General features: G+C 37.9%; 3 protein-coding genes, 3 long non-coding RNA genes and 1 pseudogene across 22 annotated transcripts, besides 5 other annotated features; 5 read left to right on the forward strand and 2 right to left on the reverse strand.

Moving 5' to 3' along the window:
• NR1H5P (nuclear receptor subfamily 1 group H member 5, pseudogene) lies at nt 1,572-18,660 on the forward strand (annotated as a pseudogene).
• Nucleotides 16,255-16,455: a silencer, noted in NCBI's record as "peak384 fragment used in MPRA reporter construct". NCBI's record gives its function as "represses an SCP1 promoter by STARR-seq MPRAs in K562 erythroleukemia cells {active_cell/tissue: K562}" and the evidence as "EXISTENCE:reporter gene assay evidence [ECO:0000049][PMID:32103011]".
• On the forward strand, nt 21,204-162,486 carry SYCP1 (synaptonemal complex protein 1). Of its 12 annotated transcripts, NR_104211.2 has the most exons (33): nt 21,979-22,134; nt 22,557-22,688; nt 23,689-23,773; nt 24,348-24,391; nt 24,560-24,613; nt 25,663-25,827; nt 26,859-26,926; nt 27,852-27,925; nt 41,622-41,680; nt 43,185-43,254; nt 43,853-43,926; nt 45,210-45,318; nt 52,651-52,745; nt 53,241-53,425; nt 54,742-54,809; nt 62,564-62,625; nt 77,513-77,617; nt 78,595-78,698; nt 80,149-80,266; nt 81,091-81,161; nt 90,565-90,646; nt 93,394-93,456; nt 93,617-93,679; nt 111,455-111,571; nt 111,988-112,098; nt 113,405-113,497; nt 114,362-114,436; nt 144,673-144,732; nt 148,452-148,628; nt 151,841-151,984; nt 153,295-153,397; nt 161,814-161,903; nt 161,998-162,486. NR_104211.2 is itself a non-coding variant. In XM_017002184.2 (32 exons), the coding sequence occupies exons 2-32, from the start codon at nt 22,581-22,583 to the stop codon at nt 162,133-162,135; spliced, it is 2,931 nt and encodes a 976-aa protein (XP_016857673.1). In that variant the 5' UTR covers nt 21,204-21,402; nt 22,557-22,580; the 3' UTR covers nt 162,136-162,486. The 12 variants fall into 12 exon arrangements, 11 of the variants coding, with proteins under 11 accessions (XP_016857673.1, NP_001269470.1, NP_003167.2 ...); XM_017002184.2 differs by lacking the exons at nt 21,979-22,134; nt 153,295-153,397 and adding an exon at nt 21,204-21,402; NM_001282541.2 differs by lacking the exon at nt 153,295-153,397 and having other exon boundaries at nt 22,554-22,688.
• On the reverse strand, nt 63,975-69,650 carry LOC105378915 (uncharacterized). Of its 2 annotated transcripts, none has more exons than XR_947720.3 (3): nt 69,435-69,650; nt 66,946-67,040; nt 63,975-66,614 (listed from the first exon to the last, which is right to left on the reverse strand). It is a non-coding gene; the product is annotated as an uncharacterized LOC105378915 (long non-coding RNA). The 2 variants fall into 2 exon arrangements; XR_947721.3 differs by lacking the exon at nt 69,435-69,650 and adding an exon at nt 68,959-69,039.
• TSHB (thyroid stimulating hormone subunit beta) lies at nt 196,942-201,425 on the forward strand. Of its 2 annotated transcripts, NM_000549.5 has the most exons (3): nt 196,942-196,976; nt 200,478-200,640; nt 201,089-201,418. In NM_000549.5, exons 2-3 carry the CDS (start codon nt 200,479-200,481, stop codon nt 201,341-201,343), a joined length of 417 nt encoding a protein of 138 aa, NP_000540.2. In that variant the 5' UTR covers nt 196,942-196,976; nt 200,478; the 3' UTR covers nt 201,344-201,418. The 2 variants fall into 2 exon arrangements, with proteins under 2 accessions (NP_000540.2, NP_001264920.1); NM_001277991.1 differs by lacking the exons at nt 196,942-196,976; nt 200,478-200,640 and having other exon boundaries at nt 201,062-201,425.
• Nucleotides 204,344-204,638: an enhancer, noted in NCBI's record as "tiled region #5363; HepG2 Activating DNase unmatched - State 5:Enh". NCBI's record gives its function as "activates a minimal TATA promoter and a strong SV40 promoter by Sharpr-MPRA in HepG2 cells {active_cell/tissue: HepG2}" and the evidence as "EXISTENCE:reporter gene assay evidence [ECO:0000049][PMID:27701403]".
• Nucleotides 213,787-214,323: an enhancer, noted in NCBI's record as "NANOG hESC enhancer chr1:115589292-115589828 (GRCh37/hg19 assembly coordinates)". NCBI's record gives its function as "activates a minimal SCP1, AML or CMV promoter by ChIP-STARR-seq in naive H9 embryonic stem cells {active_cell/tissue: H9 hESC(naive)}" and the evidence as "EXISTENCE:reporter gene assay evidence [ECO:0000049][PMID:30033119]".
• On the reverse strand, nt 215,127-256,619 carry TSPAN2 (tetraspanin 2). 4 transcript variants are annotated; one of them, NM_005725.6, is made up of 8 exons: nt 256,480-256,619; nt 240,021-240,123; nt 229,251-229,348; nt 227,580-227,654; nt 225,999-226,097; nt 224,653-224,724; nt 220,495-220,578; nt 215,127-217,671 (listed from the first exon to the last, which is right to left on the reverse strand). In NM_005725.6, exons 1-8 carry the CDS (start codon nt 256,546-256,548, stop codon nt 217,606-217,608), a joined length of 666 nt encoding a protein of 221 aa, NP_005716.2. In that variant the 5' UTR covers nt 256,549-256,619; the 3' UTR covers nt 215,127-217,605. The 4 variants fall into 4 exon arrangements, with proteins under 4 accessions (NP_005716.2, NP_001295244.1, NP_001295245.1 ...); NM_001308315.2 differs by lacking the exon at nt 227,580-227,654; NM_001308316.2 differs by lacking the exon at nt 220,495-220,578.
• Nucleotides 229,448-229,971: an enhancer, noted in NCBI's record as "H3K4me1 hESC enhancer chr1:115604953-115605476 (GRCh37/hg19 assembly coordinates)". NCBI's record gives its function as "activates a minimal SCP1, AML or CMV promoter by ChIP-STARR-seq in primed H9 embryonic stem cells {active_cell/tissue: H9 hESC(primed)}" and the evidence as "EXISTENCE:reporter gene assay evidence [ECO:0000049][PMID:30033119]".
• On the forward strand, nt 236,012-236,805 carry LOC124904359 (uncharacterized). Its single transcript, XR_007066474.1, has 2 exons — nt 236,012-236,113; nt 236,383-236,805. It is a non-coding gene; the product is annotated as an uncharacterized LOC124904359 (long non-coding RNA).
• On the forward strand, nt 266,763-269,797 carry LINC01765 (long intergenic non-protein coding RNA 1765). The gene is made up of 2 exons (XR_947722.3): nt 266,763-266,867; nt 269,364-269,797. It is a non-coding gene; the product is annotated as a long intergenic non-protein coding RNA 1765 (long non-coding RNA).
• Nucleotides 266,814-266,873: an enhancer, noted in NCBI's record as "active region_1554". NCBI's record gives its function as "activates an Ori minimal core promoter by ATAC-STARR-seq in GM12878 lymphoblastoid cells {active_cell/tissue: GM12878}" and the evidence as "EXISTENCE:reporter gene assay evidence [ECO:0000049][PMID:35858748]".
• Nucleotides 269,798-288,358: the final 18,561 nt, after the last annotated feature.

Consider the following 288,358-nt stretch of genomic DNA (forward strand, 5'->3'; position numbering starts at 1 on the left):
CCGGAGACCCCCTTACACTTGGCTGTTTCAGTAAGTCATAAGGAGCTGTCAGAGCAGGGGTTCCAATTACTGTATGTCCCAGCAATGTTGCTAGCAGACAGGGGAAGGTTTGGAGGTCATGCAAGCTAGTAGTGTAAAAACAAGTATAAATCTCAGGGGATATCTGTAAGGGAGCCTGTGTCTTTGCTGCCACATAAACACAGTAAGAGCTGCGGAACACAAATAACAGGGAGTGTGTGTTTAAGAAGCCATGTGGCATGCAAAGTGAAAGCAAAAGAGGCAAACTTGCCCCTGTGGTGGATGGTCTGGTGGGTGTGTAAGGTCATTTCTGAAAACACACAGAGAAAATAGGAGAATAGGCAGTATGGGTTCTTGGAAAGAGCTGATTTTAGTTGAAAAGGCAGAAGAAACCCCAGACATTGCCCGGTTTTAGGCTTTAGCCCTCTCACTCTTGAGAGTTTCCTGTCCAGAAGGGCCATTAGTGCCTCAGTTCTACTCGGTGTGGACCCCAAGTTCCTTCCCACCCCTATGAGCCAGGGTGAACTGAGAGATCAGCACGGGGAGCAGACCACTGTGGCTGAGAGGTACAATTCTGGGTGTTAATTTGTAAGCAGGAGAGGGAAAGGGGAGAAGAAAACAGTGTATGGGGGTTAAATGTCTCCAGATGAAGAAGGCAAGGCATAGAGGTGTCTTACCACTGGGGAATGTATCCAAGTCACGTGGCACCAAATGTGTCAGCAACAGATCATATCCGAGTCACACAGCACCAAAGTATACCAGTGGCGGTGAATTTGCATGGGTCTGCAGCAACCTCAGTTCTTGCCTCCTCAGAAGAAGGAATTCAGCTGAAGGGCATAGGGTGGAGGAGAGTCTGAGGCAAGTTTTAGAGCAGGAGTGAAAGTTCATTAAAAATCTTTAGAGCAGGAATGAAAAGAAGTAAAGTACACTTAGAAGAGGGCCAAGCAGGCAACTTGAGAGATGCTGTTTGACCTTTGACATGGGGTCTTATACATTGGCATCCTTCTGGGTTCTTGTATCCCTTCTCCCCTGATTCATCCCTTGGGGTGGGCTGTTTGCATGTGTAGTGGCCTGCTAGCAGTTGGGAGGGGAGCACATGCAGTGTGTTTACTACAGTTGTATGAATGCTCACTTGAGGTGTTCTTTCCTTACCAGTTGAATGTCCCTAGAAGGTCATATACCAGTTAAACTCTGCCATTTTGCCTCTTAATTGCGCATGCTTGAGCCCACTCACCTTACTCCTGAGATCTTATTGGAAAGCTGCTGATCAATAGCTTCTCCTGCCCTGCTCATACCGCCTGACTATCTACTGTAACTGAATTAAATAAATTGGTGTTTAGAGATGAAAAAATCAACATTTTCCCAATTAAAGTGTAAATATGAATGTCTTGTATAAATTCTGCTAAATCCTTAGTTTAAAAAATAGCATTGTACTTTCATCAAACCATACTGATCTGATAACCACACTTTCGAATAGTCTCCAAAAATTTTGTTTCCTTCATGTTTTACTCTGAAAAGCCCAGCATTGACTGAAAGGAATGAAGCAGTGAGAACTGGACCAGAGAATGGCAAATACTTATGTCACTGCATGTGATAGGTATTGTCTTGCTGAACCAGTCAGTGCATTGCTATGATATGTGACAAAAAACTACAGTAAAAAATTGTTAATAAGACTTTTTTGTGAGAATTATGGTTAATTACAGAGATTTAAAAAATAAATTAACAAATGAACAAAAGACTGTAAATTATTCTCTATGAAAGAAAATAATTAGCTTCAAAAATCAATAATACTAAAATATTGTAAGCCAGAATGAAAGGTAAGGAAGGAAAAGCACAATAGTCTAAAACTGTGTTCAGTTTTAAAAAAGAGAATTAACATGCAAATTTGAAGTTATTTTTATGGGTTGGCTCAAACTGGTTTTCATGCAATTTAGTAAATGCAGTTCGCAATAGATTTTCACATGCTTGACATTTTAATCTTAACATAAGATTCTTATAAAAGGTAAAGAGAAAGAAAACAGAATGCAATAGAAACAGGAATTTTTTTGCAAAAAGACTAAGATTATAATATAAATTTAATCTTAAATGCAGCTTTCTTTTATAGTTTGAACTCTGATTTCCATGCCAACAGAACATCAGCCAGTTTTCTACTGTAGTGAAAAAAAGACGGTCTTATTTGACAGTCATCCAAGAAAGGTCCTCTTCTTCTTTTTTTTTTTTTAAAGAAAGCTACGTTGTTTTACTGTTAACCTTCTTTCTTATATAAGGCTGTCATTTGGTATTCATTCAACATTTAGCATTGCTTTGGATACTGTAAGATTGTAAATGATTTATGTAAATTAATTAAAATTATGATGTTTACCAATCTTGGTGGCAGAATTTTGAGGATAAGAATAAGTCTAATCATCTAATGATTCAGCACCAGGGGAAGCACACATATTAAAGACATTGAACAATTAAGTATTCCTGGATCCTTCTATAGCCAATTTTGAAATTTTAAATTTAGTAGTTCTCCTGAAAGCAGGAAGTAAGTTGGTGTTTGGGAGCTTCTGATAATAATGATATACATTATGTATCATTTTATAATATATACATGCTTTTAATTACGTATAGTCATGTGTCACTTAATAACAGGTGCTGCTTACATACGTTCTGAGAAATGCATTGTTAGGCAATTTCATCATTGTGTGAATATCATGGAATGTACTTACACAAACTAGAGAGTATAGCTTACTACATACCTGGGCTCTATGGCCTAACCTATTGCTCCTAGGCTAAAACCTGTATAGCATATTACTGTACTTAATACTGTAGGCAATTGTAACACAATGGTAAGTATTTGGTAGATTATTCTAAACATAGAAAAGGTTCAGTAAAAATAAGGTACAAAGGATAACAAATGATACACTTGTATAGGGTACTTATGAATAGAGCTTGCAGGACTGGAAGTTGTTCTGAGTGAATCAGTGAATGAATGGTGAGTGAATGTGAAGGCCTAGGACATCACTGTACATTACTGTAGAACTTATAAATACTGTATACTTAGGCTACCCTAAAGTTATAAAAAATTATTTTCCTTCTTCAATAATAAACTAATTCTAGCTTACTGTAACTTTTTTACTTTATTAACTTAATTTTTTTAGCTTTTTGACTCTTTGGCAATAATACTTTTCTTAAAACACCAACACATTGTACAGCTGTATGAAAATATTTTCCTTATATCCTTTTCCTATTCTTAACTTTTTTCTATTAAAATTTTTTAAAACCTTTAAAACTTTTTTATTAAGGACAAGACACGAACACATGCATTAACCTAGATTTACACTGGGTCAGAATCATCAGTCATCTTCCATCTCCATATCGTTGTCCCTCTGGCAGGTCTTCAAGGGCAGTAATACACGTGGAGCTCTCATCTCCTATGACAACAATGCCTTCCCTGGAATACCTCTTGAAGGATCTGCCTGAGGTTGTTTTACAGTTAACCTTTTTTTTTTTTTTTTTAATAAATAGGAGCACACACTAAAATAATGATAAAAACTATAGGATAGTAAATACATAAACCAGTAACATGGTTGTTTATTATCATTATCAGGTATTATGTACTGTACATAATCGTATCTGCTATACTTTTACATGACTGGCAGCACAGTAGGTTTGTTTACACCAGCAGCACCACAAACATGTGAGGATGGTTATGACATCACTAGGTGACAGGAATTTTTCAGCCCCTTTATAATGTTATTGGACCACTGTTGTATGTGTGGTCCATTATTTACCCAAATGTCTTTATGCAGTGCATGACTATATTTCATTTCATTCTTACAGTGACCCTGTGAATTAGGTAAATTTACTCAGATAAACAACAAAATTAAAAAGAAACTAGTAATTTAAATCTGGCTACAAATGGCAATGAAGGGCATTGAGATATAGCAAATGAAGAGTTCAGACAAAATTTTTCTTTTGTTTGAAATAAGCAGATAACTGGTAAAAGTGTATTTTAGTTTGATTTTTTTTGCGAGGTAGTGAAATAATTTATTAATTCATATTGTTCTTGACCGGAATACACTGAAACTAATTGTATCCACAAGGGAAATGCAGAAGGTGGGGAAAACCTTCTTCTGTTCCAAACTCTAGAACATATTATTTTTCACTTGAGGGAGAATGGATTGCTATGTAAGCTATGAGCAATGATTACCCTTTCTTATAGCTCCTGAGCAACCTCTGCATACCTCTGGGATTGTAGCATTTATCATGTATCAGTTGTTTACTGTCTGTCCATCATGCTGGACAGAAAGCTTCTGGGATGTAGTGGATATGTTGAACTAACTTTGCTTGTTGAGATTAAACACTTTGAAATTTGAAAACTATTAGGAAATTTTGACTTTTTACCATTTGTTCTTTTTCATGTTTTAAAAACTAGATATTTTACCAGAACAAATTAGTTATCAGCTGCATGACACTCATTTTAAAAAATCACCTTATTGCCAGTATTCTATTGCTCAGTTTCCTCCAGCTTTACAGTCTGAATCTTTATAAAATCATTTCAACACTTATAGATTGGATCCACAGGACAGTGATGGTGGACAGTGTGGATTTAGTTCTCGTGAATTAAATAAACCCACTTATGTGGTTGCTCATGATGCTGAAGATGGATACCCTGGAATAAAAAGGTCCAGACCAACCTATTCTTCCTCGAGAAATAAGGGACAGGAAGAATTCTGTGTAGTTTGTGGTGATAAAGCATCACCATCACCATATCATTATAATGCACTTACCTGTGAAGGTTGCAAAGGTAAGGATAAGATTAAAATAAAATTGAAATCTTAGTACAAAATTTTAGGCATGTGAGAATACTCTTACTTTTTAAAGTATGAGAGTTAAAACCAGGGAAAGCCATGCTGTGATTAAATGGATCAGTCTGTGGGATCAAAGACATGAAAATGGAATGAATGTAAAGTTTATATGTAGTGTTTTTTTCATTTTTCATGAGGACTCTTACATTTAATTGTATAATTTGATATTTATAGAGTAGAAGGTTTCCATATTCCTAGATCAGTCTCCTGTTGGAAGAGAAAATGATGTTTTAAAAGATCTGAATGTTTACTATCACATCCTTTTATGTGGTTGCTATAATTCATGCATTTGGAGGAAATTTGAATTGAATGACTTATAAGATTCTATATTTTTTAACGCTTTGCAAAAACAAATTAAAGGTCCGAAAGTGAAGACCATTGCATTTTCCAAGAGTGAAACAGTCCTTGATAAAATTTGAGGTTTTGAAATACTCCTGCATGGCTTTTATTAAAAAATGCAGTTTGGGGACAGAACTTGTGAATGATTAGGTCAATATAGTGGGAAAACATGTCTTGTAGAGGTTCAGAGTGAAGTTTCACTGTTAGAATCTTACAATTCACCCCTTACAAAGAATAGCTAAATGAAGACTATGGGAAATGAAGTAACAGCTTTGTGAATAGAATAGCTGGGCACATGTTTACTTACTCTTGAAATGCAGGGCCTTGCTATTAAAACTAGATTGACAAATGAGACATAGTTCTGGAAACCAAAGCTGAACTTTTTACTCTTTTTGTTGAATCTAAATCATGAAACTCCCACTCTCAAGTGTCTATGGAAAAAGACGATATGGCTGGACTTTAAGAGGGATATTGACTAAGTTTATTGACTTCACTGCTTGGAATGGAAGAAAAAGATAGCAGGGATTATTGCATAAGAACAGGAATTGAAGGAGGAAATATGAAGAGGAACTACTATGCATGGATTTAGAAAGTGAAAGAGAGAATGTAGACCTCCCCCTCCCCCTGCCAAACATGGCCCCCTCAATATCTCAGTCCAAATAAACTAGCAACACTTTCTCATCTGGGAAAGTGCTAAAAAAGAGACATACGTAGGGAAGTAAGTTTGGAAGAATACTTCTTCCTTTGTGGGTTGAGTGGAAATGTGAGAGAAGAAAAAAGATTTTCTTTATAGTTTTATTTTACATGACCACCTATTCTTTAAAGGAAGTCTTGAGAGATGCTTCTTTAAATCTTGATATTCTGTAAAACATAGTTTTAAAAATGCTTTTAGCTGATATAACCACAGTAACATAGAGAGTTGACTTAATGTAATAGAGCTATTGAGTTTAATTTCCAGATGTGATTACTGAAAGGAATAACCTTGGAATAGAAAACATGAATCAGGAGAGGGTTAAGACAACTATCCAGATAAATGTATATCAAACGATCTTATTGAGAGAAAAAACATTTTATTGAAATAATTTAGTTAACGTGATTAATATGAAGGCATATATTAATAAAAATAATTAACTAGAAATACCTATGGTAAAAAATTTTAAAACTTTTTTATTGGGTTTTTTTCAATGTAGCATCAACAAAATGCAGTATATAGTTGCAGGAATGGTAGTCACTGTGAAATGGACATGTACATGCGTAGAAAATGTCAAGAGTGCAGACTGAAAAAGTATAAGGCAGTAGGAATGTTGGCAGAATGTAAGTGCCATGTGTTTTGCTTTTTTCTGAGGCGGATTTTGATTTTTTTTACCTTACTGAGAACTTAATTTTGAATGTCTACTTATTTGTTTGGATTTAAGCTATTTCTCTAGCAAACTACTCAATTTGGATGGCCAGTTACGAATGTAAGTAATTATTTCCATAGACCCTGCTCCATATTATCTTGCTCTAATTTTGGAAATAATCACATTTTCTTCTTAATTGAAAATCCTTGTATTTTCATGTTACTTAACCTAAAGTCATGTATTGCATCTAGAAAGAGGACAATTTTAAGTCAGTAGTTTCCAAAAGCTTACAAGATACCTAGTTATGTAGCATCTGCTGGTAATTAACACACAAGTGTTAAAACTCAACTCTATAGGCAGAAGAGTATGTAATCTTTTTGAATCCCTTCTATGTTCACTGTGTTTTTTGCTTAGATTATATGATGTTATTTAATCCTTACAGTAGTACTACAATTTTGACATAATTTCCTCAATTTCTCCTATTCCTTGTGGCTTACTTTTTTAATTAATTTTTTTCTTCTTTCCCTCCCTCCCTCTTTTTTTTTTTTTTTAGACAAGGCTTGCTCTGTTACCCAGGCTGTGAGTGCAATGGTGCAATCACAGCTCACTGCAGCTTCCACCTCCGGCCTTAGCTTCTCGAGTAGCTGGGACCACAGGCACATGCCACCATATCTGGCTAATTAAAATAAAATTCTTGTGTAGAGATGAGATCTTGCTTTATTGCCCAAACTGGTTTCAAACTCCTGGGCTCAGTGATCTTCCCACCTCAGCCTTCCAAAGTGCTGGGATTACAGGCATCCCATCATGCCCAGCTAATTTTTCTTTAAAGAGTACTATTAATGTTTTCTTTTCATGTCTAATCTAGCCTTGTTCAAACTCTTATTATTTTGCATTTATGCTATAATATTAGTTTCCTGGCCATTTCTTCCTTCTCTCTTTTTGGTCAATCTATCTTTAGCTGTCATAATAATCTTCATTTTTTTATTAAGCTATACTCTTGTTCAATAAATGCCCATGCAATATTCCTTTTATTTCATACTGATTATTATAAAACCCAATCTCTCTTGTCAAAGTTCTTCATCAAAAGGATTCATATTACTTAAAATTTCAGATATGTTATAAATCTTAAGGTTATCCTGTCCAACTAGCCTGAATCCTTCACTTTAGCCCTGTTTTAGTTAGCTTGAGTTGCCATAAGAAATACCATAAACTGGGTGGTTTAAAAAGATATTTATTGTCTTACAATTCTGGAGGCAGAAGTCTGAGATCAGGGTGCCAGCACAGTTTGGTTCCGATGAGGGCTCCCTTCCTAGCTTGCCGATGTCTGCCTTCTCTGTGTGTCCTTACACAGTGGAGAGAAGAAAGAGCAAGCTCACCAGTGTCTTTTCTTAGAAGGGCACAAATCCCATCACCAGAGCTCCACCCCTCATGACCTTATCTAAACATAATTACTTCCCAAAGCCTCCATCTCCAAATTCCATCACATTGAGGGTTAGGGCTTCAATATATGAATTTTGAAGGATACAATTCAGTTCCTAGCGATCCCTGGTAAGTTGTCTTTTAACCTATACATGAAAACCTATGTGAAAGGGAACTCATTTTCTCCCAGGACAATCCATAAATGAAATCAGTCCTCCTTTCCTCTAAACTTGAAGGAATTATTCCAAAATTGAAAAAAGAGAACCTATATGAGTGTTGCTGTCATGGAATATGAATATAAACATTATTCAAATGTTATTTATATGCTTTCCAGTCTCCCACTGCATCTTTCTATGCCTCTCTCTCTCTCTCGTTTATCCTTCTACATTTGAATTCCTGGCTGTCCGACCCCATATTCTAGGTAAAAGGAGTTTTCATCAGGAAAGCCCTGGATTTTTATGTGGCTTGGTTTCATTCCATAAGCATACAACTGAAATGATGGAACTGGAAAAAGATGAACCAAAAGTATTAAATACACAGTACATTCCTATCTTCATAGAATACAGAAGTCCCAGTAAAGTAATCGGCATATCATTAAAACTTTGTGATTCCTATGGAGTACACCAAGCTAGTACACTTGCTTCTCAAGCATTTGGTGCCTATTTATCTGAGAGGTGTGTTCACAGAACAATGTGCATATCTCTCTAGACTTAGGTCTGCTTAAATCTATATGTGTCAAATAAAACACAGAACAATGGAGATATTTTATTTGAAAGGCGCACTGCAAGTGGGGAAGGGACTTTTGCAATAGGGCAAGGGGGACTACTGCAATAGGAAGAATGCTGTAGTTAAAAGATACACAAGCAATTCAAGAGTTAGGCAAAAAAGAGTTTTATAGAAAGGAATAAATAAAGCTAGAAAGAACTGATTACAGAGTAGGATAAAAAGGTGATACGATCAGATAATGTATCAGAGAATGTTTTACTCTGAGTCTAGCCTAGTCTCAGAAAGCTATGTTTGCTGGCTCAGGCTTAGGGTGGATCAAAGTTTCAGGGCCTGGAGCAAGAAATGAAGGTTAGCCGAAGTTTTATTGATACATATTTTGTTTTGATTGATCAGTGGGGATAAAACAGTTAAGATAATCATTCAGGAAGCAGAGAATGTGAATTTGCATGGTCTGTGTCTGCCTTTGTCATAGGTAAACAAAGGGGCATCCACGAGTCTTACCTAAGTCAGATTGGGAAAGGTAGTTCTTTGCAGGAAGCCATTTTCCAGAACATAGAAGGATGGGAAGCTTCCTTTAGCTTTCGCTATTTTATATGAGCATGGGACTCAGGTAAAATTTGAAATTGTCAAGACCTAGTGATTTGAGGGTTGCCCCACGTTTGCCCTAAAGTAATGCATGACTTTGTTTTTATGATCCTGCCACCATTACCATAGATATTCATACTACACTCACCATTAAATTGAACTAATATACTTTTTTTTTTCACTTTCGTAAGTAATTATAGAAGCCTGTGCAAACAGAGCTTGTACGACATTACTTTCTTTCCTTTGGAGTCCTAATTCCCTTGCCATATGATGATACTTTAAGTATCTGAATATAGCTATCTTGTTCCTCATGAATTCCTTTCTCTCATTTTAAAGTATCATGTCCATTACCAAACATGGTAATCAAACATGTGCAAAGCAGAGTGGAATTCAGTCTTTATAGGTACTATGGGTTAGGTATATTAATATAGTTTAAGAACACATTGGCTTTTAAAGGTGGCTGCTCTGTAGATCCCTTTTTCTCTGTTTTAATCTCAGCTCAATCTTATTGGCTGCTAGTAAGGCTGGACCCTGAAACTATTATCTCATATTGAGCTAAGTAAGAGTTGACAGACTACCTCCTTTTGCTTGTACATGTACTGCTATTAATTTACTGTTATTAACCAGTTCAGTCTACAAAGTTCAAAAGTTGTATGCCAAGGACAAATTTGATTTATTAGCAAGAGTGTGCCCTAACCACACTCTGAGGTATGATTACCGTAGGATATCCCAGGTAGTGGAAGTTATTTGAAGTCAGATGAGTTGTAATGTCATGGTTCCAGATTATTGGTGAATTAAAATCCTAGCCAAAGGTTGCAGACATAGGAGACCAAGTCCTCTACTTTCAGGGGAGCTGGTGAGATCTAAGAATGTTTATAGGCCACTAGAAAAATAGGTTAGGGCTCAAGAGAAGGTTTCACTCTCACTGGGGAGCTGAACAGAAAGCTAATAAAAATAAAAAATAGAACCGACCATTTTCCACATGTCTTACTTAATTCTCACTATAACCACAATGAAATACGCATTTTATCATTCCATTTTATGGATGAGGAAAGCAAGTCATAGAGTCACATAGCTAACTAGGTGGTAGAGCCAACATTCAAATCCAGGCATGCTGACCAACTCCAGTATTGGTTATGTTAAACATTATGTGGTGCTACAGTCAGAAATACAATGTGTGTGACTGTGTCCCCCTTCATGTTATTCAAGATTGGTTCAAAAACATTGCAAAGCCGACCCTGCAGGTTAAAGATACTAGCACTTCCTGCTAAAGAGCATTGGAAAAGTCAGGGACTGACATCATGTGCAGGTCTTAATATCTATCCTCAGTAAACTTTTCCTTTGTTACATTTCAGCATAATATTCAGTCTGAAGAGCTTTAAAAAATTTTTTTTTGTCATATGATGTTTGGGTTATTTAAGATAACATTGACAATTTGATCCATAATGTGGTTTAAAATATTGTCTAGAACTAGATGAAATATGAAACCTTATGACTTACCATTAAAGATATTCTTATAGACTGGCATTCATCTATTTATCAACTTTCTTTGAATATGGTTCCTCAAGTAGTTATTACTTTACACCAACAATCTTGAATCCAACCTACATCTCCATCCTGGCTCTAAGCATATATTAAGAGGACTTGTGAAATGACGTGTTAAATTCCATATATACTTTGTCTAAAGTATTTCCTTGATCTTCCATTCTAAGAATCCTGTCCAAGACAGAATTGAAATTAAGCTGACATGATTAGTTGTTCTGTTAATTTATACTGGGTTTCACTGATTATTGCTTTTCCTTTTGAGTTTCCATAAACAAATTGTTCAGATGTAGTTTGTATGAAATTTATCTTTCTGCCTCTTTTTGAAAATCATCATGAAGCCTTCTGACTTCTAATGACATTTCCCTTATTATCTGCTATTCCTTCAATATCAGACTATAGTTCAATTCTATAGAAACTAATGTTTTTCAGTTGAAGAGATATAAATGCATTAAGAACACTTGCCTTTAAAGAATTTTTTCACCCATTTAGATGACGATTTTATTTTGTGCTGTCCAAAAAGGTTGACTTGTTTCCTTTAAGTTGTCGTCAATGTTACATACAGGCACCAAGCTGTGAGTCTCATTTCTTGCTTTGGATGTAACTAAAAACATGCCCTTTTCCCATATATCATGGACTCCATTTTGACATGGCTCCTTATTTTTTTTCTTTTTCTTTTTCCTTTTTTTTGAAAGGACTCTTTTTCCTTTTTTTTTGAAACAGACTCTGTTGCTCAGTCTGTGGAGTGCAGTGGTGTGATTACAGCTCACTGAAGACCCGACCTCCTGGGTTCGGGTGATCCTCCCACCTCAGCCTCCCGAGTAGCTGGGACTACAGACACATACACCACGTCTGGCTAATTTTTATATTTTTTGCAGAGATGGGGTTTCACCATGTTGCCCCGGCTGTTCTCAAACTCCTGCATGGCTCCTTTCTTTAAAGGAGTCTATAATTTCTCTTTCCAAACAGTTAATTCTTGTTAATTTGAAATCTTTCCGGAGTTGAAATTCTTTACCACCATTTCCTCTTGTGCCTGTGTAAGACTTTATGAATTTATTTTTCACCCTTTCATGACTTATCTTCACTTCTCTGCCATTCCCTTTTCCTTTAGGGTACTCTTCTTTCTCATAACTAAAACCTCTTTCGAATATACCTCTTTAGTAAGCCTCCCCACAATTAATTCCCTCTGATTCTAATGACTCCTTTTCTTTATATAATTTTTGCATTTGTGTATTCAGTTCTAATTATTTTAATATTTGATATTCCTTAAATGGCTTCATATTTTGATATATTCTTGTTTCCCAACAAAATAATGAAATAATTTAGAAAAAGGCTAAGGCTTTTGTTTTTTTTCTACCTCAGCTCCTGATATACTTTTTATGTGATTGGTATGTTTTAAACACTTATGAAAAAATGACGAACATAATAAATGATAAAGATTAGTATTTGGTTAGTTTTAGTAGTTGTTTACAACAACTGTTGCTCTTCAGGTAGAAGTTCTAGTTGAAGATTCAAAGATGTGTAAAGGTGGCAAGTCAAAAATAAAAATTGTTCACTTTATAAAGAGTGTCCACTGCCTTGTCTTGATTATAAGAAAAAAATTGACTGAGCTGATTTTGAACACCACAAGATACTCTCTTGACCGTATGATGTAAAAATCAAAGATAAAAGCCTGTAGCTAAGGTAGTTCAACTGCTTTATGAGTTGATATTTTATGTTGTTTCCAAAATATAATTCATGTGAAAATTGTTCTAATATTAAACAGTCTAAATTTATAATTTGGAGATTTAAAATTAATGTATAATTTATGTCTAGGATCACTGTGTACTTTTAAGTAGGCAAGATAGTTGTGGAATGAAAAGGAGAAAGTAATGTAGTAAATGTAATTGCTATGTACATACTTGCCCAAAAGAAGGATTCTTTGTAAAAAGACAAGTCTATGATGATATATGTATATATACATGTACAATATAAGAGAATTTTAATCCTATCATGTTATCTGTCATACCAGAAACATTTTATATGAATTTTGTAATAACACAGGTTTGCTCACAGAAATCCAATGTAAATTAAAGAGACTTCAAAAGAACTTTAAGGAGAAGAATCATTTTTACTCTAACATCAAAGTGGAAGAGGAAGGAGTAGACCACAGTTTTCTATCATCCACCACTAGACCTGGAAAAGTGGCAAGGCTTTTCTTATAAAATTTGTTTCTTTAATTATGGTGTTTTGTTTAATAATTATGAATTCTATATTTATAATTTTCCTCCTATATTTTCTTATAGATTCAGGAAAGCATGGAACTAACTGAAGAGGAACATCAGCTCATTAATAACATTGTGGCTGCTCATCAAAAATATACCATTCCTTTAGAAGAAACAAATTTGTATGTGTTCATTACTGAAAGAAATAATGTATAATTATGTTAGGAAACAAAGGCATAAGCATAACAGTTTAAAATTTCAAAAGATACTTGAAAAAATAAAATTCATTAATCTTATTGCTTTTTTATGGGTTAGCTGCAGGAACATACAAATCCTGAACTGAGCTTTTTGCAACTCTCAGAGACAGCAGTCCTACACATACGTGGGCTAATGAATTTTACCAAGGGGCTCCCAGGTAATTACCTTTGGGAAAAATTAATTTAATACTTAAGTTAATTTTATAAAAAGTTCCCTGTTTTAAGGGAAGTGGATATTTTAGGAAAAGGAAAAAAACCCTCTATTTTTTCACCAATGTTTTGTTTCTTTTTTCTTTTTCTTTTTTTTTTTTTTGAGACGGGGTCTTACTCTGTTGCCCAGGCGGGAGTGCAGTGGCATGACCACGGCTCACTGCAGCCTTGACTTCTCGGGCTCACGTGATCCTCCCACCTCAGCCTGCTGAGTAGCTGGGACTATAGGCATGCACACCATGCTCGGCTAATTTTTGTATTTTTTGTAGACAGACGGTTTCACCATTTTGCCCAAGCTGATCTTAAACTCCTGGGCTCACAAAGCTGCCTCTCAATGCAAAAACGTGTTTATTTTGTCTGCTTTAATCAGATGGGTGAAAATCTAAATATTAAAAAATACTGCTCAGAGAGTAGAATTCAGATAAAAGAGGCTAGGAAGAGTAGTGTGGTGAGAGGAGTAAGGATGGTTAATGGGTACAAAAATATAGTTAGAATTAATAAGATCTAGTATTTGATATCACAACATGTTGATTACAGTCAACAATAATTTATTGTACATTTAAAAATAACTAAAAGAGGCTAGTGCAGTGGCTCACACCTGTAATTCCAGCATTTTGGGAGGGCCCAGGCAGGAGAATTACTTGAGCCCAGGAGTTTGAGACAAGTCTGGTCAACACAGCAAGACCCCATTTCATCAAAAAATTAAAAAAATCTCAGGCCTGGTGGTGTGTGCCTGTGGTCCCAGCTACTCAGAAGGCTGAGGCTAGAGGATTGCTTGAGCCCAGGAGTTCCAGGTTGCAGTGAGCTGTGATCACACCACTGCACTCTAGGGCGACAGAGTGAGAACTTTGTCTCTAAACAACAACAACAAAAACCCCCACAAAACTATAACTGGAATATTTGTAACACAAAGAAATGATAAATGCTTGAGGTGATGGATACCCATTTTCCCTGATGTGATTATTACACATTGTATACCTGTATTGAAATATCTTATGTACCCCATAAATATATATACCTGCAATATACCCATAAGAATTAAAAATAAAAAAGTGAAATTATTAAAATGACTTCAAAGACTTGAGAGTTAAGACAATCAAAAGGTTAATTGCTTATTTTTGGAAAATGACTTTTTTTTTTCTATAATGCATGTAACAAAGAAAATTCCCTGTACAATACTGAAAAATCAAACCGCTGTTGGCCAAAACTTAGCTATCTATTTACATGTACAGATATCTCATCGTAAACATAAATTCTTCAAGGCTAAATCAACTATGTTTAATTTGCTTTTGCCACAGGAAAAATATTATTCAGTTCTGATAAAAGTGCCCCAAAATATTACCATGTGGAATCAAGAATTTATTTCAAATTTGAAATAACATATTATGATTATTCTAAGGGAGCATTTAGGATTCATACTATTATATGAATAATTTAAAATGTTAAAATACTACATCTGAAAATTATCTTTTGATTATCGATTTCAAACAATTATGTGATCTTCTCTTTAAAGGATTTGAAAATTTGGCCAATGAGGATCAAACTGCACTACAGAAGGGATCAAAAACTGAAGTGATATTTCTCCATGGGGCCCAACTTTACAGTCAGAAACAATCAGCCTCTGAAAGTAAAAATGGATTTTTTTCTAACTTTAATGTTAATAGTTACTGTTAAATTTAGCAACAAATTGTATAACATTGAGCTATTTTTTATTTTAATTTTGCCAGTTACTATAGGCAAAATTACTTAATAATAGCTCTTCATAAAAAGCTATAGTTTTATAAAAAGCTATTTTTTATTATATAGCATCATGGAAAACACATTTTTGGAGGGTCTCCTATACAATCTTTCTATAAACTAAAAACTATTAATTTAACTTCTTGTTTCAGTAATAAAAATTATAAATCTATCATTTGCTGGGAGTATTTCTGATCTAACAACTATGCTGGATTCTGAAAGATTGAGTTTAAAGATTAGAAAAAAAATCAGGCTTTATATTTTTCCTTTTTACTAGGTTCTGTGAGAATATTAAATCATTCAGATTATACACCAAATTGTCACAATAGGAGTGGTGATAGAAGTCTTATTTGTTCTATGGAAAAATTTTACAATGAAGAATGTCCTTCTACTACTCTAATTGGTAATATGACTCAATATGAAATATTATATTGGATGCAAAAATTTGTATATAATGTTTAACTTTCTTATACTGCTTTGAGATACAATGATAATTTCCATATGTTTGATTCTACCCTATGTTTGGATGAAAATACATTTTCGTATCAGTTTTTTGGGTGTTACTGAAGAATTTATTACACACTGTTTTACTTCTACAAAAGAATGAGCAAACTTGATGTAACTAATACTGAATATGCTCTGCTTGCAGCAACAATTGTTTTTTCAGGTAAAAACTTTTTTTCAGGTAAAAACCATTCAGTGGTAAAAATCTGTATTACATTTGGCAATGAAATGATGAGGTTTGTGGTTACTAAATTATTAATTACAGCCAAATGTACCAATTTTGTTTTATCACAATTTCCTTCTCTACAGGAGCATTCCTTTAAGCTTATATACATGCTATAATTTTTTGCAACTTAAAAAAACGCTTTCTTGACCTCATATCCACTTTCACCTACTCTTATTTCTCTGTTCCACTTTACAGAAAAAAATTTCTTTAGAGGGTTGTGTATACTCCCTTCTCCATTCCTTTTGTTAACTCCTAAACCCTCTACAGTAAGATTATGTCCTCTCCTCTCCACATCACCATAACCAGTCAATATCTTTGGGATCTTGGCATTGCTGATTCCAGTGGTCAATTCCTAGTCTTCAGCTTACTTGACCCATGAGCTACATTTGACAGATCACGTCCCCTCTCTTAGAACACTTTCATCACTTGGCTTCAGTTGATCACTTCTTCCTTCTTGACATGCATGTTTTTTTCTTGATTTCCAAGACCCCACACACTCTTGATTTTTCTCCTTAGTGGTTGCACTTTCAGTTTATTTTGTTAATTCCTCTTCATCTCCCACAGAGACAAATGACAAGAATATTCCAGGGCTCAGTTCTCTTTTTTCTGTACTCACTTTCTTTGCAATTTCATCCTATCTCATGGCTTTAAAGGCCATGTATATGCTGACCACTCCTAAATTTATTATATATACCAACCTGGAGTGCTCTCCCAAACCCCATTAAATAGCCTATTCAAGATTTTAACTTGGATATCTAGTAGGCATATCAAATTTAACACGCTTGAAAGTGAATTCCTAGTTGCCTCCCCCTCCATCCTTCTATATTTGTTCTCCATCTCTGCTAAATGGTATTTTCCATCCTTGAAGTTGTATAAGCTAAAATTTTTTGTCATCCTTAACTTCTTTCTTTCTCTTATACCCATATCAAATATACCACAAATCCCACTGGCTCTGCTCTCAAAATATATCCAGAACTTAACCAGAACTTACTATTTCTATCTTTACCATCCTAATTTAAACTACTCTCCTAACTGGCTTTTTCTGTTTCTGCCCTTGCCTCTCTACAGTCTATTCTCTATACAGGAGCCAGAGTAATTCTTTGAAAATGTAAGTCAGATCATGTGATACCCCTCAGCTCATAACCCTTAAATGGCTTCCTATTTTACACAGATTAAAGCCAAAGTTCTTTTCATCATTGCCTATTACTATTCCTTTTGCTTATTCCATTCCAGCCATGCTGCTTTTGACGCAGATATTCCTAAAAAATTTCAAGCAGGCTCCTGGTACAGGTTCTAGTGTATTTGATAAGTCTTCTGCCTGGAAACCTCTTTCCCCAGATAGTCACATGACTCCCTTATTCACCATCTTAGATTTCCGCTAAATGCCATTTTATCTCTGATTCGCCTTTGAAAAATTAGTTACCACCCCTTACCCTAAATTCTTATCCTCCTCCCTGTTTTTTTTCCTCTATAACACACCACTCTGCTATATTACGTTATTACTTTAAAAAATGTGTATATGTCTCTTTCCTCCCCAACTGCTCTCAGACCCAGAATATAAACTCAGTGAGGGGAGAAAATTTTGTCTGTTATGTTCACCGCTGTATCGCTAGCACAGTGACTGGATGGATGAATGAATGCTGCCTAAACATTAATAAATTATTGATTGGCTCTTATATTTTACAGCTGGATACTTGAACAACTTTGCCTTTTATTTACTGTTGATCTTGGGAAAATTACTGAATTTTTTTAAGTTTCAAGTAAGCCCTTGGCTGCTTTTATATTCTTTTTTTTTTTTTTTTTTTTTTTGAGTTGGAGTTTCGATCTTGTTACCCAGGCTGGAGTGCAGTGGCGCAATCTTGGCTCACTGCAACCTCTGCCTCCTGTGTTCAAGTGATTCTCCTGCCTCAGGCTCCCGAGTAGCTGGGATTACAGGCGTCCACCACCACACATGGCTAATTTTTCATATTTTTAGTAGAGATGGGGTTTTACCATGTTGGGCAGGCTGGTCTCAAACTCCTGACCTCAGGTGATCCACCAGCCTCGGCCTCCCAAAGTGCTAGGATTACAGGTGTGAGCTACTGCTCCTGGCCCGGCTGCTTTTATATTCTTATAACTACTTACTGACCCTTCCTTCCTATGTAACTTAGTGGAAATTACTTAATTTTCTAGGTTTCAAGAAGCTCATCTGGAAAATGGTGATAATAATAGAACTTACCTCATACAGTATTGTGACTACTACATAAAATAATACATAGAGGCAAGTCACTTAGCATAATATTTAGCATATATTAAGGGCTCAGTAAATATTTGTTTTTTGTTATTTAAAAGCTGCATTGTTTTAAAAGATTATTTATCTTTTGCTACTTTCCAATATACATTAAGATAAATATGATGATATTTTTCAGATCGTCCATGCCTTAAAAATAAGCAATATATGGAAAATTTATAAGAACCAGTTTTACAAATATTGTATAAGTATTCAAAAATGTATCATCCAGAAGACCCATAGCATTTTGCCCATCTCATATGGAAGCATACTGAACTGAGAACTCTGAATTATAACCATTCAGAAATACTTAGCACTTGGAAAACAAAGGACCCCAAATTGGCTACTTTACTCTCTGAGAAGTGAAATTTGTATTCTTGCTGAAATTTTAGAATGTTGTAGTTTGTTTTAAACTTCCTAAATCTGAATTGTTTACCATATAGGATGACTTTATCATATAGGATGACTTTATCATATAGGATGACTGATTTGGACAACATGAACGGTATTGCTGTGTTACCAATATATGACCGTAAAATGGACATCATCAATGCTCATCAAAATTTTATGAAAATTTTGTGGAATATAGAACTATCACTGAGGGATATCTAGGATTCTTTTTATGATTGGACTCAAAAGAAGCAAAAGTTGTTTCCTCATGTTTCCTTCAAAAGGAGCCAGAGAGTTATTACCTGAAGAAGCTTCACTTTTTTCATTCAGTAAAACATTGAATGAAAATATATAAATTTATGGATATAAGAAAGGCTAGCTAGTGCAAACAGTTGTAATTGAAATAAAGAGAGTTTGGCCGGGCGTGGTGGCTCACACCTGTAATCCAAACACTTTGGGAGGCTGAGGCAAGTGGAGCACCTGAGGTCAGGAGTTCAAGACCAGCTTGACCAACATGGCGAAACCCCGTCGCTACTAAAAATACAAAACAAAATACAAAAATTAGCCAGGCATGGTGATGCGCGCCTGTAATCCCAGCTACTCCAGGGGCTGAGGCCAGAGAGTAGCTTGAATCCGGGAGGTGGAGATTGCAATGAGCCGAGATCACGCCATTGCTCTCCAGCCTGGGCGACAAGAGCAAAACTCCATCTCAACAACAACAGCGACAACAACAACAACACAATAAAGAGAGTTTGTGACCTTCATTAACTAAAGCCAGACTGATGGAATAAGGAGGTAACATTTTAAACCTATTCCTGTTACAGCATTTTGTGAATTATTAAAGACGAGCAAAACTGTTCAAATCTTATCATTTCTTAATGCCTTAAAAAAAGAGATGCTTTATAAAAACAAAGTAGGAATTTTGTGATGGCAAGAATAATGAAAAATTAAAATACAGATTATTAAAATATTTTAACATATATTAGGAAATTAAACATAATTTACTTCTCATTCTGGCACAGAATATTTTAACATTTTTGCCAACATCTTTTGTGGAAAAAAACGAAGTTCTTAAAACCAGAAATCTTTCTACAAATTTTTAAGTCCTTATATGGACAGGATGTTAATATGTTAAATTAAATTTCATGTGAAATACATGGAAGTGAGAAATTCTATGGTGGCACTATTGCTTTGGAAGACTGATTTTAAGTAAATAAAATATGGTAAATTTAATATAACACTAGGAGTAGCATTTTGGTTTTCAATAAAGAAAAAAGTGACCATAGTTGAAATTTTCACTGTTGTAAAACTTTTAAAAATATTGGGATATTAGATTTATAGCCTCAATTGAATAAAAATTTTTAATTAGATCAATTATTGCCTCTGGTGGTACTTTGTGTATATTCTTAGTATCATCTCTCTGAGGGAGTATCTTATCTTTTTCAGAGTATCTAGACTCAGTTTCCCTAAATAGTAAAATGAAGGAGTTAAACTGGATCATCCTTTACTGCTCAAAAATTTTATTTTATCGGGAATGATTGTTTCTGATTATACAAAATGAGCTATTAAAAATATTGCTAAAGTCCTTAGAAAAAGCATCAATTATATTATGATGCCCAGAGAAAGTTGGAAAACAAAGTCAATGGTATATTCAAAATGGAGCTCATTATTTTATTGCTCAAAATTAAGTAACTTAGCACTAGGATGATGATAATAGCTAGTTACTCAAGCCTGAAACCAGGTAGTCATCTTAGACTGCTCCCTTTCTTTCACTTCTTACTACTAAAAAGTTATAAAATTCTACTAATTTTACTTCTTAAATATCTTTTACATTTGACACCTCCTCTTCACTCCACTGTCCGTGTCATAGCTCAAGTCCTCATGTCTCACCCAGGCTATTAAAACTGTCTCGCTACTCTGGTCTCTTAAGCCTAAACCATTCTTCATACTACAAGTTTTCTTCTGAACTCGATCGTGTAATCCTTTCTGCTCAAAATTCTTCAAGATCTCCGTCCACAAAGTCAAAAATCCAGACACTTTTCCAAGGCCTTTCTATAATACTTGCTTTCTCTTTCTCTCTTTTTTTTTTTTTTTTTTTTTGTGAGACGGAGTCTCACTCTGTGGCCCAGGCTGGAATGCAATGGGGCAATCTCGGCTCACTGCGACGTCTGCCTCCCCGGGGGTTCAGGCGATTCTCCTGCCTCAGCCTCCCGAGTCACTGGGACTACAGGCGTGTGCCACGTGCCTGGCTAATTTTGGATGTTTACTGGAGACAGGGTTTCGTCATGTTGGTCAGGCTAGTCTCAAACTCTTGACCTCAAGTGATCCGCCCTTCTTGGCCTCCCAAAGTGCTGGGATTACAGAAGTGAGCCACCGCGCTCGGCTAATACTTGCTCTTGAAATCTCTAGTGTCATCTCTTGCCATTTTCCCCACTTAATCCTCACACAGAACGCTTCTTGGACTTAGTTGTAATAATCTCTCTCACAACTCCAATGCCTTTGCTCGCCTTGCGTCAGCCAGCAATACTCTTTCCCCATTCCCTCTCCCTCTCCCTCTCCCCCTTCCCCCGCTCTCCCCTCTCTCCCCTCTTTCCCTACTCTCCTCCGTTTCCTCCCTCTGCCTCCTTTCTCTCCTCTGTCTCCTCTCTCTCTCTCTTTGAGACAGAATCTGGCTCTGTTGCCCAGACTGGAGCCAGTGGCAGGATTATTAGCTCACTGCAGCCTCTGTCTCCAAGACTCAAGTGATCTTCCCGCCTCAGCCTTTTAAGTAGCTGAGGACACAGGTGCGCACCACCACACCCGGCTATTTTAGGAGAGGCAGGGTCTCACTACGTTGCCCAGACTGGTCTTGAACTCCTTCCTGGGCTCAAGCAGTCCTCCCGCCTTGGCCTCCCAAAGTGTTGGGATTACAGGCGTGAGCCACCGGCCCGCCTAGCCAACTCTCCATTCACTCATTCTTATGTGAAACAGTAACAGAACTATACCACATCTGTGGAGCTTCTCCTGACTCCCCAAGCCACCCTAAGAGCCACTTTGCCTACGTCCTTATCATAGGAATTACCCTAAATGATTATAGGACATTTTAATTGTTTGCCCATCTGTTTCCTTCCTAAGATTGTGACCTCTTGGAGGGCAGAAATGGATTTTTCACTCTCAGCTTCAGTCTGTCATAGAGCCTGACAGTTTCCCTAGCATTCTTTGACAATAGCAGAAGCCTAAAGAACTTCCACTCCAAGGAAATACAGAATCCGGGAAACAATTGTTCCTAGCGATTAGGGAAATCTCGCGAGATTCAGGTCCTGGGAGCCTGGCAAGCCCACACAGCGACGGTTATTTAGCCGTTGAACTGCCAGCCGCCCGGGGCCCACGCGCTCCGGGCCGCTCAGGCTGAGCGATTTCCCGCCTTTTCTGAGGTTCTGAGGCGGGAGCCATTGGTTCTTTCTGTTGCCCTCATAGACCGTATGTAGCAGTTCGCGTGGGCACAGAACCCACGGTTTCCCGCTAGTTCTTCAAAGGTGAGGGCAGGTGCCCCGAGTTATTTTCCTGGGGACTGAGCCCAGAGCGGGGCGATGTTGTGCTACTGCACCTCCCCGCCGCAGCCCTCCGCTGTTTTCTTTTGGGTAGTGGTCCAGGAACTTAAGACAGTTCCTCCTGGCGATGTGATGGAATTTAATGGGACAGGAGAAGGGAACGGGCTTTCTTTTCAGGCCAGCGTGGCAGCGGGCGGTAGGGCGAAAGGGAGAAGGAAACGAGGGTTTATTCCGTTGCCCACTCCGCGGTAAGCGACGTTGTAGGGCTCCACTGTAGCGAGAGCCCCGTGGATTCCTTTTTTTTTAGCCATTTAGTTTGTAAACATCACTTTAAAGAATACATAGTGTATTCATGACACTCGGTGAAAAAAAACTTTCCTTCCCCTCCCGCCCCCCCGGGGCAGTAGATATTTACAACCGTAACAGAGAAAATGGAAAAGCAAAAGCCCTTTGCATTGTTCGTACCACCGAGATCAAGCAGCAGTCAGGTGTCTGCGGTGAAACCTCAGACCCTGGGAGGCGATTCCACTTTCTTCAAGGTAAATTTCCATGTGACTCTTAATTGGACTCTTCTTAACTTTAGGGAAATGAAGAAAAGTGTACTTTCTTCCTGGTGGTGTTTTATAATTATTTCTTCTCAATAAATGGTCTCATTTACCCAAGAATTTTGAATCCCATTGCTTTAAATGAACAGTGAGCATTATTGTGTAGGCATCATTCATTTAAATAATGACTGCTGCCGTAGAACTCTGCATACATAGTGGAACGTGCTTATTTTAATTCTCCTTCTTTCCGTATTTGATTCGTGGCAACTTATAGGACAGATACTACGAGATAGTAGAATATGTTAGGATAAAATTAGGAAAATTATCAAGAAAAATGAGGACTATTTGGACAAATGCCTATATATGAATAATAATTCGTGTTGTGACTGAGCTTCAGATTTGGCTCTGAGCTTCCTAGTGGATAGGGCAAAGAGGGAAATTCATTTATGTAATGGTGTTATCATTGGATAGGAGGAATTATACCAAGTTTCTCAGGTGAAACAGAGCTTTAAAAATTAATTAAAAAAATTTATCATGTGGATCCTTATATTGGAGATGCAATGATGCAATGAATATTTTACTTGTATATGCTGTAAAACAATTCTTGTGGCTGCTATAGGCAATAATATATTATTAAATGCTATTCAATAAAGACAATCTTTAATTCTATCAAGGGAAATCATAAACTGAAGAAATCTACTAATATTGTTCTATACTACTAGTTAGATTTACTATTATTCTCGAATACCTACAAAGCCATATATTGAGTAATTTATAGTTTAGCTTCATCTTACAAGTGGAAATATCTAATTAGAATTTTTTCTTTGTTTATATAGAAAAGGCATTTGATATTTTAAACACTGTATGTACATTAAAGGATTTGCAATTATAGTAACCTTTTTAAGCAGATGTATATTACATATGTATATATTACACTATTAGTATATCAGAGTGGTATGAAACAGAATATTTAAGAACTTCTTTGTGTCTCTAGAGTTTCAACAAATGTACTGAAGATGATTTTGAGTTTCCATTTGCAAAGACTAATCTCTCCAAAAATGGGGAAAACATTGATTCAGGTAGGAGCATGGAAAAGCAGTGTATCAGCTTATATAGAAACATTGTGTTACATACATCGATAGTTATTGAAAATGTAACATAAGTATTATATAAGTATAATTGACACAAAAGCTAGATATAATACTTAATATAAAAAATAAGGCTGGACACGGTGGCTAACACCTGTAATTCCAGCACTGTGGGAGGGAGGCTGATGGAGGGGGATCACTTGAGGCCAGGTGTTTGAGACCAGCCTGGGCAACATAAGGAGACCCTGTCTGTACAAAAAAAAAAAAAAAAAAAAAAAACCAGCAAACAAACCCCACCACCCCCAAAACTAGCTGGACATGGTGGCATGCGCCTGCAGTCCCAGCTACTTGGGAGGCTAAGGTGGGAGGATCATTTGAGCCCTAGAGATGGAGGCTTTGAGGCTGCAGTGAGCCATGATGGGTCACTGCCCTCTAGTCTAGGCAATAGTGCCAGATGTCCTCTCTCTCTCAAAAAAAAAAAAAAAAAAAAAGAGAAAAAAGAAAAAAAAAAAGAAAGAGAAAAAGATGTTGGCGTATTTAATACCTGTTGTCTTTTATCTTGCAGATCCTGCTTTACAAAAAGTTAATTTCTTGCCCGTGCTTGAGCAGGTCAGTTAAGCATAGTACATGTAGATATAATCTGTTTAGGTAATGAACTGCTTATTTGAAGACGAAAAAAGTCTTTAGTTATTGCATTACTAGTCTTCTGTATTTAATTGTTATTATTTAGAAGCTCTTATCAGAAGTATTTTCTTATAGAAACATCTATCTTTTTAGGTTGGTAATTCTGACTGTCACTATCAGGAAGGACTAAAAGACTCTGATTTGGAGGTCAGAAGATTTCCCATTCATATTAAATTTCTTGTAATTGGAATATAACTTATTACCTATATGTATATTTCTTTTGAAGCTTCAAAAGGATTATTATTTGATTAACGTTTTAAGATATATCCTTTAAAACCTTTTTTTCTGCTTCTGTATTTTTTGGGTTATGAAAGTTCCATTTATGTAGAGGCAATTTAATTTTAAACCATGAAATCAAGAAGAGGGGAAACGAGTACTATACCTGAAAAGTATATTATCAAGAGAGTATTTTACAAAATCAGCCTTTAATTAATAGACGAAATTGACTGGTTGACTGGTTTATTGTATAAGGAATTTGTAGGACATGCTATATACTTTTGATTTTAGTTATAAAAATATTTCTTATTTATGGCATATAGTGTCTTTAAAATGAAGAGAAATTCCATAGCCTGGTAAGGTACTGTATGTTTGTTGCTGTGATTATGGTATCACAGAATTTAAAATATATAGAACTTATTTATATATTTTTATAAGAAAAAGTTGTCAACCAGCAAAAATTGATGTGACTAAAAATCTCTGATATTTACAATATAATGTGGATTTTAAAAAGGCAGGAAATCTATATAAAAATCAGACTTGATGAAAATTATATCTTGTCTTCACTTTTATTTTTCTTGTCATTATATTTTAAACTTCATGTCCTTTAGTGAATCTTCAAACTGTTTGTATAATCAAAGTGTTTCAAGACCATTGTTAAGATTTATAGATTTCTTATAGGATGATTTATTTTAGCTTTTAACCAGCCAGATTCTGTCACTAACTAAAATATTTTTATGGAGCCATTTCATTTTATTCAGCAAGGTATAATTTAGTCAAGTGACCAATAACTTTAATGAAGTAGTTAATATTGCCTTAGTAGTTTAAAAGAGTTAATGTGGCTTTCAGTATGCTATTAGTGCTTAAATTGAGGAGATATTTGGTCTCAACTATTAGTATATGGATATTTTCAGTAGGCAGCTGTAGTTTGGTTATATTAGAATTTTGGACAATTAATTTTTGAAAACATATTTTAATAGAATTCAGAGGGATTGAGCAGAGTGTATTCAAAACTGTATAAGGAGGCTGAAAAGATAAAAAAATGGAAAGTAAGTACAGAAGCTGAACTGAGACAGAAAGAAAGTAAGTTGCAAGAAAACAGAAAGATAATTGAAGCACAGCGAAAAGCCATTCAGGAACTGCAAGTATGACACAATTTTGCATTGTAAACATAGTATAGTAAATCTAATCATAATACTGTTGAAAGTAGAGTATTAGTTGGGATAAATTGGATTGATCTTGTTTTTGTGATGAATATTTTAAGGATAATGCTTTTTAAAAGTTACATCAATACTGGATACATTTTAACTTTAAGAATGAGCATAGAGGACAAGTTGTATAACGCTTAATGCAAATGATTAGGGAAATAATAAATCACTTTATATAAAAATTGATTTAATGATTCTAATTTATTATAAAGAGTTTCAATTTTTATTCCTATTGATGTTTTATGTAAATATATTCTCTTAGATTACAATAGTTGTAGGTAACACTTTAAATTTGAAACTGTGTAACTTTATTTTTTTTATTTATTTTTGTGAGACATAGTCTTGCTCTGTCACCCAGGCTGGAGTGCAGTGGCACCATCTCGGCTCACTGCAACCTTCGCCTCCCTGGTTCAAGCGATTCTTCTGCCTCAGCCTCCCAAGTAGCTGGGACTGCAGGCTTGAGCCACCACGCCCAGCTAATTTTTATATTTTTAGTAGAGATGGGATGCCACCATATTTACCAGGCTGGTCTTGAACTCCTAGACCTCGTGACCCACCTGCCTCGGCCTCCCAAAGTGCTGGGATTACAGGCGTGAGCCACTGCTCCCGGCCGAAACTGTGTAACTTTATCTGTAGCATAAAGTGAAAAAAATGTTGAGAAAATGTGACATTGTATTAGGACAAAGAAAAAAACATTACTTCAAAAATATTTAGAGAAGATAATATTGCATTAAAATATTGTTGAATGTTTCTTGGAGATGATTTAGCCTTCTTTATTTTAGATTGATGAAGGCCATATTCTTAAGGGAAATCATAAGCTATTACAAAAATGTTTCCTTTTTATGTGGAAAGAAAATAATTCTTTTAGACCATTGTGTATTAGTAAAGAAATACTGCTTAATGATTATATTCGTGTTTATTTTTGCTAATAAGCAAAATGGGATGAACTTTTCTGTTTTATAAATTAGTTTGGAAATGAAAAAGTAAGTTTGAAATTAGAAGAAGGAATACAAGAAAATAAAGATTTAATAAAAGAGTAAGTAGTAATTTAATGAATTTGTTCTTTTCACATTTTTTATTCCAAATTTACTACTAAAATAATTTTCAAAAACATATTGAGCACTTTCTATACGTTATATCATATGAATTTATAAGTAGAATTATATCTGAGTGCTATGGAAAAAGGAAGATGTACATTCTTGTGTTTGGCAAACTGTGGTCACTGACTAATAACTTCACTTTTTAAAATGTCAGGCATCAGGAATAAACATTCCTTGGTGTCAAAAAAGATGCCTGATAATTCTGTATCTACAACTACCTATGTATGTTGTCTGTTTCACTGCTGTCTTGAGTACAGTACTTATAAAACAGGACTTAACTTAGTTCCAAGTTAATTCTTACTCAAATTCCTGTTTTTGAAAATGTAACAGTTTATTTCTACAGAAAAATGGTAAGTTAGAAAATTAAGTCTAACTGCCATATGTGTTAGTAACTTCAAGATAGCCACAGGTCTCATCATTCACATAATGAATGCCTAATCAGAAAGTTACCTTATTTTGTGTTTTGAAGGTTAGACATATATTAATTTGTTAATGAATGGCCCAACCTATTCTCATTATTTTTCCTTAGGCAAATCTAGACCTGTTTACTGAAAGTTTATTGATAGCAACTTGGGTAGAAACTTGTTAAGGAGCTGTCACTTTTATTTGTTTATTTATTTTAGTGGCCAGTTACTAGAACTTTTACTTTTAAAGGGAGGCAATTACTAAATCATCTTTGCTAGTAGTACAGTCAACCCACTGTTTCTTCATATAGTCATTTATGAATAATGTGATGTATGCCAAAGATTATAATATTTTAAAAATTTCTTAAAAATTGTAACAATATATTTCATAACTTATATATTGTGATTTTGCTTTGAGATCAGATTACACACAGGCAAACTCTTTCCTTTGTTTCAGGAATAATGCCACAAGGCATTTATGTAATCTACTCAAAGAAACCTGTGCTAGATCTGCAGAAAAGACAAAGAAATGTAAATATCTTTCTTGTTTTATGTGATTTTATCAATTTATTTTACTGGTAGAGGTGGAGAGGGAAAGAAATTGTCCTTTTAATTTTTGGAACCAATTTGATTTGAACAAATTATATGTGCCTCAGACTATTTTTATATAAGTAATAAGGAGAATCACAGTTCTTTGACTTTTGAAAGCTCAAAATTTTTTGAAAGGTAATATATGTCAAAGGGTATATTCTTGATATTTATAGTTAATCCTGGTTTCAAGTAAGGTATGATTTTGAGACTAACCTCTGTCTGGAACAACTAGGAAATTCAATCGAGAATAAGATACATAGCCATGCTCGTAATAGAAAATACCAGTAGAGGCTTTGCTAAAGCCATTGTATTTATGAATAGTGGTGCAATGTTTATTTTCAATCTAAATAGAATTCTCAAATTTTTCCTAAAGAAAAATTCTTTTAAAATATTCTAATATGGTTGTGTTGTGTATGTGAAAGAACAGTTTAAAAATTTTAAAGCATGTTTTCATTTTTTTAAATTATAAAGTAGGATTTTTTCCCATTTTGATGAAAAATAAGTGTGTGATTATAAAATATAATTCTTTATTTTTGCCATAATTTGACCCTGGCTTTACTTTGTTTCTGCCAAGAATCCATTGGGAAATACTGTCTACCTGCTTTTTCGGGATATTCTCTATTTTTCTTAGCTAAAAATTTTAATTTGTATCATACAGCTTACTACTTAACAGCTTGGGCTTAAGGATTAGATAGCCGGTGCTCAAATTTAGACTTTCAGTTTCTGTCCACCTAGGGAGCTTGAATAATTTGAGTAAATTATGTAGTCTGTCTGTCACTCTGTTTATTAATTAAATGCCTCTTAGTATTGTCCTGAAAATTAAATGTTAATAAATATGCTTAGAACAATGCAAAGTGCTCAATAAATGTTGGGTATTTTATTATTATTATTGTCGTTATTTCTAACATTGACTGTTAGGTTTTTTTATTCTTTTTTTTTTTTTTTTTGAGATGTGGTTTCACTCTTGTTGCCCAACCTGGAGTGTAATGGTGTGATCTCGGCTCTCTGCAACCGCTGCCTCCTGGGTTCAGGCAATTCTCCTTCCTCAGCCTCGCGAGTAGCTGGGATTACAGGCATGTGCCACCACACCCAGCTAATTTTTTGTATTTTTAGTAGAAAGGGGGTTTCACCATGTTAGCCAGGCTGGTCTCGACCTCCTGACCTCAGGTGATCCTCCCACCTCAGCCTCTCAAAATGCTGGGATTACAGGCATGAGCCACTGCACCCGGCCAGGATTTTTATTCTTAGTCCCTGCCTGTATTACCTTGCTTTTCAAAACTCTATGTATCTTCCAGAATGTACCATACCACTACCAGCTCCTCTACTATATCCTATGTACTCAACATTCAAGATTAATTTTTCTGCCTAGATATAAAAAGTGGTGAAAAGTACAGTGATAGGGTAGAAGGATAGTACATTGGCTGTCTTGCAGAAAATAACTTGGGTTAGAGAGACAAGTCTGATAGTTCTTTTTTGTTCTTTGTTTTTTTTTTTTTTTTAGACGAAGTCTAACTCTGTGGCCAGGCTGGAGTGCAGTGGCACAATCTCGGCTCACTGCAACCTCCCACCCCTAGGGTTCAAGTGATTCTCCTGCCTCAGCCTCCTGAGTAGCTGTGACTACAGGTGCCCACCACCACGCTGGCTAATTTTTTGTATTTTTAGTAGAGATGGGATTTTACCATGTTGGCCAGGATGGTCTCGATCTCTTGACCACCTGCCTCGGCCTCCCAAAGTGCTGGGATTACAGGCGTGAGCCACTGCGCTGGGCGATAGTTCTTTCTTACATTTAGTTTTCAGCTAAGTTAGAAATCAGATGGTGAGGAAGGTTTAGAGAACCCAACATTTTTCAAGGTGGTCTCTTTAATAAACTAAAGTTGAGGTATGTCTTGATGTGACATGTAGAAAGTTTTTTTTTTAAAGTCTTGACACTTGCTTTATTGTTAGTGTAAACTCTATGCAGATTCTTGCCTTAAGTTGTTGACCAGTCTTTTTGTTATTGTGCTTTTTTCTTTCTTTTATTCATTCATTCAATATTTTTTTAGTGCCTGCTATGTCATGAAATCTTCTAGATGCTGATGAAAAACAGCAGTGAACAAAGTCTCTACTCTTACAAGAGTGTATATTCCATGGTGTATATGTGCCACATTTTCTTTATCCAGTCTGTCATTGATGGGCATTTGGGTTGGTTCCAAGTCTTTGCTGTTGTAAATAGTGCTGCAATAAACATACGTGTGCATGTGTCTTTATAGTAGAATGATTTATAATCCTTTGGGTATACACCTAGTAATGGGATTGCTGGGTCAAATGGTATTTCTGGTTCTATTTCCTTGAGGAATCACCACACTGTCTTCCACAATGGTTGAACTAATTTACACTCCCACCAATAGTGTAAAAGTGTTCCTAGGCCAGGCACAGGGCTCACGCCTGTAGTCCCAGCACTTTGGGAGGCCGAAGCAGGCAGATCACGAGGTCAAGAGATCAAGACCAGCCTGGCCAACATGGTGAAACCCCATCTCTACTAAAATACAAAAAAATTAGCTGGGCATGATGGCACGCGCCTGTAGTCCCAGCTACTCAGGAGGTTGAGGCAGGGGAATCGCTTGAACCCGGGAGGCGGAGGTTGCAGTGAGCTGAGATCATGCCACTGCACTCCAGCCTGGCAACAGAGCAAGAGCCCGTCTCAAAAAAAAAAAGTTCCTATTTCTCCACAGCCTCACCAGCATCTGTTGTTTCCTGGCATTTTAATAATTGCCATTCTAACTGGCGTGAGATGGTATCTCATTGTGGTCTGGATTTGCATTTCTCTAATGACCAGTGATGATGAGCTTTTTTTCACATGTTTGTTGGTGGCATAAATGTCTTCTTTTGAGAAGTGTCTGGTTATAGCCTTTGCCGACTTTTTGAATGGGTTTCTTTTTTTTTCTGTAAAAGAATGAGTTCATGTCCTTTGCAGGGACATGGATGAAGCTGGAAACCATCATTCTCAGCAAACTAATACAGGAACAGAAAACCAAACACCAAATGTTCTCACTCATAAGTGGGAGTTGAACAATGCGAACACATGGACACAGGGAGGGGAACATCACACACCCGGGCCTGTTGGGGGGTGGGGGGCAGGGGGAGGGAGAGCATTAGGACAAATACCTAATGCAGGTGGGGCTTAAAACCTAGATGATGGGTTGATAGGTGCAGCAAACCACCATGGCACATGTATAGCTATGTAACAAAGCTACACATTCTGCACATGTATCCCAGAACTTAAAAAAAAAAAAAGAGTATACAGTCTAGTGAGGGGAGAGGATACAGATCATTAATGAATAAATAAAATATATGTTAGGTGATAACTGCTTAAGGAGAGAATATTTTGGGACAGGGTGATTGGGAAGTTTTTTCTGGTTAAGTGACATTGGGTAGAGACCTGAATAAGGGAGTGGGCCATCTATTTTAGGAAAGAATATTTCAGGCAGAGGAAGCAGTTAAGTGCAAAGTCCCAGAGATGAGAGCCTGTTCAATCTTTTCAGGTCACAATAATGAGGCCACTGTTCTGTATTTCTGACTCTGTATTTTTCATCTTTTTTCTCACTGTACTCCACTCAGGATACTTTTTTCTTTCTTTCTTTTCTTTTTTTGATGGGGGGTGGGGTGGTCTCACACTGTTGCCCAGGCTGGAGTGCAGTGGTTCCATCTTGGCTCACCATAACCCCCGCATCCCAAGCTCAAGCAATCTTCCTACCTCAGTTTCCCAAGTAGCTGGGACTACAGCTGCACACCACCAGGGCTGTCTAATTTTTGTATTTTTTTAGAGACAGGGTTTCGCCATGTTGCCCAGGATAGTCTCAAACTCCTGGGCTCAAGTGATCTTCCCACCTTGGCCTCCCAAAATGTTGGGATTATAGGTGTCAGCCACTGCCCTGGCCCACATAATTTCTTCTAACCTCTCTTCCAGTTTACTGATTTTCTATTTAGTTAATTCTTGTCTGTTTTATTTTATTTTTATTTTATTATTATTATACTTTAAGTTTTAGGGTACATGTGCACAATGTGCAGGTTAGTTACATATGTATACATGTGCCATGCTGGTGTGCTGCACCCATTAACTCGTCATTTAGCATTAGGTATATCTCCTAATGCTATCTTGTCTGTTTTAAAATTTATCAGTTGGTGTCTTAATTTGTTATTGTATTTACTGGTTGAGTATTAGCTAGTTCTTTAAAAATTTGTAGTGTCACTTTCCAGAATTTTAAGTTCTTTGCTGACTTTTTAAAGCTCTACTTTTTATCTGTATGAACATAATAAACATAGTTGTATCCAATAATGCCAACGTCTGCAATACCCTGGGGTCCATTTCTGTGATTTTTTTTTTGCCATAGATCCTAGTTTTATTGGTTATCTCATCAGCTATCTTAGATAATAATTAATAATTTGAGACTTAGAATGGTTAAATTTTCCTAGTTCATTGAATGTTCAGCAATTCTGTATTATATCCTGGATTATGTTGTGAGAATCTGAGTCCTCTTCAGATTTCCTAGAGAATGTTTATTTGTTTATTTTCTAACAGGCAGTCAGCTCACTTAGGTTTAGAATAGGTTCTGTCTTGCCTTTTCATTGTGGGTGTTCCAATATCAGTTCAATTTTCAATGCCTTTGCTGTGCTGCCCTGGGTCTATTTCATGTATGCTGTACTCAAGGATAGTTCTGGGACTTGGGTAGTGTTTTATGCAGAGTCCAGTTTGCAAAGCTTTTGCCCCATGCATCTATAGCCTCTCCGATTATCAACATAACTCACCAGAGTGGCATGTTTGTTACAATTGATGAACCTACATAGGCACATCATAATTGTCCAAAGTTCATAGTTTACATTAGTGTTCACTCTTGGTGTTGTACACTCTATGGATTTGGACAAATATGTCCGCCATTATAGTATAATACAGAATAGTTTCATTGCCCTAAAATTCTGTGTTCTGCCTATTGATTCTCTACACCCTACTCTGGTAACCACTGATCTTTTAACTGTCTCCATAATTTTGCCTTTTCCAGAATGTTATGTAGTTCGAATCCTACAGTACGTAGGCTTTTCATATTGGCTTCTTTCACTTAGTAATATGCATTCAAGTTTCCTCCATGTCTTTTCATCACTTGATAGCTCATTTTTTAAGCACTGAATAATATTCCATTCATTGTTTGCACATACCACAGCTTATTTATCCATTCACTTACTAAAGGACATCTTGGTTGCTTCCAAGTTTTGGCAGTTATGAATAAAGCTGCTATAAATATCCATGTGCAGGCTTTTGTGTGGACATTTTAAACTCCTTTGAGTAAATACCAAGGAGCACAATTCCTGGATCACATGGTAAAAGTATGTTTAGTTTTGTAAGAAATTGCCAAACTGTCTTCCAAAGTGGGTGTACAATTTTTTATTTCCGCCAGCAGTGAATGAGAGTTTCTGTTGTTCTATACTCTCACCAGCATTTGGTGTTGTCAAAGTTCTGGATTTTGGCCATTCGAATAGGGGTATGTATTGATATCTCTTTGTTGTTCTAAATTGCATTTCTCTGATGACATATGATGGGAATCTTTTCATGTGATTATTTGCCATCTGTATGTCTCCTTTGGTAAGGTGTCTGTTAAGGTCTTTGTCCCATTTTTTAATCAGGTTGCATGTTTTCTTATTGTTGAGTTTTAATCAACAATAAGAAAAAAGACTTAACAATTTTGAGTCTTTGTATATTATAGAAAACAGTCCTTTATCAGATGTTTCTTTTGCAGACATTTTCTCCCAGTCTGCGGCTTGTATTCTCATTCTCTTGACATTATCTTTTGGAGAGCAGAAGTTTTTAATTTTAATGAAGTCCAGCTCATTATTTCTTTCTTTCATGGATTGTATCTAAAAAAAAAAAGTCATCGTGATACCCAAGATCATCCAGGTTTTCTCCTATTTATCTTGGAGTTTTATGGTTTGTATTTTACATTTAGGTCTATGATAAATTTTGAGTTAATTTTTGTTAAGGGTGTAAGATCTGTGTCCAGATTCTTTTTTTTTTTTTGCATGCAGATGTCCACTTGTTTCAGCATCATTTGTTGAAAAGACCATCTTTTCTCTATTTTATAGCTGTTACTCCTTTGTCAAATATCAGTTGACTATATTTGTTTGGGTCTATTTGTTACTCCTTTGTCAAAGATCAGTTGACTATATATATTGGGTCTGTTTCTGGACTCTCTATTTTGTTCCCTTGATTTCTTTGTCCTTTTCCCCCACAAATCCCTCACTATGTTGATTACTGTAGCTTTATAGTAAGTCTTGAATTTGAATAGTATCAGTTCTCCAACTTTGTTCTTCTCCTTTAATATCGTGTTCGCTCTTCTGAGTCTTTTGCCTCACCATATAAACTTTAGAATCAGTTTGTAGATATCCACAATATAACTTGCTGAGATTTTTATTGGGATTGCATTGAATCTGTAGATCAAGTTGGGAAGGATTGACATCTTGACAATATTGAATCTTCCTATCTATGATCATGGAATCTTTCTCTATTGATTTAATTATTATTTGATTGTTTTCATCAAAATTTTATAGTTTTCCTCATATAGATCTTGCATGTTTTGTTAGATTTGTACCTAAGTATTTCATTTTTTTTGTATACTAATGTAAATGGTATTGTGTTTTCAATTTCAAATTCCGCTTATTCATTGCTGGTGTATAGGAAAATGATTGACGTTTGTATAGTATATTAATCTTGTATCGTGTAACCTTGCTGTAATTGCTTATTAGTTCCAGGATTTTTTTTTGTTAATTCTTTCAAATTCTCTGTATAGACAGTTATGTTATCTGTGAATAAAGTAGTTTTTATTTCTTTTTTCTCAATCTGATTCCATTTGTTTCCTTTTTTTGTTTTATTGTATTAATTAAAACTTTAAGTACAATGTTGAAAAAGAATGGTGAGAGGGGACATCCTTGCCTTGTTCCTGATCTTAGTGGGAAAGCTTCTAGTTTCTCACCATTAAGTATGATATTAGCTATAGGTTTCTGTAGATATTCTTTACTAGATTGAGCAAGTTCCCTTCTATTCCTAGTTTACTAAAAGTTTTTATCATGAGTGGGTGTTGGATTTTGTCAAATAATTTTTCTATATCTATTGATATGATCTTGTAATTTTTTAGCCTGTTATGTGATGGATTACAATAATTGATTTAAAATGCTGAGCCAGCCTTGCATACCTTGACTGCATCCCATTTGGTTGTGTTGTATAATTTTTTTTATACTTTTTTTTTTTTTTGAGACAGGATCTTGCTCTGTCACCCAGGCTGGAGTGCAGTGGCTATTCACAGGCATGATCATAACTCACTATAGCCTTGAACTCCTGGGCTTAAGTGATCCTCCTGCCTCAGCCTCCTCAGTGGCTGAGACTATAGGTGTGTGCCACTGCACCCAGATAATTTTTAAAATTTCTTTTTAGAGATGGGATCTTGCTATGTTGCCCAGGCTAGTCTCAAACTTTTGGCCTCAAGCAATCCTTTCACTTCAGTCTCCTGAGTAGCTGGAATTGGGATTATAGGTGTGGGCCACTGTGTCAGGCTCCTTTTATATATTGTTGGATTTGATTTGCTAATGTTTTGTTGAGTATTTTTGCATCTATGTTCATGAGAGATATTTGTCTGTAATTTTCTTATAATGTCTTTGTCTGGTTTTGGTATTAGGGTACTGCTAGAAAATATTCCCTCTGCTTCTATCTTCTGAAAGAGATAGTAGAGAATTGGTATAGTTTCTTCCTTAAATGTTTGTAGAATTCACCAGTGAAGCTGGCAGGCCTGGTGCTTTCTGTTCTGGAGGGTTATTAATTATTGACTTAATTTCTTTAATAGATATAGGCTTATTCAGATTGCCTGCTTTTAATTCTGTGAGTTTTGGCAGTTGTGTCTTTTGACAGTTGGTCCATTCCATTTAGGTTAGCAAACCTGTGGGCATAGAATTGTTCATAATATTTCTTCATTTTAACATCCATGAGGTTTGTAGTGATGTCTCCTTTTTCATTTATGGATTAGTAATTTGAATCCTCTCTCTCTTTTTCTTAGCCTGGCTAGAATTTATTGATTTTATTGATCTTTTCAAATAACCAGCTTTTGGTTTCATTGATTTTTTAAAATATTGATTTTCTGTTTCCACTTTCATGGTTTTTACTCTAATTTTTATTACTTCTTTTCTCCTTCTTACTTTGGATTTAATTTGCTCTTCTCTTTCTAGTTGCCTACAGTGGAAACTTAGATGATTGATTTCAGATTGTCTTTTCCAATTTATGCATTCAATGCTATAAATTTCCCTCTCAGTTTTTCCTGTATCGCACAGATTTTGATAATATGTGTTTTAATTTTCATTTAGTTCAAAATGTTTTTGAATTTCTCTTGAGATTTCTTCTTTGACTCAGGTGGTATTTAGAAGTGTCTTGGTTATTCTCCAAGCATTTTGTGATTTTCCAGGTATCTTTCTATTATTTATTTCTGGTTTAATTCCATTGTGATCTGAGAGCAGATACTGTACAATTTATAATCTTTTAAATTTGTTAAGGTGTGTCTTATGGCCCAGAATATGGTCTATCTTGATGAATATTCCATGTGAGCTTCAGAAGACTATGCATTCTGTTATTGTTGGATTAAGCAGTCTGTAAATGTCAAGGTGATTGATGGTTTTATTGAATCCAACTACAGGTTAAGCAGCCCTAATCCAAAAATCCCAAATCTAAAATACTCCAAAATCCAATTGAGTGCCAAAATGATGCTCAAAGGAAATGCTCATTGGAGCATTTCAGATTTTGGATTTTCAGATTGGGGATGCTCAACTGGTAAACACAATGCAAATATTCCAAAATCTAAAAAGAAATCTGAAATCTGATATATTAATTGTCCTGGTCCCAAACATTTTGGATAAGGGACACTCAACATACATGTCTTACTGATTTTCTGCCTGCTGGGTCTGTCCATTTCTGATAGAGATGTTGAAATCTTCAACTATAATAGTGGATTAATTTATTTCTCTTTGCGGTTCTACCAGTTTTTGCTTCACGTATTTTGACACCATATTATTAGGCCTATACATGTTAAAAATTGTTATATCTCCTTGGAGAAATGACCCAAAAGCATTTTATTTTTATTTATTTATTTATTTTTTGAGACAGGGTCTTGGTCTGTTACCCAGACTGCAGTGCAATGATGTGATCATAGTTCACTGCAGCCTTGAAATCCTGGGCTCAAGCGATCTTCTTACCTCAGCCTCTTGAGTAGTGGGGACTATAGGTGTGTATCACCACTCCTGGCTAATTTTTCTATTTTTTGTAGAGAAGGGGTTTGCTACGTTGCCTAGGGTGGTCTCGAACTCTTGGGCTCAAGTGATCCTCCATCCTCATCCTCTCAAAGTACTGGGATTACGGGCATGAGCCACTGTGCCCAGCTCTAAAAGCATTTTGAAATGGCCCTCTTTATATCTGACAACTTTCCTTGCTTTGAAGTTGGCTGTGTCTGAAATTAATATAGCTACTCTTTTTATATGATTATTTGCCATCCATATGTCTCCTTTTGTAAGGTGTCTGTTAAGGTCTTTGGCCCATTTTTTAATCAAATTGCTTGTTTTCTTAATGTTGAATTTTAATCAACAATAAGAGAAAAGACTTAATAATATTTGAGTCTTTGTATATTATAGATAACAGTCCTTCATCAGATGTTTCTTTTGCAGACATTTTCTCCCAGTCTGTGGCTTGTATTCTCATTCTCTTGACATTCTCTTTTGTAGAGTAGAAGTTTTTAATTTTCTTTTGATTAGTGTTAACATGCTTTCTTGTGATTAGTGTTAATATGGTGTATCTTTATCCATTTACTTTTATTCTAGATGTGATTTTACATTTAAAGTGAGTTTCTTATAGACAGCATGTAGTTGGGTATTGTTTTTTGATCCACTCTGACAATCTCTTAGTTGGTCATTTAGACTATTGTCATTCAAAGTGATTATTGATATAGTTGGATTATTATCTACCACATTTATTACTGTTTTTCTATTTGTTGTCCTGTTCTTTGTTCCTATTTTTGTCTTTTACTCTTTTTATGCTATTTGTGGTTTTAATTGAGCATTTTATGTGATTCCAGTTTCTCTCCTTTCTTAGAATATTAGTTATACTTCTATTTTTACTTTTTAAAGTGATTTCACTAGAGTTTGCAATATATATTTACAGTAATCCAAGTCGACTTTCAAATAACCCTCTACTGCTTCAAGGTTACAGTGAGTACCTTATAATTCTTTCCTCCCATCTTTTTTTTTTCTTTTTTTTTTTGGATACAGAGTCTTGTTTTATTGCCCAGATTGGAGTGCAGTGGTGCCATCTCGGTTCACCACAACCTCCACCTTCCGGGATCAAGTGATTCTCGTGCTTCAGCCTCCTGAGTAGCTGAGATTACAGGTGCCCACCACCAAGCCCGGCTAATTTTTGTATTTTCAGTAGTGACGGGGTTTTGTCATGTTGGCCAGGCTGGTCTTGAACTCTTGACCTCAAGTGATTCACCCTCCTCCACCTCCCAAAGTGCTGAGATTATGGGCTTGAGCCACCAGGCCCGGCTGGCCTCCTCCCGTCTTTTGTATCATTGCTGTCATTAATTTCTTTTATATAAAGCATAAATAAGCATTTATAATCTAATACATTGTTGCTATTTTTTTGTTTGTTTGTCTGTTTTTTGTTTTTTGAGGCAGAGTCTCATTCTGTTGCCCAGGCTGGAGTGCAGTGGCATGATCCTGGCTCACTGCAACCTCCGCCTCCTGGGTTCAAGTGATTCTCCTGCCTCAGCCTCCCGAGTAGCTGGTATTACAGGCGTGTGCCAATTTTTTTATGTTTAGTAATATGCTAATTTTTGTATGTTTAGTAGAGATGGATTTTCGCCATGTTGGCCAGACTGGTCTTGAACTCCTGACCTCAAGTGATCCAACTGCCTTGGCCTCCCAAAGTGCTGGGATTACAGGTGTGAGCCACTGCGCCTGGCCCATTATTGGTATTACTATTTTTGACAAACTTATATGTTAGATCAATTAAGAATGAGAAAAATAAAAGTTATTTAGCCTTCACTTATTTCTGCGTTGATGCTCTTTTTTTTCTTTCTTTTTCTTTTTTTTTTTTTTTGGCAGAGATGGGGTCTTGCTATGTTATCCAGGCTGGTTTTGAACTTCTGGCCTCAAGTGATCCTCCCACTTTGGCCTCCCAAAGCACTGGAATTACAGGTGTGAGCCACTGAGACCAGCTGTTGCTCTTTTTTTTCTTTATAGAGATCTGAATTTCTTACATAAATCATTTTCTTTCTCTTTAAATAATTTCTTTTAACATTTCTTGGAAGGCAGGTCTGCTGGCAACACATTCTGTCAACTTTTGTCAAAGAAAGTATTTATTTCTTCACTTTTGAAGGATAGTTTCTCAAATTACAGAATTCTGTGTTGCTGGTTTTTTCTCTCAGCATTTTAAATATTTTACTCCATTCTATTCTTGCCTGCGTGGTTTCTGAGGAGGAGTCAGATAGAATCTTTCTTTTTGCTCCTCTGTAGGTAAAATGTTTTTTTCCTCTAGCTTTATCTTTGATTTTTTGTAGTTTGAATGTAATATGCATAGGTGTAGTGTCTTTGGCATTTATCCTGCTTTCTGTTCTCTGAGCTTTCTGGATCTGTGACTTGGTGTCTGAAATTAATTTAGGGAAAATTCTTAGTCATTATTGTTACAAATATTTTATGTTCCTTTTTCTCTTTCTTCTCCTTCTGGTATTCCCATTATACTTTTTGTAGTTGTCTCACAGTTCTTGGATATTCTGTTCTGTTCTTTCTAGTCTTTTTTCTCTTTGCCTTTCAGTTTTTGAGGTTTCTGTTGAAATATCTTCAACTTCAAAGATTACTTTCCTCAGCTGTGTCTAGTCTACTAATAAGCCCCTCATTTCTTCGTTTTATTTTTTTTAGAGACAGCGTCTTTCTATGTTGTCTAGGCTGGTCTCCAACTCCTGGCCTCAAGTAATCATCTTGCCTGAGCCTTCTGAGTGGCTGGGATTATGGGAATGAGCCCCCACACCCACAAGCCCTTCATTTCTGTTACAGTGGTTTTGATATGTAGCATTTTTGTTTTGAGTCATTCTTAGAATTTTCACCTATCTCTTTAAATTGCTTATCTATTCTTGCGTGATGTCTACTTTATGTACTAGAGCCCTTAGTATATCAATCATAGTTGTTCTAAATTACTGGTCTGGGATAATTCTGACATCCTTAACTGTATCAGAGTCTGGTTCTTATGCTTGTCTTGTCAAAGTGTATTTTTTGCTTTTAGTATGCTTGTATTTTTATTGTTTTGGATAGCTACACATGATGTACTGGGTAAAGGAATTGTTGTAATGTGCTGGTAAAGTATAGGGGGAGGAGTATTCTATAGACCTATGGTTAGGTCTCAGTTTTTTAGCAAATTTTTGCCTCCAGATAATGAACTTCATAAATACTCCTCAGCCCTTGCATCCCTCTCCTCCTTAGATGGGACAAGGTGGTAGAGTGGGCTGCAGTTGGGAATTTCCCATTTTCCATCTGGATGGCTAGAGGGGGATGGAGTTGGATATTTTCCTTACTTCACATGGAAGGCTAGAGCTGTCTGGAATTGGGTATTTCCCTTCCCCCAGGTTAGTTAGGCTCTGACAAATTCCCAGCAGATTTTGCTCTCCCAAAGGAGGCCTTGTTAAGAACGGGACATATTGGTATAGTTCAAAACGGCTTTTCCTGTTAGAAGCACAAGGGGATGTTTTTCCTATGTTCATTGTGAGAAACCTGGTAGAGCTCCAGAAGGTTAAACTCACAAGAATCTGGGGCCTCTCTGATGACTGGGTCTCCACAGAGGTTTTTTTATTTTTATTTTTTGAGATAGAGTCTCACTCTGTCGCCCAGCTCACTGCGACCTCTGCCTTCTGGGTTCAAGCGATTCTCATGTTTCAGCCTTCTGAGTAGCTGGGATTATAGGCATGTGGTACTATGCTTGGAGAATTTTTGTATTTTTAGTAGAGATGGGGTTTTACCACATTGGCCAGGGTGGTCTTGAACTCCTGGCATCAAGCAACCTGCCAACCTCTGCCTCCCAAAGTGCTAGGATTACAGGCGTGAGCCACCACACCCAGCCTCCACATAGTGTATCTCTCAGATTTGTTTACACTGAATTTCCAGCAATGTGTCAATTATAGTTCAGGTTTTCTTTCCCTGACTCTGGTTCCCACAGAGTTTTCTGCTTATGGGTTTCTGCCCTGGTAAGTTGTAATTCTCTCTGTGTTTGCCTGTCTCTCCAATTTTGGGGTAGTAGTTTGCCCTGCGACTTTACTTCTCTTAAGGATCTGAGAAGAGTTATTAATTTTTTAGTTTGTTCAGCTTTTTACCTGTCGTTAGGATGGAGCAGTGACTTCTAAGCTTCTTCACAACAGACTGAACCCAAACAGCTTTTGATGCAACTTAAAAAGACCCAGTAATGATTTAGATAACCCAATGTTCATCATTAACACAGAATTTTAAATATTTTAATGTTTTCTGGAGGCATTTTGAGTATTGTCTTGTTGACATCTTATTTTAAAATTTAATCTTGAAATTTTTATATTAACAATAGATGAATATGAACGGGAAGAAACCAGGCAAGTTTATATGGATCTAAATAATAACATTGAGGTGAGTGTTAATGAAATCTGAGTATTTTAAACATAGGAATTTCTGAGCAAATTAGAGCGATTGCTACAAAGATATGGACAACTATTCTTACTAAAAAGATTATTATTTATTTGTTGATATATTATTGTATCACTAATAAAATTCCTAAGGTTCTGTACTATGAGCATTAATGTTATGTAGGAGCTTTTTGATTTACATGTTAGTGACATCACTTAATTTATCAAATATTTACTGCCTTTTGTCAGAAATCAGCACATTGTGACACATAACCATTAATTTGAAAACATATAAAGTATTATTCATCTGTGTCTGGCTTCTGTTTACCTTTGTTTTCTCATCTCCTGTCATTGTCCACTTTGCTTTTCTGCTGTAGTCACTCTTTTATGTTTCTCAAATTTGCCAAGCTCTTTCTGATGGTGGTTCTTTGAATTTGTACCCTTTGCAGAACTTTTATGTCTAAGATCTTATGCACATTTCTAAACTTCATTCTGCTTTTTTGTTATTCTCCCCTTAATACTTTATCTAAAATTTCTATTTGATTATTCCATATATATCCATCTCATTTAACTTTTCTCAAGAGCACATAAAGCTGCATGGCATGTATTTGATATGTGTGTGTGTGTGTGTGTGTGTGTGTGTATTTGTATTCTTTTTTACACTTTATTGTAAGGTCCAGTAGGGTAGAGACTTTGTCTTCTTTTTTTTTTTTTTTTTTTGAGACAGTCTGGCTCTGTCGCCCAGGCTGGAGTGCAGTGGCGCAACCTCGGCTCACTGCAAGCTCCGCCTCTCGGGTTCAGCCATTCTCCTGCCTCAGCCTCCGGAGTAGCTGGGACTACAGGGGACAGCCACTACGCCCGGCTGATTTTTTGTATTTTTAGTGGAGACGGGGTTTCACCGTGTTAGCCAGGATGGTGTCCATCTCCTGATCTCGTGATCCGCCCGCCTCGGCCTCCCAAAGTTCTGGGATTAGAGGCGTGAGCCCCCGCGCCCGGCCGAGACTTTGTCTTCTATTCCTATTACCTAAAACAGTTCCTGGCACATAATAGGCACTCAGTAATTAATTAATTAATTAACCTGATTTTACAAAGCAAGATTTGTTGAATGCCGAATGAACACATGCTGCCAGCTGATGGAAGTGTAACTTTGGATTCATGGGGAGAGGCCTCACATTAGTGGAGAAGACGTAAATAAATAAGCACAAATAAATACAAAATTACAGATTTTGATACATGCTATTAAGTAAATGGCTGGTGTACCAACAATCCATTTGCTGCTATTTTGTATTGTATAACATGTTGCCAGTGCATTTAAGCATCTGGGAAACTAACATAAGGCCCTCTTAATACATTTTTAGTAAGTAATTCAAATTACAGTGTTTTAGTTATTCCAAATTGTGTGGTTTTAAATTTAATGATCACATGATACAAATTTGGTAATATTTTCATAGTTTGAAGAAAGCTATTTAAAAAAATTTAAGTATGATTCTTAAAACTTTATATTTCAGAAAATGATAACAGCTTTTGAGGAACTTCGTGTGCAAGCTGAGAATTCCAGACTGGAAATGCATTTTAAGTGTAGGTATAGGGATCTTACTTAATTTTTATATTACTGTTTTGCTATTTATATTTTTATCAGATTCCGTTAATGTCTTCATCTCTTTAGCCTGATGCTCTGAACTATTTTCTATTTTATTTATTTCTGTAAGCCCCTCTAAATCTTGTGGAATGTGGCAGGGAATTAATATTTGTTAAAAATAATTTTGGGTTTTAAAACTACATCTTTCATGAAATCAAACTAATTTTATTTTTTTTTTAGAAATGTGATTTGGTCTCTTTTTACATATCTTGGTATAGTATGCATGTTAAAATAATTGTATATGTATCATATTATACATATTTAAAACCTGTTGTTTCAGATTAGTGTGTTTTAGAGAATAAAGTTTTATATATAAGAATTATAGAATTTTAGGTTATTATAACTGATATTATTTATATTTACTATTTTACTAAACAGAAAGGAAGAAAACAGCAATATTAGCTCATTACAAACTTTTAGAGTTTAATATAATTTAGAGATAAATAAAGAGGTGAAATAAACTTTAAATTTTGTTTGTAATAGAAATGTTATAAAATTATGTTATGACATTACAGTATATTTGTTTTATTTTTAAAGTAAAGGAAGATTATGAAAAAATCCAACACCTTGAACAAGAATACAAGAAGGAAATAAATGACAAGGAAAAGCAGGTTTTTTAAAAAACCAACTCTTTGTATTCTTTATATTTGCTAATTCATTAAAAACTTAAAATTTCAAAAGAAGTTTATATTTACTGAAAGTATGATAAATTCCTATGAGAGAATTTTAATATTATACATATATTAATATTTAGCCTTTAGACTCACTTAATTTTCATTGACTCAAATATGTACTCACTCTAGCTTTTTTTGGGTTTTAATCAATTATTCTTCTATAATATTTATATCAGTGGGTAATAGGATATTGCCTCAAAATATATTATTTTGTGAGAACTTTTGTTCAGACAAAAACTTCATGAAATGTATAGATGATCATTGACTACTCAACTTACATTTTGCAGTTTGTTTTGAAATGTGCTATTCATAATATCAATGAAGAGGAACTAAAATATTCTGTTGCATCTTTCTTTTTTCTTTTTTAGCCTAAGAAAACAAGACACAGATGTTTTTTATATTCATGTCATATAGTGGAAGACTTGAAAATGTTAACTCTATATCCTTTGGCATTCACAAGAATGTTTCAGATTATTATTATGCCATCTCTATCAGTTTCAAGTCTTCTGCTTCCCAAATGGAAAGCAATATATATAATAGAATCCTCTTCTATTTCTCACTATATTTGCAGTTTTTCTTGTCTGATTTGCCACAAGATATCTTCTAATATGGTTAACAAGGATATCTACTTAATAATTTAAAAAATTAATTCACAGTACAGAGAGGATAATAAAAACCACAAAAATAGAGTGAAGTACTGAAACGCTTTTTGGAGTTCTAGGTGCATGGGCAGAGCTTACAGATTGTTGGGCTTCCTTGTAAAATGATGGCATGGCCAGCTAGTGTTTTTGCTGAGGACTCCTAAATGTCATTATTTGTAACACTTTTTTTGCTGGGGGTTTCTAAATTCTTGCTTGTGGATATAAACTTGGCTGATGGCATTCTGGAGCTGAATTGGGCAGGATAGCAAAGACAGACTGAATCTTACCATTATGTATGTTGACTTTTCCATTATATATACCCCCACCCATCCCTGTGCCTGGAATACCGATGTTTAGAGATTGCCTTTTTCAATTTGATATGACACTGTCTCTTACAAAGATAATAGGGCCAGTTCTCTGACTACATTGGCTGCCAGGGAGTAGAGACCAGGGTGGGAGGGTTAAGTGGACCAGCTGAAAAGCATGTAGACAAGTACATAAAATAATTGTAGGTATTATAAATGTTAAGGTGTCATATTTAAATTTTCATATTGATAATGTATTATTTAAATATTTTAGGTATCACTACTATTGATCCAAATCACTGAGAAAGAAAATAAAATGAAAGATTTAACATTTCTGCTAGAGGAATCCAGAGATAAAGTTAATCAATTAGAGGAAAAGACAAGTAAGAGTTTATATAAGATAATATAATGTGCCTTATGTATTCCTCTTGTTATGTTCTAAACATTGACTTTCATTACAAGTTTGTTGTAATGCTTTCTAGTACTGTACTTCTCAATCTGAGTTGGTTCGGTTGGAGGAGGGCATAATAGATTAACCTGGGGAGCTTTTGTAAAATACATGTACTCTTCTTTTCCTTTTTCCATGCTCTTACCTTTTTCAAATGTTTCAACTATATGCTCCACAGAGACAGAGACCTTGTCTTTTTTGTTCACTGACTTGGAACTGTTGCATTCCAAGTGCCGAGAACAATGCCTGGCACATATAAGGCACTCAAAATTAATAATATTATTTTTGTTTTTTGAGATGGAGTCTCACTGTATCACCCAGGCTGGAGTGCAGTGGCACAATCTTGGCTCACTGCAACCTCTGCCTCCCGAGTTCAAGCGATTCTCCTGCCTGAGCCTCCCTAGTAGCTGGGACTATAGGTGTGTACCACCACGCCTGGCTAATTTTTGTATTTTCCTAGAGACGGGTTTTCGCCTTGTTGGCCAGGCTGATTTCGAACTCCTGACCTCAGGTGGTCCACCCGCCTCAGCCTCCCAAAGTTCTGGGATTACGGGCGTGAGCCACTGCGCCTAGCAAAAATTATTTTTTGAATGAACAAATCATATGGGAGCATGATGGAGAGAGTTACTAATTTTTCCCAGAGAGAGACCTTTAGAAAGGCATTAGGGAAAAACTGTTGAACTGTTTAAAAGTTTACTAGACAGTGAACTGGAGTAGACAATACAGGTGGAATAAACGGCTTGTGCAAGTCATGGAAGTAGGAATGTTAGGGTATATTTTTAGTAAACTGACTGGTGTGGCAACATCTTATTGAACTCAGACAGATGAAATTGTAAAAGATTTGGATCCCTTTATGAAGGATCCTGAGTGTTATGTCATGTTTAGACTGTCTTATTAGGGAATATTTTTCAAACTTTTTTAAACGGCAGGACACTTAGAAGGCATAGTGTTTGTGAAACACCATGCACCTTCCAGAACATTATAGGGATATTATGGCATTTGTTGTTTTTCTATTCTTCAGAACATTCTCTTGTCTTCACATGGCAAATAATTATCTGGTTTCTGCCAATCTATACCTGCTAATTTCATCTTACTGTCATTACTATATGATATACTCCAGATATATTGAAATAATTTAACTTCATCTATATTTTGTGCTCTTTCAATCCCACCCCATGCTTTTGGCTACTTCCTGTACTCAAAATGAATCTCTTCTCTCCACCCCAAGTCTGTTGGCTAAATTCTTAGTAAGGGCATAAACATTACCTGTTTGTCCCCTGTGACTAGGAGTGTATTGAGGAGGGATTGGGTCTTAAATATCTTTGTAACTGTAGTGCCCAGTATATGGTTTTGCACATAATATGAGTTCAATAGTTGGATGAATGAAATAATATTTAATCTTATCATATAAACTGAAAAAATTAATAAATAACTGTAATTCTATATGATTCCTGTAGACTCATACCCACTGAAGTGTGTTCATTTAAGTGACTTTTCATTGTTTTCCATAAGTATGTATCTTCCACTTGTTTTTCTCTGTGTTCAGTGTGGATATTTTTTACTGATCTGTTATCTAATCCTGGCTGTGATGTGTCTAATTTGCTTTAAATCTATCTACTGAATTCTTAACTTTAAATGAATCATGTATTTTTCATTTTGAAGTTTCCATTTGATTACTTAAGAGTCCAATTCTGTGGTTAAGTTTTCTCCTCTTTTAAAAATCTCATTTTTCACCTCTTAAATATATATTCGTCATTGATATTTTATAGCTATTCTCTGTTTATTTCAATATATGTCTCATCTGTTGGTTTATTTCTATCGTTTCTTTTTTAAAACTATGGTAAAATACTTGTAACATAAAATTTACCACCTTAATCATATTTAAGTGTCCAGTTCTATAGCATTAAGTATGTTCACATTGTTATGCAACCATAACCACCATCTTTCTTCTCCAAGAACTCACCATCCAAGAACTCTTTTCATCTTGCAAAATGGAAACTCTGTACCCATTAAAAAATAACATCCCATTCCCTTCTTCCTGCAGCTTCTGGCAACCACTATTTGATTTTCTTTCTTTTTACTTTTTCTTTTTTATTTTGCTGTTTGGGCATTTGTTGTTATCCTTTGGTGTGCCCTGTAATTTTTAAAATTAAATCCTGTGCATTGTAATAAGAAAAATCTTGGAGCTTCCCGATGATGTTGTCTTTTCTCTGCTGGAGAGAAATTGGGGGTATGTTGGGCTGATTATCTGATTCCAGTTAGAGACTGAGCTAAATGAAAGGAAACTGGCCAAGTATATAAGGTTTTTCAGGTTTTCAATTTTGTTTCTTCAGCTCTTTGAGACCTCTCAAAAGTAAGCTGGCTTTTCTGTACCTTAGCAACAGGCCTCTGCCTGGGTTAAGACAGCATCTTAGTCTTTTGCTTATGCCCAGATCGGCAGATGTCAGTTGTACTTTATCAGTTCACTTTCAGCAGTTTTCTTTTAAGAATCTTAGCCCGTTTAGTCCTTTTATGTCATTTTGTCTTTTCTGGTTGTTTCCAGCGTGAGAGTTGGTATGCTACTAACTACTCCACCCTCCCTAGAAATATTCATTTAAATTAATTATGATCAACTAATTTTTGTTTTCCTTTTTAATGTTTGCTTGTTATTGCCTAATTTATTTTGTCACTTGCTAATAATAGTTGGTTCTTAAAGAGTATTAATTATCAAAAATTTAAGTAGATAACAATTAGATTTTACATGATTTCATTATTTCTTATGGCTGAACAGTATTCCAATTTGTGTATATACACACACACACACACACACACACACACACACACACACATTTCTTTATCCAGTCATCTGTTGATGAACACTGGTTGATTCCATATTGCTATTGTGAATAGTGCTACAATATGTGTATTTTAGTTCTATAGATGGAACATTATTATTACTGTTTTGTACAGACAATATTTATTTCGTTTTACCCATGTATTTTTTTCAATTTCTTTGCTCTTTTTTTTGGTATCTTAAACTTTTCATTCAGACCATTTTCTTTCTGTTTTGAAGAGGAATATTTAGAATCTCCTTTAGTGAGAATATGTTTGTGATTAGCTGTCATAGATTCCATTTGTCTGAAAATTTGTTTATTCATTCTCATCCATAAAGGATATGTTTGCATGATATGTCTTTCTAGGTTGGCACACTGTACATTATTTCTAGACATTTCTTTTAGCACATGGAAGGTATTATCCTTCCTTCCTTCCTTCCTTCCTTCCTTCCTTCCTTCCTTTCTTGATGGAGTCTCGCTCTGTTGCCCAGGCTGGAGTGCAGTGGCACAATCATGCCCTCAAGTGATCCTCCCAACCCAGCCTCCTGAGTAGCTGGGATACAGGCAGATGCCACCACACCTGGCTAATTTTAACATTTTTTGTAGAGACAGGGTTTCACTGTGTTGCTCAGGATGGTCTCAAACTCCTGGGCTCTAGCGATCCTCCTGCCTTGGCTTCCCAAAGTCCTGGGATTACAGATGTGAACCACCACGCCTGGCTTACTTTGTTGATTTTAAGAAGTCAGTAATATCTTTTCCCTCTCTTATGGGTTTTCAGATTTTCTTCATCTTCGATTTTTAGCATTTACAGTATAATATGTTAACTCATACGCTTAGTTTTGTTTAATAGCTTCTTCAATCTGTAAATTACTGTCTGTTACTATTGTTTCTTGGAAATTCTCAACAATAATCTCTTCAGATATTGTATTTGCTCTACTTTCTGTTTCCTCATTTTCTGAGTAAGAAAAAAACGTGGAAAAAACCCGTGTTGCATCTTGGGAGGCTGAGGTGGAAGGATCACTTGAGCCCAGGAGTTCGAGGTTACAGTGAGCTATGATTGCTCCATTGCACTCCAACCTGGGTGGCAGAGTGAGACCCTGTCTCAAAACAAACAAACAAACAAACAAACAAACAAACCAAACAAAACCAAACCCGAAACCAAAATAAAAACCTTCATTAATTTTCTAACTCTTCTTTGACTCTTAATCTCTTTTTTCTATTTCAACAGTTTTGCCTTTCTATACCTTATCCTAATTTCTTTTTACCTGTATTGTAATTCACTAATTTTCTTCTCTTTTATTTCTCACACATCATGAAATTCCTCCATTTTATTTTTAGTTACTAAGATGTTTATTTTAAGATGTTATTCTTCTTTTTCTAACCTGCCATTCTACTTTATCTAGTTTTCAGTTTCTTCTTATTTTCGAGGTTGTCTTTTCTTTAAATATACAAACCATAGCTGTTTTATAGTCCTTTTCTGATTTTTTTATTTTAAATGTTTGTGATTCTCTTTCTGTCTTGTTTATGATAGTTTTTAGTCAAAGTACCTTGTTTGCTTGTGTGCCTTATTGTTTTTGACTTTATGCTCATTTTTTTTACTTGAAAAAAAAGATTACTTGTAGGAATAAGTTAAGGCCTGCTTAACATCCACCTGGAAGGATTTGCTTTTTTTCCCCCCATGCACATGATATTTCTATCCATTTGGGACAACCTTAAGGCAGCTTGAACGCTTGGGGTGTCCTGAACTACGCAGGTGATTTGAACCTGGGCTGCAAATCTGCCTGTGAGTTGGTTTACTTTTGTTTGCTCCTTACATCAAAACTGTCCCGGCTTATTGTACAAAAGTTTACTTCTTAGACACCCTCTACCTTCTGTAATCTTTGGGTTTTCATATATCTTAAATTCTCTATCCCATCATATTTCAAACCAAAAGTCCAACTTTGCCAGGGTCTGCAAATGCCCTCTGGGCACAAGCAAGTTTTGTGGTTACCTTACTTCTATAGGTTTCTATTTTCTCTTCATTTTTGGCCTGGCAAATTCCTATTTTTGTCAGGAGCTTAATGCTTTAATATTCTTAATATTTGATCTTGAATTTTTATTCCCTTTTACAGAAGTGTTTAAATGACAAAGCTCATCATTATCGCTTTGGAGTTTTCAGTTTCAATTTTATGTATTACTTCTAGTAGTTTTATTGATTTACTGATATCTTCCTTTAGTTTACAAAGTATGTGATAATACTTATTTTTAAATTTCATAGCCAATAATTCTAAAATATGAAATCTTTGTAGATCTAAGTTGGCCTTTTGTTCATTTTGCTGACTCTGTTCATGGTGCTTTGTTTCCCATTGTGTTTGTTGATTGTGAGGTCATGTAACTTTATTTGTGGAAATTCTTTAAGGCCTGAATTAGCAGTATATTAGGCCTGAAGAAAATTTGCATATTCCATTTTCTAGGCTCCTGGGGAAACTTAGGAGCACTTCAAATTAAATTTTGGCTTGGAGCTCTTTGGAAAATTCTGGCAGTATACATTCCGTTCCGATACATGCCTAAGGGCTAGTTTGTGCTTATGATTTTTCAGAGGAGACATTTATCACCAGACCATAAGAAATAGTATCATAATGGACACCACAATCATTAGTCAACATTTCCCTCACCAGGCTGGAGTGCAGTGGTGCAATCTTGGCTCACTGCAACCTCCGCCTTCCTGGTTCAGGTGATTCTCCTGCCTCAGCCTCCCGAGTAGCTGGGACTACAGGCATGCACCACCATGCCCACCTAATTTTTGTATTTTTAGTAGAGACGGGGTTTCACCATGTTGGCCAGGATGGTCTCGAACTCCTGACCTCATGATCCACCCGCCTCGGCCTCCCAAAGTGCTGGGATTACAGGCATGAACCACCGGGCCTGGCCCAGATTTACTTTTTCTATTTTTTCCCCACAGTCGGACCAATGACCCTTTCATTCTATGTAGTTTTTTCAGAATGGAATTTTAAAAATATAAACTTGGCACGTACTTCTGTTGCTTAACATCCTTTATTGTTTTGCATGGTCTTCATGAATTATGAACCAGAAGACTCTGAGCAAGTTATATAAGTCCTGTTATGATCTTGTCCTTGTTACGTTTCCAATCATATCTCCTGTGACTTATTCGTTATACTTCAAGCCTTATGCTCCTAAAATACATTTTCTCTAGATGCCAGAACGTGTCATTCTATCTCTTCTGTGTTTTCCTTTGTATGTGCTCTTACACTTGCCCGTGACCTTTTCTCTCCTAACTTCCATTACCTTTGCTAATTTAATTCTTACTGTCTTTCAAATGTTTCAACTCAGCTGCTACTTTCTTGAAGTCTTTAAACTTTTTCTGTCTCCCTGTACCTCTAACCTTGACTGATCTTATTTGGCTTAGGTGTCCCCTCTAGGTAAACTCCCAGAACTTCCAGTGAGTACCCATCAGCACAATCATTGTTTATTTGCCTGCCTGACCAATATATTGTAAATTATCATGAATATTAGTGTTCAGTTTCTACCATATATCACCATTATCATCATCTTAATAGCAGTTATCATTTATTGATTATAGATTAGACACTGTGCTTAAGCATTTTAAGTTGCATTATCTTGTTTAATTCTAACAGCAGGTGACTCTTCATAATATGAATAATTATCATTATTCTAACATGCCAGGTGGGAAAAGTAGTCAGACTGGTTAAGTATCATGCCCGAGGCCAGGTAGCTTAGTAAAAGGAAATCGTATAATTTGAATTCAGAGAATATAATGAACTTCTTTTTTCTCCTATTGCTTTTATGATGTTTAAAAATGAGTGCACAAATATAAAACATATAGACTAGTACCTGAGACTTAGTATTTATTAAAAATGGGCTCTTAAGTGGAGTCAAAAGCTTTTATTTATCATTTAATAGAGTATTTTGAAAAATAAAAAAATCAAGATAATCAATAATGAAAATAAAATCGTGAATAATTTTACCATCGGGAGATAAATTACTTTTCATATTTTAGTGTGTATCTTTTCCTTTTGCATGCAGTGTTTAAATATTGTTTTAAACCCACTCTTTTTATTCTATGTTTTATGAATATCCAAATTAATAATCAATAAAATTTGTATTACATTTTCAGTGGCTACATGGTATACCATCCCATATATGTGCCTCCATAATTTGTCTACTTTTGGATATTTAGGTAGTTTCTAATGTTTTGCTATTATAAAAAATGTAAATCCTTAAATATTTATTTTTGAGTTCTTGGGAGATAACAATCTTGAAAAGTCAATAAAGCTTGATGGTGACCAATATTTGTGTGTCTATATTTGCATATTTTCTTCTCATTTTGGACTATTATCTAACGGAGGAAAAAGACTAATTGTCACAAATAATACTTAGTTTTCTTGGTATATATCTTCTGCTAAGTACTATCTATTTATAACTTTCTCTTTTAGAATTACAGAGTGAAAACTTAAAACAATCAATTGAGAAACAGCATCATTTGACTAAAGAACTAGAAGATATTAAAGTGTCATTACAAAGAAGTGTGGTATGATTTAAAAACTCATTAGTGTGTAATAAGTCTCACCCTATCAATCAGTCAACAAATATTTATTAAATACTAATACAATGTACAAGGACCTGGAGTTTCAAATAGTTAGAGAAGACACAATCCTAGTCTGCAAAATGCTATAGTTTAGAGACATTGCATAAAAACACATCAAAAGTATAATTAAAATACAAGACCCTGGACAGGTGACAACAGGGTGGTTTAGGTAATAAATTAATAGTTCTAAGAATTGAAAGAACAGTATGGCTGGTTTGGCTAGGAAGGCTCCATGGAGGAGCTGGAACTATAGGTGGGATTTGGAGAACAGTGAATTGAAATAAGAGTAGTGGGTGGGCATTCCAGGGTAGGAAGGAGGAATAATAGGAAAATATGAGGGTGGGAAAGGGGCAGTGAATGTATAGAAGCAGATAAGTTCAGCTTTTTTGGTTAAGGCCTTTGGATCATTGCTCTTGTTTTATACTTTATTTCATTTAGAGTACTCAAAAGGCTTTAGAGGAAGATTTACAGATAGCAACAAAAACAATTTGTCAGCTAACTGAAGAAAAAGAAACTCAAATGGAAGAATCTAATAAAGCTAGAGCTGCTCATTCGTTTGTGGTTACTGAATTTGAAACTACTGTCTGCAGCTTGGAAGAATTATTGAGAACAGAACAGCAAAGGTAAAATATTTATTATTTTTAATACACAAAATAAGTGAATAAAAACAATTTACTTTTAATATTCAATGCCATTTTCTTTGCATTGCCAACTGATGTGTGTAATTCATATAACAACTGTAGTCAGGTCTCATGTATAAAGTGGGAATACATTTTAAAAGTTTCTTTGGATAGACAGATATCTTAGGAAAAGATGTAAAAGAAGATGTTCTCTAGGATAGTTCTCATGTATGCTTTGCCATAGAATTTAGTTATATACATAAACTCATGAAAGGTTGATGCAGTGATATGATATATTTAATGACTCTGTAGATTATTATTAGCTTCCTAGAAGTAGCTTCCAGGCTGTCAGGTTTATCTTACTGAGGTCTGTAGACCTTTCTGATTTATAAATTTAGCAGCTAGCCTGGCATAGGTAAGTACTACTCTATGTTTATTAAATTAACCAATTAATCAGTATAAATTTAATTAATATAATTAATTATCATTAACTTATTAAATAAATGGTTTCACAAATGTGATTACATAAAAAATAAACTAGTATTTTCATTTCATCTAAATAGCAGTTTTTCTAATGCTTGAGTGTTAAAGACTCTATTTTTTACTACTCTATATTAAGGAAATATTTATATAAAGCTGTGTTAGGAGGCCTAGATAATTATTTTTTGTCTCATTAGCATTAGGGTTAATTAAGTTTGGTAGGATAAAGGAGAACAGGTTTCTCTCTGAAGCCATAGCCGGGGCCTAGCAATAGTTTTTCTCTGTTGCTTGTGCATGGTGAGGGAAAAGCTAGCCTTTCTAGCTCCCCTAATTTATATATTTTTGATTGACCTATCCAGTGATTTTTCATTTTTAAAAAGGTAGGTTACCTAAGATTCCTCTATCCCTATTACCTCAGTTTTATACTTTGAGGAAACAGAAAGCCAGAGAAGTTAACCAAATTATACATGTTCTCATAATTATATTGTTCCTAAGGCAGAATTCAGTATAATAGTAGTTACATACTCAATTTCTTTCAGAGTTCTAGGATGCGTTAATCTGATTATCATCAACAGCTAAGAGAAAACTTATACCATAAGCTTTAAGGTATATCTATGTATATTACATAAATGTAATATAGAATTATGTATTTATAATAGTAATATCTTATTTTAAAATGTTACACTATATGGTGCAGAGTAGGTACTTAATAAATGTTTAACAATCCAGTGGGTGAATCTATTCTAAGATATATCAGTTGCTAAATTGCACCAATTTTAGTTATGAGATGAATTCTGACTAAAATAATATTTTGTATTGAAAATGATATATTTTACAAGATTGGAAAAAAATGAAGATCAATTGAAAATACTTACCATGGAGCTTCAAAAGAAATCAAGTGAGCTGGGTAAGACTTAGAGAATAATGTGTGTACTTTAATAATATTAACTTATTATAGAATCATAAACACTGTTTTGAAATAAAATATAATTTCCCCTCTGTCATTTGCCAGTAGAGATTGCTTGATAATATTTTTATTTCAATATTTGAAGGTAGAAAATTTAAACCTTAAGAAAGAGTGTTTTATTCAGTTTTATTATGCAGTTAATAGATATTTAGAAGTGTGGGGAGCCTAAGAGAGGTCTGAGTCTCCTAACAGAATACAACTAAGAGAAGTTGATATTCTGTTTTCTTTATTTTAGGATTCAGAGACCTTAATAATTCTTCGTGAGAAATGTCTGTTATTGTTTAATTGAATTTTGAAATTTCATTGCTTTGTCATGTTACATTATGTACTATTCACAGGAAAATGTGATCCTATTTTATCATAAGGTGTTATTAAAATTCAACAACTTTCATGGCCACGAGAGAGACATTCTCTACAGTAGTTATTTTATAATTTATGGCCATGTAATTCGATAATTCTAATAACCTATGCTTCATATTCATAACTCTTCATATCTACAAATGTGGAAAATTGCAAAGAATAAAATAGTTTCCAATTTTAGTGAAAAAATATTTTTTATAAATTAAAAATATTCATGAATTGGCAAATATTTTATAAAATATTTTCATTACTTTATGTAAGCTTTATTATTAGATTTAAATAGTTGTATAATTAAAATAATTATCAACTAAAATATTATCTAGTATCGGAAATGTGTGCTTTACATTTCACAAGTAGTTAGGTTGTTTGGTTGAACTTTTGGACCATATTTATCCTTTTTTTCTGTGAGGCTTAATTTTCCACTATAGATTAACCCTTTATCATGTAAAATTGTACTATCAAATGCAAATAATTGTATCTTCTTAGGATAACTTTAAATTAGAATGGTTATAATATAAACCATTCCATTTTTTATTCTTCCTTCGAGCATAAAATAGTGTTTTAAATCATTATATATACCTATACTTACTTTTTAAAAATTATTATTATACTTTAAGTTCTAGGGTACATGTGCACAACGTGTAGGTTTGTTATATAGGTATACATGTGCCACATTGGTTTGCTGCACCCCTCAACTTGTCATTAACATTAGGTATTTTTCCTAATGCTATCCCTCCCCCAGCCCCCCACCCCGCAACAGGTCCTGGTGTGTGAGGTTCCCCTCCCTGTGTCCATGTGTTCTCATTGTTCAACTCCCACTTATGAGTGAGAACATATGGTGTTTGGTTTTCTGTCCTTTTGATATTTTTGCTGAGAATGATGGTTTCCAGCTTCATCCATGTCCTTGCAAAGGACATGAATTCATTCTTTTTTATGGCTGCGTAGTATTCCATGATGTATATGTGCTACATTTTCTTTATCCAGTCTATCATTGATGGACATTTGGGTTGGTTCCAAGTCTTTGCTATTGTGAATAGTGCTGCAGTAAACATATGTGTGCATGTGTCTTTATAGTAGCATGATTTATAATCCTTTGGGTATATACCCAGTAATGGGATTGCTGGGTCAAATGGTATTTCTAGTTCTAGATCCTTGAGGAATCGCCTCACTGTCTTCCACAATGGTTGAACTAATTTACACTCCCAACAGTGTAAAAGCATTCCTATTTCTCCACATCCTCTCCAGCATCTGTTGTTTCCTGACTTTTTAATGATCGCCATTCTAACTGCTGTGAGATGGTATCTCATTGTAGTTTTGATTTTCATTTCTCTGATGACCAGTGATGATGAGCATTTTTTCATATGTCTGTTGGCTGCATAAATGTCTTCTTTTAAGAAGTGTCTGTTCATATCCTCTGCCCACTTTTTGATGGGGTTTTTGTTTTTTTCTTGTAAACTTGTTTAAGCTCTTTGTAGATTCTGGATATTAGCCCTTTGTCAGATGAGTAGATTGCAAAAATTTTCTCCCATTCTGTAGGTTGCCTGTTCACTCTGATGGTAGTTTCTTTTGCTGTGCAGAAGCTCTTTCATTTAATTAGATCCCATTTATCAATTTTGGCTTCTGTTGCCGTTGCTTTTGGTGTTTTAGTTATGAAGTCTTTGCCCATGCCTATGTCCTGAATGGTATTACCTAGGTTTTCTTCCAGGGTTTTTATGGTTTTAGGTCTTACATTTAAGTCTTTAATCCATCTTGAGTTAATTTTTGTATACCTATACTTATTTTCTTTAGAATTGTTTAATTTAATGTCTTAGGCTAAGGAAGAATTTTGTTTCTTAAAATGTCTTTAATGGATATTTATTTGTAATAATTCAGTCTAATATTGAAATTAAGTGGCTATTTGTCATATTAAAAATGCAATTGTATTATATGATTTTCTCACAGTAGAGCAATATATTTTGACAAATTTGAAAAAAGTATTCTAGAATTGTGAAATAGAACCATGTGTGTTTTTTAGCATTGCCTTAGATGTTGTAGGAATGTATAGAAGTAACATACCATCCTTTTGAGAAATCTCTGATTATTGTTGGAGGAAGCTTAAATACATAAAACCCTTAGAGTAATGGTGTCCAAAATGAAGGGGTGAGCAAAATTTCCTTTAGGAAAAGGGAAGAAAATGTTAGAATTTCTATTTTTATTTATTTTTATGTTTTAAATATGTTTTATAATGAACACTGTAATACATATTTATATTTTATAAATTTATATTTATAAACATTAATTTATAACTGATTATACATTTATGTAAATATAAATATGCATTTGTATTTTATACATACTAATATATTTTGGGTGAATGCTCACAGATTTCTTATTGATGGAGGTATGTTAATACTGATACCAAGAGGAAGCCTAAGATAGCAATGTGTACTGCATAGTTGGAAAAGGCTTTATGGAAAAGGTAGATTTAAATTTAAAAGTAGACTTTAAGGCTTTGGATAGTTGTAGAGGATGAAGGAGTGTACAAAACATCATGTGTAGGAAGGTAGCATTAACAGTGACATAGGTACTCAACTTCTTTGGGTGACAATATGGTCTCAAAACCAGAAATCTTGAAGGATATTCTGTACTATTTATTCTCCTTCCCTTATGCTTTACTGCTAATTGGTTATCTGGTGCTCCTTAACACCTAACTCATAAAATATAACTAACTTAGAAGTTCCTCTTAACTATCATTTGAATCTTTTCCTTTTCTTGATTTCCACAGATCTAGAACAGTTCAATTCCTCATTTTCTCTTTCTTGGTTTTAGAGTTTCAGGATGCATGTAAAGAACATAATGGTACAAAAATTGTATTTGTAAGATTAATCATCAAACCGTGCTTCAGATTACCCCCATTTGTCCTAATCTTTATTCATCCCCCCTTGCTATATTTAACTAAGCTTCTGTTTGCTTTGCCTTTCTTTAATAATCTTTTTTCTTACCCCAACAACTCTCATTCTTCTTTGTTTCCTGGCTACACTTTACATTCTTCCTTGATGGTATTTTCTTAGACTTACATCTTGGTTAAAGTGGTCTTCCATCATTTCCTCAGCAGTCTCAATCCTCAAAACACTTTTAACCTATGTACTGCTCAGATATAGCCTGCTCTACTCCTTGTATCTTTTAGGTCAGACGTCTTTGACCAGTGCTATTATAGTTACAATAGCTTGAGAATCAGTCCTTTTCTTTCTAGGATAGCCACCTTTTGCTCATTTTCTACATTGCTGCTAGAGTGTTTCTTTAAAAATACAAATATGATTATTCTATGTGGCAAATTTAAGAGGCATCTCATTGCCTAAGTTCAAACTACTTAGATATCAGTTATCTTTTCATTGTTCATTTAAAGAGTGGGAGTACTGCATACCAAGTGAGTTGAAGTCAACTGCAATAGGAAATCTTTGGCAAGTAATTTTTTCTCAGTTTCTTAACTTGTTACAGTTTTCTTTGCTGCTTCATGCGTTGCCCATCTTCAATTCAGTCTAATATTGCTGTAAATGTGTCTTATTCTTGTACTCATTTTTCCATATCTGGATCTATCTTTGCTTTCAATTTGGTATGTAACAGATTCCCCTCCTAGTAGGTTCTATTGCTTCTGCTTTGATTATCAGATATATAATATAATAACTATTGAACTAAGGCTTAGATGTTTATTCCTTATTTAGCCTTGGATATGTAATGAGGAATGTAACAGACATGGTATTTGTTCTCATGAGGTTTGCACTCTTCTTGGAGAGACATACAAAACAAATAATCACAAATAAATATTTAATTATAAATTGGGATAAGTGCTATGAAGGAAATAAAAATGATGCAATGCGGTGGCTGCAATGGACTGTGTGGGCCAGTCCGCAGGCCTACAGGCAAGCGCATATGGGTGAGTGCCAGCTGTGGTGGTAGTGGCAGGCCTGGCTGACCCTTCATCAGGCACCCAGGAGGAGTGCTTAGGTGCTAATGGTGGTGGATGGGGCAGTGTGATCCCTAGGCTCTTGGACAGTGTACTCAGGCACTTGAGGGAGCAGAGATAGTCCTCGTGGGCCTATCTTCAGGCTTCCCAGTTGTGTTTATAGGTGCTGGCTCTGGTGGGCAGGGGTGGGGTGATTCCTATGCCCCTGATGGAGCACTCAGGTGAGTGCTGCAGCAGTTGTGGTGAGCTGGGAGAGCCTGCCCTTAGAGCATGTGCAAGTGTGCTGCGGCCCTGCTGCCAGGGAGTGTGCGATTGTTGTAGGTGGCAGCAGCTATAGGCAGGCCTCTGAGGAGTGTGCGCTTCAGCCCCAGGCATCAGCTGTCCGTGAGCCTGTACTCAGGGCATGTGACCCCGCTGCTGGGGGCAGTGAGGTTGCTGCTAGTGGTTCTGGCTTCACCTGGTAGCTGGCAGTGGCAGAGGTTGTGGCTGTGAGCAAGGTAGCTTGTCCTTGGGGTGTTTGCAAATGTGTGATGGCCCTTCTGCTGGGGTGACATGGGATTGATGCCATTGGCTTATGCTTTGGCTCCAGCAGCAGCAGCCAGTAGTAGCAGCTGCAGGAGCGGGAGCCTTTTCCTGGCGCACGCACGGGAAGATGTGCTGCAGTCCTGCTGTTGGTAGGGGGCAGGGTTGCTGCCAGTGGGGTGCACTTCAGTCTTGGTAGCAGTAGCCAGCAGTGAGTATTGGCAGGTGGGGGATGTCAGTGGGGCTCCAGGGATATGGAGATGCGGGGGTTTTTGGGCCCCAGAGCAGGATGTAGTCTCCTGGGGGCTGGGCTCTCAAAATGGTACGGGGCTATAGCTGCTTAGAACTCAGAGGGTGGGTGGGACCCAGCATAAATTCCCTCTATGGAGCAATGCCTTTGTGAGATCTCTAGGCAGCTACCTATGTTAATCTCAGGGTCCAAAGGACCCTTCCTTGCCTTAGGTGTTTCCTGACACATCTCTTTTGAATTCCAGTGTTCTTTCTTAGAGGATCTATTTGAAGTGTAATTTATCTACTCACTAATTTAGTTATTCTTTGTGGAGGAGGTGAGTGGGCAGATGCCTCTAGTCAGCCATCTTGAAGCCTTTCTTGTTTTTAAACTTTCGTCTTACATTTTCTACCTCTTTGTTCTTTTTCCTGAATTGGGAGGTATCTCTATCCTATCTCTGTCTGTATCTCTATCTTTATCTGTATCTCCATCTGTATCTGTATCTGTATCTCTATCTCATCTCTATCTTTATCTGTATCTCCATCTGTATCTGTATCTGTATCTCTATCTATCTCATCTCTATCTCTATCTCTCTATCTAAATTTGTTTCTCCCTTGCTAATTCAATCTTTAAATATGTCTGTTTTGCTATTTTCAAAATCTCAGTTGTCAAATTTTAAATTTCTAAGAGCTCTAGGTAATCTATTTCAGGGATCTGGTATCCTGTTGGAACACTATACTTAGTCAAATATCTGTTTCTGTTCACTCTATTAACTCTTTTTCTTTGGGTTTTAGTTTTTTTCACAGTTTAATTTGGAGCTTTCTTTTTCATTGTTTTGCTTTTCTTCACAAATTGTTGGTACCTGATTGTTGACTCTCTAAGTATAAGTATTCTTCTTTTCCCACTTGTGTATTACAATCTAATTCTTCTGATTATGGGAGTGAGTGGGAGTTGCTGTGGGGAAAGGTGGGCATAGCAGCTTGTCTTTTACTATAGGGGATGTTTATCTTGCTTAAGAATAATAAGCTATTTGTAACACTACCTCATCTGCCACCCAAATTCCTAGGATCCTTACTTTATCCTGAGGTGGGCTTTGTGGTGAGAGGTATGGTCACTTGGTCTTGTTCCACATAGCCTTCATTGAATTAGTGTGAGTTGTTTTTTTTTTTTCTCCAAGGATTCGTTAATTTTCTGGTTTGTTAATGATAGTCTCTTATTTTGTTAATGTTGTTCTTTTATATATATTTTTTCTCGTACTTTTTTTTCTAATTTTGTGGGATTGGGGTGAGAGAACATATAGAGACATGCTCAGTCCACTGTCTTTAATCAATTTTTGAGTTTTTAAAAATTAAGTATTTTTACCTGAAATAACACTTTCTAGTTAAATAAGCTATGTATACGCCAGGTTTTTCTTTTGGATTCTATATTGACATTTTATATTTTGTTAATTTTCTTTAAAGACTGTGGACAATTATTACAAGTGTTTTAAAAAATGTACAGAGTTTGAGAAATTTTCAGTAAGTCTATTACATTTCCATTAATCAATAAGGACCCTTAACAGTGAGGAAGGACAATATTTCAGACACAATAAATTTTTAGCTGACAGCTGGACATATTAGGGAACTCTGTAGGCAGTTTCTTTTTTGGTTTAATTTTTTGTGGGCAGGTTAAAAATATAAGAAAGTTGAAAAATGCGGGAGGCTTGGGCTGGAAAGATTTTTCAATTTATTAGCATAATGTTGAACTCATGGAACTGTAGAAAGAAAAACATTGGGCTTTATTTTTTAGGATGGCAAGAAAGAAGGCTGTCAGCAAAGAAAACAAGAACAGGAGGTAGAGAGGAAACAGGACATATGAATAGTGCAAAATCAAAGAGGAAAAAATGGGGAGAAGTTAATAGTATCAAATAGTACAAACCTCCACAATGATGAAGACTTAAGAATTGTATCACAAAATGGTTATTGGTGATCCTTAAGATGACAATTTTATTATTATGGTGATAAGCATTAGTTTTACTTGGAGTTCAAAATGAAATGTGTAGGTAACAAATAGGAATTTGTTGGAAAAACAAACTAAGAAATTTGATAGCTGCTTGAAAGAGCAGAAAGGTCAGATATTGTTTTATAATCAAATAGAATGTTTAGACGAGATAAGGGAAATTAAAGATTCCTCTACATAGAATCTGTGTATATTGGTAGCGTAAGGGCAGAGTCTCAGAGGAGGTGGGAATGTTGAATCCAAAGTACAATGCTCAGAGTTAGCTTGAGAAAAGAGAATCACTTCTTTTAAGTTTGGAGTGAAGATTAAAATGTCAGATGTTTAGACAGTGATGAGTTGAAGGTAAATGTACATTCTGACCTCATTTCAAATATATTTTATATAGATTTATTGCTTATTTTGCTTTATGAACTTTGGGTTATTTGGCAATGGCATTAACTTTAGAGAAACATTACTATTAATATTTATCTTTTATTAGCTTTTCATAGTTAGATTTGGACTCCCTCTATGCTTTACATTGCTCTAGTTGCATTTGTCTCTCCTGATTTTTCCCTTTTGCGTAGTATTATGCTTGTTCCTTCTGTCTCTTTTCCTATTCTTTTAATCCAGCTTTTTAACACATTTTTTTTTTGCTCATTTTAGAAGAGATGACTAAGCTTACAAATAACAAAGAAGTAGAACTTGAAGAATTGAAAAAAGTCTTGGTAAGTATAGTCTTTCCTATTAATATATAGCAATTACTTTTCAGAAGAATATTGAATCCCTTAACTTATAGACTCTCACACTATAGATGTTTTATACTAATTTTTTCAGCTAAAATGTAAAAATTATATTTGGTTTTAAGTAAAGATGCATTTTTTAGACCAATTTTTATATACCTTGTTAACTGTCTTCATCAAGCTGTTTATATCATTTGAATATGTGTTGATAGCACACTAAGATCAAATTTGCATGTTATGTAGCTGATTGTAAATTTGGTAATTTTGGATGTTGTACCCTTTGAACAATAAAGATGCAATTTTGAAAAAGGTGTATGATATATATTCAGTACCTATATTTAATGTTCAGGTAAAATCATGTTTAGTGAAGATGTAGGGTAAAATTTCATTGTATTTTAATTGATTACAGTATATAGAACATGGGTCAGCAAACTGTCTGTAGAGGACTAGATAGTAAATATTTTACAGTTTGTGGGCCATACATGGTCTCTCTTTTCTCCTTCTCTGCCTTTGCCTCCTCTGCCTTCTCTCTTTTATTTTTAAGAACCTTGTAAAAATATAAAAACCATTCCTAGCTTAAGGGTCTAGGAAAACAGACTGCAGGCTGAATTTGTCTTGCATACTGCAGTTTTCTGGCCCCTGATGTAGAATATAATATTGTTTATGATGACTGATAATTGATTTTGTGTTTACCTATCACATCTCTACCTGATTTTGCAGCTCCTAGTTCTTCTGTCCCTTGGGGAGCATTATTTTAAAATATTTTTCTTTTCTCCATTTAATTGCTCCGGGACAAACTCTTTGTAACTAATAATAATGTTTTCAGTGCTTTCAGATTTATTAATGCATACTTATACAAGTCTTAGCTTAAATGTCAGTGCTTTATGAAACCTCTCTTGATACTCTAGGCTAGGTTTAGGTCTTTGTATGGCTTATTTCCATAGCACCCTGAATTTTTCCTTTGTAACACTTATCACAAATGAAATTCATTTATTTTTGGTATTATTATTTAAGGCTTTATTCACCCTTTAGACTCCTTACCTAGCATAGTGGCTGGCACATAGTAGGTGCTCAATAAATAAATAGTGGAATGAATGTATGCTTCAATAAGGGTTAGGAGCCTTTGTGTTGTTTACCTTGTAACTCTAGTACTTAGCACAGAAAGTGACACTTTGTAACACTTTATAAATATTTGTTGAATGAATACTAAAGCATTGGCTTTTATATAACGATTCACTTCTGCATGGACAAGGACTGGTTTGGAGGTTTTGTTATTGTTGTAGGAAAAAACTAGGTTCTTGTCACATGACCAGGAAAGATTAGGCTCGCAGACATTTTGAAGGGTGTGTAAGGCAGGCTTTATTTGGTGAAAAGTGAAAAAAGGGAAACAGGGACTGTCAGCAAAGTGAGAGTGCTGCTAGCAAGCTTTCTGCCTCACAGATTGAATCCCCAGTTACCACACAGGAATAGGAGGGGTCAGGCTCCTCTTTCTTGCAAATGGCATGAACTTCCCAAGGCCCCAGCCTGTCCTCCCAGTGCACAGGCTGGTCGGAGGTTCTCCGGGGAGACCTTTTTACTTGGAGACCTTTTTACCTTCTCCATTCTAAAGAAGTACATCTAACTGCCATTAGAATAAGGATAAGGATAAGGACAAAGACCAATCTTAATTGCTTCCTGCTGACAGGAGGTGCTGTTTTGGGAAAACAGCAGTCAGATCTCCCTCAGAGACATATCTAAGGATTCCTGGCAAAAGGGGCCAATGTCTGAAGCTCTGGTTGCATGACCGTTTTGGAGTTTGTTTGATGGCCTGAAGGTGAGAAGACACAAACAGGGTTATTAGAAAATATGTATCAAAATAAAATGTGGGGTAGGTGGTAAGGACAGCTCAAAAATCCCAAGGCCTTTTACCAGTTTGCACAGGGAAGGGAGGGCCAAAAGCCTGACTGGTAAGAAAAACTTTTACCCTTTTGCTGGTATGTCAGGCTTCTAGGTTCCCTTCCCCTGAGCCCAATCCTAAGCTGACCAGTTTAAGGTTTGAGAAATTAACTCTTCCCAGTTTGGAGGATGCATCTGAGGGGAATCTCCCATAGTACAGAGACACAATTACCTATCAGCGAAGAGAGGAGATAGGAGGAAAAAGGAAAAAACAAGGTTTTTTTCCAAAGGAGTCCCAGGAGTTCAGGATGCATTTGAAAGGGGTACAGACTGAAGATGAATGGCTACTCATCTAGAAAAAGGAGAGCAGGCATCACTAGCAAATACCAGGGATATGTGAGGGAGGGAAAGTGAGGCATTCCTCTTTCTTTCCTCTGTTCTTGCATCCCTGAGTCCTGGCAACCATGACAGGTACCACCCATTGGTGTTTTAGTGGCTTTCACTCATGTTAACAGGGGAGCCTAGAGGGTGGAAGTATCTGCTCTTACCCACATATGCTATGTCTCCCCTGCTGTCAGTAGCCTTTGAATTCCCTAGACCTCATTTATGTCATGGATGTGAGCATAGACTTTATCCATGAAATGGGAAGCTTGGCTTAATTGGCAGGAATCAGCCACACTCACCTGCACTGTGCCTTTTAACTTCCCTTATTGTCAGCCTCTGGATCCAGTTTTCTTTCCTAGTGCTTTGACCCAAAGCTTGGAATTGAGTTTGGGACCAAAATGTGTCTCAGGGGTGTTGCATGGACTCCTTATCGTAAGCTGAATGCTAAGGTAACACTGTGGAACTGAGTTTTCCTCCAACAAGGGAGAGAAAAGGATGTCTTATGACATGCCCAGATAACTGGTGGCTATCATTATGCTTGCTAAGATTTGGGTGCATTGTGCTTGGCTTTGGCTAGCTCCCTTGGTCTTACTTTCCCAAAAAAGAAACCTCCAGGTGATGGGCACCTTATTTATTCCCATCATCTGTCCGGATTTGCAAGATAATTGCTCAGAACTAGAATATTGATCCAGATTTTTACATTACCCATCCCCTTTTCTTCCTTCTGAGCCACATCTGGAGAATGCTGCTTGGTTCATAGGAACAAGCAGGATTAGTCTAAAATGTAGGCAAAAACTTAAAAACAACTAATGAGTTTAGAAAGTAATGACAAATGTATGATAAATTTTGAAACATAATTTCTCTCTCTCCAGTCCTCATTTTTGCTAAAAAAACAAATCATGATAGGACTGAGTTGTTTGCAAAATAGACTTTAGTCTTATACTTGGCCTGATTTTTTGCATAAAGTACAGCAAGAATAACTATTTCTACATAGGACTTCTAGATTGGCTTTGATGGTACTCTGTTCCACAAGGAATCTCAGATAAGACCTTTTAAAGCTAGGCCCAGCCATGGATTTGTATCCTCAAATACCTCTGAGTTGGGTAATCCTCTCCTTCTAAGGTCCCAAGATATACTTGGAACTCCTGGCCTGTTAGAAAGTGACATTCTTTACTGACCACAGGTCAGGAACCCTGTATGGGGCTGTGCAGACAACGGTGTGAGGCCAGTTTTTTCCCAAGGGGCTTTTATTGGCTCTGCAAGTCAAGTTTGACTGCTTAAAGGGAAGCATACCCTTCCAGTCAAAGCCTTGGTAAAACAACCAGTTTCTTTAATTGCATCCTGTTGCAAAAGAAAATGAATTCTTATTGCACTGATGCAAACAACTATATTGCCGTAAGTTAAGAATACACACAGATAGTTTCCAAATTCTAGAGGAACCAGGCAGAGAGAAATAAACATGCTCTAAATTTTGTTCACAAGAGTATACCTTACTCAATTATTAAAGGCTGTAAATAGTCCAAAATGTTTCCTTTACTCTGAAAAACAAAACAAGGATCAGCAATATTCCAAGCAAAAGTCAAAAAGATTGCTTCAGTTTTCTGAATTCATTCAGTTAGCTCTTCTTTTCCTTGATATTCATGAACATTTTAGCTCTTCATGAATTCTGTACATTTCCCTTTATTCCAGTGTCATAATCTTCAAAGTTATCAGACCTGTATTTGAGAGCACCTGTCAAAGTTCTATAGCTTATTATAAACCATCTTTTGAAAAGAATTAAAACAAGACAACAATTGTCTGTGAATAACGAAATGTCCAGGGTAGTTACAATTAGAAACACAATTGACAAAGAAGTTTGGTACCTCCGTGGTTTACAATAACTTAACCTTAATTGTGATTGATAGTATACTCAGACATTAGAATTTTAGAAATCCCATACAATTTGGGAACATATATTAGTATTATTCACCAAAATATAACCTAAAGAATATTGAACACCATTTTGGCAATCCTATGTAAGTAAACATGTCACATAATCCTGTTTACCTCTTTTCTGGATACTCCAGAGGCCCTTCTGAAGCATCGGAAAAGCCTGGCGTCAGGAAAGGCAATTTTGAAACTGAAGTTTGATTTTGGGAAGCCTGTAAAATATGTTAGAGGTTGAAAACACTTAATGTTATGAAATAGAATTCCAGATGACATAAATCATTTATTTTGCCAAAGTCGTGATTCAGAAACTTTTATAACCTGTTACAAATTTTGCTTAAGAGCAGATTAGTGCCTTATGAATACTTCGTTGTGCTTTTATTTTAATGCTCAATTTACAGAAAAACCCTATAATGCCTTTTTGAATTTAGTCAATATATGCACACACAGAGTTTTTGCAAGATTAGTTTTTACAATCCTTCCACCACTTGTTTGAACTTTTAACTTTATTTTATCTAATTTGAAACAATTCTTTAACCTTAGGCAACAATTTACATTTTTAATGCCTTCTTATAACATTTTTTTTTTTGAGATGGAATTTCGCTCTGTCACCCAGGCTGGAGTGCGGTGGCGTGATCTCAGCTCACTGCAACCTCTGCCTCCCAGGTTCAAGTGATTTTCCTGCCTGAGCCTCCTGAGTAGCTGGGATTATAGGCGCCCACCACCATGCCTGGCTAATTTTTGTATTTTTTGTAGAGATGGGATTTTGCCATGTTGGCCAGGCTGGTCTCAAATTCCTGACCACAAGTGATCCACCTCCCTCGGCCTCCCGAAGTGCTGGGATTACAGGCATGAGCCACTGCGCCTAGCCTCTTATAACCTTTTATTAAAAACACATTTTACTGTTCTTACACACCTCACATGTAAATCTATTTCCAGTAGTCTCAATTACATGTCATAATAGTAACTTTTAGCAATTTTTAACTTCAATGTAAAATCTGGTAAGTTGTTTTGAGTATGTGCTAGGAGCAGCTAAGGTTTGACTTCTTCCTGCATAATTAAGGGTGTGGTTAGTTCCATATGTCCCCATGCCTTACCAAGTTGAACAGTTCTCAAAAACCAAAAAGCAGTTTATAACCTTAAAACACTTAACAAACCTTGCATCTGACCTGCATAATTTAGTCCACCTATTTATATTTTGATGATATCTGCTTTTTACCAATAATCTTTAAGTCAGTCTTTATTTTACAAAGATTAAAGTTATATGAACTGAAAGGTACCACAGCTTTTATCTTCCCTTTAAAAAATATTTGATCCAAGCACTTATCTTCCTTTAAGCCAATTAATTAGAGCTCTTTTTAGAGACATCACACATATGTAACTACATAGGCAGAAGAAACCCCAGTTGTCATAAGATCTTTTCAAATGGGGAGAGGAATCTATCTGCTTTTAATTCCTGGGGTTCCATGAGGATAGCAGAGGTCTCTCCCCACTCAGATGTGCATTAAAAGTGGCAAGGCAAAATCGAGAAAAATAATTTAGTCAACTGAAAAAAACCTTTTCCCAGAAAAACAAGGTCCAATAAAAGGAAAACATAAAGGCCTTATAAATAGAGCTATAACTTGGATATCCACTTTAATTAAGCTGAGTACTCCTTAAGAAAATCCTTTTAACTCCATTATTAGCCAACTTTAGTTGGGCCAAGCTACCAATACTTCTGGCTTTCAAACTTTACTAAAGGCTCAGAGAAAGGAAAATCCAAGGCAGTGCGTGGAGGGGAAGAGAGTCAATAAGCAGCAAAAGGTTATGCAGATATGAAACCATAAAGGACTCATTCGCTAAGCTAGGATTGAACCTGGGGCCACCATTGTAAAATGGCAAAGGCTAGAATAAAACATTGCTATGTGGTTACAGGTCTTGCTCCCAAGGACAGCAAGATGGAGGCCTGCAGCAAAATTTGCTGAGGACTATACAGAAAGTCATGCAAAGCACGCTAGATTGGTTGCAGCTTAAGACGAACCTCACAAATCCTTTCTCACAACTAAAACTACAGAAAATATAAATAGTGATCCCCATCATTCCTGGCCCAGCAAAATGTCTTCCAAAAAGAAAAAAACCTGGTTTAAAAGTTACCTGCTGACAAGGTAGAGAAAAGGATGAGACAGCTTAGATGCTGGGCTGTGTTAACTGCTGACAGGGTGAAGAGAAAAGGATGCCTGGGGGAAGAACTTATTATTCTTATGCAAGTTGTTCCTCCACTAGGGAGAGAAGCATAATTGCTGTGGGATGGAGCTGGACTCCTTGGCTGGGGGAGGGGGAGACTCCACGGGCGCTTGGCAGGGAGTGCCAGCCAGCCTCGTGGGGCCCTTGGGTCATGCTTCCCAACGGGGAGGGGAGGGCGGCGGGGAACTGCTGCTCGCCCATCTGTACCAAAAAAAGAAAGAAAAGGCCATGGAAAGGCTGGGTTGGACTGAGGCCGACATTCCAGATCTCCGGGAGCAATGGGAGTAGGGGTACAGTTTCCTCTATCCTCAGAAGAAATCCGAAGGAAAAAAGGCTTAGAAGCGAAAGAGAAAAAGATGTTTTTTTTTGGTTTGCATTTCACTCACCCTTTCTCAAGCCTTATGTTTCTCAAACAATATGTTGTAGGAAAAACCGGGTTCTTGTCGCAGGATCAGGAAAGATTAGGCTTGCAGACACTTTAAAGGGTGAGTAGGGCAGGGTTTATTGGGTGAAAAGGACAAAAAGGGCCACAGGGACTCTCAGCAAAGAGAGAGTCCTGCTAGCAGGCTTTCTGCATCACAGATTGAATCCCTGGTTACCACATAAGAGCAGGAGGGGTCAAGTTCATCCCCCACCCCGCAAACGGCAGGAGCTTCCTGAGGCCCCGCCCTGTCCTCCCAGTGGGCAGGCTTATCGGAGGTTCTCCAGGGTGCTCTTTTTACTTGGCCGTCTCATTATATATGAACAACATCAATATCTGGATTCTCAGGATCAGAATGTCTTGATTGGTGTGCAGCTCTTTACTTGTTAGCTATATGATCAAGAGCAGTTTACCTAAACTCTTGATGCCTCAGTTTTTCCATCTATGAAATGGAAAAAATAATTGTACATATTTCATAGGGTGATTGTGAGGAATAAATAAGACAATTCACTTACTCATTTAACAAACATTTGTTGAGTTTTTCAGCTGGGCATGCTGGCTCACACCTGTAATCTCAGCACTTTGGGAAGCTGAGGTGAGCGGATCACTTGAGGCCAGGAGTTCGAGATCGGCCTAGACAGTATGGCAAAACCCTGTCTCTACTAAAAATACAAAAATTAGCTGGGCGTGGTGGCAGTGTGACTATAATCCCAGCTACTTGGGAGGCTGAGACAGAGAATCGCTTGAGCCCGGGAGGCGGAGGTTGCAGTGAGCTGAGATTGAACCACTGCACTCCAGCCTGGGCAACAGAGTGGACCCTGTCTGAAGAACAAAAACAAACATTTGTTGAGTTTTAATTATGCTAAAACTCTGGGGATACAGTGGGGAGCAAATGGACCCATATACTGCCTTCATGGAACAACAGCCATCAAGTAGTCACACTTAAATTCAATCACTCATTGAAATGTAACATTACAATGGTGACAAGGGCATTAAAGGATTAGTTCATAGTATGATGAGGCCTATGATAAAAGGACTTGAACTAGTTAGGTTAGGATAGGCTTTTTTGAAGAAGTAAGGATTGAACTGAAATCTGGAGAAAAAATACAGCATATCAGATAGAGGAAACATGCTAAGATTCTTTTCATGGGAGGGAGTATGGTGAGTACATGATGAAGTGAAAGATGCTGCTGGAGAGTTAGATAGGAGCCTTACAATTCATGGCCTTGTAAATCATATCAAAGGAATTTTGTATTTATCCTAAGAGGGATGGGACACTCCAGATGATTTTAGCAGGGAGTGACTTGATCAGATTTGCATTTCAAAAAGCACATTTGGCCTGAAGGAGAATAGTGTATTAAGGCAGAACAGTTAAGAGTAGACAGACAATCACAGTAGCCAGAGGAGAGATGATGGTGGCTTAGTCTGGGAGGTCGTAGTAGTAGTGAGAAAAAGTGATGTAGGATGACATTACCATTTGTTTAAAATACTCTCCTTTCTCCATTGAATTGCTTTTGCACATTTATTATAAAAATCAATTGGCCATGTTTGTATGGGTCTATTTCTGGACTCTCTTACATTTTCTTGGTGTATTTGTCTATTCATTTGCCAATATTGCAGTGTCTTGATTACTGTAGATTTAATACTAAGTCTTAGAATTGAGTAATGTGATTCCTCCAACTTTATTATTCATTTTCAAAATTGTTGTAGCTATTCTAGTTCCTTTACATTTCCATATAAATTTTATAATTAGCTTTTCTTTCTTTCTTTTTTTTTTTTTTGAGACGGAGTCTTGCTCTGTTGCCCAGGCTGGAGTGCAGTGGTGCGATCTTGGCTCACTGCAAGCTCCACCTCCCAGATTCATGCCATTCTCCTGTCTCAGCCTCCCGAGTAGCTGGGACTACAGGTGCCCACCACCACGCCTGGCTACTTTTTTGTATTTTTAGTAGAGATGGGGTTTCACCGTGTTAGCCAGGATGGTCTCGATCTCCTGACCTTGTGATCTGCCCACCTCGGCCTCCCAAAGTGCTGGGATTACAGGTGTGAGCCACCTCGCCCCGCCTAGAATTAGCTTTTCTATACCTTAAAAAACTCTTGCTGAAATTTTTATTGGAATTGTGTGAAATATATAGATTAATTCAGGTTGAACTGACATCATTAGTACGTTGAATCTTCTAGTACATGAACGTAGTATCTGTTTCTATTTTTATAGATCTTCTTTATAATGATTTATTTCATTAGCATTTTGCAGTATTCAGCATACAGTACTGTAAATGTTATATTAGGTTTATACCTAAGTATTTCTCTTTTTGCAGGTATTTTAAATAACTACCAAATAGGCATTTGATTTCTTTTTCTTGCCTTATTGCATGGCCTCAGACTGCCAGTATGCTGAATAACAGTGGTGAGCTTGTAAATCTTTGATATCCTGATCTTAAGAGAAAAACATTCAGTGTTTTACCATTAAGTTATGATGTTACTTGCAGGTTTTTTGTAGAAAGTTCTCTTGTATTTCTAGTTCACTGAAAGTTTATATTATGAATTGAAGTTGAATTGTGTGAAACGCTTTTTCTGTGTCAATTTATATGATCATGTGGTTTTTCTTCTTTAGACCATTAATGTGGTGTATTCATTGATTTACAAATATTGAATGAACCTTGCATTTCCAGGATAAACCCCATTTGGTGTTGAGTATTGTACTTTTTTTCTATTTCACTGAATTTTATTTGTTAATATTTTGCTGAGGATTTTTATATTTGAGTTCATAAGAGATATTGGTCTGTAGATTTCTTTTCTTTTGCTATCTGTGTCTGGTTTTGGAGACAAAGTAATGCTGGCTTTGTAAAATGAACTGAGAAGCTGTTTCACAGAGGCAGGTCTTTGCAAACCTATTCCAAAGTTCAAAGAAGCTTAGAGGCTGAAGAAAGAGGCTTATAAATCCAGTTTCTTGGAAACATTTAATAGGGACTTACAAACAGAAGCCATGTGTGTCTCAAGTAGTGGTAAGACAAGATGATGAATCCCTGCATCGTTAACCCCCAGACCCAAGGATTATATACCTTAGAGGAGGGGTACATGTGCTTCAGAGGCAATACTAGAAATATGTCCTAAGGGCAGGATTTACGGGAAGTACCTTCTTGTACACAAGGAACAATAGATAAACTGGAAATCTTAGAGGACTTTCTGGAACAGGGGTTAAGCAGAAGCCAACATGGTAGATTAGCTTCCAAGATAGAGTTGTTTTATGCTCCATAGAAGCTTTTGTTTCTTTTCTGTTTTCTGGAAGAGATTGTGTAAAATTGGTATAATTTCTTCTTTAAGTGGTAGAATTCTCTAGTGAAACCACTTGGGTCTAGAGATTTCTTTTTGGCAAGGTCTTCACTATGGATTTAATTTTTTTTATTGTTATAGAACTATGCAGGTTACCTGTTTAATCTTGAATGATTTTGGTAGTTTTTGGTTTTAAAGAAATTAGTCCATTTCCCCCAAGTTGTCAAATTTCTGTGCATAGAATTTTTTGTAGCATTTCCTGTTATCCTTTTAAATATCTGTACAGTCTGTAGGATTACCTTCTTTTTGTTACTGATATTGGTTGTTGTGTCATTTCTCTTTTTTGTCTCTTTTTTTTTGGAGATGGAGTCTTGTTCTGTCACCCAGGCTGGAGTGCAATGGCATGATCTAGGCTCACTGCAACCTACACCTCCTGGGTTCAAGTCATTCTCCTGCTTCAGCCTCCTGAGTAGCTGGGATTATAGGCATGCACTACCACACCCTACTAATTTTTTGTATTTTTAGTAGAGATGGGGTTTCACCGTATTGGCCAGGCTGGTCTCGAACTCCTGACCTCAAGTGATGCACCCGCCTTGACCTCCCAAAGTGCTGGGATTACAAGTGTGAGCCACCGTGACCGGCCCCTTTTTTATTAGTCTGGTAGAGGTTTCTTAATTTCATAGATCTTTTCAAATAATTAGTTTATATTTCATTGATTCTTTCTATTGTTTTTCTGTTTTCAATCTCATTGTTTTCTGCTCATATCTTTATTATTTCCTTCCTTCTGCTACTTTGAGTTTATTTTGCTCTCTTTCTAGATTCCTAAGGTGGAAGTTTAGATTGTTTTGAGACCTTTCTTTTTTGTAAGCATTTGCATGCTATAAATTTCCTCTAGTCACCTTTTCAGCTGCATTTCACAAATTTTTATGTGTTGTATTCTCATTTAGTTTAAAATAGTTTTAAATTTCTCTTGAGGGTTTTCCTTTGATCCCATTTAGAAGTCTATTGTTCAATTTCCATGTATTTGGAGAATTTCCTGTTATTTTTTGTTATTCTTTCCTAGTTTAACTTTGTTATGGTCAGAGAATGTACTTTTGTAAAAAATTTCTTAAGGTTTGTTTTATGTATCAGATATGATATATCTTAGTGAATGTTCCATGTGCACTGAAAATAATATGTATTCTGCTATTGTTAGGTAGAGTGTTCTGTAATTGTCAATTAGGCTCAGTTGGCTGATGGTGTTGTACAAATATATGTTTTTAATTGAATTTTTGGGTCTAATTCTATTATTTACTGAGAGAAGAGTTAAAACTAGTAGGATTTTGGAATTGTTTATTTATCTATTTAATTCTATCAGTGATTGCTTCGTGTGTTTTGAACTTCTGCTATAAACTTCACATTTATATCTAACTACCATATCTTCTTGATGAATTGACCCTTTGATTATAATTAAATGCCCTCAATTTCTGATAATACTTTTTTGTTTTAAAGTCTATTTTAACATATTATTATAGCCACTCCATGTTTCTTATGCTTGTTGTTTGCATGATATATCTTACAACCTACATTTGACTTTATATTTGTACATATGTGCTTATATGTAGCCTGCATATAATTGGGTCTTCTTTCTTTATGCACTCCGACAATCACTGCTAATTGGAGAATTTAGACCATTGATATCTTTAAAAATTGTTGTTTAAGTGTTGATGTGGCTTAGATTAGATTCACCATTTAAAAGTTGTTTTCCGTTTGCTCCTTTGTTTTGTTCCTCTTTTAAACTCTCTGCCTTCTTTTGGGTTATTTGAATATTTTTTGGCATTCCGTTTTAATGTATCTACTGGTATTTTATCTATACTTCTCTGCATTTATTTTTGTGGCTGTTCTAAGGATTACAGCATGTATCCATTACCTTGTCTATATTGAGTTAATATTGTACCACTTCATGTTAAATGTTGAAACTTTTTTTTTTTTTTTTTTAGATGGAGTCTTGCTCTGTTGCCCAGGCTGGAGTGCAGTGGCATGATCTCCGCTCACTGCAAGCTCCGCCTCCTGGGTTCATGCCGTTCTCCTGCCTCAGCCTCCCGAGTAGCTGGGACTACAGGCGCCCGCCATGACGCCTGGCTAATTTTTTGTATTTTTAGTAGAGATGGGGTTTCACCGTGTTAGCCAGGATGGTCTCGATCTCCTGACCTCGTGATCCACCCGCCTCGGCCTCCCTATTTATGTCCTTTTCCCACTTTGTCCTTTATGCTAGAGTTGTCATATATATTACACCTACATGCATTTACATCTTCCAAGACAGTGCTATAATTTTTGCTTTAGTAGTCATATGTTTTTTAAATAACTTGAAGAAAAATGATCTTTTATATTTATTGCAATATTTACCAGTTGTGATATTCTTTATTTTTTCCTGAAGATCCACGTTTACCTCTAATATTGTTCTCCTTCAGCCTAAAGAACTTCCTTTAGTATTTCTTGTAGTGCAGTTTTGCTGCTGACAAATTTTCTTAGTTTTTCTTTTTGAATATATTATTTATTTACTCTTCATTCTGGAAGGATTTTTTTTTTTTTTTGTTATAGGATTGTGGGTTGACAGTTTTGTTTCTTTCAGCACCTTAAAGATGATGTCTTATTGTCTTTGATCCTCCATGTTTTCTAATGAGAGACTCACATGCTTTCAAGATTTTCTCCCTAACTTTGATTTTCAGCAGTATGTAAGTGAAGTTGAATTATTATATTTGAGATTCACTGCACTTCATAAATCTGTAAATTTTTAACTTTCTTCAAATATGGGAAGTTTTGGCCATTTAAATATTTTTCTGCCCTATTTTTGCTGTCTTCTCCTTCTAAGATTACAATTATACATTGATTTGATCTTTTTATATTGTTCCACGGGTTCCTGAGGTGCTATTCATTTTATTTCAATGTTTTTTCTCTGTATTCTTCAGACTATCGATTCTGTTGTTCTGATAGTCAGATTCACTGTCTCTTTCCTTGTAATCTCCATTGTGCTCCCATGAGCATTCAATGAATTTTTTTTTACCAGCTCTAAAATTTCCATTTGTTCTTATTTTCTATTTCTTTCCTTAGATTTTCTATCTTTTTATTCATTTTAAGAGTATTTCCTATACCTGATTGAGCAAAACTGAATTAGCTGCATTAAAGTTCTCATCTGATAAAGTTCTCACATCTTGGTTATACTGGGGTTAGCATATATCTGTTGCCTTTTCCCTTGAGAATGTTGACATTTTACCAGTTCTTTGTATGTTGAATAATTTTGGATTATATTCAGGACATTGTGAAGGTTATATTATGTAGATTCTGTTACATTCTTCTGAATAATGTAAATGTTTTTGTTTTATCTATCAGTTTGCTAGATTCAAAAATAAACTTTATCTCACCTTCTATAAATGGTGCTTCAAATCTTAGTTTAATTCTCTGAGCCTTTGGTGTACTACTTTTGACTCTGTATATGAATGTATGCTTCATGGGTTGTTTTTAAATTTGTGTAGTATTCATACATAGAATCAGGAGATTACTTTCAGTGGTTCTTTGTTCTGTATGATTTCTCCTTTATATTCTGGCAGCTGGTTGTGGGTCCCAGGGCTCCTTTCCCTGGTTCTACCAGGTTCCTCTAGCAAGAGAGATGGTGGGGTTTCTATTGTAGTTTTAGCTGCCTATACCACACTGCTTAGCAGTGACATTTCACCATTGGGACAAAGCTACCAAAACTGACAAACTCACTCCTCTTCCAGCCACTTGTGTTAATTTTTTTTTTACTTGTTAAAATCCTTAGGTTATATATTGTCTCTCTCTCTCTCTCCCCCGCCCTCCCTCCCTCCTTCCTTCTTTCCCTCTCTCTCCCTTGCTGTACACACACACACACACACACACACACACACACACACACACGTTTATATGTATTTATGTATTTTGTCCAGAGTTTATAGAAGTTTTCAGTGGGAGAGTTGGTCTCTGGGCATGAGATTATAGTGACATACTGAAAGCTAAAAGACTGCTTCTATTTTTTGATCCTTCAAATGGAGACATAAAAATCTGACTTCCATAGAGTAGTGTAAAGAATGAAAATATATTTTAAGCATCTAGTGAGGGCTGGTCATACAGAAGTCATCTGAAAGCATGAAACCATGGTTATTGTTATCAATCTGTCTCCACAGTCCTTGATATAATTTAAACACTTTTCATCTTGCATTTGTTTTGGCACAGTAGTCTCATTACTGGCTTTCTTGTTTTTAGGTTCGCCCTACTTAAGCTTTCTTCTGCACTATTGCTAGTGTTATCTTTTAAAATCGCAAATAGGATTATATATTGTTACAGTAACATTTATGATGATTCCACATTGTCTATAGATAAAATTCAAACTCCTTAACTACAATTAGTAGTTTTTATGGTTAATAATATAGGACCTTTTATTGTGAGGCCTTTTATAAAATCATTGTGATGTCATGCTTGGGAAGACAAAGTAAAAAGTGAGTTCATAAATATATGCTGTGTTGGATAGTAGAAGGAATGATGAGAAATTAATCATCTGTAACTAAACAATTAATTATTGTGTTCCAGGGCTGTGTCTACTGAATTGTCTGTCATCATGTTTAGTCTTTGAATTTACTTAATATTGACTAATTTTCTCTTTTTAAAGAATTTTAGCCAGGGGGAAGCTCATAGTTCTTTCCACAGCTCCATTTGGGCAGTTTGATTACTTTCACTATGTGTATGGTTTGGCATTCCTGATTTGTTAATGTTTATAAATAGGGAGAAAAGGAAACACTTTTATATGAAAATAAACAATTTGAGAAGATTGCTGAAGAATTAAAAGGAACAGAACAAGAACTAATTGGTCTTCTCCAAGCCAGAGAGGTTTGTTTAAGGAAACATTTTTATTTTAAATATTTTGTTAATAGAACATAGATTTATGGATTATGGTATAAGTATTTCTTTTGTTAAAGATTTCTTCACAAAATTCCTTTCCAAGCATTTATTATTACATTAATATATTTATGATTGATTTAAAACACATCTAGACAACCCCCATATTATAATGTGAGAAAGATCAGCATTTAAAAGATCAATATGATGCATTATGCTATGGTTTATAATAGTGATATTTCTTGATGTCTTGAGTATTTTTTCTTTTGAGACAGAGTCTTGCTATGTTGCCCAGGCTGGAGTGAAGTAGCTAATTCAAATGCACAATCATTGCACACTGCAGCTTTGAACTCCTGTGCTTCCTGGCTCATCCCCTCAAGTAGCTAGGATTATAGGGGCACACCATCATGCCTAGCCAAGTATTTCTTAATTGGTACATTTGAAATTTAGACTTCATTAAGTTAGGTTCTTAGTTTATAGTACTTTTTATAGTGCTCATGTTATAGTTTTAGAATTTGTATTTTAAAGTATGTTTCCAGTCCATGACAGTATTACATCTTGTCTTTTTACAATAATAAGAACATTATAGTTCTTATTATTTTATAATAATAAGAACATTTTAGTTTTTTAAGACACTACCTGATTTCATCAATTAATATATTTCTCCTTGATAATATAACATTTTAATAGAAATTAGTTACTTGGCAGAGTGAGAATATTTTATAGCATATAAATGTTTTTCTGGTTGAATTTTACAATATCGAGATAGAATTTACTTATACTGAATATGTCATTGTTCATTGTTTTAAAATTATAGTGATTATTCACTTTAAATTTACTCGTTTAAAATATTTGACATAACCTGCCAAATTTTTGCCAAATATATGACTTAATTACACAGTGACTATACCTTTTAAATGAGAAAATTCGAAAAACACTTGCCATAGTTATATATGTTTATTTTGCAGAAAGAAGTACATGATTTGGAAATACAGTTAACTGCCATTACCACAAGTGAACAGTATTATTCAAAAGAGGTTAAAGATCTAAAAACTGAGCTTGAAAACGAGAAGTATGTTTTCCATTTATCTAAAAATAGTTTATGTACTCAATTCCTAAGCTTTCTGATAATAAATAATAATTTAGTAAATTATATTTAATATTTATTTGAATGGATTTGAAATTGTATTTTACTCTTAAGGATCTAAATAATGTGCTAATTTCATTGCTAAAGAAAGTACATATCACTGACATAAAGAAAGAGTACATCCCAAATTTGAGAACCACTTTAGATCAATGTGTTACTTTTCTTAGAGGTATTTAGTTCCCCATAAAAATAATCATTTTCAGTTCTAACTGGTTGTTTTGGTTGTTTTGCTAAATTATTTTATAGGTTTTTGCTGATAAAGTGTCAAAATAAAAAATTATTTCTTACATTATCCAAATAAAATATTGAATTGGATGATTTTACCTACTCAGTAAGTTTAATTTGGAGAGAAAGCGGGGAAATTATTATTGTATTATTACTCAGAGAAAAGTAAATTCAAGTAGCCAGTATAGTGGTGGTGAGCATGATTTTCCCCTTTTGGTGGCTTCTCAGTGCTAGATTAAATATGAGAAGTAAACAGTTTATGCAGCATCCTCTCCCTTCCTTTTTATCTAATTCTCTATTTCTGGTACCTTTTCAATAGTACTTTTTTAAGGGCCCTAGGTTAAACTCATCTATTAACTAATGTCCCTTTTAATGAATGGACTGGTTAGTTATTTGTACTTTAATGTAAATTTGTTATCCTTAGTATATTTGCTTTTCAACTTTTCATTGGCTTAGTGAAACACTTTATCTCCTCTTTGATGAATTTCCAGTATCATTAAGTAGAAATAGATAATAGATGCTCCTAAAATCACTCTGTAGAGCCACATACTCCTCCGCCTTCATTTAAAATTGATATTGGATGTAAGCAATACAGCAATAATCTCTCTTCCAAAGTAGAACATTTGAGATCTTTTAAGAGCAAGTTAGGTGTTGTGCAAAAAAGTTAAATTCAGTTTTTTTTTTAAATACTTTAAGTTTTAGGGTACATGTGCACAACGTGCAGGTAAAAATATCTTAATTAAACACAGCTAATGCTTCGTGTACTACTTTAATCAGGTTATAGGAAGTTTGAAATAACTTCTAAGAGACAGTCTAATGGAGAGGAAAAAATTATTGAAGAAAATAATGTGCTCTTCAAAATTTGTGGAAAGTATGAAAGGATGAGCAAACAGGGAACATGCAAGGAAATATATTGTATGACATTTGAAAATTTAGTAAAGAAAAATTTCAAAAATATAAAAATTAGAAGGAATAATGTAATGATCAACCTATCACCCAGCTTCAGGAATTATAAACCAATAGTCAATTTTGTTTCATGTTTTTCCCCCAGCCCTTCATCCCTTTCCCCTATCATTATGTTGAATAAAATTCCATATTATGTCATTACATTTGTAAATATTTTGGTATGACTTTTTTTTTTAAAAAATAGGCTTAAGAATACTGAATTAACTTCACACTGCAACAAGCTTTCACTAGAAAACAAAGAGCTCACACAGGAAACAAGTGATATGACCCTAGAACTCAAGAATCAGCAAGAAGATATTAATGTGAGTTGAAAAAGAAAGTGCTGGTGACTTAGTTTTCTTCCAATTAGCAGGTTAGAATAGATGACCTCTAAAGACCCTTTGACCTTTAAAGTCTGATTGCTTTAGAGCTAAAACTTTGTTTTAGCAGAAAAATATGCATATTGGTCTTATAGGGTGGTAATAGGCAACAGAGGCTACCCTCTGATTAAAATTAAAATGGAAGCCATTACTAGAAAAAGTTAATTTAATTTTAGGCATCAAGATTTTTAAAAAGTATTTAGTCAATAGGTATTTATTAAGTCATACAAGATTGTGGAGGATACAATGATGAATAAAATGTCACCCTTTCTCTTTAAGAACTTATGACTTAATAAAAAATAGTAATTTCTCACATAACTTAAGCAAAATAGTATGTCATATATGTTGTTAGTGGGACAAGGTGCTATCAGAGTTTGCAGGATCACTTCTGCTTTGGATAAAGAGAAGGCTTCTGAGAGAATATAGCATTGATTTTGGTCTTAAAAGGTGAATTATGAGTTCAGTAGGTAACAATGAATGGAAAACATTACTTGAAGTGACAATATGAACAAAGGATACAGACTCAAAGTAACGCTGGAAAACCAAATGATACTTGTTTTGTTAACTGTTATATAGAGATTGTTGGGAGAATAATTAAAGTAAGGCTTAAAAAAGTAGTATGGAACTATACAAGTTGAAAAGCCCATTTTTTTGCTTTATATATAACTAAATAAATTTTATGCTGATAGATAAAGGTCTTAAATAGTAGTTTAAATTTTATTTTTGTTTAAACAAAATAATTGATATAAACAACATTATTTCTTTAGAATAACAAAAAGCAAGAAGAAAGGATGTTGAAACAAATAGAAAATCTTCAAGAAACAGAAACCCAATTAAGGCAAGACTAACAAATTGGCCTTTTTTTGTCTGGCAAAAGATTTTGATATTTCTTTTCTATTAACTTGTTATCATTAATTTAAATTGGACTGCTGTTGAATATTTTATAAAGTAAAAATTAGATATAAATCACTGTTGTGGAATCCTGCTTAAAAATAAAATTATAATAATGTCTACTTTATACTTAGTGTTAAAAGTTAGTGAGATTAGACAGAAATTTTAAAGCATCATAAACCTTCTAATTCTTTAATATTTAATTAAGAAAATATATTAATCACATTTAATAAAATATAGAAATCTTAAAAATTACTTCTAATCATATGAACTATTATAATACTAGAGTATTTATACCCACTCTATATTTTTTTTTTTACATTTTAAAAAATTATCTTTATTTAGGTTTCTGATTCAGCACATGTATCAAAGACTAATCAACATAAAGGAGTAAATAAGACATTAGTTGAAGGTCTTACATCTCTCTAAACTCTGACCAAGAATGTCAAGATTGCCACTATTACCAGAACTCCAACCTAGTCAAGTTGTAGACAAGCTATCATGAACAACATACAGTGTGCACAGATATGCAGAGGCAAAAGGCATGCTAGCGCTTGGCTCTCCTCTTTTCCTTGTTGACATCTTTCTGTTGGACAGTCCACTTTTGCTTTCTAGGCTAAGTTCCAAATTAAGTCCAAAGAAGGCTCAGGGTGAACCTGACCAGATACTTTTCTGGAGGAATGCATTCTTAAACTGTTGTGCCTGCAACTTTGTTTTTGCTAGGATGAAGTTCAGACCGAGATGTACAATACAATCTAGATGATGGTGCAGACTAAGTCAAGAACTAAAGTTGAGCAGTAACCCGAGTTAAGGCATGAATGCAGACACACACATGCACACACACAGCATCCATGCTATCAAGACACAGGATTTTTTCACGAGAGGCAACCTGGGCTTTGCAGTTAATCAGAAAATGCCCCCCACGACTTTATGCTAACAGCTGTGTGTATGTTTTAATCAAAAAATTAAAGAAAGAAGAAAAAAAACTAAAAAAAAAACAAACTAAAAAACAAAGAAAAAAACAAACAAAAAATCACCAAAAACCTAGAAACCCCTTAATCTCTTACAATGGCTCTTGAGCATGGAACTCAGGTAGCAGCATCAATGGCTGGCTCTTTAACAATTTGGAAATAAAAGGTTGTTTTTTTGTATTTCTTTGGTAGCCATCACTACAAAGTTTTCAGTGTTGGTTACCTATAAGACAAGTACTAGACAGAAGATCAAGTTACACAGAAATATTTCTTCTGTACTGATAAGATACAAATATTGAGCTCTCAAAGCACAAGTTACTATGCTTTTTCTTGCCTTATTGGGCATTCTCTAAAAGCAAGGCTTTGTGCAGGAAAAGTTCATGTCTACCTAACAAAGGGTGATACGTGTTCTATTTTCCTACAAGTGAACAATTAACACAAATTCACATTATCAGTTATTTCTGGTTGAATCCGTTAGAAGCCAATTACAAAGGGACAGCAGCACTTGGTGTCAAAGCCACTTTCTGGTCACACATTCATTCCATGGTTGCTAGTCAGTATCTCAGGAGCTCAGAATTTAAAACTCTTTTCAGTCAAATAAGGAGTAAGTTCAATTAAAGACTTCCACTATCTGCCAAATTTCTAGAATTCTGTCTAGAGGGCTAGCATGCTTGATGAGAGAAAGCAGTTCAGAGCCCAAAGAGGTGTCAGGTATTAGGTAAGTTAATTTGGTTTTGTATAAAAGGCATGGTAATCCGGCAACAGAGTACTTATCCTATTAGCAGCACAGTGGTAGCCAAGGGTCTCTGTCTGCAAGACAGGAAAATGAAGCTACTGAAGCCCCTGTTGTCCCGCCTGCCTGCAGGATGGCTACTGATTTTACAAAGGCGTTCTGGGAGCCAATCCAGGGCTCACCTGGGAGAGTGGGTAACAGAATGGCAGGAACCATGTTCAGCCCCCATGAGAAGTGCCCGACTGAGGGAAGTCAGCTTCCCATAGGTGTACCCACTCTATATTTTAAAGAATGTATTTGGTCATTGCTTATAATCATACATATATAATTTTGTATGTGGTTTTTCCATTTAATATTATTTTTAGCATTATTAATGTTTTTATGTGTTTTCACAGTCATCTATTTTAATGCCCATCTACCAGTCATTCAAGTGGATGTAATGACATTATTTTAGTCATTTTTACTTTTGGATATTTATGTTTTTTAGTTTTTCATTTTCATAGATAATACTAGTAAACATGTTGGCACATAAATACTTTTTCCTTATTTTGAATTGGATCATAGTAATAATGATTTCTATGGCTTGATGGTTAGTTTCCAATAGGTTGTATCATTGTAAACCATGCAATACAACAAATATTATATGAAAATGCTGGTCCTAAAATGTTTTAATTGATATTGGGTATTATTAATTTATTGATAATTTAAAAGATAAGGATAAGTCATTTTTGGTATGATTTGTGATTTTTAGTTTTTGGATAAGCTTTGGAAGCTTTCAAGTTTGATTTTAGAATTTCTTCTTTTTAAAATTGTCTGCTTATACCTGTTGCCCTCTAATCTTTTGAGGTTTTTTTTTTTTATTGATTTGCTTAAGCTTCTAAAAATATATTAATCTTTTACCTGGTTTATTTATAGCACATATTTTCCCTAACCTGTTGTTTTCCTTTAACTTCAGAGAACTTTTTATTATATGAAAGGTTTCAATTTTTTATTAAACTTGATTGTCTTTTGTGATTTTACCATTGCTTCTTTTAAGGTTTCTTTTTAATTTTCGATTTTTAATTTTTGTGGGTGCATAGTAGGTATATATAAGTATGGGGTATATAAGACATTTTGATACAGGCATACAATGTGTAATAATCATATCAGAGTAAATGGGGTATGCATCACTTTAAGCATTTATCCTTTGTGTTACAAATAGCCCAATTATACTTTTACTTTTAAAAAAAGTACATGTAAATTATTATTGATTATAATCACCTTGTTGTGCTATTAAATACTAGATGTGATTCACTTTCTATTTTTTGTACTCATTAACCATCTCCATTTCCTCCTATCACCACTACTCTTCCTAGCCCCTGGAAACCCTCTTTCTACTCTCTATCTTAATGAGTTCAATTGTTGTAACTTTAGCTCCTTCAAATAAGTGAACATGCAAAGTTTGTCTGTCTGTACCTGTCTTATTGCAGTTAACTTAATGACCTCCAGTTCCATCTATGCTGTTACAAATGACAAGATCTCATTCTTTATTATGGCTGAATAGTACTCCATGGTGTATATGCATCACATTTTTGTTATCCATTCACCTGTTGATGGACACTTACATAGCTTCCAAATATTGGCCATTGTGAACAGTGCTTCAATTAACAGAGTGCAAATGTCTCTTAGATATACTGATTTCCTTTCTTTTGGGTGTATACACAGGAGTGGGATTGCTGGGTGATACGGTAGCTCTATTTTTGAGGAACCTCCAAGCCATTCTCCATAGTGGTTGTACGAATTTACATTCCCACCAGCAGTGTATGAGGGTTTCCTTTTTCTCTGCATCCTCGCCAGTATTTTTTATTGCCTGACTTTTGGATAAAAGCCATTTTAACTGGGGTAAGATGATATCTCATTGTAGTTTTGATTTGCATTTCTCTGATGATCAATGATGTTGATCACCTTTTCATATACCTGTTTGCCATTGGTATGTCTTCTTTTGAAAAATGCCTATTTAGATCTTTCGCCCATTTTTTCCCATAGGATTATTAGACTTATTCCCATAGAGTTTTTTGAGCCCCTTATATATTGTGTGTATTAATCCCTTGTCAGATGGATAGTTTACAAATATTTTTTCCCATGCTGTGGGTTGTGTCCTCCCTTTGTTGATTTTTTTTTTTCTGTGCAGAAGCTTTTTAACTTGATGTGATCTGACTTATCTATTTTTGCTTTGGTTGTCTGTAATTGTGGGATATTACTCAAGAAATCTTTGCCCAGTCCAATGTCCTGGAGAGTTTCCTCGACGGTTTCTTTTAGTAATTTCATAGCTTGAGATCTTGGATTTAAGTCCTTGATCCATTTTGATTTGATTTTTATATATGGCAAGAGATAGGGGTCTAGTTTCATTCTTCTGCATATGGATATATGGATATCCAGTTTTCCCAGCACTGTGTATCGAGACTATCCTTTCCCCAATGTGTGATCTTGGCACCTTTGTCAAAAATGAGTTCACTGCAGATGAATGGATTTGTTTGTGAGTTCTCTGTTCTGTTTCATTGGTCTATATTTCTGTTTTTATGCTAATGCCATGCTGTTTTGGTTACTATAGCTAGGTAGTACATTTTGAAATCAGGTAATGTAATTCCTCTAGTTTTGTTCTTTTTGCCCAGAATATCTTGGGCTATTCTGGGTCTTTTGTGGTTCTATATAAATTTTAGGATTGATTCTTCTATTTCTGTGAATAATGTCATTGGTATTTTGATAGAGATTGCATTGAATCTGTAGACTGCTTTGGGTAGTACAGACATTTTAACAGTATTGATTGTTCCAGTCCGTGAACACGTAGTGTCTTTCCTTTTTTTGTGTGTCCTCTTAAATTTCATTAATCAGTGTTTTATAGTTTGCATTGTAAAGATTTTTCACTTTTTTGGTTGGGTTAATTTCTGGGTGTTTAATTTTATTTATAGCTATTGTAAATGGGAGTACTTTCTTGATTTATTTTTCAGATTGTTTGCTGTTGGCATATAGAAATGCTACTGATTCTTTTATCCTGAAACTTTCCTGAATTTGCTTATTAGTTCTAATAGTTTTTTGGTGAGATCATTAGGCTTTTCCAAGTATAAGATTATACTTGGAAATATACATGTTTCCAAGAAATATACATCTGCACGCAAGGATAATTTGACTTCTTTTCCAATTTGAATGCCCTTTATTTCTTCCTTTTGTCTAATTCCTGTAGCTAAGACCTCCAGTACTATGTTGAATAACAGTGGTGAAAGTGGGCATCCTTGCTGTGTTCCAGGTCTAAGAGGAAAGACCTTCAGTGTTTCCCCATTCAGTATGATACTAACTGTGGGTCAGTCATATATGCTTTTATTATGTTGAGCTATGTTCCTTCCGTACCCCGTTTTTTGAGGGTTTTTATCATGAACAGATGTTGAATTTTATCAAATGCTTTTCAGCATCAATTGAAATGATCATATGGTTTTTGTCCTATAGCATGTTGATATAATGTATCACATTGATTTATTTGTATATGTTGATTATCCTTACATTTGTGGGATAAATCTCACTTGGTTATGATTAATGATCTTTTTAATGTATTGTTGAATTTGGTTTGCTAGTATGTTGTTGAAGATTTTTGCATCAATGTTCATCAGGGATATTGGCCTTTAGTTTCCTTTTTTTATGTGTCTTTATTTGGCTTTGGTATCAGGGTAATACTTGCCTCACAGAATGAGTTTAGCTATATTCCCTCCTCCTTTATTTTTTGGAATAGTTTCTGTAGGATTGATATTAATTCTTTAAATGTTTTGAAAAATTCAGCAGTGAAGCCATCAGGTCCTGGGTTTTTCTTTGCTGGAAGACTTTTTATTATAGCTTTGATCTTATTACTTGTTTTTCGTCTGTTCAGGTTTTAGATTTCTTCATGGTTCAATTTTGGAGGGTTGTATGTGTCTAGGTATTTATCCATTTGTTCTAGGTTTTCCAATTTATTGATGTGTAGTTGCTTAGAGTAGCCTCTAATGATCCTTTGAATTTCTGTGATATTGGTTATAATGTCTCCCTTTTCATCTCCTTTTTAAAATTTATTTTGGTCTTCTCTCTTTTTTTCTTAGTTCGTCTTCCTAAAGTTTTGTCAATTTTATCTTTTCAAAAAACCAACTTTTTGTTTTGTTGATGTTTTGTATTGTTTTCTTTAATTTCATTTATTTCTGCTCTGATCTTTATTATTCTCTTCTACTAATTTGGGTTTGGTTTGCTCTTCTTTTTGTAGTTTTTTAAGATGCATCATTAGGTTATTTGACTTTTTAAAACTTTTTTGATGTAGGCACTTACAAACACACCTCTTAATACTCCTTTTGCTGTATCCCATAGGTTTTGGTATGTTATCTTTCTATTATCCTTTGTTTCAAGACATTTTTCAGTTTTCTTCTTAATCTCTTTATTGACCCACTAACCATTCAGGAGCATATTTTTAAATTTTCATGTGTTTTTACAGTTTTCAAAATTCTTCTTGTTATTAACTTTCAGTTCAATTTCATTGTAGTCAGAGTAGGTACTTGATCTGATTTCAATTTTTTAAATGTTTTAAGACTTGTTTTGTGGCTTAACGTATGGTCTGTCCTTGAGAATGTTCCATGTGCTTAGGAGAAGGATGTTTATTCTGCAATTGTTGGATGAAATGTTCTGTAAATATATATTAGGTTCATTTGGTCTAAAGTGCAGATTGATTGATGTTTCTTTGGATGCTCAAAGTCTGGGTGATTTGTCCAGTGCTGAAAGTGGGGTGTTTAAGTTACCAGCTATTATTTTACTGGAACCTATCTCTCTTTAGCTCTAATAATATTTGTTTTATATATCTGTGTGCTCCAGTGTTGGGTGCATATATCTTTGTAATTGTTATATTCTCTAGCTGAATTCATCCCTTTATCATTATATAATGACCTTCTTTGTCTCTTTTTATAGTTTTTGTATTGAAATCCATAATGTCTGGCATAAGTATAGCTATTTCTGCTCTTTTTTAGTTTCCATTTGCATGGAGTTTCTTTTACCGTTCCTATATTTTCAGTCTCTGTGTATCTTTACAGGTGAAGAGGTGTTTCTTGTTAGGCAACAGCCTGTTGGGTCTTGTTTTTCTATCCATTCAATTGCTCTATGTCTTTTGATTGAAGAGTTTAGTCCATTTACATTCAATGTTATTATTGATAAGTAAGGACTTACTCTAGCCATTTCGTTATTTGTTTTCTGGTTGTTTTGTGGTCTCTTCTTTCTTTCCTTCATGTTTTCCTTTTAGTGAAGGCAATTTTCTTTGGTGGTATATTTTAATTTCTTACTTTTTCATTTTTGTTTATTTGTTGTATTTTTTTTATTTGAAGTTACCATTAGGCTTGCAAATAATATCTTATAACCCATTATTTTAAACTGATGACAAGTTAACTGATTGCATAAGCAAATAAACAAAGAGAAAACTAATAAAAACTCTATACTTTGTTTCCCTGGTTTTAAACTTTTTGTTGTTTTTATTTATATTTTATTATTGTGTTTATGTCTGGAAAAATTGTTATTATTTTTCATCAGTTCATCTTTTTGTCTTCCTACTTAAGATACGAGGCCAGGTACGGTGGCTCACTCCTGTAATCCCAGCACTTTGGGAGGCTGAGGGGGGCAGATCACCTGAGGTCAGGAGTTTGAGACCAGCCAGGCCAACATGGTGAAACCCTGTCTCTACTAAAAATAGAAAAATTAGCCGGGTGTGGTGGCGGGTGCCTGTAATCCTAGCTACTGGGGAGGCTGAGGCAGGAGAATTGCTTGAATCTGGGAGGTGGAGGTTGCAGTGAGTGACAAGAGTGAGACTCTGTCTCAAAAAAAAAAAACAAAAACAGATATGAGTAGTTACATTCCACAATTACAGTGTTATAATGTTCTATGTATTTACTGTTACCAGTGAGTTGTGTATCTTCAGATGATTTCTTATTGCTCATTAACATTCTTTTCTTTCAGATGGAAGAACTCTCTTTACCATTTCTTGTAAGACAGGTCTGGTGTTAATGAAATTTCTTAGCTTATGTTTGTCTGAAAAAGTCTTTATTTCTCCTTCATGTTTGAAGGATATTTTCACTGGATATACTATTCTAGGGTAAAAGTTTTTTCCTTCAGCACTTTAAATATGTCATGACCCTCTCTGGGCCTGTAAGGTTTCCATTGAAAAGTCTGCTGCCAGACATACTATATGTTATTTATTTCTTTTCTCTTGCTGCTTTTGGGATTCTTTCTTTATCCTTGACCTTTGTGAGTTTGATTTTTAAGTGCCTTAAGGAAGCCTTCTTTGGTTTAAATATAGTTGGTATTCTAATAACCTTCTTGTCCTTGAATATTTAGATCTTTCTCTAGGTTGGGAAGTTCTCTGTTATTATCCCCTTGAATCAACTTTCTACCCTTATCTCTGTCTCTACCTCCTCTTTAAGGCCAATGACTCTTAGATTTGCCCTTTTGAGGCTGTTTTCTAGATCTTGTAGGCATGTCTACTAGGCATTCTTGTATTGCTATAAAGAAATACCTGAGACTGGGTAATTTCTAAAGAAAAGAGGTTAATTGGTTCATAGTTCCATAGGTCATACAGAAAGCATGGTGATGGCATCTGCTCAGCTTCTTGGAAGGCCTTAGGGAAATTTTACTCATGGTAGAAAGCAAAGGAGGCACTTCACATGGCAAAAGCAGGAGCAAGAGTGGTGGGGAGGACACACTTTTAAACATCCAAATGTTGCAAGAGTTCGCTATTGCAGGCATCACCAAGCCATGAGGGATCCTCCCCCACAACCCAAACCCCTCCCACCAGGCCCCACCTCCAATATTGGTGATTACATTTCAATATGAAATTTGGGTGAGAGCAAATATCCAAACTGTATCATTGCACTTCCCCGCACCCAAATCTCATGTACTTTTCACATTCCTAAATACAATCATGCCTTCCAAATAGTCCCCCAGAGTCTAACTCATTCCACCATTAACTCAAAAATCCAAAAGCCAAAATCTCATCTGAGACAAGGCAAATCCCCTCCACCTGTAAAATCAAAACAAGTTAATTACTTCCAAGATACAATTGATAAATACTCCCATTCCAAAATGGAGAAATCAGCCAGAAGAATTGAGTTCAGGTTCCATGCAAATCTAAAACCCAGCAGGGCAGTCATTAAATCTTAAAGCTCCAAAATAATCTCCTTTGACTCTATATACCACATTCAGGGAACACTGCTGCAAAGGGTGGACTCCTAAGGCCTTGGGCAGCTCTGCCCCTGTTGCTTTGTATTTTGATATTTAGTTTCTCTTTTTTAAAACTATAAAAACATTTTAAGCCATCAATTTACTTCTGAACACAATGATGAATTTATGATATAGTGTTTGATATGTAGTGTTTCCATGTTCATTATTTTCTAAACAACTTGTTTTTATATTTTAAGTTTCTGTTTAATCCATTAGTAGCCTAGATGAATTCCACATATTTGGGGGCTCTTGTTTGTACTTATATTATGAAGTATTCAGTTTTGGTTTTTTACATTTGGTTAAAGAATGTGGTCTTTAAGACTTCCTTATTTTGAGTTATTTGAGATCTTCTATAGGCCTAATAATTTTTAGTATAATGTCACTCTTCCATTTTCTTTTAGAAATGAACTAGAATATGTGAGAGAAGAGCTAAAACAGAAAAGAGATGAAGTTAAATGTAAATTGGACAAGAGTGAAGAAAATGTATGTTATATTTAATAATGGATCGTATCACAAAATTTCAAATTATAAAAGCAACACCATATGTCTAAACTAAAATAAAGGGAAGTATACTGTTGTATAAATAATAGTGATCTAGAGACTGTCATCAGCCATCAACCTTAAATATCTAGGAAAGGTTGGATTATTTTACTATTGATATCTATATCTAGAAGAAATAGTGGCATAATTCTGATTTTCTTTTAACGTGTTAAATATTTAATGTAGACTTAACATTTTTTAGGCAAAATAAAAGGCTCATACTTCAGTAATATAAAATATATGGATGACAAATTATTTAATAAGTTTGTGTCATGCTTTGGTGAATATGATATCAAATTAAGATAATAAGGTGTTTAGGGAAGAGTGTCATGAAAATGGAATAGTACAAGATATGTGACATGATTATAGTATATATTATACAGATTGGAAGAAAATTCTGCCAAAGTGGAAAATTGATCTAGATTTTGAGGTCTTTGATTGTGTTTTTTCATTCATTCAACAAATATTGACCACCTACTATGTGCCAGGCACTGTTCTGGGTGTTACGTTTGGATTTCATTTATTTGGTAGAGAGTAGTGATCTAATTAAAGTTTTTTATTGAGCAGGTGACACCTTTTAATATTTGAGAATGGAATGGGGAGAGATAAAAGGCATTGGAATCAGTTGGAAAGCTATTAAAAGTCATCTTGAAAGTTCTAAAAAAATCTTGGAGAGGACTCTGGCCTAGTTCAGTTCACACTTATTCCTGAGTCAATCACTGTGGCTAGGGGATAGAGTAACCTGGCTAAGCCTGAGCTGCATGTCGACTCATAGAGATAGAGTTAGCCAGCAGGACTACTGTGGATTTTATAGTAGAGGAATTCTTGCAAGAAAGGGTGCTGGCCAGACCAAACATAGGTTCTCTATCTGGATACTATTAGAGTCTATAGAAAGGACATCTAATCCAAACTTGAGCTAGGGCGTGCTTCCTGAAAGAAGTCACATTCAATGTGAAGCCTTAGATTAATAGGGATTAGTGGAGGACAGGTGGTGGATACAAGTATAGCAGGGAGGATAATATTCTAAGTTAAAAAAACATAAACATTATATGGGTAAGCCTGAAAGTATCAGAGCATGGCATATTTAAGTAACTACAAAAAATTCATTGTAACTAAAAGATGGAGTTTAAGGTAGTGGTGGTAGAGGGCAGAGTGAGGAAAGATGAGGGTAGGGAGAGGTAAGCATGGAGAGATGAAGGTGGGGAAAAATGAGGGTGGATCATTTAAGGCCACCTAAGCTACATTTAAGAGTTTGAGGTCATTGAAGAATTTTGACATGAAGATTGTTAAAATTATATTTACACTTTTGAGAGCTGTAAAACTATTGGAATAGTTCAAGGATGAAATAAGGTACCATTTTAAAGGGCTTACAATAGACCAGGTGCATTCTAGGTTCTTTCTATGTATTATCTTACTTAACTAGAAGTCATTATTGCTCTTATTTTATAAATTGGGAAATCAGACCTCCAAAGGATAAAAACCTTCAAAAGGTTACATGACTAAGAGGTAGTAGAGGTGGTCTTCTACATTCTTTAAATTATAACACATTTTCCTCCCTGAAAAGCTATTTTTCCTTTAGTTCATATTTATTAGTTAAATTCAACCTGAAAAAAATGAACTTAATGTGCTAAATACTTGGTATGTAATTCACTACTTTAAAATTTGTATCAGAGGCCACTGCAGATCATTAAGCCTGTTGTTTGTTAATGGAGAAAAACATGAATTTAATTTTTAATGTAAAATAAAATCCTCCATTAAGAATTTAAGACATACTTTATTTTGCCAATATAGAAAATATTAGTGACGATTTAAGGAAAAAAATTAAATGCATGACAAATTTTTAGCATATTTCAGTTTTCCATATTTGGATTTCAACTTACCTGTTAAAACAGTTTCCCAGAAAGAATCCAGGTTGTAAATATTTCCCAGATATTTTGTGTGACATTGAATTTCATTACACTTTTCTTCCCCCAATCTGCTACCTTAGTTCAGACATTTTTTATTTTATATATATTTTATCTATCTGAGCCTTAGTTTCCTCATCTCTCAAATGGAGATAATACCGATCCTTTCTATCTCATTGGATTGTTGCAAAGTTCAGAATTAATAAATGTTTGTGAAAGCTATATTTAGGGGATTATAAACATTTATGTACAAGACAATTTAAAAAATTCGAGATAAACTGGGAAAGCTGATAAAACATTGCAAAGATAAGAATGATGAATGTTGACATATAAGTAACATGAAAATGATTTTTTTAACTGAGAGAAATTATATATATTAATGGTATACAAAGTGATGTTTTGATATATGTATACATTGTGAAATGATTAAATCATGCTAGTTAACATATTCATCACTTCACATACAAAGATAATTTTTTTTTTAAAAAAAGAGATACTGAGGCTGAGTATAGTGGCTCACACCTGTAATCCCAGCACTTTGGGAGGCTGGGGTGAGAGGATCACTTGAACCCAGGAGTTGGAAGTTGCAGTGAGCTATGATTGCATTTGTATTTAGATGATCTTTATTGAAATTTGTGATTTTAGTATAATTTTTATATTAATGGAATTACCATGATTTTGAAGTGACCTTTATCAGTACTTTATGCAATATTTTTATTAGTCTGAAATTGCCTGTTTCAACTGGTATACTGAATAAAATAGCTATAATTTCTCACAATTTTTTAGTGTAACAATTTAAGGAAACAAGTTGAAAATAAAAACAAGTATATTGAAGAACTTCAGCAGGAGGTATGTATTTTTTATAAATATTCTCAAAATCAAACTGATATTTTCACCACAGTTTTAGAGAATAATGCTTTCCCTTCCTTTAGTAATTTAAGTCTAAGTCAGTAGCAAGGTAAGTTTGAATAACTTTAGTACTAAATATAATTATTTTTAATTTTAACAGAATAAGGCCTTGAAAAAAAAAGGTACAGCAGAAAGCAAGCAACTGAATGTTTATGAGATAAAGGTATTTGGCATCTTTATTTTTGTTTTTTAAATACTAATAGATAGATGAGAATTTAGACATTTTATTCCACTTGTTTATACAGTATAAATTCAATTTATACCATAACAGTATCAATTGAAAAGTTGAAAGGTTGTTATCTTTTTAAATAGAGGAGATCAACTCTTTTAGTTGTAATAGAGTACACATCTGTGATTTAGCATGCACATATATTCTTAAGCTTGGATTCAAGCAGCTTAAGAATATATGTGCATGCATGAGCTCTTTGTGTGTGGTCATATTCCCTACTTCCATATTAAAAAGTGAAATTGAGTAAGTGGAATGGATTCTTGGAATCTACATTTTAAAAAGCTCTATGTGTGATTATCCTGCTGCAGAAAGGGATTGAAAACCATTTACTTGTATAAAACAAATTAAAGCCTTACAGTGTAAGCTCCTGATATTAGAGCCATATTTTGTAATCTTATTCCTATGTCTTTGAACAATGACTGACAGTAAGTATTCAATAAATAGTTTTTGAATTATGAATGGAAAACAGCATTTCTCATTGTATTAATTATGTGCTTTTTGGAAGGAAACATAAAAATCTTATACCTTATTTTAATAATATTTGAAATTAAAAATATATAAATGTGATTAAAAATTAAGTAAGGATTTTCATAAATGGTTGATATTCTATATAAAAGTAGCAGATTCATATATCTTATAATTCAGCTCTTCTACTCCTAGGTAGAGTAAGGAGAAAGGTACAAAAATATTCACAGCAACATTCTTTGTATTATCCCCAAACAGAAGACAACAAAAATGTCAACCAATAGTATAAAAATCAGTCAATAAAAAATAACACTGAAATAACCCAGATGTTAGAATTAGCAGATAAAGTCTTTTATGCAGCTATTATAAACATCTTCAAAGACAGAAAGGAAAATATGGTCATAATGAAAGACTAGATGGGGAATGTCAGTGAAGAAATGGAAACTGAAAATAATCAAATGGAAGTTTTAGAACTGAAAAGTAAAATGTCTTTAAAAACCAAAACCAAAACAAAAACCAAATGGTCCTAATAGTAGATTGAATACAAATGAATCAAGTGTCAGTAAACTGGAAGTTGGGTAAGTAGAAATTACCCAGTCAGAAGTACACAGAAGAAGAGTTTTTAAAAGAAAGGAATAGTGCCTCGGTGGCCTGTAGAACAATAACAAGTATTTTTAAGTGTGTAATTGGAGTCCCCAAGTAAGAAGAGAGAGAGAATAGGGCAAATAAAATTTTCGTTTTTGAGACAGAGTCTCACTCTGGCACCAAGGCTGGAGTGTGCAGTGGAGTGATCACAGCTCACCGCAGCCTCGATCTCCTGGACTCAGGTGATCCTCCTACCTCAGCCTCCTGAGTAGCTGAGACTACAGGAGTATGCCATCACATCCAGCTAATTTTTGTATTTTTGGTAGAGATGGGGTTTTGCCATGTTTCCCAGGCTGATCTGGAACTCCTAGGCTCAAGTGATCCACCTGCCTCAGCCTCCCAAATTGCTAGGATTACAGGTGTGAGTGACTGTGCCTGACCTGGGCAGAAAAAATTAATTGAGAAATTTCTCAAAAATTTATCACACTTAAAACAAACTTGCAGATCCATGGCCCTCAGCAAATCCAAAGCAAGATAGGCACAAAACCATATGTAGGCAGTCATATCTTAGTCAAAGTGCTAAAACCAAAGATAAAAAGAAACTTTTAAAGGCAGACAGAAAAAAATGTCACATTGCACAACAGTGACACAGATGATGGCTGACCTTGTATCAGGACAGTGAAGGTCAGATGACAAAGGAATGACATTTATAAAATGCTAACAAAAATAAACCATCAACCCAGAATTCTGTATGCAGCAAAAAGCTTTATTAAATGAAGACAACATGACTTCAAAAGCTGTACCCTAAGCAATACTTAAGGAATTTCTTCAAGTTGAAGGAAAATGGCATTAGATGGAAACTGATCAATGAAAAGCACTGGAAATAGTAAATATTGAGATGAATTTAAAAGGCGATATATTTTTCTTTTAATTTTAAAACGGTATATATGGCTGCTTAAAGGAAAACAAATTGCTATTATAGAGTTTATAATCTGTGTGACTACCATAACACAAAGGACAGGGGAGTAAATATAACTATTTTGTTGTAGCATTTTTACATTACATGTGAAATAGTACAATATTAACACTTAAATAGAGTTTGGTAAGTTAGTGATACATACTATCCTCCTTAGAGCAACCCCTACAAAATAATGCAACTGAAGTATAGCTGTCTTAGTTTAGGTTTCTAAAACAAAATACCACAGACTGGGTGGCATATAAACAATGAACATTTATTTCTTACAGTACTGGAGACTGGGAATTAAAAAATCAAGTCACTGGCAGATTCAGTGTCTGGTGGGACCCTGATTCCTGGTTCATAAACAGCCAACTTTTCATTGTGTCTCAAATGGCAGAAGGGACAAGAGAGCTCTCTGGGATCCTTTTTACAACGTGACACTAATCCCATTAATGAAGGCTCCATCCTTATGACCTAATCACTTCCCACAGGCCCTACCTTCTAATACTATCACACTGGAGGTAGGATTTCAACATATGAATTTTAGGGGAATACAAATATCTAGTCCATAACAATAGCAAAAAAGTCAGTAGAGGAATTGAAATGAAGTGGAATATGAAAAAACTTTGATAAACTCCAAAGGGAGGGCAGAGAAACAAAAAAACAGATATGAATAGAAGACAAATAACATAATGATCTGAACTCAAGCATATCAATAATTATATTAAATGTGAATGGACAAATGTTTTAATAAAAAGGCAGAAATGGTCATGCTAGATTAAAAAAATCAAGGGCAAACCATATACTATTACAAGAGATACATTGTATTTAGTATAAAGACACAAAGAGGTTTAAAGGAAAAAGATGAAGGAAAGAAATACTATCATGCCAATAGTAAGCATAAGAAAGTGGAGTGACAATTTTAATAAGAAATGACAATTTTAATAACAAATATAAGACAAGTAGTATTATTAAAGATCAGTAGGGGCATTTTATAATGATAAAGTTGTCAATTCATTAAAAAGATATAACAATTAATTAGGTATATCTTTGCACCTAATAATAAAGCTTCAAAATAAATGAAGCAAAAACTTGATAAAATGAGCAATAGAAAATACTATACTCATAATATCCCCCTTTCAGCAACTGATAGAACAACTATTAAAACATCTATAAGGATGTAGAAAATCTGAACATCACTATTAACTACCTTGATTTAAATGATATTTATAGAACACTATATCTGCAACTATAAATTGTTGAAATTCACATAGAATGTTTACCAAAATAGACTACATGCTGAGCCATAAACAAGTCTCCATATATTTCAGAAGACTGAAGTCTTACAGAATATGTTCTCTCACTCCAGTAGAATTGAATCAGGAGTAGGTAAGTATAAGATATCTGGAAAAGCCCGGATATTTGAGAATTAAACATCAGACTAATAAATAATTCATGGGCCAAAGAAGAAATCACAAGGAAAATGATAAATTATTTTAAACGGAATGATGAGATAGACATAAAACATAAAAATTTGTAAGGTACAAATAAAGGAGCTCTTAGAGGGAAATTTAGAGTTTTAAATGTTTATTTTAGAAAAGAAGAAGTGATCTAGGTTTTTATCTAGAAACTAAAAAAGTGAGCAAATTAAATTCACAGAAAGTAGACAAAAGGAAATAATTAGAATAAGACATATCAAATAAATAGGAGAAACAATTAAATGAAGTCAAAAGTTGATTATTTGAAAATATCAATAAAGCTGATAAGCCCTAGCAGAACTGACCACAAAAAAAGGGAGAGAAAGTAAAATTCACTGCAGGCAAGAATGAAAGAGTACATAATTAGCATAGATAATACAAGCATTAAAAAGATAAGAAAGGGGGGACTGTGATGGATTACTTCATGCCAGTAAATTTGAAATGTAGATAAAATGGGCAAATTTCTTATGTATCTTTTAGGGAAGTTGAAATTGTCATTAAAATATCTCCTAGAGAAAAATCCAGATCTGGATGATTTCACTGGTAAATTCTGTCAAACACTTTAGGAAGAAATAATACCAGTCTTCCACAAAAAATAGAAGAGTGAAAACAATTCTCAAGTAGGTTTTTGATACCAAATCCTAACAAAGACATTATAATAAAAGAAAATTACAGACCAATATCCATCTGAATAAAAGAAAATTACAGGCCAATATCCCTATGAATATGAGTATAAATATAAAATTATTAATAAAGTATTAGTAAATCTAATCTAGATTTTAATACATGATAAAAACCATATTACATCAAACAATTTATCAGGAATGGGATTTATCAGAAATGTAAGGTTGGTTTAAAATTTGAAGCTATCAGTGTAATTTACTGTACCAAGTAATAAAGGAGAAAAATAATATAATTATCTCAATAGTTGCAGAAAGGCATTTGACAGAATTGAACACTTATTCATGATTAAAAAAAAAACTTCCAGCAAACTAGGAATAGATAAGGACTTCTCCAATCTGATAAAGAACATCTACAAAATACCTACAGTTAGCATCCTATTTACTGATGAAAGGCAGTGTCAAGAGCAATGTCTGCTCTTACCACACCTATTCAACATTGTACTGGAGGCTCTGGCAACAAAAATAAATATATACAAATGAGAAAGGAATACATAAAACTGTCTCTTCATAAATGACATGACTATCTACATGGAAATTTCCAAGGTTTCTACAAAGTCACTACAAGATTAGTAAATGAATTTGACAAAGTCACTGGATACAAGGTCAATGGCCAAAAATCAATTTTATTTCTATATGCTAACAGCTAGTAATTGAAAAATTAATTTTAAAACATGATACCATTTACAGTAGCATAAAAATCCATTAAATAGGGATAAATTTTACAAAATGTGTGCAAGACCCATACAGAGAACAGTACTGAACATTACTGAGACCAATGAAAGAAGACCTAAGTAAATACATATGTACCATATTCACTGATTGGATGTTTTAATGTTTTTAAAATGTCAGATTTCACTGAATTCATCTAGAGATTCAGTCACCATGATAATTCCAGCAGTATTTTTTAGTAGACTTTTACATACTGCTTGTAAAATGCATGTGAACATCAAAATACCCAACAATTTTGAGAAAGTAGAACAAAATTGGAAGATTTAGGTTGCCTGATTTCAAGATTTGCTGTAAAGCTATAATAATTAAGACAATGAGGTATTATTTTTAAGATAGACAAAGAGATCAGTGGAATCTAATAGAAAGTTTAGAAATAGACTAAATGTACAGACTGTTAATTTTCAACAAAGATGCAAAAAAATTCAATGGAGAGAAATGAAAGTCTTTCAACAAATGATTTGGAATAACCAGATATTCATATGGGAAAGAAAAAAAACAAACCTTGACCCTTACATCAGATCATATACAAACATTAATTTTAAATGGGTTATAGGCATACAATCTTGAACTCTGAAGTCTTCAGAAGAAAACGTAGGAGGGTACTTTCATGGCCAAGGTCAGCAAAGATTTCTTAGGGCAAAGAAAGCAATATTCTTAACATGTCAAATAAGTTAGACTACATCAAAACTTGAAAGATCTGTTTATCAAAAGGCATTATTAAGCAAATGAATAGACAAGGTACAAAGAAAAAGAAAACACTGACTAAACATTTATTTGACAGATGACATGTATCCAGAATATATAAATAACTCTTGAAACTCAATAATAAAAAAATAAATATCTCAACTCAAAATAGGCAAAAGACTGTAAAATAAACTGGTTAAAATATTGGCAAAGGGGGAAAACTGGGTTGCAAGATGGCTGAATAGGAACAGCTCCAGTCTACAGCTCCCAGCATGAGTGACGCAGAAGATGGGTGATTTCTGCATTTCCAACTGAGGTACTGGGTTCATCCCACTGGGGCTTGTCGGACAGTGGGTGCAGCCCACAGAGCGTGAGCTGAAGCAGGGTAGGGCATCGCCTCACCTGGGAAGCACAAGGGGTTGGGGAATTCCCTTTCCTAACCAAGAGAAGCCGTGACTGATGGTACCAGGAAAATTGGGACACTCCCACCCTAATACTGCACTTTTCCAATGGTCTTAGCAAACAACACACCAGGAGATTATATCCCTTGCCTGGCTGGGAGGGTCCCACGCCCAAGGAGCCTCGCTCACTGCTAGTGCAGCAGTCTGAGATCGAACTGCAAGGAGGCAGTGAGACTGGGGGAGGGGCATCTGCCATTGTTGAGGCTTGAGTGGGTAAACAAAGAAAAGCTCGAACTGGGTGGAACCCACTACAGCTCAAGGAGGCCTGCCTGCCTCTGTAGACTCCACCTCTGGGGGCAGGGCGTAGCTGAACACAAGGCAGCAGAAACTTCGGCAGACTTAATCCTCCCTGTCTGACAGCTTTGAAGAGAGTAGTGGTCCTCCCAGCATGGAGTTTGAGATCTGAGAACAGACAGACTGCCTCCTCAAGTGGGTCCCTGACCCCTGAGTAGCCTAACTGGGAGGCACCTCCCAGTAGGGGCAGACTGACACCTCACATGGCTGGGTACCCCTCTGAGATGAAGCTTCCAGAGGAACGATCAGGCAGCAACATTTGCTGTTCAGCAATATTCACTATTCTGCAGCCTCCGCTGGTGATACCCAGGCAAACAGGGTCTGAAATGGACCTCCAGCAAACTCCAACAGACCTGCAGCTGAGAGTCCTGACTGTTAGAAGAAAAGCTAACAAACAGAAACAACATCCACACCAAAACCCTATCTGTACGTCACCTTCCTCAAAGACCAAAGGTAGATAAAACCACAAAGATGGGGAGAAACCAGAGCAGAAAAGCTGAAAATTGTAAAAATCAGAGTGCCTCTTCTCCTCCAAAGGAATGCAGCTCCTCGCCAGCAATGGAACAAAGCTGGATGGAGAATGATTTTGATGAGTTGAGAGAAGAAGGCTTCAGATGATCAGTAATAACAAACTTCTCCGAGCTAAAGGAGGATGTTCGAACCCATTGCAAAGAAGCTAAAAACCTTGAGAAAAGATTAGACAGACGGCTAACTAGAATAAACAGCATAGAGAAGACCTTAAATGACCGGATGGAGCTGAAAACCATGGCATGAGAACTATGTGATGCATGCATGCACAAGCTTCAGTAGCTGATTCGATCAAGTGGAAGAAAGGGTATCAGTGATTGAAGATCAAATGAATGAAATGAAGCGAGAAGAGAAGTTTAGAGAAAAAAGAGTAAAAAGAAATGAATAAATCCTCCAAGAAATATGGGACTATGTGAAAAGAAGACCAAATCTACGTCTGATTGGTGTACCTGAAAGTGATGGGGAGAATGGAACAAAGTTGGAAAACACTCTGCAGGATATTATCCAGGAGAACTTCCCCAACCTAGCAAGGCAGGCCAACATTCAAATTCAGGAAATACAGAGAACACCACAAAGATACTCCTCGAGAAGAGCAACTCCAAGATACATAATTGTCAGATTCACCAAAGTTGAAATGAAGGAAAAAATGTTAAGGGCAGCCAGAGAGAAAGGTCAGGTTACCTACAAAGGGAAGGCCATCAGACTAACAGCGGATCTCTGGAGAAACTCTACAAGCCAGAAGAGAGTGGGGGCCAATATTCAACATTCTTAAAGAAAAGAATTTTCAACCCAGAATTTCATATCCAGCCAAACTAAACTTCATAAGTGAAGGAGAAATAAAATCCTTTACAGACAAGCAAATGCTGAGAGATTTTGTCACCACCAGGCCTGCCTTACAAGAGCTCATGAAGGAAGCACTAAACATGGAAAAGAACAACCGGTACCAGCCACTGCAAAAACATGCCAAATTATAAAGACCATCGATGCTAGGAAGAAACTGCATCAAATAACGAGCAAAATAACCAGCTAACATCATAATGACAGGATCAAATTCACACATAACAATATTAACCTTAAATGTAAATGGGCTAAATACTCCAATTAAAAGATACAGACTGGCAAATTGGATAAAGAGTCAAGACCCATCAGTGTGCTGTATTCAGGAGACCCATCTCATGTGCAGAGACACACAGGATCAGAATAAAGGGGTGGAGAAAGATCTACCAAGCAAATGGAAAACAAAAAAAAGCAGGGGTTGCCATCCCAGTCTCTGATAAAACAGACTTTAAACCAACAAAGATCAAAAGAGACAAAGAAGACCATAGCATAATGATAAAGGATCAATTCAACAAGAAGAGCTAACCATCCTAAATATATATGTACCCAATACAGGAGCACCCAGATTCATAAAGCAAGTCCTTAGAGACCTAGAAAGGTACTTAGACTCCCACACAATAATAATGGGAGACTTTAACACCCAACTGTCAACATTAGACAGATCAATGAGACAGAAAGTTAACAAGGATATCCAGGAATTGAACTCAGCTCTGCACCAAGCCGACCTAATAGACATCTACAGAACTCTCCACCCCAAATCAACAGAATGTACATTATTTTCAGCACCACACAACACCTATTCCAAAATTGACCACATAGTTGGAAGTAAAGCACTCCTCAGCAAATGTAAAAGAACAGAAATTGTAACAAATTGTCTCTCAGACCACAGTGCAATCAAACTAGAACTCAGGATTAAGAAACTCACTCAAAACCACTCAACTACATGGAAACTGAACAACCTGCTCCTGAATGACTACTGGTACATAACGAAATGAAGGCAGAAATAAATATGTTCTTTGAAACCAATGAGAAGAAAGACACAACATACCAGAATCTCTGGGACACATTTAAAGCAGTGTGTAGAGGGAAATTTGTATCACTAAATGCCCACAAAAGAAAGCAGGAAAGATCTAAAATTGACACCCTAACATCACAATTAAAAGAACTAGAGAAGCAAGAGCAAACACATTCAAAAGCTAGCAGAAGGCAAGAAATAACTAAGATCAGAGCAGAACTGAAGATGAGACACAAGAAACCCTTCCAAAAAATCAATGAATCCAGGAGCTGGTTTTTTGAAAAGATCAACAAAATTGACAGACTGCTAGCAAGACTAATACAGAAGAAAAGAGAAAAGAATCAAATAGATGCAATAAAAAATGATAAAGGGGATATCACCAGTGATCCCACAGAAATACAAACTACCATCAGAGAATACTATAAACACCTCTATGCAAATAAAGTAGAAAATCTAGAAGAAATGGACAAATTCCTGGATACATACACCCTCCTAAGACTAAACCAGGAAGAAGTTGAATCACTGAGTAGACCAAAAAGGTTCTGAAATTGAGGCAATAATTAGTAGCCTACCAACCAAAATAAGTCCAGGACCAGACGGAGTCACAGCCGAATTCTACCAGAGGTACAAACAGAAGCTGGTACCATTCCTTCTGAAACTATTCCAATCGATAGAAAAAGAGGGAATCCTCCCTAACTCATTTTATGAGGCCAGCATCATCCTGATACCAAAGGCTGGCCGAGACACAACAAAAAAAGAGAATTTTAGACCAATATCCCTGATGAACATTGACGCAAAAATCCTCAATAAAATACTGGCAAACCAAATCCAGCAGCACATCACAAAGCTTATCCACCACAATCAAGTTGGCTTCATCCCTGGGATGCAAGGCTGATTCAACATACGCAAATCAATAAACGTAATCCATCACATAAACAGAACCAAAGACAAAAATCGCATGATTATCTCAATAGATGCAGAAAAGGCCTTTGGCAAAATTCAACACCCCTTCATGCTAAAAACACTCAATAAACTAGGTATTGATGGAACATATCTCAAAATAATAAGAGCTATTTATGACAAACCCACAGCCAATACCATACTGAGTGGGCAAAAACTGGAAGCATTCCCTTTGAAAACAGGCACAAGACAGGGATGCCCTCTCTCACCACTCCCATTCAACATAGTGTTGGAAGTTCTGGCCAGGGCAATCAGGCAGGAGAAAGAAATAAAGGCTATTCAATTAGGAAAAGAGGAAGTCTAATTGTCCCTGTTTGCAGATGACATGATTGTATATTTAGAAAACCCCATTGTCTCAGCCCCAAATCTCCTTAAGCTGATAAGCAACTTCCCCAAAGTCTCAGAATACAAAATCAATGTGCAAAAATCACAAGCATTCCTATACACCAATAACGGAGAGCCAAATCATGAGTGAACTCCCATTCACAATTGCTTCAAAGAGAATAAAATACCTAGGAATCCAACTTACAAGGGATGCGAAGGACCTCTTCAAGGAGAACTACAAACCACTGCTCAACAAAATAAAAGAGGACACAGCAAATGGAAGAACATTCCATGCTCATGGATAGGAAGAATCAAGATCATGAAAATGGCCATACTGCCCAAGGTAATTTATAGGTTCAATGCCATCCCCATCAAGCTACCAATCACTTTCTTCACAGAATTGGAAAAAACTCCTTTAAAGTTCATATGGAACCAAAAAAGAGCCCGCATTGCCAAGACAATTCTAAGCGAAAAGAACAAAGCTGGAGGCATCATGCTACCTGACTTCAAACTATACTACAAGGCTACAGTAACCAAAACAGCATGGTACTTGTACCAAAACAGAGATATAGACCAATGGAACAGAACAGAGCCCTCAGAAATAATACCACACATCTACAACCATCTGATCTTTGACAAACCTGACAAAAACAAGAAATGGGGAAAGGATTCCCTATTTAATAAATGGTGCTTGGAAAACTGGCTAGCCATATGTAGAAAGCTGAAACTGGATCCCTTCCTTATACCTTATACAAAAATTAATTCAAGATGGATTAAAGACTTAAATGTTAGACCTAAAATCATAAAAACCCTAGAAGAAAACCTAGGCGATACCATTCAGGACATAGGCATGGGCAAGGACTTCATGACTAAAACACCAAAAGCAATGGCAACAAAAGCCAAAATTGACAAATGGGATCTAATTAAACTAAAGAGCTTCTGCACAGCAAAAGAAACTACCATCAGAGTGAACAGGCAACCTACAGAATGGGAGAAAATTTTTACAATCTACCCATCTGACAAATGGCTAATATCCAGAATCTACAAAGAACTTAAACAAATTTACAAGAAAAAAATCAAACCACCCCATCAAAAAGTGGGTGAAGGATATGAACAGACACTTCTCAAAAGAAGACATTTATGCAGCCAACAGACACATGAAAAGATGCTCATCATCACTGGCCATCAGAGAAATGCAAATCAAAACCACAATGAGATACCATCTCATGCCAGTTAGAGTGGCAGTCATTAAAAAGTCAGGAAACAACAGGTGCTGGAGAGGATGTGGAGAAATAGGAACACTTTTACACTGTTGGTGGGACTGTAAAGTAGTTCAACCATTGTGGAAGACAGTGTGGTGATTCCTCAGGGACCTAGAACTAGAAATACCATTTGACCCAGAGATCCCATTACTGGTTATATACCCAAAGGATTATAAATCATGCTGCTATAAAGGCACATGCACATGTATGTTTATTGCAGCACTATTCACAATAGCAAAGACTTGGAACCAACCCAAATGTCCATCAATGATAGACTGGATTAAGAAAATGTGGCACATATACACCATGGAATACTATGCAGCCATAAAAAAGGACGAGTTCATGTCCTTTGTAGGGACATGGATGAAGCTGGAAACCATCATTCTGAGCAAACTATTGCCAGGACAGAAAAACCAAACACCTCATGTTCTCACTCATAGGTGTGAATTGAACAATGAGAACACTTGGACACAGGGTGGGGAACATCACACACCAGGGCCTGTTGTGGGATGGGGGGAGGGGGGAGGGATAGCATTAGGAGATATACCTAATGTAAATGACGAGTTAACAGGTACAGCACACCAACATGGCACATGTATATGTATGTAACGAACCTGCACATTGTGCACATGTACCCTAGAACTTAAAGTATAATTAAAAAAATAAATAAATCAAAAATAAATAAGTAAATACATAAATAAATTTGATAAAGGAAAAAAAAGAATGAGTGGAAACTATACCCTCCTCTTCAATATTCTGGAACCATTTGTTTAGAACTGGTATTATTTTTTCCTCAATAGCTTTGTAGGATTCATCCATAAATTCATCTTGGCCTGGAAAAAAAAATAAAGTATGGGCAAAGGACTTGAATAGATATTTCTCCAAATATACACAAATGGCCAATAAGCACATAAAAATGAAAATATGCTTAATATCAGTAATCATTGCAAATCAAAATCTCATGAGATATTACCTCATACCCATTAGAATGGGTACTAATGAAAGAACAGAAAATAACATGTTAATGAGGTTGTGGAGAAATTGGAATTCTCGAGCACTGTTGATGGGAATGTCAGATGGTACAGTCACTGTGGAGAACAATTTTGTGGTTCCCCAAAAAAATAAAACTAAAATAACTATATGATCCACTAATTTCACTTCTAGATATATACCTAAAAGAATTGAAAGCATAGTCTCAAAGAGATATATGTTCACCTATGTTCATAGCAACATTATTCACAATAGCCAAAAGTTGGAAGCAACCCATGTGTCCATTGACAGATGAATGGGTAGACTAAATGTGGCCTCTACATACAGTATTCCATACAGTATGGAAAATGTTTTGGTGGTTTCTTCTAAAACTAAACATGCATCTACTGTGTGATCCAACAATTATTTTCCTAGATATTTACTTAAAATAAATGGAAACATGTCCACTAAAAATCTTGTACAAGAATATTCATGGTGGCTTTATCCACAATGATAAAAAATGGAAACACATAAAATGTTCATTAAGAAGAGACTGGATAAACAAATTTGGTATATTCATATAATGGAATACTACTCAGAAGTAAAAAAGACCTACTGATAGTCACAGGAACATGGATGAATCTTGTAATATGCTGAATGAATAACCTATATACAAGAGAGTATGTTTGTCATGATTTCATTTAAATGAAGTTTTTGAATCAACAAAACCAATTTATGGAGACAGAAAGAACAATGGTTGCCTCAGTGGGGTACTATTAGTTTGTTAAGGGATATGAGGGAACTTTCTGGGATTATGGAAATTATGTCTTGGTTGGTATTGCCATTACATGGTTTTAAAAACAATTTGTCAAAGCTTATTAAACTTTACACTTAAAACCATGCGTTTTATTATATGTAAATTATGTCTCATTGAAGTTGAACTCATCGACGAAAGCTACTGGGCCTAGAGTTCTGTTTATGCAAAGGCTTTTAATTTCTGAAGCAATTTAATCATAGTTACAGTATAACTTGGTTGTCCTATTTCTTCAAGTTTGATAAATAATATTTTTCTGGGTTTCATCCAGTTCATCTACATTTTCTACAGTTTCAGAATTGTCTGTAGCATTTACTGTTAAAAACAGTAATAGCCTGTTTTTAATCTGATGTTGGTTATTTGTTCCTTCTTTTGTTTTTTTCTTTATCAGTGTCACCAGGAGTTTGTCAATTTGGGAAGTCTTTTTCCTTTGTTTTTTGAGATGGAGTCTGCCTCTGTCACCCACGCTGGAGTGCAGTGGCTGTGATCTCGGCTCACTGCAACCTCTACCTCCTGGGTTCAAGCAACTCTCATGCCTCAGCTTCCTGAGTAGTTGGGATTACAGGCGTGTGCCTCCATGCCGGCTAATTTTTGTATTTTTAGTAGAGAAGGGGTTTCATTATGTTGGCCAGACTGGTCTCAAACTCTTGGCCTCAAGTGATCTGCCCACGTCAGTCTCCCAAAGTGCTGAGGTTACAGGTGTGAGCCACTGTGCCCAGACCTATCTTAAGATGAGTTCTTAGATCATTAATTTTCAGTCTTTCTAATGTACACATTTCAATGCTGTAAATTTCCCACTAAGTATTGCTGTATCTGTGTCCTATAGGTTTTGATATATAGTAAATTAGTATTGTTTAGCCCAATGCCCTCCTGTATCTCTTAATTTCTAAATTTAAGGGGACATGTTGTGTTTTTGTTACTGATTTCTAGCATAACTGAATTGTTACTAGAGAGCACACTCTGGTATGACTTTAGTACTTTGAAATTTATTGATATTTGCCTGATGGCCCAATATATGGGGTCACTTTTTGTAAACATCCCTTACATACATGAAAATAATGTATATTGTATAGTTGTTGGGTGTTTCCTTTATGTAAAGATTACCAGTTATATTCTTTATATTTGTGTATCTTTTTTTCATTCTGTACCTCTGCTTTTTTTTATTTGTGTTTTATTAAGTAGTTGACTGAGATAGATGTGTTTAAAAACTTTACACAATGATTGTGGATTTCTGTTTTCTAATTTCAGTTCTGTTAACTTGTCTTTATTTCAAGGCCATATTATTGGGTGTACATTATTTTGAATATGTGCAACTTTTTATTACATACGATAGAACTTTATGTGTATAGTTGTTCCCTTGGTTTATACATGGGGGATTGGTTCCAGAACCCCCCAGGAATACCAAAATCTGCGCATACTCATATCCCCTAGTCAGCCCTGTGGAACCCATGCAAACTAGAAGTTGGCCCTCCATATATGTGAGTTTCATATCCTGTGGATACTGTATTGTCCATTTAAATTTGGTTGAAAAAAAATCCACATATAAATGGATGCAGTTCAAACCCATGTTGTTCAAAGTTCAACTGTATACTTAATATGTATTTTACATGTTTATATATAATGGAAATTGTTGTTAAAACAAGATACCTCCTTTATCTCTAGTAGAGATAAACTTGCCTTAGAGCAAGTTTTTATGTTATTATTATAACTATACCATTTTTTATTCTGTTTCATGTTTGCTTGTTATATCTTTTAAATCTGTTTACTCTTATCCTCTATCTTTATGTTTTAAATGACTCTTATAAATAGCATGTAGCCAGAGTTTATAATTTTATGCACTCTGACAATCTTTGTCTCTTTTACTGGTATATTTGGCCTTAGACTACATTATCTCCTTTATCTCTTATGTCTTACTTATATGTTAGTATACTATTATTGTTGTCATGTACTTTGATGATTTTTTTTCCTAAGGGTTTTGTATTGTCCAAGAAGAAAGAAAAAATAGAGTGAACTGGGGGTAAGCAGTAATTACAGGGTATTTCTAATCTGAAAATCCAAAATCTAAAATGCTCCCAAGTCCAAAACTTTATAGCACAGACATAATGCCACAAGTGGAGAAGTCCATGCACAAGTACTTAACACATACTTTTTCATGAACAAAATTATTAAAATATTGTATTAAATTACCTTCAGGCTATGTGTAAGGTATATACAAAATATAAATGAGTTTTGTGTTTAGACATAGGTCCTATCCTTAGGATATCTCATTAGATAAATCTGAAATATTTTTGGTCCCAAGCATTTTGGAAAAGGAATACTCAACCTCTACTGAGAATATTTAGAATTGATGAAAGACCTGAATTCACAGATATAGAAAGAGAAATTTATACCAAGCAAGAAAAATTAAAAGAAATCCACATTTAGACTTGGTATAACTAAAGAATATTGGACACATAAAAGTATTAAAAGTATCTGGAGAGAAATGAAAGATGAAAGTGAAGAAATGACATATTGGCCATGAACATCTCAACAAACAACAATAGAAGTCAGAAAACAGTGAGAAAGTATTTTCATGGGCTAAGAAGATTACTGTCAACATTAAATTTTGTCCGCAACATACCTATCTTTTAAGAATGTTGGAGAAATAAGGATAATTTTATATTAAAAAGTGAGGAAAACATGCTTTTCAAGAACACTCGGACATTTAACAAAAATGATCATATAGGCCAAGAATAACTAAAGCAATCTTTAAGAACAAAGTAGGAAAATGTGCCCTACCAGATATAAAGATTAATTGTATAGCTAAGGTAATTAAGACAGTATGACACTGGCACAGAAGTTGTCAAGTCAATTGAATAAAAGAGAAGCCTAGAAAAAGATACAGGGGTACATGGTAACTAGACACAATACAGAAGTGATATTGCAGATATGTAGTGCTAGAACATTTGACTATCTATATGGAAAAATATGAAAGTCTACCTCTACACTACATACAAACACAAATTCCTTAAGGATATAAATAAATGTGAAGGGCAGGGCTTCAAAACATTTGAAGAAGATGTGGGACAATATCTTTGTGACCTGGTAGTAAAGAAAGATTTCCTAAATAAGATTAAAAAACACAACCATATTTGAAAATATTGATACATTCATATATACTAAAATAATTTCTGGTTACTTGGAAAGTAAAGTAACAAACCTCAAAATTGGAGAAATATCCCAACTTTACATATATAAAGAACAAAGGATTAGAACCCATTAAATGTAATTAAGAAGAAAATGAAGCACCAAGTACATAAATGAGTAAAATATATGAACAGAGATGGTCACAGAACAGAAAATATGAAGAGTTAAACATGTTACATAATTTTCTGGAAAGTGCAAATTATACAACAAAACTTCAGTCAAATACTTTTGTCTGACACTATCAACTCTTGGTGAAGTTGTGAAGCAGGAAAAGTCATAACCTTGTTGCTGAGAATTTAAATTGGTATAAATGCATATGGAAAATAATGTCATCTTTAAAGTTGAATATGTAACCTGCCCTATGACCCGGCAATTCCAATCCTAGGTATATACTATAGAGAAATTCTACATTTGCACCAGGAGGTGTTTACAAGAACATTCATAGCACTATTGTGTGTGTACCAGTCCCAAAATGGAGACAACTCAGTGCCCTGAACAATTGATTACATAAACAGTGTTATATTCATACAATAGAACACTACTCAGCAGTGAAAATGAAAGAACTGTATTTTTACACATAAATACCTCAAACATAACTGTTCAATGAGAAAAGCAAGCCAGAAAAATAATGTACTATGAAAACATTTATATGAAGTTCAAAAAAAATCTTGAAATATTGTTTAGGGACACATAATTATGCAATGAATCTATAAAGAAGAGTAAGGGAATATAAATTAAGAATGTTTTTTATGCTCGAAAGGGCAGTAGGGGAAAACTAATGAAGAGGGAGGGGCATTTAATAGCTTTTATCAATATTGGTAATGGTCTATATTTTAAAGTCGATGATTGACTCATGGATACAAAATACAGTCTGATTCATCATTATATTACCCATAACCCTCTTCCCAATTCCTGTCCCTGCCGTATAACACCTTGCCAGTATTAATTTAGCCCTAAGATAAAAGTGAATATGAAGGGTGCTAATTCAGGGCTTTCCTTCCCTCTTAATAATTTCTATATTTGAATTATATCTACACAACTCAGTAAATATTTATACAAAGTATGTGAAAATAATATAAATGGAAGTTGTTGCTTCTTTATAGAAAATTAATCTCATTAAGAATATGCCTTTGAATCACATGAGTTTTCTGTACAATGGAAATACTTATTCTAATAAAGCGTATTAAACTGAGTGAGAGTAACCAATGTAAATATTGTTGAGAAATTCATTAAAAATAAATGCATGGGTGTTTATTTTATATTACTTGTCAAGAAAAAATACATATTTTAGGGGAGAAGATAGATTTTTTGAAAACAAAACACTTCTCACCATATGAAAATGTAAGGAAAGTGATCCAACCTAATTTCCATGAATAAGTAATCTTCTAAGATTCACAAAACCACAAAATGAATATGGAATGTTTTCAAGTAATCCATAGCATTTACTAATATTCATGCTATTTTTCTTTACTTAAAGGTCAATAAATTAGAGTTAGAACTAGAAAGTGCCAAACAGAAATTTGGAGAAATCACAGACACCTATCAGAAAGAAATTGAGGACAAAAAGATATCAGAAGAAAATCTTTTGGAAGAGGTGGGAAAAACTTAATGTATTAAGAACTTATTATACTAAAAATCTATATTTTTATTAGGATTTTAAGAGGAAAGTAAAAAAATCTTAACTATTAAATTACAATTTTAGAAAAGGGTTAGTAAATTTATATAAGGGTCAGTTTATCAGTTTTTATAGAAACTAAAAGTATCCTTGCTATTCTAAGTATTTGAGTATATAATTATTTTGAAAGGATTAAATGATTGCCACAGTGGTATAGTGTCATCTTACTTCATAAAACACCCCGAAAAAACCCCAAACAGTGCATTTTCTACTTGTTTTTCCAGTTTCCTGGTGTTTGAGGTTTGCTTTTATTTAAGTAGAACATATACTTTTTACACTTGTTTGTTTTTTGTGCATTTATTTTAAGAAACTTTTTTTTTTTGCTTATTTGATAGGTTGAGAAAGCAAAAGTAATAGCTGATGAAGCAGTAAAATTACAGAAAGAAATTGATAAGCGATGTCAACATAAAATAGCTGAAATGGTAGCACTTATGGAAAAACATAAGGTAATTTTTTTCTTCTTATATAATGAAAATTATTAATTGGAGCCATATTTCTGTTAAATAATGGTGAAATCAAGATAGTATTCTTATTTGTCAGAGAAGATTATTGTCTATGCAACAGTGACTGTCTATAGCTAGAATACCCTTGATGCCCATTTCTTCAAGTTCAGATCTTAACCATACAAAGTTGAGCCTGTGTGTCACATCCTTGAGGAAATCTCTCTTTGTTATCTGTGATGAATGGAAGTAATCACTCTTTTTCTGGATTCTGCTAATAGTCTCTTATAGCACTTTCTACCTTATATATTTTTAAGTACATAACCAGGATAAGTATCTCATTGATATCTAACATATAATAGGCTAAATCAATTTTTATCAAAGGAATAAATAGATGAAATACTTAGTGTTTGATGTGTTTTTGTCTTATATTTTTAATTGTTGTTTTAGAGTATCCATTTGTTAAGGAATTAAGCCTCATTCCCCTTAAGATTTGGAGAAGAGGTAGGGTATACCTACCTATTCAATTAAAAAAAAAAGCTGCTGGAATACGAGATTATTATGAGGGAAGTGGTGAGGATTTAAAAAATAATTTAAATAACATTGTGAACTCATAGATTTGAACACATTTGGTATGTTTCAATCCAGTGCAGCATCTGTCCTTATTGATAACTCACATTTTCCCACCTTTGGCTAGCAGGAGCCTCTTTAAGCTGTGTGGCAAGTCCTTTTGACTTAACTGTAATTTTCTCTGATAACTTTCTTTGAGTTATGACAAAATGTTTAAGGCTTCTTTTTTTGATGTAATAATTTTTTTATTATACTTTAAGTTCTAGGGTACATGTGCACAACATGCAGGTTTGTCACATATGTATACATGTGCCATGTTGGTGTGCTGCACCCATTAACTCATCATTTACATTAGGTATATCTCCTAATGCTAGTTTAAGGCTTGTATTTCCTGTCCCAGATTTGAAATCAGTCAGTTTTGTAGAAGCCCTGGTGTTTCTGGCAAATTTTTAAATGTTAAAATTCAATGTTTCCAAAGATAAAAGAATTATCTTTTGCTCTTTGGTTATTTCCAAGACTGTTGTGTGTTTCACTATTGAGGTTGTTTGAATGAAAAAATATAATTGAAACATTAAAAATATATACCCATATATATTACTGAATTTATAAACATAAGTTTCTGCAAAATTAAATACTAAATAATTAATTAAATACTAAATTAAATATTAAAATATGTTAGGATACCAATCTTATAATCTATTCAGTTTTAATATATCTAAAATGTCTTCTTTGTTTAATATAGCACCAATATGATAAGATCATTGAAGAAAGAGACTCAGAATTAGGACTTTATAAGAGCAAAGAACAAGAACAGTCATCACTGAGAGCATCTTTGGTGAGATACAGAAAAAATTGCAGTAACGGCCAGTTTTCATAATGTCAGCAGTGACTGGTGGTAAAGAATAATATTAAGTAAAACTAATTTTTGAGCTATAGAATCAGAGTCTTAACTCTGAAAGGGATCTTATAGATCTTCTAGTTACATGTTTTTTTCTAATTTAGTTTTTGAAATAGTGGAACAAACTATTTTTTCAAGTGAAATTTTATAAACTCCAGTAAACAAATAAGTTTGGACCTCTGATTGAAATTGGGAGAGGAGGGTGGGATAAACTGGGAGAGAACGAGGAGAGATATACTTTGTGTTGAAGTTTTCTTTAAAGAAAACTACAAAAAACTTGATTTTGTTTTGTTTTGTTTTGTTTTTGTTTTTTGAGTTGGAGTCTTTCTGTGTCCCCCAGGCTGGAGTGCACTGGCATGATCTTGGCTCACTGCAACCTCCACCTCCCGGGTTCAAGCAGTTCTCTGGCCTCAGCCTCCTGAGTAGCTGGGACTACAGGTGTGCATCACCACACCCGGCTAATTTTTGTATTAATATTTTTAGTAGAGACGGGGTTTCACCATGTTGGCCAGGCTTTCCTCAAACTCCTGACCTCGAGTGATATGCCTGCCTCTGCCTCCCAGGGAAGTGCTGGGATTACAGGCATGAGCCACTGCACCCAGCCCAAAAACTTGTTTAAATGAGGTTTTTAGCTATGTTAAGCTAGCAGCCTTTATATCAGTTGACTTTAAAAGTATCTACATTTTATGAGTGAATTTATTTCTCTACAATATTAAATTTACTCAGAGCACTAGTTTATATTTTCATTGTCTTGAGAAATACATGGAAGCTCTTCTAAACTTCATGTTTCTTTTTCTTTAGGAGATTGAACTATCCAATCTCAAAGCTGAACTTTTGTCTGTTAAGAAGCAACTTGAAATAGAAAGAGAAGAGAAGGTAGGTTTTTTGGCATTATAGATAAAATGATTACAAGGTTTAGGGGCAACTTTGCATTTTTAGAATTATGTCATATTATAAAATAATTTGATAAATTTTAATAACGGGATGAGAAAATAATTTTCCCCCAGAAGCTTTTTTCTAGAAACATTTAGAATATTTCCTAATGTAAATGCAAAACACACGTAAATATAAGTGTACTTTTAAGAAAAGAACACTTTTGTGGCTCATGTCTGTAATCCCAGCACTTTGGGAGGCCGAGGCGGGCGGATCATGAGGTCAGGAGATCGAGACCATCCTGGCTAACACGGTGAAACCCTGTCTCTACTAAAAATACAAAAAATTAGCCGGGTGCGGTGGCGGGCGCCTGTAGTCCCAGCTACTCGGGAGGCTGAGGCAGGAGAATGGCGTGAACCCGGGAGGCGGAGCTTGCAGCAGCCGAGATCGCGCCACTGCACTCTAGCCTGGGAGACAGAGCGAGACTCCGTCTCAAAAAAAAAAAAAAAAAAAAAAAAAAAAAAAGAAAAGGAACCCTTTTTTTTCTGCAAATACTGTTAACATTTTTAATGTATATCCTTCTAGCATGTTTCCTTTTTTTTTATTATACTTTAAGTTTTAGGGTACATGTGCACAACGTGCAGGTTTGTTACATATGTATACATGTGACATGTTGGTGTGCTGCACCCATTAACTCGTCGTTTAACGTTAGGTATATCTCCTAATGCTATCCCTACCCCCTGGAACACTTTTAAATATACTGTATATGAGTAATATTATCTCGTATTAAAATGCTTATATATTTAGATATGCTTTTTTTGAAGCTATTCATCATGTTTCAGAAAAAAAGGCTATCTCTGTAGTGTTTTACAGTTTGCAAGGTGAATTGATTCACCCTATAAATGACAAATACTATTTTTTTTGGTTTCTATGAGATGGGAACTGTGTTTAGTACCCTACTTACATTTAATTTAATCTTTACAGCAATGTTATATCCCACAATTTATTATTATCTTTACTTTGACAGAGGTTACATTATTTATTCAGGATTACGTAGTAAGAGAGCAGAATGACTAGATTTCAAACCTAGGTCTATTTTTGCATGGCTTCAAACCTATTCTCTTAATCACTCTGCAACAGCTTAGGTAACATACACTTTCAATTTCAAGCCTCTGAGAATTTGTTTACTTTGTTTCCTGCATTTAATTCCTTTCATCCTTTTCTATCTTGGAAAATCTCACACATCTTTCATCTTATAGTTGTGAGCTTACTATATATGTGTGTATTCTCATAGCACTTTGTTTTTAATGTTAAAATGGTTATTTCACTCTGTGCCCCCTGTTATATTGCAAGCTCTGCAAGGTCTAATTATGCCTTATTTATCTTTGTTTTCCCTTTATCTGAGTACAGGGCTTTGAAATTTTTATATTTTCAATTAAAGGACTAACAAAATGGCTTTCCCTTCATCTGCAATAATAAGATTCATGCTTACCTTTATCCTACTGTTTCAGTAGAAGAGGAATTCTTCTGTGGCTTAACTCTTGATGCTATTAAACCCTCAGCAATCTTTACTTTTTACTCTAGTCAGTAAACATAAATAAGAATAAGAATTCTGTTACTGTAGCTTGTATCTCAAGTTCTTTGGCTCTCACATAAGTAGAAATTAACACCAGGCCAAAGAGACATTTTTCTCAGGGAAGGTTTAATAGGCTTGTGGCTCAATCAAAGCAAGGGAGCAGTTTACGGCAAAGGGATCTCCGTGCTAGCTCCCTGAGGCTCAGCTCCTGTCATTTTAGAAGCTGAGGCAGAAAATGAAATGATGTACAAGCATGTTTAGGCGAAATTTTCTTTGTGTTTGCGCAATGGGGCATCATGCTCTGACATACATTGCATGATCAGAAAATGGTGGATAAGCCCTGCCTTGGGTGGAGATTTTAGTATTAAAATGATACTATAATGAGGAAAAAATCAGTGAAAGGTCAGTGTTGGAGTCTGTCTTGTCTTCAGCAGACTGGATCTGGTCCAGTTCTTATCGGGAATGCCAGAGCCTCACTAACCTTGAAAGATGGTCAGGTTCTTATCAGGAATGCTAGAGTCCCACTTTTAGTAACCTTGGGAGACATTACTTCAAGGAGATAAACAATTAGTTTCTTCTTTTGATAGTTAAGAATTCAGCCTAGTCAGCTAAGTTAGGAGAGGCCCTCCTTCTGCTATGTGACTTGGGTCAGCTTATTAAGGGAGACAGGAAGGTAGGGGAGAGAATATGCCTTGATATGTGAGGCCCATGGGGTCTTGATTACTATGTCTGTGGTCTACCAGGGCTCAATCCCTTCCCTATACTGTCTCATTTCTATCATCTTATAAAAACTTAAACCATTAAACTGCTTAAGCTGCTATACTATTCTGTTCTTTTCTTAAGTATTAGTCTGTTTTTTCAGGTCTTATCTCCTCACCTATTACAATTTAGCTATTGGCCTAACTGCTTTCTTGTCTTGGGTCACACTGAACTCCTTATTAACAAATTTAAGGGCTTCTTTTTTATTTGCATATCAAAAATAATTTAGGACCTCCATTTACATCGTATTGTGTTTCTTTCTGATCATCTATGAAAAAATATATAAACACAAACATGTGCACACATGCACACACACAAATATGCCTGTACATAGATAGATATAAAAAATTTGGGCTTGTGATAGATTGTTTTATTCAAAATGTATGCTGCCCTTTTCTATTAGGGTCCCTCCCAAAGGAAGAATTATGTATTTCCACCTCGCTGACTTCAGATTTGGCCAAAGGTTTTGTTTTGCCCAATGGAATGTGAGCAAAAGTGGCTTTTCTGAGAGGATGCTTTAAGAGACACCACATCGTCTTCCCAGCCTCTCTTTTCTTTTGGCCTTGAGACTGACGTAGAAGTTGCTTCTTCAGCCTAGATTCCTGGAGATAACAAGGAGTAGGGTAGAAACCAGTCTATAATTGACATGTAATGTGGTTGAGAAATAAACTTCTCTTGTAATCCACTAAGATCTGGGGTTGTTACTACAGTGTAATTTAGTCTAAGCTCATTGATATAAGGATTTATTGTATACCTAAATTTATATTGTTTAATAAAAACACATTATGTTTATATTTTATAAAATATTAATACAGAAAAATACAAAAAGGGTAAAAATAGCCTACAAACCCATATCTCAGAGTTTACTGTTTTTCCATCTGCTTTCCAACTTTCTATATACTGAGATTGGACTAACAGTTATAGAGATAATACCTTTAGGTGTTCTTCTTCTATTTAAAAAATGTCCACTTTTATTGCATTGTCTATACTATTGTTACTTTTTTGAAATTTCTTTAGCATTTTCTTTATGCTGTAAAATATAGTCAGTATTTATGAATGTACATGAGGACATAAAATGAAGGTATAATTATAATCTATAGACTGATTATCTAGCTAATGATGAATGCTAATTATACATACATATATACATAATTATGTTAAATTACACTCTTTTTTTTTTTTTGAGACAGAGTCTCACGTCTCACTCTGTCTCCCAGGCTGGAGTGCAGTGGTGCAATCTCAGCTCACTGCAAGCTCCACCTCCCGGGTTCACGCCATTCTCCTGCCTCAGCCTCCCTAGTAGCTGGGACTACAGGTGTCTGCCACCACGCCTGGATAATTTTTTGTATTTTTAGTAGAGATGGGGTTTCACTGTGTTAGCCAGGATGGTCTCAATCTCCTGACCTTGTGATCCGCCCGCCTCAGCCCCCCAAAGTGCTGGGATTACAGGCGTGAGCCACCACGCCCGGCCTAAATTACACTTTTATACACATTTTAAGAATGTAAGTAATACATACAAATGTAAAGGAAAATGTTGATGGAATTCTAGAGCTTACATCCCAGAATAACTTTTATCTATTTTGGGCGTGTATCACTTCATATGGCTCCTTTATGAAAAAACAAAAACATAAACAAAAAGAACCATAGTCAGATACACTTACACATATCAAGAAAGATAAAGAAAGAATACCTTTGAAAAAAATGCCATATTAGCTACTTTAAACTAAAATATACATATTATATTTGAATTTATCGGAAAAAATAATTTGAAATTGGAATTGCAGAATTATTATTAAACTTAAGATAGATATTTCTTTACAAAATATTTAATAGTTCTTGAAAGGGCTGAGATTCTAGGGTGAAGAAAACAGACTGAAAAACATTTTGAAGAGGGAGGAAAGTTGTAGGTGCCAGTGTAGTTTCTTTTAATTAAGCTTTTTATTTTGAGATAATTGTAGATTCACATGCAGTTGTAAGAAATAATGTAGAGAGATCCCATGTATCCTTTATTAAGTTTCCCCCCATGGTCACATCTTACAAATTGTAGGACAATATCACAACCAGGATTTTGACATTGACACAATTAAGATACAGAACAGTTCCATCTCCATAAAGATTCCTCATATTGCCCTTTTATAGCCACATCCACCTCCCTCCCCCACCCCTGGCAATCACTAACATGTTCTCCATTTCTATAATTTTGCCATTTCGAGAATGTTATCTAGATGGATTCATACACTATGTAACCTTTGTTACAGCTTTGTTTCTTGGAGATTTATCCAAGTTGTTAGTCCAACCTGAGTATATAGAAAGTTGGAAAGCAGATAGAAAAATGTAAATACTTTTTTTTAGTTTTTATTGCCAAGTAGTATTCTGTGGTATGGAGGTACCACAGTTTAAGAGTTTGCCCAGTCAAGGGTACCTAGTTGTTTCTAGTTTTGAGCTATTATAAATAAAGCTGTTATGAACATCTGTGTACAGGTTTTGGTGTGAACCTGTTTTCATTTTTCTGAAACAACTACCTAAGAATACAATTGCTAAATTGTATGGCAGTTGCATATTAGTTTCATAAGCAACTGCCAAACTATTTTCCAAAGTGGTGGTACCATTTTACATTACCATAAGCACTGTATAAATGATCCAGTTTCTCTGCATCCTTACCAGCAGCAACTTGCTATTTTTTATTTTAGTTATTCCTGTAGGTTTGTAGTCATAATTCATTGTGGTTCTAATTTGCGTTTTTCTGCTGTTGAACAGTGTATTAGTCTATTCTCATGCTGCCAATAAAGACATACCTGAGACTGGGTAATTTATAAAGAAAAGAGGTTTAATTGACTCACAGTTCCACAGGGCTGGGGAGGCCTCAGGAAACTTACAATTATGGTGGAAGGGGAAGCAAACATGTCCTTCACATGGCAGCAGGAAGGATAATGAATGCCAAGCAAAGGGGGAAAAGCCCCTTATAAAACCATTAGATCTTGTGAGAACTCACTGTCACGAGAACAGCAGCATGGGGGTAACCAACCTCATGATTCAATTACTTCCCACTGGGTACTCTCCCACAACATGTGGGGATAATGGGAACTACAATTCAAGATGAGATTTGTATCTGTGTTTTTATTTTTAACTAATTTTCTAATTAGACTTGTTTTTACCTGTTGAATTTTAAGAATTCTTTATATAATGTAATTATTAGTCCTCTGTCAGAGGACTTATTCCATTTGTGTTGCTATAACAGAATACTTGAGACTGGGTAATTTATAAAGAACAGAAATGTATTTTTCTCACAGTTCTGGAAAATGGGAAGTTCAAGATCAAGGTGCCAGCATCTGGTGAGGGCCTTTTGTGGCATCCTCCAGAGAGAGAAATGACCTGTCTTCATATGGTGGAAGATAAAAAGGCAAAGAATAACAAGAGGGCCAAACATGTCTTTTTATGATGGGATTCCTGCCACCCATAAGGGCAGAGCCCTCATGGCCCTATCACCTTCCAAATGTCCTACTTCCTAACAATGCCACAATGACAACCAAATTTCAACATGAGTTTTGGAGGGTACAAACATTCAAACCATAGCATCAGATATGTGGTTTGCCAGTGTATGCTCCCAGTCTATAGCTTGTCTTTTTATTCTAACAGTTTTTTTGCAGAACAAGTTTTTAATCTTGATAAATTTTAATTTCTCAGTTTTTCCTTTTATGGATTGTGCTTTTGATCCCAAGTCTAAGAACTCTTTCCCTAGCCCTAGATCCCAAAGACTTTGGCCTGTGTCTTTTTGTAAAAGCTTTAGAATTTTATTTTTTATACTTACATCTGTGATCCATTTTGAGTTAATTGTTATATAAAGCGTGAAGTTCAGTTTTTTGCCTATGGATCTCAGATTGCTCTGTCACCAGCTGTTGAAAAGACTGCTTTATCTCCATTGAATTACTTTCAAACTTTTGTCAAAAACTAGTTAGGCATGTTCTTATGGATCTATTTCTATGGTCTTTATTCTGTTCCATTGATCTATGTGTCTCTTCACCAATATCACTGCCATGCTTACTTTATACTAAGCCTTAATATCAAGTAAAATGATTCTCCTACTTTATTTTTCTCTGTCAAGATTGTTTTAGATGTTTTAGTACCTGTTACTTTCCATATATTTTAGAATAAATTTATTTTTACAAAAACCTTGCTGGGATTTTGATAGAAAATTTATTAAACCTATAGATCACAGTTTGAGGAAAATTGACATCTTTACTTTGTTGAGTTTTCAAATCTATAGCATGGTATTTTTCTCCATTTATTAGATATTTGATTTCTTTCATAAGAATTTCATAATTTTCATTATATAGCCTCTAAACCTGTTTTGTTAAATGTATATCTATTTCATTTCCTTTCATGCAATTGAAAAAAATAGACATTTGTTCTTATTTTTATTAATTTTTAATTGACAAATAGTAATTGTGTACATTTATGAGGTGCAATCTGACATGTTGATATACGTACGTGTACGTTATAGAAGATTCAATCAAACTAATTAACATGTCTATGACCTTGCCAACTTATCATTTTTTTGACGTGAGAACATTAAAAATCTTTTAGCAATTTTAAAATATGCAATATCTTATTATTAGTGGTGGTCATCATGCAGTGCAATAGATTGTGTTTTTAATTTTGTTTCCTATATGCTTATCATTAGTGTACAGAAACATGATTGATTTTTGTGTTTATTTTGTATCCTGTGCCCATGCTAAACTTATTTATTAGCTCTACAATGCTTATTTTTATTCTTTGTGATTTTCTGTGCAGACATTTGTCATCTTCAGGATGATTGGAAAGGATGAAGCACTAATATTAATAAATACAATAATAATTAATTATATTTTATTTTATCCTTTCCAGTCAGTATGCTTTTTATTTATTTATTTATTTATTTATTTATTTATTTTTTATTTATTTATTTTTGAGACGGAGTCTTGCTCTGTCACCAGGCTGGAGTGCAGTGGCGTGATCTCGGCTCACTGCAACCTCCACCATCTGGGTTCAAGAGATTCTCCTGCCTCAGCTTCCCGAGCAGCTGGGACTACAGGCACACGCCGCCATGCCCAGCTAATTTTTGTCTTTGTACTAGAGACGGAGTTTCACCATGTTGTCCAGGATGGCCTCAATCTCTTGACCTCGCGATCCGCCTGCCTCGGCCTCCCAAAGTGCTGGCATTACAGGCATGAGCCACCGCGCCTGGCCTTTATTTCTTTTTCTTGACTTATTACAGTGAATGACTAGAACTTCCAGTACCATGTGGTAGACTGATAAGTGGCGAGAGCATACATGCTTGCAGTATTGATAAATGTAGGGAGAAAAGCATTCAATTTTTTAACCAATAAGTATGATGTTAGCTATAGATTTTTTCTAGATTTAAAAAATCAAGTTGATGTAATCTCCCTGTAGTAATTTAATTAGAGTTTTTAAAAATCGTGAATTGGTACTGGATTTTATCAGATGCTTTTTCTGCATTGATTGATATTATCATATTATTTTTCTTTTTATCTTGTTGATATGGTGGATTACCTTGGTTGATTTTTTGAATGCTATTCCCTAGAATAAATCCCATTTGGTGTATGACATATACATATGGAGAGTGAGAAACAGGGAGAGAGAGAGAGAGGGCACTTGCTAGATTTAATCTGCTAATTTTTTGTTGAGGATTTAAAATATAAGTTCATGAGAAATATTGGTCTGTAGTTTTCTTCTCTATACTATCTTGTCTGGTTATGATATCATGAGTCTGGAAGTGTTTTCCTTGCTTCTGTTTTCGGGAAGAGATTGTATAAAATTGGTGTTAATTTTTCTTTCTGTTTGGTAGACTGGTAGCCTTCTCCAGTGAAACTATCCAGGCTTGTAGATTTCTGAAAAGGACTTTTAAACAATAAATTCAATTTCTGTAATGGTTAATTAGGCTGTTTCAGGGTCACCATTAACCCACTCTTATCTCCTCAAAACAACAAGAATTCTGCACCTATCCAGTCAAAATCTCACTTTGGGAGCCTCAGGACTCAAGAGGGAGTCTCTGAAACCCTCATGGAACCAAAGACCTTGGAGGGTCATTTTGAGAGTGCAGACTGACAGCACTTGGAGGGTCATTTTGAGAGTGCAGACTGACAGTAGGTTACAGGTGGCTGACCTACTGAGTTTGCTCCCAGGTTCAAGCCCAGGAATGGCCCAGTCCTCTAAGTGGCTTGGCTATAGCCCTCTTTGTCCCTGAGCTTGCAATCAAAACCATCTGCCAAAGAGTCCGGGGGAATCACACTATTAGTGCCTTGATAGAAAGGCTTGTCTGCTTGCTGATATTGGTTTTGGCAGTGAACATAATAGTTGTTTTGTGGCACTTCCCTAGCCCACTTTATCTGAGGTCCCAGCTGAGAGCTGCTAACACAAGGACCCAGAGGGAGACTCACCCATACCTCGCAGCTGAGGAGTCTAAGCCATCCTGAATAGGATCACCAACCTCTTTCCTTGTGCTGTCTCTGAGATCTATCTTGTCTGGGAGATGTGTACCTGTTTGGGCTAACAAGATGGGCTCTCCAGCCTGTGTCCCCCAGCAGATCTTGGATGGGTGGTGGGGGGACAGTCACAGGTCTAGTCCTTCCTGCTGCAATCAGGGAACTATCCTGTCTGTGCAGGGCCCTGCTGAGAGATGTACACTCCTCTAATCCAATGGGATAGGCATTCCAACCTCTATCTCACAATAATCCTGAGGGAGCTAATTCTCAGCTCCAGTCCATCCTGCTACACTTAGGAAACTATTGTCTGTGCAGGGTTCTCCTAGGAGACATGTGTTCTCTCAGCCACCAAGATTAGGCTCTTCAGCCTCCAACCCACAGCAGATCCTGAGGGGAACTATGGTCAACTCCAGCCCCTCAAGCTGCACTTGACATCCTATCTTGCCCATGCAGAGACCTGCTGGGAGGCATGTCCATCTCAGCCACTCGGACAATCTTCTGAACTCAGGTCCCTGGTCAGCATTCCCATACAGCTCTAGTACCCTCCTTGGATCTTTCCCAGGCTTATCTGGGCTGGAATGGCATGTCAACCTTGGAGTCCTTGCAAGACTCATGGCAAGTGTGGACTTAGAGCATCCTCTAGTGCTGAGATGGCTGCAGTGGTCACAGGCTCAGGAAACACAACAACCAGACTTCTTAGAATCACTAGAATCACTGAGAACCACAAACAAAGGCAGACTGTGCCTACAATTAAATACTTAATCTCTCAGTGTGCAGACATTGTCACACATCCACAAGCATCAAGAACATTAAGGGAAATATAACCTCACCAAACAGACAAAATAAGGTGCCAGAGACTGACCCTAAATTGATGGAAATGTGTGATCTCTCAAAGAATTAGAAATGGCCAGGTTTTGTTGTTGTTGTTGTTGTTTGTTTGTTTTTGTAGAAACAGGGTTTCTCTCTCTTGCCCAGGATGAAGTGCAATGGTACAATCATAGCTCACTGGAATCTCCAACTCCTGGGTTCAAGAGATCCTGTGGTCTCAGCCTACTAAGTAGCTGGGACTACAAGTGACCACCACCCCACCCAGCTAATTTTTAAATTTTTTGCAGGGGTCTTGCTATGTTGCCTAAACTGGTCTTGAACTCCTTAAGTAAACATTAAGTTTACTTAGATGTAAGACCTGAAACTATGAAATTACTGAAAGAAAACACTGGGTAAATGCTACAGGGCATTGGTCCGGTCAAAGATTATTTGAGTGAGACCTCAAAAAGCATAGGCAATGAAAGCAAAAATGGATAAAACAGGATTATATCAAGCTACAAAGTCTCTGCACAGCAAAGGAAACAGCAAAGTGAGAAAAATCAACCCTTGGAATGGGAGAACATGTTTGGAAACTATCCATCCAACAAGAGATGAATAACCAGAATATATAAGAAACTCAAACAATTCAATAGCAAAAAACCCCAAATTATCTGATTAAAAATTGGACAAAACATTTCTCAAAAGAAGACATACAGATGGAAACAGGTATATGAAAACATGCTCAACATCACTAATCATCAGGGAAACACAAATCAACACCACCACAATGAGATATAACCTCACACCTATTAGGATGGCTGTTGCTAAAAGTCAAAAGATAGCAAGTGTTGATGAGGATGTGGAACAAAGGGAACCCTTGTTTACTGTTGCTGGGAGTGTAAATTGGTACAGCCATTATGGAAAACAGTCTAGAGGTTCCTCAAAAAACTAAAAATAGAGCTACCTTATGACCCAGCAATCCCATTACTGAGTATATATCCAAAAGAAAGGAAATCAGCATATTGAAGAGAGATCTAAATTCCCATGTTTACTGTAGCACTATTCACAATTGCCAAAATATGGAATCAACTAAGTGTTCATTAACAAGTGATTGGATAAAGAAAATGTGGTATACATTCCATATGCAATGGAATATTAATCAGCCATAAAAAAGAAGGAAACTTTGTCATTTGCAACTACATGGATGGAGCTGGAGGATATTGTGTTATGTGAAATAAGCTAGGCACAGAAAAACAGCTGTTAAATATTCTCACTCATATGTGGGAGCTTAAAAAATTATCTCATGGAGGTAGTAAATACAGCGGTGGTTACTGGAGGCTGGGAAGGGTAGTGGGGAGGGAGGGATGAAGAGGGATTGATTAATGGGTACAAATATACAATTAGATAAAAGATATAAGTTCCAGTGTTTGGTAGCACAATAGGGCTAGTGTAGGTTTCAAAATATTGAATACTTCAAAATAGCTATAGGAGAAGAATTGGAATATTCCCAACACAAAGAAATGATAAATGTTTGAGATGATAGATATCCTAATTACTCTGATTTTGATTATTATGTATCATATACAGATATCAAAATATCACATGTACTCCCAAAATATGTACAACTATTATATATCAATAAAAATTATTTAGTAATTTATCTTTTTATTATTCAGTTTTAAAAGTTCTTTATTTCAGGCCGGGTGCGGTGGCCCATGCCTGTAATCCCAGCACTTTGGGAGGCTGAGGCGGGCGGATCACAAGGTCAGGAGATTGAGTCCATCCTGGCTAACACGGTGAAACCCTGTCTCTACTAAAAAAAAAAAAAAAAAAAAAAAATTAGCCGGGCATGGTGGTGGGTGCCCGTAGTCCCAGCTACTCGGGAGGCTGAGGCAGGAGAATGGCATGAACCTGGGAGGTGGAGCTTGCAGTGAGCCGAGATTGTGCCACTGCACTCCAGCCTGGGCAACAGAGTGAGACTCCGTCTCAAAAAAAAAAAAAAAAGAGTTCTTTATTTCAGATACATGTTCTTTATATGATGTACTATTTGCAGATATTTTCTCTCATTCTGTGGGTTGTTTTTTCAGTTTCTTGTTGGTATCATTTGCAACACAAAAGTTTTCATTTTGATGAAATTCAGTGTATCTAGATGCCCTTTATCAAACTGAGAAAGTTCTCTTCTATTCCTAATTAGTTTAAAGGTTGTTTTGTTCTCTTTTGTTTTACCATAAAAGGGTGTTAGATTTGTGAAATGCTTTTTCCATGTCTGTTGAGGTGATCATGTGGGTTTCTCCGTTTATTCCATTAATATTATGTATTACAGTAATTGATTTTCAGATGTGAAACCAACTTTACATTCTTGGCAGAAATTCTACTTGGTCTTGGTATATAATCCCCATTTTATTTTGCTGGATTTGGTTTGCTAGCATTTTGAGTTGAGAATTTTTTGCATCTACATTTATGAGAGCTATTGAGCTATAGTTTTCTGTCTTTTAATTTTTAATTTTTGTGGGTACATTGTAGGTGTGTATATTTATGGGGTGTATGGGATATTTTGATAGAAGCATACATTGTGTAATAATTTTATCAGAGTGAATGAGGTATCCATCACCTCAAGCATTTATCCTTTGTATTACAAACAATCCAATTATACTTTTAGTTATTTTAAAATGTCCACTTAAATTATTGGCCATAATCACCCTATTGTGCTATCAAATGCTATATCTTATTCATTCTTTCTATTTTTTATATCCATTAACCATTCTCCTTTCCCCACACACCCCCTCCCCTCCTCCCTACTACCCTTCCCAGCCTCTGATAATCATCCTTCTATTCTCTATCTCCATGAGTTCAATGGCTATAATTTTTAGTACCCACAGACAAGTGAGAACATGGAAAGTTTGTCTTTCTGTGCCTGGCTTATTTCACTTAACATAATGACCTCCAGTTCCACCCATGCTGCTGCAAATCACAGGATCTTATTCTTTTTTATGGCTGAATAGTAGTTCAGGGTGTGTATGCACCACATTTTCTTTACCCAGTCATCAGGTGATGGACATTTGGGTTGCTTCCAAATCTTGGCTATTGTGAACAGTGTTACAGTAAACATGGGAGTGCAGATATTTCTTAGGTAAATGGATTTCTTTTCTTTTGGGTATATACCTAGCAGTGGGATGGCTGGATCATACAGTCTATAGCAGCTGATTATTTTTAGTTTGCTTGTTTTTTTTTTTTTTTTTTTTTTGAGATGGAGTCTTGCTCTGTTGCCCATGCTGGAGTGCAGTGGTGTGATCTCGGCTCACTGCAACCTCCACCTCCTGGGTTCAAGTGATTCTCCTGCCTCAGCCTCCCGAGTAGCTGGGATCACAGGCATGCACCATCACCCCTGGCTAATTTTTGTATTTTTAGTAGAGATGGGGTTTTGCCATGTTGGCCAGGCTTGTCTCGAACTCCTGACCTCAGGTGATCCACTCGCCTTGGCCTCCCTAAGTGCTGGGATTACGGGCGTGAGCCACCACGCCCAGCCTATTTTTAGTTTTTTGAGGAACCTCCACAGTGGTTGTACTAATTTACATTCCCACCAGCAGTGTATGAGGGTTCCCTTTTCTCCACGTCCTCGTCAGCATTTGTTATTGCCTGACTTTTGGATAAAAGCCATTTTAACTGGGGTAAGATGATATCTCATTGTAGTTTTGATTTGCATTTCTCTGATGATCAGTAATGTTGAGTACGTTTTCATATACCTGTTTGCCATTGGTATATCTTCTTTTGAGAAATGTATTATCTTTTTGATATGCTGTTAGACTCGGTTAGCTAGTATTTTGTTGAGGATTTGTGCATCTATGTTCATCAGGGATATTTGTCTGTAATTTTCTTTTTTCGTTTTGTCCTCTCCTGGTTTTGGTATTAGGGTGATACTGGCTTCATAGAATGATTTAGGGGGGATTTTCTCTTACTCTATCTTTTGGAATAGTTTCAGTAGGATTGGTGCCAATTCTTTGAATGTCTGACAGAATTCAACTGTGAATCCATCTGGTCCTGAACTTCTTTTATTGGCAGTTTTTAAAAATTACCATTTCAGTCTTGCTGCTTGTTATTGGTCTGTTCAGAGTTTCTCTTGCTTCCTGGTTTAATCTAGGAGGGTTGTATATTTCCAGGAATTTATCCATCTCTTCTAGGTTTTCTAGTTTGTGCATGTTAAGGTGTTCATAGTAGCCTTGATCTTTTTTATTTCTCTGGTATCAGTTGTAATATCTCCTGTTTCATTTCTGATTGAGCTTATTTGAATCTTCTCTTTTCTTGGTTAATCTCACAAATGGTCTATCAATTTTGTTTATGTTTTCAAAGAACTAGCTTTTTGTTTCATTTATCTTTTGTATTTTTTGTTTCAATTTCATTTAGTTATGCTCTGATCTTTGTAATTTCTTTTCTTCTGCTGAATTTGGGTTTGGTTTGTTCTTGTTCCTCTAGCTCCTTGAGATGTGACCTTAGATTGTCTATTTGTGCTCTTTCAGACTTTTTGATGTAGGCATTTAATGCTATGAACTTTCCTCTTAGCACTGCTTTTGCTGTATCTCAGAGGCATTGATAGGCTGTGTCACTATTATCGTTTAGTTGAAAGAATTTAAGAATTTCCATCTTGATTTCACTGTTGACCCAGAGACCATTCAGGAGAAGATTATTTAATTTTCACGTATTTGCCTGATTTTGAGAGTTCCTTTTGGAGTTGATTTCCAATTTTATTCCACTGTGGTCTGAGAGAGTACTTGATATAATTTCGATGTTCTTAATTCATTGAGACCTGTTTTGTGGCCTTTCATATGGTCTGTCTTGGAGAATGTTACATGTGGTGATGAATAGAATGTATATTCTGCAGTTGTTAGGTAGAATGTTCTGTAAATACCTGTTAAGTGCATCTGTTCCAGGGTATAGATTAAGTCCATTTTTTCTTTGTTGATTTTCTGTCTTGATGACCTGTCTAGTGCTGCCAGTGAAGTATTGAAGTCCCCCACTATTATTTGTGTTGCCATCTATCTTTTTTTTTTTTTTTTTTTGAGATGGAGTCTTACCTTTTTGCCCAGGCTGGAGTGCAGTGACACAATTTCGGCTCACTAAAACCTTCGCCTCCCAGGTTCAAGTGATTCTCCTGCATCAGCCGCCTGAGTAGAGTAGCTGAGATTACAGGCAGCCGGCACAACACCCAGCTAATTTTTGTATTTTTTTAGTAGAGACAGGGTTTCGCTGTGTTGGCCAGGCTGGTCTCGAACTCCTGACCTCAGGTGATCCAGCCCGCCTCAGCCTCCCAAAGTGCTGGGATTATAGGTGTGAGCCACTGCACCCAACATGTCTATCTCATTTTTAAGGTCTGGTAGTCATTGTTTTATACATTTGGGAGAACCAGTGTTAGGTGCATATATTTTTAGGTCTGTGATATTTTCCTGTTAAACAAGTCCTTTTATCATTATGTAATGTCTCTTTTTGTCTTTTTAAACTGTTGTTGCTTTAAAGTCTGTTTTGTCTGATGTAAGAATAACTATTCTTGCCTGCTTTTGGTGTCCATTTGCATGGAATATCTTTTTCCACCCCTTTACCTTAAGTTTATGTGAGTCTGTATGTGTTATGTTAGGTGAGTCCCTTAAAGACAGCACATACTTGGGTTGGTGAATTCTTATATATTCTGCCATTCTGTATCTTTTAAGTGGAGCATTTAGGCCATTTACATTCAACATTAGTATTGAGATGTGAGGTACTCTTCCATTCATTGTGCTATTTGTTGCCTGAATACCTTGATTTTTTTTCATTGTGTTATTGTTTTATAGGCTTTGTAAGATTTATGCTTTAAGGAAATTCTATTTTGGTGTATTTTTAGGTTTTGTTTCAAGATGTAGAGCTCCTTTTAGCAGTTATTGTAGTGCTAACTTGGTAGTGGCGAATTCTCTCAGCATTTGTTTGTCTGAAAAAGACTTTATCTTTTCTTCATTTTTGAAGCTTAGTTACACTGGATACAAAATTCTTGGCTGATAATTATTTTGTTTAAGGAGCCTAAAGATAAGACCCCAGTCCCTACTAGCTTGTAAGGTTTCTGCTGAGAAGTCTGCTGTTAATCCAATAGGTTTTCCTTTATAGGTTAGCTTGATGCTTTTGCCTCACAGCTCTTAAGATTCTTTCCTTCATCTTGACTTTAGACAATTTGATGACTATGTGCCTAGATTACGATCTTTTGCGATGAATTTCCTGGGTATTCTTTGAGCCTCTTGTATTTGGATGTCTAGATCTCTAGCAAGGTCAGGGAAGTTTTCCTTGATTACTCCCTCAAATAAATTTTCCAAAGTCTTAGATTTCTCTTCTTCCTGAGGAACACAAATTTTCTTAGGTTGGTTTGTTTAACATAATCCCAAGCTTCTTGGAGGCTTTGTTCATTTTTTTAAAAGTATTTTTTCTTTTTTATTATACTTTAAATTCTGGGATACGTGTGCAGAACATGCAAGTTTGTTACATAGGTATACATGTGCCATGGTGGTTTGCTGCACTCACCAATCTATCATCTACATTAGGTATTTCTTCTAATGCTGTCCCTCCCCTTGCCCCCAACCCCTGACAGACCCCAATGTGTGATGTTCCCATCCCTGTGCCTGTATGTTCTCATTGTCCAGCTTCCACTTACAAGTGAGAACATGTGGTGTTTGGTTTTCTGTTTCTGTGTTAGTTTGCTGAGAATGATGGTTTCCAGCTTCATCCATGTCCCTGTAAAGGACATGAACTAATTCTTTTTTATGGCTGCATAGTATTTCATGGTGTATATGTGCCACATTTTCTTTATCCAGTCTATCATTGATGGGCATTTGGGTTGGTTCCAAGTCTTTGCTATTGTGAATAATGCTGCAGCAAACATATGTGTGCATGTGTCTTTATAGTAGAATGATTTATAATCCTTTGGGTATATACCCAGTAATGGGATTGCTGGGTCAAATGGTATTTCTGGTTCTAGATCCTTGAGGAATCACCACACTGTCTTCCACAATGGTTGAACTAATTTACACTCCCACCAACTGTGTAAAAGCATTCCTATTTCTCCACATCCTCTCCAGCATCTGTTGTTTCCTGACTTTTTAATGATTGCCATTCTAACTCGTGTGAGATGATATCTTCTTGTGGTTTTGATTTGCATTTCTCTAATGATCAGTGATGATGAGCTTTTTTTTCATGTTTGTTGGCTGCAAAAATGTCTTCTTTTGAGAAGTGTCTCTTCATATCCTTTGCCCACTTTTTGATGGGGTTGTTTGTTATTTTCTTGTAAATTTGTTTAAGTTCCTTGTAGATTCTGGATACTAGTCTTTTGTCAGATGGATAGATTGCAAAAATTTTCTCCCATTCTGTAGGTTGCCTGTTCACTCTGATGATAGTTTCTTTGGCTGTGCAGAAGCTCTTTCATTTAATTAGATCCCATTTGTCTATTTTGGCTTTTGTTGCAATTGTTTTTGGTGTTTTAGTTATGAAGTCTTTGCCCATGCCTATGTCCTGAATGGTATTGCCTAGGTTTTTTTTCTAGGGTTTTTAATGGGTTTAGGTCTTAAGTTTAAGTCTTTAATCCATCTTGAGTTAATTTTTGTATAAGATGTAAGGAAGGGGTCCAGTTTCAGTTTTCTGCATATGGCTAGCCAGTTTTCCCAATACCATTTATTAAATAGGGAATCCTTTCCCCATTTCTTGTTTTTGTCATGTTTGTCAAAGATCAGATGGTTGTAGATGTGTGGTGTTATTTCTGAGGGCTCTGTTCTGTTCCATCCTGTTTTGGTACCAGTACCATGCTGTTTTGGTTACTGAGCCTTGTAGTATAGTTTGAAGTCACGTAGCATGATGCCTCCAGCTTTGTTCTTTTGGCTTAGGATTGTCTTGGATATATGGGCTCTTTTTTGTTCCATATGAAATTTAAAGTAGTTTTTTCTAATTCTATGAAGAAAGTCAATGGTAGCTTGATGGGGATAGCATTGAATCTGTAAATTACTTTGGGCAGCATGGCCATTTTCATGGTATTGATTCTTCCTATCCATGAGCATGGAATGTTTTTCCATTTGTTTGTGTCCTCTCTTATTTCCTTGAGCAGTGGTTTGTCGTTCTCCTTGAAGAGGTCCTTCACATCCCTTGTAAGTTGTATTCGTAGGTATTTTATTCTCTTTGTAGCAATTGTGAATGGGAGTTCACTCATGATTTGGCTGTTTGTCTGTTATTGGTGTATAAGAATGCTTGTGATTTTTGTACATTGATTTTGTATCCTGAGTTTGCTGAAGTTGCTTATCAGCTTAAGGAGTTTTTGGGCTGAGATGATAGGGTTTTCTAAATATACAATCATGTCTTCTGCAAACAGAGACAATTTGACTTGCTCTCTTCCTATTTGAATGCCCTTTATTTGTTTCTCTTACCTGATTTCCCTGGCCAGAACTTCCCATACTATGTTGAATAGGAGTGGTGAGAGAGGGCATCCTTGTCTTGTGCTGGTTTTCAAAGGGAATACTTCCAGGTTTGGCCTATTCAGTATGATATTGGCTATGAGTTTGTCATAATTAGCTCTTATTATTTTGAGATATGTTCCATCAATACCTAGTTTATTGAGTGTTTTTAGCATGAAGGGGTGTTGAATTTTATCGAAGGCCTTTTCTGCATCTATTGAGATAATCATGTGGCTTTTACATGGTTCTGTTTATGTGATGGATTATGTTTATTGATTTGCATATGTTGAACCAGCGTTGCATCCCAGGAATTGATCGCGGTGGATAAGCTTTTTGATGTGCTGCTGGATTAGGTTTGCCAGTATTTTATTGAGGATTATCACATCGATGTTCATCAGGGATATTGGCCTGAAATTTTCCTTTTTTGTTGTGTCTCTGCCAGGTTTTGGTATAAGGATGATGCTGGCCTCATAAACTGAGTTAGGCAGGAGTCCCTCTTTTTCTTTTTGGAATAGTTTCAGAAGGAATGGTACCGGCTCCTCTTTGTACCTCTGGTAGAATTTGGCTGTGAACCCATCTGGTCCTGGGCTTTTTTTGGTTGGTAGGCTATTAATTACTGCCTCAATTTCAGAGCTTGTTATTGGTCTATTCAGGGATTTGACTTCTCCCTGGTTTGGTCTTGGGAGGGTGTATGTGTCCAGGAATTTATTCATTTCTTCTAGATTTTCTAGTTTATTTGTGTAGAGGTGTTTATAGTATTCTCTGATGGTAGTTTCTGTTTCTGTGGGATCAGTGGTGATATCCCCTTTATCATTTTTTATTGTGTCTATTTGATTTTTCTCTCTTTTCCTCTTTATTAGTCTGGCTAGCAGTCTATCTATTTTGTTAATCTTTTCAAAAAACCAGCTCCTAGATTCGTTGATTTTTTTGAAGGGTTTTTCATGTCTCGATGTCCTTCAGTTCTGCTCTGATCTTAATTATTTCTTGTCTTCTGCCAGCTTTTGAATCTGTTTGTTTTTTCTTCTCTAGTTCTTTTAATTGTGATGTTAGGGTATTGGTTTTGGATCTTTCCCACTTTCTGATGTGGGCATTTAGTGCTACAAATTTCCCTATAAACACTGCTTTAGCTGTGTCCCAGAGATTCTGGTACGTTGTGTGTTTGTTCTCAATGGTTTTAAAGAACTTATTTAGTTCCACCTTAATTTTGTTACTTACCCAGTAGTCATTCAGGAGCAGGTTGTTTAGTTTTCATGTAGTTGTGTGGTTTTGAGTGAATTCCTGTTTTCTTTTTTCTTTCTTTCTTTTTTTTTTTTTTAGATGGAGTCTCGCTCTGCCACTGAGGCTGGAGTGCAGTGGCGCCATCTTGACTCACTGCAACCTCTGCCTCCTGGGTTCAAGCGATTCTCCTGTCTCAGCCTCCCAAGTAGCCGGGACTACAGGCATGTGCCAGCATACCTGGCTAATTTTTGTACTTTTTGTAGAGACAGGGTTTCACCATGTTGGCTAGGCTGTTGTTGAACTTCTGACCTCAGGTGATTGGCCTTCCTCGGCCTCCCAAAGTGCTGGGATTACAGGCGTGAGCCACTGCACTCGGCCTTGAGTGAGTTTCTTAATCCTGAGTTCTAATTTCCTTGCACTGTGGTCTGAGAGACTGTTTGTAATGATTTCCGTTCTTTTGCATTTGCTGAGGGTGTTTTATTTCCAATTATGTGTTCAATTTTAGAATAAGTGCTATGCGGTGCTGAGAAGAATGTATATTCTGTTGCTTTGGGGTGGAGAGTTCTGTAGATGTCTATTAGGTCTGTTTGGTCCGGAGCTGAGTTCAAGTCGTGAATATCCTTGTTAATTTTCTGTCTCATTCTTCTATCTAATATTGACAGTGGAGTGTTAAAGTTTCCTACTATTACTGTGTGGGAGTCTAAGTCTCTTTGTAGGTCTCTTAAAACTTGCTTTATGAATCTGGGTGCTCTTATATTGGGTGCATGTATTTAGGATAGTTAGCTCTTCTTGTTGCATTGATCCCTTTACCATTATGTAATGCCCTTCTTTGTCTTTTTTGATCTTTGTTGGTTTAAAGTCTGTTTTATCAGAGACTAGGATTGCAATCTCTGCTTTTTGTTTGTTTGTTTGCTTTCCATTTGCTTGGTAAATATTCCTCCATCCCTTTATTTTGAGTCTATGTGTGTCTTTGCACGTGAGATGGGTCTCCTGAATACAGCACACCGATGGGTCTTGACTCTTCATCCACTGTGCCAGTCTGTGTCTTTTAATTGGGGCATTTAGCTTGTTTACATTTAAGGTTAATATTGTTGTGTGTGAATTTGGTCCTGTCATTATGATGCTAGCTGGTTATTTTGCCCATTAGTTGATGCAGTTTCTTCATAGTGTTGATGGTCTTTACATTTTGGTATGTTTTTGCAGTGGCTGGTACCAGTTTTTCCTTTCCATATTTAGTGCTTCCTTCAGGAGCTCTTGTAAGGCAGGCCTGGTGGTGACAAAATCCCTTAGCATTGCTTGTCTGTAAAGGATTTTATTTTCCTTCACTTTAAGGTTAGTTTGGCTGGATATGAAATTCTGGGTTGAAAATTCTTTTCTTTAAGAATGTTGAATATTGGCCCCTACTCTCTTCTGGCTTGTAGGGTTTCTGCAGAGAGAGCCACTGTTAATCTGATGGGCTTCCCTTTGTGGGTAACCCGACCTTTCTCTCTGGCTGCCCTTAAGATTTTTTCCTTCATTTCAACCTTGGTGAATCTGACAATTATGTGTCTTGGGGTTGTTCTTCTCTAGGAGTATCTTTGTGGTGTTCTCTGTATTTCCTGAATTTGAATGTTGGCCTGTCTTGCTAGATTGGGGAATTTCTCCTGGATAATATCCTGAAGTGTGTTTTCCAACTTGGTTCCATTCTCCCTGTCACTTTCAGGTACACCAATCAAATGTTGGTTTGGTCTTTTCACATAGTCCCATATTTCTTGGAGGCTTTGTTCATTCCTTTCATTCTGTTTTCTCTAATCTTGTCTTCACACTTTATTTCATTAAGTTGATCTTCAGTCTCTGATATCGTTTCTTCCTCTTGGTTGATTCAGCTATTGATACTTGTGTATGTTTCACGAAGTTCTCATGCTGTGTTTTTCAGCTCCATCAGGTCTTTTCTGTTCTCTAAACTGGTTATTCTAGTTAGCACTTCCTGTAACCTTTTATCAAGGTTCTTAGCTTCTTTGCATTGGGTTAGAACATGCTTTTTTAGCTTGGAGGAGGTTGTTATTACCTACCTTCTGAAGCCTACTTCTGTCAATTCATCAAACTCAGTCTCCATCCAGTTTTGTTTCCTTGCTGGCAAGGAGTTGTGATCCTTTGGAGGAGAAGAGGCATTCTGGTTTTTGGAATTTTCAGCCTTTTTGCACTGGTTTTTCCTCATCTTCATGGATTTATCTACTTTTGGTCTTTGATGTTGGAGACCTTCAGTTGGGGTTTTTGCGTGGGCATCCTTTTAGTTGATGTTGATGATACTGCTTTCTGTTTGTTAGTTTTACTTCTAATAGTCAGGGTCCTCTTCTGTAGGTCTGCTGGAGTTTGCTGGGGGTGTACTCCAGACCCTGTTTTCCTGGGTATCACCAGCGGAGGCTGCAGAACAGCAAATATTGCTGCCTGCTCCTTCCTCTGGAAGCTTCATCCCAGAGGGGCACTCGCCAGATACCAGCTGGAGTCTTCCTATATGAGGTGTATGTTGGCCCCTGCTGGGAGGTGTCTCCCAAACAGGAGGCACGTGGGTCAGGGACCCACTTGAGGAGGCAGTCTGTCCCTTAGCAGAACTCGAGCACTGTGCTGGGAGATCCTCTGCTCTCTTCAGAGCTGGCAGGCAGGAACATTTAAGTCTGCTGAAGCTGCACCCACAGGTGCCCCTTCCCCCAGGTGCTTTGTTCCAGGGCATTTCTCTCAGAGATGCCCTGCCCAGAGAGGAGGAAACTAGAGAGGTGGTCTGGCTACAGTGGCTTTGCCATGCTGTGGTGGGCTCTGCTTAGTTCGAACTTCCCTGTGGCTTTGTTTACACTGTGAAGGGAAAACCGCCTACTGAAGCCTCAGTAATGGTGGACTCCCCTCCACCTCCCCCAACAAGCTCAAGCATCCCAGGTTGACTTTAGACTGCTGTTTTGGCAGTGAGAATTTGAAGCCAGTGGATCTTAGCTTGTTGGGCTCCATGGGGATGGGATCTACTGAGCAAGACTACTCGGCTCCCAGGCTTCAGCCCCTTTTCCAGGGGAGCGAACAGTTCTGTCTCATTGGAGTTTCATGTGCAACTGGGGTACAAAAACAAACACCTTCAGCTAGCTAGGTGTCTTCCCAAACACCCACCCAGTTTTGTGCTTGAAACCCAGGGCCCTGGTTGTGTAGGCACCCAATGGAATCTCCTGGTCTGTGGGTTGCAGAAACCATAAGAAAAACATAGTATCTGGGCCAGGTAGCACCATCCCTCATGGCACAGTTCCTCATGGCTTCCCTTGGCTAGTAGATGGAGTTCCCCGGTCCCTTGCACTTCCCAGGTGAGGCAACACCCACCCCTGCTTCTGCTCGCCCTCTGTGGGCTGCACCCACTGTCTAACCAGTCCCAATGAGATGAACTGGGTATCTCAGTTGGAAATGCAGAAATCACCCACCTTCTGCATTGGTCTCACTGGGAGCTGCAGACCAGATCTGTTCTATTTGACCATCTTGCCAGCCCCCTGTCCCCATATTTTCTTTGTCTTTGTTGGATTGGATTAATTTGAAAGCCTTGTCTTTGAGCTCTAAAGTCTTTTCCTTTACTTGTTCGGTTCTATTGTTGAAATTTTCCAGTGTATTTTGCATTTCTGTAAGCATGTCTTTCATTTCCAGAAGCTGTGATTTTTTTTTATGATATCTGTTTCTTCAGAGATTTTTTTTCAATCATATCCTGTATTATTTTTTAAGTTTCTTTAAGTTTGTTTTCACCTTTCTCTGGTGCCTCCTTGAGTAGCTTAATAATCGACCTTCTGAATTCTTTTTCTGGCAATTCAGAGATTTCTCCTTGGTTTTGATCCATTGCTGGTGAGCTAGTGTGATCTTTTGATGGTGTTATAGAACCTTGTTTTGTCATATTACCAGAATTGTTTTTTTTTTTTCTAGTTTGGATAGACTATGTCAGAGGAAAGATCTGGGACTCAAGGGCTGCTGTTCAGATTCTTTTGTCCCATGGGGTGATCCCTTGATGTGGTGCTCTCCCTCTTCCCCTAGGGATGGGGCTTCCTGAGAGCATGACTGCAGTGATTGTTATTGCTCTTCTGGGTCTAGCTACCCAGTGGAGCTATCAGGCTTTAGGCTGGTAGTGGGGAGTGTCTGTGAAGAGTACTATGATGTGATTCATCTTCAGGTCTCTCAGCCGTGGCTACCAGCACCTTCTCCAGTGGAGGTGGCAGGGCAGTGAAGCAGACTCTATGAGAGTCCTTGGTTGTAGTTTTGTTTAGTATGCTGGTTTTCTCAAATGCTGGTTATGCTGGCAGTGAAGTTGTGATGTGAACAAGTTCAGGACCTCTGGTTAGCCAGGGTGTTACAGCCGGTGGAATTAGATGTTGTTTTCCCCTTCCTTGGAGTAGGGTTGGTCTGTTATGAGTTGCTGTAATGCCTTGAGTTGGTTGGCTTCCAGCCACATGGTGTTGTCTTTAAGAGAGCAACATCGATGGTAGTGTGGAGGGATACAAACTTGGCCTAACATCACCTGGATAAGTATTCAGGTTTCTCAGGTAATGGGCAGAGCCATAGAGCTCCCATGAATTTATGTCTTTTGTCTTCAGTTACTACGTCAGGTAGAGAAAAACCATCAGGTGGGGGCAGGGTTAGGCGTTTCTGAGCTCAGACTTTCCTTGGGCAGGGCTTGCTGCTGCCACTGTGAGGGGTGGGGTAGTGGTTCTCAGGCCAATGGAGTTATGTTCCAAGGGGGATTATGGCTCCCTCTGATGCTTTGTACAGTTCGCCAGGGAAGTAGGGGGAAAGTTGGCATTGACAGGCCTCACCCAGCTCCCACACAGCCAGCAAGGCCAGTTTCACTCCCTCTGTACTCCCACAACAGCCAACAGAGCCAAATTTATATCCAGACCTCCAGTGTGTAGGGCTGAGATCTTGCTCCAGCAGCTTTCAGTACTTCGCCATTCAGTATGATACTAGCTGTGAGTCTGTCATATACGGCTTTTATTATGTTGAGATACATTCCTTCTATACCCAGTTTTATTGAGGGTTTTTATCATGAAGGGATGTTAAATTTTATCAAAAGCTTTTTCAGCATCAATTGAAATGATCATATGGTTTGATATGATATATCACACTGATTTATTTGTGTATGTTGAATCATTCTTGCATCCATGGGATAAATCACACAGCCATGATGAATGATGTTTCAATGTGTTGTTGAATTTGGTTTGCTCGTATTTTTTGAGGATTTTTGCATCAATGTTCATCCGGGATATGGGCCTTTAGTTTTCTTTTTTTGATGTGTCTTTGTGTCTGGTTTTGGTTTAAGGGTACTACTGGCCTCATAGAATGAGTTTGGAAGTAACCCCCTCTCCTCTATTTTTCAGAATAGTTTGAGCAGGGGTGGTATTAATTCTTCTTTAAATGTTTGGTAAAATTTTGCAGTAAAGCCATTGGGTCCTAGGTTTTTCTTTGCTGGGAGACTTTTTATTATAGCTTCAATCTTGCTAGATGTTATTGATTTATTCAAGTTTTGGATTTCTTCATGGTTCAATCTTTGTAGATTGTATGTGGCTAGGAATTTATTTATTTTTAGGTTTTAAAATTTATTGGCATATATTTACCTCATAGTAACCTCTAGCGATCCTTTGAATTTCTGTGGTATTGATTGTAATGTCTCCTTTTCCTTCTCTCATTTTATTTATTTGAGGCCTCTCTCTTTTTTTCCTTAGTCTGCCTGGCTAACGGTTTGTCATTCTGTTTATCTTTTCAAAAAAGTAAACTTTTTGTTTCGTTGATCTTTTGTATCATTTTCTTCAATTTCATTTATTTCTGCTCTGATCTTTATTGTTTCTTCTACTAACTTTGGGTTTGGTTTGCTCATGCTTTTCTAGTTCTTTAAGATGCATCATTAGGTTATTTGAAGTTTTTCTTCCTTTTTGATGTAGGTGTTTATAGCTATATACATCCCTCTTAGTACTGCATTTGCTGTATCCTTTAGATTTTGTTGTTGTATTCCAATTATTTGTTTCAATAAATTTTTTGATTGCCATTTTAATCTCCTCTTTGACCCACTGGTCATTCTGGAGCATATTGTTTAAATTCCATGTGATTTTATAGTTTCCAAAATTCCCTTTGTTATTGATTTCTGGTTTATTTCATTGTTGTCAGAGAAGATACTTGATGTGATTTCCATTTTTGAATGTTTAAGACTTGTTTTGTGGCTAGCATATGGTCTGTCCTTAAGACTGATTCATGTGCTTAGGAGAAGAATGTTTATTTTGCAACTGTTGGATGAAATATTTATAAATATCTATTAGATCCATTTGGTCTATAGTGCAGATTAAGTCCAGTGTTTCGTAGTTTTCTTGTTATGTATTTCCCTCAGGCTTCAGATCTTTTTACCAGCTCAGTGTAGAGCCCTGGGGCCTGTGTGTCTATCTGATAGGATAAGCCGTGGTTATTTATTTTTGCCATTTTACGTCTCTTCAAGCTCTTGTTATGTCACTTGCACAGCTTTGTGAGTGAAAAGATATAAATATGATTTGGGATATTCTGCTTACAGGGTGATGAAAGGAGCCCAGAGAAAAAGATAAAATTTACCTGGTGCTCTTAGTGAGTCTCTTTTTGTGCTTTGTATTCTTTTAGAGGAATCTTCTGTTTAAGAAGTTTATCTTTTGACTTTATGTCTAGTATGTTCTGTTTATTGGCAAGGATAACTAATTCTTTATGGTTGTGGTTGTGCTTCCTTTCTCCAATCGAGAGAGACCAAAATATAAACTTAAGTGGTTTTTTCCTGCTGATCACTCATTATGCATTTTCTAGGCATCTTTTTCCTGGATTGCCTATTTATGTCCTCAAATCTCTTCTTACAAAATTCAGGTATATTAGTGACCTTTACTTTCATTATTATATGTTTTCATTTTCTTTCACCAATACTATACAAGTAGTAATAGGGTGAGGAGCCACAGTGAGTAGGGTGAAATGAGCACATTTGTATATTGTGGCTCTCTTACTGAGCCTCACTAGTATTACCGATTATAGCATGAGATTGTATGTTTTTGTTGTTGAATGTATTTTTGCCAGTTTTTAACTACTTTTGTTTCTTTCCTCTCTTCCTGTCTTGCTTTTTTGTTGTTGTTGTTAGTTTAGGAGAAGGAAGATTTTGTAAGCTGGCTTTACCATCTTTACCAAGAAGTTTGATTTACTGTATTATTTCAATTATGTGTACTTCAAATTTCTTATATATTTTTTCTGTTTGATCAGTCATGAGCTAAAAGGAGTTAAGGGTTCTATTACTATTATCTTTCTCTTCCTTTTGAATTCTCTACTAATTTTGCATTGCATATTTTGATGAATACTATTTGTTGTATAAAAGTTTATACTAATTCATTGTTTTTTTTGGAAATAGTATACTTTATTTTTGTATTTTTGCCCCAAAGTCAGCTTTATCTGGTATTCATATTGTGACCCTCACTTTCTTCTTGTATTTGTCTCCTGTGTTTTTGTCTACTTTTTATTAACCTTGATTGAATCTGTAATCCAAGAGTCTTTTTTTGACTAATAGGCTAGTTTTCCTGATTGTATTTGTTGATATGATATGTATCAGTTTTGATTTATTCTTGTGTTTCTGTAATAAACTCTATTTGGTTATGATGTATTTTTAAAATGTGATGTTAGATAATGCTGGCCAATATTTTATTTAGCACTTTTATGTTGATATGCATAAGTTGAATGGTTTGTACTTTAACTTTGTTATTGTGATAAAAACATATAACATTAAGTGCACCATCTTAACACTTTTTAAATGTACAGTTCAGCAGTGTTAAGTATATTCATCCTGTTGTGCAACAGATCTCTAGTAGTTTTCCATCTTGTAAAACTAAAAGTCTATACCCATTCAACACGAATTCCCTTTTCCTCTTCCTCCCAGTCCTTGGCAACCACCTTTGCACATCCTGTTTCTGATTTTGAATACTTTATATGAGTGGAATCATACAGTATTTGTGCTTATGTGACTGGCTTATTTCACTTAGCATAATGTCCTCGAGGTTTATCTATGTTGTAGTATGTAACAGGATGCCCTTTTTAAAGGCTGCATAATATTCTATTATATGTGTATACCATCTTTTCCTTATTATTTTTCTTTTGATGGACATTTGAGTTGCTTCTACCTCTTGCTATTGTGAATAATGCTGTAATGAATGTGAGTGTGCAACTATCTCTTTAAAATCTTGCTTTGAATTCTTTTGGATATATTTCCAGAAGTGGGATTCTTAGATCATATGGCAACTGTATCATTAATTTTCTGAGAACCTCTATATTGGCTGTAGTGACTGTACCATTTGACATTCCCACACAGCAGTGCATAAGGATTCTAATTTCTCCACATCCACATCAGCATTTGTTATTTCCTATTCATTTGATAGTGGCCATCCTAATGTGTGTAGGCAATATCTCATGTGGCTGTGATTTGCATTTCTCATATGATTAGCAATGGTGACTATTTTTAATATGCCTGTTGGACATTGTATATCTTCTTTGGTGGTTTGATTATTCAAGTCTTTTGCCCATTTTTGAATTGGGTTAATAATAATTTTAATCCAATTTTTGTGTTGTTGAGTTGTAGGAGTTGTTTATGATTCTGGATATTAACTCTTCATTGATTATATATCTTAATAATGTTTTTGTCATCTTATTTTTCACTACATATTCACTACATATTTTCTTTCTTATTCTCTAAAGTAAGTGTGTGTGTGTGTGTGTGTGTGTGTCTTACTTTGGTTGATTTGGAAGGTATATGTAGTCTTTTAAATTAGTTTATTGATTACCTTTATATTTTAAAATAATGTATCTAATACTGTCTCCTGTTTCATATTGCCCTACATATACAATTTTAGTATTTATTATTTTACATTGTCAAGATTGATAAAAATGTATATTCTATTATTTCACTATGATTCCTGTATCTCTTTAACTTGAGCTTTATATTTACATAGATTCAGCTCATCTTTTATATGCAACTTTTTTCCAAGTTCTCAGTCAATATGACAATCCCCACTTTACCTATAAGCCCATTGGTATAGGAAACTGTTACTAGATGACTGTCTTAACTTCTAATTAAAATAGATTGGCTTTTTGGGATTATGATAAATCATTTTTCCTATATCTTTCATTAATTTGATGGGGCCTTAATCTCTGCCTAGCAATGTGAAATTTGTTTACTATCTTGATATGGAGAGAGAGATTCAAAGTTGGTCCTTTCAACTTTAAAATCTCTTACTCTGTGACTCTGTGGTCAGAACAAACATGGGGATTATTCCTTTTATTGAGTTTGTTCAAACTATATTCTTAGAATCTAAAAAAATGAGCACAAGATAGGTTTATGGTTCCATGGGCTCACCATGAAGTAGACTCTGATAAAATTCTAATTATTGCTTGATGCTGATATGCTTGCACTCTGACCAGTGAAAAAATAGTGGCATTATAGATTCCCAATAATTAATGTTAGTTGATGTGCAATTACCCATGTCTTAATATTTTAATCCTTGGTGCACAAGATAGTAGGAAGGATGCAGTATGTATTTGTGATATTATTTCAGAACTTTTCCACTAGAGTACCAGGCTTCCTTTTTATTCAAAAGGCTATAGGCTGATACGTTTATTTAGATCCAAAATTTGGTTACAAGGTTGTCATTCTCTACTCTGGTGATCAAGTCAACTCTCTGTTTGCCAGGCCGTATTATAGGAATATCTTACTTATTCAGATTAAATAGGAACCTTAGTGGTCTGGCCATCTCTTTGGTTTAAGGGAACTGATGATTATTTAGCTACCACTAAAGATACGCATTCTTGTATGAGCTGTTTCATACCTTGGAAACATATATTATATTAGAAGAGACTTTACCAAGATCTCCAGACGAGGAAAAGTCAGAATTGCAGAGACAGTGCAGTTGTAGGCGATGGTTTCTCCCGTCTGTCCTCTAGAAGCCAAGATACATATTCTGAGAGTCATTACGATATTGCTGGTTTAGAAAATGTGCTTTGTCCTAAAAGACAGCATTCCAGCCCCTTAGAGTAGACTCCAATTGTCACTATAACTGAAGATCAACCATTGGTAGGTTATAGGATACATAATAAGAACAGTAAATACTATTGCATCAGTTTACAGCCAGCTTCTTTCATAGTGAAGTGAGTTCTGTGATTAGGAGCAATGCTATGGGAGAGATAACATGGTGTATGCAAGGTATTCAGTGAGGATAGATACTGGCATAGACATCATGGGCGAGTTTTACTGCCTAAAATTCTGCACACTTGGAGATTTTTACTTTCTAAGACCTCTAATACTCCCTGGAGTTGTAAAAATTTTGTGCTTCAGATGGTTGTCATATTACAGGCACCCTACATATTCATTTATGTAGGCCAGGCTTTTCTTTTATCTTACTGAATAAATTCTATCTAATGATATTAGCATATCACTCTTTCCATTCTGACCACAGCTCTCCTTTCCATTTTTATCTTGACTATACACATACCCAAAGTCTAACTGAACTGCACCTTTTCTCAACATGCATAGAAAAATCTAATTCTGCCTGTAAAGGCTCACAATATTTTAGATCTTTTTGCAACTTTTCACAGCTTAGTTACTTGTGCGTATCTCTCATTCTGTAATTTGTTCCATTAGCTTTATTTTACAAATAAGAAAGCTGAGATTCAGAGTTTTAAGAGACTTATTCAAAAGTCCACAGATATACACTAGAGACTGATTAGAATAAAGGAAGAGATAATCAAAACCAAATAATACCTCTGTAGAAAGGAACTAACTTTTCTTTTTTTTCTTTTTATTACTTTATAAGATTGAGAGGTTCGTCATCTTTCTTTGTTAATACTTACTAGGAAAGATTTTGATAATATTCATTTGTGATCATTGTGATGTTTATGTTACTTGTACTTGATATTTATTTTTAATAGGAAAAACTCAAAAGAGAGGCAAAAGAAAACACAGCTACTCTTAAAGAAAAAAAAGACAAGGTAAGAGCATATAATTCTCATAGTTTTAAAATACCAATTCATTTTCTAACTTCTACTTAGAAATGATTTTTTGTTTATAAGTAGGAAAATAACATTTTACATATATCATACAATTTCATTTTCTAAATTGTTTCTTGCTATTTATTAATTCAAAAGCATTTTAGCTAAAAATTTCAAAATTTTGTCATTTGGAGATTTGGAGAAGGTTTCAGTCTAATGCAGAAACAAAAAAGAAGAAAAAAAGAAGGTTTCAGTCTTTCTCTACAATTCTTATTATAGTTTTAATTTAATTAGGTACCTCTGTGTTTCTCTCTTAAGAATTTTTTAATGTTAGAGGCAAAATATTTTCATAAACAATTCTAAAGTTTATTTAGATTATGTCTAATTTTGGGTTTTGAGGGGGCTTAATAAATGACATCCTGTTTTCCTCACTTATATTCTGAACCAATTGAGAAAGACAAGGGAGAATAAAAATAATATTTTTATTATTGAAGACTTTATTAAAAAGTATCAATATTTTAAATACTGGAGAATGCAGTTTATATTTGAAGGCAATAGGATCTCTTAATCTTGAAATCCCAAATTAGACAAATTTATCTTCTGCCACAAGTAGAGCTTGACTAGCATAGGTCTACCCACTTGATCATCTGCTCTTGTAAAACTTAGGGTATAAAGGAGAAGAGCAGAATTTATGTGTAATTCTAATAGTTCTCAAGGGGAGTAATAAGGAAGAGGCTGAGCTGTATGTGTCCAGCTTCTCCTTTTCTTTAAATTCACCAATCACATTAAGTAATTTTTTCTCCCCTAAGGAATCAGGAAGAGGTTTGGAATGTTACCCTAGTGGTACTCCCTACATATGGAAGGAAACATCAGTCATAGAGAAGAAGAATACCCCTCAGCTTCTAACCTATTTGATAATATAGGATCATTGCAGAAGAATTTTGATTTAGCAAATTTTTGGTTAAAATGATTAAGAATTTTCTTTACATATAGTGATATAATCTCCTAAGTTCCCACAGAGGTTGCTCTGATTATAGTTAAACTGGAAGGAAATGACACTCAGAGTAGTTTGAGAACAGTTCATTATATTTTATTACACTTGAGTTAAAAGAGAATAAAGGAAAGATGCACTGAACCTGTGAGTGAATACTGAGTGCTTTGTATGTTCCAGACACTGTGCTAGACACTTGAAAACATTATATCTGAAGAAATTATAATCATAATAAAATTATGCAGAATGGTTAGATATAGACTTAAGGAAGTATCTAATGAATATAAGCAAATTGGTTAATCTCCAATATTCTTTTTTAAATTTAGAATGTCTTCATATTATGAAAGTATGTATCACATATTCTTATAGAGATATTTTGATTCATGTACAATTCTATATGTTTCCATTATCAAGTAGATTAGCAAATGCCATATATTTTATCTGAGAGTCTAGATATATATGTTGGAAAATGAACCATATATATGTTGGAAAATGAGAAAAATGATGAATGAAGAAATTTAACTAGGCTTTTTTTTTTTTTGCTGTGCTTTATTCCAACACTACTGAAACATAAGGCTTGTTAAATTTACCAAACGTTTCTGAGTTTGGACAAGTTACTTAACTTCTTCGTGTTTCAATTTTCTCATCTATAAAGGGATAATAATAATACCTATTTCCTAAAGTTGTTATGAGGATTAAATGAGATGGTATTTGTAAAACATTTAAAATAGTGCTTGGGACATAGCACATGCCTTATAAATGTTTGTTTGAAAAATACAACAGAGAAAATTGTGAATTTTCTGGAAAGGGATAGTTCAGTATTGTCACATGAGAATTTTCTTTAGGCTACCAGCGAAATGTCAAATTCCAGATATGGCCACAAGGTGGTGCAGTGACCTTAAATTGTCATTCTCCTACCTGTAGGGAGGAACAATTTGTCCATTAAAGCAGTTACATTTTGGCGGTTCCAAAGTTTACCCCTGATGAATCCAGAGAGCAGTAAAAAAATTGCTCTCATCAAAATTTTGTCATCAACTATGATGTATAAATATGTAGGGAAAAGGATACAGAAATGCAATTCTGAAAAAATTCATACTTGCTAGAAAAAGGATTATGAAATGACAGATCACTAGAATTACGCAGGAAAGATATAAGCCATCTCATTTAGCCTCTTGATTTATAGATGAATAAATTTAAGCTTGGAGATACTTGAAGATTTACTTAAATAATCCGGAAAGATAGGAAAGATCTAGGAGAAAAGACCATATGATGTACCTGGCTCCTAGTTCAATGATTTTTTTATAGTACATGTAGTTGCCTCTTTATCCTATACTCTAATTTAAACGCACTGAAAGTTCAGCCACCATGCTTTCAAATTTTGTCCTTGTATTCCCTTTTTGTGTGTGTGTGCTCTAGAGAATTCAGAGAAAGGAGAGATGTTCTCAGAAGAACATGGTCCTGTAAAGGAGGGCTCTACAATGAAAGGCAGTAGGAGAACTGAAAGAACACGATTCTAGAAAAAGGGGAATTTGAGTTTCACAGCTAACTAGCTGTGGAATTGAGTAAATTAACATGCCTCAATTTCCTTACAATTTCCTTATGAATAATTGCCACGATTGTATTCGTGGAGATGGTGGTGACCAAAGAAACTGTAAAATAGAAAGTGATGAGCATGAGTTTCATGTAGAATCCCACTAAAGCAACTATTACTAGCTTTTACTAGAAAGTTAGGTCAGGTGCTAAAAGAAGCTGTATACAAAGGTAGAGTGAAAGAGAACTGAGGAAACTGAGTTGAAAAAATGTCAAGTATTTAGAGTAAACTTGCAATTTATTTATTTAGAATTGAAGCAAATAGCCATTTTCTCAGTTTTTTTCCCTGAAAATTTTTCTCATTCTTTACTTTCATAATTATTCTCCTTGCTTTTGGAGGCAAGTTAGGCTGGTGGATAGGAAAAGGCTGATATTTTTATAGGTGAAAAAGAAGAAGTATCAATGTATGAAAGAGAACGAATGAAAGTTAGAATAGATTTCCTTCTGACTTTTAGGCTATTGTAATGAACCATAGATTAGGGCTTTTTGCCACCAGGAGTAAAGATTTTTTTTTATTTTTTAAAGAGAATCCTCAACTTTTGGTCAGAGAGTTGAGATATCTTATTTGTTTTCATTTTTAAAAATTTAACTTTTATTTTAAGTTCAGGGGTACATGTACAGATTTATTATATAGGTAAACTTCTGTCATGGGGGTTTGTTGTACAGATTATTTTGTCACCCAGGTATTAAACCTATACCCGTTAGTTATTTTTCCTGATCCTCTTCCTCCTCCCATCCTGCATGCTCCCATAGGCCCCAGTGTGTTTTGTTGTCTCCCTCTATGTGTCCATGTGTTCTCATGATTTAGCTCCCACTTATAAATGAGTCCATGTGGTATTTGGCTTTCTGTTCCTGCATTAGTTTGCTAAGAATAACGACCTCCAGGATATCTTATTTGTTTTCATAGAGGCTCTGTGAAGACAGGCAGGGGCAGATAACATTTGCATCTTAAATGGACAAGTAAAGTGACAAAGAAGATAACTGTAACTTATTCAAACTTATCTAGTCAGTGATAAATTTAGGGATAAATTTGCTTATTTTGTTGTGAATTCTACTAGTTGCTGCACTTTAATTAAAGAAATAAATAATTAATGTGACATTTAGTGATGGTTTTATTCATTCTTGTTGTTCAATGCAGAAAACACAAACATTTTTATTGGAAACACCTGAAATTTATTGGAAATTGGATTCTAAAGCAGTTCCTTCACAAACTGTATCTCGAAATTTCACATCAGTTGATCATGGCATATCCAAAGATAAAAGAGACTATCTGTGGACATCTGCCAAAAATACTTTATCTACACCATTGCCAAAGGTTTGTGTCTAAATTTTCCATGTTAGTAGTAATTTTTTAAATAAATAAATAAAGTTCTGTTATCACCATATATCTGGCATCACGCACACATATATAACTAGTTTCTTGAAAGTTTCAATTTTTTTTGTGGTATCAGCATGAAATGTAAAGACAAGGTCTTGCTGTGTTGCCTAGGATGGTCTTGAACTCCTGGCCTTAACTCATCCTCCTGTCTTGGCCTCCCAAAGTATTGGGATTATAGGTGTAAGCCACTGTGCCTGGCCTTCAACATGAAATTGTTTCATTTTTTTCGATCACTGTCCACAACTTAATGTCATCTTGGGCAGATTTCATAACTTAATAGTTATTTATCAGTGTTTAAGGCCCTGACACAGGAAATCTGATTCTGACTTGACATTTTATAGCATCACCACAGTTACTACTTCCCTTTGCTGTTTACCCCAATCATCTTGCATCTGTAGTCCTTGGCAGTCATCTTGGAGCAGATGCCTCTAGCAAAGTGGCTCAGTTCTGACTGTCTTTCATATAGCCACTTAATCCATGGGGAATTCATACAACTTTTCCATGCTAAATGGCAGTGCAGATGCTTTACTTTTGATCTCTCTTACCTCTCTCTCGTTTCCTTTTCCTCTCCTCAGCTAGATACAAAGACAAACAAATTTGCTGCCTACATTCATATCTAACTAGGGAATGAGATGCCAGTCTTTCTTTCTTGGAAGCACTCCTAATATTCTTTATAAAGATGCTCTTGGAGTTCCTGCCTCACTTGTCTTGGGAGTTGAAAAGGATCTCAATTGTCTCCATCCCACTAAGTTTAAATGTTACGCCTTTTCCTTCTCAGTTTCCCAGTTGTGTTTGATGGTGTCTGCAAGGTGTCTGCAAGTCTCTGAGACTTTGTTTTTCTTCATTTTTTTTCTATTCCATATCAGTTGAATTATATTCAGGCTCATGGATTCTTCTTCTGCTTGCCCAAATCTGCTATTGAGCCCTTCTAGTAAATTTTTCATTTCAGCTATTGTATTTTTTAATTCCAGAATTTCTATTTGGTTCTTTTGATAATTTATTTCTTTTTATTGATATTCCATTTAGTGAGATGTTGTTTTCATGCTTTTCTTCATTTCTTTGACATAATTTTCTTTAGCTCTTTGAACATATTTAAAATAGCTGACTTTAAATCTTTGTCTAGTTAAGTCCAATGTCAAGGCTTCCTCAGGGAGAGTTTCTGTTGTTTGTTCTTTTACTTTTCTATTTGGGCCATACTTTCTTCTTTCTTTGCATGTCTCATATTTTTTGTTTAAACTGGCCATTTAAAAATATAACAACTCTGGAAATCAGATTCTCTCCTATTCCCATGATTTGTTGTTGCTACTTGTTGTAGTTATTGTTTGTTTTGTGACTTTTCTAGACTAATTCTGTAAAGTTTGTATTTTTTGTTGTGAGTGCCACTAAAGGTTCTCCTTGATTAGCTTAGTTTTTAGCTAATGTTTGGACACAAATTTCTTCAAATGCCTAGAATGAATAAATTTCCCAATCTTTGTCAAAGGTCTCTATTATATGTGTATAAGGGCATGCTTTCAACACTTAGCCAGGTAGTTGACAACTCTGCCTTAGCTTTCCATTCCTGCTTGTAGAGAATCTCAAGATTAGCCAGTGGTGAAAACTTAGGGCCTTTTCAGGACCTTCCTGAGCCTATAGATAGCCCTACACATATGCGTGGCCTTCTATATTTCCAGGAATATATCAAGGCTTTTCAAAGCTTCCCCATGGATATTTCATTTCCTAGCTTTTCTTTCAAGGTTTTTGGTTAGTCTTTTGTTTGTCCCAACTATTCATCACTGCTTCACGTTGCTGCAAAGTTAAAACGTTTGTTGTTTTTGACAAATTCTGCCCCCTACTTCACACACACACCAAGGAGAAGGCATTTTTTCACTAGTGAGCCCTCAGGTTGAATGTAATCAGCTATCAGCCTTGTAAGTGGGATCTTGCAGAGACTCACCAGACAAATCAAATACTGACAATTCTTTGGGAATAAAGCTTTGAAAGAGCTTCAGTTCTGTTCTGTTCTGTTCTGTCTGGTGGTTGCCAGGCTGCCCCAGGAACGTGGGCTGTTATTCTTTAAGGATAACATAGAGCTAGAGCAGGGGATGGGACTGGGGAAGTTAAGACACCACGAAGTTTGGGTTTCCTAAAGAGGTTTAGCCATTTTATTTTATTTTTTTAAAGAATAAGCACTCTCCAGGTGGCTGCAAGCCTTTGGTTAATTTCCAGAGTTCTGAAAAAAACTGATTCCGACAAGTTTTTACCAATATTTTTATGGCTTTTATGGAGGAGTGAATTTTTAGAGCTCATTACTCTGCCATTTGTACTGATGTCTCTGACCTTAACTTTTTAAATTACATTTAATTTAATTTTTGTTTTTGCTCTGTTGCCTGGGCTGGGCTGCAGTGGCATGATCATGGCCCACTGCTACCTTGAACTCCTGGCTCAAGCAATTCTCCTGCTTCAGCCTCCTGAGTAGCTGAGGCTATAGGGATGGGCCACCATACCTGGCTATGTTTTTTTAATTAAAAAAAATTTTAGAGTTGGGGTCTTGCTATGTTGCTCAGTCTAGTTTTGAACTGGCCTCAAGCAATCCTCCTGCCTTGGTCTTCCAAAGTGCTGGGATTACAGGCATAAGCCACTGTACTTGGCTTTTGACCTTACTTTTTAAAGATACTTTTACAAATTATAAAAATTACAAGATAGTATAGAATGTGAAACATTGACTAATGTGAATTACTTTACCAATATAAAAATAAGCAAGCATATTTTCTCACAATGTAATAAGGTGTTTTGTAGAGAGAGCAAAGCTCACTCAGTTATTTTTTTCGATCATGATTAGAAATATTAAGGCCCCTAAGATTGTTGATTGCTGAATCTGGAGTGTGTCTGTCTCTCTGTTTCACTCTTTCTCTTTCTTATTTTCTTCAGCAAGTTAAAGGAAAGGCAGAGAAAGTCTACCATTGTAAATTTTTGAAGAAAGACAACTTATAGTATCAAAAACATTTGAATTAAATTCTTATCCAAAATTTTTGCCTCATATACTTGCCAATAATAATGGAGGTTTCTGATTGCTAAGGACTCAAATTGCCTTAAAATTATTTGTGAAACCCTTTATTAATAATGCATATTTTATTTGATATGATAATGTATGGTTTTTTATTTTTGGATAGGCATATACAGTGAAGACACCAACAAAACCAAAACTACAGCAAAGAGAAAACTTGAATATACCCATTGAAGAAAGTAAAAAAAAGAGAAAAATGGCCTTTGAATTTGATATTAATTCAGATAGTTCAGAAACTACTGATCTTTTGGTAAAAATTTTACAAATAATATTTAGTATTTATTTATATTACTTATTTGTATACTATTTTCCTTGATATACATGTATAATATATTTACATAGTACCTACCATTGCAATACTGATATACAGTGGAGCTCTGCTAAAATGCAGATCCTTGTGCTTTTGCAGCATTTCAGAAAAATTAGGGTTCAAATAATTTCCCTGTAAATTTCAGAAAACCTGGCACTTTGAAAATACTTGATATAGCACAATGGGCATACGATATGATTAATCATTGTCTTGTTTTCTAGAAGAATGTCATAAAGGAGTTCTTACTATATTTTTAAAAAGAGAGATGGAGTGAATATTTTACTGTGCCAAATCTGTTATTTAGGCGTCCCCTCTATTTTGCATATTATACATGCTCCTTTTACATCACTGGTTGATATTTATATCAAGGTATTGGTTGACAACTATAACATTTCCATCACTCTAAAGAAGTTAATGTATTAAGGACAGCATGTTTAAGCAGGCTATTTCCTCTAGCACTTTGTATCACTAATTACTCCCATTCACATATACCACTGTTTTCTGAAGGCATAATAATGGTTTATTGAGAATAATGAAGCTTAGATTCATTTAATTTTTTTAAAAAGGTGAACCATACCAGAGTAAATGGAGCAATGCACCAAAAATTCTTAATGACAAAATCCCAGTTAAATTCATTTGTTTTATTATTCCCACTTATAACTAGAAGATCCTTCAAGCTTTTCTACTACTTTGGGACCTTCTATTTTCATTTTTTTCTGGAATAATGAGTAGTTGAAGTCTTAAAACCCTAAATATTGAAGTTAACATATAGAGTCCCTACTTCAGAACCCCTTTGTTTTATAGATAATTATCAACATCTTAACAATTAAAACTGTGAACCAGGTACTATTGTAAACACTTTATACAACGAAGATTACTTTAATTATTTCTTATAACAATTCCAGCCTTTAGAAATACAGTTGGCCTTCTGTATTCACAGGTTCTACATCTGTGTATTCAACCAACTACAGGCCAAAAAATTTGAAAAAAAAAAAAATAAATAACAATTCAGTAGAAAATAATATAAATAAGAAAGCAATACAACATAACTATTTATATAGTGTTTACATTGTATTGGGTATTATAAGTAACCTAGAGATGATTAAAGTATACAGGAGGAAGTACATAGGTTACATGCAAATATTATATCATTTTACATAAACATCCACAGATTTTGGCATGCATGGAGGGATCCTGGATCCAATCCCCCATGGATACTAAGAGATCACAGTATATACTGTTCTTTCCAGTTTACAGATGAGGAAACTGAGTCACACAAGTATATTTTTCAAGATCACATAGTTAGTAAGACATGGAACCAAAATTTGAACACAGTCTGGCTTCATAGACTATGTAAGTCATTGCACATGATAACTGCCAATTCAAAATGTAGTCCAGATATATAAAAATGTAATGAGAATTAGAAAGAAAATGAGCTTTAGAATTAAACATTCTAGGATTGTAATCCCTGTTATTATTCTAGCAGTTTGAGTTTAGGCCAATTTCTTAGCTGATCTGAGATTCAGAATGATTCAACATGATTCATTTCATTTCTAAAAGGAGCATCACAAACTTGCAACACAATAAACATATTACAGTATTATAGAATTGCACACAATTGTTCAAACTAGTCTAAAAACACATTTCACAATCAGTTTCCTGGTTATAATTATTATATGAACCTATTAGTCATTTTGTAATTTTCTTAGCTTATGTAGTTAAATTTTGAACATTCAAATTATAAAAATTAAGATTTAAAAATGGGTTGTTGAGCATGACCTCAGGAAGATGGTGGAGTAGGAAGTGCCAGGAATCCATCTCTCTACCTAGACAAAAAGTATACTGGCAGAAACTGTCTGAAGTAACTATTTTATAAGTATGCAGTCTTATTTGAATGTTTATAGCTTCCAGGGGAAAGGTTAGCTGGTAAATTGCAGTTAATTTAGGTTGATTTCAGCCTAAAATATGATAGCAGCTACCAGTCTCCCCAGCCTACAGTCCTGTGTCAGGAAGCCATGCTCATGTTCCCTGAGTGACTTGCTGGTGCCAGAGGGGGCAATAGGACTTGTCCTTCAAACATCAGAGTTCAGTGTTTCAACCCCCACTGGCTGAAGCAACTTCCAGGAATTTACATGAAGCACATCTATCTTTTTTTTTTTTTCCTTTTCTCTTTTTCCATCTTTACCCTTTGGGAAGCCAGGCATTTAAGGATTAGGATATTCAAAAGCAAAGCAAAAAGGAATTTAGCTATAGCACATGTTTAAGCAAAGAGGCTTAAAAAAGACGGGAGAAGACCATAAGCTTTTATCTCAGGCTGATCCCTGGCACAGACTTTCAACAGTAAAACAAAAGAAAACAGAACACAAACAAAAACAGAAAATCCCGGGGAAGAGGGAAAATCTTATTTCCAGAGTTACCAAAGTATAATATTCAAATGTCCAGTTTTCAACAACAAGGGCCAGGCACAATAGCTCACGCCTGTAATTTCACCACTTTGGGAGGCCAAGGTAGGAAGGTTTCTTGAGGCCAAGAGTTTGAGACTAAGTTGGGCAACAGTGAGACCCTCTCTATACAAAAATTTAAAAAATTAGCCAGGTGTGGTGGCACATGGCCTGTAGTCTAACTACTCAGGAGGCTGAGGTAGAAGGATCACTTGAGCCCAGGAGTTCAAAGTTATAGTCAGCTATGATTATGTCACTACACTCCAGCCTAGGTGACAGAGTGAGACCTTGTCTCTAAAAATTTTTTTAAACCAAAAGACCAATAGTAACAAATCATAAGGCATACAAATAAATAGGAAAATATGATCCATTCAAAGGAACAAAACAAACCAACAGAAATTATCCTTGAGGAAGCTCAGACATTGGAATTACTAGACAAAGACTTCAAAACAGCTGTCTTAAAGTAGCTCAAATTGCTAAAGGAAGACATGGACAAAGAAAAAAAAACCCTAATTTTGTGTGAATAAAATGAGAATATTGATAGAGAGTTAGAAATTATAAAAAGAACCAGAAAAAAACTCTGGAACTGAAAGTACAATAACCGAAATGAGAAACCCACTAGAGGGATTTAAAAGCAGATTTGAGTAAGCAGAAAAAAGAATTGGTGAACGTAAAGATAGACAATTGAAGTTACTGAGTCTGATAAACGGCAAAAAAAAAAAAAAAAGAAAAAGAAAAGAAAAGAAAAGTGAACAGAGCCTCAGAGTCTTGTAGCACACCATCAGCTGGGCCAATATATACATTGTAGGAATTCCAGAAGGAGAAGAGGGAGAGAGGAAGAGGTGGGGGGGTAGACAGAGAGAGAAAAAGAGAGAGAGAGGTGGAAAGAGTTATATGAAGAAATAAATGCTAAAAACTTCCCAAATTTTGATGAAAGACATGAATATACAAATTCACGAAGCTCAACAAACTCCAAAAAGCCCCCATCAAGACATTTTATAATCAAACTGTTGGGAGAAAAAATGAATCTTGAAAGCAGCAAGAGAGATGCAACTCATTACATGCAAGTTATTCTCAACAAAATTATCAGCTGATTTTTCATCAGAAATGTTAGATGCCAGAAGACAGTGAATTTATATATTCAAAGTGCTGAAAGACCAAAATTATCAACTGAGAATTTTATATCCAGCAAAACTGTCATTCAAAATGAAGAAGAAATTGAGATATTTCCAGATAAACAAAAGCCATAAAGAGTCTGTTACCACTAAACCTGCTCTTCAAAAAGTACTAAAGGGACATCTTCAGATGGAAAGGCTGCTAGACAGTGAAGCTGTATGAATAAATAAATATCTCTGGTAAACGTAAATACATGGGCAATTTATAAAAGCTAGTAGTATTGTTATTCTGGTTTGTAACTTCAGTTTTTATTTTCTATATGATTTTAAAGACAAATGCATATAAATGGTTAATTTATGTTACTAGGCGCACAATGTATAAAGATGTAGTTTGTGACATCAATAACAGAAAATGGGCTGGGCACAGTGGCTCACACCTGTAAACCCAGCATTTTGGGAGGCTGAGGCAGGTGGAAGTTTGAGACCAGCCTGGGTAACACAATGAGATCCTGTCTCTACAAAAAATATGGAAATTAGTCAGGCATTGTGGTGCACATCTGTAGACCCAGGTACTTAGGAGGCTGAGGTGTAAGGATCATTTGAGCCTGGGAGGTCAGGGATGCAGTGAGCCATAATCACACCACTGACCTCCAGCCTGGGTGACAGAATTAGATCCTGTCAAAACAAAACAAAACAAAAAACCAAAAAAAACCCCAAAAACAAAACAGGGAAGATGGAGCTGTGTAGGGGCAGAGTTTTTATAGGCTATTGAAGTTCAGTTGGTATAAATTTGAATTAGATTGTTATAGCATTAGGAAGTTAAATGTAATCTCCATGGTAACTACAATGAAATTATATAATATACACAAAAAGAAATGAGAATGGAATCAGAATGTTCAAGTACAAAAGTCACCTAAATGGAAAATAAGACAGTAATGGAGGAGACAAAACCCTATAATAATGGAGACAAAACCCTATAAGACATATTGAAAACAAATAGCAAAATTCAGAGCTATGTCCTTCCTTATAGATCATTACTTTAAATGTAAATAGATTATACTCTCCTATCAAAAGATATAGATTGGCAGAATATATTTTAAAAACATGAAAACTATATGCTGTTTTCAAGACACTCATTTTAGATCCAAAGCCACAAATTGATAAAACGTGAAAGAATGGAAAAAGATATTCTGTGCATATAGTAACCAAAAAATAGCTGAAGTGTCTATACTACTATCAGACACAATAGACTTTAAATTAAAAAGTGCAAGAAACACAAAGGACATTAATAATAAAAAGTTTAATATAGCAAGAAGATATGACAATTTTAAACATGTCCACGCCTAATAACAGACCTTCTAAATATATGAAGCAAAACTTCATAGAATTGAAGGGAGAAACAGACAGTTCTAAAATAATTGTTGGACACTTCAGTAACCCACTTTCAATAATGAATAGAACAACCAGACAGAAGATAAGGAGATAGAGGACTTGAACAACACAATAAGCTAATTAGGTCTAACAGACATGTATAACATTCTACCCAACAACAACAGCATACATATTCTTTCAGGTGCCCATGAGACATTCCCCAGGATAGATCATATGTTAGGTCACAAATCTCATAGGTTTTAAAGGATAGACATTACACAAGATATTTTATTTGACCACAATGGGATGCAGTTAGAAATCAATAAGATAAGGAAAACTGGAATATTTACAAATTTGTGGAAATTAAACAACACACTCTTAGCCAATCAGTGGGTCAAAGAAGAATTCACAAGGGAAATTAGAAAATACTTAGAGATTAATGAAAAGGACAACACAATATACCTAAACTTATGGGATACAGCAAAAACAGTGCTCAGAGAGGAATTTGTAGTTATAAGTGCCTATTAAGAAAGATCTCAAATCAATAACCTAACTTTATACCTTAGTAAAGAACTAGAAAAAAAAGAGCAAACTAAACTCAAACCTAGTAGATTGAGGGAAATAATAAAGATTAGAACAGAGCTAAGTTAGAGAATAGAAAACAAGAAAGTCAATGAAACCAAAAATAGTTGGTTCTTTGAAAAGATCAACAAAATAGGCACACCTTTAGCTAGAGAGAGAGAACAAAATTAAAAATGAAAGTGGGGATACTACTGACCGTTCAGAGATAAAATGAATCATAAGACAATACTATAAATAATTGTATGCCAACAAATTAGATAACCCAGAATAAATGGAAATATTCCTTATAACTCACAAATTCCTTAGATGAACTCAAAAAGAAATAGAAAACCTCTATAGACCTGTAACAAGTAAAGAGTTTAAATTGGTAATCAAAAACCTCAACAAAGAAAAGTTCTGGACCAGTTGGCTTCATTGATAAATTCTACCAAATATTTAAAGAATTAACACTAGAGCTTCTGGATAACTGAACACAGGGAATTTCCCACAGGGTGGCACACCCAAGAAAGGCATGAAAGTGCCATGCACCTTCCCCCATACCTTGCCCTACGCATCTCTTTATCTGTATCCCTTGCATACAGATAATATTAGTAATCACCTCACGGCTTTTTGAGAATAAGTTAAATAATGCTTATAAAATGTTTAGCAGATCATCTGGCACAGGGCAAATGATCAATTAATATTAAAATTGTGATTATTATTATTGGAAGCTTGAATCCAAATACACTGATAGAGGAGTATAAATTGGTAAAAACTTCTCAGAATAAAAATTTGACATATATGTTAAGACCTTAAAAATAATTAACATCAATTCTTCTTAAATTCTTCCAAAAAGTTGAAGAAGGAACACCTCCTAACTCATTGTATGAGGCCAGCATTAATTACCTTGATACCAAAGCATATAAAGGCACCACAAGAAAGGAAAATTACGGACCAATATCTCTTATGAATTAGATGTAAAACTACTCAACAGAATATTGGCGAATCAAATTCAATAGCATATTAAAAATTATTTGCCATGGCCAAGTGGAATTTATCCCAGGAATGCCAGGGAGGTTCAACATAAGAAAATAAAACAGTGTAATAAACCACATTAATAGAGCAAAGGAAAAAATAGCCATATCATCATCGTGATGCAAAAAAAGGTACCTGGCAAAATCCAACATGCTTCATGGTAGAAAACCTCTCAGAAAATTAGGAATAGAGGGAAATCTCCTCAACATGATAAAGGGTATTTATGGAAACCCCTAGCTAACATCATACTCAATGGTGAAAGACTGAAAGACTTACCCCCTAATATTAAGAATGAGGCAGGGTGCCCACTTTCACTGCTGCTATTCAACATTGTACTGTAAATTCTAACTAGAGATACTATAAAAGAAAAATAATAGAAGGCATTCAGATGGAAAGGAAGAGGTAAAACTGCCTCTCTTCACAGATGACATGATCTTATGCATAGAAAATTGCGAAGACTCTTTAAGAAAGCTATTAGAGCTAATAAATAAATTCAGCAAAGTTGTAGGGTACAATATCAACATACAAAAATTGATTATGTTTTTATATACCAGCGATGAACAATCAAAAAATGAAATTAAGAAAGAAATTCTATTCACAATAGCATCTAAAAGAATTTAAATACTTAGGAACAAATCTAACCAAGGAAGTAAAATACTTGTACACTGAAAATTACAAAACACTGGTGAGAGAAATTTTGAAAGACCTAAATAAATGGAAAGACATCCTATGTTTATTGATAGAAAGACTAAATATTGTTAAGATGTCAGTGGTACCCAAATCTCCAGATTCAATGCAATTTCTATAAAAATTCCAACAATTTTTTTTGCATAAATGGAAAAAATACTCAAATTAATGTGGAATTGCAAAGGGCCCCAAAAGGCTAAAACAATCTTGAAAAATAAGGATAGAGTTGGAGGACTCACAGTTCCTAACTTTGAAACTTACTACAAAGCTAGTAATTAAAACAGCATAGTACTTGTATAAGGTCAGACAGGCAGACCAATGGAATAGAATAGAGAGCCTAGAGATAAACCCTCACATACATAGTCAGTTGATTTTTGACAAGAGTGCCAAGACCATTCAATGGGGAAGGAACATTTTTTTCAACATATGGTGCTGGGAAAACTGTCCACATGTCAAAAGAATTAAGTTGGATCCTTTATATCATATAAAAAATGACTCAAAATGGATGAAAGACCTAAACTTAAGAGCTAAAACTATAAAACTATAGACGAAAACACTGTCAAAATCTTCATGACACTGGATTTGGCAGCAACTTTTATGGATGACACCAAAAGCACAGGTAATGAAAGAAAAAAAGATAAATTGGACTGCATCAAAATTAAGAACTGTTGTGAATTAAAGGAGACTATCAAGAAAGTGAAAAGACAAGGTAAATAGTGAGAGGAAATATTTAAAAATCATATATATGACAAGGGATTGATATCTAGGATATATAAAGAACTCCCACAATTAATAACCACAAAAAGTCCCAATTGAAAAGTGGGGAGAAAAGATTCGAATAGCCATTTCTCCAAAGATGAAACATAAATGGCCTATAAACACATGAAAAGATGAATGCTATGAAGAGTCATGAGGACAGATGATAAGGTTTTGTTGTTTTAAATTGAATTAACTTATTAATCATTTTTATATGGAGACTCATGATGAATAATCAATTACCTTGCACTAAGTAAAATTGTAATGATAGTTTAAACCACATGATTTTAAAGATAATTTATCTTGTTTAAGCTGGTCAGTTGGTACACACTGATTCTGAGTATATCTGCAAAGGTAGCTCTATGACTTATTTATTGAATTCTGTTGAAATCTTAGATTTATAAAAATCTGTTTGAAATTTCTCATCCACAAAGCTTCTGAAGTTTTTGTTAAATGTGGCTTTAATGAGCATGAAAAAATTGTGTGAACTGACTGCTTACATGACTAAATTGTGTTTCATATTCATTAAGAGAAGGGATTCTGGAGCCAGATTACCTGAATTTGAATTTCCTTCCACCTCTTCCTAGCTATATAATCTAGGGTACATTACTTAATATTTGTATGCCTGAGTTTTCTCACTTGCAAAATGGGGATAATGGTATACCTACTTTATAAAATTGTTATGAAGATTAAAAGGAATTAAAATATGCAAAGTGATTAAAATAGAGACTGGTACTAGAAAGTACTAAATAAGTGTTAGCTATCATTATTTGGGAGAATTACAATAATTGTAAATTAAGTGACAACATTATATTTATTTCTTATTTTGGTATAATACACATAAAACTTACCATCTTAACTCTTTTTAATTATATAGTTCAATGTTATTAAATACATTTATAATGTTGTGTAACCATCACCACCATCCAGCTCCATAACTCTTCATCACAACTAAAACCTTCTACCCATTAAACAATAACTCTTTATTCCACTTTCCCCCAGGCCCTGGCAGTCACCATTCTACTTTCTGTCTCTATGATTTTCCCTACACTAAATATCTCATATAAGTAGAATCATACAGGATTTGTTCTTTTGTGACCATTTTTTTTTTCATTTATGTCCTCAAGGTTTATCTATGTTGTAGCATATATCAGAATTTTCTTCCTTTTTGAGGCTGAATAATATTCCATTGTATGTATACACCACATTTTGCTTATTTATTCATCCACGGATGGATACTTGGGTTGCTTCCATGTTTTAACTATTGTGAATAATGCTGCTATTAACATGGGTGTACAATTATCTCTTCAAGACTCTGCTTTCAATTCTACTGAGTATATATCCAGAAGTGGAATTGCTGGATCATAGATAATATTATAAGTTTTTTTAGAATTATAAATACTTGTTATAAGCTATAAATGTGAGTTTGAATAAACGGGGTCAGGGAAGGAGGACAAGATGGCATTATAAAGACTCTGAAACTGAAATAGAAATCAGTAGAGAAATGCTACTCGCTATACATGTCTTGTATTTCACATAGCCTTTCAGTAATACAGTTAATAGAATAAAAATCTAGGTCCTTTCTTGGCCAATTGATTTATTTTGTTACTGTTTTCTTTGTTTGGTCTTCTTTCTTCTCTCTATAATCTTCTTTCTCTTTCCTCCTCCCTTTGCCCTTCTCCCTTCTACATCCTTCCTCTTTCTACTCTTTGTTCTCCTCACATGTGATATGTTGACAAAATGTTAATAATATAATATTAATGATGGTAAACCCAACATCATATTTTTTTATTTTTCTTCAAGAGCATGGTTTCAGAAGAAGAGACATTGAAAACACTGTATAGGAACAATAATCCACCAGCTTCTCATCTTTGTGTCAAAACACCAAAAAAGGTAGCTTTTAAATTTTATTTCAGAAAGCAAATTTTAAAAGCTGCACTTAAAAAATTAAACATGTTATGATTTTTAAATTTTATTTTGTACTCAGGCCCCTTCATCTCTAACAACCCCTGGATCTACACTGAAGTTTGGAGCTATAAGAAAAATGCGGGAGGACCGTTGGGCTGTAATTGCTAAAATGGATAGAAAAAAAAAACTAAAAGAAGCTGAAAAGTTATTTGTTTAATTTCAGAGAATCAGTGTAGTTAAGGAGCCTAATAACGTGAAACTTATAGTTAATATTTTGTTCTTATTTGCCAGAGCCAAATTTTATCTGGAAGTTGAGACTTAAAAAATACTTGCATGAATGATTTGTGTTTCTTTATATTTTTAGCCTAAATGTTAACTACATATTGTCTGGAAACCTGTCATTGTATTCAGATAATTAGATGATTATATATTGTTGTTACTTTTTCTTGTATTCATGAAAACTGTTTTTACTAAGTTTTCAAATTTGTAAAGTTAGCCTTTGAATGCTAAGAATGCATTATTGAGGGTCATTCTTTATTCTTTACTATTAAAATATTTTGGATGCAAATACGTGCTTCTTATTGATTCTGTTAGGTCCTATAAACAGCTCATCATTATAATTTTGAGGGAATATTATTCATTGTAAAGTCTTGAGAGCATTGTAGAGGAGTTTTGTACTTCTGAGGCAGCTTTGACTTTTTTATTTTATGAAATTGAGAAATGGCTTTTAGTGGCAGGAAAAAGTGGCTATACCAGTATGACTTCCTGAAATATTTAATTTATACAACATTTATTAAGCAAATATTTATTAATGTTTACTAAGAGTCAAACAGAGTTCTAGATACTGGGGATGTAATAGTGAACAAAACAGAAAAATAACTTGTGTTTTCCTAGAGCTTACATTCTGGTGAGGGAAATAGACAATTAACAAAATAAATAAAACACAGTATATTAGTTAATGATAACTGCTAAGAAGAAAAATAAAACAGGGAAGAGTATTAAGGAGTATAAAGAAGGCTATATTTTAGGTATGATATCCCTTACTGAAGTGACATTTGAGTGAAGATATGATTAAAACAGCAACTGAGCCTGGGGTTACCTAAGGGAATAACATTTCTCATAGAAGGAATAGGAAGTACAAAGGCCCAGAGGTGGGAGTGTGCCTAGCATATCTGGGAAGCAGCAAGAGCCCAGTATTGGGAAGGATAGTGAGGAAAAGGAAGAGTAGAAGGAAGAGAAGGCCTAATAGTTAATGGGATGAGGATTTTGAGTGGGCAGATTATGTAGCACTTTAGGCCACTGTAAGAACTTTGGCTTCTCTGAATATGATGTGACATTAGTAGATGATTTTGAGCAAGGAAGAACCATGATCTGACTTATGTTTTAACAATATCTTTCTGGCTGCTATATTGGGAACAGATTGAAAAAGGGACATAAATAAACAGGAGATTATTTTAGTAATGCCTGTGAAAGATGGTAATGGCTTAAACAGGAGCAAGAGCAGCAGAGGAGTAAAGTAGTTAACTTTTGGATATATTTTGAAGATATAGGTAGAATATGAAAGAAAGAGAATGGGCAATATTTTTGTCCTGAACAGCGTAGTTTTGCACATGTTAGGTTTGAAATACCTGTGAGACATCCAAATAGAGATGGTAAGCAGGCTTAGAGACAAGTCCAGACTAGTGATATAAATTTGGGAGTCAACATCATATTTAAAGTTATCAGACTGGATGAGAACATTTACAGTCATGGGAGTGAGTGTACCTAGGAAAGAGAACAGGTCAGAGAGATGAGAAGGGGCCATCAAAGGACTGGCCAGAGTGGTAGTAAAAAAAGTAGGCTATGGTTTCTTGGAAGCCAAGCAAGAAAGTGTTTCAAAGAAGAGGGAGTGAAAAATTGTGTTAAATGCTAATCAGAGGTAAAGTAAAATTGATTAATGTGTTATTAATATGAAGGTCATTGGTAATCTTAATGTCAGTTTTAGTAAAGTGGAGCTTGATTGGAAGGGCTTAAAGGAAAAAGGGGGAGAGTAAGCAGAGACAGCTATCTCTATCAGGTGTAATAAACTCAAGAAGTTGTACTTCACATGAAGATGATAAATAGGGAAGTTACTGGAAAGGGAAATGGATCAACAGAAGGTTTTTTTGTTAAGACATAAGAATTAATAACATATCTAAATAATTAGAGGAAGATTCAGAATGGGGAAAATGATGATGTGGGAGAGAAAGGGAAATTTTTTGTAGAATGTCATAACAGGGAAGAGGGATGGAATTTAGTGGGTAATTAAACCTGTTGGGCCTTCAGTAGGAGAATAGACACTTCTGCCATAGCAACAGGAAAAAAGGAAGAGTATATGGCGCAAGAAGATGGTAAGTGTATGGGAGTTTGTAGAAGTTTTGGTTCCATAATTTCAGTTTTCTCAGTGAAGCTGGAATTAAGATCATGCACTGAGAATGAGGATAGGGAAGACAGTGTTGGAGGTTGTGGAGAGAAAAGTAAGTATGAAAGACTCAGAGTAGGAAAGTAAATGGGCTTTATGAAAACAATGAATACATGAATAAAAATGGTTTTAGAGTTATCTGTAAATAACTATAGTGAAGTAAAATTAGAATCCTCTTATGGTATAGATTATGTTTGTAGGAAAGGCTAACCAAGAAAAAATGGAAATGCAATAACATTACAGAAATTATTTTGTTCCTCCTTTAATTTGTGTGACTACAACTATACTCTCTTAACTGGCCATGGTCTTGTGATTTCTAGCTTTTGATCTCTTAATTGAAACTTTATAATAAGTCTCCTGAGCAAGCATTTTTGGAGAATTATTGGTCTTGAAAATGTGAAATTTCACATTTGAAGCTATATATTTTCAAATATTAAAAATAATAATATAAATAAATATATTTTCAAATTAAAATAACTAATATATTAATCTATACATTTAATGTAGTTTTAATTTAAATATTTACAATAAGACTAGTCTGTTAAGCTATATATTTTCAAGTATTTAGAATAAGACTAGCTGCTCTGGCTAACTATAGATTTACTTCTAACTTACCTAAAGTCCAACATAATGTTTCTGTTTAGTGAGAACCATTCCTCTAGGCAGTCATTCAGGAACCCTGGCTCCTTTCAACTTCTAATTCTGCCATCTTCAGGAGCTGGCTTCCAGGTTTATGCTAAAAGGGAAACACCATGGAGTATCCATGTGGGAAGTTTCTAATGACCTAGCATGAAAGAGATTATATAGCACTTCCACCCACATTTCACTTTCTAGAACCAAGTCAATATGGCCACACCTAACTTCAGGGGAGACTGTGACCCATGTTCCAGTTATCTCTCAGGAGATTAGGGAAAAGGGTAAACAACTAGCCAGTCTGCCACAATTAGTTCACAGTCTTTAAATTTTCAAATATTGTTCTTCCTTGCTTTTAGTTAAAACAAAATGAGTTAGTTAAGGCTCCTAAGTTTTGGAAGATTGCTTCTCCTTGCTGTTCCTTGAACATTCTGGGTGTCTTCCTGCTTTATAACGCCCCTCCTTCCTCCAGCATTTCTTATTTATCTTATACCTTCTAACATACTATATACCTTATTTGGTATGTTTATTATTCATTGTCTCTCCTCACAAGAATGTAAACTTCACAAAGGGATTTTTGTTTCCTTTGCTTTGGCTTTCCTTTCCAAGTGGCTAGAATCATGCCTGGCCCATAGTAGGTACTCAATATTTGTTGAATAAGTAAAATATTAATACATATTTAAGAAAAACATACATATACCATATTAGTGATTCTTACAATAAGTAAAACCTTACAACCTAAATGTTGAGTGTCTGATTTAAAAATAAGATTAGATGTTGGAAACTAGAAAAATCATGAAATTTTCTAAAAGCATATTATTATAGTATCCTATATTTGACTCTTCTTTGCACTCTGGAGAGTTCAGTTTTTACAATAAAGTCTCCCCCAAAAATTTATAACTAATATTATTGTTTTTACTTTTAAACTACTCCTTTAAAAACCACTAGTCTTAATGAACAATTGGCAAATTCATAATTTGATTATTTAATTATGAAAATTTTGTAAGCTAAATACGAGATTATTAACTAATGCCTTTTTAAACATTGAATGCATTTTGGAGGTTATTATAGGAAGCAGCTTTTGAAAAAGCCTATTTTTAAGTTGGTAGGAAACTCTTCCTGCCTTTTAGCCACTTTTTGTGAGATTGACTTAATCTGATACATTTAGGATCAATCAGATGTGTTTAGAAGTAGGCATATGGGATACACACTATTCTCTGTCTCTCTCTTGAGTGTGGAGCTTCCTACAGGAATCACATGATCATCCCTATGCTGCAAGTTTTATAGGGCGGGTGGAAGAGTGGTCCTGTTGTGAGGGGATAAATTCAATAAAATAAAAATTCAGAAGAATATTTGCAAGTTCCAGTATTTTGATGAATAGGCTGGGCACTTTGAGAAGGAAATAGAGTGGCATTCAGAGGAATTAACATACAAATATTGAAACTCTGATGTGGCTTTGGTGGCACTAATCTGGAAAATAGCCATATAGGAATTTTCACTTGTTGGGTCTTTATAGCTTATGGTAGTCTTATCTTTACATGAGTTACTGTTTTTACAGAAACAGGCTGCAAGTTCTGGGTGTTAAGTGAATAGTGCATAAGCTTTATCTGAAGCAAAAATGAGCATTTAATATGTCTGCAGGCCATAAACTTCAGAAGATGCATGGCCTGAAGGGGCCTCAGCCAAATTATTGGCTATTAAAAAACAAATATTAGCCACGCTAGACTGGGCAAAGAGGTGAGACTCAGTCAGAGATAATACTTTGTGTATATTTTGATGATGGAACCAAAAAGATTTCTGGAGATAAGAATTAAGTGAGGGAAAGAGAAGGGACAAAGTTTGGTTTTGAAGTACGGTTTTGGGCATATGTAATATTTGAGATATTTTAGATACCCAAGTGGAGATATTGAGTAGACCATTGGATAAATGAATCTAGAATTCTCCAGAAGGGTAAGTATTTAGTAATCATTGACATATAGGTTCTATTTAAAGTACAGAACTGAATGCACTCTTTTTACAGTAATAAATGTTAGTTATAAAACAGAAAGGAATTAGTACCAAGCCTTGAGGTAAAGGAATATTTGAAAGTGAAGCAATAAAGGAAGAGCCACAAAAAAGCTAAGAAGGAGGGACTGCTGTAGGAGGGAAAAAGCGAGTGTAAGGGATGATGGAAGCCTAAAGAACAAAGTGATTCAAGAAGGGAATATTCCCCTGTGTGAAATCCTAATGAGCATGAAAGCAGAAAATAAATAATTGGACCTATGGCTATATGTATGATATAATCTCTGCTCTCAATGACTCACAGTCAAGGAGCAAAATTTTATATGTAAACAAATGAATCAATTGTAATTAATTGGACCGTACACACATGTAAGAGCTACAGAGAAGTGAATGATAATTTCATGACATAAATGCAGGCATCAGAGAAGGACTTCTGGGTTTTGGACATAAATGGGAGTGCTATAGGTGTATAAGGAGGACAAGAGACAACCAAGACATAAGAAATCGCAATATAAAGGATGAAGTGAAGAATAGTTAGGAGAACCAAGCCATGGTATCTTCATGTAGGATTTTATGTGTTATATTGCAAAGCCTGGACTTTTCTGGTGTGGGAAATGGAAAGAGAATAAGCAAAGAAAATCAGACTTTATTATTTAAATATGGTATTAAAATGTTTTTATTTCAATAAGCTTTGGGGAACAGGTGGTATTTGGTTACATGGATAAGTTCTTTTGTGGTGATTTGTGAGATTTTGGTGCACCCATCACCTCAGCAGTGTACACTGTACCCAGTGAGTAGTCTTTTATCCCTCACCCCCTCCTATCTTTCCTCCGCGAGTCCCCAAAATCCATTGTATCATTCTTATGCCTTTGTGTTGTCATAGCTTAGCTCCCACTTATTAGTGGGAATATACAATATTTGGTTTTTCATTCCTGAGTTACATCACTTAGAATAATGGTCTCCAATTCCATCCAGGTTGCTGCAAATGCCATTATTTCATTCCTTTTTATGGCTGAATAGTGTTCCATGGGGCTGGTTCCATGTTTTTGCAATTGTAAATTGTGCTATAAACATGCATGTGCAAGTGTCTTTTTCCTATAATGACTTCTTTTCCTCTGGGTAGATACCTGGTAGTGGGATTGCTGGATCAAATGGTAGATCTACTTTTAGTTCTTTAAGGAATCTCCACACTGTTTTCCATAGTGATTGTACTAGTTTACATTCCCACCAGCAGTGTAAAAGTGTCCCCTTTTCACCATATTCATGCCAATATCTATTGTTTTTTGATTTTTTGATTATGGTCATTCTTGTAGGAGTGAGGTAGTATCACTTTGTGGTTTTGATTTGCATTTCTTTGATAATTAGTAATGTTGAGCATTTTTTTCATGTTGGTTGGCCATTTGTATCTCTTCTTTTGAGAATTGGCTATTCATGTCCTTAGCCCACTTTTTGATGAAGTTGTTTTTTTTTTTTTTCTGGCTGATTTGATTGAGTTTCTTGTAGATTCTGGATATTAGCTCTTTGACAGATGCATAGTTTGCGAATATTTTCTCCCACTCTGTGGGTTGTCTGTTCACTCTGCTGATTATTTCTTTTGCTGTGCAGAAACTTTTTAGTTTAATTAAGTCCCATCTATTTACCTTTGTTTGTGTTGCATTTGCTTTTGGGTTTTTCTTCATGAACTCTCTGCCTAAGCCAACATCTAGAAGGGTTTTCCTGATGTTATCTTCTAGACTTTTTATGGTTTCAGGTCTTTGATCCATGTTGAGTTGATTTTTGCATAATGTGAGAGATGAGAATCCAGTTTCATTCTTCTACATGTGGCTTGCCAGTTATCTCAGAACCATTTGTTGAATAGGATGTCTTTCCCCATTCTATGTTTTTATTTTCTTTGTCAAAGATCAGTTGGGTGTAAGTATTTGGGTTTATTTCTGAGTTCTCTATTCTGTTCCATGGGTCTATGTGCCTATTTTTATTACCAGTTGCATGCTCTTTTCATGACTATAACCTTGTAGTATAGTTTGAAGTTGGGTAATGTGATGCCTCCAGATTTGTTCTTTTTGCTCAGTCTTGCTTTGGCTATGCGGGCTCTTTTTTGCAGTCTACATATTTAGTGCAATTCCTATCAAAATACCACCATCATTCTTCACAGAACTAGAAAAAACAATCCTAAAATTCATATGGAACAAAAAATATAGTATTTTTAAATTTAAATTTTACAAAAGGTTATAAAGTATAAGGTCTCCTAACTCTATCATCAATGCCCCAACTTGAGGAAAATACTTTTCTTTTGGAAGACAACTAAGGATAATTGGAACTGGATAAAGCAATTGCAACTATTGAAATAGTCCAGTTAAGAGATAATGTAACCAAAATGCAGTTTAGTTGCTTGCCGCATCCAAACAACAAATGGGAGGTCTGATGCATATGTCTTGCCATACTGCTTCACTTTGGGAGTAGAAATCAGGCACTTTCATAAGGTAAGGGAGGAAATGAGCAAGGGCAAGTGTCCCCCTGCTAGCTCAGTGCCTTATCTATCTGGCAGTTGAATTGGTGCTGTCCTGGGAAGAACTAAGTTGTAAAAGTGGCCAAGTGGGCATGCTTTTGACATGCCCTCCTGAGGTGACCTCCTGGAGGTGAGAATTCCATAGTGGGGTGCAAGGGGCAGGCTTTGGTCTGCAAATTGACTGTCAACTCTCAAGGAGAGATCCATCTAAGAGCACATACATGAACTTCCCCTGTAGGGAATGTCTGGTGAGTGGGAGATGAAAGGTTATATTTGTGTTTCTAAAGGACTAAGTAGGAAGTAGGGAACAGGGGAAATGAGAAGAGAGGAAAAAAAATTAAACCACCTCTTAGGAAGATAGGGGTATTCGATTACAATGGGAAAATTTCTTAGGTTGAAAGCTTAAGTTCCAAACTTTTGGATTAGATCTAATACCTGTCCTGAGAAAAATATTCATAACTTTATCACTCTAACAGTAATAAAATGTTTTCTACTTCATGTAAATTTAAATTAATGATGTCAAAGAGCAAGTTGCTTTGGTTGATATAAAGGTTAGAAATAAATTATTAATAATTTAGGTAACCTGAATTCAGTATAATTAATACTCCACAGACTATTGTAGTACATCAGGAACTTTAATCAATGACAGGTCAACCATGGGTTAGAAATACAAAATGACAAACAAGAGACAGATAAGACAACATTATTTAAGTTACAAAATCAGAGTTTAGAGATGAAGGGAACCAAAAGGATCATTTAATTTCAAAAGATCAGTCATTTGAGTCCTATAAAAGCAATAAAAATGAAAAGGATAGTTTTAAAAAAAATGACTCTAAATTTCAGTATACATATACATAATTTACACTAATGCATAAATATGAGCATATAAAATCTTAGTGCCCTCCCTTTTTTTCTTTTGCTTTTTCCCTCAACCTCTCTCTTCCCTGCTCCACATACTTGAGTCCCCCTCGGTTAACTTCTACTCTCTTAGGTAACCCTCGACAAGAACCTACTGTGTAAACTTTCTTATTTTTCTCCATGACAGAAAGACAGTTATAATGTATTTAGTAGTTTGTCATATTTTTACACATATATACATACACATAGGATTTTCTGGTTATGGTTAAATTACAAACATGGGATAATATGTATACTTTTCAGAGTCTTGCTTTACTCAGTGTCATGGAAATCTCTCTAAAACGTGGTAAATCTCTCTACACATGTGGTATGGTTGCAGTTTATTCTTTTTAGTGGCTGTATAATATTTCATGGGTGTATAACAATTCACTATTTCTCTATTAAAAGGTGTGGTAGAGACCTTGATCACTTATATCTAATCTTCTCTTCTCCCAGGCACATGAGAAGATTATACTTCCTCCCTCCTTAGTGATACTATGTTTTAGCAAATGAATTTTAAGTAGAAGTGATGTGTGTTAATTACTTCTGTGGTGTGAGACCCTCTATCACACCCTTCTTCTGTTGCAGCAATTTGTGGTATTATAGATGACAAAGTCTCTGTCACCCTCAGTTCCTGAAGTGAAAATTGCATGGAACAAAGTTCTCCCATTAACCCACTGTGGTTATGTAGTAATGAATTTGATTCACCATATAAAACTGAAAATTCAACAGGGGCAGTGAAATAGGAGGACTGAAGTTCCCTAGCTACAAATTAGTCCTGTGTGCTCTCTCCATCCTCAGAAACCTCTCTCCTGTCCTAGAAGGACGTGCAATGTAAGTAGAACCCATATTACCAGATTGGTGTCTTTTTTTCTTTTTTTTTAAGGTTGGAGGTTGGTGTCTTAAAGTAGCCATTATAATTACCTACTTGCTTCTCCCAGGTTCTTTAAAAATTGCAGTACAGAGCCCAGCACTGTCCCAGCCACTCCAGAGGCTGAGGTGAGAGGATCACCTGAGCCCAGGAGTTCGAGGCCATCCTGGGTAACATAATGGAAACTTCATCTCTAAAAAAACACAAAAGGAATATTGGCATACTTGGAGGATTGGTTCCAGGACCCTCTGTTCCCTGCTGATATACCAAAAATCCATGCCTCACAATTCAACCTGCAAAACCTGTGTATACAAGTCTCAGTATATGTGGTTGTGACAGAATTCATGGGATACAGAAACCCACAAATTATATTTTTTCTTTTTCTTTCTTCTTTCTTTTTTTTTTTTTTCGAGATGGAGTCTCACTCCTGTCACCCAGGCTGGAGTGCAGTGGCGTGGTTTCAGCTCACTGCAACCTCCACCTCCCAGGTTCAAGCGATTCTCCTGCCTCAGCCTCTGGAGTAGCTGGGATTACAAGCATGTGCCACCATGCCCCGCTGAATTTTGTATTTTTACTAGAGACGGGGTTTTGCCATGTTGGCCAGGCTGGTCTTGAACCCCTGACCTCAGGTGATCCACCCACCTCGGCCTCCCAAAGTATTAGGATTACAGGCGTGAGCCACTCTACCCGGCTGAATTATGTATTTTCAATCCATGTTTGGTTGGAAAAACATCTGCATATAAATGGACCCAAGCAGTTCAAACCTGTGTTGTCAAAGATCAACTGTAGATTGCAGGCTGTAGTTCCCATGAATTAACACATGAGAGCTATCACAGGGAGGCTCTGGCCAGTGATAGGTAGCTATAGTATATGACATGCCAGATGGGCATGATGGGCCAAGAAAGTAGATGGGTCATCCTTGGACCCATCTACTTTCTTGGCCTCATCTACTTTCTTGGCCTGTCAGGTTCATTTGGCCTGTCATGGATCTTGAGATTCATGTTTGGGTCTCAAGATCCAAAAAAAGGTTATGAATGTGGCATGGTCTCACCCTTCAGATACCCTGTGGCAGGGAGAAGTCAGTAATGAGATTTTTGTCCAGTGAATTTGTATCCTGCAACTTTGATAAAGTCAATATATTAGTCAAGGTTCTCTAGAGGGGCAGAACTAATAGGATAGATGTATATATAAAGGGGAATTTGTTAAGGAGTATTGACTCATATGATCATAAGATGAGGTCCCACAATAGGCCATCTGCAAGCTGAGGAGCAAGGAAGCCAGTCTGTGTCCAAAGCTGAAGACCTTGGAGTCAGATGTTTGAGGGCAGGAAACATCCAGCACAGGAGGAAGATGTAGGCCAGAAGACAAAACCAGTCTACCCTTTTCACATTCTTCTGCCTGCTTTTATTTTGGCTGCACTTGCAGCTGATTAGATTGTACCCAACCAGACTGAGGGTGGGTCTGCCTTTCCCAACCCACTGACTCAGATGTTAATCTCCTTTGGCAACATCCTCACAGACACACCCAGGAACGATATTTGACATCCTTCAATCCAACCATGTTGACAATTTTTTTTTTTTTTTGAGACAGAGTCTCACTCTGTCACCCAGGCTGGAGTACAGTGGTGCAATCTTGCCTCACTGCAACATCCACCACCTGAACGATTCTCCTGTCTCAGCCTCCTGAGTAGCTGGTACCACAGGCGCACGCCACCATGCCCAGCTAATTTTTGTATTTTTAGTAGAGACAGCATTTCACCATGTTGGCCAGGCTGGTCTCGAACTCCTGATCTCCAGTGATCCGCCTACCTCGGCCTCCCAAAGTGCTGGGATTATAGGCATGAGCCACCGTGCCCAGCCTGACACTCAATATTAACCATCACAAGTCCACCCCTTGTCAACTTGAATCCATACACATCTCCTGAAATCACACATAATCTTCAAATAAAGGCAGTAATAAGGTCATAATTACACCTAACATAATACAACTATCCTTCATACAATGGGAAATGCACAATCCCCAACCCAAATGCTATTACATAAAGTTAACACTTAAATGCTGATGTGAAGTCAATAAATCTTATGTCACATGATAAAGGAAAAAGGAAATAAAATGATCTTTTCTTAGTACAAGTGTACGCATGGACAAACATGTTCTTAACAAAAGAAGGAGGAAATATTCATGACAATTACAGTCATTGTTTCTGCAACTGGTCATGTGGTCATAGCTGGTATTGATGACTACCTTCTTTTACTACCCATGCTATATTCCCTTTGCCTTCAGCAAGCACCTCAGCTGGTTGTGGTTTTTTTCCTGGTGGAGTGACACAAACCTTCATTCCTGAAGGGTCTGTCCCATTTGTAGTCCTGCCTGGATCGGGCTATTGTAGCTTCCCATTGACCTTAATCACAGGGCATGGGAATACTAAGAGATGCCCTAAGGGATCTCCTGTATTCCAGACATACTCTTCCTTACCTCCATTGTGGAGTAGTAGACTGATTTCATCTTGATAGTCCAGGTCAATCACCCCAGCCAACACTTTAACTCCCTTCTTAGGCTGTTGACTTAAAGGTAGGAAGAGCCCAAAGTGTTTAGGTGGCAATCTTAACTTCCAGTTTAGTGGAATCATTGTTGTGTCTCCTGGTGGCAGCATTCCTCCCTCTGGAATCTAAGACATCTAGGCCAGCAGAACATAATGTTGCAGGAACAAGAAGCAAAAATTTTGCTAGTGGGTCACTAGGGGTGATGGTGAGTGGTGCCAGTTCCACTTCCACCCATTGATTTCTGGACCCGTGAATCCTGGCTATGGGAGAAACAGTACCATATATTGGATGCTAATTCAGAGTATACACAGCCTTCTGGAGAACTTTGCCGCAGCCTTGCAAAGTATTATTACATAGTTGGTGTTGTAATTGTGACTTCAAAAGCCCATTCCACCGTTCTATCAATCCAGCTGCTTAAAGATAATGGGGAACATAGTAAGACCAGTAAATTCCATAAGCATGAGCCCACGGCTGTACTTCTTTAGCCATAAAGTGAGTGCCTTGGTCAGAGGCAATGCTGTGCAGAATACCATGATGGTGGATAAGGCATTCTGTGTGCCCATGGATGGTAGTCTTGGCAGAAGCATTGTGTGCAGGATAGGCAAAGCCATATCCAGATAAAGTATCTATTCCAGTGAGAACAAACTGCTGCTCTTTGCATGATGGAAGAGGTCCAACATAATCAACCTGCCACCAAGTAGCTGGATAATCACCCCCCAAAGAATGGTGTCATATCAAGGGCTCAGTGTTGGTCTCTGCTTCTGGCAAATTGGGCACTCACCAGTGGGTGTAGCCAGGTCAGCCTTGGTGAGTGGAAGCCCATGTTGCTGAGCCCATGTGCAACCTTCATCCCTGCCACCATGGCCACTTTGTTTATGGGCTCATTGGGCAATGATAGGGGTGGCTGGGGAAAGAGGCTGAGTGGTGTCCACTGAAAGAATCTTCCTATCCATTTGATTATTAAAATCCTCCTCTACTGAGGTCACCCGTTGGTGAGCACTCACATGGGATACAAATATCTTCACAATCTTCGACCACTCAGAGAAGTCCATCCATATACCTCTTCCCCAAATTTCTTTGTCACCAATTTTCCAACAATGCTTCTTCCAAGTCTCTGACCATCCAGCCAAACCATTAGCTACAGCCCATGAATCCATATATAATCGCATATCTGGCCATTTCTCCTTCCATGCAAAGTGCACAACCAGGTGCACTGCTCAAACTTCTGCCCACTGGGAAGATTTCCCTTCACCGCTGTCCTTCAGAAATGACCTGGAAAGGGGCTGTAGTGCTGCAGCTGTCCACTTTTGGGTGGAGCCTGCATATTATGCAGAACCATCTGTGAACCAGGCCCTAGTCTTCTCTTCCTCTGTCAGCTGATCATAGGGAACTCCCCATGAGGCCATTGCTTCAGGCTAGGGGAGAGAAGGCAGGGTGGCAGGAGTGGAGACCATGAGCATTTGAGCCATTTCCTCATGCAACTTACTTGTGCCTTCAGGACCTGCTCAAGCCTGATCATGTGTATACCACTTCCATTTGATGATGGAGTGCTGCTGTGCACACCCCACTCTATGGCTAAACGGGTAAAAAAGCACAATTCATGATAGGCAGTTCAGGTTGCATGGCGACTTGACCCGTAGTCAAATGTTCAGTTTCCACCAAATCCCAGTAACAGGACAAGAGCTGTCTCTCAAAAGGAGAGTAGTTATCTACAGAAGATAGCAGGGCCTTGCTCCAAAATCCTAGAGGGCTCTGCAGTGATTCACCTGTGGGAGCCTGCCAAAGGCTCCAAACAGCATCCCTATCTGCTGCCACTGACACCTCAAGCACCATTGGATCTGCTGGGTCATATGGCCCAAGTGGCAGAGCAGCTTGCACAGCAGACTGAATCTGTTGCAGACCCTTCTCCTGTTCTAGACCCCACTCAAAACTGGCAGCCTTTGAAGTCCCTTGATAAATGGGCCAGAGTAACACACCCAGATGAGGAATGTGTTGCCTCTAAAATCCTAATAGGCCCACTTGGCATTGTGCCTCATTCTTGGTTGTAGGAGGGGCCAAATGCAGCAACTTATCCTTCACCTTAGAAGAAATATCTCCACAGGCTCCATACCACTGGACCCCTAGGAATTTTACTGAGGTAGAAGGTCCCTGAATTTTAGTCAGTTTTATTTCTCATCCTCTGGCATGCAAATGTCTCACCAATAAGTCCAGGGTGTTTGCTACTTCTTGCTCACTGGATCCAATCAGCGCAATGTCATCAATGTAATGGACCAGTGTGATATCTTGTGGAGTGGAAAAGTGATCAAGATCTCTCTGAACAAGATTGTGACACAAAGCTGAAGAGTTGATATACCCTGAGGTAGGACAGTAAAGGTACATTGCTGGCCTTGCTAGCTGAAGGCAAATTGCTTCTGGTGGGCCTTATGGGCAGGAATGCAGAAAAAGGTATTTGCCAATCAATGGCTGCATATCAGGTACCAGGAGATGTGTTAATTTGCTCAAGCAATGGAACCACATCTGGTACAGCAGCTGCATTTGGAGTCAACACTTGGTTAAGCTTACAATAATCCACTGTCATTCTCCAAGATTTATCTGTCTTCTGCACAGGCCAACTAGGAGAGTTGAACAGGGGTGTGGTGGGAATCACCACCCCTGCATCTTTCAAGTCCTTGATGGTGGCAATAATCTCCACAATCCCTCCAGGGATGTGATATTGTTTTTGATTTACTATCTTCCTAGGTAGAAGCAGCTCTAATGGCTTCCATTTGGCCCTTACCACCATAATAGCTTTCACCCTACCAGTCAGGGAGCCAATGTGGAGGTTCTGCCAGGTGCTAAGTATATCTATGCCAATTATGCATACTGACACTGAGAAAATGACCACAGGATGAGCCCAGGGATGCACTGCACCCACTGTAAGTCAGACCTGAGCTAAAACTCCATTAACTGCTTCAAGTTTTAAATTTATATAAGCAGAAATCTGGAGAACAGACAAAGGAATGGATATTAAGGGTTTGGGATAATGATAAAAGGAACATAGGATTGAATCAGGCTGAATTTATTGATTTGGGCCCACTAAGTAGGGACTCTGCATTTAATGTTGCAGCTTGGGGAGCTGAAAAAGGTTCTAATAGTTTATTTGCTTGGTTAGCTAAAATACGGATTAAAAGAAAGCCCACTGTGTGCAAGCTGGAAAAGCCTGATCTCTTTTGGTTGAATGTAGAGGATCCAAACGCTTAGGGAGATTGGGATGCTGGAGTAGATTAGTCACTTTAGACCCCCTCATCCCACCTGGGAGGGTCTAGAAGATATACCCTTGACCAATACTTTGTAAAACAGATTTGTGAGGGGAGCACTTGCATCCTTGAAGGGCTCTGTAATTGCTCTTCTCTGTGTGCCAGATGTTACAGTAGGAACTGCAGTCATTCAACTACAAAATTTAAATGAGAACACTTGGATTCCAAGGTGGCAGGGGCTAAGTGGCAGCAGTCAACTGTCAAAGGTAAGGTGAGTGTAGCTACCACAATGGACAGCAGAGGCAAAGTAGCAATCAGAATAGTCTGATGCATGTAGAGTTCTGGCATTGGCTAACTAATCATGATGTAGCTAGAAGTGAAGTTTATAGGAAGCCTACTGCATCCTTACTTAATTTATATAAGCAGAAAATTTCCAGGTCAAATGGACAAAAGACCAATTTGAATTATAAAAACAGAATCACAGCCCCTCAATCAATTTTCAGACTTGAACCAGTTTACAGACCCAGAACCCCTTGAGGAAGGACCCCACTACACTACAAACAATTTATGCTGTTAATCTTTCTCCCATCCTTCCCCAAGGAGACCTTCAACCTTTTTTTTTGTTTTTTGTTTTTGTTTTTTTTTTTTGAGACAGAGTCTCACTCTGTAGCCCAGGCTGGAGTGCAGTGGCACAATCTCGGCTCACTGCAACCTCTGCCTCCTGGGTCCTGGTTCAAGCAATTCTCCTGCCTTAGCCTCCCCAGTAGCTAGGATTACAGACACATGCCACCATGCCCAGCTAATTTCTGTATTTTTAGTAGAGACAGGGTTTCACCTTGTTGGCCTGGCTGGTCTTGAACTCCTGACCTTATGATCTGCCTGCCTCAGCCTCCCAAAGTGCTGGGATTACAGGCATGAGCCACTGTGCCCGGCCTGACCTTCAACCTTTTACCAGAGTAATTGTGCATTAAGGAAAGGGAAATGATCAGATCTTTCAGGGAATACTGGACACTGGCTCTGAGCTGACATTGATTCCAAGGGACCCAAAACATCACTGTGGTCCTCCAGTTAAAGTAGTGGCTTATGGAGGTCAGGTAATTAATGGAGTAAATTAAACCTCTTTTCTTCATAAATTACTCACTCTCAGGTAGTTCTTTCTAGCAATGTGAGAATGGACTAATACAGAAAATTGGTACTAGAAGAGTGGGACACTGCTATAAAGATATTTGAAAATGTGGAAGTGACTTTGGAACTGGTAATGAGCAGAGGTTGGAACAGTTTGGAGGACTCAGAAGAAGACAGGAAGATATGTGAAAGCTTGGAACTTCCTAGAGATTTGGTGAATGCTTTTGACCAAAATGCTGATAGTGATATGGAAAATGAAGTCCAGGCTGAGGGTGACATGCTTGGCCATGTGAAGAGACCACCAAACAGGCTTTATGTGAGCAACAAAGCTTTTTAATCACCTGGGTGCAGGTGGACTGAGTCCAAAAAAGGAGTCAGCAAAGGGAGATGGGGTGGGGCAGTTTTATAGGATTTGGGTAGATAGTGGAAAATTACAGTCAAACAGGGGTTTTCTCTTGTGGACAGGGGTGGGGGTTATAGGGTGCTCAGTGGGGAGCTTCTGAGACTCATTGTCCAGGAGAAGGAATGTCACAAGGTCAATTGATCAGTTAGGGTGGGGCAGGAACAAATCACAATGGTGGAATGTCATCAGTTAAGGCCGGAACTGGCTATTTTCACTTCTTTGGTGTTCTTCAGTTGCTTTGGGCCATCTGGATGTATACATGCAGGTCATAGGGGATATGATGCCTTAGCTTGGACTCAGAGGCTTGACAGAGGGTGTCTCAAATGGAGATGAGGAACTTATTAGAAACTGGAGTAAAGGTTACTCTTGCTATGCTTTAGCAGAGACTGGCAGCATTTTGCCCCAGCCCTAGAGATCTGTGTAAGTTTGAACCTGAGAGAGATGATTTAGGGTATCTGATAGAAGAAATTTCTAAGCAGCAAAGCCTTGAAAATGTGACCTGGAGGCTCCTAAAAGCCTATGCTCATTTGCATAAAGAAAGAGATGGTCTGAAATTGGAACTTATATTTAAAAGGGAAGCAGAGCGTAAAAGTTTGGAAAATTTGCAGCCTGACCATTTGATGGAATAGAAAAATCCATTTTCTGGAGAGGAATTCAAGCTCAAGCTGGCTGTAGAAATTTGAATAAGTAAAGAGGAACTGAATGTTAATAGTCAAGACAATGGGGAAATGTCTCTGGGGCATTTCAGAGACCTTTGAGGTAGCACCTCCCATCACTCAGGAGGCCTAGGAGGGAAAAATGGTTTCCTGGGCCAGGCACAAGGCCCTGCTGCTCTCTGCAGCCTCAGGATATGGTGACTTGCATCACAGCCATTCCAGCTCCAGCCATGGCTAAAAGGGGCCAAGGTACAGTTCAGGCCATTGCTTCAGAGAGTGCAAGCCCCAAGCCTTGGTGACTTCCATGTGGTGTTGCAGGGGTGGAGCCCTCATGAAGAACCTCTACTAGGGCAATGTGGAAAGGAAATGTAGGATTGGAGCCCCCACACAGAGTCTTCACTGGGGCACTGCATAGCAGAGCTGTGAGAAGAGGGCCACCATCCTCCAGACCCCAGAATGGTAGATCCACTGACAGCTTGCACTTTGTGCCTGGAAAAGCTACAGGTACTCAGTGCCATCCTGTGCAGAGCCATGGGGTGGAGCTGCCCAAGGCCATGGGCGCCCACCCCCTGCTTGCTTCAGTGTGTCCTGGATGTAAGACATGGAGTCAAATGAAATTATTTCAAAGCTTTAAGATTTGATGGCTGCCCTGCTGAGTTTCAGACTTGCATGGAGCATGTAGCCCATTTGTTTGGCCAATTTCTCCTTTTTGGAATGGGAATATTTACCCAATGCCTGCACCCCCAATGTATCTTGAAGTAACTAACTTGTTTTTTATTTTACAGGCTCATAGATGGAAGAGACTTGCCTTGTCTCAGATGAAACTTTGGACTTGGACTTTCAAGTTAATGCTGGCATGACTTAAGACTTTGGGGGACTGTTGGGAAGGCATAATTGGTTTTGAAATGTGAGAAGGACATGAGATTTGGGAGGGGCCAGGGGTGGAATGATATGGTTTGGATTTGTGTTCTCACCCAAATCACACATTGAAGCAAAGGAGGAACCTAGTGGGAAGTAATTGGATCTTGGGGGCAGAATTCCCCCTTGCAATCATAAGTTCTCACAAGACCTGATGGTTTAATAGTGTGTGGCACTTACCTCTTCTCTTTCTCACTCTCTCTGCTGCCACCATGTGAAGAAGGTGCTTGCTTCCCCTTCACCTTCTGCCATGATTGTAGGTTTCATGAGGGCTCCCAGTCATGCTTTCTGGTATAGTCTGTGGAACTGTGAGTCAATTAAACCTCTTTTCTTCACAAATTACCAAGTCTCAGGTAGTTCTTTCTAGCAGTGTGAGAACAGACTAATATATAGTGTAAGAAACTTACTTACAGAAATATATTTCTATTTCTTATTCCTATTCTCTCTTTTATTCTTGACATACTATTTACTTCTACAAACACCACAATAATTACTAATTTTGCTTTAAGCTGTCAATTTTCTTTTTAAGAAAATTGAGGTAAACTTTACACAAGGAAAGTAACCATTTTAAAGTGAAGAGCTCAGTGGCATTTAATACATTCACAATGTTATGCAACCACAACATCTCTCTAGTTCCAAAACATTTTTATCACCCCAAAAGAAAACTCTGTACTCATTAAGCTGTTATTTTCCATTCCCTACTCTCTCCAGCCTCTGGTAACCACCAGTCAGCTTTTTGTCTCCATGCATTAACCTATTATACATATGTCATATAAATGCACTCATACAATATGTGACATTTTGTATCTGGCTTCTTTCACTTCAGTCATCTTTTGCCAATATTAGAAATGATAACAATTTTATTTGCTCACATATTTACTCATCTCTTCATTGAGTAGTATCACATTTTCTCCTGTTTATTTTTTTCTCAAAGAACCTCCTTTAACATTTCTTGTAATACAGATCTGCTGATGATGCAATCTGTCACCTTTGTTTTATTTATTTTATTATTTTTTAAAATTTTATTATTATTATACTTTAAGTTTTAGGGTACATGTGCACAACGTGCAGGTTTTTTACATATGTATACATGTGCCACGTTGGTGTGCTGCACCCATTAACTCATCATTTTGCATTAGGTATATCTCCTAATGCTATCTCTCCCCCCTCCCCCCACCCCACAACAGTCCCCGGTGTGTGAGGTTCTCCTTCCTGTGTCCATGTGTTCTCATTGTTCAATTCCCACCTATGAGTGAGAACATGCAGTGTTTGGTTTTTTGTCCTTGCAATAGTTTGCTGAGAATGATGGCTGCCAATTTCATCCATGTCCCTACAAAGGACATGAACTCATCATTTTTTACGGCTGCATAGTATTCCATGGTATATATGTGCCACATTTTCTTAATCCAGTCTATCGTTGTTGGACATTTAGGTTGGTTCCAAGTCTTTGCTATTGTGAATAGTGCCTCAATAAACATACGTGTGCATGTGTCTTTATAGCAGCATGATTTGTAATCTTTTGGGTATATACCTAGTGATGGGATGGCTGGGTCAAATGGTATTTCTAGTTTTAGATCCCTGAGGAATTGCCACACTGACTTCCACAATGGTTGAACTAGTTTACAGTCCCACCAACAGTGTAAAAGGGTTCCTATTTCTCTACATCCTCTACAGCACCTGTTGTTTCCTGACTTTTTAATGATGGCCATTCTAACTGGTGTGAGATGGTATCTCATTGTGGTTTTGATTTGCATTTCTCTGATGGCCAGTGAGGATGAGCATTTTTTCATGTGTTTTTTGGCTGCATAAATGTCTTCTTTTGAGAAGTGTCTGTTCATATCCTTCGCCCACTTGTTGATGGGGTTGTTTGTTTTTTTCTTGTAAATTTGTTTGAGTTCCTTGTAGATTCTGGATATTAGCCCTTTGTCAGATGAGTAGGTTGCAAAAATGTTCTCCCATTCTGTAGGTTGCCTGTTCACTCTGATGGTAGTTTCTTTTGCTGTGCAGAAGCTCTTTAGTTTAATTAGATCCCATTTGTCAATTTTGGCTTTTGTTGCCATTGCTTTTGGTGTTTAAGACATGAAGTCGTTGCCCATGCCTATGTCCTGAATGGTATTGCCTAGGTTTTCTTCTAGGGTTTTTATGGTTTTAGGTCTAACATTTAAGTCTTTAATCCATCTTGAATTAATTTTTGTATAAGGTATAAGGAAGGGATCCAGTTTCAGCTTTCTACATATGGCTAGCCAGTTTTCCCAGCACCATTTATTAAATAGGGAATCCTTTCCCCATTTCTTGTTTTTGTCAGGTTTGTCAAAGATCAGATAGTTGTAGATATGCAGTATTATTTCTGAGGGCTCTGTTCTGTTCCATTGGTCTATATCTCTGTTTTGGTACCAGTACCATGCTGTTTTGGTTATTGTAGCCTTGTAGTATAGTTTGAAGTCAGGTAGTGTGATGCCTCTGGCTTTGTTCTTTTGGCTTAGGATTGACTTGGCGATGCGGGCTCTTTTTTGGTTCCATATGAACTTTAAAGTAGTTTTTTCCAATTCTGTGAAGAAAGTCATTGGTAGCTTGATGGGGATGGCATTGAATCTATAATTTACCTTGGGCAGTCTGGCCATTTTCACGATATTGATTCTTCCTACCCATGAGCATGGAATGTTCTTCCATTTGTTTGTATCCTCTTTTATTTCATTGAGCAGTGGTTTGTAGTTCTCCTTGAAGAGGTCCTTCACATCCCTTGTAAGTTAGATTCCTAGGTATTTTATTCTCTTTGAAGCAATTGTGAATGGGAATTCACTCATGATTTGGCTCTCTGTTTGTCTGTTATTGGTGTATAAGAATGCTTGTGATTTTTGTACTTTGATTTTGTATCCTGAGACTATGCTGAAGTTGCTTATCAGCTTGAGGAGATTTTGGGCTGCGACAATGGGGTTCTCTAGATATACAATCATGTCATCTGCAGACAGGGACAATTTGACTTCCTCTTTTCCTAATTGAATACCCTTTATTTCCTTCTCCTGCCTAATTGCCCTGGCCAGAACTTCCAACACTATGTTGAATAGGAGTGGTGAGAGAGGTCATCCCTGTCTTGTGCCAGTTTTCAAAGGGAATGCTTCCAGTTTTTGCCCATTCAGTATGATATTGGCTGTGGGTTTGTCATAGATAGCTCTTATTATTTTGAGATACGTCCCATCAATATCTAATTTATTGAGAGTTTTTAGCATGAAGGGCTGTTGAATGTTGTCAAAGGCCTTTTCTGCATCTATTGAGATAATCATGTGGTTTTTCTCTTTGGTTCTGTTTATATGCTGGATTACATTTATTGATTCACATATATTGAACCAGCCTTGCATCCCAGGGATGAAGCCCACCTGATCATGGTGGATAAGCTTTTTGATGTGCTGCTGGATTCGGTTTGCCAGTATTTTATTGAGGATTTTTGCATCCATGTTCATCAAGGATATTAGTCTAAAACTCTCTTTTTTGGTTGTGTCTCTGCCCGGCTTTGGTATCAGGATGATGCTGGCCTCATAAAATGAGTTAGGGAGGATTCCCTCTTTTTCTATTGATTGGAATAGTTTCAGAAGGAATGGTACCAGTTCCTCCTTGTACCTCTGGTAGAATTCGGCTGTGAATCCATCTGGTCCTGGACTCTTTTTTGTTGGTAAGCTATTGATTATTGCCACAATTTCAGATCCTGTTATTGGTCTATTCAGAGATTCAACTTCTTCCTGGTTTAGTCTTGGGAGAGTGTATGTGTCGAGGAATTTATCCATTTCTTCTAGATTTTCTAGTTTATTTGCGTAGAGGTGTTTGTAGTATTCTCTGATGGTAGTTTGTATTTCTGTGGGATCGGTGGTGATATCCCCTTTATCATTTTTTGTTGTGTCTATTTGATTCTTCTCTCTTTTTTTCTTTATTAGTCTTGCTAGTGGTCTATCAATTTTGTTGATCCTTTCAAAAAACCAACTCCAGGATTCATTAATTTTTTGAAGGGTTTTTTGTGTCTCTATTTCCTTCAGTTCTGCTCTGATTTTAGTTATTTCTTGCCTTCTGCTAGCTTTTGAATGTGTTTGCTCTTGCTTTTCTAGTTCTTTTAATTGTGATGTTAGGGTGTCAATTTTGGATCTTTCCTGCTTTCTCTTGTGGGCGTTTAGTGGTATAACTTTCCCTCTACACACTGCTTTGAATGTGTCCCAGAGATTCTGGTATGTTGTGTCTTTGTTCTCACTGGTTTCAAAGAACATCTTTACTCCTGCCTTCATTTTGTTATGTACCCAGTAGTCATTCAGGAGCAGGCTGTTCAGTTTCCATGTAGTTGAGTGGTTTTGAGTGAGTTTCTTAATCCTGAGTTCTAGTTTGATTGCACTGTGGTCTGAGAGACAGTTTGTTATAATTTCTCTTCTTTTACATTTGCTGAGGAGAGCTTTACTTCCAACTATGTGGTCAATTTTGGAATAGGTGTGGTGTGGTGCTGAAAAGAATGTATATTCTGTTGATTTGGGGTGGAGAGTTCTGTAGATGTCTATTAGGTCTGCTTGGTGCAGAGCTGAGTTCAATTCCTGGGTATCCTTGTTAACTTTCTGTCTCATTGATCTGTGTAATGTTGACAGTGGGGTGTTAAAGTCTCCCATTATTAATGTGTGGGAGTCTAAGTCTCTTTGTAGGTCACTCAGGACTTGCTTTATGAATCTTGGTGCTCCTGTATTGGGTGCATATATATTTAGGATAGTTAGCTCTCCTTGTTGAATTGATACCTTTACCATTATGTAATGGCCTTCTTTGTCTCTTTTGATCTTTGTTGTTTTAAAGTCTGTTTTATCAGAGACTAGGATTGCAACCCCTGCCTTTTTTTGTTTTCCATTTGCTTGGTAGATCTTCTTCCATCCTTTTATTTTGAGCCTATGTGTGTCTCTGCATGTGAGATGGGTTTCCTGAATACAGCACACTGATGGGTCTTGACTCTTTATCCAATTTGCCAGTCTGTATCTTTTAATTGGAGCATTTAGTCCATTTACATTTAAAGTTAATATTGTTATGTGTGAATTTGATCCTGTCATTATGATGTTAGTTGGTTATTTTGCTCGTTAGTTGATGCAGTTTCTTCCTAGTCTCGATGGTCTTTACATTTTGGCATGATTTTGCAGTGGCTGGTACCGGTTGTGCCTTTCCATGTTTAGTGCTTCCTTCAGGAGCTCTTTTAGGGCAGGTCTGGTGGTGACAAAATCTCTCAGCATTTGCTTGTCTGTAAAGTATTTTATTTCTCCTTCACTTATGCAGCTTAATTTGGCTGGATATGAAATTCTGGGTTGAAAATTCTTTTCTTTAAGAATGTTGAATATTGGCCCCCACTCTCTTCTGGCTAGTAGAGTTTCTGCTGACACATCAGCTGTTAGTCTGATGGGCTTCCCTTTGTGGGTAACCCGACCTTTCTTTCTGGCTGCCCTTAACATTTTTTCCTTCATTTCAACTTTGGTGAATCTGACAATTATGTGTCTTGGAGTTGCTCTTCTCAAAGAGTATCTTTGTGGCGTTCTCTGTATTTCCTGAATCTGAATGTTGGCCTGCCTTGCAAGATTGGAGAAGTTCTCCCAGATAATATCCTGCAGAGTGTTTTCCAACTTGGTTCCATTCTCCCCGTCACTTTCAGGTATCCCAATCAGACATAGATTTGGTCTTTTCACATAATCCCATATTTCTTGGAGGCTCCATTCATTTGTTTTTATTCTTTTTTCTCTAAACTTCCCTTCTCGCTTCATTTCATTCATTTCATCTTCCATCACTGATACCCTTTCTTCCCGTGGATCGCATCAGCTCCTGAGGCTTCTGCATTCTTCACATAGTTCTCGAGCCTTGGCTTTCAGCTCCATCAGCTCCATCAGTTATACATTCGTCCAAATTTTTTTTCAAAGTTTTCAACTTCTTTGCCTTTGGTTTGAATTTCCTCCTGTAGCTCAGAGTAGTTTGATCGTCTGAAGCCTTCTTCTCTCAACTCATCAAAGTCACTCTCCATCCAGCTTTGTTCCATTGCTGGTGATGAGCTGTGTTCCTTTGGAGGAGGAGAGGCGCTCTGCTTTTTAGAGTTTCCAGTTTTTCTGCTCTGTTTTTTCCCCATCTTTGTGGTTTTATCTACTTTTGGTCTTTGATGATGGTGATGTACAGATGGGTTTTTGGTGTGGATGTCCTTTCTGTTTGTTAGTTTTCCTTCTAACAGACAGGACCCTCAGCTGCAGGTCTGTTAGAGTCTGCTAGAGGTCCACTCCAGACACTGTTTGCCTGGGTATCAGCAGTGGTGTCTGCAGAACCGCAGATTTTCGTGATCCGTGAATGCTGCAGTCTGATCATTCCTCTGGAAGTTTTGTCTCAGAGGAGTACCCAGCCATGTGAGTTGTCAGTCTGCCCCTACTGGGGGGTCCCTCCCAGTTAGGCTGCTCTGGGGTCAGGGGTCAGGGGTCAGGGACCCACTTGAGGAGGCAGTCTGCCTGTTCTCAGATCTCCAGCTGCGTGCTGGGAGAACCACTGCTCTCCTCAAAGCTGTCAGACAGGGACATTTAAGTCTGCAGAAGTTACTGCTGTCTTTTTGTTTGTCTGTGCCCTGCCTCCAGAGGTGGAGCCTACAGAGGCAGGCAGGCCTCCTTGAGCTGTGGTGGGCTCCACCCAGTTCGAGGTCCCCAGCTGCTTTGTTTACCTAAGCGAGCCTGGGCAATGGTGTGCGCCCCTCCCCCAGCCTTGCTGCCACCTTGCAGTTTGATCTCAGACTGCTGTTCTAGCAATCAGCGAGACTCCGTGGGCGTAGGACCCTCCGAGCCATGTGTGGGATATAATCTCCTGGTGTGCTGTTTCCTAAGCTGGTTGGAAAAGCACAGTATTTGGGTGGGAGTGGCCCGATTTTCCAGGTGCCGTCTGTCACCCCTTTCCTTGACTAGGAAAGGGAACTCCCTGATCCCTTGCACTTTCTGAGTGAGGCAATGCCTTGCCCTGCTTCAGCTGGCACATGGTGCACTGCACCCACTGTCCTGCGCCCACTGTCTGCCACTCCCTAGTGAGATGAACAGGGTACCTCAGATGGAAATGCAGAAATCACCCATCTTCTGCGTTGCTCACGCTGGGAGCTGTAGACTGGAGCTGTTCCTATTCAGCCATCTTGGCTCCTCCTGCCACATTTTCTTAATCCCATTTATCACTGTTGAACATTTAGGTTGGTTCCAAGTCTTTGTTATTGTGAATAGTGCTGCTATAAACATATGTGTTCATGTGTCTTTATAGCAGCATGATTTATAGGCATGGGCAAGGACTTCATGTCTAAAACACCAAAAGCAATGGCAACAAAAGCCAAAATTGACAATGGGATCTAATTAAACTCAAGAGCCTCTGCACAGCAAAAGAAACTACCATCAGAGTGAACAGGCAACCTACAGAATGGGAGAAAATTTTTGCAACCTACTCATCTGACAAAAGGCTAATGTCCTTTGCTTTTCTGTTGAATTCTTGTGTTCCTTTTTGAGTGTGAATCTCTAAACACTGTTTTGCTTCTTCCAAGTAGGTGAAGGATGCTAGAAAAGCATCTAATCTTCCATCATGGGGGAGAAAAGCCTAATTGTTTTTTAAATGTTTATTTCACTTGGGTTTTATTGAACTTCTAGGATTTGCGGTTTTATAGTCATCAAATTTGGAAATATTTTAGCCACATATTTTCAATTTTTTTTGGTCCCCACTTTAATTCTCACCTTTTATTCTGGACTCCAATTACATGTATTTTATTCTGCTTGATATTATTCTGCTAAGGCTTTTTAAAAAACTTTTTTTCCATGTGCTATTCATTTTAAGTAGTCTCTGAATTAGGTATTTGTTGCTGCTCAACAAATTATTCTAAAAATTAATAGGTTAAACCAACGATAAACATATATCAAATGATTTCTGTGGATCATGAATTTGGGTGTGACTTAGCTAATGGTTCTGGCTTGGAGTGTCTCTCATCAAGTTGCAGTCAAGATACTGTCTTAGGATTGCAGTCATTTGAAGACTTAATAAGGGCTGAAGATCTACTTCCAAGATGGCTCAGTTACATTGTTGATAAGTTGGTTCTGACTGTTGGCAGGAGGTCTCTGTCCTTTGCCATTTGGACTGCTCCACAGTTGCTGTCATTTGAGTGTTTTTGTGACTTGATGGCTGACTTCCCTCATAGCAAGTGATTCAACTGAGCAAGATGAGAGTGGAATGTCTTTTATGACAGCTTTAGGAATCACATAACTTCAATTCTGCTCCAATCTGAAGATCACACAGACATATCAAATCCTGGTATTACACAATGGGTGGGTATTACACAATGACACAAGTACGAGGAATTGAGGATCATTGGTACCATCTTGGAGGTTGGCTACCATTGTTACCATCTTGGAGGTTGGCTACCATGGTTTCTATTGCTGTGTCTTTAAGTGTACTGATATTTTCTTCTGAACAATCCACTCTGTTTTTCAGTTCATTCAGTGACTTTTCTTTTTTCATTTTGGATACTGTATTTTTAATCTCTAGAAGTTCCATTTGGGTCTTTTATTATACCTTTTATTTCTCTTTTCCTCATATTCATGTTTTCATTTAGATTCTTAAACGTATTAAAAATGTTTGTAAAAGCTCTATTAAGGTTCTTGTCTGTGAATTTCATTATTTCTGCCATTTTGAGCCTGTTTCTATTTATTGATTTTCCTTCTGGTAGGGGTCATATTTTTCATTTCTTTGCATGCCTAGTAATTTCTTATTGGATGCTCAACATTGTTAATTTTACATTTTAATAAGTGAGTTATATTTTGTTGTATTTTTTTAAAGGAATACTGAACTTTGTTCTGGCAGACATTCATGTTACTTGGTTCACTCAATCCTTTTGAAAGTTCCTTTTTATCTTTGTTCAGGAAGGTTCAGAGCAGCCTTAACTCTAGAGTTAATTTATCCTCACTTTTAAAGCATGACTTCTCTGAGGACTCTACCTAATTATGTATTATAATACTTCTCCACTTTGGCTTATGGAAGCACAAACTATTTTTAGACGTAAGTAAGCTCGAGGAATTGTTCAGCCTCCTGATTTTCAGTGATCTTTCCTTGGCTTCCTAGTTTCAACCCCATCATATACAAATTGGTCATCAGTTGAAGACTCAATGAAAACCCCTTTCAGATCTCCAGATTTTCTTTCTAGGCAGCTCCCTCCTCTTCATTTCTCTGTCCTAAAAATTCTAGGCATTTCAGACTCCCTGAACTTCTATACGTTTCTTCACAATTCCTTAAGAGTATAGTCTCTTTTTGGCTCCCCCTCTCTGTGCTGTAGCCTAGAAACTGCCTTCAGGTTTCTAGGACAATCGTAGGGCTTAATTTATTTGTTTCTTTTCTTTCAGTATCAGCCTTGTGGTGCCTATTATCCAAAGTTTATGAATAATTGGTTCATATATTTTGCCCTGTTTTCTAACTGTTTTTAGTAGAAGAGAAATTCTTATACCAGTGAATCCTTGATGGGTGAAAGCAGAAATATGTGGGGCTTTTGGGAGAAGCTGAATAGTCTGGGCACTGACCAATGAAAACAATGGTTAGTAGTGCTGGAGTAGAGACTGGGAGGCCTCCTCTTGTGCCAGGCAGGGAAGAGCTTTTCCCTACTCTTGACTTCCTTGAAATCAAAATGTGTTTACCTAAACACATTTTGGTCCTCTCCCTATTCCTTTACTGACTTTACCTATGGGGAGGTTCACCAAACCTGGTTCATATTTTGGGCTAGAATAGCTGGCTTAGTGCCTTTCTCCTGCCTTCTTTTGGGAGTAAGCTCAGAGGGCGATATGCTGGTATAAGAAGGAGAACGTAACTCAGTCCCTGGGATTCAGGGTTCTCACTGAGTTTGAAGTTCCTGTGGAACGTGTAATTGGAGATGTCTTGTAGGGGTTGGATACATGGGTCTGGGGCTCAAGGAGAGGTCTGGACTGTTATTTTATAGCTGTGTGAAGAAGATGACTGGTAAGAAGGAGTTTCTTGAGGGCAGTGTCTGGAATGAGGTGGAAATCCCATAGATTTGTTGAACAAATGAATTAATGAGTTCATGAATAGCCATTGTTCCCAATAGAAGATAATTCTAAACACTAGGAAAACTCATACATATGTAGTGAGACAAGTTAACTACATTATGGATTTGTTATTCTGTGACTACCACTGATTAATTTGCTAACTAAATTTTTGATTAATTTTTGCATATAATCATACTGCAAACTTCTTTAGAAATAAAAGGTGTGCTAAAAAAAGATAAGAAAAGTTTAAAATTTTTGGATGAGATTAATAGCATATTGTTCATTAGTTGCTGAGAAGTGGTTATACCTGTTATTGTGAATACAATTAATACTGCTCACATTATTCAGCCAGATAAATAATATCTAATTACCAAGAGGTTATATAAAGTAACATAAGTAGAAAGAAAGATATTATACTAAGGGATAGAGAAACTAGTTTTGACAGACAGGTAAGGAAAATTGGATACCAAGCTGACTTTATAACACTACAAATTTTATGACAGAAGATGTTAGCAATTTCTATTAACATTTATAGATGACCTTAATTTCAAAAAATGTTTTGAAATAGAAAAGAACTTGCATACATTCATGTAAATCTGGTATACAAGGGGCTTTAATCTGTTACCAAAAGAGAAAAGCAAATTGACATAATTTTTATACATATTAAATCAATTTTGTCTTCTCACTTGAGAGCTTTAAAATAATAAAATGCTCAATATGCAGATAGGGTGAACTCTGTTTGCTACCAATTATCTGTATTAAGAAAAAAAGCATGGAAAGGAATTAAGTAAACAAACAGGTTTTGTTTCATGTTGCAGGCCATTTTAATATGACTGTTACTGATAACTCAGGCTTAAGATGGCTAAACTGATTATTTTAAAAGTGTCTATATTGCCCAGGATTTTAGAATTTTATGGATATAGAGAATAGTAGGAGCTAGAAAAGTACCCAATCTTTGGGGTAAAGGATAATGTCAGTAAATCTGATTCATATTTTAATGCCACTTCTCTGTTTAGCTAAGTAAAGAGTACGAGTGTTTGTTTTTCTTTGAAAATGAGTTAAAATTTTAATGCAACAAAAACGATGTCAAGAAACTTGGATTTTAGCCTGACTTTGCCTATAACTATCTATAGAACATCAGAGCATTAAATAACCTCTCCATGGATGCAAAATGTCAGAATAGGATCTATGTTTCCATTTATTTATGTAATCAATATTTACTGAGTACCTAATATATAGCAGAGGCTGGTTTGGATTCTGAAGATATGGTGATGAGCAAGACAAACAAAGCTTCCATTTAAATTGCTTACAGTCTGGTTGGAAAGGGGGAGACAGAGAATAAGTATATAAACAAATAATATAGTATCAGAAAATGCTAAGTGCAATGAAGAATATATGAGATAACAGGATAAAAAGTGACAGTGGCAGTAGGCTGCATTAGACTGGGTGGTCAAGGAAGGGTTTTCTAAAGAAGTAATTTTTAAGCTGAGATGATAAGGAGAAAGCCATTCAAAGACTTGTTGAAAGGTTGCTCCATAATGAACAAATAGCAAATGTAAAAGCACTGTTCCAAGAACAAGTTTGGAATGTTCTAAGGGACATAATAAATAAAAGGTGGAGAGAGGTGGGTATGACATGAAGTTAGACAAGTAGGCACAGATGATTTCCACCTACCATATTTTTTATCAGTTTTATTGAGGTATAATTGACATACAATAAATTGCATATATTAGTTTCCTGGGACTGCCATAACAAAGTACCATAAACTGAGTGGTTTAAAACAACAGAGATTTATTTTCTTACAGTTTTAGAGGCCAGAAGTCCAAGATCAAAGTGTCTGCAGGACCATGTTCCCTCTGAAGCTGCTGAGCTAGGATGTATTCCAGGCCTCTATTGCAGCTTCTGGTAGTCCTTGGTTTGAAGCAACATAATTTCATTCTTCACATGGCATTCTCCTTGTTCATGTGTCTGTGTCCAAGTGTCCTCTTTTTGGAAGGGGATATATCCAATCATATTGGCTAGTGGCCTACTTTACTCCAGTATTATTTCATATTAATTAATTTCATTTGTAATGAACTTATTTCCAAATAAGTTCACATTCTGATATACTACAGGTTAGAACTTCAACATTTGAATTTTGGGGGTACATAATTCAACCCCTAACCCTGCATATATTTTGGTAGGTTTTAACATATGTATATCCTGTAAAACCATCATCACAATCAAGATAATGAACACATTTTTCACCTCCTAAATATTTCCTCTGCCCCTTGGAAATCCCTCTTTCTTCCCCTTCCTTGCCTTTCCTCATCCCCAGGCAATCATTAGTCTGCTGTCTTACACTAATTTGTATTTTCTGGTATTTTATATAAACTGAATTATATGGCATGTACTCTGTTTTGGTCTGTCTTAATAACATTAAGATTATAACATAATTATTGATGTTCATGTCACTGCTGTGTCAGTAGTTTATTCCTATTTACTGCTGACACATATTCTACTGCATATATATGACATATTTGTTTATCACCTGTGGATGGACATTCAGGTTGTTTCCAGTTTGGGGCTATTAAAAATAAAGATGCTATAAATGTTTATGTACAAGTTCATGTATGGATATATCTTATTATTTCTCTTAGATAAATACTGAGGAGTGGAATGATTGGGTCATATTGTAGGTGTATGTTTAACTTTTTGAGAGACTTATGGACTGACGAACTTGTACCATTTTATGTTTCCATCAAACATTGTATACAAATTTCGATTGCTCCACATCCTTGCTAACCCTTGGTATTTCCAATTTTTAAATTTTAGGCAGCCCAAGACGTGTGTAGTGCTGTCATTGAGGTCTTAATTTCTTATCTCTGAGACTAATGATGAAAATTTTTCATCTGTTTACTTCCCATCTACATAATTTTGTGAAATGTCTATTCAAACATTTGCTTATTTAAAAAATTGGATAATTTTTTTCTTATAATTGAGTATAGCAGGTTCTTCATATATTCTGTATACAAGTTCTTTATCTTATATATAATTTGCAAGTTTCTTTTCTTTCAGTTTGTGGTATGTCGTTCTTTTAACAATGCCTTTCGAAGAGAGAAGTTCTTAATTCTGATGGAGTCCAATTTATCATTTTTTGAAAATGGATCATGCTGTTGGTGTTATATCTAAGAAAGTTTTGCCTAATTCAAGTTTTGCCTAACAAAAGTTTTTTTTTTTTTTTTTGGGACGGAGTCTCGCTCTGTCGCCCAGGCTGGAGTGCAGTGGCGGGATCTCAGCTCACTGCAAGCTCCGCCTCCCGGGTTCACGCCATTCTCCTGCCTCAGCCTCCCAAGTAGCTGAGACTACAGGCGCCCGCCACTACGCCCAGCTAATTTTTTGTATTTTTAGTAGAGACGGGGTTTCACCGTTTTAGCCGGGATGGTCTCGATCTCCTGACCTCGTGATCCGCCCGCCTCGGCCTCCCAAAGTGCTGGGATTACAGGCGTGAGCCACCTCGCCCGGCCCTAACAAAAGTTTTATTCCATGCTTTCTTCTAGAAATGTTAGAATTTTAGTTTTTATATTTCATGTTAATATTTGTATATAATGCAAGATATGTATTGAAGTTATTTATTTATTTTTAAAAAGTATTTATTTTTATATATGGATAACGAATTGTTCCAGCACCATTTGTTGAAAATACTATTTATTTTCTACTCAATTTTGTTTTCACCTTTCTTGAAAATAATTTGACCACATGTGTACAGGTTTATTACTGGACCATATTTTGTTCCAATGATCTGTCTTAACACCACTTTCTTAATTACCATAGGTTTACCATCTTGAAATCAGCGATTCAGTAAGATTTTCAACATAGATGGTCATGTCGTATGTGAATAAAATTTTACTCCTTCCTTTCCCATCTGAATGTCTTTTTTCCTTTGGCTTATTGCGTTAACATTGCACTTACAGCACAGTGTTTAATAGAAGATGCAAAAGCAGACGTTTTTGCCTTTTTCCTGATCTTAGAGTAAACGTACTCTGTCTTTCAATATTAAGCATGATATTAATCATAAATTTTCCATGATGCCTTTTATTAAGTTAGGAGGTTTTCTTCTATTCCAAGTTTGCCGAAAATTTTTTCAGGAATCTATGTTGGATTTTGTAAAATGCTTTTTGTGTATGTGGTTGTGTGTGTGTGTGTGTTTCCATTGGGATCATCATAAGGCTTTTAGTTTTTAGCCCGTTAGTAGGGTGAATTTTCTTAATTGAATGCAAACTAAACTCGCATTCCTGAAATAAATTCCACTTCGACCATGATGTATTATTCTTTTTACATATTGTTTATTTTGTTTTGTTAAATTTTGTGAAGAATTTTTGCATCTATGTTCATTTCATGAGGGTTATTAGTTTGTGGTTTTCTTTTTTGATAATGTCTTTCTTGTGAACTCTAGCTGCCTTGGGGATCCATGGACTCCCAGGTCTATCTCTTCAATTTGGTGATGCTTCTGGCCTCTGCCTTGGTAACTTTTCATGCACTATGGCACAGAAACTTTCTCCAGGCAGTCTCTCCCTGTTTGTTTCCCATCTCTCTCGGATCATGTACTTTTGTTACCTGATGTCCAATATGTATAAAGACATTATTTTATATATTTTGTACTGTTTTATAATTATTTTAGGTGAGAAAGTAAACCTGGATCAGAAGCACAAATTCAACATGCCTGGATTCTTTTAACAGTATGAGATCATATACACTAAGGCCTCTTTAGCAAGAAAATCACTACCCAAATGCATGGTATTTATTATAGTTCTTTTAGTAACAGGCCAAGTGTCTATCAGTTGTCCATTACATATGTACACACACACATACATACATATATCTCCCAGGGATAGGTATATAAATCCGCTAGAAAATGAGTTCCTGAATCAATGCTTTATACAAAGGAGGCACTAATTCCATTAGAAACACACATCCAACATTCTTCCATTTATCATATTCCTGTGTTAGCATCTTGTCTGAAATTAGGTTGGCACACTCATTTCCAGTTTCCCTGTTTTCAAAATTATCTTACTACATAGTAGCTCACATTCCCAAGACCTTGGACCCTGGCATGGCCATTTCTAGGTATATATCTGTTAAACTAAATGTGGCCTGAGGATACCTCTGTTTTGTGAGTTCCTACATAATGAACTGCAACCTAACTTAGTATGTACACTACCTGAAAGCCTAACTTAGGAGTATACTTTTGTAACAGACAGCTGAATTTCAGCTCATCACAGCAGCTGAGCTTCAGTCAATTACAGGCAGCCAGCTGATCAGACTTTGTCCAAGTAAGGCAAGTGCTGATGTATAATGAAATCAAGCTGTTTCGATATCTCATTTCTACTTTCTGTCCATAAATGCTGTCTGCCCACATTGAGGAGCAGAGCTCTGTGAATCTCTTCTGATTCTGAGGGCTGCCTGATTTGACAATCATTCTTTTTTCAATTAAACTGACAAAAACAAGCAATGGGGAAAAGATTCCCTGTACAATAAATGGTGCTGAGATAACTGGCTAGCCATATGCAGAAGACTGAAACTGGATCCCTTCCCTACACCATATAGAAAAATCAACTCAACGTGGATTAAAGACTTACATGTAAAACCTAAAACTGTAAAAACCCTCGAGGATAACCTAGGAAATATCATTCCAGATGTAGGACCGGGCAGAGATTTCATGACGAAGACGACAAATGGAGTTTCAACAAGAACAAAAGTTGACAAATGGGACCTTTAACTAAAGGGCTTCTGCATTATGGCCCAGAAACTTTCTCCAGGCAGTTTCTCCCTGTTTGTTTCCCATCTCTCTAGGATCGTGTACTTTTGTTACCTGATGTAACAGGAAAAGAAACTATCAACATAATAAACACACAACCTACAGAATGGGAGAAAATATTTGCAAACTATGCATCTGACAAAGGTCTAATATCCAGAATCTATAAGGAGCTTAAACAATTTATAAGCAAAAACTGAAGAACCCCGTTAAAAAGTGGGCAAAAGACATAAACAGACACTTTTCAAAAGAAGATATATACATGGCCAATAAGCATATGAAAAAATGCTCACACCACAAATCATTAGAGAAGTGATATTACCTTTTAATAGAAACTGAAGAGGTCAAGCATGCCAATGTCATATGGCAAGTAAATGGCAGGGCCAAAATTTTATCTCAGGTCAGCTTGACATCCTGTCAGATGTGGCCATGTTCCTCAGAGTCATTCTTTCACATGTGTAAATTTTACTTAATATCTTAAAATCCCCCAAAAATATTTTGAACTACACATTTTGTTCTAAACAAAATTTTTAGATGAGGAATAATTTTATATATCTTTACATGAACATTTAGGTAAAACTTGAAGCCCTCAAGCCCCAAATAAATTTTTATTCCCAAGACTTATTTAGATGATGTTAGAGTGTTTTTTGAATTTGGTTTTTCCCATTCTGTATCTATCTTTTATTAATATTAATAAATAAATATTAATAAAGAATATATTTAAAAGGTAATTTTATTTTGAAACAGAAGAGAGGAAAATGCATGCTTTAATAATGTCAGTTTCCAGGTAAAGATATTGTGAGCTTGTTTGTCTAAATACATTTTATTTGGAATTCAGTATGAATTTTCAATAGATGCTTTTCAGATAAGAAAGCAGTAAATCAAATGCAATTGTATAAACAAGAAGATCAGAGGGATTATCCTGAAGGGTATAAAATGAACCAAGAGCTTTTAGTTTGGGTCACCACAGCATCTGCTCACCAATGCAAAGTAAGGTAGGTGTCTATAGTGAGAAGGCTCTGTGAAATGATATGTTCTTAAGCTATTTTTTTTCACTTTCACCATTTTATCATTTTTTAGAAAGTGGCAAATGCTGAAAGATAATTTGCTTCAACAGGCTGTAATATCTTAAATTACTGCTCCAAATTGTTTAGTAGTAGATGGAGGTGAGAGAACTACCTACATAAGGATAAGGAAAAAATTCATTGACTTAAAGAAAGAGAAACAACTGATTAGTTCCCTAATGAAGGATATTTGATATTCATGGCTTTCTTCTGTTTTCATTTTGATTTAAATATTGTTGTCCATTTAATGATGTGTGTATTAAATCCTCTCAATTACTGTACTAATGGCCATCTTTTATGAAAATGTACTTCCGGGAATGTTAGAGCAAATTCATTTTTGAGTACCTGCTGGGGTAATGTACTCTGTATTATAAGTTCTTTTTAGTTATTTAATAGCTAAACCTCCTTTGATAGTGTTCAACACACACACAGCTGCTGTATAGTACATTTTGCTTTCTAGAAAAATATACTGCTTTAGTGAAGTTCCAGGATTATTCATAGGATGGGCAATTAGTTCTTTTCATAGTAAGGGATTTGGAGAGTAAAAATTAATGAAGGAAATTAGCAGAGCAGAGAGGAAAGTGTTTATTAAGAATGAAGCATTGGGAGCAAAAATAAGAGAAAAAAAGAGAGGAAAGAGGCAAAGGAAAGAACATATCTTGGAATAAGAAAATACGTTCAAAGTAGGGACATATATGTCCATGCATCTGAAGAAGGCATCTCATTATTTAGGCCCTGCCTGAAACCATGCCTTCTATGTTTAGGTACCCAACAAATTATTCATGGTGATTTCAGAATAAGCAATTAAGTGGCAAAGATGAGAACCCAGATGACAATGAGGAAGAAATTGTGGCATATCACAGAGGAAGGGATTAACTAACGCGGATTTGTACAGTGTTATACAGCTATGTGATCTTTCTTATATAGAGAGCCAAGTGTTTCACATGTATTGTTTTATTCTTTTTATGATTTTAGGAAGGGACATATGGAAAAATGAAGGCACAAAGATATTAAATTGCTCAGTTGCACACAATTACAATTAAATCCTTAAGTAGAATTTAGATCACTAACTCTTAATCAATCAATCAGATCTGACACTAATTTATCATATAGAATTACAGACTATTTGTGCTGCGAAGATTTTCATGATCATCTTCTGGCTCTAAGCCCTGCTTTTATAGGTGAGAAAGTTGAGGCCCAGAAAGATTCTGTGGGTGAAGTTTTACTATTCGCAATAAAGAAGTAAAGGAAAAGAAAAGTTCTTGCTTTCTTTATGCCCACAAAGTTGTACAGATACTGTGGCTGGTAATTCAGCACTTCCATTTTCTACTTTTGTTAGTTTAGAGTTCTACATTTATAGGAGAAACTTCAAAAAAATATAGAGTATCCATAGTTAGTATGACAATAGGAAAACCAAAACAAATTTTCATCCTACATTTTAAAAAGGGTCAGGTGTACTTGTCACTTTCTATTTTGCAGATGGGGAAATAACACTCAAACAGATTATATATTTTAGTCAAGTTCTCATAGATTTATGGAAGAATTCTGTTTCTTAATTTTTAGACCAATATTTTCATCACCAGGTCACCACATTGATTTTATACAGAATTATAGAGCTAAAAGTTAAAATATGTGAAGTTAGTTGTTTCCTATAGAAAAAACTCAGTAGCTGGCTGTCTAAACAAGCAAGAACTATAATGGCCATGATGGGTAAGCATTTTACATAATTTACCAGTTAGTAATTTTAAGATCCTACAGAGGATCATCAAGTTCTGTATCTCTAAAATACTGGAAGCAACTCTGTACCATAGAGGGAGCTCACATTTGAGAAGCGCTTGAGAAAGCCAGATTCCATGAGTAAGGAATTTGTATGTTTTTGCTCCTTAACTCAAATACCAAACAAACCTTCCGTGGAATGTTTGAATATGCAACATTTCATTTAAAAGAATTTGTGAGAAAAACCCCTGTTATTTTAACCTTTAAAAGTTAAGTCTTCCTAAAATGGGTTAGTTTACTTTCTTGTGTAATAAGAAGTATAGTAAACATAAATCTTTGATAATTGTAGGTCTTAAAGTCTTAATTTGGACTCTTTCAGAGCACTAGAACAATCTGCGTTTTTATTATTTGTGTTCATATTAGCTCCTCCACTGGACAGTCAGCCCTTTAGGTAAAGGACCGTAGCTTTTCCGTTTGTGTTTGTCAGTGCCTGGTTCAGATGCTCAATATATGTTTATCTAATTTATCTACAATTCTCATTCTAGGAATAGAAGGTTGATTGAAATGACCACTGATCTCTGGAATTTGACATTTAAAATAAATCCCTGGTAACCTGTGTAATGTGGTTTTCATGGTTTCTTATAAGTTGATTGAAAAAAAAATCCTGGTTAACCAAGGCCGAACCTATGAGGTTTCAGTTTACAGAGGTTTTAGTGTATATAGCTTAAAGATGCTGTTGGGATATAACTGACAGATTTGGGGAAATCTTGGTACTTCTGATTATTGAACAAAATATTTAGTAAATTATATTTTATTTAATAGAACAAGCAAACAAGTTTATGTTCATAGACCACAATACTACTCCATTAAGGTATATATTTTCTTTACTGACAATGATACTTGAGAAGGAAAAAAATCCAAACACATCTAGCTAGCTGTACAATATTTGTAAGATTAAAAAAATTCTTCTTAATCTTCAAGGTGATCAACTTACATTCAAAAGTCTGAAATTTAATTACCCTTCCTCAGTAGTAGACCTAAAATAATTATGTCATAACATTATCCAGAGGGATAATGATATCAATATCAATATCATATCAATATCATATTGATATGATATATCCAATATGATATCATATCCAATATAACTATATCCAATCAATACATATTGATAATGATATCCAATTGATATTGAACAAGTTCTTCATCACGCAGGCTCTATTGAGATGCATGTTCTGTTTCTGCCTGAGGCACTGTGGATCCTCTATTTTCTTCCATGCATCCAAAAATTATTTAATATTCCTGGCTAACCCATAATGGAGCTGTCATCCTTGATTGTATTCTTCTAATTGTGTCAACCTTTTTTTTTTTTTTGCCTGTTAATCTTTTTGAGAACAAATTACATACCTGTTCTGTGTAAAATAATCTTTAATTTGTCCCAGCTGTACATATTTCCACCTTAAAGGGATATCCTAAGGGTTTGGAAGTGGGATCAGGGGGTTCCTAGATTTCTGAGTTAGCCCCTTAACACCAGTTGTAATTTCAGTTGACCTTTTTTGGACTTTATCTTTCTGGTGTCTTCCTTGACCAAATGGTAGAATTATAAGCATGATCATATGCATTGGGATGGTACTGAAGTTTGGTTATACTTTTTCTTGGTTTCTTTGCCCTTTCTGATTTTAACAAATAGGTTCTTTAATTTTATCTTTGATTTAGCATGACTGCTCTCTTTCTGATGTCCATGCTTTTTGGCCTTACATGTGGGCAAGCGATGTCTTTTTGTATTCCAACTGAGTATACAATGCACATCGAAAGGAGAGAGTGTGCTTATTGCCTAACCATCAACACCACCATCTGTGCTGGATATTGTATGACACGGGTATGTAGTTCATGTCACTTCTTTTGGCTGTAAATTATATAAGCCCTGAAGAAGTCCATTCCTATATAGAAAGGAAATGAAATAAATCACAACCTCATTTCCCAAATCTAATGGTTATTGGCTCCTTAGAAGCAGAGTACACAGGTTACAATATTATGTGAATCTACTCAGCACAATGGATACGCATAATTTTATAACAGTTTTGTGTCCCAGCTTTACTTAAACCTTATCTTGTTCCCATGATCAACGATGAAAGAGAGGAGGGTCTCACTTTTGTCTCTGTAGAATTCAACGTGGTTAAGTTGGTATTGGAGAATGGGGCTAAGCAATTCTTTCCCAGTTGTATTTGTGATGAAGGAATATAAGTGAATTTATTTTTATGTTTCTATTATCTATATGTTTCCTAAAGTCCTGTCACATTATGCTCTCTTTTCTGTTCTTTCCCCAGGATATCAATGGCAAACTGTTTCTTCCCAAATATGCTCTGTCCCAGGATGTTTGCACATATAGAGACTTCATCTACAGGACTGTAGAAATACCAGGATGCCCACTCCATGTTGCTCCCTATTTTTCCTATCCTGTTGCTTTAAGCTGTAAGTGTGGCAAGTGCAATACTGACTATAGTGACTGCATACATGAAGCCATCAAGACAAACTACTGTACCAAACCTCAGAAGTCTTATCTGGTAGGATTTTCTGTCTAATAGTGATATAATTTGCAATTTGGTTAAATGTGCTTGCCTGAAATAAAGCTAATAAAAATATTATGTTTCACATTATCTTCTGTTCATTTTGAGTACTATTTAATCCATACCCATACCTACACAGGCGTTAGAGAGCTTAAGTGGTTTTAGAAGAAAAGGTGAATGAATGGACCTTTTGGGCTCAGTTGAAGGTTGGTTTTCACGTGAAAGAGCAGAGTGGTGGTAAAATGGAGAACAGGGATATGAAATGCCAAAAAGCTCACCTTGAACAGTCTCTCCTAACAGAGGGCCAGGAGGTTTCTATGATATAGAAAGTGAATGTGGGATGACTACAGAGTTATGAAGAGAGAGTAATGTGATCAAAAGCTGAAGGAACACATGGTGTCAGGATACTGGAGACATCTACTTCCAAAGGCTAGAAGCAGGGCTGGCATGGAGGTGGGGAGTAAGGAGCATGTGGAATCTACAGTGGAGTGCTTTATTCCTGGTCATTCAAATGCACTGGATAAAACTCCACCCAAACTCAGAAGAGTCTAGGAACTATTTTCTTTAATTAATTACTCTGGTGCACCAAGTGACCTATGAAAGTTATACCCCAAAAAGTCAGTTTACAAAGCCTAGAAAAGAGGCCACGATCATTTTACATGTGGAAGTCTAAATCCTTTGTAGGCCTTCAAGTAATAGGAGATGCTTTTCAGCATTTATACCAAAAGTAACTGGTGCTGTTTTGACTTTTAATGTAATGAAAAACTGGTATGACAATAAAAGGTTTTAGGGATGGGGGAGAGTGCAAAGGGATTTGAGAGAGTGGAATTATTCTAAATTCTAATCTAAACCTTCATCAATATTGAAACACTGTTTTCTGGTAAATGTGCTTGGTAAGCAGCTGTTTATTTTTATTCTCCTTCCTTAGACACTCTTTCATGAGAATTTGGTTTCAACAGATGATTGACGTGAGACAGACCCAGTGCCCTGTAGACTTGATCTCAAAAAGTTGATATATCCTCTCTTTGTCCATTCCTTTTCATTCACACTGCCCCACCAAGGTGAAAAACAGTTGTCAGCAGGGCCAGTTGCCTTTGCTGTATTCTATAGCCACCAGTTAAATTCAGCTAGGCATACTGTAAATGTCTGTATGCTGATTGATAGTGCATGGGGTGGGCTGAGGAGGGTGGTGGTGGTAGTGGTGGGGTCCTGTAGATGGATTAGTACAACAGGGAGGGAATAGATGTGTATTTACATACAAAAGTCAGAACTCACATTATTTTACTTTAATATCTGAAATTGGTATTTGTGTGGTCTCCACATATTAATCTAGGGTTTTGTGTTCTCATATCAGCTGATAACATGGACATTTAAAGCTGCATACCACTTAAACTGTATGTCAAATACAGATCTTTAATAAATAAAAAGTCTAATGTTCAAATCTAACAGGGACTAGTCACAAATGCCTTCATGGATTCTGAAAAAGTTTTCTCAAGGATTTGAACTGTCTGAGTCTAAGTGCAATAAAAATTCTTTTATAAAGTTAACTTCCACTCTACTGTTCACTGTTGGGTTCTTCCCTACTTGCTTATCTCTCCTGGTTAATCCCCACTTATAAGACAACTCTATCTCACTTTCTCTACTTCTGCTACCCTCCTTCTACCTGCCGTTTCTGCCTGCTTAGCATCCATGTCTCTTCTTCTGGTAGCTGCACCTTGATTTCCCTCTGGGGTTCTCTTCACCTACAGTTTGAGTTCAAGTGGTTTCAGTGGGGATGATGAGGGTGGGTATGCTACTAGGCTCAACCAAACCTGGACTATTAGAAAGAGAAGTGGTTGGCCTGTTGGAGTTCCTAAACTGATAAAATGTGAGCCTGGAGTTGCTGCTGGCCATCTTTGGCATCCCTTGGAAACAGCTAGCTGTCCAACCCAGTGGAGAGCAAGAGAGACTGAGGAGAGAGAGGCCTATTGATATCATTTGAGCCTAATCTGAAGCTGGCTTCACCCCTTAAAAGAAACCATAACTTCCCTTTTCTGCCCAGTTAGAGTTAGGTTTCTGACACTTGCAACTGAGAAGTTCTGATAGATTCAGCTCTTTCCCACTAGTTTCAGAAGATGCTCCTAATTCCATTCCTCATCTCCCCTAGGACTTCATTGTTTGCTGTCGTATTTTCTCTTGCTTCCTTTTTCTTGATTCCTTCTTTTCAGTATGAAGCATCCTTAAATCTCTTTCCATCATAAAAAAAGCAAAAGCAAAAAAACAACCCTCTCTTGATCCTCTGCAACCATCTAGTTATTTGCCCCCTCTCTCCTTGAGTTCTTATTTCGAGTTTTGTGTGTGTGTGTGTGTGAAAGAGCCCACTACACTAACCAACTACTTCCTCACTTCTCGTTCTCTTCACAATCATTACAATTTGGCTTCCACTATTGTCCCCTCTTGAAATTGTTTTCAGTAAGGTCAACAATGACTTGCTAATGGGCCAATATACAGGACAACTGTTAGTCCCAATCTGCCCTGACCTCCCTTCTTCCCTAGAGGGCCCAGTGGTCCTCACATATCTGGATTCACAATGCAATACATCTTATTGTAGCAGCCTTGCCAATGCACCACAATGTTTTAGTTTTGTTGTTTTTAAGTAGGACTCAGAGTTCTTTGTCTTACCACCAAGAAAATTAAGGAGCATGAACACTAGGGTGAGGATGAAGCGAAAGTTTAATAAGTGAAAGGAGAAAGCTCTCCTTTCGAGCAGGAAACTGAAAGAGGGTTGCTATTCTACAGTGGAATACAAGGGCTTTTATAAACAGGCTAGTAGGGCAAGATATTTCATTTACATAAGGTGTAAAAAAATGGTTAGGACTAGGTGTTTCATTTGCATAAGACACAAATTCCTGACAGCTCCTCCCTGTCTTTTTAGTGTGCATGTGGACTCTTAGCCTAAGTTACTCTATATTACTTAGTTTCCCTTACTGTGCATGTGTAAGGGGGCGGAATTCTCCATTGTGGATGTGCCGGGTTCTGTGTTACTGCTCTTGGGCATGTTTCAAGCAAGCCCTCTCCTCCCTCCCCTGTGCAAACTCCCTTATCTCAGTATGTTCAAAAAAGGAAAGGAATGTGCTCACTGAAGCCTACTGTGTATAAGTGACCCTTGCTAATTACACAGAAGGTATCTTCATGGTGGACCTTGCCTCCTTATCTATGCTTGCAGTCTGATCTTTCAGGCTGTTCCTTTTTTAGACAAAAGGAATCCTACAGAGGACTTATCCTAGCTATCTGCCTAACTGGTTCCTTTCTTTCTTTTTCCTCATTATGGCATTTATAACCAGTCTTAAACAAGATGAAATCCACATTTTCTCCTTTTTTCATGTTTTCTTTCTACCCTCCTTCTCCAAGATGACTCAAAATCTATGCCATGGTCTTTAGCAGGCAACAGTAATGTAGGTCTGGACTGTATTTTTGCTTGGTGATTTTGCTTGATTCTGTAGCGATGAAGATTCTAAACTTTGTGAAAGGAGGGCCAGTGTGGTGATAACTTTATGTGTCATATTGACACTTTGGACATTGTTAAATGTACAGCATATGAGAAACTTGGGTTTGTATTAATTCAGCCTTGGATATCCTAAGGATTTATACTCATTAAAGACAGTTTTGATGGCAGTTGTTAAAGAAACACAGGCAGCTAAGAAAGACTCTCCAAGTTTAGGATAAGAAATAGGTGGGGAGCAAAGAATTACTGCGGGATTTTAACTTACTAAAGTAAGTTTAAAACTTTCTTGCTGGGGATTTAATCATAAGAGGTGGCTTATCTTGTTCAAATATGGGCATGACCATGCTTATATTGATTCCTACAGTTTTAGTTCAGACTTATTTTCCTGAGCTTCAGGGCCATATATCTAGTGCTTGTTTATATTTCCTCTTGGGTATCCTATAATCATCTCCACCCCATGTCATCATCACAATCTGCTTTTCCTCCTGTGTACCACTATCTTCCACCTGCCAAGTCGGAAACCTGGGAATTACTCCAGATTCCTCTTTTTCTTTCATCTCTCACATCCAATTTCTCTTAAGTCTGTCTACTTCTTAGTAGGCTTTCCAGTACATTAGCTACAAATCTTCCTGACTCTGGTGTTTGCCATCCAGTAATTCTTCATATTAAGACTAAGTGATTTTTAAAAGGTTCAAGTCTAATTTTGTAACTCACCATGTAAAATTTTCCCCATGGCCTCAGGACAAAGATAGCACTCAAGTATACTTTAATAGGGCTATTTATCTCCTTAGCACTTGACTCATTTTCTTTGAATGTTTCCATGCCTTTAATGTTTCAGGCTCTTCTTGCATGCTGTTCCCCAGCAATCCCCTCATCTTCTTCTACTACTTTTGACTTGGCTAATTAGTATGGGTTCTTTAGGACTCAGTTTAGAGACTCCAACATAAACGAAGCCTCTCTCCTGACCACTCTCCCCAAAGGTGAGCGGGCCTATTCTGTGTTAATGAGTATCATAACACTTATCTATAGTAATATGCTTGCTTGTTTTTTTCCATAATAAGCTGCTTGACAGCAGAGACTTGTCTTGCCCATCTTAGCATATCAATATTCTTATAGTTTTTCCAAATGTACAAAATAGTAACCCCCAAAGTAAAAAACCAATCCAATATTAGTGTGGGTTTCATCTTATAAGGTAGAGTAGGCCCAGAGAAAAGCATAAGGACTCTAGCTATGGCTACTGATCTCAAGTCTTTGAATTAAAATAGAATTGGGAAAGATATCAAAAGCTATTCATTAATTCTACAAATAAATGTGTTCAAATGGATAATTGGTATCACAATGAAATATGTTCAGTTATGCATCATTTCTAGAAAGCTGTTTGACTTGTAATTAGCAAAAAGTTCTCCTTGGCTCACACCTGTAATCCCATCACTTTGGGAGTCCAAGGTGTTCAGATCACCTGAGGTCAGGAGTTCGAGGACCAGCATGGCCAACATAGTGAAACCCCATCTCTACTAAAAATACAAAAATTAGCCAGGTGTGGTGGCGCATGCCTGTAATCCCAGCTACTAGGGAGGCTGAGGCAAGAGAATCACTCGAACCCAGGAGGTGGAGGTTGCAGTGAGCCGAGATCATGCCACTACACTCCAGCCTGAGCAACAGAGTGAGACTCCATCATCTAAAAAAAAAAAAAAAAAGCAAAAAACCAAAAAACCAAAACCTCTCCTCATCAGAGTATTAACATAATTACAACAGATAATATTCATTACTTGCCAGGTATGCTAGGCATTTTATATTGGTAATTTCTTTTAATTTTTTTCCATTTAATATAAGAACATCATAAATTATACAGACAACGCTGCCTCCTGCCACAAACAACTACCAAAGCTTTGAAAGGATTTCTGATACATTAGCTAAAAACTTTATGAAATCAGCATAGATTATGCTTTGCAACATTCAGGACATGTTACTCCTGTTCTTCCTGGTTCCCCTATCCCCAGGAGATAAACTATATGAACAGTGGATTTCTGGAATGTATTTAGCCTTTGCTGTTATAATGAGGATATTTTTAAAAATCATTTTGCATTGGTGAAGTCTTTTTACCTTTCAAAAGAAACTTACATATAATACCTTACAGGTACATGTTATAGTAAAAAACGAAGGATCATGCTGAAAAAAAGTAGAAACCTTTTGTCCCTCTTAAAATCTAACTTAACATAAATTTGATTTGGATGAGCCCGAACTAAGATAATGCAGTTAATCTACTAGCTTTGAAGGCCCATGAGTGTTCTCTCCCAGGGGTGGCGAAAATGATGTTGTTGAAATTGAGGAGCTGGTGGTCAAAGAGGATGTCAAAGGGGCCATGAACCAGGAAAGCAGGGGTGTGGTGCACCTACTAAAGTTCCAGTGGCTTTCCCAGTGGCTGTGGAAACTCCATTTTACCCATGACAGAAGGGTACCTCTTCCTTTTCATCTTTGATAAACCTGTTTCAGAAGGGAAAACATGCTATCTCCTTCATTGCCATCTTCCCACCAGCCTCATTCTCACTCAGCCAAATCTATAAACACCGCTCACAGGGTAAGGAGAACAATTATAGTTGCTGACTGCATGGGGAACCACACTGGACCCTGCGTCAGTGTGCAATTTTATAGCTTGAACCATGGATAATAAAGGAGCAATTCTGCGGAAAAGAGGTATAATTTACATAAAAAATATGAATTAAAATACAACTATAGTTGATCCTCAGTATCTGTGGGTTCTGTATCTGTGGATTTAACCGACTACAGATTAAAACAATTTGGACCAAAAAAAAAAAAAATGGTTGCATCTGTACTGAACACGTATAAAATTTTTCTTGCCATTATTCCCTAAGCAATACAGCATAACAAGTATTTATACAGCATGTCCTTTGAATTAAGTAAACAAGTAATCTAGAAATGATTTAAAGTATACAGGAGGAGCTAGGAAGTGGGGCAAGATGCTGGAATAGAACCCTGCAGTGATAGGGCCCCCTACCTGCAGGAACATCAAATTGAACAACTATCTACAAAATAAAGCCCTTTCAAAAGAACTAAGAAATCAGGTGAGAGATCACAGCACTTGGTTTTAATAAAATAACAAGGAAAGATGCATTAAAGAGGGTAGGAAGGACGGTATTGCATTGCCTACACCACCCCATTCCCAACCCCAGGCAGTGCAGCACAGAGAGAGAATCTGCGTGCTTAGTGGAGGGAAAGCAAAATATGAGGGATTTTGCATTGGAACTCAGAGCTGTTCTGACACAGAACACAACACCAGGCAGAATTTCTCTGATGCTCAAGAAGGGAGCACTTCAACCAGTCCCGGGGCAGAGGGGAATCTTTTGCAGCAGGAGGAGGAACACAAGTCACAGCCGGCTTCACTACAGGCTGAGTAAAGTGGTCTGGGGTTCCAAATAAATTCAAGTGGCAGTCAGGCCATAATGACTTCCATCTTTGGGCAAACCCTGGTGTTGCATTGGTCTTGGAGGCAGTGGGATTGGGATGTGACCTGGTGCAACACCAGCTGCAGCAGCCACGAGAGTGCTGGTGTCACCTCATCCCAACTCCAGGCAGTGCAGCAAGAAGGGAGACTCCTTCTGCTTGGGGGAACAAGATGTTACTCTTTGTCTCGCGACTGGGTACCAGCCCAGCCACAGTAAAACAAAGCACCTAGCAGAATCTTGAAGCCCCTATTTCTAGGCCACTGCTCCTGGACCACACTTCTATACCCACTCCAGACCAGGAGGGAATCCACTGCCCTGGCAGGGCAGACCCAATTCTTGGCTGGCTTTACTACCTGCTGACAAAAGTGTCCTTGGGCCTTGAATAAACATCAGTGCAGTCAGACAATAGCAGCCATGGGCCTTGAGTGTCCTAGTCCTATGCTGGTTTGGGAGGTCATGGGTATCAGATGCAACTCAGCGCACTGCCAGCTGCAATGGCCAGAGTGCTTGAGTCACCCCTCCCACAACACCAAGTGGCCAACCCCAGAGAGGGACTCCTGCTTGGGGGAAAGAGAGGGAAGAGAGTGAGGGACTTTTCCTGGGTATCCAGGGACTTCCCTTATTTTTTCCAAGTCCATCAGGGATGGGTATCCAGGAATCTGTAAGGAATCTTAGTGTACCTGGGCTTTGGACACCCTCTAGTGCTGAAATAGCTGTAATGACACAGGCTTACTGAACTCAAGACTCAGCTGCCTTTGAATTCTTAGAAGGCCTTCTGAAAAAGGATGAGGATAAACAAGGCCAGACTATGAAGACTGGAATAAATACCCAACTCTTCAATGCCAAGACATCAATGAGCATCCAAAAGCATCCAGCACAAAACTTCAGGAAAATATGACCTCACCAAACAGACTAAATAAGGGGTCAATGGCCAACATTGGAGTGGTGGAAATATGTGATATCTCAGATAGGAAATTCAAAATAGATGTTTTGAGGAAGCTCAATGAACTTTAAGAAAACAGACAGAAAAAATTCAGAAATTTATTAAAGACATTTAACAAAGACATTGAAATAATAATAATAAAAAAGAAATAGAAATCCTGTAGCTGAAAAGTACAACTGATTAACTGAAAAATGCATAATCACAGTGTCTCAACAGCAGAACTGATCAAGCAGAAGAAAGAATGAGTGATTTCAAAGACAGGCTATTTGAAAACACAAAGTCAGAGGAGAAAAAAGAAAAAAGATTGAAGTACATTACGAGATCTGGAAGATAGCCTCAAAAGGACATATCTAAGAGTTACTGGCCTAAAGAGGAAGTAGAGAAAAAGATGGGGTAGAAAGTTTATTCAAAGAAATAATAGATCACTTTCTAAACCTAAAGAAAGTTATGAATATCCAGGCACAAGAAGGTTAGAGAATACCAAGCACATTCAACCCAAATGAGACTACCCTGAGGTATACAATGATTATGCTCTCAAAGGTAAAGGATAAAGAAAGGATTCTAAAAGCAGCAAGGGCTGCTTTTCTTTTGAAGCAAATAACATATAGAGGAGCCCCAATATGTCTTGCAGCAGACTTCTCAGCAGAAACCTTACAGGCCAAAAGGAAGTGGGAAGACATATTCAAAGTGCTGAAGGAAAAAAACTTTCAACTGAGAATATTGTACCCAAAAAAGCTATCTTTCAAACATGAAGGAGAAATAAAGACTTTGCTAGACAAACAAAAGCTGAAGGAGTTCATGAGCACCAGATCTGACTTACAAAAGATGCTAAAGGCAGTTCTTTAATCTGAAAGAATAGAATGCTAAAGTGTGACAAGAAATCATCTGAAGGTATAAAGCTCATTGGTAAAAGTAAATACACAAATTCAGAATATTCTCATACATTAACTGTGGTGAGTAAACCACTCATATCTTTGGTATGAAGACTAAAAGACAAATCTATCAAAAATAATAACTACAACAATTTGTTAAGACATAAGCAACATAAGGGCGGGTGTGGTAGCTCATGCCTGTGATCCCAGCATTTTGGGAGGCCGAGGCGGGTGGATTACTCGAGGTCAGGAGATTGAGACCAGACTGGCCAACATGGTGAAACCCTGGCTGTACTAAAAATATAAAAAAAATTATCCAGGCATGGCGGCAGGCACCTGTAATCCCAGCAACTAGGGAGGCTGAGGCAGGAGAATAGCTTGAACCTAGGAGGCAGAGGTTGCAGTGAGCTGAGATCACGCCACTGCACTCCAGCTTGTGTGACAAAGTAAGATTACATCTCAAAAAAAAAAAGCGAGAGAGAGATAAACAACATAAAAAGTTAAAAATGGAGACATTAAAAAGTCAAAAAGTGGGGGAAGATGAGTTAAATTGTAGGGTTTTTTAGTTTCTTCTAAAAACAACTAAAAAACTTGGTTGTTTGCTTCTTTTCTTTGTGATGAAAGTTACCAGTTTAAAACAAGTTATTATAACTATAAGATTTTTTGTCTCATAACAATCACAAAGCAAAAACCTATAATAGATACAGTAAAAATAAAAAGCAATGAATTAAAATGTATTACCAGGGAAGATAACCACAGAGAAAGATAGTAAGAATAAAATAAAGGACTTAAGAACCAGAAAACAAACAATAAAATGGCAGTAGTGTTTACCTATCATTAATTACATTGAATGTAAACATGGACCAAATTCTCCAATTTAAAAGACACAAGGTGACTGAATGAATGAAAAAACAAGACCCAACACTTTGTCTCTTTTTAAGTCAGAAACTGCAAAAAGAGACAAAGAAGGTCATTATGTAATGGTAAAGGGATCATTCTGCAAGAGGATATAACAATTGTAAATATAATTGTACCCAACATCAGAGCACAAAAAGAGAGCTAGATTCCAGTACAATAATAGTAGGGAACCTCAAAACCCAACTTTTGCCAATAAATAGATCATACAGAGAGAAAATTAAAAAAAAGAAACATGAAAAGTCAACTACACTCTAGACCAAATGGACATAACTGACATTTTCAGAACACTCATCCTACTGCTGCAGAATACGCATTCTTCTTGCCAGCATATGAAAACATTCTCCAGGAAAGACAACATGCAAGGGCACAAAACAAGTCTTAGCAAACTCAAAAAATTGAAATAATATCAAATATTCAGGCTGCAATGGAATAAAATCTAGAAATCAATAACAAGAAGAACACTGAAAATTGAATAAATACATGAAAATTAAACAACATGCTCCTCAATGACCAATGGGTCAATGAAGAAATTAAAAATATTTTTTAAATTCTTGAAACAAATGAAAATAGAAATACAGCATACCAAACCAATGGAGTACAGGAAAAGTAGCATTAAGAAGGAAGTTTATAGTAATAAATGCCTATATCAAAAAAGTAGAAAGACTTCAAATAGACAAACTGATGATGTACCTTAAAGAACTAGAAAAGCAAGAACAAACCAAATCCCAAATTAGTAGAAGAAAAGAAATAATAAAAACCAGAGTAGAGATAAAATGGACACTAAAAAACAATGCAAAAGAGCAACAAAATGAAAAATGAAATTTTTTAAAAGATAAAAAAATGACAAACTTTTAGCTAGACTAAGGAAAAAAGAAAGACCTAAGTAAATAAGAGACAAAAAAGGAGACATTAAAACTGATACCACAGTAATACAAAAGATCATTAGAGACTTTTGAACTATATGCCAATAAATGGAAAAACCTAGAAAAAATGAATACATTTCTAAATACATACAATTTACCATGATTGAATCATGAAGAAGTAGAAAACCTGAGCAGATTAATAACAAGTAATAAGGTAAAAGCAGTAATAAAAGTCACCCATCAAAGAAAAGCCCAGGACCTGATGGCTTCACTGCCAAATTTTATCAAATATTTAAAGAACACCAATTCTACCAAAACTATTCTCCAAAATTGAAGAGCTAATTCAATGAGTCCAGCATTACCCTGATAGCCATACCAAACAAAAATACAACTACAAAGAAAATGACAGACCAATATTCCCGATGAACATAGATGTAAAAATACTCAACAAAATACTAGCAAACAGAATTCAAAAACGCATTAAGAAGATCATTCACCATGATCAATTAATTGGGATTCATCTCAGGGATACAAGGATGGTTCAACATACACAAATCAATAAACATTAATAGTAACAAGGACAAAAACCATATGAACATTTGAATAGATACTGAAAAGGCGTTTGATAAAATTCAGTATCCTTCATGATAAAAACTCTCAACAAACTGGTGATAGAAGGAACATAACTCAAAACATTAAAAGCCATTTAAGATAAACCCACACCTAACATCACATATTGAACACGGAAAAATAAAAAATTAAAAGCCTTTCTTTTTTTTTTTTCCTTTGAGACAGGGTCTCACTCTGTCGCCTAAGCTGGAGTGCAATGGTGTGATCTCGGCTCACTGCAACCTCTGCCTCCCAGGCTCAAGCAATTCTCGTGCCTCAACCTCCCAAGTAGCTAGGATTACAGGCATGTGCCACCATGTCCAGAGAATTTTTGTATTTTTAGTAGAGACAGGGTTTCACCATGTTGGCCAGGGTGGTCTCAAACTCCTGACCTAGTGGTCCACCTGCCTCGGCCTCCCGAAGTGCTGGGATTACTAGCGTTAGCCACTGCACCTGGCCAAAAATTAAAAGATGTGGAAAAAGACAACAATGCCCACTTTCACCACTTCTATTCAACGTAGAACTGGAAGTTCAATCCAGAGCAATTCAATGAGAGAAAAAAAGGGCATCCAAATTGGAAAGAAAGAAGTCAAATCATCCTTGTTTGCAGAAGACATGTTTTATATTTAGAAAAACCTAAAGATTCCACCAAAAAAATTGTTAGAACTGATAAATGAATTCAGTAAAGTTGCAGAATGTAAAATCAAAATAAAAAAACAGTAGTATTTTTATATGCCAGCAGTGAACAATTTGAAAAAGAAATCAAGAAAGCAATCCCATTTACAATAACTACAAAAAAATTTAGGAATAAATTTAACCAAAGAAGTGAAAGGTCTCTATAATGAAAGCTATGAAATGTTAATGAAATAAATTGAAGAGGACAGAAAAAAATGGAAAAATATTCCATGTTCATGGGTTGGAAGACTTGATATTGTTAAAATGACCATACTACCCAAAGTGTTCCACAGATTCAATGCAATCCTTATCAAAATACCAATGACATTTTTTCACAAAAATAGAAAAAAAATGCTAAAATTCACATGGAACCACACACACACAAAAACTCCTGAATAGTCAAAGCAATCGTTGGCAAAAAGAATAAAAGCTGGAGGCATCACACTACCTTCCTTCAAAGTATACCGCAAAACTATAGTAACCAAAACAGCATGGTATTGGCATAAAAACAAACACATAGACCAATGGAACAGAATAGAGAACCCAGAAATAAATCCATGTATTTACAGCTAACTCACTTTTGACAAAGGCACCAAGAACTTACACTGGGGAAAGAACAGTCTCTTCAACAAATAGTGCTGAGAAAACTGGTTATCTACATGCAGAAGAATGAGACCAGACCCCTATTTCTCACCCTACACAAAATTCAAATGTATTAAAGACTTAAATATAAGACCTGAAACTATGAAACTACTAGAAGAAAACACTGGGAAAATGCTTCAGGAAACTGGTGTGGGCAAATATTTTTGGGGTAAAACCTCAAAAGCACAGACAACCAAAGTAAAAATTGACAAATAGGATTACATCAAGCTAAAAAGTTTCTGCACAACAAAGGAAACAATCAACAGCCACTATGCAAAACAGTTTGGAGGTTCCTCAGAAAACTACCATATGACTCAGCAATCCTACTGCTGGGTATATATCCAAAAGAAAGAAAATCAGTATATCAAAGAGATGTCTGCATGTTCATATTTATTGCAGCACTATTCACAATAGCCAAGATACAGAATTAACCCAAGAGTCCATCAACAGATGGATAAAGAAAATGTGCTATATATACACGATGAAATATTATTCAGCCATGACAATGGCTGAATAATGAATAAAATCCTGTCAATTGCAGCAACATCATAGAATTGGAGGATATTAAGTGATATAAGCCAGGCACAGAAAGACAAATATCATCAAGATGAATCATGTTCTCAGTCATATGTGGGAGCTATAAAAATTGATCTCATGGAGGTAGTAAATACAATGGTGGTTACCAGAGGCTGGAAAGGGTAGCAGGCAGGGAGGGATGAAGAGGGATTGATTACTGGGTACAAAAATACAGTTAGATAAAATGAATAAGTTCTAATATTTGGTAGCACAATAAGGTGACTATAGTTAACAACAATTTATTATATGTTTTAAAAGGCCTAGAAGATCTGGAATGTTCCCAATACAAAGAAATGATAAATGTTTCAGGTAATAGATATCCCAATTACCCTGATGTGGTTATTACACATTGTATGCTAATATCAAAATATCCCATATATCCCAAAAGTATGTACAACTATTATGTAACAATAAAAAAATAAAAATTAAAAAAATAAAGTATATGAGAGGATATGCATAGGCTACATGCAAATACTACACAATTTTATACAAGGGACTTGGACATCTGTGGATTTTGGTATCCACAGGGGGTCCTGGAACCATTCTTCTATGAATACTGACAGATGACTGTATATGCAGTAAGAGTCCTTAGGGTGTTGCTTTTAAGTCAACTACCAATAGCAAATTATAGAAGGGTTACCACTCTGTTTTTTTTTAATCACATTATTTGATTGGTAGTTTGACATTTAGATAAGTTGCGTGAAGGTTTGTAGAAAGATATAATAGGACTTTAAGATAAATCAAACAAGCAATTTCAGTATATAGAAAATTTAATATGAAATCACTTAAAATATTTCAACATTAAGAAGTCTTAATTCAGTGCCTTGGCATGAGACATTTAAAAGCATGTTTGGGTCTAATCTCAAATTAGTTCAGGGGAACAGAAATAGCTGAAAATTTATGTATATGTGTATGTATATATATATATACACACACATCTGTATATACATACATGTATATATTCAAATTATATACATATAAAGATATTTGTAGATTCAAGATATATAGGGATTATATATCTATATATATTATATGTGTGTCTATACAGATATATATATATATATATTCATCTTTCTGTGTGTGTGTGTATATATATCCACACACACATATAAAATCTATTGTTGCTTAGTGGTGGAATTCTCTAATTTTACTCATACGCATATTTTGGAAAGCTTATCTCCAAAAGGGGCACATTAATCGTACATGGAACAGAACCCTTCTCTTCTACTTTAATTAATTTCATTTTAAATTTATTTATTTCTATTCTTCCACTTTTAACTATTATAGTCTCCTTTAAAGTTGTTAATTCAGATAGGAAACTAAACTCACTTTTGTGGAATCAGAGATGATTCTGAGTTGGAAAGAACCCGAGTATGCACTTGGGCCTGTTTCCTGTCTTCAGGCAGAGAGATAAACTAAAGCTAAGAGAGATGGACTGCCTGTTCTTTGCCTAAAAGGTCACATTTCTCAACTACTGGGGTACAAACTATATTTCATGAAGTAATTTTTGTAAAATAATTTTTCTTTAGCTACAGACACAGTAAAGTAGCCATGTATAATTAAGTTTTTAGCTTGCCTCAAATATGACCTTTGTTCTTCTAGAAAAATTTCCTCCAAAATCAGTAGCAGTAGCAAGTATGGCAGAAAGAGAAATGTGGTTCTCCATGGGAGAGAGACTATTTCAAGCAGTCATATCTTTTTAGCAAAATGTTTTGTGAGTTTTTTGGGAGTGTGACACTTTTAGTGCACACTCAAAGACTTGTGTTTTCACATGTATAGAAGTTCATCTGGGGGTTTCCAAAGCCTTCCGTATTTTCACTTATGTGTGGCCTTACAAAATGTAGTTTTTAAAAAATCTATGGTTTACTAAATGTAACACGTTAAAAATCACTGAAAAATTTGCCAATGTAAATCCTAAATTTGGGTTTACTAAGTTAAAATGAAGCGTTAAGACCAAAAAAACATTGAAAATTTTATTTTCACAGGGGATTTGCATAAAAAGAACATTATTTTTGTTCTGTGTATATATAAGTATTTTTGTTTCCTTAACTTGTTTCTGTTGCCCACACACAACTAGGAGAAGATGCTTTTCTTTATTTTGGTTTGGCCAAAGATGCTAATGGTTAAATTATGAAGGACTTTGTTTTACTTATGTTAAGTGGTGAAAACTGTAGTTCTTAATCTATGAAGAATTCTCTAGGTGGCTATACAAGAAAAATACAAAAAGTTAGGAAAACATGTAAACGTAAGTTATGAGGTATTTCATAGATACAGTGCCCATACAAATTCTCTTTCCCACAATTTTCAACTGCCAGATCTCTTGCTTTAGTCTTTTTTCCTTATATTTGGAGAAACAGAAGAGTTTGACATAAAAGTCCCTTTGAGGATGTGAGGGTTGCAGTAGTTTACAGCAGGGTCAGAAAATGAAAGTAATAAAGCAATATTTACATGTTTTTGTATAAGAACAAAAATATTTCCTTAAAAAGTTGTTAAAAGTTTTTTAGTCCTATAAACACTCACTTTTATAGGGCACATGATTGTCTGTGTGACTTCTCTTTCCAGAGGAAGACTTTTTTATTTTTAAATTCTAGGAAAGCATGACTTATTCAAATTGGATTTTCCATGCTATATTTAGTTTTACAGATGTGTTTAGTTCTAAAACTGTGGTTTACTGTATTCTGGGGAGAGCATGTATATAAAAAAACCCAGGAAACCCTTACACCCAACTTAGACACAGTCAGTTTTAACACTCCATTGTGATCTCTCAATTCTTACAGCTTATTACTTCCATTAAGAAGAAATCTCTGAATTCTCTGCATCTAATTTTCAATGGCTACAGTCTGAGAAACTGACCCATTATCACTTTTTCTAAATAGCCAAGTTCTCAAAGTTTCTGAAAGCTCTTTGATCTTTTTTTTCTGGGAGCGAAATAGGTTGTTCTTCTTATATAACAAGAATCAGGAATTCCCAGCAAACAGATTTCATTACGTATAAAGCATATTCCAGAAACACGCAGATCACACATGAATATGCTCTCAGTCATCATAAACAGGCATTCACTCAAGGGGTAAACCAGTAATGAGCCAAACATACGTACTCATGCAAATGTACAATTGACAGCAAATTATTTTAGATCCTAATGTCATTTCAGTGTTAAAAATGAGCTGGGAGACAGCTCCTGTGACATTTGGTATGAAAGCTTTAGATTGCAATTTTCATGTAGAAGTAGCTTCATATCACATCTCGTGAGTTTCGTATCGCACAGCAGAGGACCATGCTGAATATCATGCCAAAGATCTGAAACAGAAGAAACACTCATCAGTGACTTTGAAACGGGTACTGATAGGTAAAAAGTTCAGCAGACTTCCTGGGTGTCTAACTCAAGTTAACAAATAATTATAACCAATAATTACCAGTCACAAATGACATTTTAGTATGTTACTTAAGGTTGGCTATGGGGTAAATAATTCTAGATTAACTGTTTAAATGTGTATTATTATTGTTAACAAGTAACAAGGCTCTGCTTTAAAAGAACCTACCCTGCTTCAGAATTATAGAACCGTTCTGAATACCTGTGAAAGACAGACACAATACTGGCTTTGGAATTTTATATTTCAGGTTAATCCTAGATCTCTTTTATATGTTTATTTTGAAAACTGTGTCCATAACCACTTGTTGTTTAGATATGCTTGTGGTCTAAATAATTTTCTATTGCTGGAAAAGCTCTGATTTTTTACAACAGTGTCCATACATCCAAAAATGGAGTATCAGCTGGGTGCAGTGGCTCATGCCTGCAATCCCAGCACTTTGGGAGGCTGTGGTGGGAGGATCGCTTGAGCTCAGGAGTTCTAGACCAGCCTGGGAAACATGGTGAAACCCTGTCACTACAAAAAATACAAAAATTAGCTGAGCATGGTGGTGTGTCCCTGCAGTCCCAGGTGCTTGGCAAGCTGAGGCGGGAGGATTATTGAGCCCAGGAGGTCGAGGCTGCAGTGAGCTGTGATTGCACCACTTCACTCCCTGGTGACAGAGACCCTGTCTCACAAAAAAAGAAAAAAAAAGTGGAGCATCACTTCATTCTCAGTCCATTTTTAAGGGCAAACGATGCTTCACTGTTTAATTCAATAGTTTTAGCAAAACATAAACTAAAGGGTTTATACTATGGTATTATTGACTTTTACCTTTTGGATAGTTCTCTGAGAAGTTAAATACTTGAGTGAAATCAATATCCACTTCCATGGTTTGAATAGAAGAATGCCAAAGAGTCTTCTTGTCCGCTATTATTTCCCCTACAATTTTGTAGAGCCCATGGAACCCTATCTGTGGGCACCATTCCATAAACTACTGTCAATGCTTATTTTAAAAAATGGGTACTATAACTTTCTGGTTCTCTCCTCAATTCCATCCTAAGTCAGACTAGGATCTGTAAGTGCTAAATTCAATAAGATATGAATGATCAGTTGTTTTGAAAAGGGAGGGGCAGAAGCAGGTAAGGGCATGGCCAGGAACAGGATTTCAAGCTTCTGGATGACAGGACTCAGTACCAGTGTGTAGCACGGGCGACACCCAATGCACTTTTAGTTAGCTGATTACATTGTGCAACTCTCACTTTACAGAGAAAAGAACTAACGAAGAAACCTGGGGGTGCCGACTCAAGATAGGCTCACTATGGGCATTTCCCCTTTATCATTGCCATAAGGTTGGATGTAATCCCTACCCATCCTGGTTTCAGTGAGACTCCTTCAGTCTCAGCCTACTGCCGACACGAGTCAGGGGTGAATGCTTCTAGGCTGCTCATTTGCTGAGATTGTGAAACTCTCCATTATGCAGCACACGCTCAGACCTGCCTCAGGACTGTCCTTTGGGGAGCTGCAGAACTGCAGCCAGGCTATCCCCAGAGCAGGTGGGGAGGACCTGAGAAATGTCCCTTGATTTGGAGGGCCTCAGCAGAGTATTTCCAGCCACTTCTCCACCCCTCTGTGCTCTAAATACAGAAAAGGGGAAGGCGCTTGTGTGTCCCCTGATAACTGCAAATTCACTGATTTCCTCACAATTCCCACAGCCCTTGCCTTAGTTTAGGCCATGAATTAATCTACATAGAGGGCTAGAGACTAAGTGCCATCTTAGCATTAGCTATTATCATCCAACCCCTGGACAATGGAAATCATCCTTTAACCCGCCTTCCAAATCCAATCTTGCCTCCCTCCAACCTTTCCTCTATCCTCTACCACAGGTTCTTCCAACTCTTGGTGACTCCCCTTTCCTTAAGGGTGAAGCCCACCCTTTCAAAGGGGCATACAAAGATCTCAATGATGTAGATCGAATACTCTCTCCATTACCACCTCTCGCAACTCCTGCCATACCTGTCCGCTGCTATCCATTCTTCCCACACACTCTTCTTTTGTACTTTAGAAGTACAGAGCCACCTGGTGGTGGTCTGGATGCACTACGCTTAATACCATCTATGCCATTGCCTTTGCCTGGTAGATTATGCAGAGAGCTGGCATTTGTTGAGTGTTATATGTCCCAGACACTTTATTTATATTAATTTGTAATACTACTGTATATGTAGTATCCCATTTAATTTTCACGGCAATCCTATAAGGTTTATATATTAACAGACGAGGAAATTGAGGTATAGAAAAATTAAGAAATTTTCCTGCGATCTCAGAGCTTGCAAATGGTGGAGCCTAGAGTTAAATCCAAACCATGTGATGCCAGAGCTCGCCCTATTAATCTCTATGCTCTGCTGCCTCTTCAAATCGTAGGTGAGAGAGATTAACCTGATATGTTGCATTGAATTTGTAACAGTAGAAAGAGACCCAGAACTGAAAATCATTTATCTAGGTTATGGATAGTAGCCTTAAAACGGGAAGTTAATAACAATGACACACTCAAGGTCATAATGAGTTAAAGTTGAAATTTCTATTATATTTTAGAGGACAAACTATTAATATATTTATGAGCTTTGTTCTTAGAAGATGTAATACATTGTGAACAAAGGTCTTTTTTCTTTATGAGAATTCTCTCTTAAGATACTATCACACTTGAAAAGAAATAAGATGCAAAGTTTCAAGGCTTTTTAGAGGGCAAAAAGGGTAAGTTCTAGAACTTTCTCACCGTCAGACCTGCAATTCCAATACCGACAATTCCAATGAGCTGGAGCTTAACACTGATTATGGTCTCAATTTCATCGATGCAATTCTGTTTTGAGGAAAAAAAGTCGGGAATAAAAACTGATTGTATGTGTCAGTCATTATCCTGATCCTATCCTTTCCATCTCTACAGTTCATTCTGTGAGAGTTAATCCATGCCAGCTTCTACTCATGTTTCAACAATTCATCTTTGATAACATCATCCTAATAAGCTTAATGCAAAAATGCAGTTTGGGGAAAAAAATAGAAGCCTCTCCTTTGGGTGAGATTTTCATGTTTAGGCCAGTGGCTTCTTCGGAGCCCTGAAATATAACTGGAGGAAGCTATTTGTCTGGTTCCAAGGAATCTAAAAATTTGGAGCCACTTCTTACTTGTAGCAAATAAGTAAAATACCCTTAAAACAATAACTCTTTGTTTTCATATTGTCATTTACAGTTTAAAATACTTTCTATGTCTTTGACCCAATTTACTATGCAAAGTAGGCATGACCTATTAAGAAACTAAAAAGTCTTAACAGGTTCAAGTTAAACAAAGGAAAGCCAAGAATTAGAAAAGCCAAGTCTTGGAGCTAGAGGACCATTCTCTCCTGTGGTGGCTGGGCTGGGCTGTGCTGGGTGAGTTCCTATCCTTTCATCTGTGCCCATAAGACACCTGTGCAGCATAGATTCAAAGGGCCTTCATGGATGTGGGGAAACTTAGACAGAAAGCCAAATAGATCACCTGTAACTATTATTAGTTTCTCCAACTTCAAACACTCCTATTTGGAGTGCTCTTAAGTAGAGGGATGCTCTCAATCCAACTGTACCCTCAGGTTGTTCAGATCTGTTCACTTGTCACTGGTTGGTTCCTTTGATACCATCTGAGCTATATAAAACCCTTACTTCTCTCTTCGTATTTCCTATCACACTTCATTCATTCAACAAACATTTCTTGAGCATCTACCTTGCATTAGTCACTGGAAGAGGGGTGGTAGATGCAGAGACAATAGGATATGGTTTCTCCTGCTTTCTGGGAATTCACAGTTTAGAGGACACAGATCCACAAGAGATACCTATAATGCATTCTGACAAAAGTTTGAAAACTACTCTTCTAAGGAGTGGCTCCCTTACTTAGTGGAAAAAATGAGAGTCAACCTATAGCAATTCTTTCACTCTTCCTCTCCTTCTCCTATACACTTAGATGCTCCCTTCCTTCAGTGCCAGGCATTGCTGTAGGTAGCAAGCACACTCCTGACTCCTTTTTCTCTGATCAGAGCCAAAGAGGTGCCCTTCTCTGTTGAAAGTTAACCTCATGGCTGGGCGCGGTGGCTCAAGCCTGTAATCCCAGCACTTGGGAGGCCGAGATGCGTGGATCACCTAAGGTCAGGAGATCGAGACCAGCCTGGCCAACATGGTGAAACCCCGTCTCTACTGAAAATAAAAAAATTAGCCGGGCATGGTGGCACCTACCTGTAATCCCAGCTACTAGCGGGGCTGAGGCAGGAGGATCACTTGAACCTGGGAGGTGGAGGTTGCAGTGAGCCGAGATCATGCCACTACACTCCAGCCTGGGCAACAGAGTGAGACTCTGTCTCAAAATAAATAAATAAATAAATAATAATAAAAGACAGTTAACTTCATATCCTGCTTTGGGTCTTTCAGCTCCTCAGGAAGCCTGCACTGCCAGTTACTTTTTTTCCTTCCTATACATTCAGCCTCTCCTTATCCATTGACATTTCTACTTATCCTATCACCATGCTCAGTTCTTCAATCAAAACAAACAAAACAACACTCGAGACTGTCCTCCTCTAGTTCTGCCATTAGGCCCTCCTTCCCTTCATTGCCAGCTTCTTTTTGTAAAAAACAAATGTACAAAAGGTATATTGGCTTTAGTCACAAAAGGAATACATGCTTCTTGTAGAAATCTGGAAAAGAGATTTTTTTTTTTTTAAAAAGAAATGTCTGTATTCTCACCATAAAAGGTAATAAATTTGTTGGTGATACTTACACACACAAACACACCTACACCCTTAGGTCATTCTTTATATTCAACAGTGAGCTTTTTAAACTTAATATTACAACTTTAAAAATGCCTTGTTTCACTAAAAATTTCTTTGAAATCATGATTATGATGATTATTTTTTTTTTTGGAGACAGAGTCTCGCTCTCTCACCCAGGCTGTAGTGCAGTGGCGCGATCTCGGCTCACTGCAACCTCTGCCTCCCAGGTTCAAGTGATTCTCCTGCCTCAGCTTTCTGAGTAGCTGGGATCACAGGCACATGCCACCACGCCTGGCTAATTTTTGTATTTTTAGTAGACGGGATTTCACCATGTTGCCCAGGGTGGTCTTAAACTCCTGAGCTCAGGCAATCTGCCTGCCTCTGCCTCCCTAAGTGCTAGGATTACAGGTGAAATCATGATTCTTAATGGTGGTAAAACATTTCATCATATGAATATACTACAATTTATCCAAACAATCCCCTATTGCCACATATTAAGGGTCTGTCCAGTGTTTTGTTCTTATGAATAACATGTAATGAGCATGATTTGCACAAAAACGTCTGTCTGCATTTCTGATTCCTTTTCCTTAGAATAAACTCCGAGAAGTGGAATTTCTGGATAGAAGGGCATAAACATACTTAATCCTCTAGTCTTACATAGTCATACTGACCTTTAAAACTATTTACTAATTTCTCTGAAAATGCTCACGACATCACGTTTACCAAAACTGTGTATTATTGTTAAGGGAAAGGAAAAACACTTGGTCAATTTCATAGATTAAACAACAGCATCTCTTCATTTTAATTTGCTATTGATTTTAAATATTACTTTTAATTTTCTATATTTTCTATATGTTTAATGGTAATTTGGACTTTGACTTTTGTAAACTTTCTTTCTGTGTCCTTGGCTCAAATCGAAACTTCTTGAAAGGATGCTCTCTCTCCTCACATCTCGCTCTCTGAAACCTGGGCTCTGTCCTCAATCCATCCCTCACAGCACGTCACCAGTTGGTTCCTTGCATGCTAAATCCTGCCAGCTTTTCAGCAGTTATTAGTAGACCTTCTTAGGCTTTCAGTTCCCCACACAAACCATGTCATTTCTGCCTCTGTGTTGTTGCTTACGCTGGTCTCTCGGCACGCAGGCCTCCCCCTCCCGCTTTCTGCCCAATGCTTGCATAATTACTTTCCATTCTTGAAGATTTAGCTGAGACATCATTACCTCTGTCAGCCTTCCCCATCCCCCAGCCTCTCGCCTCTCCTAAGTGCGTTTCCCTCTGTGCTTTCCGAGCACGTTGCACATTCCATGCATTCCTAATCACTGGACCGTATGGACTTCATGTTCATCCCTCCTATCAGACTGCAATGCAAGCTCCTTGTGAGTAGGAACTTTTTCTCCTTCTCCTTTGCATCCACAGTGCCGAACATAAGGTAGGCAGCTGATCAATACTGAATTGCCCTCAACAGCAGCACCTGGGCCTGGTGACCATTCCCTCCCCTTCCCGTGCTGTCTCCTCACTTGTGTCTGGCCGCCCCTCCCAGTTTCCTTCTTTGGCATCTCTTCTTTTGCCCACCCTTAAATTGTCCCCCAAGGATCTATCCTCATCCTTCTTTTCTTCCAAGTCTAATGGATCAAATCCGTATTTATAGCTTTAAGTTTCCCATCAAGTGCTGACACTCAGACCTCTCTCCTGAGCCACAAACCAGATTTTCCAACTGCCTACTGGATATTTCCATTTGGAAGTGCCACTGGCTCCTCAAAATCACCATGTTAAACACAAAGCTCATTTTCTTTTCTCCACAATTGGCTCCTTTTCCTCTCTCCCTCAGCTCCATAAATGACACCATCATCTATGTAGGTGGTGAAGCCAAAAACCCAGTAATGGATTCTCCTCTCTTCTCTGGTCACCACTCCTGTAGTTGTCACTTTCTAAAGGGCCCTCTTTAACATCTCTTGCTAACAACAAGGACAGCAGCCTTCCCAATGGGTCTCTCAGCTCAACGCTATTCATTTTCCATCAATCCTCTATGCTGCCACTAGAGCAAATTCAGTAAAATGCAGATCCCATCCGAGATTCTACCTTCAATGGCTTCCTAAGCTAGCAGCATGATACTACAGGTAGAGTAAGAACCTTGGTAGAAGCTTACCTTGTGTCCTAGAAGCTCCTTTGGGCATGTAGGTTGGACCTGTTCGGAGCTTTCTTTTCCACAGCACTGAAACTAGAGAGTCAGAAAAGAGACTTCAGGACCAGGCGGGAGGAGTAGCAGCTACAAGTCTGGGCACCCTGCTAAGGACTGGGGTGCCGAGGCGGCAAAGCAGCTCCGAGGCCCAGTCACTGCAACCCAGACTGCTATTTCTGGAAGGAGAGTGAAGAATCACATAATCATGCTGGCAAAACAAGAAAATGACTTCGCTAAAGCCATCTGAGTTTATGATGGGAAGTGACTCAAGGCAACCCAAACAAGGCAAGAAGCTAATTGACAGTGTCTGTGTAAATTGCTACTTTTTAGAAAGGGGTTGGGGCTTTAGATTCCTTCTTTCAGACTGGGAGTCATTTAACCTGCTGAGGAGCTCAAGTTTTATGAGCTGCAGAAGGACTCATTAGCTGGGAATAGTCTGGGGAAGAGGGGAGAAGTGGCTGCAGGAAATTCCAGGGTCCAAAAGACCAGATTTGAAGATTGGCCAGCAAACAGGTGTCCTGCTTAGGCTAGCTGGCCCTTTAAGACAAAAGAACCTGTGTGCTGCTTCAGGTCCTGGCGGCAGCTGAGGTGAAACCGTATAAATGTATAAATGGTGGCCACTTTCCAAGACATACTTGTCCTAGACAAGAACTAGGTACCTGAAAACACCTGGCCCAGGAATTCACAGCTACTTCTTCATATCACAGTGTCTAAAAAATCAGAATAACTCTGGCCTGGCCCATCTCCTCTGTAAGCCTTCTGTGATTAACTGCATGTAGCTCTGAGCACTCCACGGACAGCACAGTCCCACTGAATGTTCCAGAAGGGAGTGTAGCCATCTCCTGTGACCCTTCATTCTACAAATGAGGGAGCTGCGTGGGTATCAGGGAGGCCAAGTAACTTGCTCAAGGTCACAAGGCTGTTGAATGGTAGAGCTGCAGCTAGAAATTAGCTTTTCTGACTTACAGGTCACACTTGTTTCTGTTACACCACAATGCTACCCTCTGACAAAGCCTGCTATTTATCTGGGCTCCTTTCTCTGTAACCTTGTTTGTGCTCTTTTGTCTCTTTGGGGCATGTGTCTTTTGGGTTCATGCTCTTCTGTCTCTCTTGTGAACTCTGTGTGATAGACATCTTTCCCTTCTAGGGTTCCACACATAATGCAAACTGTGGCCCTCAAAAGGGCTAAAATAGGTGGTGCTACTTGGCTTTACTGAATTTATTTTTATTTTTAATCCTGGTGATTGGTGAGAACCTGGCTCACACATAATCTTTAGAAGCTGTGATTTTAAGGAAGAAGTGAAGTTACTCACTGTTGAGTGGAAGGTGATGAGTGTCCCATTGCCTTTTCCCCTGTCTTTAAGGTAATCATTGTAAGCCTCTTCATACATGGTCTGAACATGTCGGATAGCCTGAAGAAATACAAGGAAAAATGAAGGACTTCTGGGTGGGAAGTTTCAAACATTCTCCTTTCATCAAGGAAAATCTCCTCTTCCACACCTTTGAAAAACACTGCCTTTCTCATAAGAATGATACAATGGACTTTGGGGACTCAGGGGAAAGGGTAGGAGTGAGGTGAGGGATAAAAGACTGCACATTGGGTACAGTGTACACTGCTCGGGTGATGGGTGCACCAAAATCTCAGAAATCCCCACTAGAGAACTTACTCATGTAACCAAACACCACCTGTTCCCCACAAAACCTGTAGAAATAAAAAAAAATACTGCCTTTCCATAGGTATTTTAGGATAATTCAGCAACATATGGAGAAGATTATAGTTTCTGGAGTTTCTAAGATGCTTTTGAGGATGGAAGGACAGACTAACCAGAACAGTTTTCATGGACTAGAAAGATTTCTGACAGTTCCCAAGCCCAACTGGGCTTCAGCATCAACTGGGCCCCAGATTCCTGGGCTCCATCCAGATGATTTGGATGCATAGCTAGGATCCGGACTTATACATTCCTGTTACCCCATTGGTTAAAAGCATTCAAATCTTTTTATGACGTGGTTTAAAAGGTATTCATCACCAAGGAAAACTTTCTACATTCAGATATCATATAAAGCTTAGAGAATGCTTTTTCTAGTATAAAAGCTTGTGATTTCAAATCCACAGATATCTCAACAGGTCCTAAGATTCCATTCTACTTCTGTATGTAGCTGAATTTAAACTAACCTATGAACACAGCCAGTTACTTTAGAAAAATTCAAAAGGAGGTGACATTTACTATTCTACATGTTTACTGTTTTATAGTCTAAAATAAGTTCAGAAACATAATATTAATGACACAAGAGTTAATGTGAAATACACCAAACTTAAGTTTCCATTCTTCCTCCTTTTCCATTCCATTCTCTTCTATCCCACAGTGTGTTTTACAGAGGAAGAAAGGCTACTTCCTCTGTGTGTCCCCCCGATAACCTATTCTGGACACCTAGAGTTGGGCAGCAAATATAAACTGGCTTCACTAGCCCACAGCAGTGTAGGCTCTGCTCTTTGAGAATGAAATGGACCCATCCAGGCCAATCCTTAAGGACAAATGGCAGTCTGACAGGGGATGAGAATCTAGATTCTTTCTCAAGTCTGTACTCTAACTGTTACCCCATTTCACAATGGGGAAGAATCTTAAATTAGAGATCCTTTTTTTTTTGGTTTTATTATAGACCACTTCATAAGTCTAATGGAAGAGATGAACTATCTCCCCAGAAAAATGTGAGCATGTATATATGCCTGCACACTCATATACATATATGCTCAGTTCTGCACACCACTTCTAAGTTAAAAAGTTCTGTTTAAACTATAATAATGGGGATTATTTGGTTTCTTAACACTATTGTGGGTATCAATATTCTAACACTTTTAACCATCATAGAAAAACATTATAAGTAATTTTACTTACTACCCCCTTGCCTATAAAAGCAAATACTCCAGTGGTTACTTCAGCAGCAAATATCACCAGGAGGCAGGTAAAAAACTGTAGAGGAGAGAAAATACTAATTTCATTAATTTAATACCTTTTCAATTTATATATTTTGCACCTTAGTTTCCTTATGTAATGGCTGAATCGCTTTCATGTGGTTCATTCATTCATTCATTCATTCAGCAATTGTTTATTAGGCATTTATTCTGCACCAGGTACTGTCCTTGGTGCTGACTATTCAGTGGTGAACAAGATAATATCCAAATGTCTCTGTTATCACGGACCTTGGATTGGACAGAGGAATATACGATAACTGTGTAAAGAAGTTAAAAAGTGAATAAGATAAGTTCAGGTAGTGATGTAAAAATCCCACCACCTAGAACACCACCTGGCACCTACGTGCTTAGTAAATACTTGACGAACACAAAAGACCTAGAAAGATATAAAATAAGGTCAGGAGAGGGAGCATCACTGATGCGGCCTGGGCATGGGGAAGGGGGTGACTGGAGATTCTGTGGTCTGGAAAGGCTTCTTTGAGGAGATGAGGTGAGGGGTGTCCTTCTGGATGGATTTCTGTTCTGGTCTATGGATTTGCTCTGATCAAACTAAGTTCAGTGATAAACAAGACAGAAATGTGCTCAACAGTAGGAGAAAGAGAAGGAATGAATGGCAAAGAAATAAGTCAGACATTTCACATAGCAAGAGATCAGAGGCTACGGCCAGAGTTAAAAATCCAAATATCACAATAAGTAATGAGAGATGAGAGGCTGCCTATTAAAACTGCTGTTTCTGACTCCCTGTGGAGAAATATCAACACTTTCTCTCCTCCTGCCCCTCTTCTTCCTTTCTGTTTCTCTCAGGCTACACTGACATAGAATGTATAGCAGTTAATTGAAATTATTTGATTTTTGTTTTAAACAGAGGTTGCTTGTTAAAATAAGCCACAAGAGGGATTTTGGTTAAGTTATTGATCTCAAACATAAATGTTTTCCTTGTAGATAACAGCACTTCCCTGGCTATAGAAACCTTTTAGCTGCCTCACCCACTGTGAAATATTTTTTTTTAAAGAACAATCATAGTCACCCCTTACAATTACTAAGTACTTTTACTCCCAAAACATCTTTACACCAATGACGTCATTTCTTTTCACACTTCCCATATAAGGCAGGAACAAAGATAATATTTTTTTTCTTTTTTCTTTTTTCAAGACAAGGTTTTGCTCTGTCGCCCAGGTTGGAGTGCAGTGGTACAGTCATGGCTCACTGCAGCCTCCCAACTCCTGGTCTTAAGTGATCCTCCTGCCTCAGCCTCCTGAGTAGCTGGGACCACAGGTGTGTGCCATCACACCCGGTAGAGACTAGGTCTCCCTGTGTTGCCCAAGCTAGTCTTAAACTCCTGGGCTCCAGAGATCCTCCTGCCTCAGCCTCCCAAAGTGCTGGGATTACAGGCGTGAGTCATGGCACCCGGCCCTAGTTAGTATTATTCATATATAAGAGATGGAGAAACCAAGACTGAGGGAGGAAAAGTGCATGCCAAGGGCTCAGAGAGTCCACGGAGGAGCTGGAGCCAGGGGCCAGAGGCACTGACTCCCTTCAGATGCAGGCCGCTCCCTCACCCCCACCCCACCATTTACCCCCTCGCCCCACTTACTGATCCAAGCACACATTGCGACTCCCGCATGGCTCCGCAGCACCCGAAGAACCCCACGGCCATCATCAGGGCCCCGGCTCCAACCAGAACATACAGCCCTGTGGGGAAGAGGTCAGAGGAGACCACTGAGAGCCAACCGAGTGCCTCCACGACCAACTAGGCTTAAGACTCTGGGCACTGCAGAGCATTCTAATAGTACCAAAAGGAGGTGCTATTCTTACTGCCATGTTTGACACGGAGGAACTGGGCCCCAAAAGGTAAAGCGATTTGCTTAAGGTCATAGAGCTGGTGTTTGGCAGAGCCGGGAGAAAAATAGCCATGAGCCTCAAAAGCCTGCCCAACACTCCGACTCTGTCTTGCATCTCTAGTGATGGAGGCAGCCATCATTCAGGTGGGGATTTCACTTACTGCTTAGGCAAGCCCCACGTACAGTTCTTACAGAGAAAGAAAAGGACAGAAATGCTCTGGTTCTGAGAGAACTAAAGCCAAGCCTTTTTGTATTTCCTTCTCTGATCCTGAGATAAGTTAGAATACAATATGGGACTTGGCACTTGTCTTACTTGGAATCATGTTAATGGTCTCTATTTCATTTTTTGCATTTTACTCATATGAGTCACCTGGAAACCACTCCCATTAATAGGGAGGGTGGGGGCTGGTGCCCCGCCTCTGTGGGGAACCCCTGGGCCTGGCATTCAGGGTGCTTCCTGGGGCGCCTCTGGGTTGCTGATGGTGGTTTGCGGGCAGATCTGGCAGTTTACAGACCTAGTAGGAGCCACAGGCGAGGCTGCTCTGCTTCCTGCCCCACCCGGACCTGGCCTCAGCGTTCTTTTCAGGGCCCTGAGGCCTTGCTGCTCTGCAGTCCTGAGGTGGGTATTTATTTCCTGCTGTTCTAGCTCTACCACCTCCTCCCTTTCCCTTTTCTCTAAAAGAATAATTTCATGAGGGAATGGATGTGGTAATGTGAGAAATGATATCATATTAAAAATAATAGTGTTGTTGGCCCCACTACCTCAACACTTTATTGTTTTAAAAATGTCTTTCACCAAAGGTCTAATATCCAGAATCTGTAAGGAACTTAAACAAATCAACAAGCAAAAGGCAAATAACTCCATTAAAAAGTGGGCAAAAGACATAAACAGACAATTCTCCAAAGAAGACATGCAAGCGAGCAACAAACATGAAATAATGCTCGTCATCTCTAATCATCAGAGAAATGCAAATCAAAACCACAATGAGATACCATCTCATACCAGTCAGAATGGCTTTTGTTAAAAAGTCAAAAATAACAGATGTTGGCAAGGCTGGGAGTAAAGGGGACACTTTATACAATGTTGCGAATGTAAATCAGTACAGCCACTGCAGAAGGCAGTTTGGAGATGACTCAAACAACTGAGTTGAACTACCACTCGACCCGGCAATCCCATTGCTGGGTAAATACCTAAAGGAAAATAAGTCATTCTGTCAAAAGGGTACATGTTCACTGCAGCACTATTCACAACGGCAAAGGTATGGAATCAACCCAGGTGCCCATCAATGGTAGATAGGATAAAGAAAATGTGGTACATATACACCATGGAATACTATGCAGCCATAAAAAAGAACAAAATCATGCCCTTTGCAGCAACATGAATGCAGCTGGAGGCCATTATCCTAAGCAAACTATCACAGGAACAGAACATCAAATACCGCATGTTCTCACTTATAAGTAGGAGCTAAATATTGGGTACACATGGACATAAAGATGGGAATGATAGATACTGGGGACTACTAGAGGGGCACAGGTGTTGAAAAACTAACTATTGGATACTATATTCATTACCTCAGTGACAGGTTCAGTCATACCCCCAATCTCGGCATCACTCAATGTACCTTTGTAACAAACCTGCCCATGTACCCCCTGATTCTAAAATGAAAGTTGAAAAAGAAAAAAAAAAGTCATTCACTGTGTTGCAATGTTTTCAAAGCTCTCACTTCCATCATCTTATTGGCTTCTCAAAACAACGTGGTTAGGTAAGCAAGGACTATTATTTCTGTTTTACAAATGGAGGTCTGAGAGTCAAGATGGCTGTAGGCAGGATGCCCTGGCCTGCAGCCCCAATTCCCATCCCACACTTCTATTTGACCACCCCACAGAAGCGAGCTGAATGCAGGGCGGCAGCAACAACACCATATTCAGTTCCTTCATGGAATGTCTCCTGGTGGACCCCCTTGCTGCAGAACATGCCCATTGCCTCTCATTGCTACTGCCACAATTGCTACATGATGCCGTTTGCAGATCTATCATGAAGTCACAGCCTACAGAACAGTTTCCCCCAAAATCTTTATCCATCCTATGCTCCAGCCACCTGGGAATTCACCATGATCTGGCTGTGTCCTGCTCTTTTCCATTTTGTGCTTTTGCAGGTTCTCATATTAGTCTCTCATTATAGATTTCAAGTTGACAAACCTTATTCATCCTCTCTAGAACATGCCCTGCACAAGGCAGAATTCTTAGTCAGTGTGCATTGGATTAGTAGATAAGACAGAGAAAATCAAATCAGTTCCAGGCTTGCTGGCTGTCATCACCCATCTTTGCTTAGAGATATATGCTGGAAACAGGTCTCAGCAAACATCCACAAAGCAACTACATAGCTGTGCTCTCCAAAGCCAAGCACATGAGGATGGTTGCTTCGCACCCCGAGACACCCTGGAATATGTGAAAGAGGGAGGCTCGTGAGGAGGCAGGAGGCTCACTGGACAGGGGCACAGAGGTTTGAGGAGGCCAGAGTTGTTCCCCACTGTAAATGAAACTGTCTGCTCCCTCAGGCAACAATCCTTATCCTTCTGAAATAATGAGCTTTTCAGGAAAGTGTGCTTTTTTGAACAATATTTCATTCTTAGGCTATCAGAATCCCAGAGCTCACGGCAAAAACAACCTGAAGCTGCCCTAGCAGCTTCAACTTTGAGGCCACTTCTCAGCCAGCCTCTGTTTTGTATGTGTGGGCCCGTGACTCAGCCCAGCTCCAAATGAACATTGCTTGCTGAAGCTGAAGGGAAAAGCAGAAGAAATTCTACAAGAGGAAAGGTTCCCTGGGCGTGCCGGATCCAGTTCCAAATCTGGCTCTAATACTCCGCATGCCATAAGGCCACCTGTGGCTTCCAAGGATACTTTATCCTTCTTATGGTCTGACCCTCAAAAAATAGCTGCTGAATGTAATAATTAATTTACAGCCACATTTTAAATTCCAAGATGGTTACTGTAGAGCCTTCTCCTTCCCACAGGAGCAGGTGTGACAAACATACGACCTACTTCCCAAAGCCCTCATGCTTTCCGAGTCCTATTGCCTTTGATTTGAAAAATAGAAAACATTTTGAAATTACATTTTCATCATGAATAGCTGGCCTTTGGGATGCCAGTGATCTCTGTGACATGCTACCACAAGTACTTTCCCTGGGACACCTTCATTTTTAAAAATTTAAAAAGTATTTAAAATTATTTATTAATATCTTACTGATACATAATAGTTGTACACATTTTGGGGGTACATATGCTATTTCAATGCATGTATACAATGTGTAAGGATCAAATCAGTGTCACTGAGATATCCATCACCTCAAACATTTATCTTTGTGTTGGGAAGTTACAATTCTTCTCACCTAGCTACTTTGAAATATATAAAAATTATTGCTAAATATAATTTTCCTACTGTTCTATAGAATACAAGAATTTCTTCCTTCTATTTAACTGTATTTTTGTACCCATTAAGCAGCTTCTCTTTATCTCCCCAACCCCCTACACTCTGCGGCCTCCAGTAACCATCAGTCTACCCTCGGCCTCCATGAGATCCACTTATTCAGTTCCCACATGAGTGAGATCATGTGATATCTGCTCTTCCTGTGCTTGGCTTGTTTCACTTAACACAATGGCCTCTAGTTCCATCCATGCTGCTACAAATGACAGGATTTCTTTCTTTTTATGGCTGAGTAATATTCCATTGTGTATATGTACCACATTTTCTTCATCCATCCATCTGCTGATGGACACTTAGGTTGACTCCATATGTTGGCTATTATGAAAAGTGCTGCAATAAACATGGGAGTGCAGATGTCTCTTTGATTTACTGATTTCCTTTCTTTTGGATATATACCCAGCAGTGGGAATGCTGGATGATAGCTCTATATTTATTTTTTGAGGAACTGCCATACTGTTCTCCATAGTGGCTGTACTACTTTATATTCCCACCAATAGTGTACGAGGCTTCCCCTTTCTCCAGATCCTTGCCAGCATTTGCTATTCTTTCTCCCTTTGATAATAGTCATTCTAGCTGGGGTAAGATATGGAACATGTTCCCAGGCAATTCCATCACTCTTTTCTTAGGTTTCAGAGTCTTCTTTTAAGCTAGAAACATCATTTTAGTTAACATAAAAATGAGAGAGAACCTCCTAACGGCCTACTGGGATAAACTCACTTAAAAATGTGGTTCCCCCCTTTTAGGGACTGGACGTGGTCATCAATTTTAATGGCTTTCTAGCAGCAGATGGTTTTACATAATCTGCTAATGACCATTTTTTTATTTGAAATTTTTTTATGTCCCTACATTTATGTCCCTTCAGTATCCCCTGAATGCATATAATAATGCAAATATCTAGAATATTGAATGCAACTTAGTTTTTGGGAAGGGCAAGTGTTTCAGATTTAGGATGTTTTCACATTTTGGAATGTTTGCATTACACTGGTTGAGCATTCCTAATCCGAAAATCCCAAATCTGAAATTATCCAATGAGCATTTCCTTTGAGAGTCAGGATAGTGCTCAAAAGGTTTTGGATGTGGGGGAATTTTGGATTTTGGATTTTCAGATTAGGGATGCTCGATCTGTAATAACAATAGCCAATATTTACTGAGGGCTCACCACAGAACAGATACTATGCTTAAATATGTTCATATTTCACAGCTGAAGAATCTGAGACACCAAGAAATTAAATAATTTATGTAAGATTGCATAGCTTGTGAGGGGAAAAATTGGAACTGAACCTAGGGGAGCCTACTCCAAAGTGCAGTCCCTGAACCCCTATGCTTTCGTTTTAGCAGTAACTGTGAAGAACAACAATGCTCTTAGCTAGAAATTGGTTCATTTTGCAATTTATAAATGGCAGTAGAGTTATTTTTCTTCTCCCTTGAGAAAAGTACTTGAGATGTCTAGAATTGATGATTCCTGGTTTTTCCTCTGAAAGTACAGGGCTGGGAGCCAGAAATCCAGGCCTGCCAACTATGGCTTGAGGTAAGTCTTCCTACCCTTCAGTTTCGTTAGCTGCAATATGGAAATGATTGTCTATTCCAACTTCTTATAAAAATGCTCTGGAGAAATTGTCTCAACAATGTAAGCTACAACACCTCTCTGGTATACAGCTACCATGGATGTCAGGTACAAGTGAAAACCAAGTAAAAAAATATGACCAGCGTGAGTCAGAGTTTTTAACAAGCCAAGCCACCCCCTTGGTGTTCGGCACTGGAATGCTTTCCTTATACATAACATCCAGCCACAATCAGAGCCAGGCTTGGAGACTCTGAGTTCCACAGGGAGAGACAGCTGCAGTCAGGCTGCGATCCTGGAGAGCCGAGTGGCTCCTGCGTGTGTGGGCAACCCCTTCTTGGAGAAAACCTGTTAATATCCTCTGCTCACAGACATGACTTCATGCACCAAGCACACAGTCTCTCCAGTTTTCCAAGGGCTGAGGGGCTCGCTCCCTACTCTGTAACTCTAGAAAGAAGACCCCTGGGGTGTCTGCCCACTCCAGAGAGGGACTGTAACAGGAAGTCAGATGGGCAGGTTGCTGGAATTTGGAAGACACGGGGGCTTCTCCCAAGAGTGCCCTGAAAGAGACTAGCGTGGACAAGGTCTAGGCAACACGGAGCAACCCAAGCCCTCCTCTGCCAGCGTCACTCCTGCCAGGTCCTCTCTTCTACCCTTAGCAACCAGTGGACACAGAGACTTTGGAAGGGCCTCCAGGCCTTGGCCTGGATGCAGAGGGCCCTGAGAAGAGACACAGGTGGCAGTCAGTCTGACTATCCTCTCGCCCTGTCCTCATTTCCCACAGCTGGATCCTCCTGCCCTGCCCTGGGATTGACCACACCTCTGGCTTGGAGGTTATGTCTGATCTTTATCACAGGAAGGGAAACTCGCTCCATCCCCAAGGAAAGAGAACCAAGGATGCCAGAAAGGAAAGCTTCCCCCAGAAGATGGGACAATTTCCCTTACAAAGTCTGGCAGTCATCTACCCCGAAGCAGGGACCTAGACAAGTGTGTCTTCCTGGGGTTCCTCTCAGAGAGGAGAGTCAAGGCTGGAAGGGCTTATTTCTTTAAGAACCATTTGAATGTGCCATGCCTGTTTAGGACACTCTTTAACAAAGGGGTGATAAGAGTTTAATGGGCTGATTTATCTGGAACCTATTCTGAAAAGGAAATACCCAGATCAGTGAATGGTGCCCTGTGACAGTGGAGTGAGATTTTCCAAACACTGGGCCTGTTTGTTTCCTAAAGTGCTATCACCTCATACTGTATGTTGTGCAAATCCATAAACAGCATCCTAGTGTATTTTTCTTCTTGTTTTGTTGCTGGAGAGCAGGTATCTTATGTGGAAAATTATTTACTGAGGAAAAAATGTCAATTTCTACAAACATGTCTATTGTCTTTCTATTTATATTATAAGACATACTTGAAAGGGAAAAAAGGTACCTGACTTCACAAGGACTTCTTGTTGCCACTATCCAGAGAGGCAGCACCGGGAGACAGGGCAAGCACGGACCTGGCTGTCAGCAAACCTGGGTTCCAGGCCAAGCCCCACCAGGAGGAGCTGGGAAGCCCTGGCTGACTGCCAGCCCCAGGTGTTTATCCACAGCCTGTAGTTTCCTTATTCTGCGTGGTGCTAAGTTTCTATGATGACCCACTTCTCTGAACTTTGAGCATGGATCGTGAGTGCCTTTACCACCAACCACTCTGGGCTGCCTTAGGAAAGGGAGATGGGGTGGACGAGGAACGAAAGGTGGGTAAACCCATATCATGCCCTGTGACACCAAGAGCAAGCAGGAGGATTCAGGCCCTGCTGTGGCCTGCTGTTTTCCCTGCCCAGAATCCACTTCTTTTTCTCTATTAGGTAAAGGGAACTCCTCCATTCTCAGCCCATGTGGTTTGAGAGGGCTGACTCACCTCCAGCTCCACGGTGGGCATGAAGCCCAGGCATATGCCCACAAGCAGCTGTCCACAATGACAAGTTCGAGGATGGGCACGAGGTCCAATACTGCCAACGAGAGTTAGGCCTGGGGCATTACATGCATCTGTTGGAATGAAAAAAGCATGTTCTACTTCTGGAGTCACTCTGGAAGTGGAGCCTAGAGCCACTGACGGCCGTTTTATCACATGGAGAAGAAACCTGCTTAAGAATGGAGCCAAAGGAAAGCAGGGCCAAGAGATGGCTCCAGACTGGACTCTGGTCACATCATCTGAGTCCCTGAGACCAGTATTAACCCTTGACCTTTCAAGTATGTAAGTCAATAAAGGTCTGTGTTGCTTTAGTCAATTTGAGTAGGTGTCTGTGATTTGCAATACGAAGAGTCCTGATAGACATGTCCATAAAGATATGACATAATGAAGAATTCCTCATATCTCAGGCAGTGTGTGTATTGTTTGGTTTAGATTAGAAACAAAATCAGGAATGTGGGTGTAGAGCCAGTTCAGCCTCTGGCTCAACACAGGAATCTCCTGAATGAAACACACAATTCTGATTCTTGCCACGATAGTGGTTAAATATGACATGAAGGAGAGCTCACTTTCATCTATGGAAGTCTATTCAACCTTTTGATGTATCTAATCATAAAGGTTTTTATGTGGAACTGACATCTAGAGCTGTGAAATGGTTATCAGCCCTTTGTTTCTGGAGAAACACAGACTGAGGTTGCTCCCGGGGAGGTCTTCCATCTGTAGCGCCACGCAACGGCCCCTCCCTCTGATGGAGCGGGGGCCCCTTACTTAGACCTGTAACTCAGGTTTCCATCAGAAAGTCATGAATTATTACTGAGAGGCTTGACTCTGCCTCTCACTACCTCTTTTGCCATTTTGATTTCTTCTGTCCCTGAGTTTGATTAGGCAGGCTTAAAAATGTTTAATAATGTTTCTTATCTTTCTGTTTCTTTCTTCTTAATTCCTTCTGCAATCACTGTGGGTTATACCCTAATTTGTCCGGCCTGATTATATCAATAATCTGCTTTTTTTTTTTTTTCTGTCCTGGGATTCCCCTTTCATTCTACTTCTGCCATAATAATCTCTTTAAAGTACAGTGCAGATCATACCCTACCCCCGGCCCCAAATCATTCTTCTACTGTTTACCAACTTAACCCTGACATTCAAAGGCCTCTATACTTGTCCCCTTTCCCTCCCCAACATTCCAAATCCTACTGCCCACCATGCCCTAGTCCTCAGACCCCAACAGAGCCCCCAGCCCCTCCCAGCTTGCTAATCCCTCCCCACAGCCATTCTTTGTGCATGCCTTCCCCTCAGCCTTTCTAGTCCCCATTTTTCCTCTTCTCCATTGATTACAGCCTGGTCTTTAAAACCTAACTTAAATCCTTCTTTCCTTACCAGTTTAGAATGACCTCTAATGCACCCACTGCAAATACCACTTAGCTGGCATTTAGTCACATACTAATTTTTATTGTAATTTAAATTGTGAAGTCTATGAGTCTTTTCATTTATATTACAAGTTACATGGGGGCGGTTACAGAATTCTTATACATTTTTGTGTGACAGCAGAGCCCAGGACTGTGAATGCTGGCCAATGGATTATATTTAGGTTATACTGATAGGTTATATTTTTTTGTCTCAAATGTCCTTGCCCTGTGCATACTTCCTGGAAACCATGTGGGTAGAAAGGAGCATTTCAGTTTTATGTCTACGGCAGATTCCTCTGCTTTTTCCTTGTCACAAAATCCCAATCTTGTCCAAGTGTCACAGGTCCTATGGGGAGCCCAGGCCCCTCCCCAGGCCCAGGGGAGGGTGTGAGGGTGTGAATATCAATTAGTCAGAGATCCAATCATAGTAATTCGCTTCTTGGCCATGATTGGTTTAGGCATGAATACAGAATGCAATTTTGACTAATAAGCTGCAAGGGGAAATGTGTTGGGAGATTCTGAAAAAGGTTTTACTCATTCAAAAAAGGGACCCTATGAAGCGAAATTTGCTTTGTTCTCTTTTGGATGTTGCTGTACGAGAATACGATGCCTGGAGCCACTGCAGCTATCTTTTAAGGGGAGATGTCTAAGGACACTGAAGACAGCAGAGAGGGGGAAAGAACCTGGGCCTTTGATGACTTTGTTCAGCTCTGAACGAATTCTGGAAAGTCCCCATCTCCAGACTTCTTTTACTATATTTCATCACTGTTGAGATGATTTATTTTTTGGTATATTTTAACAATGCTGAAATTAGAATGCATCTTTTATGGTATGTCATAGCTAAGCTAAACTGGTAGCATTTTTTCCTTTCTTAATGGAACCTAAAATAATTGAGTGTTTTACAAAGAGCCACATCTAAGATTTCCTGAAATGTGGAATGTCCTTATTGTTATCCATCTTTAGTAGGTTTTCTGCTACTCTCCTCTAAAAGTATCCTAACTGACACAGCTCTTTTCCTCGCAGGAGGATGCTGTGTGGGAAGAGTGTTTGTAATAAGAGGTAGCACAGCTGCAGGCTGGCCCTTCGGGAGGATGTCCCTGCTCTGAGTGGGGCCTGCGCTCTCTCTCTCATGGAAGAGACTCTACTCTTCTTGTGATTTAGAGCAAATGACCTGTGCAGGATGCTCTTCCTCCCTGCCATAGAGGTCACCACAGCAACTGAAGCTTACTCTATGGCTGGTGCAGATCCTAAAACAGCCAGTATATGGGGGTGCCACCTTTAATGACAATTGTCTTGGGCTTTTTGAAATCTAGAGTCTTAGTCCACTTAGCTGGGGAATGAGGAAAGGTCACAGGAAATGCTAGAATTAGGTCAACTAATCCCAGGGCAACAATGCTCAGCCCCTACTAAGAACACTGCCTTGCGGGTGGAGGCTGCACCCCACCCCACACTCCTCACCCCTTCCTACAGAGGTGGGGTCAGAGCTATTGCCCCTTCCTGCTGGAACCTCTTCCCAGGGGAGTCCCTCTCATCTCCTCTCCCTCCATCCCTCCTCTCCCTCATTCTTCTCTCTCCTCCCCTCCACTCTGCAGTCCCTAGTCATGGAGAGACTGAGATTAGCACCTTCAAACCTGTATTTTGAGTTATGTTTTTTCCTAGACAATTTAAAATATAAGATCACAAAATAAAATCCTACAGGGGTCCCGTGTCACCCCATATAGACTAGTGAATGACACACTTGTGGTGTACCCACTTTACTCCAGGGGCAATAGGGAGTTTTCTCATTCTTTGAAATAAATTTTAGCTGCATTTCCTTGAGACTTCTTTCCTTGAAACAAAGCACAACAGGCTGCTCTTACCAGCCCCAGACTCCCTTGATTTTGGAGAGCGGAGGAACAGACCGTGTGAGGGCAAGGGGAAGGGGTCACCACAGCCTCTCTACCTGTCTCCAGCAGACAACTCGGAGGGCTACACCAGTGCACAGGGGCTCAGAGGTGGCTCCTTTCAGCGTCTTTCCCTGCCTCTCTGCCCTCCCCCTCCCACCAAAGTTCAAGTGCAGCTTCTGCTCTAAGTCTTTGCACAGCCCCATCTACTCTGAGCTGGAGCTTAGGAAGCTGGAGTCACTCACCCACATAGAAATACTCTGGGGACTTGTCCTCTGATGATAACTCCTTTATGGCACCTCCGAACCGAAACCATAGTCCAAAAGCAATGACGGCCGATCCAGCCAGCTGGAAGGCAAACGACACTGTGTTTACAGTGGAAGGGGAAAGAGCATGCACAGATCCGAGAGCAGGCTCTAGGCACAGGATGCTGACAAGGTCACCCCTTTGGAAATCACTTAGACCACCTTCCCATTTTATAGGGGAGAAAATGAAGGCTCAGAGAGGTGAAGTGATGTGCACGAAGCCCCTCAGGCCCCTGATGTGACATTGGACTGGGTTTTTCTGATTCTGAAAGCAGGGTTTTTCCATGATGCCAGGCTGCCCTGTGGTTATGGGGCACACACAGCACAGCCAGGGAGGTGTCTCAAAAGCAATGTTCCAATAACATTCCCTCTGGAAGGCATCTGCCCCTGCCTTTTTGTCCCTTGCTGGGCATGTTGGATCTCTTCACCCACACCACAACGAGAGGTGACTATGTCTCAGCTGCCAGGTCACCAAGAGCACGATGAACTCCAAGACCTGGGGGAAACCCACTTTTCTGAATGGGAAGAAAATACAGCAACCTCAACCTCAGAACCCACCCACACCTCGTGAGTGCACAGTCCCCAAATAGAAAGCGGTTTTAGGGGCATTTGTAACCCTCTCCACCATCCTATATGGTCACTGCCCTGACTGGGGATGGTTTTGCTGGTAGGGAGATAGCCTAGTCTTTTTTTTTTTTGGTTGCTATTTTGAGTTTCCATGGAAAGTGAGAAAGGAAAAAATAATTTTCTGAAAAAGCGTGGTCTGTGTGCTGTGTGGCTCATGGAGAGGCTGAGTGGCTGGCACAGGCAGTGGCTAGGCAGGCTGGCGGCTGGTAGAGTCATCACCCGGCTTCCTTTCCTTCCCTACTCTGAAGGCTTTTGTGAGGCTCAGCTTGGAAGTTGGAAGCCCTTTCTGCCATCTCAGGACTGTCATTGCTGCGTGCCAGCAGGCTCTAGCCACGGTGTTTTCTCTCCACAAACACCACTCTCGAATTTCACTGTATCAATCCATCAACAGATATTTACTGGACACCTTCTGGGCCCAGGGCACCATGGGAAAGTAAGCAGAGATATAAAAATAGCCTCCTAATTCTGCTAGCCCATCCAGTTGCTGTTGGGCTGCCCTAGTCTACCACTAAATGAACAATTTAGAGGCTTCCCCTGCCCAAACAGAGCAGAGCACACACAGACGCTGGGAACAGGAGCATGGAGGATGGAAATCAGAGAAGCAGAGGTCTAAAAGGAAAAATCGCACCAGAGACAGCATAGTCCTTTTTATACAGGGGACTTCTGTCTTGCCAGGCAGCTTATAAAGGACCCGGAACTAGCCTTCTGGACGATCTGGCTGGATTTCTATGAGGACTTTATCCCTCTTCTCCTTCTATCTCCCAAGGCCAATCCCCTTTGTGGCCAGCTTCTTCAGAAAAGAGGTGCGACCTCAGTGAGGAGGAGTCAGAGGGGCAGAATTCTACCAGCTGGACTCTCCCTTGTGGAGTAACTAAAAGTTTCCAGTACTTAGAGGAAAGCACTAATTGGATAATGTGAGGGGCAGCTAAAGGACCCGGGATCAATCAGCTTCTGAAAGACGTCTGCATTTAAAAAAAGGGTGGCATGTCATGGAAACATATTGAAAGGAGTTTTGCTAAAACATTATTTATGAAGGACAGGATTCCAGGTGACTTTTTTCCTTCTCAGTATATTTTCTAAGTTCTCTGCATTAAGCATGTATTTCTCTTGTAACTTTAAAAATACATTTTTAAAGTGTTACACGGTAGTTTCTATGTGCAATCCAGAAAAAGTGGGGAGAGTCTTCTTGGGCCATGCTTTAACTTGGGAGGACACCAGCTTTGAGGTCCTTGCTGTTCCTGTGTAGGAAAGAGAGCAATGCCCTTGGTCAATCACCTAGGTTCCTCCTAGAAGCATCTGGAGGCTGCCTGGGACAAGTCTGCCCAGCAAAGCCTCACAGGCAACCCTGCACGCCCTCATCTCTGTGGCGACTCAATGGAAAGACAGAGTTTCCAAATACAAAGCAAGACCTATTGACAGAGGCATCAGGCCAAAGCCAGCAGCCACCGAGCAGACTGTGGAGGAGGTGACTGGTCCCAGGGACACCCCACCACGAGGCCACATTTTTGGAATCTCTGTACACAAACTCTAATTTATAGCTGTCTGGGATTATCCTCCCAGACAGAATACATTTGTCCAGTTCTGGCACAGATGTGTTTGATGCATAATGGAAAATTAAAAGAGAGGTTGCAATTTAAAGCCATTGGGCAATGGGAAAAAATCTGCGCTTGCTCATCCATGCCCCTAACCCCCAACCACACGGGTTTCCTCCTGGGTCAAGGAAACTGTGGCTTAGCTGAATGTCATCACTGTGTGGAAGGGAATCCTCCCAGCAGGCTGCTGCCGGCTGTGTCAGGGATGCTGTGGGTAAGGACCCGGCCAGGGTTGATGCTGCTTGTGACAAGAGACAGGGCGATCACTGCTCTGGAAAGTGGCATCGGCACAGACCACACAGCACTTTGGTCCTTTTTAACTCGCCATTCCTTTAAGATTCATGGAATGCTCTGTGTTCACTGGGCTTTGATCACAGACTAGAAATTGCTTGAAAAAAATTCACACCAGTTCCAGTCCAGTCAGGAACAAAGTGAGCATGTCAGTGTCACTAAGTTCTCAACATTCCCTGTATTCCATAGAGCTGGAGGAAATGGTCTCCCCAAAGACCTGAAGGAAGTCTTCAAACTCTCTAATCCTAAATTTTAACCCGATGAGGCCAAAACTGCCTCACGCCCACATTCTCTCTTCTCCCTTTAGTCTCAACCCCTCTTGCATTCAGACATAACATTGCACCTCAGCCAATGTTAAAACAAATAAGAAATGGGAGGCTACCATTTTTTTTTTAACCTTTCCTTCTTCTGCCCCCAGCCACATCTCCCTTCCCTGTCTTTCTTCCTTGCATGTTTATTAAGAATAAACTACAGTCCAGGCCAGGTACTGTGCTCAGTGTCAGGGAAACGATGATGAAAAAGACATGGTTCATAGTCTAATGTGGTAGATAGTCACATAAAGTACTAAGTGCACTATAATGCAGGAAGTGTGCTGAAGAGGAACAGCATGCACACTGCCAAGGGATTGGAGCAAACTGTAGCCACTGGCATGCAGGAGGAATCATTAAATTTTAATTTACATCTTGAAGAATGAGTGAGAAGTCACTGGGCAAGGAACGACTGGCAGCAGAGGCGAATTCCAGGCAGAGATGGTAGTACAGAGGTTCATTTCCTTACCTCGATGCTGTGTTTGTTAAGGAGAGTCTGGGGGAGGTCGGAGGTTGGGGCTTGAGAGGGTGTGGGACAGACCATGACTCGGCTTCTACTTTGTTTGCTACCATCTTGGAAAGCCCATAGCAAGGTCTGCCTGAGGGGAGGAGGGACAGAAGCCCACACTTTGATGGAAACCATCAGGAGCATGAATGTTACCTGGAGGTCAGACATAGCAGGGAGCCAAAGGGAAAGGCTTGAATGGCTGAGGACCAGGGACAGGACACCAGGGGAGTGGACGTGGAGAGCTGTGAGAACTACGAACTCACTGTACTCATTGAAGAACTTTGCTGAGGGCTGCCCTGCTTCCAGGACCAGCGCCAATCCCTGTGCCTTTGGAACAATTACAACTAGAAACATTGTTGTTTTTCTGGAAATGGACTTTTTCATACAGAAGCAAAAGTTGGACTTTGATGTTAATCCTTTAAAATACACTTATTGAGCAACTACTATGAGTCAGAAGCCAAGGTTTCAGAGATGAGGAAAGTCCAGTCCTTCTTCTGGGGCTCAAGGAGACGCTAATCCCCACTGGGTGGCCCAGGAGGGAATCCAACCCTGCAGGTGGGAAGTCAATCCAGAGGCAGCCCACCAGAATGCACATGAGAAATTGCCAGAAAGCACCATTTTTTGAGTCCTCCCTCCCTTTTTTTTTTTTTGACAAGGTCTCACTCTGTCACCCAGGCTGGAGTACAGTGGTGCCATCACAGCTCACTGCAGCCTCAACTTCCCGGGCTCTAGCGATCCACCACCTCAGCCCTCCAAGTAGCTGGGAATACAGGCACACACCATCACACTAGCTAATTTTTGTATTTTTTGTAGAGATGGGGTTTTACCATGTTGCCTAAGCTAGTCTCGAACTCCTGGACTCAAGTGATCTGCTCACCTCAGCCTCTCAAAGTACTAGGATTACAAGTATGAGCCACCGTGCCCAGCCTCATCATTCCTTTTCTGAGGACCGGTTGTATGTGAGGTACTCAGAGAATGTGATAAAATAGTATTTAAGGGCAAGAGTGTGCCAACTGTTAAAAAGAGGACAAGAAAAATACTTAAAAAAAAAAAAAGAAGATAAGAATGCAGGGAAAGGAATAGATAGTGACAATAATTCCAAGTCATTAAATAGGGGATCATCACATATGGTTATAGTACGTATTGTCTTGGGCAAGTTCTTTCAGTAGCTAACCATATTCCAGAGAGTTTGGAGGACACGAAATTGCAAATTGTAAGCATATGTCTTTAGTGAAAACAATGTGTGTTCTAAAACTCAAGAAACAGAAGAAGGACTGAAAACTTGATTAGAAAGCATTTAAAGCAAAGTGGATGGACAAAAAGTTTTCTTTAATAATGGCTATCTGCCAAAAAAAAGTCATCGTGCATGAAGCAGAGCTTGCTAATAGATTTCAATTTTATTTTACTGTACTTACTTCCATTTCCTGGGATTGCTGATGAGATGTCCTATCTTGAGGACATATTTTTTCATTTTAAAAAAAGACAGGTTTCACAAATTGCAAACATGGTCCCTAGGCAGGCGCTGCGGTTGGAGTGGGGTGGTGCTGAGATGCAAGAATGCAGAGATCATTCCTCATTCTGGCCTCCCCAGTCTGCCCAGCTGTCCTCCTTTTCCTGGAGGTTAGCCAACCAGATCACCAAGAGCAAATACCTGCTATCCACTTTCTAGTGACTAAGTCCAGCAAAAAAGCCCCCTTTGGGGGTAAAAAGCATCATTTAGGGAAGTTCTAGACAGCATGTGCACTGATACCTAAGTGGGAAACACAGGTCCTGGCCCTCAGATGCTCCAGCTACAGTTTCAGATCCTTCCTGCCCCTGTGGAGGTCTCTGTTCTTGCTGTTCCCTCCTCCGCCTCCCCCTAGCTGACACCCATTCACAGCTCTAACATTAATTCCTCAGGGAAGCCTACCATGACCTAGATAGGTACCTTCTTTTATATCTCACATAATGTTTTCTACTTAAATATGCCCATATTTTGTAAATTAAGGCCTAAGCTCTGTGAGGGCAGGGACAGGGTCTATATTGCTGTTTCCCAAACATAATCCCCTCTGCCCTGCAGAGTGGGCTCCCAATAGACATTTGCTAAATGAGTGAATGGAGGACCTTCACAAAGATGCTATAGACTGAATTGTATCCCTCCAACCTGCAAAATTCACAGGTTGAGGCCTAATTCCCAGTGTGAGGATATGTGGGGTTGGGGCTTTGGGAGGTAACTAGGTTTAAATGAGGTCATGAGGGTGGGGCCATCATGAGGGACTAGTGCCCTTATAAGAAGAGACACCAGAGAGCTTGCTTTCTGTCTCTCCACCATATGAAGACATGGCAAGAAGGTAGCTGTCCACAAGCCCTCACCAGGGAGCCCTCACCAGAATCCAACCTGACTTCCAACCTCCAGCACCTGACCTCTGACTTCTAGTCTCCAGAACTGTGAAAAATAAATTTCTGCTTCAGCCACCCCACTCTGTGGTATTATATTTTTAAAATGTCAGCTTGAGCTGATTAAGACAGGCTGACAGGAGCAATTGCGAACAACCTCCTTCACAAGTCTCCAAGGGAATACTTCACAAAGTGCTATTTTCAAACTCATCTGCACCTGGGAAACACTGCAGATACCTTCGAAGGCACTGTGTGAACACGCTGTTGAATATGCTCAGCAAAACACATGCCTCAGAAACAGAAAACAAAAGTAGAGCACATAGTATCAGTTCTGTGTTTTCCTAAGCCTGCAGGAATGTGTGTTGTGTACCATCCACGGATACAAAGAATAAATCTACACAATGTAAATCTACACAATGTATACATGCCTTCCACTGGCAGGGGCATATGAACACAATACAATTATAGCGCCACACACACACACACACACACACACACACACGCGCATGCTGCACTCAAATGAAAGAATGAACAAAATCAATTCTGTATTCTTGCTTCTCCAGGGTGAATACCAACTCATTTGCAATTCTCTTCTTTGGGATGAAGTCACAAAATTGGAAATGATGCTTCAACCCTAGAATTTTCATTAAATGCTTTTAAGCTAATACTTGCTCTTGGTGGCAATTCTCATCCCCATTGGAATCACATAATGAGCACTTATGATTATTGATCTGATTGTAAACCCCATTATGATACCTTAAGGGTAATGGAGTCTCACCCTCTTAGCAGGCAAAAGTCAGAAGCACATTTGCTCTGGAAGATGATCTGAATTTTCTCAAAGAGGAAAACCAGCTCCCAAGATTTTTATTCTGTTATGCAGTAAAAGCAAGTCAAGGATTCAGATGGCATTTCTTCAAAATCAAGGGTTTTATCAGAAAAAATACAAGAATTGAATGCCATATGACATCTATGTCAAATGGTCTCCGAAGGACCTCACTACCTTGGCCTTCATCAGGACCAGGTGAGTGGGAACTGAGAGGCAGGACTGTGGCAGCCTGTGGCGATGAGAAGGCTGTGTTAGTCTGGAAATGCATGGCAGCTCCTTTAGGTACCAGTGTTTCTGATCTCCCCATTATTTTCCTCATGCCATTTCCTAAGAAAAAGCTCACAGTAAGAAAAACTTCCTTCAGGTAAGAGTATATTTTATAATTGACCAATGCTTAATTCTCTGCAGTGATGGAAGGGTGGTGCAATTCAGGCCACAATAAAATCAGGAGTGTTCCATTCATCTCTGCAAAGAACACTGGGCTATACATTTGTGCCAGATGCACCTTCAGTTTGTTTAAATTGTTATAAAGTTAACTTGCATGGGTCAACCAACATTGCTGGGGGCAGTTTAGAAGTGCTGGAGAAATATAAGCTCAGGGGAAGGAAACTAACTTGGGATGAAAAGCTTGCTGCAAATGATAGAGCAGATAATTTACATATAGACAGTGGAAAATGTGTTGTTTATTTGGTGATTATACATAATGTCTTTTCTCTTAACAATACAGGGAGAAGGAGAAGGAGATTAGGGAACATCAAGAATTAGGAGAAAGACGATGGCTGTGTAGTTTTCTTGCTTTTTATTTTTTTGAGATAGGGTCTTACTCTGTTGCCCAGGCTGGAGTGCAGTGGCCTGATCACAGCTCACTGCAGTCTTGACCTCCCAGGCTCAATCCATCCTCCCACCTCCTCCTCCCACTACAAGCATGTGCAACCACATCCAGCTATTTTTTTCTATTTTTTGGTAGAGATGGGGCCTTACTTTGTTGTCCAGACTGGTCTTGAACTCCCGGGCACAAGTGATCCTCTTGCCTCAGCCTCCCAAAGTGCTGGGATTACAGGTGTGAGCCACCATGCCCAGCCTATGTAGTCTTCTTTATACTATACAGCAAAATGAAATGTCATAGACTACTGGCTAAGGATTCCAGGGAGCAGATGGCTTTCTCAAATGAAGATCAAATATGTACAGAACTAAAATCTGGTCTACCAAGTCACAGAAGTGAACTGAACTCAATGTCTGCCTTACTTACCTCATCAAGGGGATAAGCCCGGAGAGGAAAAAAATGGTCTTTTCTAGGTTCAGCGGACCTCCTCCTTGGAACATCCAGCTGGCTCTCATCCTAGGCCTGCCCTCTGCATATATAATCACTTATCTTGGAGGCCACAATGACTACTGTGACATCTCATCTATATAGAGCTTTACATAAGCAAAGACAACACATTAAACAATATTTATTTATAGTGGTTGGGAGAACTACTTTGGAGCAGATAAACAATTCTTAATTATTGATCAATAAATAATGATCTTCATCCAGTTTTAGTTGTTACAGAATGACAGTGGTTAAAAAAATGTTTCAAATGGAACTAAGGCTAGATTAGAAAAGCCAAAACAATTTGTTTACTAAGAAGTTAGCATGGGTGGAATCTAGCAGAAATTGTGAAAGTCTAGCTTGGTGCTCTATAGAGATTTTTCTTAAAAGCCATTTTACCAGGACCTGTTTGAGGTCAGGAAGGTGCAGCACTGGTCCATTCACAGAAGGCTAGATAGACTCTGGCGGGAGCAGGGAGACAAAGTCGGCTTCCTGGATGAGTGACAGCAACTTCCAATGCACCCCTGGCCCTGCTCAGCCTTGCTCTGCCACCCCTGTTAATAAGCTGACTCTTTCCCAATCACCATTACGATGTGGAGGACAGAGCTTGGTACACATCCTGGAATATCTGCCAACTGTTCTTCTAGAAATTCACCTCTTCTGGGTGTTCAGAATATATAATGATGCCCTTAGGGTAATAAACACATGCGTGCATACGGTACGTAGGTGTAAAGGAGTTGTAGTGGATAAAAATGGGGGTTCTACGCATTTGGGTTTGAATCAGACTCTGGCACTTACTGGTCCTATAATCTTGGGCAAGCCACTTAACCTCTCTAACCCCAGCTTCCTCATCTGCAAAGTGAAGGTAATAATAGTGCCTCCTAAAGAGACTAAATGAGTTCATGTTACACACTGAGAACAGTAAGTGCCTCACACTTTGTGCTATTATGTTGGTAGACTTGCTAATGTTACCTTCAAACCAAAAGCTTAATCTTCAAGATAGGAAACATCGCTCCCATGGTTCCAATAATGTGGTTTGCTGCAGCCGTCCTCTACTAATTTTTATTTTAGATCCACACTCCCTCTTTCCATGACAGCTGGAATTCCTTTCGGTTTTCTAAATCTTCTATACTAGAAAGTCAGTAGCCTTTTGTGGAAACTATGTCTCCTCTCTTTAATGTTTTTAAGACCCCATAAGAGAAAAATATGAATAGATATATTTATGAGTGAAAGAATAACTATATTTAGGCTAGGGCTGTCAAGAAGACCTTTCTCCAATGATGTAAATGTCCTATATCTCTGCTGTCCAGCGTTGTGGCCACTAGGCACCTATGGCTATGGAGCTCTGAAATGTAGCTAGTGGGACTGAGAAAATGAAGGTTACATTTTATTTAGTTTTAATTAATTTAAATAGCTACATGTGATCAGTAGCATAGTCGCCGCATTGGACAGTGCAGGTCTAGAATTCACAAGTTTGTCAGAGCTTCAACCTTCCTCTCCGATAGTCTGTAGACTTGGAGTGGTTATGAGTACAGACTCTGGGGACACACATAGAGACACAGCTCTGCCACTGGCCAGCTCTCAAGTCTCTTCAATGCTTCAGACCTCTGTTTTCTCATATGTAAACTGGGGATGATAACTGCTACTATTTCATAGGGTTGTTGTGAGGATTAAATTAGTTAATAAATGCTTAGGAAAGCAGCTGGCACATAGTGTACATTTATATAGTGCTTACTATTCTTCAAGTTTTTGCTCCTGAAATTAACTTTTTAAACTGTCTCTTGATATATACCCTTTCTCAATTTCCATGTTACTTTTCCTCTGCCTGAAACTGATCAGCAGTGTTCCCAACCTCTCTCCTTCCTGCTTCTTCTCCCATATGCCTTAGTATTTTTAGGCATCTCTTTGTACCTGTTTCTGGAATGCATCAAGACTAAATCTGACACTGAATATAATCTCCCTGATCACAGGCTTCAGATTTTCCAAGTTAGCAGCATTTCTTATACCTTATATTCTACACGTTCCAATAAATTAAAACAATGAAAAAAGCATGGGGTTTAAAGTCAGAAGACCTGGGACATACCACCTACTGTGCCTGACTTTCAGCTTTCACAACTGTAAAATGGGAATAATTACACTATTTCGTGAGATTGTTGTGATTCATGATCAGGTGGGATAACGCATATGAAAGCACTTCGTAAACTGAAGCATTGTTATTTTTGTTCCCAATCAAATTCAAAGAGGATGAAAAAGGCAGGCCAAGGTAACCCGAGTTAATTCATCTGTAAGATGTGCTCCCAGCCCATCTGGTATTTCCATCTTGCTGGCAGCATTCTCTCTTTAATTCCTTAGCAACCATGACATGATTTGTTTCAGTGCTCAGTATAGCATCACTTGTTTTAAGGGAGCAGCTTCGCGATATTAACTGTCAAGGTTGGGGGATAGAGGTTACGTTCTCTTTTGTCACACATGGTTGGAGACCCAAAGACACTTCATGGCTGATGTTCTAGAACAACAAGGTGAAATGCAATGAACAATGGACAGGTGGCCTCCCGGTAATTCCAGAAAGCATCAAGTATTAGCGTAAAAAAGAGACTTAATAAAGGTAAAGTGGTAACTGAAATTAAAAGAACTGCCAAAAACAAGCCAAGTGAGTAAGCCAAGAAGCAGGGCACACCCTGCTTCAGTCAGAAACAAGTGCCACTGCTGAATCTCTGACCTCTTCAGGCCACATCTAAAACAGGGGTTCTCAAAGCATGTTCCCAGACCAGCAACACGAGCATCACCTGGGAGCTTGTTAGAAATGCAGACCCACTGAATCCGAATAAAGCTGAATAAGCTCCCTATGTGATCTGTACGCACGTTAAAGTTTGAGAGGCACTGATCACCAAAGGTTTTCCCATTGCTTTTCCTTGGCCTCCACTTAGTAGCACAGAAGTGGGAAAGGAAATAAACAGATCCTGCTCCAGGGTCAGTGCACACAACTACCTTAGCTGGAGCCATGCTTAACTCTATTAGGTACTGAGGGATTGGGAGAAAGGGGATGCCAAAAGGACACAGTCCCTGCCCTCAAGGAGCAAAGACTAAACAGGGAATAAATTCTAATCAAAGGCAAAATGGAGGCTAAATAAAGGCATGAGTGCCTCAAGATCAAGGGCTGTGTCTTAATCATCTTTGAATTCCCAGCACTTGGCAGGGAACGGTGGAGGAAGTGATCTCTCCTTTTGACTCCATGCCCTTGATAAACTCCAAGCCTCTTGCTACCTTGCTTGCTTAGCTGGATGTAAAACACCTGCCTGCTTTGTTGTGACTTTATGAACCTCTTGGATTCTAGATTCTACTTTCCCATTTGTACTTCTAGTATTTAAAAACAACTATTACTGATATGTTATTATTTACTGTATGCATGAACCATACTTATAACCTTACATATATTAACTCATTTTATGTGCACAAAGTTCACAGATATTAGTAGTTTATTATGTCCATTATACAGATGAGAAAATGGAGGCTCAAAGAGGTTAAACAACTTGCCCAAAGTCCCCTAGGTAGTAAAGAGTGGAGGCAGGAATAGAGTCAGGCAGTATGATGTCAGTATCCACTGCCCAGGTTTTGGATTCCTGGATTTGAACTGCCACGCTGCATAGGTCTGTCCGAGGTCTACCGGAACCCTGGCACCATAGCTGTGGCTTCTTCAGACTGTCCCCTCTTGTAGGCTATCTGTTCCTCCTAGCAATTCTAGGTCCACACTAGGGGACACTGGCCCCTGGTACTCTCTTTCCACCTTGACAAAAATCAGAAATGAAGATTCTCCTCCAGCGAGGCTGAGAACATTCCTATCTGCCTTATGGGCTGGTCTCCAAAGAATACTTTCTTTAGGTATTTTTTCCTAAACCAATGTCTCTGACAGGTGATTGCTCTGAAGTTACTGTTTGAAATAAGTTTGGGAAAGAGTGGAAGGTGACCTCTATGAGATTCATGTGAGTCAAACTTCTTTGACTCCCAAGCCTGCAAGACACTGTCTTTCTTAAATGTACCTGTTAGGCATCCCCAAGTGAAAACCCAAAGCTGTATTAATAATGGTGAGAAGGAAAGGAGGGCAACTTCAGACTTGCCATATATGGAATCTGCTTTTCAACAATGAACAGCTCTGCTTCCTGTGGGTCAGTAACGCTGAGCAGCTAGTGCAGCACAATGATAGGAAAACACTGACCATACAACAATAAACCAAGGAATAAACAGCGCCCAGGTTTTCCTTTAAGCCAACATATGCGGCTTGGTGGGGGTGTAGTGTTTTATTTATATTGCTATGCAACGTAGGAAAAAAAAAGGTGATTTCAATGAAAGGCACAGGAATATGCTGTGCTATCTGATCGCAGGTCTGAATTTAGACATGACAGATGTTGGGAGGGGTTTCACATTTGACATCAACCACGATAAGAGAAATTAATGTAGTGGGGTTAATGGCTAGGCTTTATTTTGTTTTTAAAAATTCAGTGGTGAGTACAGTCAGCGGCCCTGGGCCAGGGAATACTGTGCTGGCTCTGGCAGGGCCTGGTTGTATGTTTATGAAACCAGGAGCACAGCCTAGGGAAACTTAAAGCAAGCTGCCAGAGGAGGCTGCAAATTGATCTGTTAAATCGCAGATCACCAAACAGAACCTGTCCCACCTCTATGCTTACTTCTGGCGAGGTTCTGATTGGAAGGAAGTGCTGTCACCCAAGGAACCCCGTAACTCCGAGGGGCAGGCACATGAGCTTCTAAGGGTGTGTGTAAATTTATACTTCAGTCACAGCTAAAGTCTGGCCTTCTAGGAAAACTATCCCCCACCCCTTTCCCAAACTTCCCACGAAGCCCTCCAACCACAAAAAAACAACTTTAGAAACTTGAGTGGGGCTTTTCTGGAATCAGGTTCCCTCAGTTACAGTGAAGGCAGATATCTAGATACTTTATCCCACACTTTCCCTTAAGTCATGAGGTGCCTGTTTCAGTTGCCTCTTCGCTCTAGTTGCTGCCTCCACCCCCACCCCCCATGAAACTGGGGGAGAGGAAGGTCCTTCATGTCCTACTGCATGCCTTCTATATGCTAGGCACTATTCTAGCACTGGGGATACAGCTATGAGCAAAACAGAAAAAACAAAATTCCTGCTCTCAGAGTGTTTTAAGTTCTAGTGGGGAAAATCCACAAGTACAAATTGACAAGATAAGGTGTAGTTATCCTCAAATGAAGACAAATGGCAAGTCACTTGGCAAACTTATATACTATTCCCCACCAAGAAAGGAATCAGGAGAAAGAGAGCTAACATTTATTGAATGCTTCCTATGTGCCGATAACAAAAATAATAATTAATATTTTTGAGCATTTACTATGTCCTAGGCTCATAGGAAGTTGAGGTCACATACTTTATATATTCCCTCTTAATCCTCTCAATATTTCTGTTACTCCAATAGCACAGATGAGAAAACAAGCCTAGAAGTAACAATAACTTGCTCAAGTACACCCTGTTTGTGCAGGCACGCCCTGCTTGGGATCTCTGCACTCCAGCCTGATGGCTTCGACAGTCAGATGGTGGCGCACACTCCCCCTTGCTCTGCTCCTCTGCTGGTGGATGGTGCGTCACCCCCTCGCTTTGCCCAGCTCCATTCTACCAGTCCTTCCAGGTTTAGCTCGAATAGCTCCTTCTTAAGGAGAACTTTTCTGGCTCCTCATCATGACTGTGATCCTTTCTCTAAACTCCTTACTTAGATCACATATAGAGAAGGTCGGATCTAACCTCACTGGTTAACACATTCAAGCACTTAAAACTGCACTGCTCCTACTTCCTTTCCTTACTGTGCTTACGGTCAACAGTGTGAAACTTGTCACTTGATTCCACACTGTCTTATTTTTGTGTTGTTCCATATCCACTGGTCTCGTTTCCTCAATGAGATGAGCAGCTTAGGGAACTGTGTTTATATTTATAAATTATTATTTGTTTAATCATTGTTTAACAGAATGGGTCTCAAATTTGAGCATGGATCAGAATTATGTGAATGGCTTGTTAAATTAGATTGCTGGATCCTACCCCCAGAGTTTCTGATTCAGCAAGTCTGGGATGAGCTGAGAATTTTGTTTGTTTGTTTGTTTGTTTTTGAGATGGAGTTTCGCTCTTGTTGCCCAGGCTGGAGTGCAATGTGGCACCATCTCAGCTCACTGCAACCTCTGCCTCCCGGGTTCAAGAGATTCTTCTGCTTCAGCCTCCCAAGTAGCTGGGATTACAGGCACCCACCACCATGCCCGGCTAATTTTTGTACTTTAGTAGAGATGAGGTTTCATCATGTTGGCCAGGCTGGTCTCGAACTCCTGACCTCAGGTGATCCGCCTGCCTTGGCCTCCTAAAGTGCTGGGATTACAGGCATGAGCCACTGTGCCCGGCCTGAGAATTTGTATTTCTGACAAATTCCCAGGATATGCTGATGCTGCTGGCCCAGGAACCACTTTTGAGAACCACTGGTTAATTGAATGTACCACAGTGCTTAAGAGAAGGTAGGCGGCCAGGCGCGGTGGCTCACGCCTGTAATCTCAGCACTTTGGGAGGCTGAGGCAGGCAGATCATGAGGTCAGAAGATGGAGACCATCCTGGCTAACACGGTAAAATCCCGTCTGTACTAAAAATACAAAAAAACTAGCCAGACGTGGCGGAGGGTGCTTGTAGTCCCAGCTATTTGGGCGGCTGAGGCAGGAGAATGGCGTGCATCTGGGAGGTGGAGCTTGCAGTGAGTGGAGATCGGGCCACTGCACTCCAGCCTGGGCTACAGAGTGAGACTCCGTCTCAAAAAAAAAAAAAAAAAAAGAGAAGGTAGGCTGAGTTTGAATACCATCCCTGCCACTCACTAGCTGTGTGATCTTAGGTGACTTAACCAATTTGAGCCTGTTTCCTCATCTGTAAAAAATGGGGATAATAATAGTATATGTATATCAGGACTCTTGTGAGGATTATGTGTAATAATGAAAGTAATATGCTTAGCACTGTCCCTGACACATTGAAAACATTCAATGAATCCTTCCAGCTATCACTGGAAAGGCTGGTACAATATCAGCCACTAAATAAGCACTGAACCCAGCTTAAGAATTCCTCCTCAGGCTTAAAACTTCATAAGGCTTTGAATTCATAAGCAGTGAGAATGAAGGTTGTCACTGTGGCGTGACATCTATAATTAACAGCTTCTGAAATTAAGCCAGATTCCTAAAAAATACAACATAAAGGGTCTTCAGAAACGCCTCTCCCTATAGTATGCTTGATGTAAATCCCCACGTGTACAAAGGCCATGTGTCTCTTTAAAGTTCAGGGGATGTCGAGGAGGTACCTCCTTCACACCTTCCACTGCTGAAGGATACTGAAGAGCTTGGAGTTGCTGAAGTCACCCAGGCATCTGGGCTAATGGATTGACAGACAAAAGAGGAGCCCATCATTCAATAATTAATTAGTTGCAATCATGGGAAGACAACGTCCCCCAGAGCAGATAGGACAGCCACCTCCTCCAACCTGGTAGTTTCAAAGCACCCAGGCCCTGGCTGCTCTCAAACCTCTTTATCCAATGTTTCCCCTCAGGGTCTAGCTGAGCAGTTACACTGGCTGACATTCTCTTAAGAAAGCCCAAGAGGAAATGTGCAGAAAAGACAATTTTCAGACCTTGTCTCACAGTCCTGCAGGCCCTGGGACAGGGTATCCAGGGATGTAGGTCTGGTCTAGCTGTATCCCTGTCTCGATAATATAGGAGACAAGGGTCAAGATCCTATCTCTCTGTGAACCATGAATCCTGGGAACGCTGTCAGTTCAATCAAACCCTGCAAAGTTGAATGAGATCATCTCTGGGAGAATTAGTATTTAGCAGAGGCTGCGGCTGGGGGTTGTGGAGAGCTGCTGCTGCCCTTTAGAAGCCCTTCCATTCCCCATCCCCTTCTCAGAAGAGAACCCACCACCTCCTCTCACCCAGGGGTACTCTTACCCTGATGCCCAGAAAAAGGACGACGCCCCCCCACCACAATTTTCACTCCTATCTCCAATTTCCTAAACAAAACCATCACAGCCAGGTACAGTGTCCACACACTCGAATGGAGCACCACCCCAGGCAGCCCCAGGGCAGGGGTTTCTCTCCCATCACCCTGGCCAGGCCCTGGTTCCAGCTGGTAGGCAGAGTGAAAAGGGGGTGTGTGCACGGGAGACTGGAGGGGAACAGGGACCCAAGTCCTCCGGAGGTGAGGAGAGGCTGGGTCCCCGCACCTGGGGTCACTAGCTGGGAGATAAAAACCAAGGCAGGTGGGGGTTCCTTCCAGGAAAGAGCCACACGGTGTCTCTCCCCTTCTCACCATTTCTCATTGATCAACCTTCTGTCTTCCCGTTCTCTCCCTTCCATCCCTCCCCTCCCTCTTTGTTTGCCTTCTCCTCGCCTCCGCGTTTGAGCACCCAGCCCTCCCCACGAGCGCGACTCGGACGCCGCAGTCAGCAGCTCGGGGACCCCGGCCCCGCGCCCGCCACCCGGCCCCCTGCCCTGACCGGCCCTCCCGGCTCCTGGTCTCACCCAGAAGAGCAGGTTGAAGCCAAGCAGCAGGTACTTGATGCACCGCAGGCCCCCGCGGAAGCGCCCCATGCTGCGGCCCGGCGGCGGGATCCCCAGTCCCCAGGCCCGCGCTACGAGCGCGGGGAGCGGCAGGCTCCGGCGGGGAGGGGGCGGAGCGGGGAGGACCGGGGCGGGGCCTCCGGGGGGCGGGGCGGGGCCCGGCGGGGAGGGGCGCGTGGACCCCAAGCGGCGTGGCTGGCGACGGGTGGGGGCGCCAGCGGGTGGAGATCGAGCAGCCCGAGGGAGCACGTTCGCTCTTCTCCCGGACCCAGGGACCACCTTCCTTCCCTCCAGTGGGCGCACCGCCGCCGGCTATCGGAGCACCTGCAGGGCGGGAGCGCCCACCGGGGACTGGGGACCCATTTAATCAGCGCCCTGTGCGGAGACCGGTTTGAGGCCCGGGCGATGCTTGAGGGATAAGCACTTGGTCTCGTGGCTATGGAAATCTAGGAAGGTGACCTCGGGTAGAAGAGCTAAGTGGGGTCGGAGGTTGCCCCGAAGCTGGCAGGACCAGTCGCGGGGCACCTGACTGAGTGTCCAGGGCTGCGGCTCCGCGGCGCGGAGCAAGCACACAAGCAGCTTCTAGGGGACCCTCCCTCCGGCCCCTCCCCCCTCCTCGGGGGACTCTTACCTTAATAGGCAAGAACTGAGAGAGGGTGCGGGAGGCGGCGCCCTGAGTCCTGTGGGCTGCCCTCAACCCAGCCGGCCAGTGGAGGGAGTCTGACTTCTCATGTCCTGCCGGGTTCCACTGATCGGAGGGCTTGGAAGGATCCCAAATTTTCGGGATCTTAATTATGATGTGGAGATGGGAGAAAGGGGAAGGGGGCGGTTTTTGTTTTGCTTTGTTTTTATTAAGTTAGGCTGTTGGCAGGAAAATCAGACTCCCACTTCCATTGACTAAGTGTCTACAATATGTGGTGTCAGACAGTATGGGGGAGACAAGAAAGCAAAATTCGGAGAGCTTATGCATAAATTCAGCAAAACTTTGAGTGCCTATTATAGGCCAGACATAGTAGCAAGCCCCAGGGACTCAACAATGAGGAGACAGCCAGGCCCAGAACCACAGTCTCTGGTGTTGGAGACAGATCTGTAAGCAAATAGGGTGAGGAGAGAAGGGCTGGGTGCTAGACAGGTGTGCCTGGCCTGACTGCCTTAACCAGAAAAGGCATTGCTAAGGAGAGGGGCCTGATCTGGTCTAGAAGACGGAGCCCAGGCGGAAAAGATCAGTCCAGGAAGACAGCATGCGCAAAAGCACAGAGCTGGAGAGAACAAGGCCTCCAAGGGAGTTCTGAGAACCGCAGTTAGCCCGAGTGAAGCCTGGTGGGGGCAGAGTGAGTCAGGAAGGCAGGAGCCAAATCACAGCTTTCAGTCGGCTGACCAATGTGCCAAACTGTCATTGGCCCCGAGTGTCCCCACGTGCAACATGGAGGTAATAGTACTCCCCTCATAGAGTTGTGAAGATAAATGAGTTAGTATTTGTGAAGTGCCTAGAACAGTGCCTGGCACAGATTAAGTACTGCATAAGGGTTAGTATTATTGTATCACACTCTTATCAGTCAACCATTCAGTTTCTACCATGTTGCCATCTTTGCCTACCTCTGTGTCTTTGGACATTTGTTTGAATATCGACTCATTTATAAAAACGAGTCAAAGACAGAAAAATGAAAGTGCTGATTCTAGTAATAAACATGTCTCCAACAATGAAATAAAGACAAAGATGGAAGTCATTAGGTATGCAGAGAGAAGTGAATCATTAGCTTCAATCAAACACTTATAGTTCTATATCTGTCACCTCTGTTTTAGTATAAAGGAAAAGAACTAAGTTAAAGAGTAGTGTCTGGTACATAGAAGGCGTTCAGTAAATCAACTGAATGAACAATGATATTATACTTTAAATATATCGTTGAATTTTACATCTCTAAGACAAAATATGTCTAGAGATTATATAGAGGGAAGAGAACCCCTATTGTAACATATACATCTATTGTTTGTTTTTTTCATGCTACGATTTTAGCACACATGTATTAGAGACAGATGGTGGTTGCCTGTCCAACATAACAGTTTCAGATCTTTAGTATAGACTTGCCCAGTCGCCCTTTCACAAAGTTGTATGTCTTAAGGGAAGCTGACCCTTGAGAGGAATAGGCGAAGGTAATCCCATTTCCCTTGTAGTTAGTTCAGGAAACAAATTGACAAGCATCCTGACTAATGGGATGGGAGTGGTGTCTACTGAGGGGCCAGATGGTCTTCTTCCTCTTGAAGCTGTTGGATCTGGATGGTATACATAGAGTTGCTATATCCATCTTCATACCAGCCTGAGGAGAGATCCAACATTGAAAACAGCAAAGCAGGAAGTTGAAAAAACCAGAGTCATAGGTGATATTACGCCATAACTGAGTTAGCCATTTCTGAAGCCAATTGAGGTTTAGGTTTTTGTGTACATGTATGTGTATGTGTGTGGACGCATGTGTGTTAGTCCATTCTTGTGTTGCTACAAAGTAGTACCTGAGACTGGGTAATCTCTAAAGAAAAGAGATTTAATTGGCTCACAGTTATGCAGGCTGTACAGGAAGCATAGTGCTGACATCTGCTTCTGGTGAGGCCTCAGGAAGCTTTCAGTTGTGGTGGAAGGTCACAGGGAGCCAGTGTGTACACAGCGAGAGTGGGAGCAAAAGAAGTGGGGAGTTCCACACTCTTTTAAACAACCAGATATCACATGTGAACTCAGAGCAAGAACTCACTCATTATAGGGAGGATGGCATCCAGCCATTCATGAAGGATCCACTCCGATCCAATACCTCACACAAGGTCCCACTTCCAACATGAGGAATTGCCATCATCAACATATATGTATGTATTGTGCCTGAAAGGCATTCCATACATTTTCAAGGGTATATTACTATAAGAAAGTACAGGGCTACATTAAATGACATAATAAGGAAGTTAGCCTTTAAACTGTCACTGGCATTGCTCCCTTTTCTCTTTTTCCTGTCTTGAACTCAGACATGATGCTTGAAGTGCTAGAACATTTTGTGACTATGAAGAAAGGGCAAGACAATTGCAGACCTTCCAGCTAGGACATTGTGGAACTGCTGAACCAATACCAGCAGCTACCTAACTCCACATTTCTTATTATATAGGAAAAATAACCCTCTTTTTGTTTGACTTTGTGTTGTTACATGTAGCTAAAGATATTCCTGACTGGTAGAGGGAAGACAATACATTCATTTTTGGATCTGCTGAGTTTTAGATATGGTGGGAAATCCAGATGATGTGGAAATATGATTGGATTCTGGAGAAAGGTTTGGATGGTAAGTTTAGGGTAAAGATTCTTCAGCAAATGGTGATAAATAGAAGCCAGTGGTCTTAAAACTGTTGCCCACACATGCCCTAAAATAGTTACAAAAATATTTTCTCTTGCATTTTTTCCCAATATTTTATTATGAATATTTTCAAACGTACAAAAAATTTGAAATAGTTGGGCAAGGAGCACCATATACTCACCATCTAGATGCTACAATAAACATTTTGCTTTGGTTGCATTACTTATCTATACATCTGTCCATTTCTCAATCTATTTTTTTTTATTTATTTCCAAATAAATTGTAGGCAGTATGTTTCACTCCTAAACTCTTGAGCATGCATAACATTACCTAGAGTTCAAATATCTATTTACTATTTTTCTAAAATTTACCCCAATGAAATGTACACATTTTAAGTATATTATTTAATAATTCTTGACAATGCTTTTGCCTTTCTAACCCCGAATCCTATTAAGATATAGAATATTACTGTCACCCCAGGAAGCTTTCAGGCTTTCATATAACCCTTCCCAGTCAATCTATGCCCACATCCCTCCTAAAGGCAAACACTGTTCTGATTTTCTTTCACTATAGATTACACTTGCCTGTTTTAAACCTTCATATAAATGGCATTGTATAGTATTACCCTCACACATTTTTAAGTTGCAGGTAAAATTATTTATTATAAGTTTGAATATTTTCAGAGATGTCATTTCTGGTGTGTCTTAAATATTGACTTTTAAAATCAAATGGCCACATTACTCATTTTAATACATCCAGTAGAAACTGAATGCCAGTATGATCTGCTACCTATTATCATCGATTAAAAAATACATAAACAAGGCCAGGAATGATGGCTCACGCCTGTAATCTCAGCACTTTGAGAGGCCAAGGCAGGAGGATCACTTGAGTCCAGGAGTTTGAGACCACCTGAGCAACATAGTGAGGCTCTATCTCTACAAAACAAATGAAAAAAATTAGCAGGGTGTGGTGGTGCTCGCTGTAGTCCCAGCTACTCCAGAGGCTGAAGTGGGAGGGTCACTTGAGCGTGGGAGGTCTAGGCTGTTGTGAGCTGAGATTGCACCATTGCACTCCATCCTAGGTGGCAGAATGAGACCATGTCTCAAAAATAAATAAATAAATAAATAATTAAAAATACATGAGCAAGCTCCTCTTTAATAGGGTGAAAATTTTAATCTTTCCTTTTGCTCCTTGAACTTGTATTTCCGTTTTACAAAATGTCATCCTAAATTAATGCATGTTTATGCTTGAATGATTTTTCTTGAATGTCCTTTTATACTTGTCTGAACAAAATTTACTATGTTTATTAAAAGAAATTAAACTTTTCCCCTGAGACCATAAGGCTGTAAATGTTAACTAAGTTCTTCTAGATCGGAGGTGTCCAATCTTTTGGCTTACTTGGGCCACATTAGAAGAATAATTGTCTTGGGACACACATAAAATACACTAGCATTAATGATAGCTGATGAGATAAAAAATCACAAAATACTCATAATGTTTTAAGAAAGTTTATGCATTTTTGTTGGGCAGCATTCAAAACCATCCGCCACGGGTTGGACAAACTTCTTCTAGATTAAGTTACTGTTAAAATTATTTTTGGTATCCAAGTGGTTAAAATTGTATACTAAATTTAAAATATAGTTTTAAATAAACAGTCACTAAACTTAAAGGTAAAATATTGCTGGAAATGCATCTCTTAATGATATTGATGGGGTTGGTATTTTTTTTTCTACTAGTTCATATATCCATGAACGAATATTATTGCTAGAACCACAAAGCTGACCATAAATTCCCTTAATATTTTTCATTGTTTTGATATTAATGTTGAAAAACTCTGTTTAGACAAATAAGTAGATAAAGATGGAAGATGTTTTTATAGCAATGACAATCAATTCTTTAAAGCCCCTCTGAATTATGTGCCCCAATTCACACACTGATACATGCTGATATGGTAATTCCCAGTGTTGGAGGGGGGACCTAGTGGGAGGTATGGATCATGGGAGTGGATCCCTCATAAATGGCTGGATGGCATTCTCCCTATAATGAGTGAGTTCTTGCTCTGAGTTCACTGTGAGATCTGGTTGTTTAAAAGAACATGGCACCTCCCGCCCTTGCTCCCACTCTTGCTATTAAACTATTTTTAATGATTAAATCAGCTGAAAATTCCATTTGGCCTTTCTTCAATTTTATTTTTTTATTATAATTTTTTTTTTTTGAGAAAGAGTCTCACTCTGTTACCCAGGCTGGAGTGCAGTGGCATGACAAAACTCACTGCAACCTCTCTGCCTCCCAGGCTTAAGTGATCCTCCCACCTCAGCCTCCCAAGTAGCTGGGAGCCATGTACCACCACACCTGGCTAATTTTTGTATTTTTTTTTGGTAGAAATGGGGTTTCACCATGTTGCCTAGGCTGGTTTCAAGTGATCCCCCTGCCTCAGCCTCCCAAAGTGCTGGGATTACAGATGTGAGCCACCTCATCTGGCCCTTTCTTCAATTTTATTGAAAGCATAGAGTTGGAACCCTTCTAACTTACAAAGGCATTTATTACCCATATTATAGTTATCTACTTTCTCAGCACCTACAGCAAGTTTGCAAATTGGTGACCAAGAGATTTCTACAACCTGGGGAAATATACCCAATTCAGAGTGGGTGAGCGGTAGCTTGTGGAAGATATCTTGATTGTAGGCATATTCCCAGGCAGATTGATTCTAGGAAGGAATACACCTGGAAGTTAATGAGTGGGAAACTGATTCTCTTAAAACTGTTCATGTTGGAGCACCTCTGGAAAGAGTTCTTGTATCCCCAGGACATGCATGCCTCAGAGATATATGGCTGTCTTAAGCCATGAGAATGGATGATATGCCCAGGAAGAGTGTGAAAAGGGTTGAGAACAGAAACTTTAGAGCAACAACATTTTAAGATGTGGGCAGAAGAGATGTGACACTTAAAGGAGACTGGTAAGAAATGACCAGAGACATAGGAGAAAAATCAGAAAAAAGTGGCGTCACAGAAGCTGAGTGAGGAGTTTCTCGATGGAGGCAGTGTCCACAGTGCAAAATGCCTCAGCAGCAGGAGGTGAGAGAAGAGAGCATTGCATGTGGTGACCTAGTACCTTAGGACACTGACAACCTCAGTAACAGCCACTGCAGAAGAGTAGGGGTGGACTGGGTAAGCTGGGCCACAACTTAGGAGGGAATGAGCAGTGAGGAAGTCATAACAATTGTTCTCTTTTTTAAGTGAGAAATGTGCTTTTTTTTTAACTTTTATTTTAAGTTCATGGGTACACGTGCAGATTTGTGATATAGGTAAACTTGTGCCTTGGGTTTATTTGTACAGATTGTTTTGTCACCCAGGTATTAAGCCCAGTATCCATTAGTTATTTTTCCTGATCCTCTCCCTCCTCCCACCTTCCACCTTCCTATAGGCCCCAGAGTGTGTTGTTCTCCCCTGTGTGTCCATGTGTTCTCATCATTTAGCTTATAATTGAGAACATGTGGTATTTGGTTTCCTCTTCCTGCATTAGTTTGCTAAGGATAATGCCCTCCAGCTCCATCCATGTCCCTGCAAGGGACATAATCTTGTTCTTTTTATGGCTGCATAGTATTCCATGGTGTGTATGTACCACATTTTCTTTATCCAGTCCACCATTGATGGACATTTAGGTTGATTGTATGTCTTTGCTATTGTGAAGAGTGCTACAATGAACATACGCTTGCTTGTGTCTTTATAATAGAATGATTTATATTCCCTCGGGATATACCCAGTAGTGAGATTGCTGGGTCAAATGATATTCCTGTTTTTAGTTCTTTGAAGAATCACCACATTGCCTTCCATGATGGTTGAACTAATTTACACTCCCACCGACAGTATATAAATGTTCTTTTTTCTCTGCAACCTTGCCAGCATGTGTTATTTTTTGACTTCTTAATAATAACCATTCTGACTGGTGTGAGATGGTATGTCATTGTGGTTTTGATTTGCACTTCTCTCATGATCAGTGATGTTAAGTATTTTTTCATATGCTTGTCGGCTGCATGTATGTCTTCTTTTGAAAACTGTCTGTTCGTGTCCTTTACTCACTTTTTAATGGGGTTGTTTGTTTTTTTCTTGTAAATTTGTTTAACTTCTTTATAGATGCTGGATATGAGACCTTTGTCAGACACATAGATTGCAAACATTTTCTCCCACTCTGTAGGTATTGAAACTGGGTATTGAAGGAACATACCTCCAAATAATAAGAGCCATCCATGACAAACCCACAGCCAAAATCATACTGAATGGGAAAAAGCTGGAAGCATTCCTGTTGAAAACCGGCACAAGACAAGGATGCCTTCTCTCACCACTTCTATTCAACATAATATTGGAAGGCCTGGCCAGAGCAATCAGGCAAGAGGAAAAAAATAAAGGGCATCTAGATAGGAACAGAGGAAGTCAAACTATTCCTGTTTGCAGACAACATTATCCTATATATACAAAATCCCATTGTCTCAGCCCAAAAGCTCCTTAAGCTGATAAACAACTTCAGCCAAGTGTCAGGATACAAAATCAATATGCAGAAATCACTAACTTTTCTTTTCTTTATTATTATTATTTTTTAGATGGAGTCTTGCTCTGTCACCCAGGCTGGAGTGCAATGGCACGACCTCGGCTCACTGCAAACTCCACCTCCCAGATTCAAGCAATTCTCCTCCCTCAGGCTCCCAAGCAGCTGGGATTACAGGCACGCGCCACCACGCATGGCTAATTTTTTTTTTTTGTATTTTTAGTAGAGATGGGGTTTCACCATGTTGGTCAGGCTGCTCTCAAACTCCTGACCTCATGATCCACCCGCCTTGGCTTCCCAAAGTGCTGAGACTACAGGCATAAGCCACCACACCCGGGCAAAAATCACTAACTTTTCTATAAACTGACAACAGTCAAGCCGAGAGCCAAATCAGAAATGCAATCCTGTTCACAATTGCCACACACAAAAAATAAAATACCTAGGAATACAGCTAACAAAGGAGGTGAAAGAGCTCTACAAGGAGAACTATAAAACACTGCTCAAAGAAAGCAGAGATGACACAAACAAATAGAAAACTTTCCATGTTCATGGACGGGAAGAGTCAACATTGTTAAAATGGCCATACTGCCCAAAACAATTTATAGATTCAATGCTATTCCTATTAAACTACCATTGACATTCTCCACAGGACTATGAAAATTATTTTAAAATTCATATGGAACCAAAAAAGAGCCCAAATAGTCAAGACAGCCCTAACCAAAAATAACTAAGCTGGAGGCATCACATTACCGGACTTCCAACTATACTATAGGGCTACAGTAACCAAAACAGCACAGTATTGGTACAACAGTAGACACATAGACAAATGGAACAGAATAGAGAATAGAGGCTGCACACCTGCAACTATCTGATCTTTGACAAACCTGACAAAAACAAGCAATAGGGAAAAGACTCCCTATTCAATAAATGGTGCTGGGAGAACTGGCTAGCCATATGCAGAAGATTAAAACTGGACCCCTTCCTTACAACATACACAAAAATCAACTCAAGATGGATTAAATACTTAAATGTAAAACCCCAAAGTATAGAAACCCTGGAAGACAACCTAGGCAATACCATTCTGAACAATTGCTCTTTCAAGAGGCTTAGTTGTGAGTGGTGCAGCAAGATGAGTGGAAGCAAGCTTCTTTTCTTTTTCCTTTTCTTCCTTCCTTTCTTAATGGGGAAGATTTAAATGTGTTCATAGTCCTGGGGGAAGGTGCCTGGGGAGAGAGAGGTTGAAGGAGAAGAAAAGCGAGAGCAGTGTTTCTGCAGAAATAGAATGGGACTGAGAACCAGACACTGATGGGGGCTTGCATTTGGAAACAAGGAAAATAAGCAAGGGTGGAGTTGTAGTACCATTTTGTATTATATGTCTCATAACCCTAGTATCTGAACTCTCTGTGATCAGACTTTGCTGCCTGTGGACTTTTCTACGTATTGATTTTAGTGTCTTGTTCCTTGTGTATTATGTGATTTTTTTAAAGCTGTAAACTGCTTACTTTCCTTGGAAATTTGTGGGAATTCTTTGAGTCCTTAGTTGAGATTTTATTCCTCCAGAGAGGATTTTCTTTGCCTTCTGCAAATCATCTCAAGGCAGTACCATAGTGTTAATTCAGACAACAAATCCATTTGAAGGCTGGCTTGTGGTGACAAGGTCTCAGGGGAGATTTTCCCCACTCCAACACCAAGTCCAAAACGTATACATTTCTTTGTCGTCTTTTGCATGATGGGTTTATTTCTTGTCTACTCTTCCCTTGAGGGTGTATCCTTTGGGAGGAGGTACCAGGTTTGGGTGAGGTCTCCTAATACACTGTCTATATTAATGGCATTTTAGGCTTTACTTCACAAACCCCAAGCGGTTGCAGCTGTCGAAACCGAAACCCAGGGCAAAAGGTGGCTTTGGTGCCTGCTTACTTCGAGTTCTTGCTTTCACTTCATTTTGGCCTTTGTAGATTCTCTTCCTTTTGTGCTAGCTCAACGATGTGGTTTTATTTTTACATTCTTACATATTTTATCCAGGGTCTTAGTTTCAGTCGAGAAGGTAGTTCAGGATATCAAATCTGCCCTACTGCTAGAAAAGGAAGCCCGGTGTGCCTGCTATCGTAACTTTGGTTTTGATAAGCAAACACGAGCAGTTTTTGACTGCTGGGTTTACAGCATAGGAACCCTGTTGCTATGCAGCTGTTGTTGGAAAATAGTCTGTGGGCTCAGAGTTTCTAAACCAACCGTCTATTGGATGCCCAGAGAAGGAAGGAAAGCGAGGGCCCTGGCTTGCTGATTACAAACCATCTCCATGGTCACAGGTTGCTGGGTGCTCCTTTTACGATGTTTTCCCAGCAGCATGCAGGCAGCAGTAGCTTCCTTTGATCATTTTTCAGTTTCTGTTATTTGCTAGTGAGAGAAAGTTTATACCTGCTTGTGGGGACATGAGTGAAGAAAGAGAGGGGACTTTGAAACAAGAGAAGAGAGCAAACTCAAAAGGTAACTGTTTGTTTTCATAGGACCCTATGGGAACAACTAGCCCATTTTTGTTTTCACTCGTGCAGCCAGTTGGGGGAAGGAGAGGAACATAACTCATCCAGGTCTGAGGTCTAAGTCTGAATATTTATTGTGCCTCACAGATGATCCCCATTTGAATCATCCAAATTAGGAAAGAGTTTAAAAAATTACTGAGTAATAGTCTGGCAGAATTTTAATGTGACTTCTCTTGTTGACTTTAAGGTTTAACAGAGGCCCCAAAGGCTGAGAGCAAAATTGTAGGTACTTAAGTACCTTTACATTCTAAAGCAAGGTGCAAGATTGTCTATATTAGTCAGACATTATATATTCATATAAGAGATTTATTATAAGGAGTTGGCTCATGTGATTATGGAGGCTGACAGTCCTGAGGTCTGCAGTCAGCAAGCTGGAGACCCAGGAGAGCTAATAGTGGGGTTCTAGTCTGAATGCTGTCAGACTCCAGACCCAAGGAGAGCTGATGTTTCAGTTCAAGTCCAAAAACAGGAAAAGATCTATGTCCCAGGTCAAGCACTCAGGAAGGAGTTCCTTTTTACTTGCAAAAGGGTCAACCCTTTTGTCCTATTCAGGCCTTCAGCTGAGCAGATGAGAGCTGCCCTTTAAGAATGGTAATCTATTTTACTTGGTCTACCAATTTACACCCTCACAGGCATACCCAGAATAATGTTTGACCAAATATTTGGGGCCCCCCTGGCCTAGTCAAGTTGACATGTAAAATTAACCATCACAGAGAACAAAAGAAATGTAAAACAGGTAGACTAAATTGAAAACATACAATGAGATGGTAAATTTATACCTAAATATATCAGTAACTTCTGTTGAAAATAATCAAGAAAAAGAGAGATTGCACAAATAACCAATGTCAGGAAAAAAAAAAGATTAATAACTCCAGATCTGCAGAGATTTAGATAATAATAGGATAATATAAACAACTGCAAATAAATTTGAAAGGTAGGTAAAATGGACTGATTCCTTTGAAAAGTAACATCAGAATGCACTCAATGAAAATTAGAAGTTTGAATAGCCTTGTAAGCATTAAAAAATTGTATATGATCTTTTCACAAAAACAAAAAAGTCCAGCCCAGATTGTCCTTCAGTGGTGTGTTCTGCCAAACGTTTAGGTATGAAGTAATTCCAATCTTATGCAAACTCTACCAGAGAGTAGAAAAAGAGGGAGCATTTAAAAAATACTAAAATTATGAGACTTGTAGCAAGATCTCGAAACCTAAACCTGAAAAAGACAGGACAGTAATGAAAAGGAAAATTATAGGTCAATTTCACTTATGAACATAGATGCAAAAATCTTCAGCAAAATAATAGTCAACAAAATAGTAATATCTCACTTATTTGTGGGATCTAAAAATGAAAACAATTGAACTCATGGACCTATAGAGTAGGAGGATAGTTACCAGAGGCTGGGAAAGGGAGTGGGGAGTTGGAGGGGAAGGTAGGAATAGTTAATAAGTACAAAAAAATATAGAAAGAATGAAGAAGACCTACTATTTGATAGTACAATAGGGTGACTATAGTCAATAATAACTTAATTGTACATTTTAAAATAAAGAGTGTAACTGGATCGTTTCTAACTCAAAGAACAAATGCTTGAGGGGATGGACACCCCCTTCTCCATGATGTGCTTATTTCACATTGCATGCCTGTATCAAAACATCTCATGTACACCATAAATATATACACCTACTATATACTCTCCCAAATTTAAAAAGGTATGCATTAATACATAGAAAGCCTAATACATCATGACTGTATAGGGCAGGAATACAATGTTGATTTACATTTCAATCAGTATAACCTACCACATTAATAAAGGAGAAAAATCTGTGGTCATCTCAGTAGATACAGAAAAATCTTTTGATAATTCAACATCGATTTGTTGTAAAGATTCTAGGCAACTAGGTATAGATGGGAATTCATTGCTACAAGATAACATTTTGGTGACAAGACACATTCCTGCTATCACTACTTCTACTCATCACTGTACCAGAGAGCTCAATAAGAGAAATTAAATGTATAAGGCTTAGAAAGAAAGAAAGAAAGTTGTCATTATTTGCAGATGATCTAATTGTGTGTTTATTTTGATTTTCTACATAAAATAATAGGTTACTAGAATTAATAAGAGCGCTTATTAAATTTTCTGATGATAAAAATAAATGTGAGAATATCTTTTCATTAGATCAGTAATGAATCAGAAACTAAAATTTAAAAGAACATAGCTTAAAATAGCATAAGAAGTATCTATTCTCTAGAAAAGACATGTAAGAACTTTACAGGGAAAAATTAAAGTCTTTGTTGGGTAATGTTAAGGAAGCTGTTAATGAATGGAGAGATATGCTAAGTTTGAATTAGCAAAACCGACATTTAAAAAATGTCAATTCTCTCCAATTTGATGTATAGATTCAAAGCATTTACAATAAAAAATCTTCACAAAGATATTTTTTGTAGGTTTTTCATGGCAGCATGTGACAAGATGATGCTGAAAAATTTATATGGAAATTCAAAGGATCAAGAATAGCTGAAACATCACTGAAGAAGAACAAAGTGGGCTGAACTCGCTCTACTAGATATCAAGATTTATAAGCAACTACAGTATTTAGGACAGTGTAGTATCGGCACTGGGAGAGAAAAAAAAAAAAAAAAACTAAAAGGAAAAAGAGCCCAGAGACTGACTTTTGTGTATGTGGACAGTTTGTTTATGATGAAAGTACCACTGCTATGCACTGTGGGAAAATGTCCTCAAAGAATGACACTAGGGCAACTGGGTATCCCCATGTAAAAACAATTAACCCTAATCTCACATCACACACAAAAATCAACTCCATTTGGGGTATATACTTAAATGGAAGGTAAAACTATTAATATAAAGTTTATAGAGAATATTGTTTATTGCTTTTTTGGCCCCGATTCTTCTCTCCTCCCTGTGCCCATGCCCTTTCCCAGGTGACTTTGCAGTTCCTCTCATAAAAGGGGCAGATTATGTTTTTCCTCCCTGGACTCTATGTTTGGCTTAAGTCCTTTGGTGGAAGTGACAGTGTGCCATTCTGGGCCTAGGCCTCAAGGGACCTTGAACATCTCTGCTTGCCCTCTTCCACTTATGCCATCCCCATGAGAAGGATATGCCTGATCCAGCCCACTGACCTTGACAGGGAGATGAGAGACACATGGGTAGAGTTCTCTGGTGAAGCTGCCCCAGCCAAACCCAGCCTGGAGCCAAGCCCAGCCAAGATAAAGTGAGCCCATCCTGGACCAGCTGACCCAGGCACCTGAATGAGAACAAAATAATTTTTGTTTTCCATCATTGAGCTTTGGGTACATTTGTTAGGCAGCAATAAACTAACATCAGAAGGTAATATAGGAAAATATCTATATGACTTCCAGATAGGCAAATGTGTTTTAAGCTAGTCACAAAAGTACCTGCTCACCATAAAGAAAAAGAGTTTTTATGTTAAAATTAAGAATCCTCATTTATCAGAAAATACTGTTAAGAGAGTAAAGAGGCTTGCCATAAAATGGAAGATGATATTTGCAACCATTCAACAAAAAACCAGTATCGAGAATATTTTAAAAATTCCTACACAGAATTAAGAAAAGACAGATTATTTTACATTTTATATAAAAGTCCATCCACCTTTTATATGTACCTGTTGCACATAAAAATGAGCAAAAAGACTTGAAAGAGTATTTTGCAAAAGAGTAAATCCACCTGGACAATAAACATACGATAATGTTCTGAATCCCAGAAACCAGGGAAATGTAGATTAAAGTCAACAACAAAGTGGTAGCTTAGACCCCAAGATTAAAACAGTGTCAGTGAGAAAATACCAGTTACAGAGATAGTCAGGAACCTTTAAGAAACAAGATGCTGGATGTTACATTGAAAAATATGTGCTGAGCTGTGCTGCTCTGTAACTACCTGCCCTGTTGTGAATCTGACCCACAATGCCTGTGAGAGTGGTGTTTTCTCTGGAGGATTCAAAGGAAAGGACAGTTGCCTTCTTCCTTGTGTTGCTACAGGGCAGAGAGAATACTGCAGGAGGTGAGGGGCAGAACAGAGTTTATAACCTCAACTGCAGTGTGAAAATGCTGGTTACCTCCACCATGTCTTACGGTGTAGCAGCCATATGTTTTGAGTTGGGTAGATCCCAACCACCTTCAGGGATAAGCCCTGATTGCCCTAAGCCATTCATCATAATCCCATTTCCCTGGCCTTGGATGGCTATATAACCTACATTGATTCAATCAGACTGAGGTTCTGGACTCTTGCTCAGTATTAAACACATGTATGACCTAGAAGTGCTGCAGCCATTTTGCTACTACGAGGAACCCAGTCTGAAGACAAATTGTGTACAAGGGAAGGGGCAGAGCCAAGAGAATTATGGAATGAAATCCAGTTTGATTAGATCATGCCTGAAATTTTCTAATTACTACACCTTTCAGTTATATGAACCAATGAATTTCCTTTATTTTTCAAGCCAGTTTGAGTTGGCTTTCTGCTAGTTGCAATAGAAGCATCTGTAGAAATTAGAGCAACAGGTGATGAGGAAAGATGTACTGAAATTTCCGCAGGATCTGGTGATGAGGAGAAGCACAAGTTATACCACCAAATATGGAATGGAGGCTTAATAGGTTTAAAAATAATATTAAGGGGGAAGTTTGACTGAGGAACTCTGGCAAATGCCACTTGACTGACACATATGATATCTAGTAGCTTAGTGAAGTTTAGGGATGGTTCCTTGAGAGAATCAACTAGAAAGCCTTTTAAAACTCCTTTGAAGAGAATATAAGCTCTTGAAAAGATCCCAAAGATCAATCATTTCATCAAACAGCTGGGGAAACTGAGGCCCAAAGAGGTTATGTTTTAGTTAGTACTTAAGATGGGGCCAGGTCCTGGGTGTCCAGATTTCTCATGAGGGTTCTATCAACTCATGAAAGCTCATCATCTTAGATGTGTATAATGAAAAACTTTCATTTTCATCTACTCACATTGAATCTCATTGACTCTATTTTTTCTTCCTCACCCAGCTCTAAAGATCTTTTAGGAATTTAGCAGAAAATAGGTAACTGTCAGTCAAATTTACCATCACTTGCTGATGTGGGGAATTCCTGGGGTGCCCCATGTCCAGATCAGTTATGTAAGCCCTGAGTGAGATTCATCTGTCACAGGCTCATTGCCTCCTTAGCTCCTGGTGGTTTGAAGCTTCCCTTGGATTTGGCATCTTGTCCTGGGTTCTTGCTCCTACTCTCCTTGGGGTTCAGTTCTCTCTCCTGGATTTTGAGCACAGTGGCACCAACTCCCTTATTCCTGGTGCAGGTGGAGCCGGCTCTGGCTGTGGTCGTGGATTCTGCCATGATCTCTCCAGGTCCTACCTGAGAATTTGATAGTCCTTGACTTTTCTCTTTTTACCCCCAACATGGCTTTGTCAAGCCCTGGGATTCTATCTGATGTCTACCACCTTTCTTGTCTTTAAACCACTCTTTCAATCCCCACCTCATTATCTTTTGCCTGGACCATTACAATAGTTACTAAAGGCCCTAAACCAAAAGGATCTGAAGAAATGTGCACCTTTTCTGTGGGAATAATGTAAATAATAGAATTTACTGAGCACTTAATGTGCAGAGCTCTGTTCTAATCTCATTATAGTTATTAACTCTCCAAACAACCCTATGCATTATTGCCATTTTTTAAACTGTGAAACTTAAGCACAGAGGAGTTAAGTAACTTGCCCAAGATAACAATGACAGTGGTTGGCTTTGAATCCCAGAGGTCTGGCTACAATAATGTTTGACCAAATATCTGGGCTCTCCATAGCCCAGTCAGGTTGACATATAAAATTAACCATCACAGGGAGCAGAAGAAATATAAAACAAGTGGGATAAATTGAAAATATACAACGAGATGATAAATCTATACCCAAACATATCAGTAACTTCTGTTGAAACTAATCGAGAAAAGAGAGAATGTACAAATAACCCAGGTCAGGAATTAAAAAATATTAATCACTGCAGATCTGCAGACATTCTCCTGAATGCTCCAAGAGCCTGCATTATTAACCCCATACTAATAATTCACCAAACATTGGATAATTGTTACGTGTCAGGCACTGTGCTAGGCACTGAAAATATTGAGTAAATACCTGCTCCTGGGGAGCTTATGGGCTAATGGAAGTGACAGTTACAAACAAAATGTTACATCATTAACAAGAGCTTTAATAGAAGAACGTATACCATGATGTGGCAATACAGAGGAGGGGCCTAGGGAGCTGTGTGAGGCTTCAGGAAGACATCTCATTTTAGCTAACGTGTGAGGACTGAGTTGGAATTTGATAGACAGTGAGGGAGTGTGTTTAATGGGATGCTGGAAGGGAGACTAACTCAAGGGATGGTCTGTCTTATCCAGGGAATGCCAAGGAGCTGGGTGTGGCAAGAGCATGGAGTGTGCGTTTGGAGGGGCAGGTGGCTGGGGGCAGGTGGGAAGAGGTGGGGAGTAGTGGATAAAATGGCATTTGAGACCAAATTTAAAGCATCTTGTCTCCACAGCTGCTAAGTTGTAAAAACTTTATTTTGTGAAGAATAAGATAATGACATGATCAGATTTATGTGCTTTGTTTTGCTCTGGTTTTCGAGACAGGGTATCTCTCTGTCGCCCAGGCTCGGGTGCTGTGGCACGATCATGGCTCGCTGTAGTCTCCGCCTCCCAGGCTCAAGCCATTCTCCCACTTCAGCCTCCAGAGTATCTGGGACTACAGGCGTGCGCCACCACACTGGGCTAATTTTTTGCTTTTTTTTTTTTTTTTTTTGTAGAGACAGGATTTTGCCACATTGCCCAGGCTGATCTCCAACTCTTGGGCTTAGGTGATCCACCCCTCTTGGCCTCCCAAAGTGCTGGGATTACAGGTGTGTGCCACCACATCTGGCCTCTCAGATTGATGTTTCATGAGATAGAGTACTGGACAGAGTGGAGGACACATTCATCTAATAAATAAATTTTAGTTGCACAAGACCCTATGCAGATAACTAGATACTATCTCAGATCTTGAGAAGCCCACACATGTTCTGAAAAAGATGTCCATCAAAACCTCATATTTCAAGGAGCCAAACATTGAGTCCTATGTGAGAAGTCCTGAATGCTCCAAGTGCAGTGACAGTTCAGACAGGAAAGATTCCTTTAGGCCACAGAGGGGTGGAGGAAGTGGGGCTGGCATCAGAAGGCTGGGTCCTGAATGATTATTGTGATTTCAATATGGCTTGCTCCTTGACGCACGTTCTAGCACAGCTAGGTGATAGAAATGACCGTTGTGAGTGTGTGGAAAGGTGGTGTCCACATCGGCCAGAGTGCCAGTGTGTAAAGCCAGGTCTTGATTGACCAGCTGAAACGAGATTCCCAAAGTGCAGTACCCCTAGGCTATGTCCTAGATGATTTTTGGTGGTACATGATAGACATCTAAAGTCTATTAGTTAGGTGTTTATATTAATATGTACTGAAAATACTTAACAAGAAATGATAATGTTGCTTCTGACTATACAAGAAAATGAGGCAATTTAATCAATAACTGGAAGTAATAATATGGATGGTGCACAGATATGACAAAAATTGTTGAGGAAATATGCAAATAACTGAACATTTGGGGGAATTGGGCTAAGGAGTTTAGGAAAATTTAGGAGGGTAGGCACCATAAGTGTTAAAGAGTGGTGCTTCTTTAGAAAGATCAAGCTGAGAGCTGGTGTAAAATGGATTAAATTTTAAAAAGTAGAGGCCTGAGCTGGAGACACCAGTAAGGAAACTGTGGTAATGCTTCAGTGGAAAGAGTTTCCTTTATAAGGAATCTGTGCTACTTTTCCTTCACACGTCCCTGTACTTGCTCAAGGTCTCACTGTAAATGCATCAGCTTGCTTCACATGGAAGTGACACTTGCTATCAGAAGTGCCCACAATCTCTTCTGCTGCTTTGCTGAAAAATAGACATTTCTTGATTTTGGCAGTGGTGTTTTGACGATTTGACACATTATACATCACAGTTTCATTTCTGGACTCCTTTCCTTGGAATCAATGCCACTCTTTTTGCATCAAAAAGTTTTCATCGGAAGGCAATGGCAGAAGTCTTCCACAAAAAAAGGTAAAAATAAGACTTTCAAAAACTATCAGGCCAGTGCCTCAAAACTGCAAAGAAACCTGAGCTCTACCCCAGTGAAACTAAGCAGTGCAGAGGCAGCAAAGGCTCCTCCTCCCACCCCAATGTCCAACTCTTGTGCAATGTTTAACTTCAGTCCTTTTGCAATGTCTGCTTTCTTTGAAGAATTGTGGATTTCTTAAGATACTGTAACCCACATTTGCAATGTTCTTCCTGTGAGAAATTATGCATTAAATTAGCACATTTTGAGCAAATCTTGCCTATTCGGGAAGGAGACTACATAGCTATTTCAACGGATGGATCTCTTGCAGCAGGAGAAGTGGCTCTGGTCCCTCTTGGATGCTTTCTGCTTAAAGCCTTGGAAGCTTTCTGCTGGCAGATCCTATGGACTCATTTTCTTGACATTTTGAACATCCAGAATCTTGTCTATAGATAACACACTTATCCCTTCCTTCATTCTCCCAAGGAGGGGAACACTTCAGGGTCAACCTTCATCCTTAGATGAATAGGTTTAGACATACTTATCAACGGAATAAATACACTCTTCAGTTTCCTCTGCCACCTCTTAACTACTTTTAGTGGCTTATGTATTGAATGATGCCTTATCTCTCTGAAAGCTACAGAGGAGTCAGAGAGTGAGGCCTAGGGAAGGGTTGTATGACATGTGACCTTATTTGAGGTGCCATCTAGCAGCTTCTTTGTCTACTTCCCATCTCCCAAGCCTCCATATGGCTTGCCTCTTGACAAGATGGTGCCTGAAAGAGTTGCTTCCTAGGCAAAACCACAGGTAAATCCAGTTTGTCCTTGATGATCCTCCCACCTTTCCTTTGGAATCTGTAGTAGATATCTGGTGGATTTTGTTTGTTTTACCAGGATCCCTTTTCAGTTCTTTGGAAACATCACCCCAATTTCTTTGTGATTTTCCTGTGGGAACACCCCTCCCCCTTGGAAGCTGTTTTATCAAGGAACTGTCAGTTTAGGTGTGTTGTCTTCTGGCAAGAAATGAGCATGTGACCCAAGTGTGGCCCATTAGAGTCTGTCTCTGTGGAACTTGAATCTTGAGAAGAGTGACACAGGGCTTAAGAGTGCCTGGAGCACATTTGTCCTGAGGTGGTGTGTCTCAGTCCCCACCACCTGGATCTGCAGCAACTTTTTTCTTCCCATCCATCTCAAGGCCCAGTTGTTCAGCCTTTCTTTTGATGCTACAACATCTTCTTGAAGTAAATTATTTTTTTTTTTTCTAAAGTAAACCGGACTCTGTTACTGTTGCTTATAATCAAAGAAACTTGAAAAATCCATCCTCTACTCATTTTCTTCGTCCTTTTCTAGGCTTCTTCCCAACCTAAAGCTCTTTAGTGGTGTCTTAGTCATTTGGGCTGTTATAAAAAATACCATACAGTCAGTGCCTTATAAAAAACAGAAATTTATTTCTCATGGTTCTAGAGGCTGGAAAGTCCAAAATCCAGGTGCTGGCAGATTTATTGCATAGTGAGGGCCCACCTCCTGGTTCATTGATGACAGTCTTTTTGCTGTGTCCAAATGTGGAGGAAGGGGCAGAGGAGCCCTCCAGGCCTCTTTTTAAAAGGGCACTAATCCCATCACAACCCAGAACACTCATGACCTAATCAACCCCCAAAAACCTCCCTCCAAATACCATCACATTGAGATTAGGTTTCAGTATGTGAATTTTGAGGGACACAAACATTCGGATGACAGAAAGTGGCTTCACATTTCTATGAGAATAAGACCCAAGTCTCAACCACAATCTGTAAGGCCCAGCCCTATCCGGCTGTCTGGCCCATGGGGACCGCTCTGCCCACCCTCCCACCCTGACTTTTCCTTTGCTCCCTCTTCCACCCCACTCACCTTCTCTCATTTCTTTGGGTGCTCCCTGCTCTCTCATCACAGGGATTTCACAGCCGCACCCCTCTGCCTGCAGTGCTCTTGAGTCTGCCTTCCCATGCCCTCCACATGCCCTTGGCAGGGTTGATTAGGTTAGGGGCTTTCTTAATGCACCTGGTACTTCTGCATCATGGCACTCACCTCAATTTGTAATTGGATATCTACATGTTGATTATTTGATTATTGCTTATCTCCCTCAATAGACTATAAGCTTCATGAGGACATGTTTTTGTCCATGATTATATTCTGGTGATTGACCTAGATGTACATAGGAAAAGCCCAAAACATCTTTTAAATTTCTTTTTTTTTTTTCTTTTTAAGATGGAGTCTCACTCTGTCACCAGGCTGGAGTGCAGTGGCACTATCTCTGCTCACTTCAAGCTCCACCTACTGGGTTTGAGCGATTCTCCTCCCTCAGCCTCCGGAGTAGCTGGGGCTACAGGTGCATGCCACCATGCTGAGCTAAGTTTTGTATTTTTTGTAGAGACGGGGTTTCACCATGTTGGCCAGGATGGTCTCGATCTCTTGACCTCGTGATCTGCCCACCTCGGCCTCCCAAAGTGCTGGGATTACAGGTGTGAGCCACTGTGCCCAGCTTAAATTTCTTTATTATAGGTTCAGGGGTACATATGCAGGTTTGTTACATGGATATATTGTGTGATAGCGAGATTTGGGCTTCAATTGAACTTGTCACCCAAATAGTGAACATAGGACCCAATAGGTAGTTTTTAGACCCTTGCCCCCTGCCTCCCTCCTTCATTTTTAAAGTCCTCAGTGTCTGTTGTTCTCATCTTTGTGTCCATGTGTACCCAATGCCAAAAAATTTTTGTGGAATGAATACGTTTTAAAAAGTGAAGTCTGACCTTGTCAGACCACCTGAGAGATGAACCTGTGTTCCTAGCCTTCTTCTCACAATACGATTTCTGAGCTTCCTCTGCTCCCTTTAGGGCTCTGGTCTGCACTAGCATTTGATGGCTGGAATAGTTTAACAGCACACATAAGCATGGTTTTTGCTAACATGCTTTCCTACAGTTCTTCTTTCTCTGGCTTTCTATTGTACTCCTGTCTAATGTTGACCTCCTGCCACTTGATTATATTCTCCTACTGAGGCCTATTTTGTGATAGAATGGTTACATTCTTGAAAGCAGGAACTAGCGGGATAAAGGCTAACTCTTTTCCTGGTTCTGCCCCTTTGTAGCTGGGTGGACATTGGCTAATTCATTTAACTTCACTGAAACTTAATTTACTCATTTTAAAAATGGGGATGATATCTGTTCCACTAAATATAGCTGTCCCTTGATGTCCATGGTGGAGCAGCTACAGGACTGCCTGCAGATACCCCAGTCCACGGATGCTCAAGTCCCTTATGTAAAATGGTGTAGTATGTGCATATAACTTACACACATCTTCCCGTGTGCTTCAAATACTCTTTAGATTACTTAAAATACCTAATACAATGTAAATGTTATGTAAATAATTGTTATGCTGTATTGTTTAGGAAATGACAATAAGAAAAATGTTCAGTATAGACACATCCATTTTTTAAAAGAAAATATTTTAGATTCACAGTTCGTTGAACCTGTGAATGCAAAGAGATAATCAATGTCAAGGCACTTCAGAAAGTTGCTAAATTAATACATAATGTAAGAAGTATTTATTATTACTTTACACCTGAATGTTTGTGTCCCCCCCATTCATATGTTAAAATCGAAACCTCAAAGTTGATAGTATTAGGAGATGGGGCCTTTGGGAGGTTATTAGGTTATGGGGTGGGGCTCTCATGAATGGGATGAGTGCCCACATGAGAGAGGTCTGAAAGAAAACCCCTTCCCCTTCTACCATGTGAGGACACAGAAGGCACTATCCATGAACCAGAAAGCGGGCCCTCACCAGACATCGAATCTGCCAGCACCTTGATCTCGCACTTTCCAGCCTCCAGGACTTCGAGAAATAAATTTCTGTTGTTTAAAAGCTATACAGTTTACGGTATTTTGTTGTGAGCCGGAGTGTACTGAGAGGATACCTTTCTGATATTCATCATAAGATTTGGTTTCTGGTAGGCACTCTCCAAATGCTATATAGTGCTTTATTGTAGCTGCCCTTACTTCAGATAGTGAGTGAAATAAGATGTGCTACTAGTTACGCTGAGTACGTACCAAGAGCCAGGCACGGAGCTAAGGGCTTCGCATGTGATGCTTCCGTGGATCCTTGCAATATTATAAAACTGACGTTAGTTTTTCTCATTTGACTGAGGACAAAATGAGGCTAGAAGAGGTTAAGCGACTTATTCAAGGCCACATAGCTTACAAATTGGGGAGCTGGGATTCACGTACAAGCCACTGATTCCGAGGGCAGTGCTGTTCACCAGGGTCCACACGGCCGCCTTTACCCTGCACATCCTTTCCGGGGCGGGCCAAAAGTTATACTTTACTGAGGGCGTCCTATGTTCTGGGCACTAAGCAGGCTGATACACATACTTCCCCTCACTTAATGTTTACATATTATCATCATTTCACAAATGAGGAAACAGAAGCTTAGAGCGAAAAGCTGCACTGTTGCCCCCGGGTAGGATACAGAAAGCTGCAACAGGCCGCCACTGCTACTATTGCAATAATAGAGAAAAGTGGATCAATTGTGAAAATCCCATATTTAAAGACAATGGAGAGCAGTGGAAGCAACGAGCAGGACAACTGAACTAGAGAAGGAAGCATCCTTCCTAGGCCCTCATCCCACCTCACTTTCTTCCCTCTGGGCATTTGCCTATTCAGAGCTTGGGTGAGGGCTTGACCTAAGCCAGCGAGACTCTGAGGAGGGAGAGAGGAAACAGAGGTTGTAGCAGTTTCTCGGGAAAGGCATGACAGACTAGAAACCAGAGGAGCCCTAAAGGTAAGACAGGTTTTCCCCGAGGGACATTTGCTAAACTCTGGGATGCCGATAAGGAGGCTCAAACACATGGGATCTAACACTCACTAAATCTGGGGCTGAGTGCCCGCACCACAAGACAGTTTTGTTTTGAATTTCTTTCCTGGGGCCTGTCAAGCCCAAGAGATCAAATTTGCCCACCTTTTCCCTGGAACCTTTACATTCCTCAGCACCAATTGTCTGGATTTTTTGCGGCAGGTAGATTTTTCCCAGACATTGGCGCCCCCTGCTGTCAGACAGCAGCTTTGCAGGGACTTGGAGCCTGGCTCACAAACCATCGTAATGCTGATGGGGACAGAAAATAAAGGGTCGCTCGATGTCCGCAGGGTACTGCTGAGCCTGGTGGGCTGCTCAGGAAACCACAGGTCATCTGGAACGCCTCAGACTGCCCCAGCCCCACGCTGCTGCTGGCTGCTTCCCGGTGTCGGTGGCAGAGTCTGGGACCTTGGGAGCCTTTTACCGTGCTCCCAAGAATCAGGGGTTTAACCCCAATGGATGATGACTTCCAAAGTCTGAGATGGGCTAGTCTCACTGGTTTCTACCAGTGAGACTCGTCCTGAGTGTTAACTCTACCTGACTTGTCCTGAGTGTTAACTGTCCAGACTGGTAGATACCTGTGGCTTCAAGTCCCTGTCTGTAAAATGAAGTCAACGGTGCCCACTGCACAGGGCTGTTTGTGCGTTAAATGAGACAGTGTGTATGGAGGGCTTAGCATTGCCTGATATAGAGTTAGAGCTGGGTTACTAGTGAGAATAGCAGTGGAAATTCTTGTTGTTAGGGCCGCCCCCGCTCCATCTTCCTCAAGCTCCTCGAAGGGAGCTGCACTGGCCACCTCTTAGAAGTGGTGAGAGCTGGCCTGAATGCTCTGGGCCGTTCGGACATCCTCAGCCTTCCTTACAATGGGACAGCAGGAGTAGGATCCTGGTACTCAGGGCTGAGAAAGAGGAAGACCTGGGCTTGGGAGAGGAGACACCAGACAGTTCCCTGGACTTCAGCCTCCTTTCTGTGACTGGCTAGCATTAGCTGTTCTCAAACCTCAGGCCTGTGGAAGCTGAGTCGTCTTCCTAAGTAAATTGCTAAAACTGTCTCTGGAAAACTGTCTTTGTGAAGGCTGCATCTCAGTCTCACATTCAAGGATGAAACTCTGACTGCCCTAAATGGAGGAGTTGACAGAGCTAATGGAGAGCAGTGGTTAGATGACACAAGATTGTTCTTGACTTGGAGAACTGCTCTTCTGACTGCTTTGTGTGGGCGTCACATGCTGGCTGCTAGGGAATCCATGGGTGTGGGGGTGAAATGCTGTCTGGGGACTTTTTGGTGCCAGACTTCTGGGATGAGACAGCCTGGATGGGGGCCTCGGTCCTCCAGTTTCCTGGGGAGCTAAGACCTTTGGAATACGGGGCTTCAGCTCTGGATTGCACCCATTTCCTGGTTTGTAGTTTCCCTAGCTCTCAGGTCACCCAGTCACCAGCACCCTTAGCAGCAGTCTCACGGAGGTTTATTTCCTGGCAAGAAAGAAAACTTCTCATCCCTCTATTTTGAAAGCACACACCATTCCTTGGGTGCCCATCTGCACTCCCAGGTCTTGCCACCCACTCCCTCATGGGCCCTGCTGTGATCCTGTCCCACAGTGGGCCTTGCCTCACCTCTGGCTGGAGAGGTTGCAGCTGGTTGCCAAGCCCCTGGAATGCCCTCCCAGGGTCCCAGAGTCTGCTACCCACACAGAGATGGAGCCAGCAGCAGTGTGAGGCTGGGGCCGAGTCTGAGGCCTTCCAGGCGACCTGTGCTTTCCTGGGCAGCCTGCCAGGCCCCAGCAGCAGTCTGCAGACATTGAGTGAGCCTTTATTTCCTGTCCCCATCAGCACTATGACTCAGTTTGTGACTTTTTTACCTGCTCACCTATGTTACCTTAGGTTTGGGCCTTGTGACTTCGTTTTGTCCTAGGGTTGCCAGAAAAAATGCAAGATGTCCAGTTAAATTTGAATTTCAGATAGATAAGGAATCATTTTTTTTTTAAGTATGTCCCAAATATTGCATGAGTTATCCTCATCCTAAAAAGTGATTCCTTGTTTATCTGAAGTTCAAATTTAACTGACTGTCCTATATTTTTATTCACTAAATTTCTATTCACAGTTAACTGGGCATCCTATATTTTTATTCAGTAAACTTGGCAACCCTGTTCTCATCTCCCCCATCAGAGGGGGACTTCCTGAACTCAGGAACTTTCTGAACTTTCTCGGGGAGGCTTCCAGCCTGACTGCAGGGACTTAACCCCACTGTTTAGAAGAATCATAATGGATGATTTCTTCCTCAGACTGGGAGATCCTTGAAGGTAGGACTTGTGTCCCCCTCCCACTGCCACACCTTAGATGCTCGAACTAGGGCCAAGGGGCTCAGCACCTTGTGAACGAGGTAGGTCCCCTCGGGGCTAAAACCACAGGGACCTTGGTGCTGTTTGCCTGCTCAAGGGACCATATTTCCTGAAATGGCACAGGGCTGGTGAGCGGCAGGGAGCCTTGAGAGGAGATTCCCTGGGATCACATGTCCTGTGACAGCTGCTGGGCTGGGGAATGTGCTCTGAGCTAGGTGGGCTTCCTGTGGGGGCCTCATGTCATTTTACCAGATACAGAGGTGCATTTTACCCTTTCTGCCACATATGGTATGAGATAATGGGCAGGCCTGGACCCTGTTTTCTCTGCCCGATGGCCTATCAATTTCTTGCCTCATCTCAGAACAAAGGGCTAACTCCTTATATAGATGAGGGGAAATGATTTGCCCAGACACCAATCAAATTAAGGGAAGAATTGGGACCAGGATAAGTTCTTTTGGTTCTCAGTCCAGTGCTCAGCACAAGTCTGTCTTTCTGTGGGCAGCAAGGACTTGAGGCAGGACGTTTACTGGAGCCCTGAGCCCTGGCAGCAGCAACTGGTTATTGCTTCTGTTCTCAGCAGTGATGACAGAGAGTGTCAAAACCGAATATTCACTGGAGGCAGAGTCTGAACACTTCACATAAGATGTGGTGAATCATATGGTTGAAGGGAAATCCCTGCAGGTTATACACTGATAGCCTAGCTAATTTTAGGGAGATAGACAGGGAGAGCTTCTGGTGTTTATGTTTTGAAATTTCCCTTTTTTTTTTTCTCCATAAAGGAAAAATAAACTTTGTCCTTGGGTGGTGAAGCCGAGGAGGCCTCTGGAAGCTGTGCTCAGTTAGTGACAATGCCAAAGTATGAACACTCCTGTAGATTGCCCCTGGGCTCACAGGATCCTTCGCCTTCCCCTCCCGTCCTTAGCTCTCCACTCATTTCTAGAAACCCTTGCAATGTGCACGGGCCATTCCAGATGTTACTGTGTTAGAGGCATAGAGGTTACTGGGTCCTACCTGCAAGGGTGTCTCTTTATCAAAAGGGCAGACTTGGCCGGGCGCGGTGGCTCACGCTTGTAATCCCAGCACTTTGGGAGGCCGAGGCGGGCGGATCACGAGGTCAGGAGATCGAGACCATCCTGGCTAACACGGTGAAACCCCGTCTCTACTAAAAATACAAAAAAAATCAGCTGGGCGTGGTGGTGGGCGCCTGTAGTCCCAGCTACTCGGGAGGCTGAGGCAGGAGAATGGCGTGAACCCTGGAGGCGGAGCTTGCAGTGAGCCGAGATTGCGCCACTGCACTCCCGCCTGGGCCACAGAGCGAGACTCCGTCTCAAAAAAAAAAAAAAAAGGGCAGACTTTTCTGCTTTTGCCTGAGCTCTCCTTAGTATATTACCTTTCCCCCACCCACATCGTTATCACCCTTTTTGCTGCATATCAACCCCCCAAGGGGCCCCTTAGAATCCTCCGTTGGAACTTGCCCACAGTCTCTGACGGGAGAGGGGTACTTCTGCAGTTGGGATTTTTAAACTGGAGCCCTTTTCCCTTGGGCAAACTCTTCCCCCGACCTCTTGTCCACCTGGCAGCTCTTAGAAGTGATTAATGGAGTAGTCTCTCATTACATTGCTAGAGGGGAGAAGGTGAGGAGGCTGAATAAAAGAGAGAGGGCCCTGGGTTTGGGTGGATGGGCTTGTCTCTCTGGAGGGGCCCGGATGTCCTTTTAATACCTGGGATTTCATGCACAGATTCCTCTGTGGTCAATAAATTACATTTTAAAATGTTTTAACTAAAATGAAAGTTTTAGAAAGGACTGTCTCTCCAGCCTTGATGCTTTGACAAGAAGAATAGTTTATTCTTAAACAAGGCACACACAAAATATTTACCATAACATTGATTATATTACAATAAATAATTTGTTTATTTGACATCTTAAAGACAAGTTGCATATTAGGAGAAAATATTTGGGATGCATGTAAGTTGCAAAGGTTCAGTTCATATTATATATAAGAACTACCATAATTCAATAAAAGGAGATCAAACAACTCAATAAGGAAATGGATAAATGACATAAACAAGGGTTTCACAGAAAAGGAAATATATATGGTGAATAAATACATGAAGAGATATTCAACCTCATTAGTTATCAAGGAAAAATAAAGACAATAGTGAATTAACATATATCTATTCAATTAGCAAATATTACAGCTTGTTAACATAGGGAATTGGAAACAATTAGACAGTCACTTACATATTTGATAAAAATGTATTGAGCCCTACTTTGCACTTGTAAACCAAAAATAAAATTCTAAGGCCCCACCCACCCATCTGAATGGACTCCTTCTCTTGGCCAAGGACATTCCAAAGTTAGCCTGAAAAACCAGTTTTAGGCCATGGTAGGAAGGGGGAGCCAGACATGCCTCATTACACTGTCCTCTCTTTTGGAATTACTGATAGAACAAACTCTTTAAGTCCGATACAGTTTATTCTCTCTGAAGCTTGCTACCTGGAGGCATCATCTGCATGATAAAACCTTGATCTCCACAACCCCTTATTATAATCCAGATGTTCCTTTTCATTGATAGTAACTCAACCAATTGCCAGTCAGAAAATCTTTGAATTTGCCTGTTACTTGGAAGCCCCCTACATCCAGTTGTCCCACCTTTCTAGAACAAACCAATGTACATCTTACATGTATTGACTGATGTATCATGTCTCCCTAAAATGTACAAAAACCAAGCTGTACCCTGACCACCTCAGGCACATGTTTTCAGGATTTCCTGAGGGCTGTGTCATGGACCATTGGTCACTCATATTTGGCTTAGAATAAATCTCTTCAAAGATTTTATAGAGTTTGACTCTTTTTGTTGATACGCTGGATTCTCTTTCAGGTGCTCAGGATATGGCAACAAACAAAGAAGATAAAAATGCCAGTTCTTGTGGTAGCTTACATTCTTTTGGGAGGAGATAGAGAATAGACAATAAATGTAATAATTAAGTAAGTTATATCTTATGCTAGAAGGGGAAATATATAGGAGAAAAAGAACAACTGAGAGTGATGGGATAATTTTCCAATTAAATGGAGCATTCAGGATGTACCTTATTTAGAGTGTGACACTTGAGAAAGACTTGAAGAGCATGAGGAAGTGGCTTGTGCAAATGCCTAGGGGAAGAACATTCCAGACAGAAGGGACAGCCAGTGTGAGAGCCCTAAGGTGAGAGATCAACAGGATTTCTTACACCTTGTTGAAGGGAATGTAACTTAGTACAACCTCTTTGAAAATCAATTGGCATTATTTTGTAAATTGAATATCTCATAAACAGCAGTTCTACTCTTAAGTACATAGCCAAAGGACACTCTTAACATGTGTACCAGGGGAAATGTGCAAGAATATTCATAGCAGCAGCATTAAAAAAATGAAGCTCCTCAAAGGTCCAGGCATAAGAGTTTTAAACCATATTGTTTAGGCATATGTTTCAATTGTCCATTGCTGCATAACAAATAATCCCAAAGTTTAGTGGCCGAAAACAACAACAATCATTAATAATCCTTTATAGTTTCTGTGGGAAACCAGAAATTTGGATAGGGCATAGAAGAGATGGCTTGTCTCCATTACGACACCTGGGGGCTCATCTGGGAAGACTTGAAGACTGCCGGGGTGACTCAACAGCTACGGTTTATAGTCATCTGGAGATGTAAGGAGTCACATGTTTTGTGGTTGATGCTGCCTATTGGCTATGATCTCAACTCAGCTGTTGGCAAGAAAACCTACATGTAGCCTCTCCATGTGGTCTCTTTATATGGAATATTTTGGATTTTCTCAGAGCATAGTGGCTGGGTTCCAAGAGCATGTGCCCCTGAAGAACAAGGCAGCAGTACATGAAATTTTTATAATTTATTTTTGGAAATTACAGTGTCATTTTTTTCTTATTTTATTGGTAGAGGCAGACACAAGGCCTGCCTATGTTCAAGGGGAGGGGACATAGACACCAGCACTCAATGGGAAGAATGTCAAGGTGTATCGGTCTGTTCTTACACTGCTATAAAGAGATACCCAAGACTGGGTAATTTATAAAGAAAAGAGGTTTAATTGGCTCATGGTTCCACAGGCTGTACAGGAAGCATGGCAGCATCTGCTTCTGGGGAGGTCTCAGGGAGGTTTTACTCATTGTGGAAGGCAAAGCAAGAGCAGGAGTCTTACATGGCAGGAGCAGGACCAAGGGGTTGGGGGAGGTGCTACATACTTTTAAACAACCAGATCCCATGAGAACTCTACCATGAGACAGCGCCAATGGGATGATGCTAAACCATTCATGAAATATCCATCCCAATGATCCAGTTACCTCCCACCAGGTCCCACCTCCAACACTGTGGATTATGATTTGATATGAGATTTGGGCAGGACACAAATCCAAACCATATCATTCTGCCCCAGCCTCTCCCAAATCTCATGTCCTTCTCACATTGCAAAATACAATCATGCCTTCCCAATAGTCCCCTAAAGTCTTAACTCCTTTCAGCATTACTCAAAAGTTCAAATTTCAAAGTCTACAAGACAGGTCTCTTCCTCCTATGAGCCTATAAAATCAAAAACAAGTTAGTTGTTTCAAGACAAAATGGGGGTATAGGCATTGGGTAAATAGTCACTTTCCAAAAGGGAGAAATAAGTTAAAAGAAAGGGGCTATGGGCCCTGTGCAAATCTGAAACCCAGAGGGCAGTTATTAAATCTTAAGCCTTCAAAATAATCTCCTTGGACCACACATCTCATATCCAGGGCACACTGGTACAAGGGGTGGTCTCCCAAAGCCTTGGGCAGCTCTGTGGCTTTCCAGGACCTGTGACTGCTCTCATGGGCTGGTGCTGAGTACCTTCAGCTTTTCCAGGTGATGGGTGCAAGCTGTTGCCATATCTACCGTTCTGGGGTCTGGAGGACAATGGCCCTCTTCTCACAGCTCCACTAGGCACTGCCCCAGTGGGGATTCTGTGTGGGGGTTTTAACCCCACATTTTCCCTCTGCAATGCCCTAATAGAGGTTCTCCATGAGGGCTCCATCCCTGCATTAGGCTTTTGCCTGGATATCCAGGCTTTTCCGTACATCCTCTGAAATCTAGGTGGAGGCTCCCAAGCCTCAAGTCTTGTACTCTGCATACTCACAGTCTTTAATACCATGTGGAAACTGCCAAAACTTATGGCTTGTACCCTCCAGAGCAGTGGTCTGAGCAGTACCTGGGCCCCTTTGAGCCACAGCTGGAGTTGGAGCAGCTGGGATGCAGGCAGCAGTGTCCCAAGATTGCAATGGGCAGCAGGGCTCTGGGTCTTGCCTACAAAATCATTCTTTCCTCGTAGGCATCTGGGCCTGTGATGGGAGGGGTTGCCTTGAAGGTCTCTGAAATGCCTTTGAGGCATTTCTCCCATCATCTCGACTATTAACATTTGGTGCCTCTTTACTTATGCAAATTTCTGCAGCCAGTTTGAATTTCTCCCCAGAAAATGTTTTTTTTCTTTTCTACCACATGGCCAGCCTGCAAAATTTTCAAACTTTTATGCTCTGCTTCCCTTTTGAATGTAAGCTTTAGTTTTAGGTTATTTCTTTGCTCATGCATATGAGCATCAACAAAGAATTATGCTCATGCATATGAGGTTGTTAGAAACAGCCAGGTCATATCTTGAATGCTTTGCTGCTTAGACGTTTATTCTGCCAGATATCCTAAATCATCACTCTCAAGTTCAAAGTTTCACAGATCCCTACAGCAGGGGCACAATGCCTCCAAGTTCTTTGCTAAAGCATAGCAAAAGTGACCTTTACTCCAGGTCCCGATAAGTTTCTAATTTCCATCTGAGACCTCCTCAGCCTGGACTTCACTGTCCATATAATTATCAGCATTTTGGTCACAACAAATTAACAAGTCTCTAGGAAGTTCCAAATTTTCCTTAATCTTCCTGTCTTCTTCTAAGCCCTTTGAGCTGTTCCAACCTCTGCCTGTTACCCAGTTCCAAAGCTACTTCCACATTTTTGGGTATGTTTATAGCAATGCCCCACTCCTTGGTACCAATTTTCTGTATTAGTTCATTCTTGTACTGCTATAAAAAACTACCTGAGACTGGGTAATTTATAAAGAAAAGA

Source organism: Homo sapiens, chromosome 1 (assembly GCF_000001405.40).
Source record: "Homo sapiens chromosome 1, GRCh38.p14 Primary Assembly".
NCBI lineage: Eukaryota > Metazoa > Chordata > Mammalia > Primates > Hominidae > Homo > Homo sapiens.

Bases quoted from the DNA above. Each gene is read 5' to 3' on its own strand.
- SYCP1 (XM_017002184.2), top strand. From the start codon at position 22,581: ATGGAAAAGCAAAAGCCCTTTGCATTGTTCGTACCACCGAGATCAAGC. The intron at 62,626-77,512 runs GTAAGTATAGTC...GTTTATAAATAG, and splicing joins AAGAATTGAAAAAAGTCTTG to GGAGAAAAGGAAACACTTTT. The intron at 111,572-111,987 runs GTGGGAAAAACT...CTTATTTGATAG, and splicing joins AAGAAAATCTTTTGGAAGAG to GTTGAGAAAGCAAAAGTAAT.
- TSHB (NM_000549.5), top strand. From the start codon at position 200,479: ATGACTGCTCTCTTTCTGATGTCCATGCTTTTTGGCCTTACATGTGGG. The intron at 200,641-201,088 runs GTATGTAGTTCA...TTCTTTCCCCAG, and splicing joins CTGGATATTGTATGACACGG to GATATCAATGGCAAACTGTT.
- TSPAN2 (NM_005725.6), bottom strand. From the start codon at position 256,548: ATGGGGCGCTTCCGCGGGGGCCTGCGGTGCATCAAGTACCTGCTGCTT. The intron at 224,725-225,998 runs GTGAGTAACTTC...CTGACTCTCTAG, and splicing joins TCATCACCTTCCACTCAACA to TTTCAGTGCTGTGGAAAAGA. The intron at 220,579-224,652 runs GTAAGCTTCTAC...TCCTCAAAACAG, and splicing joins AGGAGCTTCTAGGACACAAG to AATTGCATCGATGAAATTGA.